Source organism: Falco cherrug, chromosome 5 (genome assembly GCF_023634085.1).
Source record: "Falco cherrug isolate bFalChe1 chromosome 5, bFalChe1.pri, whole genome shotgun sequence".
In the NCBI taxonomy this organism is placed as follows: domain Eukaryota; kingdom Metazoa; phylum Chordata; class Aves; order Falconiformes; family Falconidae; genus Falco; species Falco cherrug.
This window is the reverse complement of record NC_073701.1, coordinates 56,756,383-56,988,786: the sequence shown is the minus strand read 5'-3', so window position 1 is coordinate 56,988,786 and position 232,404 is coordinate 56,756,383. Positions and strand designations below refer to the sequence as shown.

General features: G+C 40.5%; 5 protein-coding genes across 11 annotated transcripts; 1 reads left to right on the top strand and 4 right to left on the bottom strand.

The window, feature by feature from the left end:
- Positions 1-35,611: 35,611 nt before the first annotated feature.
- On the top strand, positions 35,612-68,644 carry CPM (carboxypeptidase M). 3 transcript variants are annotated; one of them, XM_055710927.1, is made up of 9 exons: positions 35,929-36,029; positions 36,190-36,340; positions 54,715-54,812; positions 62,802-62,974; positions 64,474-64,658; positions 64,905-65,075; positions 65,895-66,047; positions 67,063-67,211; positions 67,970-68,644. In XM_055710927.1, the coding sequence occupies exons 1-9, from the start codon at positions 36,012-36,014 to the stop codon at positions 68,201-68,203; spliced, it is 1,332 nt and encodes a 443-aa protein (XP_055566902.1). In that variant the 5' UTR covers positions 35,929-36,011; the 3' UTR covers positions 68,204-68,644. The 3 variants fall into 3 exon arrangements, with proteins under 3 accessions (XP_055566905.1, XP_055566903.1, XP_055566902.1); XM_055710930.1 differs by lacking the exons at positions 35,929-36,029; positions 54,715-54,812 and adding an exon at positions 35,612-35,818; XM_055710928.1 differs by lacking the exon at positions 54,715-54,812 and having other exon boundaries at positions 35,923-36,029.
- A 677-nt stretch (positions 68,645-69,321) lies between these two features.
- Positions 69,322-88,055, bottom strand: MDM2 (MDM2 proto-oncogene). 5 transcript variants are annotated; one of them, XM_055710925.1, is made up of 11 exons: positions 87,910-88,055; positions 87,269-87,341; positions 85,014-85,088; positions 84,522-84,655; positions 84,313-84,362; positions 83,099-83,163; positions 82,851-82,944; positions 80,180-80,340; positions 79,053-79,208; positions 77,323-77,400; positions 69,322-75,839 (listed from the first exon to the last, which is right to left on the bottom strand). In XM_055710925.1, exons 2-11 carry the CDS (start codon positions 87,335-87,337, stop codon positions 75,270-75,272), a joined length of 1,452 nt encoding a protein of 483 aa, XP_055566900.1. In that variant the 5' UTR covers positions 87,338-87,341; positions 87,910-88,055; the 3' UTR covers positions 69,322-75,269. The 5 variants fall into 5 exon arrangements, with proteins under 5 accessions (XP_055566900.1, XP_055566901.1, XP_014138816.1 ...); XM_055710926.1 differs by having other exon boundaries at positions 80,180-80,337; XM_014283341.3 differs by lacking the exon at positions 87,910-88,055 and adding an exon at positions 87,459-87,688.
- Positions 88,056-105,830: 17,775 nt separating this feature from the next.
- Positions 105,831-112,356, bottom strand: SLC35E3 (solute carrier family 35 member E3). Its single transcript, XM_005431890.4, has 5 exons — positions 111,838-112,356; positions 111,592-111,702; positions 109,818-109,976; positions 108,796-108,878; positions 105,831-108,323 (listed from the first exon to the last, which is right to left on the bottom strand). Exons 1-5 carry the CDS (start codon positions 112,225-112,227, stop codon positions 108,137-108,139), a joined length of 930 nt encoding a protein of 309 aa, XP_005431947.3. The 5' UTR covers positions 112,228-112,356; the 3' UTR covers positions 105,831-108,136.
- Positions 112,357-113,075: 719 nt separating this feature from the next.
- NUP107 (nucleoporin 107) lies at positions 113,076-145,115 on the bottom strand. The gene is made up of 28 exons (XM_055711182.1): positions 145,031-145,115; positions 144,167-144,252; positions 142,326-142,415; positions 136,264-136,379; positions 135,271-135,406; positions 134,648-134,751; positions 132,700-132,827; positions 132,328-132,376; positions 130,957-131,028; positions 130,387-130,475; positions 129,427-129,505; positions 128,277-128,390; positions 125,901-125,991; positions 124,666-124,742; positions 124,068-124,127; positions 122,500-122,645; positions 122,346-122,394; positions 121,114-121,183; positions 120,546-120,664; positions 118,975-119,013; positions 118,476-118,626; positions 117,360-117,466; positions 116,258-116,360; positions 115,919-116,079; positions 115,608-115,733; positions 114,791-114,904; positions 114,346-114,513; positions 113,076-113,409 (listed from the first exon to the last, which is right to left on the bottom strand). Exons 1-28 carry the CDS (start codon positions 145,036-145,038, stop codon positions 113,302-113,304), a joined length of 2,760 nt encoding a protein of 919 aa, XP_055567157.1. The 5' UTR covers positions 145,039-145,115; the 3' UTR covers positions 113,076-113,301.
- Positions 145,116-151,481: 6,366 nt separating this feature from the next.
- RAP1B (RAP1B, member of RAS oncogene family) lies at positions 151,482-184,341 on the bottom strand. Its single transcript, XM_055711317.1, has 8 exons — positions 184,208-184,341; positions 165,539-165,623; positions 164,092-164,160; positions 161,236-161,292; positions 159,673-159,813; positions 156,383-156,526; positions 154,669-154,784; positions 151,482-152,723 (listed from the first exon to the last, which is right to left on the bottom strand). Exons 2-7 carry the CDS (start codon positions 165,593-165,595, stop codon positions 154,698-154,700), a joined length of 555 nt encoding a protein of 184 aa, XP_055567292.1. The 5' UTR covers positions 165,596-165,623; positions 184,208-184,341; the 3' UTR covers positions 151,482-152,723; positions 154,669-154,697.
- Positions 184,342-232,404: the final 48,063 nt, after the last annotated feature.

The following is a 232,404-nucleotide window of genomic DNA, read 5'->3' as shown; positions in this document are numbered from 1 at the left end:
TCTAGAGTGCCAGCCACTGCAGTGTTAGCAGAAGTCAGTAAAAACTGATGGAATTTAGCACCTTTACGGATTTGAGCTACTCAGAATGGGTGGACATTTTTGAAAACACTGATTTTCTTTTCCTGCAGGTGTGAAGTCATAAGATACCACCACTAAAGCAGAAAAAAATAGAGTAGGAAATTTCAGAAATATTGGAAGAACACTTCAACCAATGAAAACTGTCACTAAAACCATAATTTGACTAATTTAAAATGCGAGTAAGTAAATACAAACTCCTGCTTTGTGTTTGTAACCCATGTGGGATGACTGAAGATGAGCAAACTAGGAGAACAGATGGGAATCTATATTAGATTCATTAGAAGGGGGATATCATCCTAGTATTAATCTGATACTCACTTTATTGCAACAGAAAAGGAAAAGTATAACTGTAATTTTGGTTTATGTGTGTGTCTTTATTCCTTTTGTTTGGGTTTTTTTAAACTAGAAATATAGATTTTTATTATGAACTGAGCACAAATATATGAGGAGCAATGGAAAATTTCATGGACAAAAATAAAATATTCATGTCCATGTTTCAGGTAGAAGTTGTTTCTATACGATATTTTGCACTGAAATAAAAAACAGACATGGAAGAGAAAAAAGGAAAGAAAAGTAAGAGATCAGAAAATGTGGGGGTTGTCAGACATATTAAATGGCTCTAATGGTTGTTTCTATGGCAACTAAAAATGAATGCCTGTGAAGATAAACTCGATATTCTTTTTCAGCATGTTGTTGTCTGCTGGCACACACTCCCAATTATATTCAGTGCTCCAAACTTGAGCATGTATAGATTCAATATCACCATCATATAATTTCACACAGATGACCTGCAACAACTTTAAATGCCAGGGAGTGGTCCCTGGTAGAGTCTCAGCTGCCCTGCACAGAGCAGTAAACCAGAGCCCTGATCCATTTCTTTTCTGAACCTAAGCCCACCAGTGCTCACCCATCTTTTATACATGCCAAATCCAACTCAGCAGTTTTAAACTCCTTGGAATTACATTCCTTTCCATTAAGATCAGTTTATTAGGTGTCATTGCGATGAGATTCACAGCTTCCTTCCAAGACCAGTTGAAGTCCTCCAAGCACTTGTCATGGACACTGCCACCGGAGAAAGAGGAGCTGCCCTTCTGCCTCCTCCTGCCTGCACCTCCCCACTGTGCCTGGGCAGGTTCATGATACAGTTCACTCCAGGATCCTCCTGACTGGGCAGCACAGATGAGACTTTGCTAATTCTGGGTTCCTCTGTCCTACACAGTCCCCCAAATTCACTCCCTGCTTGTCAACCCCCTCCCTGCCCGCATTATCACAGAGCATGCAACACATACCCACTGCTTCATGCAATAAAAAAACTTCTGGTAAGCTGCAAAACAGCCGTCCCATTCTTTCAGACCCTGAACTGAAAAAAGCAGACAAAAGAGTAATTATGTCTTGGGCCCACAACAGCACTACATGTGATCTGTAGAAGCCCAAGGGCCAGGTGTTTTGTGGAGAGGAAGAACCCATTCTCCAGAGGTGACCAGCCATAAAAAGAGTAGCTGCAAGTCTCCCTGCGCTGCTTGGCACTCTTAATTAGCAATAAAGTAGTGGCTCCTGTAGATCGTGGTGAACTGGGTTAGGGCAGTGGCCTAGCTCAAAATTACCGTGGTAAAAAGAATGAAGCTGCCATGGGGCCATACAAGCCTTTGTGTGAGCAGATCGGAGTGGCAGGGGCTGCTCATGGAAGGGCTGGGGAAGGGCAGCGTGACCGCTTTCAGTGGCGGTTTTGGTTGATGCCGGTTCCCAACAACTGTGAAACCATGGCCTTGCTTAGCACCTTAGCCTGCCTTTTAGTTCATTAATTGTTGATTTTTCTAGAAATTCTGGTGCAATACTCAGTGAAAAATAGCGCTTTTTTTCAGCTATGTGTGCTATAAATGTGTTGAACAAAGGATTGCCAGAGAAGAGTCTCTTCAAGCAGTAAGGGGTTTCACATCGGCTCACTAAAATGACCAGTGTCAAACTCAACCGGCTGATACGGAATTAATTCCTTAGGAAGCCCCATCTGGGACACAGCTGACTCACACCAGTCTTTATATGAGATGACCTCTCAGTGAACTGCAATATTATGTGTTTCTTTAAGATTTGGTTTCCATTGCTCAATAAAAATTCCAACAGGGGAATCATTCACAATACAAGCAAAAAGGAGAAGGGCACACAATGCAGTTTGCTGGAAAGAGGGGATTAACCAGCTATAAATCTCCACTGCCTTTGCAGTGCAAACATCAGCTGCAGAATGATCTAAGGAATCAGCGGAAAGGGCAGGCTGGTTTGAAGAAGTAGGTAGCAAAAAGAACAGAGCCCTGTCAGTCTAGGAGACAAAGCAATATAGTCTTGTATAGAGTTTGATGTGTGGTGACAAAACCACGTGCATTTTAGATGTGAATCCTCCTGACTTTACTTGGAAGCTGCTGCAAAGGTTTTGAGGAAAATACAAAATGTTATTTGGCTGCAGGTTCAGTAAATTAGTGAATGTTATCTGGAGTATGAACAGAAATCGTAGACTACAAATGCTCACTCATTCTTCAGGGTTAAAATTTTTTCTTTGCATTTAGAAAACTGAAGCCTGATACAGATAATGGTGCTAGCATCTTTTTCTTCACAGTGGTATGTGATGTAGTTAGACATGTGCCTCAATGTAGTGGGTCTCTGGAATATAATTGCTTCTGGTATAATGAACATGTAGAAAAATGAGATGATTGTATATCATCAACGACTCTGCAGGGCTGTCCAGACTACAGCAGCACAATGAACACATGGACTGCAAAACTGTGGGCTGTTTGTCGACTGTCCCTGCCCTGAGAGCTGGTTATGTCCCAGTCATGATACTAACATGCAAGAGGCTCTCTGAAGGCTACTTTATATCTGTCTCCATATTGAATTGGAGGAACCATCTCTAACTAGCACCTGCCCCTTCGGTGTGTTGCAGTTGTCTACAAAAAGACAAGGTTTTCATCCCCAGTTCTGTCTTTGAGACGTCAATGTCAATGTCCTGTGGTATCTTATATATGCTCATTGTATTGGAGCATTGGGGTAGGATTTGTATGGAAATTGACAACTTTGCATCCCTGCTCTAGCAGGTGGGCACAAAATTCACCTCTGTGGCATCTTTTCTGGGAGGGAGGTGGTTAAGTTTAGCAGGGGGTGCATTTAATAGAGCAGAGTACATAAAAAATCCCTCCTGCAGCAGAATGCTTGGGATATCTCTCAGGGTATCTTCTTCAGCAGCTGCATTCTCTAAGTTTCAGCAGAAGCTGTGGAAACTCCAAACCTGGCAGGTGTGGGAAAACCCAACAGCAGGAAAATATGTTTCTGATTTCAGCATCTAAAGACTGGCTTTTTTTGCCATCCTGAACTCTGAAACAAGAGTCATGCACCCTCTAAAAGTCTTAATTGTAGTTCATAGGTCAGTCTGGTTTCCTAAAAGTGCACTCTAAATATGTTGTTTTAGCTCTGGATGTGCCTTCTGTTTATATTCATACCTGATATGATTCTGAGTGCTTCTAAACTCATAGCTTGATTTGACTACAGCTACAGTGGAAAATAAATGAAAAATAAGCTCAGGAGAGGGAAGTGTTGTTATGTATCTGGACTCTGTGGCTGTTGCCACAGTAGATGGCACTGTAACTTAAGTCAAATGAGCAAGACAGCTGAACCGGGGATCTTACAAACCTCTAAATAATAGGATTATTTGTGCAATTTTAAAGAACGTTCCAACAAAGTAAGGATCAGGCCTTTGTCATGTGTCCATGTTGTGGCCAAGTTCCAGTTTTATATCTTTCAGATGAAATTATTTCCTTAAAAAAACTATGACTCATGCATTTGCATAATAGTTTTTTCATCTGCTTGTATTTCTCTACCCAGAGACTTATTTTTGTTCCTATTAATATTTCACCTGGAAACACATATATCTTGTTTTCTTTATTAAATTCTGTTGAAAATCTTTGGATTTCTATCAGCAACACACAACATAGTGATCTAATCTTGCTATCTTGTAATTACTAACTGAAACAATCACGTCCTGCTATAAAATGGGAGGAGCACATCCTGGAATGATACTGCACATACTCGGTATTTACACATTAATTTGATCTATCTAGGCTAGAATGTGTATCTGACCCTATATCCATAATACTGGGGCACCTCAAAATTATTTACTGCTTGGGCTTTCATAATATCCCAGGAGGTAGGGTAGCAATGTTATTCATATTTCCAAATAGAAAATCCAAAAACAGATAGACCAAATAGCTTCACCTCATTCACACAGGGTTAGAATGGAAACTTGCATTATATGTGGAAAATATCTATACCTCAGATATACATAGAGCACATTTTTGTTCTGCGTATCCCATTTGAAGAAAATAGTTCACATTCCTCTGCACTGGTATTTAGGTTTTTCCGGTGTTCTGCAGCATGAAGGCTTGGTCTGAATCATTTCTTGCTGTTAAGCCCTATATACTTTGGAAAAGGCCCTAAATGCTGGGTATCTGAAATAAAGATGGTTGGTTTAGACAAACCTAAGGCATTTGTAGCTGTTACTAAACTTCTTTCTTGTTACTAAACTTCTTTCCAGTGCATTGAAGAAATTGCAGACCTGTAAATAAATCAGTTCTCTGGCTTGATAATGTATTTAAAAGACAAGCTGAATCTCTCCAAGAAGCAGAGAGAGAAGTAATTCCACAAGAAAGCATAAGAGATGTAAACCTCCCCATGATGTATAGTTTTATTGTCCAGTCCATATTGAAATACAGCTGTGGCAGCTACTGCATTCCATCAGGGTCACTGCTTTCTTCAAGATAATTTTGGATATGTATAGACCTTTGTTTCTTCAGTAATACACAGCCAAAATAAAACCAGATCTTGAGGTGTCAGGAGTTTTGTTAGTGTTCAAGAAAAAGTGCAGAAAGAACTCTGGTATTTTTTATTATATTTCATTGATGTCTATATTACTGTGTTCATCAGACCAATTATACTGGTGGTAGTACTTCCTATAATGCAAGGACATGTTTTTCTAGTCTAAAGAAAAAAAAGAATTTAAGGACAACAAGAGCTGAATGTAGAATTCAGGGAGAACAAGATATTGCTGCCTTAGGAATTTTATTTGTTTGGAAAAGAGGTCACAAAGCCTTTCCAAAAGCTGAATCTTCTGTGTTTCAAGTTTGCACTATGGTACACTAGATTGCCAAAATAAAAGCAGAGAACACACTTCTATGCGAGCAAGGAAAATCCTGTTATTCATAATGTACATTTTTCATAAGATTGGGTTTTTTCTTACATTGACACATAAACAATCATGTAGGAAACCTCAAATGAGCAACTATTCAAGACATAATTTGAAACAGTAGACAGCTGGGTCTGGGTAAGACAAATAATTGAAACAGTAAAAGACTGGACATAAATAAGTAAGTACAAACTGCATGTTTTTTATTCCAAAAAGACTAGTTACCAAGGACTATTTTAAAAACAAAATTTACAATGCAAATTTTGAAGGAAATTATGTCCACCATGAAATATAGTAGAGGAAACTCATCTTTAGTTTCACAGGAGTCTGCTTTCTATGGAACCTATTTTAAAGATGAACCTATTGAGGGTTTTCGTATACTTCATGTTTAAGGTCTTTGTATAATTACTGGAAATAAGCTTATAATCGAGATTCCCTGAGCTAACCTGCAGAGGAGCCTCACTCACTCCATTAACAAGGGGCTCCTGAACTAGATGCCTTAATTCAAACAGTGTGAGTGTCCTTGTTGGGCTGCTATAATTTTTTAACGTATTTCACTGAAATATTACATATGTAATATGTAGCTTGCTTATTGGCTGTTACAATTACATCATTAAACTACAAATATGAAATAAAAGGATCAGAATCCTTAGATCTAGAGTACTGCTTTAAGGAATGTGTCTCTGGAAAGTTTATGGTTTAATAGAAACCATGTATATCTATAAGTGAAAGAATAATCCGGAAAATGTGTTCTTGTAATAGTGGTTATATTAATTTTATAGGCAAAATTATTCTTTTCATCTGCCCATAACAGACTTACAAACTAAAACAAGCTCACCATGGATGTACTCCACCTACTGTTTGATTGCTTTGCCAGAATTTTCTAAAGTCCTTTATTTCTTCCACAGGTATTGTGAGGTTATGAAAATACTTGAAAAAAATTATTCACTGCCAACTCCATATCAGTAGGCAGTGTTAACTGCCCTGCTTTTGACCACTTGAGCAATCTGGAATGACTCAGACTAACAACTTAACTTATGGGAAGGTTAATTTTAAAATGCTTATATCATTTTCTAAACACATTATTTGCATATATCCTTTCTAACCCCTCAAAACTTGCGTTGCAGTTTGTTTCCTAAAAAAGAAACCCATGTAGACAGTGCCTACCCCTGATCTTCACTTGCTGCTTTTCCAATTCTTCAGCTTTCTAATCATCTGGGACTGGAAAAATTTAGTCCTGTATATTTCTTTTGCAGGAATGTAACACCTACGCAAAACTGGTATGAAATTGAGGCCTTATGATTTAAAATGTTGACTAAAAAGCTGAATTTGTGTACTAAATCGCTATATATTCTGACTCAGTTTTAATCTGAAAATAGGTGAAATTTTCTACCTGTATGATCAGGGAAATGTAGATCAAAATGAAAATTATTGTACTTCCTGTTATGGAGAGCAAGAACATTTCCTTGTACAAAGATGTTTCTTTATCTAGAATTACTGATTTTTAAAGTAAAATAAATTCTAAATGTTTTATATTGCTTTTAGCGCACTTACCAGAAACTAAGTTTATAACAGTTCTTTGATTTTACATATTACCTGATATGTGACCATATTGACCATGACTAACTTGGGAGTTACCGGCATTTTTTGTTCATTTTTCTTTAATTTTCAAGTGAAATTCAACATTTAAATCCTCAGTAAATTACTGTTTTCTTGTAGGAGTGTTGATATTGTAACTGTCATGATGAATTTAACCAAAGCCAACATTAAGCCAAGTGAAGCACATTCACTTAACAGAAAAGCTTAAAGAAATGAATAGGAACAGAGGGAAGACTTCAGTGTGACACTTAGATTTGGAGACGGCAGTAGCGGGCAATCACATGGTTTCTTGCATTTGTAATCCTTTGTGCTGTGCCAAAGTGATCAGAGTTGTCAAATGATTTTTTCCCAGCTTCAAAAGAATCTCCCAAATCCCCAGCAAACTCTTTAGCCTTAATTGAAAACACCTCATTGCCTGTGTTTTCTGAAAGGAGGAAACATGTCAAAATATTTATCATAGAAACAAATTACTGGACAAATGGTGCCCTGTAGATAATTTCTTGGGACAACAGGATACTTGGTTGGAAAAAGGGGGTGATCATGTAAAAAAGATTTACGACTTACACAGTTCTCTGCACTGCGGTAAAATCTCCTTGTAAATTAACTTTTCTTTGCATTCTGTCTTACGCCATGTCAATTTAATGCCTACAGTGATGGAGGTGGGAAGAACATCAGGGAGCAATATTCTGAAGAAACAGCAGACACTTCTGTTTACTTTTAGACATTTTAGTTAATGCTTTTCCACCCTAGAAGAATAGGTAGGAAATCTAAAGAAAAACTAGAAACTAATATATTTGTTCTGGTGATTTAGCAGCAGTGTTTGTAACTCATGCAAACTTCAGGAAGCAAAAGGGCTTCGTGCTGAGATGTCAGACACAAATAGTTGATTAAATCTGAGAGGAATAAAAGGACCACTTTCGCAGGAGGTAGGCAATACCTCTCCCAGTTACAGCAGAGTGCTTGAGTTTCTTAAATGAGCTTTTGTTATGTTACTGCTCACAAGGGGAATGCTTAATGTGGATAATCTCTCTAATCACTGTGCAATCTGAAAGTTTATTTTTTCTGGAAAGGTCACTGTGAGAGGTTTTGAGAGAGAGGATGAAAAGGGTGTGAACTCTGAAGCTGTAAACTGATGGGGGAGAAAAATCATGTCCTTGTAGGGCCATGAAAAGGAACAAAAAAAGGACGAAAGAAGAACCCAAGAACAGGGGGGAATGCAGCAAAAATGTTATAAGAGACATGAAATGTCTTCTGTAAGGGAATCAGTGGGAGTTGTATGCTATCGGTGTCTAAAGCTGGCAATAAGACTCTCAGGACAGCAATGAACACTATTCAACTGAGGAAAGACATTACCAGATGTTGTTTCTTCTCTCTTGCATTTATCATTATTTTGTCTGTTCTGATTTATCTCTGGTTTATATCCTCTACTTTTAACCTTCTGTGTGTGAACGGGTACATCTCTACTCTAAAAGCATCCTTAGTCATATATAGTGTGAACTTGCAGTTATGGTAACTGGAAAGGGGGGAAGATAACCTTAATGTGTATTTTAAAAAATGTTTTGTAAAACTATTTACACTCTATGCATTCTCAGTGTGAATAGTTAAAATTATCACAAACACTGTAACTTCAAGGAAAATCAGGATATTGTATTGATTTCATTGGTTACATAACCAGCATTTGAAATGTAGCAGCGTGAAGATTATCTAATATTTGATAGCAGAAGTCCACAAACCCACTAAAAAAAAATAATCTTCTATCTATCTATTTGTCTGTCTGTCTGTCTATCCACTACATAGTGCTAGACAGAATTACATGATAACTGAAACTGGAAGGGATGTCAGGAAGTATGCAGCCCAGCATTCTGCTCCAAGTAGTGTCAGCCCTGAGATCAGACCAGGTTTCTGAGGGCTTTTTCCAGCTGGGTCTTGAAAACCCCCAAAGGTGGAGACTGCACAGCATCTCTGGAAAACCTTTTCCAGTGTTTGACTCTCCTCAATGTGAAAAATGTGTGTGTATATGCTGGCGTATGCCAGTGAGCCAAGATTATTCTTCAGGAAGATGTACAGATCAGCAGCATACAAGGGTTTCATGTCAGTACTTCAAAATATTCATACCAGGATTCCTGAATTATGTTTTTTAACCATGCTCTGTGTGTGTAAATGTATATAATTGTGGAAGGCTAAAGAGAACACAGAAGACTGCTGATTAAACAGAGCACCTCAAAAATGCCCAGCTGGCTAACACCCAAACCAGATTAACGTCTAAAAAAGGCTAGAATTTGTACATTCAGGTGAGTATTTTATGATATGTAATACAAGAATCATCTGGTGCTCCAGCCAGCTTCTCATGAAAGGAAGTTCTGATTACAAAACTGTCATAGCAGTATACACTGATCTATATACTTAATGGAAATGTCAAGGAGAGGAGAACACTGAACAGTTCTCACCCCTGGAGCTGGGAAGTGATGTGAATCAAAACCCCAGAGACAGAACCTAATGATTCATGAGATTATTTTAAAAATAGGGGGGGGGGGGTAAAAATAGTGAATGTTCTTTTTGATGGTATGCTGGTTTTAAATCCATGTAGTTCACATTTTCTGGCTGCACGGGCCTGAAATTTATTGAAAAATGGAACTACTTAAAAAGCAAATAAATACAACTGAGACCGTTGCATAATCCAATGAAACTATGAGCTTGGCTTTATACCGATGAACAGGGCCTTTATACTGCAAAAGGGCCTTGGTAAGAGTCAGGTCCAGGAGTTTTAGTCCAACCAGGTTAATACCTTCTACAGCAGGATGATCATTAAACCCACAAAACCTAAGGCATGAGTTTCTGCTTTTTTTTACAGACATCCCAGCTCAAGAGAGAAGAAAACTGATGCTGCCTTCTGAAACTCTGAACTCCTCATCCTGCCCTATAGATCATCCCTCTTTCCCAAGTAACATAATGGGGCCAGCATGAGAAGACGGATGGGTCTGACATGGACTGTCTTCTGCATGGTACCCTGCTTGGGCTAGGAGCTTGCCTGGTATCAGTGCTGTGTGCTACAACTGTATTTCTGATATACTGTCCTCTATTCTGTCCTTGCAATGCCGTTTGCACTGTGACTCGGTTGGGGTTACTGGAAGACAGTCCTACAGCTGTTTTCCTTAGTGCCTGCTGGTGCTCCAGAACCCATCTCAGTTACAGAGTGTTTAGGACTCTTCCATAATAATTCTCTTTATTTTCAGGGCCTAAAGGTTTTAGGGTGCTGGTGAAAATCTTGTGACAAACCAAGTCCTAACATCCTTCTTCAGATACCATTTAAATTTTCCTCAGTCAAAACTCCCACTGGCTTCACTAAGTCTTTTGAGATTTGGCCCTGTCACATCAGCACATTGCAATCAGCTATAAAAGCAGCAGCAGAACTGAATCCCATAGAGTAACATCAGAGTAACATACATTACTTCCATCTGAGTAGAAAGATCTTCCGGGGTTTTCTTTTCTGGCCAAATCTAAAGCTAAACACATTACTCATCTGTGCACAAGTCTTGACTGCTTTCCAGGCCAAAACTCACTAGAAAAACAGGAAATAATAAGATTGTGATATATAAAACTAGGTTGCTCTGCTCTGTTAATTTGTCAAAGCCATAAAATTTATGTTCCACTAGCTTTCAAGTATGGGGTGAAACATTTAGTGCATCTGTCTACCCATCAATCCATTTATCCATCCATCCATGCACTCAAATATGCATCTTATTTTTTCTGAGCAAAGCAAAAGTTAAGCACAATTTTCAGCTATATTTCTGGGAGTCTTTTGTTTAGAGAAAGCAACTGACATAAAAATGTAGATTGAGTTACTGATAAGACTATCCCTGTGAAAGGAGGGTAAAAGAGAGTCAAGAACCTCATGGTTAAAACTGTGGTTCTGCTGGTGCCAGTCTCAGTGGTGCAGGAGGCACCGTCCTTCCTAAACTCCTTCCTAAGTGCAGCTAAGAGCAAAGGAAAGTTGTTGGGAAAATCCCATTGATTTCCAAGTGCACTGCATTACTCCCAAAAGAGCAGTGTTCACCCTTCATTTCCACACTCTTTAACTTGCATTCTCTCACCAAACCTTGACCCAATAACAAACCCCTGTAGCGCTTTATTTTCTGACCATGTTTTCAGAAGTCAATGAAGCAATCTGGTGACTGGTGATTTTTGAAGGACTCTTAGAGATGCCTTAAGAGTATGTATACTCCATTTAAGCCTTAGAAACTGTGGCAAATTTGGCAGCCTGTGCTGGAAATGGAATTCCAAAAATTTAACATAGCTCTTTATTTTTGTAAACTCCAAAAGGTATAGATATGGGAAATAATCATCACAAGTCTCAATACACCCAAACACTCTAATTGTTAACAATTAACTTTGACTAGAAATACATGAGATTTTTCACTTACACATCTTTATTCATTGTGCTTGTAATGACTACGTATGAGAAATCAGAAAGTCCCATTTACTTCTAAATACACTAATCCTAAATGTAGAGCCCAGGCAACTCTAGTTCAAGTTTTCCTCTTTAATTTACTAAACATCTGGACAATAGTAAATCTTGTGAAAGTGCAAAAATGTTACTGATCATGCTGTTATAATAGCACCTGAATAGACAACACATATTTAAGCTAGCTTCAGTATGACTCAAACACATACACAGTAATTTTTAAAGACAAAATTTTAAAGACATGTGCTACATTTGTTCAAGTGCATACCTTGTCCTGTACTGAACTTGCTTGGGTAGGTAAGCCTTCACGGGTGCTATAGGTCTCTATGTCTGTTACCTGATCCAGTAATCTTTGGACATCACAATTTTCAGGGACTAGATCATAAGAATCTTCTGTGAAATTAAGAGTGGGTCAGGCAATTAAATGGCCAACGCTAAACCAGTGGTCAAATGGTTTATCAGTTTCATGAAATTATTCAAATCAGTCCTTGTTTTCTTCTTGTGTTCCCTCCAAAGTTCATATTTTATGACAGAAAGGTGGAATTGCAAACACCAATCTATATGAATCATGGGGTAAAACATAAATCTTTGCATACTTCATTGGCTTCCCAAATCCACAAAAGTACAAAATCAGTCTTGTGGATTAGTATTTACGAGAGACAAGAGAGAGGAATTATGGCTAACGTGCAAATCAGGTGATTGCTGCTGGCGGTCCTTATAAAACTAAGTGAATTCTGGGAATGCTGAATGTGTCTTTAAACAAATTTCTTGAACATTCAATACAGAATGCAGATATGAAGTAATTGAAATAATGTATTAGCAATTTTCCACATACGAAAGGTGATTTTTTAAAAGGCAGAACCTATAACAAATTTCAGGACTTTGATGAGGGTCACATAGTGACAGTACAGCTATGATTTTACAATTAGATGAAGACAGAAAATGTCATGGCAGTGGAGAGTGCATGGACTTTTTGTCAGGGCTAACCTCATCTTTGTCCAGGTGAGCTACGAATGTGAAACTGAAGCTAGATATAGGCTTGGCCTTGTGTGAGGAACAAACTACATGTTAATATATTCAGTAAGTAGGTATTTAAATCATTGTGCCAAATCTCTTACTGGCACGTAAAACCCTAGGTGCCAATAAGCATAAGCTACGTATACCCTACCCATGTAATCGCTATTATTACTATTGATTATTTTTGAATAACAGTTTAAAAAGCAAACCCAAGGCCTGCAGCTGATGTATGTTGCTAAATGCCATACACTCCAAAGAGTGTCCAAATGTCTTGAGCAAGCCCAGAATTCTTCACAGAAGCAGAGCTGCAAGACAGGACGCAGCAGCAAAGCCAAAATGTGTCCAAAACTATACCTAATTTCTGTGGCAGGAACATATTCTTTCACTGGTGATTGACATGCGGTTCAAATGTGCTGTTGTACTTTGGCCTGGATTTTTCACATCTGAAACACCATATATTGATGATCACAACTGTTCCTAAGGCTGAAAAACCAGATCACGTAAAGGACTTTGATGCCCACAGTGGATTGTGAACACCAGCACCCAAAATTGTTACCCTTCAGACCAGTGCTTATATATGACCTCAGCTGAGAGGCATCTAAAATCCTTGGCTTTTTAAAGGTTCTGAAGGTTAAACCTCTGGACATGTGCAGAAACATTTCTGTTTGGACAGGGCTCAGCATGTGGCATGTAGTGCATGTACCTCAGAATTCAGAAACAAGGGTTTCTCTGCCAAATTGTCTTCAGTGGTCTGCTCCAGGAGGTCTCAAAATCTGTCTCTCTCCTGCACCAGCAGGGACAGTCTCGAAGGCTACTATTCCACTTGAATCATGGTGTGGTTAGTGTGGCACCGCCACTCCTTTTTCACAGAACTGCCCCAGAGTTGCAGTCTCTACTTTGCCTGGGAACACTAACAACTCCTATTTCACATCTCCCATCTCTTTCAGAGACTGGCCTAACACCTCATCTGTGAGTTATTCCACCTTCATGTTGAATCTGTGCCCCTGTGAAGAAAAGAATTAACAATCTCTGAGGCCTGACGGAATCCCCAGATGGAGCCTGGCTTTGTGGGCAGCATGATACTGGTCTTTTCGCTGCACATGAGCAATACAGGAGCCATAATAAGGCCAGTATGGGAAGAGGACGTGCCCTGGAGGCAGCTCCTGTGATACTGGAGAGAGACCAGTTCCCACCAGCTGCTGCTGTTTCTCCAGACAGTGGCTGAGACTTGCCACTGACAGCAGTGGGACAGCGGGAGGAAGCTGGGAAGGACACTGGAGAGGGGGCCACCAGCAGCAACTGGAAGCAACTGGAAGTGACTATAAGGAGGCAGAAGGTATAGCTGGGGGAAGAGTGTGCCCATCTTCCTCCCCATCCCCCTGGTCCTTGCAGTCTCCATGAACAGACAACAGTGTGGCTGGAGGTGGTGACTAGGAAGGACGTCAGCGACTTGCATTTCAAGGAAGGCAGCATCAGTGAAAGCCACTTACTGTAGCACTGATTAAACCAAAAATGTCTGTTCTGGGAGCAGATGCCGGAGCTGAGGTGACTGCCCCGCCACCTGGGCAGCACTCAGCCTTTCGCTGGCATTTTTGCTGCCCTTGGATGTTGCCTGCACCGCTGGGAGCCAAGCCCTTCAGCAGTGAGCACGCTGTGCAAGCAGATTCACACTCGCCCAGCGTGCCCCTCAGCTGAGGATGTGTCTGTCTTGTTACGCTGGCTCTCTCATTTATCATTTGCCAGACTGAATGCCCTCATCAACAGCCTTGTGTTCTCAGTGAGATGTTATGTGCTGGGGGAGTGGGAGGGTTCGTCAGAGTCCTCCTTCCCCATTCTTCATAAGAAGGCAGTCTCTTTCCTTCCCCCATTCAAAGCAAACATTCAACTATCAGGGGAAAAAATCTAGCTGCTGGGACAAATTGTAAACTGCAGCAAAAAGCACAGACAATTAACTCCAGTGACTGGTTCTTTATTACAGGCTTTTCACTCCAGGTTCATGCATGGGAGGTCTGGATTCATGTGGTGCGTGAAGCTGAGCAAAGGGGCATAGAGAATGAGGGATTAAATCAAAGGGAGGGTGGGGTGATGGAAACCGTGGGAGGGAAGAACGGGTGGGAAGAAAGAAGGGAGGAAGGGAGGGGAGATAGGAAATGTACAGGCAGATGAAGAATGGGAACGGGTTAGTGAGTTGTTATACAGATGATGTGAATCATCCTGTGCTGAACTCTTCTTACACTCTGTTGACTGCTAGAGCTATCACGACGTTTTTTCATGATGCCTTACTGAGAACAGAAGTAACTCGTTTCCAGCGAACAGAAGGTGAGCTGTTAAAAGTTGAAGACTAGAGTAGCTTTTGGAAGAGGTGCATCTCCTGACTGATCTGGAAATAGAGCTGAACTGGAAACTTCATTAAGAAGTTTAAGTCCTTGCCACTTGGCAGATTTCCTACTTTTAAAAGGGGTGATTACAGTCCAATAATGTATTTTGCTAAATTGTGGAAAATGATTAATTTTTAATGTGGCATCCCCAAAAGGATTCTTTTCACTGAGTTTTATTTTTCCTCTCTCATAATTGATTTGAGATGTATAAATATCAGTACACGATATTTGCAATTGGAGTTGCAGAGCTTTTCCTGAATTAAACTCACCATCTACCAGACATCTGGAAAGACATCTACCAGGAACAAGAAGACAAGCTTTAAGGGTTTGTCTTTTCTTGTGGGCTGCAGGATTTGGCCAGTTCAGTTGTACAGCAGATATATCTGTCTCAAAGACTTTTCTGGATCTGAGCAGGGATCCCTTGTACCTCATCTTCCACCACAAATATCTCCCTTGAGGTTCATTTGCCTGTCCCAGTGTTGCCAAGAAGAACTAATTGAAGTAGCATCTAACAGTATTGCTGGACACTGTGATTTTAATCTCCAAAGTGACTACAGTAATTTTTCTCAGCTGGGCCTCGGTGCTCTTGTTGGCAGCCACCTTGTTTGAGAGAATGATTCCCCATTCTTCTCATCTTTCAGCAGAGTCTTCTGTTGCCAGATACTTCTGCAATGGTATCTTTAAAAGTTTTGAGGCAGCCACTGTTTTATTCCCGAGGATTTGGATGGAAGCTGTGGAGGTAAGTGGGTATCCAGAGACATCTGGCCCTGGTAGAGTATGTCCCTCGGGCCACATGGCCGACCTGGGTCCCTCCAGCTGTGCTCCCCAGGGTGGATAACAGATTAGACAGAAGGTGGCTTTATTTTGCTTCTGCTGCCAAGTGTAGCAGCAGCCTAAGGGCAGCTTTTACTACCTGAGTGTATGATTTCCTATTTATTGTCAGTTAGAGGACGTTCTCTTGGCCAGAGTTTCGCTGATGAATCACTACTGTCACGTCAGGCATTACAGAATAACCCCATCAGCTAGGTCACCATATTGATACCCAAAACACTGCTGTATGTTAGAAGGAGCTATGTATGTACACTATAGGGAGGTCATCTAGCAGTCAAGATCTGAAAAAGGAATAAAAGATCTGTAAGTAAACACAAGGACTGCTGCGTTTTGAGCACACCCAGAATGTGCATGGCAAAGCTCCAGTACAAACAAAACCAAGACAAGCCTGCCCAGGTACTGCTGGTAGGACACAGCAGAAACAGCCTTCACAGTCTTTGTGGGTTAGATTTACCTCCATGATTTTGGAATGGTGATATCTGGTAACCAAAAAGATATGTGATCACAGAAGCACAGTTCATGGCATATTTTCAAATAAAAGCAGAAAAACCATCACTTTGGAGGATTTAAATTATTTATGTCTTCATCAAGTTTGTTTGTCTGAGATTGCGTTTTATATGTATTTCATTAAAAAGAGTAAATAAGCTGCAGTCATGACTGGATAATGTTGCATGGGCAGGTCTTCTCGTAACTCCAACATCAACATGTGGAACTGCTGTAATCCAGACCTGGAACTGTTCACTAAACAAAAATAGGCCCTCACTTTGGTTTTGGTTTTTAAACCTAATTGCAAATCCCGTATCATATTTTTTTTCTGAAATGCTGCTTAGCATTCCAGTAAGACTGGAAATCTTAATTAATTTGTCAATTATAATTTATTTCCAATGCGACACAGGGAACAGTTTCATCTATACCTGCTGTCAGAACTTTTCAAACTGGAGATGTAGCAACAAAAATGGTACCATATGTTCCTCATTGTTGTGAATTGAGTGCTTTATGACAACAAAATAGAAGAGGAAGATTTATCGGGAGAAGATTGCCAGATGTTGTCCAGAGAGTAGAGGAGGTCTTTAGTTCTGAACTAAGTTGAGTGCTTGTTCCTTACCAAGCCAATAAAGTCCTGGCACTGAAACAAATTCTGCATGTGTATTTGAAGTTTTGAAAGAGAGAGAATGAATAATAAAATATCCTAATTGAATGGAGATAGAGTTAGCTTTGAAATCCAAAACAGTCTTTTTACAGATGTCCAAATTAAAGCACATCTCTACATATAAAAAAAAACCACTTGAGCATTCCAATTATCTATTAAAAATCTATTAAAAATGTATTTTGTAATTTATGAAGACTATGAGTTTTAGAAAGCTGTTTCTTGTTTGTCTTCCCTATCGCTGCTGATGGAATAAACTACAAACTCTGACTTACAAGATAACAGCTAAGCAGCAATCACCTAGTGATTGGTAAAAGTAGTTCATACGAACCAGGTTTGTTCCCGTGCTGACCAGCTTGCTGTCTTCCACTAAACACATGGACCTTCCAAAAGAAGAAAATGAATTTTCTACTCCCTATTCCTAAAGGGCATAAGAGAGAAACCATGGCAGAAACTATCAACAGGAATAAGAAAATCTGTACCCACTTGGACAAAGATGACCAAGTGAAAGAAAGATGACCAGCAAAAGGGATGATATAGAGTTTATACAAAGGGTCTTCCTGGGGCTTCATCGTAAAATTACAATTTGACCACTGTGAAAGGCTCACCATTCTGGTGGGATTATGGGGTGAAAGGGGAACAAGAAGTTCTTGGAGGCTGCTGGATATTGAGATATTGCTTAATATTAGCTGCCAAATGTTGGCATATCCAGCAGCATAATGAAGAAGCCTGGATAGAAGGTATCTACTCTGGTGAAAAGAAAAAAAAATGAGTTAGAAAAAACCACAAACATTTGCTTTTCTTGGTTTGTGGGTTTTTTTAGTTTTTCATTTGGTTTTTTTTCATCTTTTCATTTGCAGTTTTATTTTCACGTTCATGGAATCTCTAACATGGCTTCCAGAAAGTTTTGGAAATAAAAGACAGCTATACAAAAAAGAGTTCCCAATTGTTAGCAAATTTAAGGCAATTAAAATGAGGGATTCAAGAGAAACAAATCTAAGAGGTATCAAGATAAAAAACAATTCAGGCTTAATGACAGTAATATTATGAAAATTAGTAATGCGTTTTCAAGTAAATATGTGAGTACGTGCATGAACAAGATCTTGGAGGAGTGTGTATAGGGGCTGCGTAGTAAGCAGTGGATATAAAAGAAAAAGGAGAAATTTAAAATGAGAACCTGAGCAAGCACTGTTGGTACTGAAGTGTTTAAAATTCGAGAGAATTCTGGGTTTAGTATTTGTATTTGAAGATTTGAGATGGAGAGAATGAATTATATTCTTCTTGAAGAGGGAGACGGTTGGCTTTGAAAGCTGGGAGTCACCTCTGTAAGTGTGCATTTCTAACTGATGTCTTAAAGCCAATTTTTCTGATTATGTAAAGAGGAACTGTTGATTTAAGTTAAGACATCAAGTTAATCTTCTGTTACAGAGAATAGATGAAAGCCATGTATAACATACACAAAAGTAAAGATTGATAAACAATCACCAGAAACTCACCAGTGGAGAGAGAGGTTGCTTAGCTTTATTTTAACTGGCTTTTTTTCTGATTTTGTTATCATACATATGCAAATGAAAGAGAAGAGATATAATACTATTATCAGATCGATTGCTATAGCTGAACTTAAAACCAAGACAAAAATATTAACAAATTGGGGTAACGTGGAGGAATAGATCCCACTTTAACCACGCCTCCATCTCCAAACACATTAAGCTGTTTCTCTCAGTGAAGATAAATGTACATCTGTTACTAATAGGAGTCATGACTAAGATCAATAGTACATAATGAACAACGTCAGTGTATGTAACAAAGTACATATAGGTAGATGTGAGTTCATGTCTGTACAATGTTGAGCAGGCAAAATTTGAGCAACAAAGGAAAAAGAAAGGTGACTCGGTTAAGTATTAAGTATAGATATGCTATTGTGGTAAAAAGTACTTTGAAAGATTGTGTAGGATCATGTGCACTTCTCAGCATTGAGGTTAGAAAAAGAAGTCACTGTGTGCAGGGCTGGATTTGGGATATTTTTAAATGCTTATGGCAGGAAACTGATGGAAAGGAAATATATGGTCAGAACCAGAGTTTTGTCATTTGTGGGGACTGATAATCAAAACTTGCTGTATGTATACAATATGCAAGCATTCCAATTTAATGAAAAAGAGGTTTTGTTGCTAAAAGAGCCCACTAGGTAATGTTAGAAATGTACAACAATGTTAAAAGAATAATATGTTGCCACGGGTGTGTATAATTGCAAATCCACCTGCTCACTCAGGGAGTGGTAATCCAAAATATGTTCTGTTTTAACCTTGCTATGTATCAGTCAAGATAGATTAGAGCAAGAGAATACTCTCTGGATGGTTTTACTGTCCAGATATTGCTAGCTTAAATTGCAGATCAGCCTGTGCAAAACATGTGGGAAGACCTGCACCTATAGCCATCAGATGATTGCTTATATTTTAATTTAATCATATATGGCCTTATAGATGTTTAGAAATAGGTCGGTTGTGCATGTAAATCTTTTCAGTGCATAAAGTATGTGTAGTGTAATCTCCATGAAAGGTCATTATTATAATTACGTGATATGCATAGTAATGACCATCAAACTCCATCATGTAAAGGCAGTTATTTCAGAGCTTTAAACTAGTGCCTTTAGGTACCTGCTAAACTACTGAGGTACATGCTAAAACACCCTACCTTCACTGGATTTGTCAGCTAGGTAGCTTTCCTAGTCTGTTAGAATAACAAGGAGATTACTCATATTGCAGCCACGGTGGGAATTCCTCCTGATGGTGGCTTCCCACAGCTACAGGCATTTTCACATGGGGCTTTCCCTTTTGCAGTAGTGATTTTAATTGTTCTAATGATTTTATTAACTGTGCAAATTGTTTGGGCTATAAAAATGAAACGTTTAGCAAAATGAGTTACTGCAATACAACAAAGCTGTGAATTACAGGCCATCCACAGGCCTCTAACTGTCATTACGAGGCGGGACTGCATAGGAAATAGTAGATGACTCCTAGAAGAACATTTGTTCAACCTTGATCAGGAGGCTGTAGCTCAAAGGGTGATTGCAATATCTTTTCTGTTCTTGTGAATGATACAGCTTGCAGTTTGCAGACTATCGGAAGGGGAGATTTTGGTTGCCTGTTATATTGTGCATGTAACATTAGAAAGAATACCTGCTGTAGGACGGGCCACAGTGAACCAGGTTTCATGGGCTGACCCTGAAGTAGTTTCTCCTGGAGCCACAGAGCACTTCGCTGAGCTTCCTTGCTTTCCAGAGTAGTAAGTTTGTGATGCAACAGGACAGATTTTGTAGAAATTTCCCTTCAACTGAAGAAAGAGATTCTGGGGCCAAATTCCTGTGTACAGAAAGGGCATGCTGGTAGGAAACAGCATCACAAAGCATATAGTCAGAGAAACAGAAACAAAACTGCAGTGTCCCAGACCTCAGAACAGTCCAGATACCATCAGGGAAAGGACAAAATTGGCTCAGAGTGATGTGCATCCCAGAAAGGCAGGACAACAGCCCTACTGTAGCTTATTTCCATGAATACAGAAGACGAACACAGTAACAGCCCGTACCAGATGGCAACAGTGCAGTGTTAGTGGCTTACGCACAATATTAAATCTTTCAGAATGTAGGAAAATACCCCTGCAAAGCAGGGTGATTTTGAAAAGAGTGCTAGTGAGGGGTAAGGGAGCCTGACGTGTGAGTCTTCTCAGGAAACTTGTTCAAAAACCTATCTAGAGAGTCCTCGTCACTACAAAGATATGCAATACCCAATATCAGTTTGTGGCAGCCACACAAGCCATCACAGAGAGAGATGATCATTTATTGACACAGGGTGACTGTTGTGTGACTCTTCACTCACGAATTTATTACACAGAATTATTCACACCATAGTTTGCAAGAGCCTGGTGCTTCCAAATTAGCCTCAGCAGTCTTAGAATCATGTAACAGTGGATCTAACTATTTCCCAGTAAAACTGAAGGGTTGCCTTAGACTCCTGTGTCAAGGCCTGAACCTGTACTACAGTGCAAATAGCCTTCTCAATTGTAACAACACTTTCTGGCGACTGTAACATTTTAAATGGTTAAATCCTCCTGAGTAATATGTTCATACATTTTAAATCTCCTGTCTGCATTTTCGTTTCTTTACCTTAACTTACCGTTTGCAGAGCTATACTAACATCAGTGGAGCTACAGCATTTATTATAGCATAAAGTGCAGAGCACCTGTGAGATAAGACCAAATTGAATGTATGGCAGTTTAAGCAAAATAGCAGCATTTTCAGCAGTCCATACAGCTCTATCGTAAACCTACCCTCTTTTTCTGTGTTTATTTGCAGGGTGTAACTGCAGATTCACTATATGTTTCTTGTGGTTTTGAATTTAGTGCCTAATTTTCCCAAAGCATTGGGCATATAATTTTGAAATGTCCATAAAATGTTCATTTTAAGCAAACAGCAGGAAGCTGGATTTCAGCCTTTGCTTACATGTACAAGTTGAAAGAGCCAAAGGTACAACAGGGCAGCTGCAAACTCTGTTCTGTGCCCTGGAGCAATTTTACACTATCAGGATAAGCAGTTTATGTGATGATTCAGTTTAAAGCCTTTTCTGATTATAATGAAGTGACAGTATCCTTCTGTAATATGAGAATCTGTTATAGAAAATTTTAGTGAAAGGCTCTTTTGTTCTGCCTTTACTATTTTTAAATTGACTTTGCATTAAATGCATTTATGAGCCTTCTGTCAATTTACTTCATGCACAGCCCGAGTGTTTCAACTAGAGATGAAACTGATTTTTTGATTTTTGAGTCTTTTTCCAGGTATGAAGTGTTGGGTTTGTCCTTTTTACAGAGAAAAGTATGAGTCAAGGTAGTCAGTTTGGAGTCTAGATTTAGTCTTAAGGTCTGGATTCTATGACTTTACAAAAAAAATTAGTGGTTTTGCCTTGGGTTTCAGTACCCTAATATTTCAGTTTCACTAATATTTGAGTATTTTTATTTTAATGTCCTGGTAATGTAATTTATTTGTGTATGTCTTGTCATTCTTTATATTCTAATACTTAATATTAAGACTTTCTATTTCCAATATCTTTTTCTTTATGAAACTTACATTTAATCTTTAACTATATATATATATAGACTTAATTCAGCCTTACATAAGTGGATATATCTCCCAGGAACTTGAAGGTACTTGCATCTATTTATGCAAACCTGAATTTGACCCACTGTTTGCTTTGTGAATAAGGAATGAGGAACAAGGAGCTTACATTAGCCATGAATCATGTCATTAGTTACACAAAATCCATTGGACTTATTTCTTCACTGAAGTTACATAAATAGATCAAAGACTTCATATCCATGAATTGCTTAGCAATTCATGTATTTTGTGGTTTCTTGATAAGACTCTCAAGTGCTCAGATTTTTTTTGCTGGATGAATGGCATTGCATCAGAACCTGAGATCCTTGGATTAGCAGCCTGATTGCCATCTTCAATTACATGGGTCTCCCACTAATCAGAACTCTGTGTTTGAACTCCAGGTATAGGTGGGAGGATAAAATAGGTGAAAATAGTTGGATTTTGAAGGGTGGGGAGAGATATATTCACACTATGCTCAGAAAACACTCTGTGTATTATCAGTGAGCACTTCCAACTCAAATTTTCTTCTTTCCTCTTTTTTGCTGATATTTTATCCTTTTAAATGAACGTGTCTGCTCTCCCCAGGTTCATTTAGGTGGTTTTTGTGCTTTCAAAGCTTGTTAGCACACTCCTTTCAAACAGCTTCTCCTGACTCCCCCCACTTTTATCTCTTTCACAGAAGTAATCAGAATTGACTGAAGCTTCCAGTACACATTGGCCATTCCCACCAAGTTAAGGAAACAGATAAATTAAGATATCAATGAGGTTTAATGTTACTCTTCTTTAAAATCCAAACCATCCAACTTAAGCATTTGACTGATACTTCTTGTATTAGTCGAAGTAACACAAAAGAATGTTAAAAATTACTGAAAGAAAGATTTCTAACCAATTTTAAAGATGCAGGGAGAAAGGCATCTAGTGAATTCTGAAAAAAAAAGATCCCCGAGTATTTTTGGCTAGAATAAAAGCCCACAAATTTTAAATCCCAAAAGCACTATAGCTAATAAACTTTGGAAAAATACGTATTCTGTGTAATGCTCAGCCTCACATAACAAAGGGCATTTTTCTGTTTAAACATCCTACTTGGTGTTGTGACTGGATGTTAACGTATCATGTTGTGATTATTACTGAATGTACAGTTTAAACAGGTTTTATAAGTATTTTTGCAAATCTTAGGAATATTTATTCTTATAGGTAATGCTCACTTATCCACTTAATTATCTGTATAGTTGTGTAATTGTTTATATTTTATGAACAAACTTTTTTCTATATGTTAGCAAGAAAAAGGTTCAACAAAAGGGGAAAATCACATGAACAAAAAGAAAACAACATTAGATTTATAAGAACTCATATATTGTGGTATATGAAAACACACAACTCCTTTCAAACCAGATGTTAAAGTTGAAATTAGTAGCTGGCATGACATGGAAAATCAGTGTCATCTGTTAGATCAGAAAGCCAGGGTTCTTAGAAGTCCCAGTATAATTTTTGTTTTATCCTGAAAACCTGACATAAAGTAGAAATTTTATTCTGATGTTTTCCTAATTTCCTAAGTATTTTCCATAGTAATAAAACCCACAAAGCATTTAATGACTTATTGCCTTATTGTCACAGTCCTATTAGGGGGGCAAGCAGTTAAAATAGAAATGACAGAACTGAAAGTCACTAAAGACTTGAGACATTGTGGCCACTGGTGACATGAAGGCACACTGATATCTAAAAGAAGAGAAGCTGCTGATCGATGAATGGTTAGAATGGCTTGGTGTGCTGTGACCTCGACTGCTTCCTAAGTATTACTGAGAAGGCCATCAGTTTTTCCCCGGTGTTAGTGGAGAGAAAGAAAAAAATGTTTGTAGCCTTTAAGAGCAATCCGAAGAGTGCCCTTATGACCTGTTGGGTACCTCATGATGCTTGGTAATCACACTGAAGGGGAAGAACAGTCTATTGGAGATTCCACAGCAAATGGTTCAGTTCATTTTTCAGTCTTCACAGTGCTGTCTTTGCAGATCATTAGGCTTTTAGCAAATATGGTAAAATGATAGTCCATCTTACAAAGAGAACAGCAGTTGCCAAATACTTGTGCAATTCACTTGAGCTAATATAAATAAGGCAGACAGAGGTGGTAGGAAACAAGCAAATTGACTGGCTGATGTTAGGGACCCTGACTGTGGAAAATGACAGCATGTAAGCATTTCAGTGTTGTCCAGATTTGCCTGACATGACAGGCAAGAGTTATATTCATTCCAGGGGTACAGGAGTTCAGTTTATATGCATTCCTCAAGTACTCAATTGAATACAATGCTGGGATAGAAATATATCTTGTTAGGCCTGATGAAGTTGAAAGTGAGAGGATGTTTTTTGGTGCTGTTGTCTGTACAGAAAAGAAGTCACAGGGATAGCCTTGAGGCAGACGAGCACTTTTAGTGTTTGAGTTTCTCAGCGTCAGCTTCAGCTGTAGGCATGCAGCTTCTCCTCTATATCCACCAAACAGCTAACAGCCAGTCAGTAAGTACAAAGGGTGAAACAATATAGAAGTAATAGCATGTTTTAGGTAAATGGAGGCAAACTGTGCTTAGGAATGTCTTTGGTACATCTCGTGAGTAAAGAAAATGGAACCGGGAAAAAGAAGCCAAGCACCAGGATGAATCATGCTGGAAAAGGTCAGTGTGCAGAGGGTACAAGTCAAGCTGGGTACAAGCAGCTTCTGTGCCCTCCTTTAAGCCAATAACAGATCTCTGCGGTTCCCAAACCTCAGATGGCACCAAATATCTTTGAAAGGTGCTGGCACGGTCCCAGATGTACTTGTTGACACAAAAAATAATAAACCATTGCTGGTCTTATTAGCTCAACTGCCAGAAAGCAAATACAACCTTGTTCATGAACCGTATAGAGGATAACATCTCACAGGACTGAATACCTGTTCTACTTGCTTTGAATTTTTCATGTGGAAGATTAGATACAGAGTCTCTTCACTGAAAGGGTATAATTGTGAAGTAGAACATCCATGTGTCCTTTTGCTGACTCCTTCATGTGTAGGCCCTGTAACAGACCTACTAACTGACACTTGAGTTTAGGCTGTAAATAAGGGTCATAGCTGAGTCGAGCCTCATCTCCCACTGATGCTGGAAGGGATTATCTGAGACCATGGTGTGCACAAAGAAAATAGCTCTGTGTTTAAGGTTGCAAATACTGTCCACTTGAACAGTATTATGTCTCTGCCTCTACTATGTGATGACAGTTCATAAAATTACTGACCAGGTGTGCTATGTACCTTATTTTGGGGGACCTAGACTGATACAGAAGGGTCAAATTTGTAAGAGCCTCTAGTATTTACAGCTGCAGAGGAAGTCAGTTAAAGTTTTCTTTTAAGTATAAAAAAAGTAATACGATGCCAACTGTCCCCAAAAATCAGTTTGCTGGTGTTTCAGATTGGCTTCTAAGACAGAGGAAAACTTTTGATCCTATTTTTAATCTGCTCCAGTGCCTCATCTGTAAAATGGGGATAACATCAATCTTCAGAGAGACTTATGAATATATGTTAATGCTCATGAATTATTCATATTCTATTTTTTTGAACATGGCAAAAAAATCTGAGGAAATTAACAATTTGTCCTTCTAACAGGGTTTTTGATGTTTTTTTGTGGTTAAAATAGTGGTTTATTGAAATGTCCCAGTATCATGTAAATAAAACTGTTTTTAAAGATCACCCTGAATAAAAAATAGGAGGATTACACTTCTTTTGAAAGTAAGTCAGCTATAAATATAGATTACATACAAAGTTGGTCAGAAGCTGAGCTTCCTGTCTAGATGAACATTAGTTGGAGGGACTAGTTATTGTTTGATGGAGATGCCAGTGGAAGCAGGAAAGAGACTAACAACAGCAGAATTGATGCTAGTTTTGCTTGAAAACATAAGAAAAGAAAATGCTTCTTGTCTGACTCCTACTGAGTTCAGCAAAATATCACTTCATGACTGTCCATTCTTTCTAAATTAAAGGAACTGAATTAACAAAATGCTTGATTCCATCACTATTCTCCCCTGTTAAAGGAAACACTCACAAGATCTTGAATGTTGACTGATCTCTTAGATGAAAACAGACCACCCTCTGAAAAATGAATATTAAAAAAAAAATTAAATAGTTCCTCATCAAATGGCCCTATTCTGTACTCTAACAAGAACAGAGGTCCTGGGTACAGAAAAAAAGATCATATCATAAATATCATAATACAGGCACAAAATATCAGAGTAACTGTTGTGCCAGAAATCTTTATTCTGTGCTAAATTTATTTTTAAAATCTTTATTCTATGCTAGATTTTATAACTCTATGATTTTTTTTTAATTCTGTGTATACATCAGGTAGAGGATCACTACATAAACTGAGATCAACAACACTATCAATTCTCCCCAAATAACTTAATTCTATATATAGTAAGACATTTTACATAAGCTTTTATGAACTCATAAATAAAAGCTATTTCAAAGGAAGAAACTAAAATGTTGTATTAAAAACTACTCCTTTGTACTTCTAACCATATTGAAATTAGAATTATGGCTGAGATTTACAGAACAGGGTGGATAATATAAACTAAAATCTTCCATTAAAATTAGTTAAATTCAGAGCTTATTAGTGTATTCTGCCTCATTAAAGAAAAAATAGTTAGTGGAAATATAACTATTTCAGCTGTCTACTTCAGCTCCATCATCTCTGAGGCCTGCCCTTCCCACTGACCAGGGACTCCAGTCCCTCTGGTCTCAAGTTCATTCAGATACTGCAACAGTCCCTCAGCATTGTGGCAAGTAGTAAAACCAGTAATAAAACCGATTGTCACAGAATACATAGATAATAATGTGGTGGTGTTTGGCTTTCCAGCAGCTGGAAGCAAAGATCATTTACCATAGCCTCCATATTCTGTGGAAGGTCATGCAGGTGCTAGTTCAACATCAGTGACTTCATAAACATGAACCAGTGTTCTTACCATGTTTATGATATGTGCATCGTTGCCTTGGTTTTAGAGTATTTTTTACTTTCAATAAACCTTTTGAATGAGCTATTGCTACCTCAAGTTCAGCTAAAGTCAACAGAAGTACAAGCACCACAACTTTCTAATTAACCCTATTGACATAATTCACCAATTAAACGAATACAAAGCTTCTGCAAGCAGCTGTTTTCATTATACTTGCCCATGGTCTTTGAAGAATATCAAATGGTAGTAGGCCTATTCTCCATGGCCCAATCAATATATCAATGCCAAATGTATCGAAAATGCTAATTTATCACTTTTGCACTTTTCAATTACTCTACACATAAATGACAACACAGGGCAATGCAAAACTGAGTCTAGAGAGTTTAGAATCTTGAATGAAGCATGAAAAGGAATAATTTCCACTTCTTTAATTCTTCAAGGAGGCTGGAGTAAGATTTTTTTTCATATCAATCTGTTCTGAATAGAACATAAACACACAGAAGAAAAGATCTTCAAACAAGAGTAAACAAAAATATCATATTTTAACCAGATAAAACACCCATATGGGACAGGGACAGTTCATGAATCACTATTGGCCTAGCAACTCATTAAAAATTTGTTTCAAAATTGGATTAGAGGAATTAATGATGGCCAAAATTCTGAGCCCAAGTCATTAAGACACAACAAAAATTACAGATGTGTATGTCCATGGATCAGCTTTGGGTTTATATAAAGTAATGTAAACTCTAGAGTGACTAATGAAGACAGACATTTCCAGAACAGTAGAAGCCTCAACTATGAAAGATCCCAAGCCTATCCCATCTCTTACAAGATACCACACACGTCATCTTAATAATATGCTTAACTGTAATTGATGTCAAGAGACTTTGGCATAAGTTTAAAGTTGTTGAACATATGGTTGTGTGATTTACTGGCTCAGTCTCTATTTGCAGTTGGGTAAGGCTGTACAACAGATAGAGATAAAGATCTTTTTTGTAATTCTAGATCTAGAGAAAAGTACCAAAAATACTGAGAGTAACTAGGACAACACTGACTGGAGAGGAAGAAATAAATTTTGGTCCTTTTGTAAGGAATAATGTTCTAGATATAAACTTATGCAAAGAATAATACCTTTTGTGACTTTTTCTCACATGCAGGGAAAAAAAAAATCTTTTGTTTAAAGACAAAGAAAGAAATCTGATAAAATGACCTAGTATAGTGACCACTCTTTTTGGTTACATTTAGACTAACGGGCCAAATTTAGAGGTCCAATCTCATAAAATGTGAATGTAAAGGAACTGAATCAAGTAAAAAATATGAGTTTACATAAATATAGCTTACATCATAGGATCAGGAGAAGATGCACGGTCTGCCAACTCAGGTTCTCCTTACGTTTAGTCCATTATTTAAAATTATTATAGGTAAAGTTAAGAACTTTCTTCAGTTCACATAAGAACTGGCTAATGTTCCAGTCTTGGAAAACATATATCTGCTACCATGAAGCTGAGATCTGCACCATGAGTCTGCAAGCTAGCAATCACATTAGGCTTATATTGTAATATATTTATGATTGTGACAGACACTTTGAAATAATACAAAGTGTAAGAGCACAATAAATTTATGAGTATTAGGACAAGATGAAATAATTTATGTTCAGAGAAGGCAGATATGGGAAGCAGAAATTTTTGAATGATGAGATATCTATCCATGGCAATCTATGGAAATTTTTGTAATATGTAGTGCAATTTGAGATATTAGCCCACAACAAGATAGTTTTAAGAGTCAAATGATTCTCTAAAACACCCAATCTTTGATCAAAGACAGGATCCTTCTTTAGTTAGGCTTGCACAGGAGCAGTCATGGTAAAAGAGAGTCTCAGAAAAGGTACTCGGAGTGTAATGGAAAGGGCAGATTGAAGCTCCATAATCGTCCATTAAAAATCCTGTAGGATGAACTATAACTAAAATTACATGAAAAACAATTGACTACAGAAAAGCTTTTGGTATGCAGTGCATGCAACATTCAGCCTTGCTGTCTGTTAAGGAGATTTGAATAGATGTCCTGAAATCAGGGCATCCTTCAAGTTGTCTTAATTTAGTGATCTCCTTACCACAGGCTCTCTGGGGAATTCATGTTTTCCTTCTTGTGTATTTTCAGGCTTCCTGTGTGGGAGACTGCCAAGGAGGAGTGGATTTGTATCTCATGCAAATGAGATGAGACTACTCTTTCTCTAAACACTTGAAATCCTCATTCCCAATGGAGAATTTTATATTGTATTTCCACAGTCATATATAAACAGAATAAAAATTAAGACATTTGACCTCCAAGATCTGTCTCCTTCTGAAGCTGGTACAGGAAATTGTTGAAATATGGGGCTTGCTCAAATGTCAGTTTGGTGCCTGACAATCATGCTTCAGACTGCTGTGCTGTATGTTGTTTTGAAACATCCATTCCAATGATGTGGCAAGAATGCAAGAGCGTCCCTTATCCTACACACCTTCTCTAAGCATGGATTTGACGGGAAAATTTGCTGAGTGGTTACTCTTAGGGAAGCATTGTGGTAGCAAAATGATTCTTCTTACATGATTTTGTTTAGGTACAAAGCATTCTGAAGCAAGAAATCACTTAAAAGTCTTTGTAAATAAGTATTAGAAGAGCTTAATCATATAAAAATTCAAGGAGCCAAGACAAAATTAAAACTTACCTGGTCTTTCTTGCTCCATATCAAAGCTTGACTACTTTTCTAGTTTTCTAAACATTCCATAAAACATGAACTAGGAAAAAAAACCCAACCCAAACGTCCTCTGGTGTCAGCAACAACTTTTTTCATCCTGGTTTTTAATTTTCTGATGAGGTTATGCATGACCTTCACTAAACTACCTTCAAAGCCTGAGGATTGGAAGACTCTTTCTTTCCAGGCTGAGTCTTGTTAAGGGCTGCTCTATAGCCAGCCTCTGTAACCACCATGGAAGTAGCTTTTCTCCATGGATTTACAAACATTTATGAATAAAAGTAATTATTTCCAGTGTTCTTTTGCGCAGGCTGTTGTGATTGTAAATACTGATTGTATCAAGATAACTTTAATAAGCTTTCTGTCATGAAGGGTTGACTTAGAAGCCTCATTTGGCTGGAGGAACTGTCCGTAATCACTTTCTATACAGAACAAGCAACATTATCAGACTAAGCCTAACAGAGGTTCCCGTATTTGAAAGAGCATTCTCTTTCTTTGATTTTTATTTAAGTGGCCTTACAAAGCTGCTTGACAATCACTAATTAACCTACAGTTAAAATCAGCACTACTATTCCCATATCATTAGTGGGGTAGGAGAGTAACAGGATTTCATGTCCAACCTCTCTCTAAGGAACAAGCCATTGCCAGAACTGAGGCAGAGCACAAGAGTGTCTTCAAGTGCAGCTTGTTCTTCTAAGGAAACTATCTTCTGACCTGTGGTATCACATACCTACCTGGCTCTAGCCAGCAGTTCACTCTCAGTTCATCCTCACTTTCTATGGGCCCTTTAGCCCTTCTGCTCCCTCAGCCAAGGCACTGGCTTATATGGGCAGGATCAGGGAACTAAGCCAGGTGAAAATGAAGAGGGTTTTTTTGGATTGCGTGTGTGTGTTCAAGTTAGCTTCCAGATACACCAGTTGACCACATGGTTGCTTGAGTGCGCACATTGGCAAAAGGGAGGCAGCAGGGTTGGGTGCAGGAATTCCTCTCTCAGGCACAGCTCAGTTTTAGGTGGGTTTAGCTGGCCACAGAACCATACCCATATCTTCAGAGAAATGGAGCCTTCACAGAGCCATGTGGCTTAATAAATAACTTTTAACCAGCACACAGCCAGTACAGATTGGTTCAGGAAAAGACTTGCCAGCTGCTTTCAGTGAGGTCAAGCAAGTGACATGTTTGTTTATTGTACCATTAAACATTCAGTTTTAAACTGCTGACTAGCAAATTCATAGATATTGTATATCTAGAAAGCTCCCTTTTCATTTCTCTCCCAAAAGAAAAAGGTTAGTTCAAAACATCACAATGTGTCATTTTCCCTGATAGGAGATTTCAGCACATACTGTTTACTTGGTTGTCTGTGTAGAGGCCCATTATGCATAAATCAGTGCAGAGAAATAGAAGACTGTTTTATTACAGAATGAAGTTTTCCAAAAATGTCTTAATTTCTTGTTCAGGAAATGGCACCATTGTTTACTTGAAACAGATATGTTAAGTGTCCTGGAAGAATTTGGTTTAAGGAGACAGACTAGCTGTCATTTTAAGAGTGTTGCATTGTTCTTGACAATGGCAATTAGAAAGATATTTTGATCTGAGGGTAATTAGCAAAAATGGCAAAATGCTGTTTCAAAGCTTGATGAATTTTCCTAGTATTGAAAGCTGAAGTGAGTCCAGTTCTTGAGACAAATTTCAGATTACTCAAAAGTATTGCTTAATATCAACAAGAAATCAGCTATGAAGAATCTCTGTAATTTCCATGCTATTAACTGCAATGCATTTCATATACAAATTAGCAGACCTGACAAGATGTTGTGCCAACATCTTAAATCTCTCAAATTTTGTTATCCTCGGGTCAGATTAGCAATATGTTATTGAGCAGAAAGACTGGTCCCAGCCCTTTTCCATATGAACCACCCGTGCCAAATCCTCTCAACTGCTTTTTCCCAACAGTATCTTATAACCCTTCCACCTTCGAGACCCTTCTCCCCAAGTCCTCCACTTCTCCCACTTTCTCAAGACCTCCATAGACATTCCTCAACTTCCTTCTTTCCATTTAGTTCCCTGAAATCCATTGGTCCCCAGCCCACTGAACTTCCCATCAAACCTTCCTGGCTTTCCCCATTCTTAGTCCTATGTTCTTACCTACCCAGGGACCCATTATGCCACAGGTGCAAAATTCAGTTCTGCCATTCTAGGGATAATTAGTTGTCAAATTACATCTAATTCTGTGTGAACTGCTGAAAGGGCAAGTATAAGCTGTTTTAAGAGGAGAAAGGTAAAACATAAACATTTTACAATTGTATTAGAATACCCAACACACAACACTCGAGACATTTGTCTTGAACAAGATCATGTTCCCATGCTTCCAGCCCCTGCGAATCAGCACTAACCTGTTTCACCGTAGCACAGGACAACGTGTTGTCATAATGGTAGCTCAAAATCTCTGCTGTATGGAGATTTTGCTGTTTGCAAAATGGGATGAGTGAGAGGCTTGTCAGGCAGCTAGTTGTGGTTCCAGATTCTCCAGCTAATTCAGTGCTTGTCTGGACAGCTCTAAACTGTACCAGCTGCTAGCAGTCCCCCTCGGGATCATTTTCTAATTGCAGATTACCAGACACAGCAGGGCATCCCTTTCTTCTCCAAGGGTAATCCTTGTGCTGGGATGGAGGGGACGAGATTTATGAACCAAATATGCAAGCCTGAGCTGAGAACTGCCTGTCGCGGTAGGGACAACTAATAAGTTGGTGAATGCTTGAGCCATTTCTGGTGCTTTTGTGTTTTCATGCAGGGAATCTATCTTTCACCATGCTACTATCAGCCTGTTAATCCATCAGTGTGGGTTTTATACACCAGAATGGCTTCATTGCTCTTTATTCAGGTGATTGGTATCTGGGTTTAGGATAATCCAGACTGTGCTGTCATATCAAATTCATGTGTGTCATCACTTGTACTGAACTCACTTGTCTGGTCTCACTTGAGAAAGCCTTTATCTCATGTTTTTCCCACACCAGAAATCTGATTGTCAGGTCATTGGTGTTACATTGGTGCAAGGAATGTGAAGCTGTAGTCTGTATGCCTAAAGCATGAGTTCAAATGAGGAAGGTTTAATAGCAGCAGTGATCCTTAAAAAACTTAATCCTTGTTAGTGACCTTTTTGTGTTTCTTGCCAAATGAGTGAGGCACTCATTTTTTCTTACTGATCTTTGGAAAGTGCAGAAAACCTGCACAAAAGATGACACAACACTGAGTAAGATTTCATATTCCAAGATCACCTCTGTGAACGGTCCAGAAAATCACAAAAGCTTCCAGAAGATCTTTATACTGCTGATACCTATCTTAGCTGTGTGTCTGTGAAGTGTCAGTCTTAGGGTGCCACTTAACTATTGCGTGAAGCGTTTTTCGTACCTGTTGCTGGCGACAGCATTTTCTTTACCTGTCACTAGAGGGCAGCACAGCGACCCACGTCATTACACCAGCCCGCTATGCTTCCAATCAACAATCCGCTGAGCTCCACGGGTGCGAATTTCACGTCAAAGTTTGCTTTTTTTTCCCTACAACCCCCATGCTCAGGTGCTAGCTTTAATACTTACTTGTTGGATACTTTTGGACGATCCGGAACGACACTGAGAGGAGGAGAACAATCGATGCTGTTCTCTTCTTCATAAGATGATCACTTCTTCATAAGCGTCGTTGCCCACTGCAGTGCTGAGAACAATAGCTGCATCAGGTTCAGACCTGTAGTCCCTGATTTTGAACTTCTGATGCTAATGGAAGATTTATTGCCGACTAGGAAGAAATTCTTCACCGTGAGGGTGGTGAGGCACTGGAGCAGGTTGCCCAGAGAAGCTGTGGCTGCCCCATCCCTGGAAGTGTTCAAGGCCAGGCTGGATGGGGCTGTGAGCAGCTGGTCTGGTGGAAGGTGTCCCTGCCCGTGGCAGGGGGTTGGAACTAGGTGATCTTCAGGGTCTCTTCCAACCCAAACCCTTCTATGATTCTGTGATTAATTTCATACAGGATTTGGTCTTTGGTGCTGACTTTTACCCACAACTGCATATACCAGAATATTATTTGCCCAGGCTAATCAAACTCGTGTTCTTAAAAGTGATTCAAGAGCAGCAGGTATCTTTGACTGGGGAAGAAGGGCTGGGGGAAGAAAGAAAAAAAAAAAAAGTTTTATTCTGTCACATGTAACTCAAATATTGCCAAACAGGCTGACTTGTCTTAACTTGTGAGTACCTGGCAAGGAAACAATCTATCATTTTGAACATTCCTAAATACAGTAATGCTCTCATTTAACCATGACTGTGTTGACTACATTAAAGGCTGGTGTAATTTCCAAAGAGATAATGCTGTGTGATTACCTAGTATCAAAGGTGGTTTTAGTCATTTCACTGAGATAAATTTCTACAGCCCCCTGTGATTTTTGCTATGTTGCCAACACCCTGCTCTGTCTTGGAGTCAGAGTTCTCTGATTTCATGGGATTATCTTGGGACAGTTTCCAAGGATGTATATGTTGGATTACCACCTGAGGGTATTTTCTTTCCTGCTTACTCAAGTGGTGTCTCCAGATCATCTTTCAAGGAGCCTAAATATATATATTCAAGCCTCACAAATTCAGATGTAGAGCTCACATACTTGACTCCTTCCTCCGGCTCCCGTTCCGTGTAGCAAATGCAAGCAAATCTAACCAATTATTAATTTGGAGTTTATGTTGTTATAAAGAAGGTAAAAGACATCCCTATTTAGCTCTTCAAGAATTTTGTGATGGGTGAGAGGAGGTCTTGTCAAGTTATGAGAGTTAAAATATGGTGGAATCAGAGCATGGGAGAAAGGCTCTGGGGCTGTCCCCTCCCCCAAAATGCCATGCTAGAAGGAACACTGTTCAACAGAAGTGTAATATTACATATCTCTTTTAACCAAGTAGCCTTGTACATTGCATACATCCCTTGTCATATGTCATATGGAAGTCCCTCCCATGAACTAAGAATACCTGAGGGTACTGAAAATAAATATCTTACCACCATTTTTAGACGTATATGCTTCTGGTACATTGGGATATACAGATACTTGCATTAAAAACATAAAATCTGGGTTTTTTCTTAAAGCTTCTTTAAAAAGCTTTCTTACAAAAATGGTAGTTTTAATTTAACAGTAACTTTTTATTTAACAAGAACATTTTATTAAATACAGCATCTTCTATTTGGAATGCAGGACTTGTTATTTGGGATTGGCTCATACAAACATTTCCTTCAATACCCTTTTTTTTGACAATGAGCAATGTAGCAAACTTCAGAAGGCAGCAGATGAAATCCTGCTGCTGGTTATAATGAAAACTGCTATTTTCCTTCTCAGAAAAATTATACAGAATTTATAAGCAGTTGTATTCTAACAGCTATATCCACATTCATATTTTTAAATAAATGTAGATGCTATCCTAGTTTTTGTTGCTGGAGGCTAGCTTCATTTTTTTTCCCTCTTAGTCCTTTTCAATCTTAAAGACAATAAAAGGTGATGAAAAAGTCTTTGTGGTGAATCCCAAGACTAGGATATCCCCAAGGCAATGTGGTTAGCGCAAAACCAAGAAAAGCATTTAATTCTGTAGATAGAATCCAGTCCTTTCAGTAAGTGAATATAAGCCTATTCAAAACTCATCTTACAAAAAGTGCTAGTCAGAGATTTTGTTAATTTGGGCAGATAAATTCTACCAGGAGTTCCTCTGCACGCAGCAGGTTTTGTCTCTGGGCCCCAGGTGCTGTCAGTCTGATCACACCCCAGGACCACACAGAGCTGAGGAAGAGCAGCGGTACGAACAGTGCATGTCAGCCGGAGCCGGGCAGCTGTCACATCTCCTATTTAAAAATTAAAACAAAGAAACCCCATTTTTTTTAAAAAAAACCCTTCTTGTGAATGAAAACAAATCACCAAAAGTCAAAACGTGAACTTTTGCGCCGCTCACCCCTCCCAACCCCTCCTTTTTTCCCTCCTGACACCCCTCACCGTCTCCGGGACGAAAACTGAGGTGAAACCAGCAGCGACCCGCCACAGCCGGCCGCGCCGTTTCCTCAGGCCGCCGCCCCGCAGCGCGGGCAGCCGCCCGCCCGCCGCCGTGGCCGAGCGCCGGAGCCGCTTCCCTCCCCTCACCCTACACGGAGGCGCAGGCGGAGGACGAGGAGGCGGGTGGGTTTCACCCCCAGGGGCTGCCGAGGGCTGCGCCGCCGCCGCGCTGACAGGAGCCGGGCCGCGCACAGGTGAGCGCCCTCGGCGAGGCGGGCAGCAGGGAGGGGAGACGGGAGGGGGGTGTGCCCCCGCCGACCCCTGGGCGGGCCGGGGGGACCTGAGTGGATGGCGCCCGCGTCAGTCAGGGGCAGGGCGAGGCCGGCGACGGGGGATGGCGGTCCCCGCCCGGCGTTGGGGCTCCAGTTGTGGAAGAGCGACGGCACCATGCGGGCGGCCGCCGGGGTAGGAGCGGCGGGTGCGGGCGGCGGGGGAGGCACCTGCTCCCTGCGAGGGGAGGCGGGCAGAGGCGGGAGGACCCCCCCGCGTTCGGCAGCGCAGAGCCGGGGCAGGGCGGCGAGCCCGCCGGTCCCCGCGGCGGTTTGGCTCATCTGTTTCTTTCCAGGACGTGGTGGGCATCCTCTGCCTGGTTTCTGTGGTAGCCGCGTTGGATTTCAAGTACCACCATGCCGGGGACCTGGAGGCGTACCTGAAGGGCGTCCATGGCGCGTACCCCTCCCTCACCCACTTGCACAGCATCGGGCGCTCGGTGGAAGGTAGGGGCGGAGGGGGGCGGGGGGGTGGGTGGGAAGCGAAGGGTTTCTGTCACATTTAACTTGGGACAAGCGTGGGTGAAGGTGGCTGCGGTGTCCGCGCTGGCTGGCGGAGGGGCTGCTTTGATGGCGAGTGCCGGGTGCCTGTCTGCTTCACTGCTCTGGGAAGTTTCCTCCGCCTCTTGCTTAAGCGTGAATAACAAGCTCTGGTGACGCCCTTCAGCTAGGGTAGAAGTTCTCCCAACACCTATTTTCTTGAGAATTGGAAACCTCCTGAGTGGCAGTTTCAGAAACGGGGCTGTCTCTAAAGAGCTTAAAATGGTACCCTGTTTGCCAAGTGCCCCTTCTAGGTGGGGCTGTTAATAGCAGTGTGTGTTTTCTCACATATGGCTATGCTAAAAATATCTTCTCTTTTGGCTTTACCAATTATTCCGGTAGATCTGGGCAGACTACAAAAAGTATTTCAAATTCCATACTGATTCAAGGTCTTGTGATTTCAATGAAGAATGGGATTTCAGTTTTAAACCCCACAGGAAAATGTACTGAAATCAATATTCACCTTTCTGGCCTTATGCAGATATTTGAATTTCTCTCTCTATGACGGTACTTCCCTAAAATAAACTTATAGGGGAAAAGGAGTTTTTTCATTTGTTTAGAGAGATTAGAAGGTTTAGTGTTTATTAGCATATAAATAATGTACATCTATCTAGTTTTAGCAAAAAAAGCTTCAGTAATTTCAAGTCAGAAAATTAAATTACTTTAGTAAGAGGTATAAAAATAGATGGAGAAGTTCATTCTTTAGAAACAACGTGTGTTCCTCTAATACCACTGGAAGGAGACAGTTGTAGCATCTATTATCAAATCTGTGCTTGTGTTTAAAAAAATAAAAGCTGCATCCTTCTGGGTAATCATGAATAATGCTAGTAGTTTCTTTTCATACCTCCTTCCTTGTCTTACCATGTATGTTTTGACTTTTTTTGTCTGGAACATAACTTTTAGTTGAAAAGAGGGCTCTGTTTCAGTGAGGTATCAAACTGCTGCCATGTTGCTATGGATACATGATCTTGTCACTGTGCATGTCTGCACTCATTTCTTTAGAAAGTGGCATTGTGGAAATACCCAAAGTAGCCAAGGAATCTTAAAGTTATTTAAGCTGTGTTCTTCTTGGTTTCATCACAGCCAGAATCATATTGGATTATGTTAGTCATCTGCGTAAGAGAAGGCTAGTCCCCTTAAGTACAGTCCCCTCCGGTACAAACTCGTGATTATTCACATCTTCGTTTTCCTGCCTTGATGGGACTTAGATAATGTTTTAATGATAGGACTAAATTCTGGCTTTTCTGGCAGGAACTCTGCTGGCTTATCTTCCTGCAGGTGGGACAAAACATTTAATCCAGCTTGAGAGACTGAAAATTTGGCTTTTTACATATCTAGACATCTGAAAGTTGATAACATCAAGTGTTCAACTTCTCTGAGTTGCATCAGCATAGAAATGGGAAATGCATCATCTCTTGATTATGGTTGAGGAATGCACTGAAACTTTATTCAGAACTTGGTGTATTGCCTTCTGCTTTGCCAAACTGCGTGAGAAAAGAGAACTGCCTGAGCTCTCCCTTGTGCTGCTGGCTACGTGTCATGATACACAGAAAAGTGATCTCTTATGCTTTCTGCATGTTCAGTGTGCCTGCAGTATTCCTCTGGATGGAGTAGGTGGGCAGTCAAAACTTCCTCAGTGCCACATAAAGCAGAATGCCAGTGAAAAATGTTTAGTGCTTCTCTATTATTTTTTCTAAATGTTAAGCTACTGCCATTAAGAAATGTGCTTTTAGAGTCCCCTGAAATATGGTAGGGGATGGTACTGAATTAGTGTTTGGTTTTTTGTTTGGGTGGTTTTTTTTTTTTGCTCATAGTAGAAGAAAGTTTTGTGATAACAGGGGTTAAATAATTTTGGTGAAAGTGAAGTTTCAGTTTGGGTTAACAGGCTGAAGTTGTCTTCCTGTTTTCTCAGTTATCTGATACAAACAATAATGTTTGTATGCACCTGTGCTTACGTGTATCAGTGTGCTAGTATCTCACTACCAATTAACATGGTGGTTGTTGAGTCTCTGTCCTTGGAGATATTCAAAAGCCATCTGGACACAGTCCTGTAAGTGGCCCTGCTTGAGCATGGAGGGTTGGACCAAGTGATCTCCAGAGGTCCCTTCCAACTGATTCTGTGATTCTGGAAGCCTTGCTAAGGTCAAGACTAAAGAAATAGTGCTTTCCTCTCTCCCACTAAGCCAGTTTTCTGCATAAAAGGTAAGCAGTCAAGTATGATTTGTCATGGATAAATCTGAGGTGAGATTTACAAAGTGTGTTTACTTGATGTATGTAGACTTTAACAGCAACGTACACAACAGAACAAGCATCAAGAACCCCAGTGGAAAACAAACTAAAAGATGTCCAATCTGTTTGTGGTGGTTTACATTACCATAGAGAAATTCACCACCCCTTTGCCAGATTACTGGGAAGAATGTGTTCTAGACTGGGAATGGCTTTTTTAGTCTTCAGGTCAGTACACTTAGAAGCTATGATATTTAATTATGCATCTCATCCTTAAATGAGGGGAGAAGGGAGCTTAAAATGATGTAGCCCATTGGCTGACAAAACTGAGTGTTATCTGTTTGGCCTAATTTAGTAGGTAACCTCAAATCCCTCAGGATTTGTGGGTGAATTGTATGTTTGTGAGAGACACGGTATGATCTTATAAACAGGTAGGCAGAGACATGTGATGGCCCAGAAAATACCTTGATTCTTTTATATTGCTTCAGATGTGGTGTTGAATAAGCTCATAAAAGATGTTTGGCAGGAGTTCTGTTTTCTAATACACACAATATCCAACCTCAGTACAGTATGAGCACTCTATAATAACAGAGGAGGCTGCAGAGCTGCGTCAGTCTGGAGGATGGGACCTGGTGTAATCATATTAACCTGTCCTGCCTAAACCTACCCCAATGAAAAACAGACTGATTCTTTAACCAGAAGACCTTAGTGTGTATTATCAAAAAGAAATTTTATGTAAGTGTATGATCTGTGGTGTGTCATTGTTCAAGGTACTGTGCTGTTCTTCTTTGGGAAGAAAATGAGAGTGGTGGGAAGCAGATTTAAGGATTCTATTAGATAGACCTGATGACCTTATTAGGAGAGCAAGGGCAAGCAATGTTGAAAGAGCTGAGTGAGTTTTGTAGTAGATCCACACTCTTTAAAAAGTCTTCTCAGATATGCTCTGGATTCTGATAGCGATAGCATGCCAATTACAGCTTGGTTTAGATCTAGCTTCTCTGGAGGCCAGTCTGCATTTTTAGAATTTCAGTCAAATCAGAACAGTTATAAATGTCCTTAAGCCAGCTCCTGCTCATTGAGCAAAAAAGTTATGTATGGTTAAAGTACCTCTGTCTACCTAATGAAGAGCTTTAAAGCTGACTTCATAGATTAACATCTCTTTGGCAGATTCTGTCATTGGAAAGACCAAAAACTGACCAGAATTCACTGTGGTTTCATTAGAAATTTTCAGAAAAGCTTCTTGCAGAACAGCTGTTCTGAAAACTTTTTTTAGGTGAGAACCATGTGGTTTAATAATCCTATTCTGCTGCTTACTATTCAGTTGTTCTCTCTGTTGCCCTTGAACTGGCACATTCCATCCATTATTTTTAAGCACTTTGCTAACTTTCCACCAAAAAAACCCCAACAACTCACTTGCTAGCATTCTGCTATCCCAGCTTTACAAAGAGAGAGGCTGAAGCATGCAGGGTGAGTGGTTCGTTGGTTGGTTTGGTTTCTAAAGTTCATGCAGGGCTTCCACATGGCTGTATGCATAGGGGATACCATGTACTACAGGGAAGGTGTAGTCAGCAGGGCTCCCAGCAAGCTGGATTTCTCAGTGGCTCAGGCTTGGTGCCTGTTGGAGCTCGTTATGTCTCCTTCCTGCCTTGCATTCATGGGCTTCCCTCCTCAGAAAACAGAAGGGTGTGGCATATGCCTAGGTTTCCATCTGATAAGCAGCTGTGACTTCAGCAAGAGGGAGCACTAGGGATTAGGTATTGCAGTAGGAAGCGTGCACCTGCCTGGGTAGTAGGGTTAATAGGCAATTAACGTGTCCCTGACATCATTCTGCACAAACATCGGTGGAACACATGCCCAAGATATGCCAGAGATCAGTTTAAATCTCCTGACTTTTCTGATACAGTGCAATTGATACTTTTAGGCATTTATGGGCAGCTGTTGAACAGGAGAGTGCTAACTTCAGGTTCATTGCACTCCAGTGGAAATATTTAGTAGTAGAAGGCCAGGTATTGTACTTATCTAGTCTATGTATTGATAGTCTGTGTATGTAGCTGGAAGATGATGTCTGCCTGGGGAAAAATAAGATCTTATTTTAAGACAGTTCTTGTGATACAGTATGAAAGGAGCCTGGCTTACTACCATCAATAGTAAAACACACTGTAAATTTTATTGAATTTACATTAGAAACACTTATTCTGGATGGTTTTACTTTGTTTTAAAGTACTAGAAAACAAGTTTTACTGCTGGAGAAAACAAAACTGAAATATCCATAAAATGTTTGTAGTTTACTGGAATTGTTCTTACCAGGTTAGTTTCAGGGGTCCTGGCACTGTACAAAAATAGAATGAAAAGGTTATACATAGCCCAGTGTACTTGAAGGTAAGTTTCTCAGTGTTACTCATTATTAAATGTTTGTACAAACTAAAAGTAAGTACTAGTGTATTTAAAAAGAAGGAAGGAAGAAAAAGGTGATAAAACCTTTTTTTTTTTTTTTTGTCTTGAAAATAAACTGTGTAGAGGAAAACCCACAGGGAATGTGATTTCTTTAAAGAGAGTGTTGCAATTATTTTTTTTCTGTGGTTACATGATGTGAGGTATGTTTGTGTAGGAGACTGTTACCTTCTGTTTGTTCCATTTGAGTGACTGCTGCAAATGGCTTTCCTCTTGTCTCCAGTCCTTGATAATGTCTTCCCTCCCCCCCATCTCCAACCCCACAAATTTCCTCAGTACTGTGAATTACAGGCTCATCATGCAAGCATGGCATATGTAGATAATATAAGCACTGAGATTTTCAAGTGTTCATTTTTAGAAACAAAAATGAATGAGACACTTCCCACTCGGTGGGCCTCGTGTAAAGCATACTAAAGTCACTTGGCTCATGTCCAGAGTTTCATTTAAAAATGGGCATTCCAAAACTTACCGTGATAGTTAAACTTTTACCCATTCTTGCCTGCTTCTCTTCGGAAACTTTTTTCCACTTGTGTGGCACTTGTTCTTTTTGGTCTCTTCATAACCAACTTTGTTGTAGTCTTTGTCAGTACTTGTGGCATGTAAAGATACGTTAACGAGCTTCTAGGTAGGTTTATATGTTCATTTCATTATTGCAAGGGTGTTTTGGTACATGGATGGGCTTGATCTTAACAGCCTTGTAAACTCTGTTTGCAGTGTATTATCTGAGTCACTGTGATAGGAAGGGGAAAAAAAACAGGAGGAGGAAGACTGGCTCCTTCAGTTATCTAGTCAAAGCTAAACTATGACATATAAACAAGAAGTATTAGCCTGTATTTTTTAAAAATCTTTGGCTTCCAACTGAGCTTTGCTGTAAACCATGTACTTAAATGGAACTCGCTGATCCTGCATTAGCTTCAACTTCTAAAGTCCTTTTGTCCTAACTGAAGCTAAAAAGTCTGTAAATGTTGAAATGTAGTTTCATATTTCATCTGACTGCATCCTCTAGCAATTTAGTTACAGAATTAGTTTAAATGTGAATACTGTGAGTGTTTACTTATAGGAGAAAAGCCATAGAACTCCTGTGATAATAGCTTGACTGCTGTGATGTGACACAGGTAGCTTGTGTGCAGTCTTCTAATAGCCAAGTACTAAGATTTTGTCCAATGATAACATGGCTTAACATTGCTTTCCTGTCAGTATGGCTAAACTTACAAAGTACATAGCTTGGTCAATGTCAGATGTTTAAAAGATTGACAAGTTAAGATGTTACTCTTAAAGATGCAGTCGCTGACTCTGAGCATGTTCCTATTTTCTTGCAGTGAAAGTAAAATAATTCGCTTAAATCTTCATGCTTGCTGTGAATTGTTCAGTCATCTTTGTCTTGACTTCCATGCTGTCTCCTACAATTAGAAATAATAATGAAAGTGTGTGTATGTATTTGTATGTGTTGTTGCAGTTTTCTTTTACATACATGCACATGTGCACACACACACAAATTAAACTTAAATACAGTTCTTACAGAAAATCTTGTGAGAAGAATTTTCCTGTGAAACCTGCCATAACAGAGATTTCTGTCTCAGCCTAAAAACAAAATTTCAAACAACTGTTTGAAGGGAACCTATCCTAGCAACATAGATCAAACACTTCTCATAAAAACTGTTATCTAGGAATGGAATCTTTATGTTGTTAACTTTGAAATGGAAAGTTCTGATCTATTTAGAAATAGTCCTCCGCTCCTGTGAGTAGCGTTTATTTAAAACTGGTGTTGTGGCAAAAATCTCTACCCCTTGCTTTGTGGTTACCTAGTTGCAGCATATATTTGTCAAGCTTTTCTTCAGAGCAGTAAAGGTCTTAAGCCTGCAGCCATTCTGTTTCCCTCAACAAGACTTCACAGCTTTCCATCTTTGTTTACAAGTAGGCAGAATTGACACTGGATATTGTAATTCATGTCAGTGAAGTGAGCAAAGCTGGGGAGCTCATGTAACACAGAATTGGCAGTTGCAGCTGGTGGGTACAGTTTGATTTTTGTCTGTCTCCGTATCCTTTAGCTGGTGTTGAGAAGGTAAGTATGTAGTTGTTTTTTTTTGTTTGTTTGTTTTTTTAAATAAACTACAACCAACCAAATGTAAAAACATAGAGCTCAGGATACTAAGAATGGTGTACAATGGACAGATAAACTACTGGGTTTTTTTCAAGAACCTGCTTTTTTGAGCATTGTACATAAAGATACAATAAGAGGTGTGATCTTGAAACATGGCTTGTGATCCTTTATATAGCTCATAACTATACCGACAATTTAACTGTAATTTATGGTCTGCTGACTGCAAGGGGCAGATTAAACCTGTATGCGCACTTCAGGTTACTTTTTATATGTAACTCTGTTTTGACTTACACTGGTCTTCAAGTATTCACTTCCTCAAACTGCTGGTTTTTTGCATGACTTAGAGTAGCACAGTAAAAGATTCTCCAGTAAAGAAAAAAAAGAGAAAACATAACCATTAATCAAGAGATGGCCTTTGATTAAGGGTCTTCTACCACCAGATTAGGTCTCTTTATTAACCTGTCACAGCCTACATTTGCTGGTCTTTGGGTCATGCTAGAAGGCCTGTATTTCCCTAGAAATACGGAAAATTAGGTGAATTTCAGTACAATGTTGTTAATATTTAGATTTATTGTAATGGAAAACTTAATTAAAAAGAAATAAACCTCTTACCCTGTGCCTGTGTTTCACCCAGATGGTCAATCTGTCTACATTCTCCTTTTACTCAAGAGCACAGTAATACATCCTTCCTACCCAGCTCCAGGGGATGAAGCTTTTTAGTAGAAAAGTGTTTCTAGTAGCTTTCTGTTGACAAAAGAAGGGCAGTGTGCCTTTCATCCCTTCTGGATGGCCTTTCTGCCCAGGACCTCTGGCTGTGGATCCTTGGAGCTACCAGTGTTGCTGGTTCTCAGGGCTGCCTAATTAAAGCCTTACTGTATGTTGCTATGGTATGGCATATGGTGTTCAGCTAGCTCACGTAAGTACAAATGGAGACCTACTCATAACGTGTTAATTAGTTGATAGACAAGATGTGACTTCTTACCCTGAAGCATTTTTTCCTTAGGCAGTTGTTCTACACATGGTTTTGCATACAAGGGAGAGCTAGATCTTTATATTTTTTTAAGGGTGGGTGTTTTCTTTGAAAGCCAGATGTGCACATGACTGCTAGTTCTGCTTTCTGAACTTTTTATGAATTAGGTAGATACTGGAGATGGAAATAAATAATTCATAGGGCAGCTGTAGCTCTCCTCTCACAGCTGAGAGATCATCCTCCCTGTAAACTGTTCCACTTCTGGCAGAGTAACTCCTGTAATCTATGCAGTGGATCAGATGTGAGGAGGTTAGAAGATGATCCTGCAGTTTGATGTGTAGAGCTTAAATGGGAAAGGTCAGACCATGGCAGCTGGAGTTATTTAATTAAATTGCTGTAGCTGCTGTGTAACATGCTGAGTTCACAGTGGATTTAGGACAGTTGAGATACGTTTCCTCTTTGTTCCTAGCCAATGTGTTCTCCATCTATGGGTCTTGCAGTTACCTGGGGCATTTAAGCAGAGCTTTCGCAAATGAAAAGTAACACATCCTAAAAAAGCAAACTGTGTACTCACTAAGTATAGTCCTACTGTGTCAGTTCAAAACTACAGTCTGATCCAGGGTTTTTTTTTTTCCCCCTCAATAACAGCTAGAAAAAATTCTAGGAATAGGGTAGGCACAGCATGATAGATACCTCCCCAAGTATGCATTTCCAGCAATGTGCAACCTGGCTGTTTCTGACAAAGCATATTTCCTAACCATGGTTGGCCTAAAGTAGGTTAGAGTACAAAACTTGCTTTGATATGCAATTGCATTAGGCTGATCTCAATTCAAGAGGAAACAAAGGCCACCGGAACATGTTTCTTGAAGAGACAAAGGACAAAGTTACTCTGTTTGTAGGTAGTAACACTATCTGAATTTTAGTTCCTTGTAGTGTTTGTTGCCTTTCCTAAAAGGCAGTCACTAAAGTTTCTAAGGAGATGTTTTGTTATCCATTTTGAGAGAGGATCTGGAAGCAACTGGTCAAACTAATGTAGCTTGTTAACTAAACCAGAAACAGATGATGTTGATGATAAGGATTGGATTATTTTTTGAAAGATAATCTATCTTGCAATTCTTTCCCCTTCCAGCCAATTTAAGAAAAGAGGGGGTGGGAGGAAACTGCTTACTGTCTGATTTTGTAGAACTCTGCTTCCCAATGTTGATATGTGTATTGTTTTGAGCTTCCTATTCTTTGAGCAAACATAATGTCTGGGATCTGCCAAGGATCTTTCCAGAATATGCATAATAAGTCTCTTGATGAGGCACTTCAATGCATGGAAACCCTCAAAGTGTAACTCCTCAGCCATGCAACAGCAACAACCTATAGTCTCCTGGTTTTCTACTCCCTCTCGCGTCTTCAAGTGGCAGAAAGAGTTTTGGCATCCTCTGCCTCCGGTGGTAAAAGGGTAGGCCAAATAAGTGTTGAATCTGGATAAACTGCACTTAAAAACAAACCTTGTGCCTGGCTTGCATTGTAAGCAATCTCTTTGCTCATGATGATCCAATGGTACTACTACTGTGAATGTGTAATATTTCTTTCTTTTATGTATACAGTAGTGTTTCTGAAAATTATTAGATGCATACCAGTTTCACACCTTTCTGAGAAAATAAAGCACATATTTCTAGAACTAGATTTATAACCCCTGTGGTAATAGAAACAAGAGCTAGTGAAAAGGGAAAAATAGTCTGTTTGGTTTCTGGGAGTGAATATGAAACCACTTGGTGGAAATGGTGGGGGAAACCAGTTCAGGATAATTCTAGGTGCTTGTTCTCAGTAACCAATACTGAATAAGGTTAGTGTATGTTAATTTTAAAACAGCCTTCCCTTCTGGGTTGTTTTCATTTGGATTCTTGTAATTTATTTTTATTTCTTGATTTGTGTTCAAATAAACTATAAGATGCTGTTGTAGAGACTGTGCTCTGGATTGGCAACTTTTTATCTTTTTGTGTATAAAGAGTCTGCTCAGATCGATCATGAGAACTGGAAATGGTACAGTGTGGTGAGTCACATATATTTAGGAAAGAAAGGGTTGTCATTCTCATAAGATGCAACTCTTACAAAAATATCTAAAGCAACTATAGACTTCGCAATCAACCAGACCTTTAGGAAGATAAGCAAGCATGTGAACCATGAACTGTTTTGATTCCCTTCCCTTCTCAAGTGCTTTGGTTACAAATAAACAGTATCTAGGGTTTTTTTTAGAGAGTTATTGGTTGTTCCTACAGTTCTGCTTATAAGGTACCAACTCTAAATGGGATTGGCTGGCATAGTCTCTGGAAGTAGATAAGTATTTATTAAATAGTGGGAAACTTTGTGTTGTGGGTTTTGGTTTTTTTCCTGAGAGAGAGAGGTAGGCTTACACCTGTAATAAGGGATACATGGGAAGAGAGCAGAAATATTAAGTTAAGCAGTGGCTCCAGCATCGTAACTGTGTCAGCGGTAGTGCGTCTGTTGCTGACAGGAAATACCACAAATTGGCTGAGATGGAATTGTCTGTACTAGCACTCAGAAAGTTGATGAGTAGAAATACAGAGCACAGGATAGTCCTAACACTTTGAAATGAAAATAAAAAATGCTACGCAGGTACTGTACTGATTGGCCTCACTTCCTGTTATCCTCAAACAAGCATTTGCATCTTTATCAATGATTTTTACTCCTTCCAATAGCTTATTAAGAACGGTGTGGTTAGAGTAGTTCTTGCTAAGTATGACCTCCTTTACAGTCTCTCCATTAAGCAGGATACTTGGGGAAACAAAACAAATAATAAAACCTTTGCTCCCCTCACTAAGTAAGAAGTGCTGTCAGTTTGGGGTGGGGGGGTGGGGAGGGGAGGGGGTAACTGTGCTAGACCTGCAGTCTAACATTACTGTGAGCTCTTTTAGGTCTGTTCTGCTTACCTGTGCACCATGCTGAATATTGCCAGATACGCCTGGTTAGCATGTATGATTGATCTGTGTCTTTTTAACCCTCCAAAATACCTTGAAGATTTTTCTTACGTTTAAAGTGTCCTAGCTCTTCTTGGGATGTCAGCTTTGTCCATTACTAATGCTAATACAGGCCTTGCAAGTCTTTAGATAATCTTTTCTGTCTCGGTGGACCATGATAACGTGGTGTACTGAAAGTGAGGATAAACTCTCACAGAGGAACCTGAGGTACTACAGTTCATACAGACATCTATCCAATCCCAGCTTCAGGTGTGTAAGTTATTCTGAGTGTAAACTAGACATTTAGAGTATCTGTGTTCCGAATGGAGACAGCTGCCTTTTTTGGCTGATAATTTACAAAATTAGTATCCCCAAAGGATACATATATATTACTTACTGTAATCTGGAGGGTGCTTTACTCAACAGTCTTGCTAGATTAAACTCACGTATTTGTTCATGCTTGTAAGGCTGCTGCTGCAATGCTACTGTATCGGTCAATCTGATTAGACATTTCTGATTATATAAATAACGTGCTGGTAACTCAAATTCTGTTAGAATCTGAATCAAGCCATGTGTGCTGTTGGGCAGTCCACTTTTGGAAGACAAGTTCCAAAACGGCTTCAGATTTTCCAGCTTGAATTGGTGGTGACAAATCCGAGTACCGCAGGCCAAGGATGCTCGTGGTGCTTGCTTAGTGAAAGTGAGTTGCTCCTAAATCCTTCATTAGCTGTGGTAATACCTTGCTGGAAGACAGTGTTGCCCTACTGTTGTTGTGGGGAAACTAACACTTTGTCTTCATATCAAAGCTTGGAAATATGATACTAAGTTATGGAAGTATTTAATATCTTTGTATTTCTACCTTCTTGCCTATGTACGTGCATGTGGGTGGCATTGTACTCCTATGTTACATGCTCACAGCACAGAGCTTTGCAGGGAATACTAGTACAGATCAGAAAAACTAAAAGCCAAAGAATGGTTTGTTTTAGCATGGAAACAGACTTACCATGAATGTAATTTAAAAGTTAGTGATAAAGCTGGGATTGATTTCTTGATATATCTCTCCTTGCAATATAAGGAACTTTATGTAGTAATAAGCATAGTTTGACTTAGTCTCAGAAAATGTGTCAGATGCAGCTGAGAGGATACCCTGACATAGTTCTACAATAAAAAGAGAACTGTAAAGATGCCTTAGTATCTTGCATGGTAGCAGCTAATGCAGATTTACACTAGTATTACAGGTAGCCAGTGAGGATGGAGTATCCCAAGAAATAGCACAATATGTTGCCAAATGCAGTTAGGGAAATGTTTTCAGTAATAGTATGCATAGTTAAAGTAGATTAAAGAGCATATGAGAGATTATGTGGGAATTGTGGTATATCTACAGAGGAATTTATCAAGGAGTGACTCTCATGCCACCCTGTCTCCCCACAATATTTTGTATAAGTAATGCAGATGCTAGTTATTTGCATCATTTTTTTCTTCTGTCAAACCATAATTATGTAGTGGTTGCTCTTGCAGTGGAAGCTGTTATAAAAATCAGCTGGTATGTTTATTTCACTACTGTTACTTGGTGTTCTCATCATAGAATCTAGGCTGAAGCTCTTCTGCTTATACTAGATTTGAACATGATTGACACAAGCTATGCCTAAAGCATAGCCACCACCCTGTTTCATTCTCTTGAATAAAACCTTGTCTTTCTGGTCCCCCTTCTTATTTTGCAGTGCTTTGATTGTATGCTTTGGGGGTCAGAGACATACATTTTAAAAGCTTGTATGGAGCATGATAGAAGAAAACCCTAATAGGGTAAGTTCTCAGGACTGCTGAAATAATGTAGATTTACACTAGTATTACAAGTAGCCAGTGAGGATGGAGTATCCCAAGACACAGCAGAATATGTTGCCAAATGCAGTTAGGGAAATGCAGTAACAATCTGAAAAATAATGACAAAGCTTTTAAGTAGTTTACACTTTCTATTCAACTTCTCTATCTTTTCTTACTACTAAGTGGCCTTCCTTACAGCTTAGGGCCACATCTTTCTGGTTAATATGCACACTACCCTGATAATATGCTACTTGACCTGTAGAGTTTGTTGCCAAACATGGGATAAGTAAGAGTAAAAATTAGTAAGTTTTAAGGAAGAGGATACGAAATAAATTGTTGTGGCTTGCATCAAATCTCAAAAGTGAATTTTTTGAGGTCATTATGTTGATTTGGTACAATGTCTTTTTTCACAATCTAGCTTTATGCATTTTATAGGTAACAGATGGATCCAAGTAGATTCATATCTGAGGCTTGGATTTAGACATCTAAATAAATAAATTTTCTAGCCAGTGTCAGAACAAGCTATGTTCAGTGCTCTAAACTGTTTCTGACGCTGTTTCCCACAGCCTTCTCCTGGACAAACTGTCAAGGTACAGATTGGATAGGTGGCCTGGAGATAGGTGGGAAACTGGCTAACAGACCACACTCAGAGGATGGTAATGATTTTTACTCAAGCTGACAGCCTTTCACAAGTGGGGTCCCCAGAGATCAACACTGTTCCACAGCTTCATAAATGATCTGGACAATAGGATTGAAAACATTGTCACCATGTTTGATGATGATACCAAACTGAGTGGTAAGGTGGACAAGTCAGAAGGGTAAACTATCTTAGAGAGACCTGGACAAGCTGGAAGAGTGGACTAGCAAGAACAGTATGAAGTTTGACAAAGACTAGGAAAGAATAACCAAAGAGCCCAGTACAGGCTAGGATCTGTGTGGTTGGGGAGCAGCCTTGCTGGAAGAGACCTGGGGGGTCCCAGTGGACAACAAGCTCAACATGAGTCAGCAGTGTGCTGCTGCTGCAACAAAGGCAAATCAGATCCTGGGCTGCACTGGCAGAGGTGTTAGTAGCAGAGATAAAGATGTGATCATACCACTCTACATGGTGCTTGTCGGGCTGCACCTGGAGTGCTGTGTCCAGTTCAGGTCCCCACAGTTCAAGAAAGGTGTGAACAAATTGGAGAGGGCCCAAAGCAGGGGCATGAAGATGATCAAAGGGCTGGAGAACCTGCCCTGTGAGGAAAGACTGGAGTTCAGGCTCTCCTTCCTGGAGGAAAGAATCCCCAGGGATGTAACAGAATCCCCATCACTGGAGGTTTTCAAGATGCAATGGGACAGAGTGCTCAATAATCTCCTCTAGGCTCATCCTCCCATGAAAGCGTTTGGACCAGATGATCTTTTGAGGTCCCTTCCAGCCTGGGCTGGTCTATGATTCTGTGATTGTTTATGATTAAATTGTTCTGGGACCTTGCATTAGTGTAAGAGTCAGCCTTTCTTCCTCTTCTCTCTGTCCTGCACCTTTCTAGGTAGAGACTGTCTCAACATGGGTCAGCATCACTGCAGTTCCTATCCATGAGTCAGTGTGCAACACACAGCCAGTCCAGGAGGACTATAGTCAGCCTGTTTCTTTTTCTGGGTCAAAGTGGACCTCCATGAACTTTTGTATCAGTGGCCTAGCCTGAGCAGTACTGAGAGTGGGTCTGGTGCGTTGCCCAGTCACTTCATTTTGTAGCCATAACTTTCTTGGAAATGACAGCCATTATTTTTCGTAAATGAAGCTGTAAAGAACAAAGTGAAGAAAAGTAGAAATACATTTCAGAACAAAACAAACCAGGGAGGGCAATCCAGACTGAAACTTCTACAAATTGATTTGGTTTCTTTCCCACTAGATCTGGAAATCGGTTTCAATTCTCCATCTTAATTCCCAGTTTTTGTAGATCTGTTCAGAAAACCATTACTACGGCATGAACTGTGGCAATGCTAGAAGAACTTTAAAAAAGACTGCTCGTTCTACTAAAAGTTGTGTGGTCTGGCTCTGTTCCAATACAAGTCTTGTTACTTGTCCTGAGAGACACAGTTAGAAACACACGTTTGTCTTGATTGCTTCAACTGATTAGTGAACTGTATTTCAAGTTGGTTCTAGTCTGACAATGAGAAATGGCTTTTTGATATACATTGAGTTGATTCGAAGCATGGGATGTAGCTTAGCTGTTTACTTCAGGTACAAAAGCAGAGTTATCTAAGCCTAACTGATTAAAGGAAACTCTCTATATGCTGAATCTTTTTATATGCAGTAAATTACTGCTGCACCGAAAGAAATCTTACATCATCCTTCATAGGTACACTATCCAGTACTGCAGGCTGAGCAGACCCAAGAATTTATTTTAATTGTTAATGGTAGGTTTAATACTTCTCACAAGCTGGAAATGCCAGGAAATAATTGGTGTCTCAGTTCATGGGAGTGTTTATCATTTAGATGGCCCGCACACAAACTATAAACAGTCTAAACACTAATGCTGGAAAGACCAATTTAAATCCGTACTTAATGCTAGGTCTATACTTAGCTCTTCCTTGTGTTTCCCATGAGTGCAATTTTGCAGTGATAGCAGCAGGAATGAGCACTGCTGATGGCAAGGCACTAGAAATGGGACTACAGTATCATCTGTAGAAAGTCTTAAATGACAGAAATAACTGTAGCATTTTAGCTGTACTTAGAATCTTGTTGCTTTAGTGTATGTATAGTACTGAATCAGTGCTAGTGCTGCTATGGGGAAGTGGCTAAAGAATACGGCACTGTTCTACATTGGCTCATAAGATGTTCAAAAAAAAACTTGATGTAATAGATGTGAATGTCATCATTGCTAGTATTTGAAATAGCCCTTGCGATCTGCTTCCTTTCAAATAAAACCAGGGGCTAATCTTAATGCCTGGTTATTGATGAGATAAGATGCTTCATGTTCTAGGGACTACAATATTGTTTGGTTGCTGTGGTTGGTTATTTTATATATTAGATAATAATTGTGTACAGAAAGATAATATAAATTTAGGAATTACATTGGTTAGCTTAGTGCAGTGTCAGGATATTAAACCATCTTGCCTTCTAGGTCACTACTTTGTGCTTGTGTAGGAAATAATCAACAATTTGAGGAAGCTATTTCTTTTGAATAGCACTTATTTCATGTGTAGTGAAAGGGCTTTTTACACATAATTCACTGAACCTGTTGGCTCAGACATTTTGAAGCCCTGTGTGCTTGGTACTCACACTGTTAACAGGCAGTCCCAGGGCTGAATGAATTTATAACCTTATAGAAGGCATATGCCTCCTGTGTAGAAAACTGTGTTGTACAATTTAGCTGTATCCACTTCCATCTAGGAGAGGGCTGGGACACCATCAGGTCTCGAACATAGGTCCTTTGTTATGTTAGTCTTGTAATTTCACCACTGTCTTTTAGATGTTAGATGTGCTCTTTGGCACTGCGTCTTGGTCTGATGAGTCCCTCGTTAGGGGAGCCGCACGTTGTAGGTTTGTAGTAGTCATCTTAAGTTTGTGCTATGGGAGAAAGGCTGCAATTGCAGTTGTAAAGCAGGTATGTTCCTCTTGGTGCAGCAGTTGGGAACCGAGAAGGGATGTCTCAAATTCCCTTCCAGTAGAGGGAGGGGGAGTGGGGCAGAATGGCTGAAGAGGGCACAAGGACAAAGAATTATAGGAGCATTCTGGAAGGACTTCCCTGGTACTTCATTGCAGGTCGTTCCTGAATACAACCATGGAGAGGATGACACATTGCAGAGATGAAAATTGAGATTGTTGTCCATGCTTAATTATGAAAAAACATGCTACTTCTATTCATGGCTAGGATTTTTTCGCTTCAAAACTTAACACTACTGCAGCAAGACTTGTCATCTGTTTTCACAGAATTGCAGGGTAGTTGAGATTGGAAGGGATACCTGGAAGTTTTGGAGGGGAGAAGGCTAGGGTGGCGGGGTTTTATGGTTTTCCTCCTTCCTTTTTGAAGTAGGATGTACTTAAAAGCTAGCATATCTGGTTTTTTCACTCTGTAACTTGTCTAGACTTACAGAAGTCAAACTATTTTCTTTTTCTAATGAAAGAGTGGCTCTGCATACAACAAAGCTAAATAACTAGCTTCCTCTACAAAGTACTTACCATGAACTTATTTTTAAGTGTGGATTGTTTGTTCACACTGTCTTCTAATGAAAGAGTCAGTAGTAGCATCTCACAGCTGTGTGCATAGCATATGGATATATGAACACCAATGTCTTCTAGAGGAACTGTATAAAATGAAGGGATCCTGAGACCATTCCTTGCTGAATCTGTCTGCTCTCAGTGCTGTCTTGTTGCTTCTTGATCCTAAGCCTGAGATTCTGATTGAACCTGTTTAAGTAAGAATTTAGTTAGGCAACTACTATCTTCAGTTTTACATGTCTTGCAGCTGTTTCAGCACATCTTGTAGTGTTCCTTCTGACCTCTTCAACTTTTTTTTTTCTCCCATTCCTGAAGATACTACAGTTGCCACAGCATTTTTGTTTTTCTTTTCTAGCTATGTGACTAGCTCACTGCAGCTGTATCACGAGGGTCATGGCTTCTACCACTGGGAAATTGTTCTGCTCCAGAGTTTATTTACTGCAGATCTGGTGATCCACAAAGATTTTAGGAAATAATGCTTTTTATAGTACTGTCTATAGCAGCACCTACGTTCTTCTTTCCTGTGACAGCTGGACTCCTCCGAGACAGCTCATGGGTCCCAATAAGCCCTGTGTGAGAGGTGGGGACAGGCAGCATGCACACAGGGTCTGGGCATCAGGAATCTATAGGCTGTGACTGCTGTTACTAGGGCACTGGTCCAGTTTCATTGCTGCCATCTACCGAAACTAGAGCTCTCCATCTCATTGAGCAGGCTAGTGGGAAGCATAGTTTTGCAGATGAGATCTGAAATGCCACACTAAAAATATCACTAAAAATTATAATAAAAAATGTGTTGTTCCCTTGCCCGCCCCCCTCCCTCCCCCCAAAATGAGGACTTCCAAAATATTTGTTTGTTTATTTTGTTACTTAAAGTTCAGCTTCCTGTGCGGCTTTAGTGGTCCTAACTAATACTCTTTCTGCAGCTATTAATTCTTTGCCTGCTGGGTTTTTTGGGTTTTTTTTGGAATAAGTCTCTGATACTGAGCAGAGCTGGATCTGTTTTCTGAGCAGTAACTCATGAATGTGTTTAGCTTTCCTGTGTTGTCTTTAATACGAAAAAGATGCTCTTTATTTGTGATAATGAAAACTTTTTTATGTACTTCAGAAAATCCTTATGATCTAATGTGTTTAGGGGAAGAGTGTCTTTTATTTTAAATACTCTTTAGTTGCTTGTTGACTTTGCTTGACAAGATCTTGCTTGCTAAACTTGACTTGAAAAATGGTTGTTACAAAAAAACTCCAAACTGTTTGCTAGCACTAGTTAAAAGCTTTTGAAATTGCAGGGTTCACTATAAACTTTTGGTCAAAAGGCAAAACACACTTATTCTTGTAACTAATATAGCAAGTACTTAGAGGATTAAAAAAAAAACCAGTCTACTCTGATATGCCATATATATAGGACTGACTGGATAGCAATGGAATACAAGGATTTGTGCAGTGGTCTTAACGACCAACTCTTTTTATCTTTTTTTTTTTTTTTTCTCTAAGGTTTCTATGATTTTATGCTTGTTTAAAAAATTGTCTTTTCCCCTTCCCCTCTTAAAGGTAGAGACCTGTGGGTTCTTGTTCTGGGAAGGTTTCCAACCCATCATAAGATTGGCATTCCAGAGTTCAAGTATGTTGCTAATATGCATGGGGATGAGGTACGTTTCAACTTTTGCAATGTCATTTATACCAAATATGCTTACCGGAGGTTTAGAGTGAACTTCTCTCAGGTGTGTGCTACTTATTCTTGAGGTGTGACATACCTCAGAGAGGACCTAATATGTGTGTATTTCTTGAGGAATGTCAAGAATAACGTTCTGGGAGGCCTTACATCACAGTGAAGAATCCTAAGGTCCTACACTTAAGACCTCTCTTAAGTAGAGAGCTTTGGCTTCTCCATGTGAATAAACCCAGAGTCTTTAAGTTTCCTGGCAATGAGTCAGAAGCAGTAGTTTGCTTGTATGTTATTATTGCCTAGGCATGAAGTATGACTGATAGAACTTTTCAAATACATCCTAAGATTGAATAATTGCTGTGAAGCATCAAGTTGTTAATTTAAAGAAGAACATTTCTCTTGGGAACCTTAAGGAACACAGTGAGTACAAAACAAAAAGCCATTTCAGAATTAACTTGTGTTGGTAAGAATGCCCACTTATAATAAAGGAGAAAATGATGCTTATGAGCCTTCCTGGTATAGTACACTAATCTGGAACGGAAAGAGTCAAATCTTCACTCTTCCCTATCATCTTTTCTTGCTTTCGATTTCCCTTATTCTTAAGCTTTAGCTTTACCTGCTTATATGAGTCATGTTCAGGATAAGTTTAAACTACACAATATGTTTCTATGTAGCCTTTAATGTGAAGTATAAATAATTCAGCAGAAACAGCAAAATTTATATATATAAATGCTGGACTGAATTCCCACAACTAAGAAAAATAGATGTAGCAGGAAGTATATCCTGCATAAAGCTTAACATATCACAAACTATTACTATTAACAATATCATGTGTGAGCACACCTACAGGCACTTGTAGCAGTATGTGCCAAGTATTTTCCCCAAGTTAGACTAGTTTCACCTTGCTTGGCAGTGGCCATGCTCAAAGTGCTGCTGGGAGTCTGACTGCTTTGGAATTTAAGTCTGTGTGGGAGGAAGCTGGTTCATGGTTTCAAATGGGTGCACGTGTTACTGGATGCCCAGGATGGGGTTTGCAACTCCTAAAACCTGGTGTGTGTCAGCAGGGCAGCCCAGGGTGCCTAGGAAGTGAGAGTCCATACGAGTCCCTGCGGACTGCTGAAGGGAACTGCAAACCTGTGGCTACAGATGACCCAGCTTTGGTGGGAAAGAGATGGAGAGCAGGATATGATCTCCTCCAGAATCACCTGGCTCTCAAATCCAGTATTTGAGAGTACAAAAAAGTATCGCCGGACTGCAGCTGGCGACTCTTCCTACTGAAACCTCCACAGTAAAGCACTCCTGCTATTATCACTGCCCAGCCGGATATGCACAAGGAACTTTGACCATGAAGAGACACACTGGTTATGTGTCTGTAAGGTCAGGAATTGCTGGATGTCAGGCAACCTGGACCATTGCCTAGGACCTAAATTTGTATATTGTCTTTGTGAGGGAATAAGGCAAGAATTTTTTTCTAAGTATCTGGCACTGTGTCTGAGTTTGAGCAGGGTTGATCCTTGAGCTGCCTAGGTACCATATAGTGCTGAACACCATACTGCGTTCTAGCTTGTTCATTAGACCAAGCATGCACCTAGGGAAGATTCTGGAAATAGAACTATTCATCCTTTTCAGGCCCTCATGATGATCTTTGCCTTATGTTTGGGTTTTTTTTGTGTATGGATATAATGCACAGTTGGCGTTTGTTTTTCCTATCTGACCATAAATGTATTTCAGATGGCAGGAAATGAATTCCTCGTATAGAGAAGCATTCGAGAACTTGAGTATTTTTTCCTGTAATCTAAGATTCTGCTGGACTAGTCACTGGGGAAAGATTAGACTACCCCTATAATACATTAAGTAGATAAGTTTTGCACTAACTGTATAAAAATCTTCAATCTGTGTTCCACAGTGTTCCATAACATTAAAATTGTGGCATTATGTCTTCATTGATCTACTCTAGGTCTTTCATGCTTCAGTGATGCTTTCCATAAATGGTACAAAGTGAGAAGTTCTGTTCTCAGGTGTTGTTTGGTGATGCTGCCCTTCTAACCTGTCACAATCACACAAATGACACTTCTGTTTTGTCTCAGCTGGCTGACTGCTCCTGAAAGCTAGAAGTTGGGGGGGGGGGGGCGGGGTGTGGTAGAGCCTGAATTACATGTGTGCAGTCTGTTCACTCATGCTGCTGGATGAAAACGCAGGTTATTTGGAGAGCTGGCCAACAGGGAAGTTATATTATTATAATATGAGTACACAATATTAGGAGGAGAGTATTTTTTTCAGAACCGGAAAGATCTACTTAAGTAGGTTTATTTTTCATAATACTGGAAGACAGGACCAGCCAAGGTTTAAAGTATTTTATTTTATAATCACTATTGCCAAATAGAGTGAACTTTTGCCCCAGATCCCCAGAGATGCAACAAAAGGCCTTTTCCATTCTTTGTGTGCCTGTATGAAGTTGGACACCATTTTAGCAGTACTTCTTGTGTAACCCAAACCAAATTAAAACTCATAATTAGTCACTTGCAGCTATGTGAGACTTAATCAAAATGGCACTACTAGATGGTACAAAATGCATAAGCCTGTGCAACATTAATAAAGTCTGCACTGAGGAAGGTGGGGGGGGAGGTTGCCTGCTGTTTTGGGGCAGCTGTCATTCTGAATTAGGCAGCAGCCTCTCTTGTCCCAGGCTCGTACTCTTACTTTTCCTCAGCGTGTACACTCACACATTCCATCTCTGGGGAAGAGCTCATACCGCTTAACATCAACCGCAATCAAACCCCCAGACACTCCTAAGTCACAAACGGAGCAGAAGTATCATCTTTTGACCAGCTGTGCCAGTGACTTAAGTCCAAGCTACACAACTGAACCATAGGTTCTAATGGGAAGGCTGTTCCTAAACAGAAGCCCTTTAAGGGAAAAGCATGTCGAACAAAGTGTGAACTACCTGTACATTTCTGCTTGTTCACTTTAATTTATTAAAGTATATGGCTCCATTACCTTGCTGTAGCGTAAGTGGGCCATCACAAGATAAACTCTTTCTCAGGATGGTAATGCTGCTAGCAACCCTTTTCTCCTAAATCAACCACTTCTGATCACTTTCTTTTCTTAGTGTAATAGTATTTTGCACTTTTATTATGTGAAGCTGAGCCTGTACTGATAGTCTGGAGCTAGCCTGCATGAAAGGATGCATTTATCTTGCTGGCTTATTTTGTGATTTAAGTTAAAGCAACTAGACCCTATTTTCCCTGTCATCATAGATGTAGTCCTATCCACAGAAGGGTCTCCTGAGATATGGTGATTTATTAGTGCCTGGGTGACTGAGGACCGGGGTAGGCTTATTTGTGTTCAATATAACCGGAGTTCAAAAAGAAACCAAACTAATGAGTCTTGTGTAGAATTTCTCCCTGTCATTAAAAAAAAAAATAACAACCAACAAATGGAAGCTGCATTTACACTATCAAAATGCCATCAAAAAAAGGCACTTTTTTTAATCACTGGGTTGGGCAGAAAGAGTTGTGTCCACATACTACACAATCTGCTGTAAGGAATTTTCGGCACATATTTCAATATCCTTTGTACTGTGCAACACAGTATGGAAGTGGCGTGGCAGGGAAACAATTATGTGCTCTAGAAAAAGAATAAAAAAAGTGTTTCTTGTATAGTGAACTATTTTCCACCTGGCTTCAGTACCAGGTGATGTGATGTAAAGGTCAGAAGCATCAGAGACTTCAAAATGCAAAGCAATCAAATCTATTTGCTAAGAACAGGCTTAAAAAAACCCAAAAAACCAAAAAAAAAACCCCAAAACTGGATGCTGCTGAGCTCTCTATCAACACTGGTACAGCTGCTGCCTCACCCCAGTTACCTTTATCTTTCTTTTCCCACTCAGAAGAGTGGGGGTGAAAAGTGATCCATTTCTCTGCCAGGTAGAGCCTGTGCTGAGAAGCCTGTGGAATTTGTCCAGGTGGGAATATCTTATGCCAGTTACTAGTCCAAAAGCAGGCTTTATGTTGCAATTCCCTTCAGTGATAAACCAAAGAACTGCAATTCTTGGTCATACATGTGATGGCTCTCATATTTCCATAGTGATTGCCGCTACAGAAATAAATGGTTATGTGCACAAAGAGTTTGCTTTAACACTGGTTTATTTTAGTAAAGGACAAACACAGTGGGGTGTGTCACAGCAGCATGTAATAACTAACACTGTACAAGTGTTAAAAAAGAACACCTGGTAAGTGTGGTATTTAAGTGGTACACCAGGCTGGACTATCAGTTTCCCTGCTGTAACTCCACTTCCTTAGGTGGGGTTGTGCCTAGTATGCTGTGCTAGGTCTGTAGAGCAGCCGGGGCTGGAGCAAGGAGACTGGCAAGACCATGTTGCTCTGAAACAGGTCCTACCTGATGGTTTGGATCTTACTTTCAACATAGTTCAACCTAAAAACCAGGCCACATTTAAGGAAATAATTTTCATCATAAAAATGGGCAGAGTCTATCCACCCATAGTCCTGTGGTATTAGGTCTCTATCATACGGTAACAAAAATGTTTTTAAAAAAAGGGGTGCTGTGGTAAAATGTTACGGTGCAGGTGAAACTGCAGCTAACCTTAATCTTTTAACTGGCTGCTGCTAGGGCTTCTTGAGTAAGCCCTTCATAGCTGAGCAGGGTGCTGACCCGGCCATGCCAGAAGCGATAGTTGAGAAGTGTGAGGTGTATGTCTGTAGAAACAGCAGTCGCACCCATTTCTGCTGTGTTGATCCGTGCCCTGACACATGTATGCATCTTCATTTGGGATTTCCCCTGAGGATCACTGAAGGCCTGCTGACTTTCTCCCTTTGGGGCACACAACGGAACTGTCAGCTGAAAGTGCACAGAGAAACTTAATGTCTAACTGTATTCTAGAGGGGGGAGAAAGGGTTTGCCTTCGCTTTTGTGTCACCCCTCATCTGAGCTACAGCAAAACAAGGCACCTGGGCATTGCCCTTGGGATACTGCAATAAAAACAAATATTCTTCATGTCTTCTCAAAGCCCTAGAGCACATAAAGGCTCTACATCTTCATACTACACTAGAGGCAAGTTCAAGTGTCTGCCCTTGACTTTGCTGCCAGCAACCTACCTCCGCTGTGTCTGGATCCTTTATTTGAAGCTCTAAAGTGAAAATAAATGTCTCATAACTTTTGTCCACAGGTACTGCTGACCCCTCTAGTAACATGGTAAAGCTTGGCCGGGCAGCAGATGCCTTCCAAGGGCTTGATCAAAACTTGAGCTATACTTTTCTAGAAACAAAAAACTTTCCCTTACCTTCCCCTCAAAGACCTCCAGCTGTGCTTTCTCAAGAAATGCAAGGCACTCTGGACCAAAGTGAAACCACCCCTCTGTCATCCCACCAAAATGGAGCGGTAATAAATACACTTCCCCCACTGGGCAGTGATCAAAGTACCAACTCTCTGTGATAGAGATTAGCTGGTTTTTTAAAATGTACTAAATACTCAGGTACAACAATAGCTATACAAGGAATCTTACAAAATAGCGTTAGTTTTTAAAATACTGTATATGTAAGTCCGGGTTTAACTTTTAAGTACAAAGAATGTCATCTTTGGAAAACTGGCTGTCTCCCATTCTTTATAAACGTTGTCCTTTTGCACAACTTTCTCTTGTTGCTCTGCTTTATCTGTTTTCCCCTTCTTGTTCTTGCTTCTATGCCCTTTCTTTTCTGGATTTCTTTTTGTTAGGCACTGAGAAGAAGTACAGTATGAGCAGAGGTACTTCCCCAGTTTCTCCAGGGAACAGTCCAGTCTTGTCTGTAGTTTAGCTGTCTCTGTGGTAGGCCTGCTCTTGATGCTTCTGAGTCTGCTAGCTTTATCTCTTATGCCCAGGGCCATGATTTGGCTGACTTCTCTCCCTTCCTTTTACCCCCCTTCCCTGCTCCACGTGCTTCCCAAGATGCCTTATCACCCGGAGTTGGAACTGAGCTGCCTGTACAAAACAGGTTCTGTTGCATCCCTTCTTAAATTTCACAGAGAAAATTTATCAAACCTGCAGAGCAGTATGCTTTCATGTACTCAGGTGCTGCTCTGAAAGCTACTGGCAATGGAGGAAATTAAGTACCTTTTCCCCTCTTTTCAAAGCCCGTTTGCTGTAGTATCTAGAAAAAGAACCGCTTAATTCTGGGCACAGTATATGTATTTGTGTAAAGCAGCTTCATGTAGGAGATTCCTGGATGGTGGCTGCAGGTGACCGGAAGGAGCTGACAGGCAAAGGTTAGAAAACTTGGGAACAAATCTGCTGGGGGGCAGGGTGGGAAGAGATCCTTCTTTTTCCCTGTATGAACAGCATTTTGTTTGTACTTGGTTGCCTTCAAGTGTGATACTTGGAACGGTGTGGTCCGTAGCTTAGCGGAATCATATTTGGCACTATGTCGTTTGCTTGTTTGCTTCTCCTGCAATAAACAGCAATTGCCAGCTAACTGGCAAGACATAGTTTGCTACCAACCTGAACAGCAGCTACACCCAGCCCTCCTTGCCTCATCAGGTACCAACCCAGCTCCTGCAGGCAGAGCTCCTGCTGGATGGTGCCTGTGTTCCTGTTTAACACCCAGAGCACAGTTTGCCACTTAAAATGCACCAGTGTGAAAATTCAACAAATTACTAGTGCAGCAAATGCCTGTGGAGAAATATTTCTCTTCCCCTGCCTGGTTTCACCTACCTCTTACCTTAGCGTGTACCAGTCTGAAAGCAAGATGTTTATCTATGACATCAGGTTCATCCAGTAATGCCACCCCATGTTCCTCTCCATAGGAAAAAAAAAAAAATTTCTTTGCAGTATTTCCACTTCAGTGGTGCAAGACTCATTCTATAAGATACTGAAACACTGTAGCTCTGAATTAGAGCCTGCAGTGATTTACCAGGCTTTGATCTCAGAGATAAGCTATCTCCAGAGAACATCTAGTTGCAAGTCTTGATTTGTTCCCACACCAGCCATGGCTTAGGAACCCCACAGCGCCCTTGAGGCGGGGGTCACAGTGGTGCAGAAAATGCTCCTGGAAAGTATGGTCTAGCGAACACTGCTAGTGGTTTCTGGGGTAGGACAGGGTTGTTCTTAACTCACTGGAGCTGGAACTTGCCACTATTTTGCCTGAAATCTCATGGAGTAGACTAAAGGGAGATGTCCTGCCAGCTTTCACGACCTGCCCAAACTCTACATAAACAAAAATATGTATTTAGCTTTTTCTCTGCCACTGCTTTCCTTGATCTAAAGTCTGCATCCAAATGTCCTTACCTCTTTTTTTCTAAGGATTTATATGTACCGGTTTGGTTTGGTTTCCTCAGCGCCTGTGGTCACGGCATTAAAATAAAGCAATGTAACAGAAGCGTTTATGGGGCCTCTCCTGATCCTGTCTTAAAGTTAACTTCCTATAAAAGGGGATCAACAAGAAAACATCCTGCTCTGCAGCACCCTGGAAGACATGGAAGGTGTCTCCTTCCTTCCTTCTGAACCATCACTGCCAAGTGGTGATGCACGGCACTGACGCTTATGTGCAGGGCCCAGGGTCCCTTGGGCATCAGCACAGAGCTGTCACTCTGCAGCGCAACTGAGGTAGCGCAGTGATGCGTTTCCAGGCGCGCGTGATCTTTAACAGGCAGCCTGTGCAGATTTAGTTTTTAATAAGGCTATGCCTTAGCCATGCAGAGTTAAGCAGTGCAGCTGACACAGTCAGTTTCCCATTACGAAAAAAGCTCTGGTTGATCTGGGTTTAAAATCGTTCAGTGACTACTTTCATCTATTAAATTACTTTACATATATTTGGGGGAAGAGCATAAAACAAAACAGCGTTGACCAAAATACTCTTGTATGCCTTATATGTCTGTGTAATCCAGTATGAAAAACGTGTGAGTGCAAGGTGGTGGGTCTTGTTTTTTCCCCCCTTCTTCCTCTATAGCAGACTTAAAATAAAATCTTTGCTTCCTTATACAGACTGTTGGGAGAGAAATGCTGCTGCATTTGATAGACTTCCTGGTGACCAGCTATAGACGTGACCCAGTTATTACCCGGTTACTCAATAATACCCGGATTCATATCATGCCAACAATGAATCCTGATGGATTTGAAGCTACAAAAGTGCCTGATTGTTATTACACACAAGGAAGGTAAGGGTGGCTTAGGAGGGTGGGAGCAGGTAAAGGAAATGAGTGGGGAGTAATAATTTGAGATAGCCAAGAGACTGAATCATACTTGGTGGAGACGATAGCCTAGAGGATGTGTTAGGGCTAATTTTGGCCGGTGCTGTGGCTGAAGACACAGTGTGACAGCACGGAGTTTATGGAAGACTGAGTCAGACTGGTGTTTATATGTGGTGGGGCTAGAGAAAATTGATCAGAATGGTGTAATGACCTAACCTTTTAGGCAGGAGACTCAGACTGTGAATAGAAGCACGATTACCTATTTAGACCTTTAGGGTGCTACAAAAAAAAGAAGGAAAACTCCACCCACAGGGACCTATTTCAATTGGAGAACTCTGTAACCATTTTTAATGAGAAAAAGGTGTGTATAAGCTTGTTGAATGGACTTCTAGAAATGTGTTTAAAGATCATGTTGAACGCAGGTCTAGTAAGAGGAAGGAGTTATGCAAGCAGAGCTTGCTTACGTGCTCTGCTAATAGCAGTGCTAGGAAAAAATAGTGCTAATAGGTGTTGTGCTAATAGTAGTGCTAGGAAAAAAAAACTTACGCAGAAGAAAATGTAATCTAGCGTTGCATCATGTGCTACTTTTGCATTCTTTAATGTAACTATTGCAGAGGCAAGGGGAGGAAAAGTTTTAACAAGCTAGAAGAGGGGAGAAGAGGAGGGAGTGAGAGAATGGGAAGAAATGCCAAAGGGATAAAGCTGGAATGTGCAGAAAAAGCAAACTCATGAGCTAGAAGCTCTCTTGAATCACTGGCCATGGCAACATCAGAAGCAAGTGAAAAGGTAGTTTAGTTCTCTAAGAGGTGACCAGTGTAGGTCCTCCTTTTTATTAGGAAAGAAATTTATTCCTCAGCAAACAGATAGGACTATAGGACTTTTACGGAGGGTGGTATTTTTTATCCTCTCACTGTCAAATGAACACAGTTTAAATAAGAGAATTTAAAAACTATCACAGCTGACACTAAACACCCTGTCTGCTCTTGTACTGACCTGAGTGAAAAAGAAAGAAAGTGTTTGCGCAGGCTAGACCTTCAGGTACGGGGAGAAGAGGATGCATCCTGTGTTGAGTCAGGTTTTTTGCTGTGTGACAGCAGTACAAGGGATACAGCCACCCGGTAGTTACCTTGGTCTTCGATACAAGTGGGAAAAGCACATACGTTCTTATCTGGCCTAGGTTTTTCTAGTTCACATGTAGGTGTGTGCGTACTATACGCACGTTAAATATTCTTCACTGTTCCCACCTGAAATACAATAGAAGAATTGTTTTATTGTGTCCTGTGAAAATCCCAGTGCTGCCAGAAAGCAAACTGAAGTCCATCTTCTTGACGCTTGAGATCTGCAACGGTCATCTTGCCTGTGTCCTGAAGACATTAGCATGCCACAGACCTTAAGTACTGGGAGGCTGGCAACGTGGAAGTGTCTGTAGGCAAAACAGTAATGGGAATCTCTTCTCTCTTTCTAAGGTACAATAAGAACGGACAAGATCTGAACAGAAATTTTCCTGATGCCTTTGAAAGTAACAATGCTAGCATCCAGCCTGAGACTCAAGCAGTAATGAACTGGATAAAAAATGAAACGTTTGTTCTTTCAGCAAACTTGCATGGGGGTGCCCTGGTTGCCAGTTACACCTTTGATAATGGTAACTCAGGTAAGCTAGCAGCAAACTCTCTTCTCCACAGCTCATTTGGTTTAGGAACACCAGTTGTACCAAAGCAAAATGTTCTGCAGTGCTTTTCCAGCTTTTGAGCTGGGATGGGCAGACTTTGATAAACCCCATCAAAATTCACTGCCTGATATGGCTATCTGAGAGACGTTTATCTTGTATGTAAGCCAGCATTACGTGTGTGTTTTACCAGTAATGAGAGTGACATGGTGGCTTACCTTTATTCTGCAGTTACTGGCTCCCTGAAAGGCTACAGCAGGTCTCCAGATGATGATGTCTTTATTCATCTGGCAAAAACCTACTCTTTCAACCATGCCAGCATGTACAAAGGGAACGGGTGTGACAACAGACAGACCTTTCCAGAAGGCATTACCAATGGGTATTCTTGGTACCAGCTGGAAGGTAAGAATGTCAGTGATTCCTCTTTCAGCTGTTTCGGATATGATGTTCTCAGTTTCTCCTGCCATCTTTGATGATGAAAGGGCTGTGACGTTGCCCAGAGTAGAGGGCTGATGAGGGGAGTAAGTCCACAGATTCACGTGGGTTCCCTGAGCAGGACCTGGGTGTTTGCAGACTCTCCCAGTCAGCAGTTACACAAGCCGCTGAGGCAGACTCTGCTGTCCAGCTGCTTCTGTGCCCTTTCCTAAGGCCCGCATAGCAGCGTAGGTTACACACACGTGCATGCACTGGTGTAGCACCAAGGTCTTGTCCTTTCAGAAGGAAAACCAATTTTCTGTTCATCTACCATGCCTTTTTTAACATTTGATGACTGAAATAGAACGTTTTCATGTGTAGCCAAATCAAATGTGGGTCCTGTGTACTGTGGCACTGCATCTTGCTTTCACGGTCTGAATTCAAAGCCTTAAAAGGCTCTTACAGTGGCTTTGGCGGTGGCAAACGATGCCAGCCTGTGAATGTATCTGTCCCTATTTATTTGGGAGTGCTTGAATGAAGTCAAAGACCCACCGTTCTCAGCCATAATAGTAATTCCCAAAATGCCACTGTGCTTCAGAACACAACACTGTACATGTCAATGGAGTAATTAAGTGGGTTTCCCACAGGAGACTTTAAATAAGAGTGTGGCTTTGAGGCACAGTTTATCTGGTTTACTTTTCTTGTAGGTGTGATGCAAGTACGAACATTTTAACTCTCCTGGTTTTATTCTAGCTTGAACTCAGTGCCGCTTTGCAGCTGAACACTCTGTTTTATTTCACTTTCAAGGTGGCATGCAAGATTACAACTATGTCTGGGGACAGTGTTTTGAAATTACATTGGAGCTGTCATGCTGTAAATATCCTCCAGCAGACCAACTGGAAGGCTTCTGGAGAGACAACAAAGCTGCTCTGATAGAATATATAAAACAAGTACATCTAGGTGGGTATGCAAATGGAGAAGGAGCTTAAAGCAGGCCAGCGGGCAAAGTGGGAGCTCTGCAGCAGCCTGGGTCACTGTCAGAGCTCACAGGTGAGGAGCTCTGGCATGAACTTGGGAGCTATCGCTTCTAAATAGCAAGTGCTACAAGGCCAGGGATGGGTAAGGGAGGAGAAGTTACAGGTGTGTGGGGCGATGGGCACTACTACAGTGGTGCGAGGGGCTTAAAATGCACTGGGGCAGGATAAAGGGACAGGCCCCTGGGGCCGCATTAACATAACCCCCACCCCGGGAGTCCTTGGGGCAGTCATTTATTTCAGAGGTCTCTAAATGTATGTGCGTGTGCACACGTGCCCAATGTTTCATGGGTCTTTGCTGCTCAGATTTTGTATTTTTGTAAGGCTTCTCTAGGTGGGACCTTGACTTCAGTTGGAGGAGAGCTGCTGCTCAGTGGCGCAGCGGTACTTCACAATGAGGTGAAGGGTTTGCACAGATCTGCTGCTTATCTTGCATTTCGTTGCTCAGAATGTCTGACTGCTGGTTTTTTGCTTAAAATGCCAGTGCTGCCTTGAAGGTGGTGTGTGAGAATTTAGGGAAACTACTTTGTAAGCAGACATTGTTGGTATTCTGCCATTGGGAAACACTAGGTAAGAGGCTGGCTTATCTGAAATTAAAGAAAGGGAAGGGGGCGCAAAACCCCCCTAAACCACTACAGAAGAGTGAAGCCCTTCAGTAAGAGACACATACAATGTACGCATGATGCTTTCAGCAAATGAGATTTAGAAGCAGAGATTACAATGCTGCTTTTTAACTTAATGTGAGGGTAAACTTAACAACAACAAAGGATTTTCGATTTAAATTCCCTTCAGTAAGATAAAGTAGGGATATTACTAGATGTGCTCAAAATCAGTGAAGTAGCCTTTGGGTGCATCTAGCAACAAAACAGTCTGACTTCCTCAGAGAAGGAGGCTCACACAGTTACAGGTTGTGATCTTTCTCTCCTCTCCCTCTTTCACAGGCGTCAAGGGTCAAGTTACTGACAAGGATGGGAATCCTATTCCCAATGCCATCGTGGAAGCCAAGGGAAGGCCTCATGTCTGCCCTTACAGAACAAATGAACAAGGGGAGTACTATCTTCTCCTTTTGCCTGGGACGTACGTGATCAATGTAAGTGTGGGGACTTGCTAAATTACTGTTTCTAATTGCATTGAGCTCCTGAGCACAGTGAGGCTGCATCCTTATGGAGAATGAGCTGAACTTGCCCAAGTCATACACAGGAGCTGTAAAAACTCTTCAGCAGATTTAAAAGAAAATGGTATCTTAAAACATGAGTCAGCAGAAGGGAAACTGATACAAGATCTCGAGTCCCCACAGTGTCTAGAGACAAGCACTCATCTGACCTGGGTGGTGGAGCCAGCTGGGACGAGCACCTGGTCCACAGTGACACTAGCTGGAGGCATCTGAAACAAGCCACAGAGGTGTTGAGGAGCTGGAGGCTGGGATCCACATAGCCCCGGGCAGCAACGGGCCAACACCACCACCAGCGACAGTTATTTCCTTGGGCTGAAATGGCTTCTGTGTGGAGGCTGGCAGTAGCTGGTAGCAGAGAACATCTGTGCAGCGCAGGCTCTGCCTGCCGCGGGCTTAGGCTAGAGTGTAATTGCAGGATTCCCCCTCTTGCACAGCATGTGGTGCCCCGTTACAAATAAATGTTCTGTTACGGTTTCCTTCCCAGTTTTGGGGGTTTAGTCTTACTGCTGTAACGTGGACACTTTACTATTTTCTTATTCCATGTCCTCAAAATTTTGTTCAGAACACTTCCTCCTACATGTTAAAAGTCTAAATAAACACATTAGACACTGATAGTATCGCAGCTGAACTCAACGTTTCAAACCAAGTAAGAAAGCTTTCGTGTTTGCTCCTAGGCTACTGTCCCGGGATTTAAATCGATGCTGAAGACAGTGGAAATACCTGACAATACTGGCAATTTCAGTGCTTTGAAACAAGACTTCTCTTTCTCAGAAGTCGCTATCAAGTCAACAGCTGTTTCGTGTCCCAAAACTCCCCTCTACCAAGAGCTCGAACGGACTTCAGCTGCAGCAAAGCCAACTCTGCATATCTTGGTTTTAATGACCGCTATGCTTGTAATTTTCAAATAAAGTCAAGAATGGCATGACACAGCAAGGCAAAATCTTCCTGCACAAGTGTGGCTTTTCAGACAAGGAACTCTATAAGCAAAAGAACGTATGTTTTTATAAACCAAATTCTCAGATTTACAATCGTGTTTACTGTATTTTGTAAAATACTGGCTTGACAATCAAATGTTTTACTTTAATTATAAGAGACTATCATATTTTTCTACGTAAGTATTTTACTCTAAAGAAATTTTGTACAGCCTATGGAGGCAACTGTAGGATTTTGATGCAGAAAGTATAAATACATTCTGAAGAATCTGCCTCAGCCCAAAGAAGTCTAGGATTGCACTGCAAATGTTTCATGAAAGCTCAGGTTCCTTGTTGAACCAACAGCTACTGTGCCACACAGCTGTAAGCGCTTAGCTCAGTGCCCAGTTCTTGTAATAAAGCCACTGCTAAAAATAAGGAATGGTATTTTTACATACTGTCTTTCATACCTGGACAGAGGAACCTGCTCGGGGCTGAAATAAGGTAAAAGCCAGTAACACAGACATGTTGTAAGACAGGAAGATGGAGATGAAGCGTACCTACATGCTGAAGGGCCACGTTGCTGGAAGCTTAATGATAATCTGTGCCATCAGGCAAAAGAGAGTAACTCAGGTCTTTGGTGTTCTCCTAAGACAGAGCTGTTGAAAACAACGTGCAAACAATCACCGACAACTTTATACTGTTGCTGTTACCCATTTTTAACTGAATTTGGTTTGGAACAAACCGCATACATCTCAGAACTGTGTAAGCTGAATAGTTTCAGCAATGGCTTAAGTATGTTCCACAACCCTGTTACTACACTGTTTGGGTTATGCCTAACAAACACCCACCAGAAGCTGGCAGACATGCTCAGCAAGGCGCAAACCTCATCCGGTTAGAGAGGCTAGTTTCAGTGACAGCTGAAGATCTAGAGATCCCTTGAGTTTAACATCCCCCAAAAGCAAGAGACCTGTGAGAAGCCAGCGGCCCAGCAGCTGAGCAAGAGCAGAGCGAGCCTGTGCGCTGGCTCACAGAATTAAAAATCTACATGAAAACCAAGTACCAAAAAAACCTTCTAATGATCAAGTCACTGACGTGAAAAAAAGAGCACCAAGGAGTGTATCCACAAATCTTTATTTAAAGCTTTTAAATGGAACATACTGTTTAGTTTCCTCAGAAAAGGAAAACCTGAAAACCAAAAGACAAACTCAATACACATGACAATGCTCCTCATAAATGGATCTGTGCAATACGAGCCGATATTTGTATTCTCGTGGTTACCGACTGCGGTAGTACTTGCACCGGGTTATCTAGAAGGTATGCACCATAACAAGCTCTTAAAAGCGTGTTCATCACCTAGAAGTAGTGGCAAAATTGCATAGTTATTTAAATTCACTATAAACCAGTCTCTTGAACAGTCATTGCAGCTAGTAGCCGGACAACAAAGTAAGACCTGGCTTCTGGAAAAGCTATTTGGTATTTTCGTATTGTGTAATCGTCATGTCAACAGCCACTAACTGAGCTCAAAACCAAGAACTGTCCTTTAAAATCAGGCTGTTAAGTTAAAGCAACATCTACTCAAAAGTGGAGCAACACCTTTTTTTAAGTACCACCAACAAATTTTACATGTAGGATATATCTATATACACACACACACATATATACACATACTACCAAGAGGGATCCACTTGAAGCTTTCAGTGCATCTGTGCTAAATACAAAAAAAGCATACATTAGTTAAAAGCAATTTTCGTGTTCACTAAGTGCAGCCCATTATTAAAAGATACCTTAAACCCAGGTTTCAGGGTTGGGGAGTTTCTTTTTTGCTTTGTATTGTTTGGCAACCTTTAAACAAGTAACTCAAGGTAAGACTTTGACTCGGGTATGGAAGAGCAGAAGAGTTTGGTTGGTGGGGCAGGTAAGCCCCCTGGAGCTGGCAGGCACCTGCCAGCCGGGAGAGCCGATGCTCTGGCCAAGCGCCGGCCTGCGGGAGCTGGACGTACAGCGCAGGGGGCGTGCGTTAGAGTACAAACATGCTACACCACGCGCCTTATGAAGTACAGGTGACCCTACGTACACCCAAAGCCTGCATCTACTTGCTGGCACCACGAAGGACAGAGCGGCCAGCAGAGCTTAGGAAAGGTACCACCACAGCCCTCCCACAAGTCCCATGCACACGGTCAATGCCCTTTTCTGCAGGGAAGTGCTGCAACAGCAAACGTCCCTTTTTAGGCCAGCAAAATGTCCTTATCGTCCTGGGGTAACTGCTGCCCCACCATACCTGTGGCAAGTTATCAAACTGAATAAATTAACTGCTTTAAAATTATAAACTCTACTTCTAAAGTTATGCCCTAACACAACAGTAGCTTTAGATTAAGATGGGGTAGAAAAGTTCTTCACCTCTATATGAATTATATTTATTCAGTTTAGCTTATTCATTTCCATTATGCTTCTAATAATTTTCTAATCTCTCTTTTGTAAGATCGCAATTTTCTGAAACAATTATTCTTATTGATGCTTCCTGTAAGAATGAGGAATTGTTTTTCCTTCACAGTAGTCTCTAAGGGGGAAAATCTGCCTGAGTCTTACATGTAGCTTCATACCCACACAGACAGACATTGCAGACAGTGACATTTAAACAAATTTACAGCCAACAGAACTCCGTCATAAAAACTGTACCACGCTGTTAGAATAAACCTAGCACTCTTCATACAAAATTCTGTAGCACTTTTACCCTTTCTAAATTGAACTGCCAAGCAACGTGGCAGCCACAGCCTCCTGCGCAGTACGGCAGAGCGCACACTTCTTCCAGCGTGCTCCTTAGGAACACCACAACATTCAAGGGGCGCTGCTCTATAAAAAGCAGCATCTTTGCAGTGTGTGTCCAGTATCCTCAGCAATCCAGCTCCTTGTTTCAGCAATGCAAGCTTTTTAAAGGAGAAAAGCAGCAGACTTCATAACTAATAAATCTTAATTGAAGACTCAGTATTAAAGGTTGTGACATATTTTAATATCAATGCTTCTGGCCTTTCTGAGAAATGTCACACGTAGAAATAAAGCAATTTTGCCACCTGCCTCGAGTACATCACCTTGCACCTCACTTCCTTAGGTCAAAAGTTGAATTTCAATACTAATAAACAGCTACGTAGTGAAACAAGTTGTATTTAATCAAAAGGTGGGTTGATTGTACTTTATAAAATATAAAGAATAAATGCAAGTTCTTGTAGCATCTGTACATAAACACCATCGACCTGAAGTGCACAAAGGAACAGACCAAGAGAATTATTGAAAACTGCAGTCACATTTTGTCAGCATCTTGCCATCCCTTCAACTTTCTTGGTCACATGTTCAAAAGGAAAAAGCAATTAACACCAGCTGCAAATGAACCCTGAAATCCTTCATCACATCACTGCATCTTCCAGACCATCACCTCTGACATTAGCAGCACAACGAAACAGTCAGTTTCTTGGCTGTACTTGGAGATGGCATTCCAAATGGAAACAAACACTATCACAATATTCTCACTACGCTGATGTTGCACCACCCTCCGTCGCTATTTAATAAACGTTGCTTGGGTTCAATGCAGAAGTTGTTTTAAGGGAAGGATAAAAGAAAACAAAGCCATAGATCTTGCATGCCCCTCAATCTGAACATGATCTGAGTATTTATGGTAATGCTACAATTTCTTAAATATTTTGCTTGTGACTGATTTACTAAGTATGCATGTTTATGTATCTACACACGTACCGAGACACTAGTTCAATAAATTAAAGCTCAAGACACTAACTGTGAGCACAAGAATATTTACAAACTGAAATAAATTAAAGAGCAAAATGTGTGCGATATTAAATAAGGATCTCACTAAGTAACAATTGTCAACTTCTGTACTAAAAACGTGGCTAACTTCTGTGCTGCTACCCAAGGCCAGAAGCACATTTACAGGCCAGGAAGAAGAGGGCGAGGAGCAGCAGGCTGGTCACCACTCACGCCACGCACACGGAGCGCAGGCCGGGGCGATGGCGCGGAGGCAGACCCAAAGGTTCAGCCACCCGGACTGAAGACCCAGCTGGGGCTGGGGTGACAGCACCGGGCTCACGGCGCCACACGCACACAACCCCCAGACCAGAGGCGCACGCACATGCCTGCCACAGTCTCCTACCTGAACTGGACTGAGACACCCAAGCTCATCACTCCCTTATTTGTAAGGCATGCTTTGGGAAAAAAACAAAGGAAACCCTCAGGTCTTGCTACAAGTTTTCAAGAATACCGAGCCAGAAAATGTAATTCAAAACAAAAGATTCACTCCCACATGGTAGTTTAGCCATAGATGCAGAAATAAAAATGACCCATTTCCTCTGCATTGTACGGAGCGAAAGGTACTTCCAGGCTATTCTCCACAGCAGAAGACATGCAGGGAGGTACAGGTTTAGATTCCAAAAGGGACAGCCTATTACGCTGTGTGCTCTCAGTTTATCTTCTGACAAAAGAGAATGTTACCGGGAAAGTACACTGGTTTTCAAGAAAAATCCAAAGCCGAGTGACTGAACAGCAAGGATCATTGCTCTGACAATACATGCCTTTTTGTGAGCAGAGTTGTTGGTTGTGGTGGTCGGGGTTTTTTTCGATCAGGGGACTGATTGAAAAGAGAATGCCAAGAGTGGGATGGTATAATTTGTCCCAGCAGGAACTAGGTAACAGCACCTGCTCCCCACCCCCACCCACCCCCACCTGCAGTTACACAAACACCAGTGACTAGAGATGGTATCACGCTGACAAAGTGTTAAGGCATAAGTGACAGTACAACTGACAAAGCCTTTTAAGCACAGTCCCCAAGTGATTGATCAATGCTTCTCCTGAATATACACACCTACAATTCTCTCTCAGCTGCAGATTCCAGACTGCAATACAACCAGTTTGGTTCTGACCTGCAGGTGCCATGGAAGAGCCTCGCTTTGCTGTACTTGTTTATCAAATCCAAAACTAAGAAAAATAAATAGTAAGCAGTGTGACTTAAGGCAGACAGCCATCTGGTGGAAGCATCCCTACTTCAAAAAAAAATTAAGTACCTGCCTAAAGGACTTCTCTATCTGGAGCTGAAGGATTATTGATCCCATGAAAGGTCTCTGCTGACCAAAGAACTTCAAGAACTTCCAGACACCTGCTGTCAATTTTTCAAACTGCAAGGGGCAAGAAATTTGCAAGTAAGAATGTGAAAAAACTTGCAACTGGGTTTTACATTTTGTTTACTTACAATGAATTATAATAAAACTTCAGATACACCAGTGACTTTTAATAGTATTTTTCAAAAATTGGCTCAAATGTATGAACAAGACACAAGCGACCCCAGTAATTCAGTCTACCTATGAAGGTATTTCTTTGCCGGCCGAGTCTCTCCCATACAGCTTCGTGTCCCTTTCCTAGGTACTTTCTGAAACCGAGAGACTTCCCTTCCAGGCATTTGCAGCCCTGGGTTACAGACACTTCATGCTAACTACTTTAGCTCTGACATGAAGGCAGCTACAGCGGTAAGAGTCTCTGTGCAGACGCATCAACTGTTTTGTACCGGTGGTGGTGAGGAAGCCGTTTCACTTCGGCCTGCAGGATGCACAGCACAACTTCTGTGTTCTTGGCACTCCCCTGTCTACTTACGGATTTGCCATTCTCTAATGGGCAGATACATCAGCACCTACCTGTAAAATTAAAAGGTGCTAAAATAAAACAACTCCTTTTGTAACCTAGTTTTCCAAAGGAATAAATACAACTCACTGGCACAGAAACTCTCCACCTGAAGAACAGCTCACAGGAGTAATCAAACTAGACCCTGACCATACCTGAGCTTACAAAAACTGGCTCATGCTACCTACTCTGAATGCACTACAGAACTGAGTCGGTTAGTAGGCTCCTTAATAAAGGATCTGGTCTGTTTCACAAAGTTTTCGTCAAAGTGCAGGGAGGAGACAAGAGCTAAAAGCACTAAAGGACAGGTCCAGTGAGACCTGTTTTCAGTTGGCCAAACACCTTGCAACAGATTTTCAGAGTGTTTGTGATACAGATAAAACCAGCTAAGTTGGGAAAAGTACTGAATTTAAAGAATGTCTATGTGAACTAGAATTACACAGCTTATTCGCTTCTGTGGATGGAGGTGAACTTTTTTTTCCTGTTTTTATTAAAGCAAATGTAGCGGTCAAGCTGCACGCTATACTGCTGAAGTCAAAAACTAGTGCAGAAAAAGAATACGATTGTCCCACTAGTATTGCCTGACGACTACATGGCGTCTCCTTCATTTATCTTACCTGTTCGTGTCTTTTCTCGCACTGCTAAAATAATCATCGGAATAGTACAGACCTCCAAACCCACCAAGCATTTTAAGAGCCAGTTTCTCAGGACGTTTAAAAGATAACTGTAAGACAGAACTCTGATCAATGACTTCTCAGGACACACACAGTCCTGAAGTTTACAACGCACACTATAAAAATGAAAGACACACAATACCCTTTTCTCTTTCTAAAACCTTAAAATTATTTTCTATTGCATCTTCCCCCACTTTCTGCTAAGATCTCCCCCGTAATTTACTTGGAGAAATTTAAGTTTTGGGAATGAGGAGAACAACATTCTATTTATTTATTTAATTGACTCTGCGAGGGTTCTGACTGAGCCTGGTGAAGACACCAGGCAACAGATAGGGGAATTTGGAGAATCTTCTATCTTCTTAAGAGGAGGAACTCAAAAGAACTCTTCAACATGTCCCTCCTCTCATAATTACTGAATTTGGGTTTTTAATGAGCGTATTTAATCCACTAAAACAAGTGCTCTAACTTGAACATAAAACACTTTGAGAGGCAGGTAGTTTACAGGAATTGGTTACTTCTATTGAGACGGATTTAAAAATCTTCCAAGTTGACTCATGAACATTAGGCTAACCTCCAGTGCATTTTTTTCAGCAATTGCTTTTCATACCAAAGAGACTCAAAATATTAATTTTCCAGTAAGCATACAAAAATAGTTTCTTACTCTCTTAACCAGTCTACGAAGTTCCTTTTGCTGCTTTCCAGTCAACATCCATCTAACTAAAATAAGTTAGTACAATCATTTGTATGGGCTGTCTGCATACTGGGCAGGGTTTGTTCCTCTTCTTAAGTTTTCTTGCGCACGTGAAACAAGACATGAGGTGTCCTGTTTTGCCATGAACTATGCAGCCATTTTTAGGTCTGCTCTGACATATGACGCAGGGCTCTATGCTGGTAATGGGCAGAGTGCATTCCATGTTTTCCTCTTTGTCTTGCATCTCTCTCTTCTCAGGTTCCTTATAGTCCTCCTGACTGCCGCAAAACATGCTGCTCGATGTTGATGGCTGGGAAAAATCTTCACTTTCCTGGGACTCTGAAATTTGTACTGCTTTATCCTCGCTCTCCTCCACAGCTCGTCCTTTATCTTCAGTCATTTTCACTTTCTTGCAGTCAGGAACATCAAAACCTTCTTCAGACTCTAGAGGGAAGGAACTTTCCAATTTGCTCTTTTCCAGTTTATTACTTTTTTCATCTGGAAGCCAATCCTCACGAAGGGCCCAGCATCTGTGGCAATGTCGTGGAAGTGGAGGATTCATTTCGCTACATTCGGGACACTTCCAATAATCCTTTAGTGAATTAAAGGTTGGAACAGCTTAAGCTACTTGGAATGCTTACAACTGAAGTATTCAGAGATTATAAACAATTTATTACTCCCAAAATAATAACTATCTTGAGCTACTGACTTGTTTACAATTTTAAAATTCCATTCAGTGTTTGGCCCCATTTCATGGTTCTAGATTAAAACAGCCTTGATTTTAAAAAAAGACTGATTTTCTTTCTTTTTGCAGATTTGTGAAATAGAGGTAGAACAATGATGGTTTATTATTTCCTATCCAAAACTGAAGAAACAAGACTATAAAGTCTTCAGAGAACCTCATGAAAAAACTTCCTTCTGATAAAATAGCCACCATTCCCGTTATTTTCAACAACAGACTTCCGAAACTGAAACTATTAAAGATTGGAGGGACGTTTAACCTGTGGTATGCTAAGCTGCTGGTGTGCAAACCAGTCGGGTGAGGGCACTCTGACACAGTAGTATTAAAGAATAGAAAAAGTCAGCCATTTTAAAAAAAAAAAAGAAAAAAACAGCTGAATCCCTCTCAAGAGATTACACCATACACTATGCTGAAAATAAGCCACTATCTTATTGAAAATATTAATTTTTAAGGAGACCCTTTGAAATAATGCGTGCCATAGCAGGAGTAAAAACAAACAAAAAAAACCCCCAAAACCTATTTAGAAGACTCAAAGCACTGAGTCCTGAATAATATCAGTGATATCAAAAGCTTGAAAGACCAATTTCAATTCCTAAAAAGCAACATATTTTTCCATACATAAGTAGCGCTATGCTTTTAGGTGGTGGCTAGCTCTGCCTTCTACACCCTCAGTCCTACAGACCATCAAGGGACTGAACACTTCAGACAGTTTTGGACAACAGCTTTATTCAAGCTTCAACTGTGAAAAGCAAATATATACAAAAAGATACACTGCATATTAATTCTAGTGTGTGGTTTTTTTCCCCACATATGTCTACATACTTTGCCTCAAACCCCTGAATTTCTTCCCACACCAAAAATGGTCTCACAGAATTTAGAAAAAGCCTCACTTAACTGTTCTGAAAACAGGTTTGTCTTCGTATCAGTATGCTACACATTAATTCAGGTTTGACAATAAAACTAAGTATTATGATTTGTAAGATTTTTTTAAATATATGCATATGCAACTAAGATATTTTTTTTTTGCATTTTGTGCAAAAGGTCAGATTTAGACTCCAAGTAATTTCCTTCATTTAAGTCAGTGAAACTAAGTTTTTAATGGATTAAGTAGTTTACTAATTTTAAATAAAAAATAAATATCAAGGTTTATTAATAATCACATGTTCAACAATTAAAATACTGTCTTGGAATCTTTTCTTTAAGCACAGAAGAAAAAGTCAATTTAATTCTTAAAAAAAAAATCACTGGTAGCAACAGAAATCACCTATACTCCTTGATCTACTCTGTCAGTTCACCCAACTTGTGATGCTTTGCCAGTAAAGTTTTTACTCACAGCTAGAGAAATCTCTGGATCTTCATCAAACGAATCAGCATCACTATCGTCATCCTGGTAAATAGTCAACTGATATACCTGGTTTAAATAAAAAAAAGTATTGATGTAACTGTTTTTTTGGCATTCAATTAAAAATATGACAGATTTTTAATTCAACAGATTTTCTGACAGATCTCTAATACATTAATTTACATTAGCAAGTAACTCCACAAAATCTGATGACTGGTTTTGGGGCATTCTGTTCACACTTGTAACACGTAAGTTTGAAGAGACTAGACAGACAGAAGGTACCACTTCCTAGAAGAGGTGCTCCTTCCCCTCTGCTCAGCACCCGTGAGGCCACACTTGGAGCACTGTGCCCAGCTCTGGCCTCCTCAGTGCCTGACAGATACGGAGCTACTGCAGAGTCCAGTGAAGGGCCACCAAGATTACTAAGGGATTAGAGATGCTCTCACATGAGGAAAGGCTGAGAGATCTGGGACAATTCAGCCTGGAGAAGAGAAGGCTCAAGGGGGTTTTATCAATGTGTGTAAATACCTAAAAGGAGCAGGTAAAGAAGATAGAGCCAGGCTCTTTTCAGTGCTGTCCAGCAACAGGACAAGAGGCAACTGCCAGAAATTTAAACACATGAGGCTCTGTCTGAACATCAGGAGAAACTTTTTTTTTTTTTCTCTTTTCTTTTCAGTGAGGGTGACTAAGTACTAGCACAGGTTGCCCTGAGCAGCTGCAGAGCCTCCATCCTTGGAGATATTCAAGTCTCTGGACATGGCCCATGGCCATCAGCTCTGCTTGAGCCAGGAGGGGTGGGTAAGATGACCTCCAGAGGCCACTTCCAACCTCTGCCATTCTCCAATTCTCAACAATGCTGTTGGGAGCAGGGGCACACCTCAATCCTTTCTTTCTCCAAATCACCATCTTATTTCAGGGTGCAGCTCTGCAGCACTGTAACACAGTGTACATCAGTACAGTCAGTCCCATTCAGCCTGACAAGTATCACAATCATGTAAGTCCCTGGTGAATTCTGGCTCTGGTATTTACCCAATCTTGCCATAGGCTGATTCACTCACCTCTTTGGAGTAATACAAAAGTAACTCGGGGGGTGGGGGTTGGGGGGGTGGGGGTGGGGTGAGTTTCCCATTTCATTCCTAATATTCCAGGTATCTAGATCTCTGGAAAATGATGTTAATTGCAGTTTTACTATCTTGCCTCCTAATAGAAGTTTCTAAAATTGTACCTCAGCATCTCTATAAAACATTTATATTCATGAAGGCAAATGAATCACAAATACCCCTTTTTGCAAAGGGTTACTAGGCAAGTTTTCATTCAGTATAAAAAGTGTTGTCAAAGCTCAACATGTACTTCCATAATTAAAAATGGAGAAATACACTCAAGCAGACATGCTACCATCAATTCCAACAGCTACCGTGTGAAGCTGAAGAGACTTTTCCAGACTGTCAAGAGTCTTTTTCACAACCTGCAGAAAGTCTTAGCACCATTCTGGTTACTGCCTAGTGGGGTGTATAATGGTGACCCAGCTGCACAGTCTTGTAATTTGACTTACTGAACAACTGGGTGCATCTGTGACATGGCACATGTAGTCCTGAAATAAACCTGAAGTGTTACTTCTTGCTGGAACCTCAAGACGAAGTATTCCTGTAGAGTTTCCTTCCCCCTCTCACTACCCTCCCCCCCCCCAGTCACAAAAAACCCAAACAGAATAAATCGTATACCTCATCATCTTCATCTGTGAGCTCCTGTCCTTCTTCATTATGGCTATAATCTTCTGAATAAATAGACTCAACTTCAAACTCTACACTGAACTGGTCTGAAACAGAACTGTGGTCAAACCAATCGGAGTTTTCGCTTAATGAACTGGCATCAAGATCCTGAGGGGGGAGGGAAAAAGTACACGCTCAACCTCACTAGTCCATATCCATAACCATTCCTGTTAAGATAGCTTGTATGGTAAAACTGAACTATCAAGTTTAATTAGCTATGGAAGAAATGAGACCAGCTGCTGTTAGACAAAACAACTTTTATGAGACAAACCTATACCAAGTAGGTAAAAATAAAGCTAGATCTGAAAGCCTTTTGTCAGTTCTGTAATAAGAGTCTGCAGTCAACCTACAGCCAGCTTGGAAGACTAGAGGTACTGTTTCACAAAGGCTCTCCTAAAAAGTGGGAGAACTGCAAGCAGATGCAGTCTTTTGGCTACATGTCATTAAATTCTCTATTCTCATCGACTTTATTAACCTTGAGACAGCAGCTAATCAATTATAAAATAGCAAGAGTTAAGATATATTACTAGTTCTGTCAATTCAGAGTGCAGCATATGACTATGAACACTGTTAGTTTAGATCTTCGTAACTTAATATAACCACAGATATCTGTCTCAGTGATTCCTGAAGACAATAAAAAGAAAAGCGAAGGGTTGGAAAATGAATAGTATATCATCAGGTCACTACTTCGTTCCGTTACGGAATCTGTACTGGAGCTACCAACTATTCCAAATTGTGGAATGTCTGTGACTGCTCTTCTTCTCTTAGCATTCTACAGAATACTTATTTTAAAACACAAAATACATCTGGCATTTTTTCAATACATGCCAAGCAGAAAGAATCTGTTTTTAAAAGAACAGTTGTAGTTAATATATGAAAAAAAAATTACTTCAGCTTTGTCAACAGATCTACAAAAGACCCCACTCCACCCACACAACTATTCTTTCAGCCTCTTTTCTTCCCTCAGATACCATTGAAGGCATTGCTGCTTTTACTTAAGAACATTATGTTTTAAGATGCAATTTGCACTTGTGGCATCTGCAAAATTTGTACCACAAAAATATATTTTTTTGACTTACAGGAATGGAAAGAGAATCTGTTGAATCACTGCTATTGCTTCTTTCACGGCACAGACCACTGACTACACACCATGAGAGACTTTCATCAAACGTCAACGAAATGCTGTCTGACTTGTGTCGTTTTCTTCTGTCACTATGCAGATCATCTGAAGAATTTTCTTCTGGGCATATTCAAGAATTTTTATTACGAAAAAAACATCTATGCAATGTGCAGTTTTAAGCTTAACAGAAGCGTAAAATATAATGTTACTTATGTAACAATTTAAGAAAAATAAAGTAATTCAGTATTATTTTGTGGGGGAAAAAAAGTACACCAAAAACTTGTTTAAAGAAGACACAGAAGCACTGAGAAACATGAAAAAAAGAGAAACATTCCTGAAACCAGGATTTCAGGGGCTGGCTTTCCCCACTTGTCCCATCAGTACGGCTTGTAAATGGCAGTCTCCACACGCAGGAAATAATTGCAAATTTGGAAGCATTTTTACTCCACTTCACACATGACATGTTAAACCCCTGGTAATTTTAAGAAATGCAGTCAGGATCTTAATTGTCCTAGATCCCTCTACAGTCAGTAGACAGAAAGGCACTTTCAGAGGGGTCCGAGCTCATCCTAGAATTTGCAGGGAGACAGCAACTAGCTCCCAGGTAACACACATACAAAGAACCTCATGCTATGCATGATAAGTAAGTTCAGGTTCAAGTTTCGGACACCTCAATGAATTTATCAGTTAATAGTTGCATTATATGCAATTACTCAACAGGATTTTGGTAACAAACCGTTATGACTTTCACCACACTAGCAAGAAAATCTTCAAGGCATACTGTATGAAAACTGAACTCGAAAGCATTGCTTTAAGCTGTGCTTACTAGATACGCTTCGTTGGAAGGCAAAAAGACAATGCTTTTAAAATACATCATGTTTTGAAACAACCACCTATGGCAGTGTAAGGAGCAGGGGGACAGCATTTTAGGGGTAGGCAAGTCAAAATTCAGCTCCGCTTTTAGGCGCTGTAAAGCCAGTATGTAAGTGCAGCGGAGTGAAAACCTCCCCCAAAGAGGCCTGACACCTTGGTTCATCCAACAGACCTCAGTAAGAGCCTGCTGCCCTCCTACAGGTGCCTTCTGCACCCACCCTCTATTGCCCAGCTTCTCCCTTGCCTTGAAAACACACCCTGACAATCCACAAGTCTTCAAGTCTTGAATCTTTCATTGTATAAGAAAAGAGAACAAAACACTTGTACATACTTTGAGACTTCTCTTACTTTCCCTTGGTGCTTCTTGGCTCAGCCCCTCTCTTTTCTTTTTCCGCCCTGAGAGCCCCACCAAATTTGGTGCCCCCAGGCCCAAGGGTTGCTCCTGTCCATCGTTGTCCTCATTTAGTTGTCATGGCTCCATGCTGTACTGATACTGTATCACCACAAGGTTTCTATACACTACATAAGCGGCTCCAAAGGAGCCGCTACCATCCCAATTTAACAAGAATAGTGGTTTAAAAGGAAGATTTCCTATAAATTAGAAAAAAAGTGTATATAAAAACACTATATTAAAAGAACTTTTAAGGTTGTAACAAACTAATAAATGGATGCAAAGACAAGAGTTAATAATCAAGCCTACAATAAGTAAGCACAACACAGAACCGTATTTGCTCTGGGTCATGCCTAAATATTACAGGTCATGATGTTTAACTGAGACTTTCCATCCCTTCACTAGTTTTTGTTACAACATTAAAATGTTCTTTTAATTTAGTGCAAACCGCTCAGCAATGCAGCACAGTTTCTGGACTGACCAACATAAGTGGCCGACGATGAACACAAAAAAATACTACACACAAGCTGAGGAACTGAAAAATGTTCCCAAGCAACTGAAGAAAAGGGAATTCTATGCAGTGACGGAAGGCAATCACTGCCTGAGTAATTACAACCACCAAGTCATGAGGTAACAGAGGTAAGTGATGGAACAAACTAACGTTAAGAAATTCCACAGAATAGCATTTAAGTAGAACTGTAGAGAACACTTCCACTGAGAAACTTCAGTGTTATTTATGCTGACCAGTTGTTATTTGCTGATTATTGGAAGAAATATTACGGATTCTGAAAATGTGTTTGTCAGCGATTACTGAATAACCACAGTAAAGAGAAAGAGGATACAAATATGATGCTTATGTAACCAGATGTTTTAAAAAGCGCTTAATGAACGGTCAGGTATCTAAACATATCTGAACTCATGCCATATTACTACCTGACCTCTGATACCTGCCACCGATCGAAATCCAATGAAAACTAGTTTTAGAGAGCAAACAAAATGTAAAAGTTTGTGGCTATCTACAGAGGGAACTAAAATGAATTTGACTACACCAGTCTTATAAACAAAAAGTGTTCTCATCGTGAAGACACCACAACTGATTAAGTCCTGCTGATGTGAGCAAGTTTAACAGATCTGTGGAACAAGTTACTCCATCATGTTACTAAAAAGTCTGAGAGATCCAAACTGCAATATGACACTGGAGCAACACAAGGAATTGTGTATTTCTTCCAGACTGAACATTTTGTTTTAGATAAGCAGAGAAACATGAATAGTATGTCAGCATCTTTTAAAGTCAGTAAGGCAACAGAATGTACTTTTCCTAAGCGGCCATGCTACTGAAAGCTCTGCATCATAAATCTGCACATACCAGATTCACTGTGTGTTCTCCTTCTAGTAGATGTAGTTGGTCTGGAAGTCACATTTGATGAAGTCTGCTTCTCTTCTAACTCTTGCATGGATTCCTGGTTAACAAAATACTGAGTAAGCCTGAGCACAAGTATGTGGTAAAAGGCTAGAATCAACTACCTGCATCTAAACCACAGACACTGTCATGCAAAACTAAGTAGAATTTATACTTTCAGAACATTTATTTAAAAAAAAAAAAAAAAAAATCACCGTAACATTCTCTTCTTCAAGCCGAAATCTGTCATCATCTTCAGGTGTGTCAGCAAGCCCAGAGTCTGAAACCAAACCAAACACCATAATACAGTACAGCAGAAAAAGTTAGTTTCAGGCTCAAAAACATTACAATAAAAGCAAGGGAGAGAAGTTAACTGCACACAGCATTTACAAAGTAAATTCTATTTAGAACTTAAATTCAGACATTTTGCAAAAAAATGGAAAAATCAACCCCGTTCCTTTGCTTTTCAGGTGTGTGCAGCACTCTCCTTGTGACACTACTAAAGTGGGAAAGTGGGGAGGAAGAAGAAACCTCAACTGCAAAAAATTTTATTATAAATGTCGACAAGTGAAGGCTGTGCATCAGCTGGGATTCTGCAGATATGAAAGAACACAGGCAGGAAATATTTTTCACTTCTTCCTCTCCAAAGTATATTTTACTAGCTATCATCTTATGGGAATGCTGAATTAAAAAGACATAAACTAGAATAAAAAAATATTTGTTATTAATTATATATGCTTACAACCAGATGGACCCTGAATTAATAAATTATCTTTCAAGAAAAGAATGTGTGAGGTAATTTAAATCTGCAAGTGTAACAATAAGGGATAATAAAGAGAGCCTGTTTCCCACCTTTAGCACCTAACACTTGCCTTTAGGATTAATCAGAAACAAAGGGTGTCTTAATACGGATTTAGAAGCCAATTTACAAAATAGCTCCCCTTGTCTAACTTCTGGTTCACTCCTTACATTCGTCAAAAATTACCACTATATTGAGCATTTTTATACTTCAGGAAAGATAACTGTAAGAAAAAATTCTCCATTTATGCTACTTTTTTAAATGTACAGACCTTTTAAAATAGGACTCAGTGTAGCTGAGAGTGACCAGTTCTAAATGTACTCCACACGCAGTTTTAAAATCGAAACACAACACTACTAACAGAAAAAACAAAAAGCATTTGCCCCGACTTCATTAGTGGCATAAGTTCAAGAAGCTATTTTTGTCATATTAGAAACTAATTTTGCAATGTAGTCCTCTGTGTTCAGCTCTACACTTGCTCTGGTTCTAGTCAGACAAAATTACAGAATAGCTAATTATGGAGAGATCAAGGTTATCTGATCACTACATGCAAGATACATTGATTGAAGTTAGTTACATTTTCTCCACTAGTGTTTCCCAAAACAAAAGGTCCTCCCCAAACTAGCTTACCTTGTTGATTGATTGCTATCAGATTTCTGGAAATCATTGAATATAGTCTCCTTAGGCAGGGATAAAGAAAGAGATGTTGCAAATTAGCTACATGTAATTGCAAAAGACAGCTTACCATCTCTGAAGATTCAAAGAGTTAAAAAAAGGCCATACGCGTTACGTTCTCCATTATTTCACAACCAGACTCTCAGAAAAGAATCCCATTTTACCTGTGTTCTTTTACTGAAAAGCTTGTTACTCCAAATAAATCCCCCAGGAGATCATTTGCACAGTGTACAATATGTTGCTGTTTTTCATCATATAATTGTTTAGACATAATATATTGTCCAAGATAGAATATTACCTGTAAAATAAATAGCATATACAGACATTAAATACCCAGGTTGATTCAAGTGTGAGAGAAAACACATTAAATTCATTGAAATTTGCTCTTCTCATAGATTGCCTAAAACTCCCATTTGAGGTACAATTTTCATCTATCATTCACCCAGTACTCCGCTCTTCTATAGATCACCAGATACTTCTGTTCACATTTTGAGAAACTAGTTTCTAAACAAACACCACCTAACCTGTCAGCAGGAGAATAAAAACAATACCTAGTCTTAATATCTTCTAGATAAGCCACAAACTCATTCACCCAAAACAAAAGAACAATCTACAGTATTCACTGTAATCTACCTGTAGTGATTAAAAGTTCTCACCTCCTTCATAGTAAAAGTGTCCTTTTCTGCACCAGCTAACTTTAACAACTTCAACAATAGTGGCTTTGGTTTAACCTGTGTGGGGAAGAAGAAAAACAGAATGCATCAACTATTCACCAAACAAAACACTGTTTAGAGGCTGGCTTCCTCCTTCTGTATTATGTCGATATACAAACACACAACTACATTAAAACCTATCCACACACAAGATTTTTTGACTTGGCAGTTAAACTTTAAAGAAAATAACAGGAACCAAATCATATTGAAGTCCTCATACACTGTCAGCACAAACCCTAATCTTTCATCACTGCATAAAGACTCCTCTACTTGAACTACAGGACTCATTTGGTAGTTCAAAGTACACGGCTGGGTCCTAAGGAATTCAGCTTCACTCCTTCAGTCACTACAGTGAGTGACTCCCAAAGGGGATGGAGGAAGGCAAATGGACCTTTGTGACTGTCAGGTCCAGAGTGCAAGTCACAAAGCAGAACACCGGTCCACCTCTTTCCTCGTTTCTTCCTGTGACAGTTGCTGGGTTTGCATTTGCCTGCCAGCTGGGCTGCAAATCTCTGAAGACTTTTCTTAACTAGGATAAGCACACCCCGTATGTACTTCAATCACTCCTACGTAGCAATGGCCCATCGTGTGCTAGCACAGTTACATGTGCGGCCAGTCTATGACAATTTCTGAGGTTGAAAAGGGAAAAGTTTAAAGTTTTGGTTTTTTTTTTTTTAAAAAAAATCACTTTCCCAGCCCTCTTTTTTTATTTTTCTTCTGGCCCAAGCTGCGTCCAGATCCCATTCATTACACTGTTCCATAACCAGCTGTGCCAGTACGAGGGCAGGAGATGAGAACAGGCTGCAGTTGCTGCCACAACTGCGAACAAAATGCCTGTGAAGCCACTGATGGTTCCCACTGCAGTATATTCTAATATTGCCACTTTTAACAGTACATTAACCATTCTAAAACCAGGCTAATATTATAGCTATCCTAATGTATTCCCTAAAATTAAAAAAAAAATGTATAAAATGCTTCTTTTCTAGGAAAGTGAATCAGTGTGAATCAAGTCTCATAAGACAAGGAATAAATGCCTAACGGAAGGGGGGGGGGGGGGGAATTTCCCTACATTCCATTTCAAGTATCTGCTAAAACCAACGTTTAAGTTGTAGTTCATTAACAAGAGATTAGTTCCATGAATTACACATAATGAAAACAATAAAGCTTGTGGACAACCTTGGATGTCTATTCACCCGTTCTTAAGTACTGAATTATTTAGAGCGTCTGGCATATATTACAGTTTCATAAAGGAAGCAAACAATAACTTATTAAACTACTAATGACAGCTGAGCATAGGAAAGCAAAGAACAGTTTCAGATCTCTGAATCCACAACCAGACCCATGGGTTCAAGATGCTTTTACTGCCCAGCCCTCTCTCCCCGACTCCTGCATGTATGAAGTTCTTGACAATAGCATCACATTATGACAACTTTAAAAAAAAAATAAACGAGAAAAAAACATCAACTTCAAACTGTCTGCTGTTCTGCTATTCACTTTTTCGAAGTTGTTATTGGTCTACATTTTTAAATTTTACCCTTCTACAAGAAGTAATCCACTTCAAGCGTCGCTATTCACATGCCTTTTTAAAATCACATCTCAGGTCTAACACACAGGCTTCCACCCTGAAGAAAACTTACCACCCTCAAGAAAACTTAGTCAGAAAGCCAGGACAGCAGAACTGTCACTGTATGATGGAAAGCCTAGATACGCAAAGTCATAAACACAGACCAAACGAAGCCTCTTATTACAACTTCCTTATGAATTCCAATAAAGGATAAAATGAAAATGCCGAAGTCGAAAACCTTCAGTTGTAATGACAAGATTATTTCACAACGTACGTTTTCCACAACGGAGATCTTCCACAACCCTTCAGTTATGAACTATTAACAATTCTCACCACCAAATACTTACCGTGATCAAACCGGACCATAAAGTTCCTTTTTATTACAAGAAAGCAACCTGGCCATCAAAAGTCTCCAGGAAACAGAGCCCAGGCCTAAACCATCACCCTCAGGTCTCAACCACGAACGAGAAAGATTTGCTTCACAAGTACGGGATCAAACCCAGCCCATCTTCAGCGGATCTCCTGGCTCTTCGCTACCCGGCGCTGGCTGAGCGAGGCTGCTGCCCTTCTGAACGAGCAGCCAGAAACTCTGCAAAAAGCATGAAAAACTCGCGCGTCCAACAGAGCTACTGACCAGCGCCTCTTGCTCCGAAGCGGTGACAGAGGAGGCATCCGTGAGGGAGGACATCTTGGTATTGCACATTTGCCTGCAACGAAGGGGGGGAACAACCTCACAACGCGGCACACAGCTACACAACCGGGGTCGTGCCGTCCCCGCCCCGAGACGCGGGGGTGCAGCCGCCACCCCGCCTGCGCCCACTCACCCTTCGCCGGCCGCGGGTATCTGGGCCGAGTCGGGCCGGGCCGGGTCTTATATAGCGCTGCCAAGAGGCGGCATGTCGGGGCTTAGCTCCTGCGCCGGCCGCGGCCCGACATGCCCGAGCATGACCCGGCACGGCGCTGCCGAGTCACTGCGGGAGGCGGGCGGGGGCTGACGCTGACTCACCGCGGCCGCCAGGACCGGACGGGGCGGGGGGGGGGCAGCGGCGGCGGGGGGCGGCGGCGGGGAGCGGCGGCCCCGGCCCCTCGCCCTCCCGCCCCGGCCTCTCCCCCCGCGCCGGCGGAAGCCAGAGCGCTCACCTCAGCGCCGCCAGCGAGCTCCCCCGCCACGCCGCAGCCGCCCCTCCCCCAGCACCGAGGCCGCCTCGCGCGAAAAGCGACCCCCGAGCGGCCCCCCAGCCCCTGCCCTCCCAGCGAGCCGGGATCCCCACGCACCACCAGCCGCGCCCGCTACCACTGCCCGGCCCGCGAAGGGCCGGGGCCGCTACCACGCCGCAGCGCGCTCCGTGACCCACGCCGCCATTTTGGCCGCCGCGCCGCGCGGCCCGGCGCTCTCCCCAGCGCCCCCTAATGGGCTCGGGGCAACGCGCGGGCCTGAGGCGACGCCGGTGTCACACTGGCGGCTGCGGGCCCCGCACCGGCCTGCTCGCCGTCCCCGGGCCCCGCGGGCCTGAGAGCCACAGCCCGGGCCCGCGGCGTGGGGCCGAACGGAGAAGCGGTTTTCCGTTCCGCCCCACGCCGCGGGCCGGGGCTGTGGGACAGCCGGGGCTGTGGGACAGCCGTGGCCGTGGCCAGGCAGCAGCAGGTGCTGCCCACACCCACGCCGAGGGCTGCGGGAAGTAGGATGCTCGGGTAGCGCTTTGCCAGTGGCTTTTCATGTTCTCGTCTAAGTCCTTCCTCTTCTTGTCCACCGTCCCTGTTACCCCTCCCGACCGAGGAAACCCTCGGGTTGTGGTAAACAAAACGTCGTGGCTTGTGGACGTGAAGCACTGGGGAGACAGAGCTGAAGCCAACAGTCTAAAAGTGTATGAATTCCCTACGGACCCTCATTTCTGCCAAAATTAAAACGTCTTTGGCTGCAGGCAGATCTGACTTCCCCTCAGACTCATGTGGTAGCTCTGAGGCACAGCCATGCCCGCGTGGGGCAAGGCCATGCCGTCCCCGCCGGTGGCAGCCCTCTGGACCCCCAGTTTGTGAGCTCCAGTTCTGAAACATCAGACCTTTTGGGGGGATAGATAAACAGCTTTTAAGACTTCTGATGGCAACCCTGTACTTGCACAAATCCAGCTGCAGCATATGTTAGTGATAGAAAACTTACGTCAATTTCTTTCAACGTTAATAAAGGCAGAGGCTCTTGCTTATAGTCCACAGAAATTCAGGGACACAAGAATAAAAAAGTGTTCATTGCCTGCCTAATGACACCTTTGAATACTAGTTTGATTTGCAATGGTCATTTGTGCCTTTTAAGTTGCTTTTTTCACTGATATTTAGGAGAGGAAACTAGGAGAAAACTTTACATCCAAAGAGACCCGGATGCTGTCATATTCTCCTATATTCTTGTAATCTTCCATTCTGCAATTCTGAGTATCTTTTAAGTGTAGGGTATTTGGAAGTATGTTATTTTGATAGGTACTTATTAATTGCTAAACTTCAAGTAGAACTGGTTAGGTTTTTTTTGACTCCCTGTTCTAATTCTCAGGTTTTTCTTTCCTCAAGATGACATTGTAAAATTGTATTTGAATAGTGAAAAGATTTGTTAGAGAACATGAGTGCTGCAGATAGTGTTAAAGATACGGTAGAGCAGAGTGAATATAATGGCAATTTTCCATGACAACTAACTTGTCCAAACAAGCAGTGGATAACTGCCTGGACTTGTTTGTTGGCCAAATACAGATTTTCAGCAACCACGGCACCTTGTAAAAATTCCAGCAATGGTTTAAATCTAGATATTTGTGTGATGACAGCTTTTCAAGATGAGCTTGTTAGCCCTGTAGAGCATAAAGTTCAGGGTCTAGTGAGGGACAGCTGAGAAGCTGCCATAATTTTGCAAAGTGTGCTCACCTTCTGTTAGTACCGGGCTCTGAAGGCAAACAGAAATCTGGTTTAAGTGGAATGTCCTGCCACAGGCAAAGTCAGATATCTGCTCATTCCCACTCAGCGCTCCAATTCCAAAGGTCCTTAGCTAGCTAGCTTCATCATGAGGAGAAAACTGTGTCTACACAAAAACACAGGAGGATGGAACTGAATGGCTACATTCAGTCGATGTAACACTGAACAGTAGTATTATTGATGCGCAATCTTGTCATGACGTGGCATGAAAACTATCTAATTCCTATACAAAATGCATTTTACTGAACTGAAGCAAAACAAGACCAGAATGTTTATGGAGTTCTCCCAAACCTGTATGACATTAATGAGCCTTGTTTTAAGCCACAGAGTCATTTTGCTAACGCTGTGTGGAAATTAAGGTGCTTTTTAAATTAGCAATAAATTTTCTACAGTAAAGACCTACCAAACTGGTAACTGTGAGTTTCTTTTTCCACTTCTCAACCAATAAGTGTCTTGTGACCAATGACTTTGAGATTACAGTGGGATCCTTTAAATAATAACTTCCCTTACCAATTTATTAACTGCCAAGGATAAAAGAAAAACCAAACCAAAACCCCCAACAGTTTCTGTCTAGAATTTTTATCAGTTTTCAAGGACAATCTTATCTCTTTTCTCAGACAGACTAATCTCAAGTAAGAGGAGGCTTAAGTAGGTAAAATGTGCTGTCTGTACTTGTTTAGGGAGATAGAGGAATATTTTCTGACCTGCAGTGCTGCACTACTTCTGTTTGTCACTAGTTTGTCACTAATACAGCACATGGTATGTCATCAATATGCATAATTATTTTCTTATGCTTGATAATTTAGGACCAGTATAATTAAGAAGTTTTACTTGAAGGGTGAGTAATAAGCTTATATAGTTATGAGACCTGACTTCCCCCCTGTTTCAAGGTCATAAAAAGAAGACATCGCTACAGCAAGACCTACCTGTGTATTTTATTTATAATGCTACAGAAAATAATTAGAGCAGATGTAGCCCAGCTGCCTTAACTGGAGATACTCACTTTACATTGTGGTTAATTAACATGGTATGAGACCCTTTTTAATATAAATTCAGGTTCTGACTGTAGACATCTCATTGTTTAATGCTTGCAAGCTAAATTATTTTCTGAGATGGATCTGGTCTACCTGTAGGCACATATACCAGAGGGAAGATGGGTCACTGTGCTGCATGGGTGCCCAACTCAAGTGAACATATGGACTGTTGAAGACTTCGGTTTCAGATTTTTGTTCCTCACTGTAATTCTTTTTTTTCTTTTTCTCCCAACATGTCCTGCTTACACTTTCCTGGCTGCTACCTAGTCAGTATCCAGCACACACACAAAATGGTCTGAAGTTCCCAGATGCTGATCAGAGGCACAGGCAGCCAAGGTTTGCCAGCTCTCATCTCCAGCCCATTTGCTGCTTCTTGCTATCAGACAGGTTAAGCTCACATGCTATCAACTGCTCCCAGACAAAAAGAAAACAATTCAAAAAAAGCCTCTGGGGCCTTACTTTGTGATGATGTATCCTTTCTGAAGCCTTAGACTGCATCTCTATTAGTACCACAAAAAGCTGTGATCAGTGATGTGCTGCAGATTGCCAGGCACCACAACATAAAAGGACAGTGGAAAAAGGATGCTGAAATGTAGCTGGGACGTGTGGCTTAATGGGACTTTCTGCCAGGCCTTTGTGCTGGAGCTGTGCCACCACATGCCAGACAGTGGGTCTGGACACTTCTGTACAAATACAGGAGAAATAATTTGCTGTTTTCTTAAAATTCCTGGGTTTTTGTGTAAGGAAACATAGATTGATAAGAAATCCTCATGCCAGTAATAGCATATTCAGTTCAGGGAAACTGCTAAGACCTATCCCAATGAAGAGGTCTGTCAGTACCACACCGGAAACTTCTTCCTATAAATGACACCTAAATTTTACTAAATAAAAGGGGACACGGCCTTCCTGAGGGCAATTTTGAACAGACAGTAATGACAAGCACAAATCAACAGCAAGGCTCGCAGCAGCAGTGGGAATGCAAAGATGCTATTGCAGCTGTTTTACAGGGAACACTAAGCTGTACTTTGCTGTTAAACTTGTGTTTTTCTAGTGCGCAGGAGCTGTGCCTTTGAGCTGCCCAGGGCTGCACTGACCTTCCCAACAACCCCAGTTGCTCTGTGGACTGGGTGGCACAGCAGATGTTCTGCAGCTTCACCTGTGTGCACACCCTGGGCTCAGCTACCAGCAGTATTTATGGGTGCTTTGGATATGAGATTGGCTGTCCCCTACATTTCCATAACTCCAGATTCAACCTTGTTTATTTTGGAAAATGTAACATTACTTCAGGTGGACTAGCAAAGATGGTCTCAAACAAAATGTTTTTCTAGCAGCTGCTTGGGAGCTATTACCTCCCTCCTGCAGGCACTCAGTTCAGGTGGGCCCTGATCTTGAAAGCCTTAACTACAAGCTGCTTCAAAACCACCTGGAGCTGGAACAAGCCCACATCAGAAGACAGCAGTTCTTCTGCTTTTGTTTAGTTGGCACACTCATTTCTTTGTGCATCTGGGAGACTACCCGTCTGTCTGCTCAAATCTGATTCCTGTTTGGTAGCAACTCTATAAGCCACAAGCAAAATTAAACAAAACAATAGTGTATGTCTTCTGAAGGGAGGACAACTGGCAAAAATATAAACAAATTATCTTGACCTTCTGCTTACAAGTGCTCAACATCTAACACGGAATGGAAGGTTTAGGTGATTTTTCCCCCCTCTAGTTTTGTGTTAAAGTCTTCACTTTTGAAAGAAGTTCATGGAGCAATTCTGAAGAACTGAAAGAGAAAAATCTCACGAAAAAGGCTCTTCTTACTCTGAGTAGTTTTGGTTAGGAACATCATTGAGTGAAGAAACATGCTTTTCTCCTGCTCAACTTGTTAAATAGGGGCAAAGTATGCGGATAGATTGACCATTTCCTGCTTTACTTATCTGTAGCTGTGAAAATTAAACAATCCAGTTATCTCTCTGTAGAAGTACTTGATTGCGTGTAATTAGATCAGAGCAATCGTCGGTTTAACTATGGTCATCTGCCTTGTTTAAGCAGACTGCGATTACCCCAGTTCAGTTTAGAATTGTTATTTTAATTCAGTGTTCATTTGTCATTCAAATGTGCTGTTCAGTCCAGTGCAAAATGTATTTGTCTTCAAGGGAGTGGCTCAGAAGGTTGTGTGGGGTGTGCACAGGCTAACAGGACTCACATGAAAGACTGAGAGACTGTCTTTCAGAAGCTCCTGACGAAACTGAAATGCATTCAGGGACCTGACCTAGATCTGGGAAAGGCTGAGAGCAAATGCAGGATTTGGTGCAAATGCAGTCGGTTTGGGATACCTTGTATGGACAGAACTACAGCCGATGATAAGGTCGGGCCTGGAATATTATTAAAGTGAGGCTGCAGTTTGGGTTAGAGGAGGGGAAGACAAAAATGATTTTAACTGTCTGGCTGTTACTTAAACTGTTTGTTACTAACAACAAAACTGAGCAGGGTGTTTAATTACACAAGCAGCTTCTTTACTCAGACCCATTTAATGCATCTGATTGTGTATCTGCTTCCCCACATGCTTCCATGCTTGCTTTCTAGCTGCCTGTTATACAAAGAATATATCCTTTCTTTTGGACCACAAAGTCTCTGTAACATCCTCCCTTGCAGGCTGCCTTGTAGCCTGCTCCCCAACGTGGTGTTTGCTCGATGCAACTTTACTGACCGGTGTATGATTTTACTTGATGCAGAATGAGAGATTAATTCCTGAGAAAAGCCTCAGCACTCTCCTTTTGCTAATATCATTGATTTTGCTGATGGATTACAAAGTCACCTTTCTGCTGGTATTAAATGGCTCTCTACTTCTGAGAGCGTAGCTTTGTCAGTATAGCTTTTAACATACAGCTTGCAGCATGTGCAGATAAACAACAATGTTAGTAGCTAGACAAATTGTTTGGAGCATTTACTAGTATCTGTAAATAAAAACTAGCCTTGACTTGAAACCTTGAAGGTTGATCTGAGTAGTTTCCCTCCAAGAGTTCCTTGCCATCACAAACAGGGCTACGTTATCAGTCTTGGATATAAATTCCAAAGCCCACTTTGCCAAGGGGAGGAGTTTCCTTCAGATTAAGTCTCCCCCAAATCAGGCATGGATCCATACACGTCCTGAAATAAACAGATGTACCTTACTAACCCATCCTTCTGAAGTTCCATGTTGCTTTCCTGGCTACTCAAGCTGTGTTTTTCTTTACATGCCCTCTCTTGATTCAGGTGGATCCTGATCATTTGTTGCCTCACCACCTAATAGTTGGCATGCAACTACTTGTTGCCACGCAAGAAAAATTTTTTACAGTGTCCACTTGCCTGCCTGTGAATTAGTACTTGTTTAAACACAAACATCAAACAACAGCATCTAAGGAACACATTCATGCACCAAAACAGTAAAGGTTCTCTCTCTGGAACAAGGGAATAGTAACGATGTATGGGAGGGATCTGGTGCAGTTCTACTAGGAGGGGAGCTACATCTGTGCTAGTCCTGTCCTTTCTCAGTGACTATATTGATATGGACTTTTCTGAGCATCATACAAAACTGACATTTTGTCCACCTGGTGAAACCCATAAAGTGATGTTCACAGAAGCCTGGAGCATTCTGAATCACAGGCAGTAAATCAACCCAAACTCCACTTGAGACCCAAACCAAATAGAGGACTGAATCCATGGGCTCCTAATAGTAGGTTTGTATCCACTGCATTGCTTTCTTTGTAAACGGCAAGCCCAAATCGCTCCGTAACTTTATGTTCAGACAGTGGTTATTCAGTCCTCTTGCTCCTTCCACTTCAAAATGGTGGCTGTATTTGGTTGGACTGAAAGACTCTCTTATGGGAAAGAAACAGAAGAAAAGGGCAGGTTTTCTAGATCAAGAGCCAGTGTCTGTATGTAGAAGAATGACAAGCTGGCAGAGTAGAAAATAAATTCACCAATGAATCCCAGACAGCTACACACTCGTACCAAGTTTTCCTTTTACCTAGCTGGCAAAGCAGCCCATAAGACATCTCAAGCACATTGAGCTTTACACAGAAAACAGGCTATACTGGAGAGGCAGTCATCTTGAAGCATATGGTCTTGTGATCTTTTAAGTTTGCATAGCATAATGAATATGCAAGTAAAGTTGCTTTTTTTAATTATTTATTATGTTTCCAGTGGTATATTAGTACTCTGGTTTAAAAAAGATCTGAAGGGAGGAGATTTACACATGACATATACAGAGGTTCTTTTTTAATTGCCCTAACGTCCAGAAAACCTAGTTATGATATAGTTGTAGTGGGCCACACATTTTACTTTCATCTTGAGTTATCTTCTAGCAGAATCTAGAGTAATCTTCTAGCAGAAGTTGGAATTGGAGGGTTTAGATTTCTGAAATATCTCAGAACTTGCATCCTTCATTTTTATTTATGGCTGATCTTGTGATGTATTTCCTCCAGTCCACATGTATAGCTCTTCTGTACTTGCATCTCCAAAGAGAACATAACTAGTCACCTTGCTTTCCATTGGCAATAACCTGACAGGATTGTCAAAGTACCTTACCAATATGGCATAATCATGTTAATGAATGTTAAGGATGTGATAAAAGCTGTTTGTTCACCGATGTTCTTAATGGTCCTGTTCAACCTATTCCTTTTATTGATCGGCAAAGTTCCTCCCTTGCTCTCAGAGAGGCTGCCTAAAACATGGAAAGCGGCTATTAAGGCTCAGCATTAAGGCTCCATCTGTGCATCAATTGTATCAATTTCCCGTTCTGCCGCTACTCACAGTTCATCTTACAGCTCTTTTTTTCCTATTCAAATGTCTAGCAAGAAAGGGATGAGAAAATAGGCAGTAAACCTCGTCTCCCAGAGTTAATGGACTACTCCTGTCACAGAAGATCAAAGCAGGATATATTTCTGTGCTGTAACAGAACAGGAACTGTCCCTAAAGCTCTGTGCAAAAAGTATTTGTCCTTCAATGGCAATCTACCATAGATAACACCCTTCTGTGGAAGACCTGTAAGACCAGGAGCAAGGTGTTAAGCACAGGCACCTAGGCCCTTCCAAAGGTCCAGACAACTTTAGGGAACTGAGCTGGCTAAGGAGATAGCTGGGTGTTCCTTCAGGAGGAGTCCTGTGACCTACAGAGATGCAGCAGGCAGTTCTGCTGCAACGGCCTTGATGGTTAATCTGTGCCAAGCTGAGTGCCAAAGCCCTGGAACATGACAGTGATAGAAATCAAGGGGAAGGCTCTCACATGTTTCCTCCTGAGTCAAGGGAAAAGCTCTCATACATGTTTTGCACCCTCACAGTTGCAGTTAGAGACACTAAGAAAGCGTGATTCTGGCATTCTGGAGTTCAGGTGCCAGACGCTGGTTGGGATCACCATCACTGTCTTGAGCTTCTTTTTTACATTCACCTCAGAATTTCTCCATTTGCTCCTTGTGGTGTTTTTCTTGCTGTACTTGCATATTCTTTGTCTCCTTTCCCCCTCCATGTCATTGCTGCTTTTCAGATTTTGTTAACATATCCATAGTATATTTAATATATATACTCTCTAGACATATAAAGAAATAGTTTCATACAAAGAGGTTGCAAACTAGTCTGCAAATGTGTCCTAATTTTTGGTACTTACATGTGAAAATGTAGAATTGGATCAATAAGGAAGCATATAGCAAGAGGGTTTACTCCTTTTTAAAAGTGTTGTAATAGCCATATATTTCATACCCTGCCTTTCTTCTTTTATTGTAGAGTTTTAGTTCTTCATTGCTTCCACCTGAAAGCCATCTGGTACTGGTTTCCAGTACGTGGCATGTTTTAGGCCAAGGAGGACTCTGATGGGTCCAGCTGCACTAGAGAAACTTGAATAAGACAGTTTTGTTACCAGAATATATTTTTTAAAACTTTTTTTTTTTTTTTTTTTTACTAAATATGAAACAGGAAAAGCAAGGGGAATCCCCTACCCCAACTGCCCTAACAAACTGAAACCTAAGTACCGGTGGGCAATACAGATCAGGGTGACATTTACAGTTTTTATCAGGAAGGAAAGGTTTAGGGGGAGAGAGGGAGAGAGAGAGAGCGCGCAAGTATTAACCCAAACGGTATAGGAAGTGTTGAAGGATGTGTGTGCCATTGAGCTTGTTTTTCTGGCACCTCCCCCGGCTCCATGAGCTGGTCTGACAGACATTACCTCTCTCAACAAGCTGGGTTAAAACTCTACACAAGCCCTCTGGCTTGTCAGGAGGTTTGTCAGCGAAGGTCTGTGGGGATTGTGCCATCCCGTGGAGAAACGGGGTTTTTGCCACCTACAGACCACAAAGAAAGGCTCTTGGAAATAAATGGAGAAAACTTGCACAAACCCACTGATGCCACTGGAAAAGCAGAACACAAATTAAATTCTGACGGCAGATGAAGCAGCCATGCAAAATACCATTCTGTGCTTTGGTTCCACTGAAGTATTAATATCTCGGTTATCTTTTGCCTCCAGAGAAAGCAAGTGCATGGACTTCTGGCGTTCCTTCCTTCAGCTGGTTTCACAGGGTCCATTTTAGCATCTTAGTGTAGATCACCCCTGTTTAAAAGTAATTTTTTTATCTGTGGTAGCTTTGAGTCTGTGCCTTTTTCTTGGCAGTGTCTTCTGCTTCTTTTTTTTTTTTTTTTTTTTTTTTTTTTGCCTGGAGAGATATGCAGGCTTTGACTTCTGATCCACCTTACTTACCTTAACGCCATGTTGTTCAGATGTAAGCCAAAGCCAGAGCGGGGACAGCACGGTAGAACACCTTGAGAGAAATACACCACTGTAGTGTTACTCGAAAGGGGAAAATCTCAAATCCGTCACTGTGGCTCTCCAAGATACTGCTGCATTGTGACTTGGCTGTCAGGAGATAGGCTGCAGTTTCCTCACATAAGCAAAACAAGCCTCACACAAACATCCAGAAATGCACTGCAGCGAGATATTTGAGAGTACAGGTCTTTTGGATTTCTGCACCAAAATACTGAGTTTCAAGAAGATTCATGAGCACATTTGTTTTCCCGAATATCTACTGAAGGTCTGGTAGAATACAGACCATCCCTTTTGGTGGATAATTGCCTACCCTGATCTTTACCTCCTTCAATGCAGGAGACGCCACAATATCTATTTTTCTCTTTGTTACCAGATGGGATATAGGTAAAGCTGCAGGGAATCACTGACCTGGGCCTGTCTTACGTTCTTCCTGACCCCTAATCAGCCACATTATCTACTATACCTGCTCTGCTCAAAGAAACCTACCAGTTGTGGGGCTTACTTAGCTGCACACCCACACCAAAATGGTTGTGTTTATTGGTGAGATATTGAAGATTCAGCACACATTTCATCAGCATGTTACTTCCTGAAGATCTGTTCCCATCCACCTCTCCTATCCTCAATGCCCCTTCTGTTACACTGGCACAAATATTTGTCCATCTATGACATAAAGTGGATAAAGTGATTTGGGACACCTGAGAAATAATGTATTTTGTCGGTTCCCTGAGGTAGCCCTGAGTAGTTACACCGCGGCTGGGCCAGGACATCACTGGAATGGTAACAGCCAGGCAGGCAGGAGAAAGGGTGAGATCTGTTTCAGCTAGCTTAGGCAGCAGCGCTACCGAAAGCAAAGCCTACAGAAAGCATGGCTGATTTCAGAGCACACCACCGTAAAAGAGGTGCCTTGTCTCCTCACAGCTGGCTGCGAGCTGTGATGGCGAGACCTTTTTTTCGAAGCAGTGTGGTGTTGGATTGACTCTGCCACTTTACACCGTTAGGTGATGCAGCTGAGCCCATCAATACCCCACTGAAAGAATGCCCTGAGCCCATCTAATACCCTAGTGAAACAATGGTCTTGCCAGTAGCTGTGCCACGTATTTTTGAGCTGGCTTTGGCTCATTTGACCAGATTTAGCCGATTCAACAGCAGGATATTTACTTCTGTTTGCTGCTAGTATGGCAGCTTGCTTTATCATTCAGTCACATGAGACATCACAAGGAAAGCAGCGGTAACACACAACTGAATCAGAGAAGGAAACCAGGAAATAACTCCTTCGGTGGTCTTTCCCTTATCATCTAGCCACACCTTGAATGTTCTACTGTGACCTGAGGTATCTGTCACCTGGGTTGATAAGACCCTGCAGTATCTCCAGTGATAGAACTGGCTCCAAATTCCCAGAATTTTCCCTCAGGTGTTACTTAGGGAGAAGAGTGCACTTTACCACTGATAATGACTTTAGCTAGCCCTAGCCAGCTCTTCCTGTGTTGCAAAGGAGCTGCAAGCTTTCTTTGCAAGATGAGTTGGGTTGACTGTAAGGATGAAAACAGGTCTGATGGTAATTTTCAGGCCGTTCTGGTTTATAGCTCATTTGCTCTGTACTTCAAGCTGAACCTGTTCTCTTCCGTGAAAGCTGCTTTGAAAATGTACATCTTAACATCTGTAGAGAGCACCTTTCAACTTTGTGTTTTGCATCCCACTTGTGCAGATAGTAAAGGAATTTCCTTTGTGATAGCAAATACATTTTACTGTGGCAACTTTTTGATAAAAGACTGAGAGGTGAGACACTTTTCATCTTGTGGCTAATACTTCCATCACTTTCAAAGCTTCTTCTTCACACAGTTCCAAAATTATGATTTTGATATTTGTCTACTAGCATGCATGATCTGCTGTTGTTATTACAGCTTTGATCAAGCAGCTCTACCAAATAAAGTTGCTCCAGCTCAAGACATCACTTCCCTCTGCTTTTGATGATACTTTCTTAGCAGGAGTTAGTGCCCTTGCAACACAACTAGATGGAGGGATTACTACTCACATCTCAGTGGGTTCAGTTCACAGTCTAGCATGTTAAACTGTTACTCACATGATTGCATCCAATGGACACCACAGCATGGGCACACATTCCTCTTTGCTGACACAGGCAGGAAAGGACAATCTTCTCTGGAAGAGGAGAAGCTAGAAGTAGCTGTCTCACATGAGCATCAGCACGTGCACATGGAGTAAGAGTTAAAGTCCTTTCGGTCCATGCAGCAATACAATTATTTTATGCAAGACCAAAAAGATGACTGCAGTAGCTAAGGAAACATTATGGTTTTATCTATGCTTTATATTACCTATCAGCTCTCAATTTCTACTAGGTTTTGATTCCAGTTTTCACTGCAAGCAGTGCCTCTTTAGATGTCAATGTCTCTGACTTCTGCTACAACCCAATCCTGTCAAGCCACTTTTGCAGAAGTGTCTTTCCAGAAGTTTGTTTCATTTCAGTCATTCCTACCCCCAAAATGTTAAATCCCGTTAGTCAATAAGGATGTCACATCCTAAAGTAATTTTTTTTGGTGTCTTTGTATGCATTGATTTACATCCATTTTTAAAAGGGAACTCTGGAGATCAGGGGACTGCTTATCTTACTCTTACACTCAATGAAAACACTGAGAATACATGCCTAAAAGATATTTAAATCCTGTCTTGCTTAGGGACAAGTAACTGATTAGAAAATTAACCAGCCTTTAAAAATAATATCCCAATGATTTCTGATTTTTTGTGACACCCTGTGAATTATTATAGACTCTCAATTGAGTAAATCTGTCTTCATGTAAGCAGAAACAGCTGATGTAGCACAGACTGGTCCAGCTAAATAAAGCACACTGAAAAATATGACCAAAATACAAACCTTCCCAAGATCCTCCCTTTATACAGAGGACAAGGAAAATAGTTGCCAGTCCACAAGATGCTACAGTGGTGGGCAACAAGCCACTGCAGCTCAGAGCCAGCCAGTCTCCCAAAGACTTCAAGGCCATCTCTAGGCAGGTAAATAACTGTGTTGTGGAGTGCTTGAGAAACTTGTTGAAGGCTTCTGGCTGAGAAGCTGGTATCTGTACACGGAAAGAGGGCTTTCTCACTATTTTGTTTATGTGCAAAACCTTCTCCTTCAAAAGCTGCCTTCTGAGGCTGGGCATGTGGACACTGCATCTAGACTACTGAAAGAGATGCCTCCCACCCTGCCCTGCACCCCTCAGTCCTGTTTCCAGGCATGCGGTGTCTCCCTGCTCTCCTGTCCCAGCACTGGAACCTGCCTGCCTGCACAGTAAGGCATCGGCTCGCTGCCTGAGCCAGCCAGGGCTATGCTGCCTGTCACGGGGCCAGAGGAATCGCTCAGGTCAGACAGAACCAGGGGCAGAAGCAAGTGCCCAAGCTGTGTTCATGGGGAGGAGCAGGACATGCCCTTAAGCAGTAACATACCTTCCACAGACTCTGCCATCTCATACAGTGTGTACTAAGAGCATGTCTTTCACTAAATCTGCTAGTTTTCCAAAGTTTCTGATTTTCAAATGACCTGTATTTTAATTTCTCTCTTTGGCATCCAAGATGAGGTTTGAACGACATCCAAGTACAGCTGGTTCTGTAATCTTGCATCTAGTTCTGTAAAAACAACTTCCTTTGGGTGCTGAGCAACCCCAGCTCAGTGCCAGCCTCCCATGTGTCTGTCTACACTGCTGTCAGCTGGACCTCATTTTGACCCTAGGGTTAAGGGTGTAGAAACAAGGTTTACGTGTCCATCCAGATAAAGGCAAAACTATCCATGAATCAAAATAGCCTTTATGGAAGAGTTTTGCTTGGGCTTTCTTTGGGAAACATGTATCTATTACATGTCTCCTTTTTTTTCTACCTGTAGACCAAAGTCTTAATGCAAACTGCACCTCAAAAAAAGCTGAAGTGGCTCTCTGGGGAATAATACTAGCTAAAAACATTGGTACATTGTTAATCCTGATCAGAATATCATCTCACCACTCAGAAGAGTGAGATCATGTGTTTTCAAAATGTGTCATAACTGCCTGAAGGACATATGACCACCACAGTCAGTTTCTCCTCTCGACTGGATTAACAAATAGAAAATCAGTTTTGACTAACCAACACAAGAAATGTATTTAACAAGTATACCACTTTGGATCCCAGAAGACCCTAACATTGCCTTTCCACTCCCTGGAGAGGCGCTTTATTTCACAACAGTTGATGCTGTGTAATATGAGTGGCTTTTTCTATTCAGCTCTAAGACAGAAACCTGAGTGGAATCAACATGTGTACATGTAGAAAAATTCCAAGATCTTAGAAGTTTTTTATATGCAACTCTAGTGTATTGTAAAACAAAACCGATTCAGTCACTCTAGTTATGCAACAGAAAATAAGTGTGCAAATTATTTATTTTTCTGCAGAGTAAGGAGGATTAAAAACACCACAGAGTAAGGAAGCAGAACAAGGGCTCAGTTTCTTTGTTAAACAGCATATGACATTTGGTTGGAGACCAAACAAAATGTCAAACTTGTCAACTATGCAGTTTCATTTCTGGAAATGTTGAGCACATGCCATTCTCCATTAAATATAATTGAAATGGAAGAAGTTCACACTGACAAATCTGGCCCAGCTATTCAGATGCCTAATCGTGGAGATAAGCATCTAAACTTATACCTTATATTTTAAAACCTGCCTAGATGTATATGGTGCTGTACACTCCTCTCATTTTCTCTTAATCCAGTCTCACTTTTTTTTTTAAATCACAGCCACCTCTGTTCTTTGGTCCCAGAAGCCATGCTAACTCTACATGCTCTGCCAGATCAGAACGCAGCTCCTTTAAACAACTTTGCTTTTCAGACTCTGTTTTGTAAGAAAGTAAAAAAAAATACAACAGTTTTCTGTGCCAAGGTCATTAAAAACTACTTTCTTATGCTGTGCTTCAACCAGAGATCTCCTCCCTGCACTTCCTGGATGCAACACAGCCATCTATGGTTCTAAAAATAATCCTTTTCCGACAACACTGCTAGCCTGCACATGCTAGTTACCCACACGACCACGCTGGACTTCTTGGAGCTCCTTAAATATAACCATGTGCTTTCAAATGAAAGGCTTGTATTCATATTCCAGTGAAGCCACTAACAAATCAGAATATATCTTTGCAATGCTAGTCCTCAGGCAACCTTTGGATCATCCCCACTACTTGCTTTTAAATATGTAATTTACTTTTATTACATTTAATCTGTCCATGTCTGTTCCTGCCTTCCCATTATAAAGGCAGCATATTGTGCCTGTCAGTTACTAAGCTAGTGTAGCTGGGAAGGCACATGCAATTCCTGAGCTCACAAATTACCTTTTAATTCAAGTTAACCTGACGACTCCTGTATTTTGAGCAATTAGGTTTTTTTCTGGACTGCAATGGCAATCAAGGGTCCCTAAGTGAAAAAAAAGCAACACTTTTTTTGTGAGTGAGGTCAATATATTTACACGAGCAGTGAATACAATTTCTGTCTCGATTGCAGAATTCCCTAAAATATGGCATAATTACACTTTATACAGAAAGGGCAGCCTACAACAGGAAAAGGAGCTTTCTTATGCACCTACTAAAGGGAAATGACAAAAGACTAAAATTTGAAAGCATTAGTAACTGCCTTGCAACCAAAACAATGAAAAGGGGATCTCATTTCCCCTTTCTTTAGTTCTTGTTATACTGCAGACTGTAACTGTAACCCTTTGGTCTGGGTGAGATCCTCTACAGCAGGACTGACTGGACACTGCCGTTACACGTGGCAATGGAGTATGTTCTACTCCCCGGGGTCTCTTAGACCCTTCAGCTACTGGAGGAAGACAGGAGCACGATCCAAGTCAGTTAGGTGAAAGCAGAACAGCAACTTCAGCGAGACAAGCTCTGTAGGGAGAGGTGATATGTTTTCCTTGGACCAACTGATACAGTTGAAAAAAAGCAGACCAGCTTTCAGGAACACAAAAGCTCCTTCACGAAGCCCAGAATCAGTGGGTGAAGGGGAGGCGGAACAATAGCTGCCTTCTCTCAGGAAGGTTAACCATCACTGTGGGACGAGTCTGGCAAAGATTTTATACTGTCTGAATACAGCTATTTATTTTTTTTGCATGGCATTTAGATTTTGGATTTTTATATTAGTGAAATCTAGTTTAAACTAAGTTTGTCAGCTACTGCAGCATAGTGGGAATTCATACAATTCAGCTCTTGGGTTCTTTGCAGTACCCTCCTGGAGATAAACCCACACATCTCCCTGCTGCTCAGCACAGGTCTTTTTGGTTAGATATCTCTGTGTCTTAGAATAGGATTTCTCATTATCCAAAATTATATCAGCTCCTGCTGATAGTTTTTCACTTCATGTTCTTAACCTTCTGCGACTGACATCCCAATCATCTTTGCAGCAACTGAGCTGTCAAATGGAAGGCTGAGACTGCAATCAGAAAGAGCACACCAGCAGGAAGAGAGTGAATTGGTATGAAGCAGAAAGCCAGTGCTTTTGTGCAGCTACATGATTGTAACACTAGAGAAACATAGAGCTGCATCTTTACAGTTGGAAGAGTGAAACTGCTGTGCAAAACTAAACGTATCTTCACTATATACCCAGTCCACCTTTCATTTAGTCAACATTCCTTTCTTTTTTGTTTTCTCATTAAACAGGGAAGCTGGGCTGTGCGTACCCAACATAAAATTTTAAGAGGGAAAAAAACCCCAAAACACCAGCAGACACCTGTAAGTCTGCAATCCAGACTCCACTGCTTTTAAAATCCACCCAAGACATCAGCTATGTCACTTGGAGTAAAACAAGAGACCTTGGGAGAAAAAAAATCTTATTTTGAAAGGTGATTTGAGGGACACACTAAGGCCTGCTCTCCAAATTCCCTTGAAATTCTGCCTCACACTTGTTACAAGCAAGAAGATAAAAAGCTCGCTCACTTATCAGTAAGCCTTCTTTTTCCTTTCCTAAGCACGCTGGCAAATTTCAGGCTAGATATTTCTAGATCATTGCTAAATACATTAACAGTATGCCAAGTGCTCAGTAGCACAGTGTTGCTCAAGAGCAAGCCCCTTATCAGCAGCTCAACTGTATAAATACATACAGCCAGTTATGAAATCCATCATTTTTTGATAGATTTTGCAGATGTGACAAACTAGACATGGGCTAGACATTAGCTGTACTCCAACATGTTATAAAACACCTTTCTGAAGCTCCTATTATATAAGACATTACAAAAATGAGATTTTGACCTTAATGCTTAACCACCACTGACTGCCACTAGTATTTTAAAATAAGTTTAACAAAGACTACTGGTAGCCCAAACAAGGCTTTAATGTTGCTTCAGCCCTGGGCCATCACAGGGCATTCATTTCGCAAAATGAGACCAAGAGAGGACACGTTCCTGCTGAACTGCAGCTCTGTCCTGAAGGTAGGGCTTCCTGCAAGACAAACCTCCTTTTCATACATGTCACAGCAGCAAACCACCCTCCTTTAGCCTCAGGCCTGAGAAAGTAGCTCTTCACCCATCAACAGGAAAACTCTTCTGGCACAGTGCCCCCAGAGCCTGCAAGAACTTAGCAAATTGTACAAAACCAGATGCAAAATCTGTCAAATGAGTGCTGAGTTACCAGAGTTAACGGTAACACAAAGCTTTGAACTGATTATCTCATAAGTGAAGGTATACTCCCTTTGGGAAAAATGAGAAAACCTTGTGTATGTTGTTCTAGTGCTTTGAGATACAAGGCTAGCAGAGAGAACTTTCCACCAGTCACTCATTTTAACCAGAGTAATATGGACCTGGTCTAATTTTCAAATGGCACCCTGGTATATACGCTAGCTTTTCCACCAGAACTACATGAATGGTAGCTTTTAAAAGTAAAGAATGCAAACATAAGCAGCAAAACACTTGAAGGCAGAAAGGGACCAAGGTCCATCTTGTTACCATGGTTTAGTCATATGTAGAATATGAAGTAAAATGAAAAGCAAAAAGTAAACACCTGGGTTTGTACAGTAAATCTCCAATTGCAACGGCAACACAGAGGGTGATGACTACATATTATTAAAGATGTCCACTCTCTCATTTCTCTTTCAGGAAAGCCAAAACTGAATGAAATACACATAATTAGCAGGAAAAAAATATTAAAGGGATGTAGTAAAAACTAGAATAAGCAAGTTTCCCACCAGGTAAGTACCACTGATTTTTATAAGACTCCAATTTTACCTTAGGATTTAAGTTCCCTCATTTGTGTCATGAGTTCAGCCCCAAAACATGCGAACTCCTTGAAATATTTATATAGACAGAAATCCAAGTAGCACCATTTTGTCTTATACACACCTAGACCCCTAAAGTCTAAGCAATCCAAGCAGAAGACGAAAAAAGTCACGAACAACTGTTCTCCCCTGCAATAAGCAGGTATCAGTCAGGTGATTAAAAATTTATTCTCACCCTATACATGGTATTCAAAGAAACAATACATACAAATATCTATTTATCTCATGATTACACAAGCCTCTTGAATTTAATATTTTGAACCATATGACAAGTTCAAGATACTTTGTCAGATACAACAGGCAAATCTCAAAGGAGAGTTCTCGAACATATGAAAAAAAATCACGTCACCTAAGTGACCTCCACGACTTACACACTCCAGCAACAGACTGTATTTATAATGTATTGTTTTAATGACACTGTTAACTTTCTCTTGCAGATCTGCTTCTCTCCTGAAGGAGTCTTGTATTTTCAGACATGGTTGTTTTGTTCATTCCAGGACTTTATAAACATTTACATCTGTCTCATCCCAAATACTGTTGTTACACAGGCTTTTAATTCAATTCTTCTTTTCTAACTAAGTCTTTGCAGTCTATCTACATTTTAGTAGAACTTGTGCACAGCACAAATTAATGCAAATGGCTTTCTCAGTGTCGTACTGAAAGATATGCATCCAGAGATAGATTGTCTCAACATATCTTTCAGTAGTCCAGGCTGTATTTTAAAACTAATTATATAGACTTATAAAAACGTATACAAAAAATTATCCTTGGATCAGTATAATGTCCAAGAAACAGCTGGTAAAGATGTAAAATTATTCAGGTATTTCTAACTCTGAAATTATATAGAGTGTTATGTTGTAAACTTAGGTTACACAAAGAAATAACTTTTTCTTAAATCAAGAACTCTGTAACAGAATAAATAATTTACAAGCTTGAGAAGATTTGCATTGTTTCCTACACAAAGACTTGTTACCTATATTGTAAAACGCTTGGAGGAACTAATATAATTTCTGCCGGTGGCTGTAAAACTTAAATACCTGGTTTTGTTCACATAATTCCCCTCTTCAAATCTGCTAGAGGTAGATGAAGATAAAATGAACCCCAAAATGTAAGGATTAAGACATTGCAAATAAATTCTAACCCTGCAAATCTAGTGAACATACGTTCTCACCAGATTTACTGAAAGCAGTTATTTTTTCTTTCTTTTTTTAAATAGAACAGCACTCAATTTCTTCCTTCCATGTTGTCAAACACGGTGCTTGATACTGTCATAAAATAATTTTCAAAGCATTCCTGAAAGAGCAGAAGCAGGTCCCACCTCGTGCTCTTCAGTCACTCTGACACATTTCCAGGGACCGTCTGTTGAAGAAATGCTGCCTACCCAGCACTGCTCAGACAGCCCCTGGGCCTTGCTCTGGAACGACGAGAACAGACAAATCTGTAGATCCCACCGAAGGTAACTCGGGGAAAGGTGCTGGAGTGACGGAGGTGGAGCTGAAGGCAGGAGAGAGAACTGGGCAACCTTCACATCCATTACAGATGGTGACCTTTCCAAAGGTTTCTCAAAAACTATTTTTAACATGGGTGTCTGCGTGCAAGGGCTGCAAAATATTTGGTTATTACCACAAAAAACAGAGATTTTATTAGGCTCAGGAGTATTTACAAGATCTCATGTAAAGCCTTTGTTTTGGCATTAGAGAAAATTATAAAGCAATAACAGAATTCTCTAAAACATGAATGATTTCATTAATGCCCTGATGGACCAAAATAAAAGTTTAAGGTGAATCGTTTAGATCTGAATTGCTACTTTTCTATAGCTTGGCCTGTGGCTTCAAGTTTTCCAGTGTCTCCTTCTCATCTCTCTCCATCTTCATGTACTTTCTTCAGCCCAAATCTATCTGTGTGTTGAAGCCAAACACAAGAAGGCATACAAGAAATAGAAATGAACTTGGTGGCCCTTTTTAAAACTACTGAATGATGCATGTTTCCTCTTCATCATTCATCAGACAAAAAGGAGGAAGCATCACTACATACCCGAACATCTGCATAAAAGTGCCTCCAAGTTTCCTCACAACAGCAATGCTGGCACAATCACAGAGACAGGATTCTTTATCTTTTTCTCTCTCTGCATGGTAACTGTAGCCATCATGATCTCATTTGGTATCCAAAAAATGTAATTATTTCAGTATACCTTCCACAGCAATTTGAAGTGTGTCTTCCTCTCTTTTAAGTTACCAGTTTAACTCAATGAAAATGATTGGACGGACTGAGATGGCAAACCCCCACCATTTTACATAATTCAGTCTGTTTGGTTTAGTTACAGAATAAATATCCTGGTGGTTAAACTAAACCCACAGATCTAAATGAACAAGGCGATTTTGTGCATTCCAGAATCAATGCATATTTAAGTACTTGCTTTCCTTCACAATATTATTAATCTCCAGAAACTCTTGCTTTATGGACGCTGAACCAATTTACTTTTACTGCTTTCCTGCTCACTAAGCTTGAAGTGGGTGTAAGCTAAAATGCCCAACAATGTGCACAGAATCCCAAGGCCTTGATTAACTGACAGTGGATCCTTAAATAAGAGGCACCCTCCCAGGAGAGTGATGCAGAACTTGAAATGTCCAAACATGTTATACCTAGACCTCTGTTAAGGATAACAGCAATTTTCAGTATTATTTTTTGTAAAAACAAACACTTGGGAACTTCATTAATTACATCCAAAGCATGCAATGGTACGTCACGTTGACTTCAACTAATTCAACTTTTCTGCATCTCTGCGGCTATGAGAATTAACCTCCACCTAAAGTCTTTCACCCATCATACACTACAAACTGACTGACACGCCACCACTTCCTCAAGGTGGCCGAAGCGTGGGTAAATATTATTTGTAGGTAAGAAGGTCAGGTCAGTAAGTTAGCCACCATTATCTACACAATGCCCAAACAAAAAACCAAAATAAACTACAATAGGAACAGGCTTTTCCAACTTCATCATTTAAGATAAAGCAGGCAGGTTACCAAACAATTTTCCCCACAGTAAATCAGCCCAAATGAATGCTGACATAATTCATCTGGAAACAGGAGAAACAGCTAATGCTACAAAGGATACGTGACAGGTGATGTATTTCCAATGATCCAGTAAATGGACAAGTTTACCATAAAGGCTATTATTCCAGACAGCAGTACCATTATCTGTGGATTAATGGACACAGTCAGTAATCTGACATGCTTTTGGCCATTTGTAGATATATTCCAGGTTATTTAGTTTCCTTTCAAATGCAAAATATCAGGCACAAAAAACATATGGAGAACAAAAATAGAAACAGCTTCAAATCAGTACAGACACTGGTGATATGTATAAGTAGCTCAGGGTACGACGTCCATAAATACATACTGATACAACCACAAGCCTTTTCTCCTTTACCATCAGTAAACATTCAAGAGTGATATGGAAAATCTGGCTACTCATACACAGAAGTTGTAATCTTTACCTTTGAGACAATGTCTTATTTATGTTCATAACACAAACTATTTTGTAAAAATATCCAGTTTTATTATTGAGAATAGTTGCTATCCCGTTCATAAACTGCAGCACTACAAGAAATGACCCATCACTGAGCGGCAAAATCAGCAGTGGTAAGAATATGCCTCTGGCTCTTTTTTGGACAGAAGGATAAAGAGAGAAATTACAGCCTTCTTAGTGATAATAAACTAGCAATTCTAGAGGGCAACCAATGTTGGCATCCTTCCGCAGAAGAGGAGCTGAGAGTGTCAAAAGTGAGCATGCTTATCCCTTTTCTGAGTTGAACAGTAAGAGCTGGAACTAGGGCACTTAACATATTTTTAATTTAATACACTAGGGGAAGCTTCTCGATTTTTGTCAGATTTTCCTGTTGTTCAGATGCCCTCTAAACAGAAACTAGAATAAGGAGGTAAATCAATTGACAACAGACTCCTCTAAGAGGAAGTGGCGCAGACGCAACAAGGGTTCTTTCTTACACACGCCCCTCTCACCTCATTACAGTCGATGACTGCACAAAAACCTGTTTCACCACGAAACAGATCTTAATACAAGTTTAACTAAATCAATGATCATTATTTAAATTAAAATAAAGTCAATAAAAGCCTTACCACAGCAGAAAGTGTCCAGGGCCCAAATATTCCCCCTTCTCCAAAGACTGGCTCAAAGAAGGGTATGATGAACAACAACATAGCTGAGGACATCGGCGCCTGATAGTACAGCAACTGCATAGAGTTTACCTGCAACTCATGCTGCTTAGCTCCTACCCACTAAAAGCAAAAGAGAAAGCTGTTAAACTTGCGAGGAAAAAAACCCCATAAATTGAAAACTTGAGAAAAGCGAACTGGCTCCTAACAAAGAGGGAATCTCATGGGGACAACACTACACAAACAGACTGTTGAGCATCATCGTATACCTTTGCCTAACTGGAGGCCCATGCATTTGTCTCTTGCAAGCACACAAGCCACGTAAGGAGAAAATCACATGCAGGGTCAATGAAAAAACCCTGAGTGCCTAAACCTTCCTTTTCCCATAGCCTGGGGGTCAAGTATTATACTTGAGGAAGAACAAAAAAAGTAGCAGAGCTGGGAAGAAAATGCTAGGTCCCTTCTATTCTCAAGACAAATTCCAGATCCTGTCTATGATGAAGCAGAGTGCCTTCGCCTAAGCAGAGATCTCCTTTTGCTCCTTTCTCCTCATTTTCTTCCACACACAAGCTAACAAAACCAGTAAACATTTGTCTGTCTTTTGCTGGTTTATTCCAAATTTACTGGATTTCACTTCAGGATTGAGTATAATTGACTGTAACTTGGATTTTCAATGTAGCATACTTTAAGAAACATTAGTTATCTATGGTTATGAAGACAGATGTTAATAGCTAAAAAGATGCATCTTTGTATTATACTGAAGAATGACACTTACATACTTCATAAAATCATGTTAATTAGTAACAAGGATTCCAGCATATAAACTTGCTAAGTATTTTTTAGAAATACAGAATAATTTCACTCAGCTACTAAAATTTCTCCAAAACAAACCCTGTCATTTAAAGTTATGCGGCACCTCTCTCCTCCTCCTCCTGTGTCAAAACAGGACAGAATACCATTATTTATGATCTTGCACACTACAGGTCAAAGAGCCTCATTTCTTTTGGAGGCACAATACACCTGTTACAGAGCAATTTACATTTAAATTGATGATGATGACTATCACATCAACATGAGGGGACTTTACATCAGGAGGCTTTTACAGGCAGTAGTGAGCTGTTAGTAGAACATTGCAGCAGAAGGGGCTAAGGCAGTCCTTGGACATAGCTATTTTTTCAACCATAAGCAGCCATAAAAGTTATATTGTGCATATATATTAACACACCCTCTACAGAAACACCTTAGACTGTGTAGAGTGGAAATAGAAGAAAGGGTAAATAGCTCAAAGACACCTGCTCGAGCAGGGAGGTTGGCCCAGATGATCTCCAGAGGCCCCTGCCAACCTCAGCTACTGGAAAACGGCCTTTCCAGGGAAAGGCTCAGAGGCAAGGCCCTCACTTCAGCATGGAGATCATCTGGGCTTTCCAGAAAAGCGGAGTTTTAGCAATAAAGCAATCTTCAACCCTTGAAAATACGCTCACGGCACATTAAAGATGACACCCCAAATCCTAGCAGCAAGGACGATCAATTCCTTAAACAATTTAGCAGGGGTTGTGGTGAATTATCACAGTTTGCTGATTTTTTTTTTATTATTTTTTTCTTTTACAAATAATTAAGGAGGGCTTCCTGGCAGGCAGGATGCTGTTTAAAGGTGACCTAACCAAGGGACAGCGGCCTGAAGACCAACCAACACGAGGCTCCCGCCCTCTTCTCCCCCTCTCCCCCCGCCATTACCCACCACTTGGTAGAGGGAGGTCACCAGGACACCCAGCGTGGCGAACGCCATCCCGAGGACGCTGAACTTCACGTCGTAGTAGGAGTTGAGGAAGACGCCCAGCGTGATGGGGACCTAACGAGGGGGACAGGGGGGTTTAGGCCGGACCGCCACCGTCGCCTCCCGCCCTCCCCTCCCCGCCCGCCCGGCCTGAGGCGACGGCCGAGCCCCGCCCCCTCCCCGCTCCCCTCAGCCCCGCCGCCCGCTCACCAGCGTGAGCTTGATCCGGAGAGGGAAGGTCTTGCCGTAAGCCAGGCTCTGGATGACCACGATGACCGGCGTGGTCATGGCCTTTGCCAGCTGGTAGGTACCGATGGTGTTGCTCTGCAGGGAGAGGTTGGTGAAGACGACGAAGCCGCAGAAGCTGAGGGCCAGCGGCAGCACCTGGGCGGGCTGTAGGCTCTTGGGGGAGAAGGCGCCGAGCGCCTGGCACAGGTAGAGACCGAGCCAGGTGATGGCGAAGTGCACCAGCGTGAGGCTGAGGTTGGGGAAGCCCAGCCGCACGTACAGCCACTTGTTCAGGAAGACGATGCAGATGGAGGCGGCCAGGTTCACCAGCAGCCCCGCCGCCAGCCGGCCCTGCGTCGGCAGCCAGCCCATGGCGTCCCGCGGGGCCGGGCAGCAGCGGCCCAGGCACCCCCGCCCCAGGCAGCCCCGCCGGCCGCCAGCGCACCGGCCGGGCCGCCGCCGCCTGCCCCCGCCCCGCCGGGACACGTGGGCTCGCGCTTTCCGGTGGCCCCGCCCGCTCCGGCACAGCCCCGCGGGCGGAGCCGCCGCTCCCAGCGCCTCTGCCCGCCCTCAGCCGCCGCGCTCCTCACGGCAGCCGGGCAGCGGTCGCCGAGCGCACCCACGCCGGTGGGCAGGACCCCCCCGACCACCCCCCGGCTGCCCCGCCGCGGGCAGAAGCGGCTCCTGCCCGAAGCGCTCCGAAGGGGCTCCGGGCGGCCGGGCCGGGCGCTGCCGGCAGCACGGGCGCGGCGCGCATCGCGCCCCGGGTCGGGCCGCTCACTGCGCGTTTGCACGTGTAACCGGGCCAGAACAAGGTTTGCGAATAAACGGTAACAATCCTGACTTGGGAGCTCCCAGGTATAACCACCTTTGCACCGCCTCAGGATTACAGCAGCGTTTTGCCAACTACATAACGTAGGTGACAACAGCACAAGCCCTGACGCAAGCCAGCCCTTCTCTCCCAGCTGGCAGTAGCCCTTTGCTTTCCCTCTTCCTCTGATGTTCCTTTCCTCCAGCCCCCTTCGTCTGCTTTCTTCTCCCCTGCTTTCCACGTACAGCTTCCTGCACTCTCACTTTCCACTGCACCCTTGCGCATTCTGCTCCTGCCAAGTGATGTTTCTAGTCTACAGCCAGCACTCTTGCATGTAGCAGTCATTAAGGAAGTTCATACAAACACCACAGTTGTGCAATGACATTTTAGATTAGAATGAAGAAGCACGTTCTGTTTGTGAAGCACTTTTATTAAAAAAAAAATATTAAAAGGTTGTATTACAAATATTGTCTCTGAAGTTGGTCTGAATTTTTCAAATTGCAAGTGAAATCTGAGGGGTTGAGTTTTTTTCCCCCCCAAAGATCAGAACAGTTTGTCCAAGTCATGGTTTTGATCTTTTTTTTACAACCAGAATGTCCATGTTTGTAAGATTCTGCAAGTATCCACATGAAATCCTATGACTGAATTTCATATCCCAAAGGATCAAGATCCTGGTCCAGAAGCATCAGAGAAGATTCCCTCAGCTTCTGCAGAAGCTTTCGGAGTTCTTCTTTTGAAAATACCTAAGAACAAAAAAATCCACCCTCACACAATGAAGTTGTATTTATTTCCAAGGAACACCACTGATATCAAAGTAAATGGTGGTTAAATTACTAATGTTTCTTTCTTTCTAAGACAATGTGAACATCAGACATTTCAGAATGACGTTTAATAAAGGACTGGAAGCTAGCAGCAGTATCCAAAATGTGAAGGCAGTCTCAAGATAGCTCCGTGTCTCATAACTACTACAGAGATTAGTGGTAAACAGCCAAGTTTAATTTTCGTGCTATTCCTGGCAAAGATCTCAAGCCAATCCAGGCAAATGCATCACAGTATTTTTCTCAGCCTTGATGTCTCTTTTCAGATTTCTAATCCTTGGTTGTTTTTTTTTTTTTTTCAGGGGGAGCAGTGTTGTGGGTTAGGTTTGGGGTTTTTTTGTTGGGTTTGAGGTTTTTTTTTTAAAGTTACAATGTTTTTTGGGGCTATTTTTCAGGCTTTTGGAGTGAAAGGAGGTTAGGGGTAAACCAAATGGTCCAAAACAAAACCTGCTTATACGATGTTCTGAAAGGTAATGGAATTAAAAAAAATCAATTGCAGTTTTACAGCCCAACTTGGAATCACAGAATTGTTCATGTTGGAAAAGACCTTTAAGATCATCAGCTCCAACTGTTAAACTGATTTCAATTCAATAGTTCCCATCCAAAAATTAGTAACCGGACTGCTCAGAAGAACTGCTTGTCAAAACACTGGCATCTTCTTCAGTGTTTCAAAGTTAACTCTGATTCCTTAAATCAGCATACAAGGAAACCTTTACCATTGCAATGAACAGGAAGAGATAAAGAAACTTATGATGTTAAGGAACATATGGCATCCTCCTCTCTATATAGAAGCTTTTTCCACAGTCAACCCACAGAGCTTTTAAATGGAAGTTAAACTGCCTGCAGCTCTCACTAACTCACCGTATAAAGCTTGTGTCGCTCAGAAGCAACCATGTCAGCCAGGCGGAGGCACTCCTGATACTGTCCAGTACTATGTAACACTGTGTGTAGCAAAAAGCACATCATTGGCAGACACAGCTTTCGCAGCAGAATCATCTGGTGTGTTCGTTCAGGGTCATCCTCAGCATCCTTACCATAGCAAAATAACATATTAGTATTATGAACATCTACTTTAAAAGGCAACTTACTGTAACCACATAATTAGTAGCATCAGAGGCAAAAAATTGGACTAACCAGCCTAGACTGGACTGTCAGACCTGATTTATATGGTAACGGAAGAGGGAGCAATCTGTAACTGGTCACAACAAGGCCAGAGTGAATTAAAAAGGCGTATCAAACTAAAAAGGTACAGCTGGGTACAATCTGTGCTTTGTGGTCTGCCCCATGATATAAAATTTCATTTTACCTCTCTGACATCAACCATCCATCCTCCATCAACAAACAGCAACACATTGTACATTTTCTCTTTCACATCAGCTGTAAGAGCATCCAAGAGACCTTTCCAAATACCATAATCCATCTGGCAAAGAAAGAAAAAATAAACTACTGCAGCACAGGATAATTTCCAAGGCTATTTTAACACAGACTCTTCACCTATCATGCAATAGCCAGTGCAGCTCCAATTCAAATGAGAATCTTCTGCCAATGGCTAGAACTTAAAAGCCTGCTGCTAACAGCTATTTTCATCCTTGCTTAATTCTCTGTCCAGAGCCAGACAGGTTATTCAGAAGCAAAGCCACTAGAGGAAGATAATTTTAAACAACTTATTCTGCCATGCTTATAAAACAAATACTTGTATTAATTGAATACAGTACATTGTACATTATACTGGCCAGACATGCCAAAAGTTCTTTTTGCAAAATGAACAAAATGGCAGCATCTTTTAGAAAAAATGTGACAAATACAAGAATAAAGAGTTAATAGCAAAATCAAGTACTCAGATTTATTAACAATATTAACAATCAACACATTATAATGAGTATTTACTATTATGTTGCAATGTTAATATGTAAAGCTGAGCCATATAAAAAAACCAGTGTAATTTATTTTGCAGTGGCATTAACTATTCTACTGTCTCATACTCCCTCAGCATAAAAATAGAATAATTTAGAAAAGTTCTTAAGCAATACAAATTAGCAGTCTTCTACACTTCCATTAAGCTAAGACTGCCTCCTAAGCAAGAATGTGAAAGTCTATAGTAAATAACTTGAACTTTTACCTACCTCATACTTCTTTTCTTTATGTTCATGGGCCACTTTTTCAGTGAAAGTTGCTTGTGGTAACAAAGAAGGCTTCTGCGGAGCTGAGTTCATGTGTTTGAACCATTCATTAAAGGTTTCATGGGCTTCCTGGATTGCATTGGAAATAGTGTTTGGACATTTTTGACTCACATAGATGTCCTTAAACGCACAGCTATAGTGCATCCAGGAATCAGAATTTACACCAAATGGACAAAGCTTAAAGTTTCATCACCAAGGCAAAGCCACCATTATTTCTAAGTAATAACTTGGAATACAGCATATTTGAAACTCACCAAATATGCCCGAATACATAAATGTTCCCGTATAGCATTGTCATCTTCAGCTGGAAGTGGAGCATCCATTCCCTGTTCTTCCCATTGGTTATATATTTCTGCTATAGAGTCTTGGGGAATCTTCACAAACACATCTTTTGCAGCTTCATGTTTCTTGGATGCTATGAGAATGCGAACTGAGTATCAACAGCTTTGCAATCTCCATACTTGATTTTTAAAAACTGGCATACCCATGCTTTTTAATAACTAGATTCAAAGTTATATTAAATGTAGTGCCAAGAGCCAATGAGATCAAAACCAACATTTGTAAAAGTCTACAATATTTGTGAAGTTTAGTACCCAAGAACTTCCTCATGATTGCATTGCTTTGTTTAAGTGCTTCTGCCCTCTGTGCAGGATCAAATACGAGCCAGTCAATTACATCTATTTTCAGTCGATCCACCTGTAAAAAACAACATATAGATTTACTAAAACTTCCAGCATACAACTGATACTAGACACATTAAATCTGGTCAATGAAATATACAAGTCTCTAGGGATCTTTGGATAGCATTATGACATACTAACAAGGATTGCTTTGCTTTATTCACAACTTCAATATCAAAAGCTTAGACAACAGTCTGCAATCTAGAGTAATTAAAAAATCCATTTCTAAGTATTCCCAAGATATTCAGACCAATGGATGAACATCAGCTCTCAAAAATGTTTCTGGATTACCATGCATCTTCCTCAAACTGTAATAGGAATGCAGTGTACAAACATGGTTTATGAAGCCTTTGCTATAATCTTCATGGGTGCCATCAGCCTGCAACCACGGTTTTCCAATTCTTGTGTTAGATAAACTACCTGTTTGGCTTAGACAGCTTAAACTTTGTACTGAACAGGAAAAAAAAAAAAAGCCACAAATTTGCCAGCTATCAGGTGCTTTCTAAACAGTACTTTGAATGCAAGCTATTAACAGTACCTCACTGTCACTTAAGTACTGAGTTGGATCCAACTGATCAACTCTCAGTAGTGATGCCAAGTAAACGGTCAGTAAAGGCAGCATCTGTTGTAGCTAGAATATGTCACTTGAGCATGTGATAAGGTATATCTGAGATCCAAAGTATTAATCCCCATAATTCTTAGAAGCTACAGTATCCTAATCTCAGCTGCCACACATCTTGTTCTAGTCATTTCATGGACTTTATCTTCACTTATTGTTTGCATACAGACATGCTGCTGAGCAACATATACCACAGCCCAGAAGATCAAGATCAGTTCGTAACTTCTGTTTCTACACGTGATTCAACTCCTCACTTGGTCACATAGAAAGTGTATTTCCCTCAAGCTTTTTCAAGGCAATTTCCACTATTGTTGAAAGATAAATATGGATCATAGATGGTAAAAGACTCTGTAGTTGATTGCAAACTGGAGTATCTGCCCTACGAAATACACTCACCTCCGTTGTGCCTGTATCTAACATATGGTCATGGTGACTGAATTCACCAGCATCCTTCTTGCGGATGTTTTCAACAACAGTTTTTGTTATGGTTGCAACATCCAAACCTGGGTTAAGAGAGAACTACGTAAGAGTGATCATAAATTCAAACTTGCCACAAAACGAATTTCAGACTCCAGCTGTTGATCTTATTCCTTATTACTAGTAATTCTTATCAGTCTGTTTACACTCATTGTCAGAGTAAATTAAAAGCTTTTGAGAGACCTAATTTCTTGCAGGTATTTCAGAATAATGATATCTGAGGTGACAGGGAACTTAAACATTGGAAAAAGAGTAAGACAACTAACAAGTTCTCCTGTCTGTGCTGGGAACACAGATGTATTTGCTGATAGCACTGATTCCTACAACTGTGATGGCAAGACTAAGATTTGAAAGGAACGTACCAGGAAAAGCTCAGAATAGTCCTTTTACAGATGCTTAAGCAGGATGTTTTATTTTTGAAACCTCACCCTTAGTTTTTAAAAGAAAATTACTAAAAACGATTGAGAAAAGTTAGACACTGAAGTCTGCAGTAAATCTATTGCTTTGTGAATTTTGAGTGGCACAAAGACATTGTCAAACAATGGATAGTGTGCTGCTTGACTACACTCCCTTTTGGTTTGATGTACAGGCCTGGAAGGAAACTTACAATTCATGCAAACAACCCACCATGGCTAAGAAAAAGCACTATAAATAGGACAAAAAAATTAAGATACTCATAACCTTCCTAAAACCATGAACAGGTATGTATTTTTAGAATTACTTTTCAGTAATAATACAATCATGTCAAGCTTCAGAGCATGTATTTGAGACAGGCAGGTGGCATTTACTTCTTGCTGTGTTTAGACATAATCCAGAAGCAAAAGTGATGCTTAGTTTATCAGAAAAAGAACTGCAATCCCAGGTCAGTTAAAACCCACAATATACCTGCTTGAAGAAGTGATCAGCAAATTAGTTTTATTTAATCAAAAAGTAAAGAGACACAGGAAGGAAACAATATAACCTTCATAGCTAGGTCTTGCATTAAGATCTACTGAAAGGCAAAATAACCCAGGATATAAAATCAACATATCTCACCTGCATCTTTTGCTAATTCAAGGCAGTGGTGACGTTGATCACTTTCAGTAACATCTTCGAGAAATAAAGCATACTGAGCAACAGCTAGCTCTGGGGGCAAATGGCTAACATAAAACGCTATTAAATCTGTGTGCTTCTCAGATATCATCCGCTGCAGAATAAGAAGCAAATGTTTAAAGAAACATACTATATTCCTATGTATATTCCATAAAACACATAAGAACAAGTTGTAAGTTAAAACAAATGCTTAACAAATTTCAGATTATTTTGCTCTGATGTAGGAAGATTCCACTTCTCAGCTTCTAAACAAGGATCAATAAAACTGTCTCTTACTTAAGCGCTGCTGACAGAAATTCTGCACATTAGGCAAGCTTCCATGTATCTCTTGAGAGCATTAACTGCGTTGTAGCTCTTTCCATCCTGTAACCTTAACTGTCCTTTTCTTCCTCCTTTATGTCTAAATTATTAGAGAAAGCAAACTATATTTTTGAAAGCTTACCTGAATGTAGGTCTTTAGGACTTCAACTGAAACTTCCTCCTTATTGCAAACAAATATAAATTCAATTTTAAATCAGATAATGTGGCAAAAAAGCAAAAAGAAAGATACTTTACAGGCTACCACTATTAGAGACACAAGGTTATTTGCTTATCCCTGCTTCAGTAATCTACATATTCAAACAGGCTCAGCTGGAAGAACTTTCTCTCAGAAAATTATTTTTTTTAAAAAAAGGTCTTCTGATTCAAAGATTTAGTGTTCCAAGGATTTTCTATGTCAGCAACTGGGTAATAATAGTTTTCAGAGTAACTGTAAAGTTACTTTTAAAATGTTTTTTCAAATATTTTCCTTATTTTTTTAATTAATAAATAAAAGTGGAACATATGACGACTGCAGTGTGCTACATGGACTATTGATTTATAGAAAATTATCTAAAGCTCCCGTGTACAGAGTAGAAACATCACCTGGCTCATCTGTAATAGCCTATACTAAACAATCAACATATAGTCAGCACCTGAGACTGCTTTAGCTAAGATTCAAGTATTACTGTGAAGAACTATCATTTTAGTTTTATATGTGTAAACAAAATTAGAGATCTTTACCTAAGCATGTACCTATATGAATTGTACTCAAACATCAAATAAGGAACATCATAAAAGACATCCTAACTGCCTCTTCCCTCTGAGGTCTGCTGAGGGTTTACTAAGTAATCTTCAAGTAAATTCATGTACTCCAAAATTGTAGAGGCAGTAATCACCAGGTATTTATAATCCTACTATGGAATTTATGTAGGAAACTGCACCTTTTTTGTCCCCTCTCTATAAACATATTCTAATGACTAGTTCTACCATACGTTAGCTTAAAGACCTGCCCCATTAAGTTTTGAGTCTGGCTAAAAAAATGCGTATGTATACACACACACAAGTTCCTCTTAATTAGCTAAATGTTAACTGACTTCAAAATAAATTTCAACATGGAGTAATGATTAGAGGCATGAAAAAACATAACTCAGCCATATTTAAATCATCTAATGAAAACAATACATTTGTCTTCTGCCAAAATAGGTTACACTCAGAAATGTATTTGATACATAAGCACTTCTACATTTTAAAACAGTAGAAAAGGAGAGCTAATTACTTGTGATTGCCTCAGAAAAGAGTAATTACAGCTATATGACTGTGACCCATCTGCAAAAACATTTATGAGCTTACAGCAGTAGGTACAATTCCAAACACTCTGTGTAAGATCGGGTTATATCCAAAGCACCCTGGCTGCTATGAATCAGCCTTACATTGAAGTTTGAGTCAGGTCCTTCTCAGTAAAGAGCTTGTGAGTAGAATGAGTCACCCTCGAAAGATAATTTTCAAGCTGAACTGGAGGGGAAGAGGATGATGCTCTTTTCTAATTTTGACTGTTGTTATTTAGGCTCCAAGAGCAACAAATACACTGTTTAAGCATGCAGCTCCTCATCAGCCCGGTACCACCGCTGCATTTAGCTTATATATGCACACACAAGCATTTCTAATTTAGACTATATATTGCTGTGACAAGAAATCAAATACAAGTGAACTTACCTTAGTCTGCAGGCCCAAAGTGCGGAAAAACAGAATAAGATGTGTCATGAAACGAAGGAGGTGTCCTGGGAGCACACTTCTGTCTTTGGAAAGCCATCTGCTAAATTCTTCCATTAAACCTATAGCCACCAAGGAAATGTCAGTATTAGCTGTATCACGGGGGAAAAAAGCACCTAAGAAATATTTTGAAATTATGCATTCATTCAACAAATCAAATTTAACCTCAAAAACCCAATAAAACAGAACAGCAACAGTTTTAGAAAGATTTAGCTGTTTGGCTTAAGCAATTGCTGTATATATTTTGTCATTTCTCAGAAAAAAGTTATGGCAATAGTCTCTCATACATTCTGACACATTACCATGATTTCATGATTTCTTTGAAAACTACCGTGTATGTCAAACTGCAGAAAGTCCCTACAGTTCTTGATGAAAGCAGCAGCTTAGCTTTTAGGTGGGGTTTGCCTACTGTGTGTTTCTAAAATCCACTCACATATAAGTTTCTGGAAAGGTCACTAGAAATAATGTAGTCAGTTGACATTTAAAAAAAATCACTTAGAGAAAAGCTCACCATCCACATCTCCCAGTATAATGAATTTCTGAATCACATGATAGTGTTCTTGATTCTCCTCTATAACCCTCTGGGGAGAGAAAAAGAAAGTTCAAATTTTGAATAAAATCTTATAGCCTAATGTGTAAAGAAAGCAAACTTATAAATAAAGCAAAGGTTCCTTAGGGAAAAAAAGCTATCCTATTTCAAAGAGTATTCTGCATGAACAGCAGAAGAAAAGGTACTTGCTATCTCAATGTCAAATTACAAGAATATTGACAAACTGAAAGAAAGAACTACGCTATAGATCTGTGCAGTTAATACTTTCATGGAATAGATCCAAGACTAAGGGCATTTTGCTCTGAAGGGGAAAATAACTAACAAAGTTACAGAGAATAGATCTACAAAGTCACAGAAGCAGCAACCATGTGTCATGTGTATAAATCCTTAAAGAAAAGAAAAGGCCTGTGAAACTTAGTGGAGGAGGAAGAATTTTTTTTTTCCCCCAGTAGAGGAATTAATGCATGAACTATAATTCAAATGCCACCTGTAAAGTTGCTATATGGTGATGATTGCACTAGGCAGGCGAAGGCGGCTGGGCTGACCACATCAATCTGCAAGCTGTCTTTCAACATGCCTTTGTCTTAGCTATGTGATAAATGCTAGATGTCTTCCATCGAACAAAAGTAAGCATAGTTTCAATTTAATCTTTACAAAATTAAGATACGTTATAGATGCCATCTTAAATGAAGTAAGTATCCTGGGTGTTAAAAGTAACAAAGAAACACACTCTGTTTAAGCAAACATGCTTTATAATTTTGAAATATGTCTTCAAATTTTTCAAACGTTTTGAAATATGCACACAAACCTCCCATAAGGAAAACTGAAACCTCCTATAAAGAAAATGGTATGTCATCAATCTTTACACATTTTATCAAACTGTAAATAGCTGATTTACTCTGACTGCTTTGTAAGTCTGACAACACTTTAGTCAGTTGTTTCTTTAGCACACTCAGCTAATTTGGCAGATATGGGGAAAGACAAAACCTGTATCTTTCTCATCATTAAAAGGTGGCAGCATATAGAAACATCTATTTGAATGGAGAAATTACACATTACAGACATAGAAAACCTAAAATAAATTGGTCACTGTGCATATTTGAGCATTTCATTAAATAGTGTAGTAAAAGTAGAACCTAGTGAATAGTTAAAAATGGTAAACAGTGAGGAGAAACACTGTAATTATTTTGTACCTTTTTGTCTGTTGCCTGAAGCTCTTCAAAAACTTTTTCAGAGGTCCAGCTTCAAATAGGAAAGAAAAGGCAAAATACGTTACCTTGAATATTCCAAACAGACTATACAGGATACTTTGTTGAGTGCAGAAACATAATTTCACTTAAAACTTACTTTGTTTCTAAATAATCTCTAGGCAGCTCTTCCATCTCCTCTGCAGTTATTACTGAAGTTCGGATTTCCTGCTCAACAAGAGTGTCCACCATGACTCTGAAATATGCCCAAACAGTATCTTCCCATGTATCACAAACTGGAAGAAGCTACATATTAAAAAAAAAACAAACACAAAACACCACAAAATTTGTAAGTGATGGAGAACTATCAGAATCTGAACAGAGCAACAGCAATTTACGATCATATTTCTGGGCACCAAAGCAGACTAACAACTATCTTCAACAGCAGCCTTTCCTTTATCAAAGCAGGATACGAAAAAAGTCCTTTCACTGAATAATGCTCTAGTTCCTTGATTATTTTATATCAAAGGTAGTCAATACAAATTGTCCTATCCTCCTTCCAGAGGCAGCATCACTCCCCCCTCTTGTGTACAACCTCAGGAAACCAGTCCAGATGAAGACTATCCACTTTTCTGCCCAATCACTTTTCAGCGGGTTCACTTGGCTTTACTAGTTTATGTCATGGTTGCACAAGTCTTGGTGCAGTAGCGAGTGATGAAGGGTAGGAGAAAAAGTACTGCCGCTGTGGTGATATGAAGTATTTTATATCCAGTTCTTCTCTGAATCTTGCTAGGCTCTTTCAGCAGTGAAACCCTGAGACAAGTTCCAGAGAAAACACTGCATTTCATGACACTTCTCTCTTACAGTAATTTTGAATTTACAGAATTTTACTGAAATTACTGAAGCTTCATTTCATTAAATGTCTCTGTGATGTCACAAGAAGGTAAGCATCTTCTGTTCTAGAAGTCTGTATAATTTTACAATGCTTTTTTTCTTGTAAAATAAGTGATTTTAAATTTCAATGAATAAAACCTGAAAACATTCCCTATTCCCCTTCTTTTTATTTTCTGCATTATCTTTATTTCTACTACATCATACCAAGATGGGGGTGGGAGAGAGGAATCAAGCTCCTGAAGTAGGAGCTTACCACTGATTACTGTAACAGCAAGAAAATTTTTATGATAGTTTGCAGTGTTGCTCACTGTTCTTAAAAATAAATAAATAAATACATTTAAATCAATTAGGAATGGGAGAGCGCAAAAACACCTGGAGGATTAAAACTAATAAAAAGAGAGAACTACTTAAAGATAAAAGTATATTTTTGTGAAGTTTACAGTAGAAAACCTATCGATAATGAAATTTCTGTACAGAACAATCTTTGGATAGAGCAACTCATCCATAAGACTATGCTGCATAAGCAGGAACACAAGAGCTATATAAGCTCTTAAATAATAGTAAACTAGAAAAGAAGTAAACCAACAACATTAGAACTGTTTGTACTGAAAGTCAGCAGGAATAACATTAAGAAAAGTCTACTGTGTATTTAATTAAGGCACGTAAATCCTACAAGGAACACGTCTACTAAAACAGCAATGTTTGCTATTGCCCTGCTTACTAGATCTTTAAAAGCACAATGTCCAGTAATTGCAGTATTTCTGATTATATCACTGTCACATATGAGAAAATGCACAGCTACCAAACACCACTTAACTAGGAGGCTTGGCATACCTGTTTGAGGTTTCCACTCAGCGCTGCATAGATTGCTCTCTCATATCTATTAAACTGCTCCTAAAATAATCAGTAAAAAATTATAACTTTTAATTACAAAGCATGTAAGTTTTCTAGTCACTTTATATTTTATTAGAGATTAATCTATTAGAAAATGTTGCATCTAACAGTTTCCAAGAAAAGCTGGAAAAATCACAGGACATTATCAGGAGCCAACACAGGAATAGCAAGTGATTTTCCCTTCACTGGCACCCCCTTGTAACTTACCAGAAAAAAATTATATTGACCTGGAAAGAAAGCAACATTTTTCTTTTCCCATTCAATTAAGTCAAGATGAAAGTCAAAGTTAGTGTCAGCAGTTTCACTTTCAACCAAATAAAAAAAAGCCAGACACTTCCGAGGCCTAAGAATTAGTGCTGATTATGTAGATTTCTCACTGCAAGACATAAATACGTTATTTCAGAAGTCCTCTTAGAAACATTAATTGCAAATCCTATAAGCAGCAAACAGAGCCAGTAGGTTAACTTAATATCACATTACAGAGTTTGGAAAAGTTCAGATTTCTATATCAATATCAAGCAAATCAGCATTATCTCACCTCTTCAGCCATACGCCAACAACTTATTTTCCAAATGCACCTGTATGGATTTCCTTGAACAGGCTCCAGCTCTTTTCCTATATGCAAGGGAAAAAAAAAAAAAAAAAAAAAAAAGAGGTGGGTGGGGAGACAACCAAAAAGAAGTGCTATTGAAAAATGAGAGAAACCAGTAACAAGAGAAAGCCTATTCGCTATTATTAAACCCAATTTCAATCTCTTTGGAATTCTTCCCAAAGCATTTTGATGCTTTTGACTGGACCACAAGGTGGCTTTTCTGGGAAGTTCAGTAAACGCACATCTTAAAGTTACAATATTTTGAAAGCTTAGCTGCTATCTAGCTTTGAAGAAAATAATGTTTTTGACCATAACACATCTACAATGTTTACATTTGGAAGACACAAGGAGAAAAGGAATTTTGTATCTTAAGGAATACAAACTTTTAAAAAACGTCACTACTTCAGTGCTGCTGTTCTGTACACACCTGCCTGAGGGCATGCAGCATGGAATTAAAACCCACCTAAGAGCAGGCTAGGTAGGTACACTCAAAACAAGGCAAGGACTGGTGAAGCATGCAGATAAAAGTAACAGGCTACCAGGATTTGAAAAGTAGGAAAGCATTAAACCCTCCAGACCTGGCTACGTACAACACTTCCACATGTTCTTAAATTCTTTGCTAAAACCTGCAATGCCCTAAGCATAAAGAAAAGTACTGTGTTATAAATAGGACCACGCGCAAGGAACCCCAGAACTAAGAAGAAATATTTTCAAATATTTTAAAAGCACGTAGTTTTCCTGCATTTACATTTGCTGAACTCCAGTCCTATTCTACCTTTCTGAAGCTGGATATAGAGTCCAACTTTGAGTCTGTAAGCAACAAAGTGTTTGCTAGGTGGTGGAAGTCAGATGTTGAGAATATACGGACTGAAATATTATATGGAGGTGGAGAAGATCTGACTGGCATACAGAGACATTTATTTCCTAGTGATTATGCTTGATTTTCAAAAAGAAAGTGACTTTATAATGTTAAGTGGATTCAGTGAACTCATACCTTCAACTAAAATAATTTCATATTAGTTTTTACACATTCAACAGACATGGTAAAATATTTTAGATACAAAACAGGCCCTTAAGGTGAAAAGAGTGAGCTATTTCTCTTTGCCACAGAGAGAAATCTTCAAGAGAAAGCCCTCTGCCCTATTTTTACATGTGTCTCAAATGCACTTTGAAGTAGATACCTCCATTTATGTTGGGATCATGATACAATTTCCATCCTTCCAAAGTTGCAGCTCTCCAGGCCTGACCACATCGCTTGCATAAGCGCTGTGCCTAAAAAAGAATTGATTTTCTCAGCAACAGACTTCAAGGCAGGAAAACCATCAGTTTCTCCTTTAAAAATGTGAACGCTATTGTAACAGTTTATTTGCGTGGAGATGCTACTATGCAAAAAATAAGCACAAAGAATATTAAATTCAAAATTACTGGAAGATCTCAAAGTAAATAAAACAAAACAATCATTGGTGGGTTTTTTTTCACTAAACATTTTGCTATAAATACTGACTGAAAAAGTAATGTGAGAAATATGCTCTCATCTTTGCTAGTTTAAAAAGCTTTAGGCATCCTTCTGATCTAAACGTTTAAGGTGTCATCTTGTTGCTTAGATATATAATCCATCTCTTCACACAGACATCTACTTTTCCAATTGACTTTGCCTTCCAAATCCCTCATGCACTTTTAATTAAAAATATCAATCCCACCTTTCCCATAATGATATTCAATAGTCTGTGTGCTAGTACAAACAGGTTTAATTCAAAGCTATTTTGAATAGCATGGAAAGTAGCACAGAAACTACAAAAAAAGCTTGCCTACAATTCTTCCAATCCTATACCCTAAAAAAAAAAAAAAAAAAAAAAAGAAAAAAAAAAGAGTCAGCTAAAGATTATGTAGTGTTCCAGGACTGATAAAACAGTATGAGAGAAACTGCAACATGCAGTCTTGGTTTTGTTTAGCTAAATCTTTTTCTTTTTACACTAGAAGGCTGCACACCTTCAGCTATTTTGGGAATGGTGACAAACACTAAAATTAAAGAACAGACAAGTTGTTCTAGCTTACCTGCTGTGTATTAAATGAGTAGAGGTTCATTCTTAATTCAAAGTTAACTCAAAGTATTTTATCTTACTCTTTCAGTAGTGAATAACCCACTTCATACTTATCACAGTAGGGACATCATCACAGCAAATGCAGAACAACTGATGCTGCAAATTTATATTCATATCACCCTGTAGCAATGTGCTCATGTGCCCGTACTATCAGAAAATGAATAGATGTAGACCATATGGGAACAGAATACTAGCAAGTAACCATATTCCTAAGTCTAAGGTCTTGGGCACAAGAATCTGAAGTCCCTTTCCCGCCCCCCTCATTAATGTCTTTATATATACATACAGCCAATTATAAGGAATCAGTTTCCAGCTGAGGCCTTTAGACAACACAAGTATTTACATGATTAAATCATGAAAGCCACTTCACAACTGGGAATTGTTATTCAGAACAGCTTTAAGACCAAAATTGCCTGGATGTTACTCAGCTAAGGATTAATGCAAAGTATATGCATCATATATTCTCTAAGGTGGGGGAACAAGCAGACTAACAGTGAAAGAGATAAGGGAGAATAATAATGTGCTTTCTAGAATACTCAGATAAATTTTATCAGAGTTCTCACTGCTGAAGACCCTGCCAAACAATAAAGGTAAGAAAACAAAGGGTAGAAAGCAAGAAAGAAAAGTTATTTTAACTAGTTAAGAGTAACTGCTGTAAAAAACTGTTTCTTCTGATGGCAGTATTAGCCTATGGAGCTGGTGCACTGGTCCCCAGCTCTCAGTCCCGGGACACACCTCCAAATGTGCCATTGCAAACGTTCATACAAGGTGATAAAAACAGGCCCTACTCTCTCCCTCAACTCCGCTCACAGCATATATCCAAGGGAACATTAGAGGAGCTGAACAATGAAGTTTGCTTAATTTAATGCTATTTCTAAGAAAAGCCCTCTCTCTCTCATTAAAATTGCAAGCACGTTCCGGTCTAATATCAGAATTATTTGGGGTGGAAAGCACCTTAAAGACCCTGAACACTTCCAAGGATGGGGCATCCACAGCTTCTCTGGGCAACCTGTTCCAGTGCCTCACCACTCTCTCAGTAAAGAATTTCCTCCTAATATCTGATCTAAATCTAGAAGGAAGCCTGTATGATAATCCACTGATCATTATAAATGCAGTTAGAAAGATCTTTGAAACATTCTGTGTGTTTGTCTGACGTTATTTAATATCAAGCCTCTACAGTAAAAAAAAAGTCAAGCAACAAAAAACCCCAAAGATACATCATTTTTTCCATAACATCTATTCTACACTCCAGATTATTTAACTAAATGCAAGATTTTATTCAAATACTAATTTAGCAGTCCATCACTGTCAGAACTGATAATATATTGAAAATTAAATCATTACAAACCAAACTTAAACTGACATTTTAGTACACAGCTTTTCATTAACTTTAATAGTAAGATCTAAAATGGGTTAAGCTAGTTAACGCAGATACTACAACTTTCTGCAGCTTACCTCATCTGTCATTCCTGCTCTGATGAGAGTGAAGAGATACTTCAATAACCTTGCATCATCTTCTCGGTCCAAATCATCAAGTGGCAGTTTCTGTCTTATAGGAGCATCTGGATCCTGCAAGGAAATAATTCACCATCCACCCACACAATGCCTATATGCATCTTCCAATGATTTCCTGCCCCGTTTTATAATTTGGCATAATTTTTTCACATTGGCCCAATAATCTGTACAACCCATGTAATACCTAGCATGATAGCTCCCTGTTTTTCCTCTCTCATTTATTTTATTCCTGTTCTGTCACTGCTTCTATCAGAAGGAGCCATTGCAATTTCTCTATATTTACTCCACCACCTTGTTTTTTGCCCTGAACTTCTCATCTTCCAGTTCTCACCTTCAAACATCCTTTCTCCTTCTGCCTCTCTACCTATCAGACTGTTTCTCCTCCTCCACCTTCTAAGAAGGCTTTTCACAACAGCTGTACTTGCTTCTGTGTAATCCAAACATTTTCTCAAGCCAATCAATACCTCAGATCACTCCCCAATTTAATTAATCTTCTATGACTGCTTTGCTGTCACTGAGACAGTTCATTACCTCGTTCTACTGGACAGTCCTTTTCCTTCACTCCCCTCCTATTGCTTTTACTAATATAGTAAAATTATTAATAAATCAAAGTATTAAATTAATAAATATAAAAGTAATAAAGTAAAATAAAATTATAGAGCTCTCAAGGAATCCCATCAGGACTTGGTTTCATTGTACTAGCTACTGTGTAAAGACAGCATGCCCCTATATGCAAGGGCTTCCAAACAGTTTTATAAGCTTTTCTGGTTAGGAACATGAGTTTGTTTCAGACATAAAAAGTACCAATAAAGACATTTAGTTCACCAAATAGACCACAGGTACTTGTGATGGGGGGTGGGGTGGGGTATGGAAGTGACTGCTGAAAGAAAACAGAAGTTCACCTATCCCAAAACAAACTCCAGAGGTGTCCTGCCTCATAATTTCTGTACTAATATTCAGATAATTCAACTACTTTTGGATAGTACAACTACCTAAAAATTGGTGGAAGGCTATGAAAACATCATATATGCTCTCTAACCAATTCTGAAACCCAGCCTTAAACCAAACCTTATTTTAAAATAATACTTACCAACTCTGTTACCAAAGCTCGAGAGCTTCCAATGTATGTATTTAACTGTCGCTGCTTCAGGGTATGTAGTGTGTTCTCCCTGAAAGCAGTGAAATGTTTTTCAGAAAAATGTTTTTTTGGCAAGCATCTTTCAATAAAACACAAATATTGAAATGTATTTTTTGTTACATGGAATACAGTTACAGAACAGACAAACTTGGTTTGGTTGGATTATCAATGGTCTGTGCTACTGTTGTGAAAATGCAACATTTCACAAGTAGTACAGTATTAGAATCAATTCACATATCTTCAGTTTCTTTCCAAAGCACCCATTATTTCAACCATTCATGTATTTAACTATGAACTGGTTTCTGCATGAGCAAAACTGCTCATTAGCATTCACTATAAAGTCAGTCTGGGACAAAAATTCAGCTTAGGATGAACATGTGGTCTGAAAAGTGTGATCCACTGGCCATTAAAAGCAGGTTTATTCTAGGTATCTACCATGAAAGGTAGGTAGTCTTTGGTCTTTTCTGCCATAAACCCCATCACTGATAATAAAGATGACAATAACAGCTTCTAGTGAAGGGCCAATGACACAAAGTGATGACAAGAACTTTAACAGGCAAAAATTAAAGCCAGACAAAGAAGTGACCACCTGATAAACACGTAATAGAAATTGTTTTATCCAGCATAAATAACAGACAGATCAGCAGGTGACCATATTTTACTGTGTCTTATTATGAAAAATAATAAGTTAAAGATTAAATTAAGCTGCTTTGATGGTTTTTGTCCCATTCTTGCCTCCTCAAATGCAGTAACTGACTTTTGAGAAGATATACTTCAGTAGAGGGGTAGGAAATATTAATTTTTACATCTATTTTTTCTTTTTTAAAAATCCACTTTTTCAGAGCAATTCTTTGTCTGTGCACCTTACACTTTATGGGAGCATGTATACAATCAAAGAAAGTCTAAACTCACCAGTAGACTGATTTTGCATAAAACTCAATATTATCGGAGAAGTCCCCAATTTCATCCTTGGCAATACTCTCTAGCCAATCTACCACCAGCTGGAATAAAATTAAATTGCATTTTTAAAACAAACAGGTAACAAATAATATTTTAATTGCCTTCCTCTCATCTTGGACCTACTCGTTATCTACATGGTAAGCAAAGGTGTACCATGAAGACTATTCCACTTTAACTATCCAATATGAAGGTTGTTTAGGTGCTTGATCTCTTATTTCTCACTAGATGCTGCAGTTACTACAGTGCTACTTAATAATTTATTAATCATCATCAACAGTAACAGATGCTCCAAATGGGAATAGCTCTCAGCCTTCCTAAGCCTCTCCAAGCTAGCCTGAAAAACATTTCTGATCTTTAGAGACTAAAAAGCTTTATTTTTACACATACAAAGAATAATACATTTCAGTGAATATAAAAAAATAAGTATTAGAAACATCTTTTAAAAGTGTGTAGAACATTAGTGTTATAAATATTTGTCTACTGACCTATTTCCATTCTCATCTTACAAACTTCCCATCATACCTGGCTTTGTCGAACAAGTGAATCTTTCTGAAACAAGTTGTCTACATTTGTTTTTTCACTAGCAGTTAAAACCTGTTTAAGAAAAAAATTATTATTACTACTTCATGGAAAAGAAAACTTGCCACAAAACCACAAATACCAAACTGCACGCACACTAACTCATGAACTTTCTACAAGTTCGTTATGCTACATCTCCCCTACCCCTTCTTTAAAAATGGATGACACTATGCATTTGTTTTATTTGGGTGATCTTTTACATCCAGTGACACTAAAAACTGTAAAAATAAGACTCCAAATATAATTCACAAATGTATGAACACAGAAAGATTCTACACAGTAGATCCATTGATTACACTGACTGCACTCATATTACCCTAAATCCCATTTATTACTGCATATATAAAAAAATTTACATTTTTCAAGATCATATGCACACTTAAACAAGTGAAGAAAAAACCCCACCCAAACCCCCCAAAATACCCCACCCAGAACCCTGATCCTTCTATTTGCTGTCCTGCATTAAGTTGGCCTTAAATAGACTTGCAATAAAAAAAGAACAGAAGATGAATTTTCCTAAAAAACACAGGTAGAAGGATATTGGGTTTTGGCACAGCAGTGTTTAATTTAATAGCAACAACGTAGCAGTGGGAATCCTAGAGGAAACTATTATATGACTGAGAAAAAAGCAACTGCAATCATAAATGTTATAAAGGCAGAGTCAATTTACTTATTGTTGTTTTCCTAAGCATATTCTGGCAGCAAAGGCTGGAAGCGCTGTATTGACACAGACAAGACGACTACGGCTGAAACAAGAATGCTAAAAAATTTGGATTTCTTTTCAGATAAATCGGAATCATGATTGCAAAGCCTAGACAGCTTGAGACTGCATGCTCTCCTTTTTGGCAAAGCAGAATTATCTCTGACCTATGGGAACATTACAGCTATGGATGTAACTTTTAAAACGAAATAAATAGTTATTTCTAGTTGGTTTTCCAAGTGTATGTGGAATACTTAATAAAACATGAAGTACAGTGTATAATACTTTTTTACACTAGCATTTTCTCTTTAGAGCTGACTATTTAAATTCACTTTTCACAATATATGAAATAATTTTAGTATCTGTCTTGATAAAAATCATATCAGTCTCTTTTTATTCTTTCACTTCTGAATTTTGAGTGGCTGCAATACTGAGATTGTAAAAACAAAATACAAGCATTTAGCTTGTATTTAGAACCATGGAATGGTTTAGGTTGGAAGGGACCTTAAAGATCATCTAGTTTCACACTCTCACCCCCCCCCCAACATTTAGCTTATTTAGCTTCTTACATCGCTTAAAAAAAAACCACCAACAACCAAATAGTCCAAGCTTACTGTGATATCAAATGCAGTTTCATCTTCCAGTGCAGACTGTATTCTGTCTCTAGAAATAAAAGTGCAAAACGCTAATGATTAAAATAAGCTAAGAAAATTCAGCAGAATGCACAAGTGAAAGTACTTAAAAATACCTTTGCAAAAATGTTCTTTTAAAAAATAATAGAAGTTGCGAAAGTAGTAAGAATAGGCCTGTTTACAACTTTCATTTCTGTAAACAGATAATAATTAGACATATCAGTACCTAGTTCCATAAACAGATTATTAATAGGCACTTAATTGTTTCACTCTATATCTACAACCTCATAAAAAAAATATTTCCAAGAAAGTCAGCTCAGTGCAAAAACATAACATGTTTTTCAAAAGAATTACCTATAAAGTGAGGACAACAGTCTCCAAGTTACCATCTCCTGCTTGAGAAGCCACAAGACACTGGCAGTTTTTGAAAACTTTTGCTGTCCAGGAGTTGCCCGATAAACTATTTTCCCTAGTATATTCACCTGAGGTAAATAAATTTATACATAGTTAATATTGCCCATCATTATATTTTTTTCTAAGCCATTACAGCAATCTCTTCACTATCCTGAATGCTTTCAACAACCAAGTTTGATTACCATCTCTTCAAAATAGGTAGATGATACTCCACATCATCAATTCCCTTAATTATTAATAAAAATAATATTAACACAGCTAGAGGCCATAAACCAAGAGAGTAGCTTTGTTTTGCAATGTACCGTAAAAACCTAGGATAAAACCAGCTTATGTTGATCAATTTAAAAGCACCAGAAGACTGGGAAGGAGAGAAAGCAACCACTGGGGAAATAAAACCCCAACTCAACAAACTAAAACCAAACAACCAAAATCCCCAACTTTTCTCCCATATACATCACTATCAAACAAAGTCAGTCCTACTGGTACTTGCGACAGCATTTATGCATTTATCAGTGCCTAAAAGATACTCTTTCCTTTCTAGCTCTGTTAAACGAGGAAACTCAAACTGTGGGTTACCACAGAATTCACAGTATCAACAAAAAGAAACTAATCTTTTCCTTTATTTGTTATGAAGAAAACTTAGACAATAAAGTCTTCTCGAGTACCCAGTTTGTCAGGCATCAATATATTAATCAGTTTTCAAGTGAGAGGTGGACAACAGGTTTGGAGAAAAGAATGAGGTGTACCATCATGATGCAAGAGAGAAGCATGATCTCTGCTCCCTTCTATTACTTCCCAGCAAATATGAAAAGAGTTTGTGGCTGCTAGGAGCCACGAGGCTGATCTCAGAGTACAGCTGAGAGACAGCATGAGAGCTCAGGGCTGTCCCTCCACCCCCATCCCAAGCCCTGTCAGCAACATCCAAGCCAATCCTTGGAGCAGCATCTTTCACTCTGCTTTTGTAGGTCCTTGGCAACAGCCAACTCCCCCCAGTTCCACATGGCTTAAAACAACCACCCAGTATTCCATGATCTTGTAGATAGTATCCATATTCTCAAACAGGAGGAATGGAACAGACTTTCTTTTCCATTTCAGCTTGGAAATTCCACCATCTCACAAAACAATACATTTCACATTTATTTTCCTTCTCTTGTCTGCTTCCCACTTGGGAACACAATTGTGGTATGTGTCTCATTAAAGATCTCAGTGTTCTCCAACTCAGCCCCAACAACAAATTTGCACAACACAGGGTGAGCAAGCTCCTACCAAGAATGCATTTTAACAGACACAGGTATGAAGTCTCTTAAGAAAAATACCTGCCCACCTCTCTTGTGATCAACACTTACTGATAGAAGATTCATAATTTCTTTCTTTCATACTAAATCCCTGCTGATCCTGAACTGTCAGTCAATAGCCAATCAAATAAAAAAACATGTCTAAAAGCAGAGACACATTAAAGCTAACGTTGAGCCCTCTACTGCCAGCCTGTTAGCAATGTAGCAGAGAACTCTTAAAGCATCATAATAAAATGATTTTATTTATACGCAAGAGAAATAAGTGCATTTTAACACATGTTATTATTAACAAAAAAAATCTATACATCTGCTAATGTTTACTGTCACTTGACACTTGTAGTGGAATGGCAGCCAGATGACATTTTTAGTATTAAGCAAGCTACACAATGGGTATTCCTGTGCCAAAGTGGTGTATGAGGAAACAGAGATGCTATTCAGTGCTAGCGCTGAGTGACTCATAAGACTGCAACCAGCCAGAAGATTTAAAGTATCTATGTTAAGCACTGAGGCTTCTCAGCTTAAAGAAAAAAAGCAATACTACTTTGGGTAGGGACTGTAATATAAAGTAATAAAAACCCAAGCAAACTACTTACCTGACTGTTACAAATACTTTCGTACTCATCCACAAGTTCAAAAATGGTCGTTGATGTATGTTTCAGGAAGGAATGCAGAAAGTCTGAGTACATGCTCATAGTAGCTAGAACAGATTCAAGAAGAAACACCCGTATTAGTCAACACAACAAAATCCCAGACTACAAAAAAATACATCTGATGACAAGGCATCTCATCTTTTGCAAATCTAAATGAAGACAATGATGATATGAACCTATTTATAACCCATGAAGTCAGACAAACTTATCAGCTAAAATAGTAAGACACACAGAAGCTACGAGTCAAGTCAAATAATTATAAAATTTTTGTTGTAAACCTGTCATCTGTAGAAGTTTTAACAACAAATTCATTTGCTTATCTCCACAAAACTAATCCAGTTTGCGTCTTAGATCACCAGAGCATCCCATTTGTGCCATCAGCTTCCACAGAAGACAAACTCTCAGAACACCAATAGCTTCAAGAGATTAACTTTCTGAACTCTTTAAACTAGACTGGTTTTGACAAAGAAGTGTCAGCAAATAACACAGAAAAAAACCCACCTTGTATATTTATATCCCACAAATAAAAATAGATCAATTATTATGAAAACTTCAGAATGTCTCACCAGCTTCCCCAGGATCATCCTCACGCAACAGTACAGCGCTCATAGTGACATCTTCTGTCATATTGGATGTGTCCAGATTTACAAATATGCCTGTCTGCTGAGGTGAGAGTGCCATTGTCCAGCTACTTTCATCCAACTAAATGCATAAGAACAACATAAGGAAAATAAATAGCAATCTCAAACTATTACAAGCCTACCTCCAAGCTTTTTCCTTCTATATGAACCGTATAAACAGAGCAATCCTAAACAACTAATAGTTAAATAACTGCCTTTAGATAAGGTGCAACTATGCCTTTAATAAACAGCTCCGAAAAGGTAAATCTTAATCTGGAAAAAGGAAATCATCATTTATTATTTTTTTTTCAGAAATAACTGAAGTAGAAGCTAATCTAATAAGACTGGTTACTTTACAACACCATGTATCACTTTTTCTCTTAAAACAAGTAAATCACTCTAAACTTTCATATTCAATTACGCTAAATGTTTACTTAGTATTTTGTCTTTCAAAGTAAAAAAAGAGTAACATTGACTAGGCTGTAAAGCAGCTGTGAAAAATTAAGCAATTTGAATCAGAACCATTTACCTGTCTTTCAGCCTTTTTGGTGAATTGCTTTGAATTTGTAAACAAGCAAAGTCAGGATTTTTGCAGTCACCAGCTGATGTTACAAGGACTAGCTTAACACACATGGTGTATTCCCTACCCATGGCAGAGGGGCTGGAACTAGATGATCTTTATGTTCCTTCCAACTCAAACCATTCTATGATTCTATGGTTCTATTTAGCAAGCCCTTTAAACCCTCTTATTCCTCACTGCATCATCTCAAAGAACACCACAGTAATAAATAATACTAGTTGCAAGCAGCAACAGTAGTACTAGCAAGCTTGTACCACCTAGTTTGTCATTGGTGCAAACAACACTGAAACACAGTAAACTTGTAGTTTCTTCTAAGTTTCACAGGAACAAAAGAGAAAAAGGTCCTCTAACCATCTTACCATTGACAGATTGCCAAAAAGTCCAGAAGTTGGTAGAATCAGAGGAGATTTCCCTCCTGTTCCCAGAAGGGCAGACACATCTGATTGCTTCATCGAACTTCGAGTCAGTGCAGTAACTGAAAGAGAAAGCGCCTTTTCTGAGAAAAAGTATTTAAGACCACTATGCTCTATCATAGAACAGAAATCATAGAATCATTTAGATTGGAAAAGACCTTTAAGATCATCAAGTTCAACTGTTAACCCAGGACTGCCAAGTCTACCACTAAACTAGGTTCTTAAGCACCACATCTACGCATTTTTAAAACACCTCCAGGGATGTGGATTCCACCACCTACCTGGGCAGCCTGTTCCAATGCTTGACCACCCTTTCAGTGAAGAAATTTTTCCTAATATCCAATCTAAACCTCCCCTGGCATAACTTGAGACCATCTCCTCTTGTCCTGTTGCTTGTTATCTGGGAGAAGACACCTACTCCACCTGCCTACAAACTTCCTTGTAGACAGCAATAAGGTCCCCGCTGAGCCTCCTCCTCTCCAGGCTAAATAACCCCAGTTCCCTCAGCCTTTCCTCGTAAAACTTGTGCTCCGGACCCTTCACCAGCTTCACTGCCCGTCTCTGGACATGCTCCAGCACCTCAATGTCTTTCTTGTAGTGAGGGGCCCAAAGCTGAACACGGTATTTGAGGTGCAGCCTCATCAGTGCCAAGTACAGGGGGACGATCACTGCCCTTGTCCCTTCTTTCCTCTAAGGAGGCCAAAGGAAATCTTACAACAGAGACTGAAGTATTTAGGAAACTCTGCTCTGTCACACAAGAAACAGGCAAACCAGCCTGATAGAGAAGTAACCTGCTTCTGTCCATTTTCATTCTTCTTCCATCAGATGGCTTTTACCAAACACACAAATGCCAATTATAAAAGAAAAACAAGTCTTAGGCCCAATGACACTTAGAAGGAAGGAGGTTAATTATCAATAATGGAACTTAATAATCTACACATCTAGTTATAAGTTATACAAACACCCTGTTAACCAAGCCTGAGTCATACTCAAGGCCTAGTTTTTCAAGTAGGGCATGCCCAAACTTAAAGACAAAGCCTACCTATTGTCATTTCAGTTCCTCATCAAATCCAGCAGCATTCCAGATAGAAGTCTGAAGCCAGGTTGAATGCGAGTGTGTATATGCACCAAATGTGTGACACACCTTTGGTTTAACTACAGCAGCAAATACACACCATGAGCATAAACAGCAATAAATCTCCAGTCACTCTTTCTTGGAAACTAGTCTCTGAACCCTTAAAGCAAACGGCAATCACAAGTCTGCTCTACCAAGCACTACATCTGCTCCAGATACTCCCACACATCACTGCAGTGGCTAATGTTCCAGGAATATCTGACCAATGTTAAAAACAGGGACGCTGCTTTGCAAGATGATAAATGCCACATCCTGTAACAACAGGGAGCTACAGCACAACAGACCTTCATACAGCCCAAAGACCACAGAATTTGCATCAAGACAACAGCTGCTTTGGTCCCCTTATCAATCACAAACAGCCTGCGAAGCATCTAAAAACATTGGTTGCATCAGGACAGTGATAGCCAAATCAGGAGCTGTGTCAACAGTGGTAAAGAGGGAAGGACACAGTCCCAACATTTTGTTAGCAAATTTGGAGACAGAAGTGCTTGTACGACCCTCAACAGCAGTTCTTGATAACAAGGCAACTTCAATCAGCATTGAGATCATTAATGGTTTCCTTTGGACTTGAGGACTGCTGGAATCAGAGGCATCAAAAATGTCCACACCAGCATATACAACCACAAAATAAAGAGCATGCCCTGGGTCTCCATCAGACTCCATGCAGTTTGGAAGCAGAAGATCAAATCCCTATGGCACTTCCCTGCCCAGTGCCTGAGGTAAACAGAACTTTCTTGCAGTGCTCCCAGTCCTGAAGATTGCCACGAGTATATCTTGTCAGATTGCTGACACCCCCAAATTATAAGGGGACAACATAATTGCAAACAGGTACAGGGACTCTAGAAGCCTTCGTATCAACAGGTAGATTTAGTTTTCCATGCATCAGTTTCACACAGATTGAGAAAACTGAAGAATGAAAGGTTTGTCCCAAGCTTTATGTCCTTGTATTAGCACATATCTTAAATCATCACTAATAAATTTCCCTTAAACTCTTCAGACATGAAAGGCATACTGAAGATCAAAGAGACAAATCAATTTTCAATCTGTAGAACTAGAATTACAGCTACTAACATTAACAGTTTGACTCTGAAGTTGCAGATCAAAGCACTTAAATTGTTGATGGGTCATCCTCCTCTACGGTACCAGAAACTAACTGCTATAACCCCCTCTACCCATATGATACAACACACTACAGGGTGGCAGAAAAGAACTATGTTGAATAGTTATCAAATACCCCCAAATCAACAATTAGGAACAACTGACATCAAAGGAAGCAAAAACCTTTTCCTCGGGAGAGGAGATAATGGATGCACTTCATAAGAACACTTTAAATGTTCCACTGTAGGAATAGGGCTGTACAACAGGAACAGAAACAGCAGTGGAAATGCTGATCTCTGTTTGTTGCAGAACCTTCAGACAGTTTGAAAGAGAAGTAGCTCTAGCCTATGTACCAGATGACACCTGTGACTCAAAATTTGATGATGCTGTGGCAGAGGTAAAACAGAAGAAAGCCATAATGCCAAGGAAAGATGCAGAGCTGTAACGAAGAAGTCTTTGGATTAAATAGTGCAGGAACATCAAATAGCAAACCTTTTTAAGGACTGCCTGTCCACTCATAATGCTGTTGCAGGGAAGTTTATTGTGAACCATAGCCACACATGTGGATGGCTGTCAGCTGTGTTTAGGGAAGTTTACAGAGAGAATCATTATTCAGAAACTAGCAAGTCTCCTTCTGAGGTCTGTTAAAAAACAGATGGTAGGTTTATAGAGTATATGCTGGCTAGTAACATCTCCTGATGTGGCATCTCTATGCTGACTGGCCATACAAATGAACTGCTGCTCAACACTAAACTTTCTTGATCAGAGTATTTTGCATCTGTAATCTCTAGTTTCACCTGACATCAACTCTCTATATGGTTTGGAGGCAGCTGCTCCAAAAGCGAACTGCATGGTACCTCTTACTGAAATTCTATACTGTTGAGCTTTCTGAAAAATAGACAAAACAGAAACTTCATAGTGACAAAATCATGGCAAGCTAACTTGCCATCACACACACTAACTGAAATCAAGACGCTAATTGAAATAAAGATCTTTGCTGAAGGCAGATAGGGGTCAACATGGTATACACATGTTACAATCTGAAGATAAAAGTGGCCAAGATCTATTTGATTTTGAAGAGCTATCTGATCATCACGGTATGACACACAATGCTCCTCTCTTAAAACAACTAACAGTTCACCCATCTCCAAGCAGTCCTTAAAAGAGGATGTGGAGCAGCAGAAGGTGCAACCATCCACCTGGAGCTTGACGGAAAACACACTGGCTAGATGATGACAAAAAAAGAGGAATCCCTATATGAATGCCAGAATGATAACAAAATAGAGACTACAGGAAGAGACTGAGTCAAGGAAAAGGGAGGTAAGTCTTGGTGATGACAATGAGACATAAGGAAAGGGCATGTTTCATTATTTCAGCCACAACCAGTGATGGAGGCTCTAAAAGCATTACAGACCTTTTCACAGTATGTTTAGTGTCAAGTCAACACTAAGAACAACCTGCAGTTTGACTGTGACAGCTGTCAATGCTGACACACAAGCAATTTGTGCTTGAGAAGGTGGCTGACACTAACATCATTTATCTTGCTGCTGGCCACCCAAACAGAAGGCACTAGGTATTACACTAAATGAGAAGCAGGGACTACACAGAAATTGCTAGGAACCCCGAGAAACCATGAAGAAACAGTCTCTCTGGAACTTCATATCTTTGCAGCAGTGCCAGTATGGGAAGAACCCCCAACACACTCCTAATATGGGTCCACTGGTGCAGAACACACAGGGGCTGAGACTGGAAGGTTTCAGGGCAACCTGACCCCAGCCACCGTGTGCAGTACCACAGCCTTTCTGTGAGGTGTGCCATCTAATTTCTCTCCTGCTAGTGGAGAGGAAAATCATTTACCAATGCAACCAATAAATAAACCTGGTAGAAAGGTCAGCAACAGAATTAATCTGACACAAAAACAACAGAAAAAATATCTGAGGAGACACTATGTGACAGACATCTTGAAGAACTAAAAGCTACTGCAAAAACCAAAAGAACTGCAAAAAAAGGCAACACAACAAACTAGACTGCTGACTAGTAAGGCAAGAATCAGTTTCAACATGGTACTTGAGAGAAACTGAAATGATACTGGACATACTCTTGTGCCAAAAAAAGAAAATTAAGTTCAAATACCGTTTAAAAATTAAAGGCAAAAATCCATTGGTATTAATTAACAGCATAAATATGTAACATATGAACATGTATGCTGACTGCTACTAGGTGGGGTTTTTCCGTATTTATAAATGCATTTAACTTCAGAATCACCAACTAGTTGAGTGTATCACGCTTGCATGGCCAGGTTTTGGGGGGGGTGCGTGGGCAGGGCTACTGTAAGAAGCTGCCAGAAGCTTCCCCTATGTCTGCGTAGAGCCAATGCCAGCCAGCTCCAAGATGGAACCACCCCTGGCCAAGACTGAGCCCATCAGTGATGGTAGTAGCACCTCTGAATGAGATATTTAAGAAGGGGCGTGGGGTGGGGAATGTGCAAGGGCAACTGCAGCTGAAGAGAGAAGTGAGAATCTGGAGAGCAGCAACTCTGCAGACACCCAGGTCAGTGCAGGAGGGGGATGAGGTGCTGGATTCAGGTGCTGGAGCAGAGATTCCCCTGCAGGCTGTGGTGAAGCCCTTGGTGAGGCAGGCTGTGACCCTGCAGCCCATGGGGGTCCATGATGGTGGAAGATATCCACCTGCAGCCCATGGAGGACCCCATGCCAGAGCAGGTGGATGCCCAAAGGAGGTTGTGGCCTGCAGGAAGCCTGCGCCGGAGCAGGATCCTGGCAGGACCTGTGGCCCTGTGGAAAGAAGAGCTCACACTGGAGCAGGTTTGCTGGCAGGACTTGCGACCCCGTGGGGGACCCACGCTGGGGCAGTCTGTTCCTGAAGGGTTGCACCCCACAGAAGGGACCCATGCTGGAGCAGTTTGTGAAAAACTGTAGTCCGTGGGAAGGACTCCTGGTGGAGAATCTTGTGGAGACCTGTCTCCCATGGGAGGGATCCCAATGCTGGAGCAAGGGAAGAGTGTCAGGAGGAAGGAGCAGCAGAGACAACGTGTGATGAACTGACCACAACCCCCATTTCCTGTCCCTATGTGCTGCTTAGGGGAGGAGGTAGGGAAATCTGGAGTGAAGTTGAGCTCAGGAAGAACGGAAGGGTGGCAGGAAGGCGTTACCTTGTCCTGCTGAGGAGAGAAGTGATGGAGCAGCTTAGCAGGCAGCTGGCATCCAGTCAGGACCAACCCACCATGCTGAGGTTGGAAGGAACCTCTGGAGATCATCTGGTCCACCCCCCCTTCCCAAGGGAGTGTCAACTAGAAAAGGTTGCTCAGGACCTTGTCCAGGCAGCTTTGGTTATCTCCAAGGACGGAGATTCCACAGACCATCTGGGCAACCAGTTCTAGCATTCAATCACCCTTACAGTAAAAGCTTATTCTCACGTTTAAGCAGAATTCCCACTACGTCCTGTTGTGCCTACTGCCTCTTGTCTTTCCACTGGGCACCACCAAGAAGAGCTTGGCTGTCTTTTTACTCCCTCCCATCAGGTGTTTACATACATTAACAAGATCCCCCTGAGCCTTCTCTGTCTCAGGCTAAACAATCCAAGCCCTTTGCAGCCTCTCCCCATATGTCAGATACTCCAGTTCCCTAACCAACTTTGCAGTCCTTCACCGGACCCAGTACAGCGCATCTGCGTCTTTCTCCTTATGCATTGTTATCAATTATGAAGTCCAAGCATATCATTCTTTTAACTAAACACTAGAGAAAGAAAGTAGTCTTACCTGGCTGGCGAAGCAATGAACAAGGAGTTCGGGAAAGTAACTGTCCTCTGGGCGTCATGTTTCCAACAGTGTCATCCAGGGATGTAAGAACTGATTAATAAGCAAGTTAAGAAACACTCTCCTAAGCATGCTTTTGGCTCTATTCAAAACAATTGTCAATACTTGGAAAGGAAAAATATTTTGCGGTAGCTCAAATATTATGAAGATTACACATCTTTTCTTTCAGACTAAAGCAGAAAGTCTCATTCATAAGACTGAATTAGATCACAAAACATTTCAGCAGAAACTTAAAAGCTGAAGGGCTAAAAGGGACACTGCAATGTATGAGCACAACAGATCTGGGACTCCTCATAACCAGTCAGATCAAAAAAGAGTATTTTTGCCCCATAAGGAGCTGCTTTATGCTACATAAACAGTAAAAGAATACTATGCTACATAAAAATAAAAGAAAACCTGAGACTGAACACATTTTTTAAAAAAAGTTCTTTCTCTATTCCAGGGTGCTGATGACTAACAAAAAAAGTCTCTGTTGCTCTGCTTTGCTTTTTCTTGTCAGCAACTAGGTTCAGTGCTCTAGGTATGGTTTACTAAGAAGTAGTTGCATAAAAGTTTCAGTATCCTATGTTATATCAGTGTCCAAGAACACCACGATTCTTAAGGACAACATAACTAGGGCCAGTATCTCACTAGTTTTATCTTGCTTGCAAAAAACTGAAGGACAAACATATATACTGGATTCCTTTGCTATCATAACCAGAAAAATACAATTACATTAGCTGTCAAATTACATGGTATTTTCTTCTTATTGTAAATACGTGTGTGTGTGTGTGTAAATTCAGCGAGTATTTAAATCTACATCTGTGCGCTTCTATCCACAGTAACAGTAAGAGGAAGTTATACACACAATACCCTGATAATATAATACATGCAGAGCATAAACCCATAAAATTAAAGTACAATGGAGTGAAGAAAACTTCAATTTTTTTTTCAAAAACTCTGAGATCAAGTCAGCTATGGCTCACACAGTTCTCTGGGCTGACGTCAACCTGAGTTCATAAGCCCATGAAAAACTGTAAAACACTACACTATGCAAATGTGACTGCACAAGCTCAGAGAATAGGCAATGCAATACCCTTGCAACCATATTTAACCCACAATCAAAGTAATTATCTAAATATAGTCATGAATTGCTGTACGAGCATTTCAACAATTTCTTGCCTTCCCTGAGTTCTACTGACTAATATGTTCTGAACCATCACTACAACAGCTTTGACATGGTTTGATATTACAATGTGGGGAAAAGGAAGGGAAAGAGAAATTCCATCCAGAGGAAATACTATTCTACAAAAAGGCAAAGAATTGCATCTTTTGGCTTATTCCGAAATTCTTCTGTAAAGGCTAAGAAGTGTCCCATGTTTTTGAAAACAGAGTATTTTTCTAATGAAACTCATCTGGATTTCCTAGTCACTCTTTCAGTCAGTCATTCATCTCTCTCCCTACTAGTTTTTTAGATACTGCAATCATAGTTTTGTTTTTGAAGTTTTTTCCTTCTTAAGGCATAAAAATACCATATAGAAAACAGACTACAGAAGGGAAAAATATGAGATAGTGCAATAGCAAAATTTTGACTGCAAACACCTCACAAATCAGGTAACAATTCCACGTTACATTTATACCTTCTTCACTTTAAATGAGTATAAAACAAAGAGCAACTTGCTGTGTATTAGAAAACTATTCTCAACATGCTCAAAATCAAAGCAGTAGTAAAACTACACACAGCTTGTGACCACTGCAAGCAACACTTAAAGAGAAGACAAATAGCCTTTACAGAAAAAGGATACTGGAAACTTTTTTCTGAGAGCTTTGCTTCCACCCAGGTCTGGCCACCTCTGCATCACAGGGGGATAACGGGTCTCCGAAACCATTTCTAGAGGAACAGCAACATAGACACAAAGTAAGCAAGTGAATCCAAGCAGAACATACAACAAGATTGTTTTGCTGCTTCAAGTAACTCCACAACTGGGAAACTCAAAGCGTAAGTCATCTCCAATTCTAGTACTGATGTCCAGTCTTCTCCACAGAACATCTAGTATCACTCATCAGCTTAGAAAAATCAGTTTGTCTGAAAACTCATGCTTTGTTCCTCCTATACAAGAGATATTTTCTTATTAAAACAAAAAAAGCAAGCTAGTAAGAGGTGCAACAGTATGAAATTTTGGACTGAATAATTCAATTGAAAGCATAACGTGATTTCACTATTTGATTTTTTTTCTTCAGAAACACAAAACCACCTCTGACCGAGAAAGTTCGCATGTCTTCCAGACGAGGAAAAAATCGTTAACAATTACTAAAAAGCAAAGGAGAAGCTACAGGTGGGCCGTGAAGGCCGCGGCTGAGCCTGCCCCGCAGGCCGGCCCGCACAGCACCCTGCCAAGGCCCGGCTCAGCGACTCCGGCCTAATAAACAACTCAAGTTTAATGTACAAACACGTCCCCAAAGGAATCACGCAGATTTAAAGCTCCCGGGTGACAGAAAAGCCTTCGACACCCCCCTCAAAAACTGCCCCTGCCTCGCCGCGTTCCGTAGCCCGCACCGCGTACACGCCGCTCCAGGGGGGCGCGTCACCCCACCTCACCCCGCGGGGGGACCACACCCCCCGGGAGGCCCCACCGGCACGGGCCGGCCCCCCACCCCGCGGCTCCCACCTCTCCATGGCGGCCGCGGGCCCGGCGCAGCCCGGGATCGAGCGTTCCCGCCTCCGCCAGTGCCGGCCCGCGGCCCGGAAGGAGAGGGGACAGCTTCCGCCCGCGCGCCGCGCATGCGCCGCAGGGGGCGGGGGAGCCGGGGGAGCCCGGGGGCGGGGGCGGGCCCCGGTGTTGAGGGGGGCGCCGGCTCCCCGCCCAGCCCGCGGCGCCTCTGCTCGCCGGTCCCCGGGCAGCAGCATCCTGCCTCCAGCGACAAAGCTTAAAACCACCCCGTTTTTAAAACCGCTGCGTGCGTTACCGCATCGCGCAGAGACGGACGAGCGATGCGTTTTCAGTGTTTCCTCAGGCGCTCCGCTCGAGCAGCCCGCCTCCCGGCCTGCGCGACGAGGAGTTTGTTTTCACCAGTGACAAACTTATGCCCGTTCCCCCCGGTGTAACCCGGACTGCTGGCCCCAGCGTTACGGGGCACACCGGCACCCAGCCCGGGGAGCGCTCCGCCCGGGCAGAGCGGTACCGAGTGCCGCCCCCTCCGCCACGCGGCCTGTGCGCGCTTTTTAACTGCAGGGAAACACTACTTTTAGCAGCACAAAGCGCTGCTACTGACAGTAGTTCATCCACTTGCGCTCTAGTACAAGGAAAACTGCCCAAACTGCGTTTTTCGTGTAGACAAGTTCCGAAACACGCTTGCAAGTCTCGGGTGTATTTGGGGCTACAGCTACAAGGGGGTGCTTCGAGGAAATAAAGCATTTAAATTCCGCATGCAAAGGCATAGGTCTGAGAACAGCTACAGAATGCCTCAGAACTGCGAGACGTTGCCTCAAGTCCCACAGCTTGCTTAAGATGACAAAATGCTGTGGCAGCCGAGCCTGGCGCCTCTGGGAGGCTGCTGGAGAGCCCAGCCTGGGGCAGCTGTGCCAGGGACAGCGGAGGGGCCCGCTGAAGGTCGGGTACGCAAGAACACAAGCAAGCAGAAGACCCTTAGACAGTAGATTAGTCATTCAGGAAATTTAGTTTGGGATGTAAAAAAAATGAAGTTGTCCTTCTATCATGGAGGCTATTCATGAAAGCACAAGCGAAGGTAACAGCCTTCATTATGGCAGAAAACTAAAAGAATATTAAAGGAACTATTGTATCCTAAGTCACTATAACATATTTAATAGAATTTACCTCTTGACCTAGCCTCACAAAAAAGCATAGCACTATTGTCTCTGTAGCGCAGTGGGAAATTCAAGGAGACTAACGCACAAAATAGTATCTGGTTCAATTCTTCACCGGCAGCTCACACTCTTGGGCTAGCCCTTTCTCAGGGCAGAAGTGTAGACAAATGAGAGATGCAATGACACCAGAGAAAACGCTTCCTTTGCATGCTGCCTAAAGTTTATTCAGAGTAACAACAGATGAGAACAAAGCAAAAGAAATAAGGCTGAAGAGAAATTAAGAAGGCAGCATGCATGCTTTAAAACTACCCAGCCAACCAAACCTGTAATAGAATACACAAGATCTGTGGCCCTTGAGAGAACTTGTCTCAGTGTAGATACAGCCTTTTTAAGTGCACGGTGGGGAAGCATTTTAGAGGCTTCAAGTTAGCTCCGCTAAGGAGACAAGGGAGGTGGGTGGAACAGGACAGGGCAAAAACCTGGAGGTGTTTTCAGACTAGTGTTTTTTGTCTAGCATCCTACTTCATATTTATCTAAAACAAAGGAAAGAAAAGGAAAAAAAGAAAAAACTGAATATCTTATGCAAGCATCTTGCATTTCCAAGTAGAAGGGGATGTAAATTTTTCAGTGATATGGACTCTGAATTTAATTTTTAATCAAAGACTATAAATCCATCTTAAGTTTCGCATATTTGCATCAACAGTAATCCTAACTGCAGCCATGTTGTCAGAATATCACAAGGGGTAGTAATACTCCATACTTAGAGGCAGGACGAGCAAAGCCAACTCAGCAGCTACCACAACTAACACAGAAACACGGCATATTTATCGCCAATGCCCAAGATTCCTCTGCTCCCTACCAGCTTTCTATGAAGTTAGTGGGGTTTACAGAGTATACTAGGTTAAAGTTCAGGATATACTAGATTAAAATAAAACAAGTAAACTAACTCAAAACTCCAATTACCCTTTACAAAATGTTTTAATATAGACAACTCACAAATCAAATAAATTGCCCTGATGCATTGCTAAGCTGTATAATGACATCTGCACATACAAAACTGTAGCCTTAATTCAGAACTATCAAAAGCAAGAGCACAACAAAGTTCTTGTGCAATCTGCAATAGCATCACAACTGCATTCAGAACAAAGAAAACCTTGACACTGACACTATACCTTGCCTTTTTGAAAGAGAAGGAAGAAAGCTCATAGTTTATCCCACATTTTTGTAGTTGAAACACATTCCTGGAAGTGTGCAATTTCTCACTTCTAAAAATGAAAATGTAAGGAAAGTTTGTTGTTTTTTCTTTTTAAATTAAATACTCAAAAATTTACCTACAGCATTTATGTGCTTGCTTAGTATTAAAATACCTGTGTTGACACTCAAATTAACGTTTGCTGGGGGTTTTACCCTAAACAAATTGATTCCTATGCCTACTCCTATTGAGAAAGCTAAGCTAAACCCCCCCTTTTTATTAGAAATGAGAGACACATTTGTAACTGTCATTTTATTTGTGTCTGAAAATCATGACAGTAGTGCCAAGGGCTTTTGTTGTGTTGGGCATGTTACAAGCAGTAAACCCAGTTTATGAGAGCTGTGATTTCACATGCAGATTTTTGTACTTACTAGAGGAGTGAAGATACTGCCTCTTCCCTGCTAGCTTTAGAAGTGTAAGGTAAAAATGCAACATGGTATCAAAAGGTAAAGTATACTGATGAAAGAAGGGATAATTTCTACTCTAATTTCACTCATTATCCCCAGATTACAGAAATGTCACCTCCCTTCAAGTTTACACTTGCCAAAAGATATTACATGAATTAATTAGAAATTACAATAGCTTTCAAATGAAGTAGTTCACTCCAGCCACAACCTCAAAGAAAAAACAAACATAAAATCCCGGTGGCAGTGAACTTTTTCTTAAAAAATGAAACTGTAAAGTTTGTTATTCATCAGAACTAATACTTTTTGAGGCTGAAGTAAGTACAGTGGAATTACGAAGACATTCCTTTCTCCATTCACAAATCTCTCCCTAAAGAACATCTCATTGAAGACAGGGAGCCACTCTATACTCGATCATTCAAAATTCAAAAAAATGAATGGTTTTGGAGGTTATTTTTAAAAAAACATAACACCTACCCCACCCTCCAGACAGAAAAAAAGAAGGAAAATTCACATTTATATGTTGTTTGAAGCCCAGGTATTGCAACACTGAGGACAAAATCAAGACTACAACATTAGTTCCAGACTAAGAATGTAAAGTTTGCAACAAATATATCATTCCAAAGTTTACTTTACAGAAAGGAGAAGTTAAATTAGGTTCTATGAATCTCCAAGTTGTTCATAAACTTTTCAAGGAACGGTGTAAGGTGCTTGAGACAGAAATAAGAACCTAATTTGGTTAAGAGCCCTGCTTCTCTTATGCTACATGCAACTGCACTTCGTTACATATTTGAGCAACTTTTTTTTTTGCTTTTATTCTCCTGTCCATACACAGACAAAATAAAAGCTATAAATTGAAGTATAGCTTAATGCTCTTGGGACAGCAGTTTGCAACTGGACAAAGAGTTTTCTGTCTATGCTGATGCTTAGCTGCATCTCCATTTTACAATTCAAGGAGTGCTACTGACAGCTGTATATAAACTACTATTTTTGATCATTCAAATTTAGAAATAACTTTTCTATTGCTGGTATATCTAAACTGAAGTCTACCTAGAACTATTACAGTATTGTGGCAGAATTTCACCCCAAGTTATTTACAATACCAGCAAAGATTAGATGGGGAAAAATAACAATGAAGTTTGATTAATCCATAGCTTGTTTAGAGAATTTTATAAGAAAATCCTCATGTTAGTGTTCACCCATGAGGAAACTGCAACTCTGTTTACACCAGAAAAAAAACGCAGCTTAATTCAAATTCCAAAATCCTCCTACCTCCAATTTCTAGCATTGCAATATTAGTACACGTTATGAAACAAACTTGATACCTAACTCTACAATACTGTTTCCAGAAGTTCTGTTGAGAACTGGACTGTTCTCTTATGCAGAAGAGCAGTAGTAGTTTGAGTTTACAGTTAGTTCATTTGGACATCTGAAAACATCTTGCAATGTCTTAAAATATTCTTGTAAATTAAATAAGTAGACATTCATTTCACAGAATTCAAGAATGAAAAAGGGCATTAGGAATAAGGTATGGTATTCTTACTTACACTGCAAGGAAGAGTTCTATGAGGAGTGCAATTCCATTAAATAATACTTCTATATTTCAGGACATAAACATTACTTCCTCCACAGAAAGCTCAGACATTTAAATACTGATATATATACCAGTGTCAGATTAGGGTGGAAATACAGCAGTCACAACCTCTGTGTGCACTGTAAGCATAGATAACTTTACAAGCAGTAATACATGTGTATTAACACTAAATTTTGAAAATTACTGCATTAATTCTCAAAATATGAATTATGCATGTTTTCATCCAAAGCTTTATAAGAAGTGTTCTGTTTCTGTACAAGTAGTTCAAGCGTGAACTTCTTAAGCGTTGGTACACAAAGCAGTTATCCTGAAGATATTAAGTTTGTTCAAAAGTTTCAGCAGACAGGATTCTTTTCTAGAATTAGTAACCGCTTACATAGTTCCAGTTCCTGGGGGGAACTGGTTGTTCACTTCCTCAGCGGGAACAGCTTCTTATGCCGCAATTAGTTAGATAGGAAGAAATTTTTCATGTGTTTTTCCTTACGCTTCATGTCCATTACTTCCTCAGCATCATTTTGTCATGCATCTTCTTTCCCTTTAACAACCAGGACACTGCTCCCTTGAAGCTTGCCTAAGTTTTCAAGGAGAAAAACACTGGAGTGTCAGCATTACCTGGGTTATTATGCATTTGCTTTACAAATCTGACCTAAATTCTAAATATAGGGGGGTAGGGTATTTAACTTTTTTTAGCACAATCTTTCAGATGGTAAAGCCTAGAGTTCCTGAAAATTTTGCTTCCCTGGGGTTTGATAGAACTGACTAACGCTGAGGAACTGTACATTTACTATTCCACAGAGCAACCAAGAATGCTTTAGTACAGGGCTTTCAAGACAAAGCCTGATGTTCCCTGTAATTGGTACTCTTTGGCTGGACATGAAGACCCAGACCAGGGTCCCCTCTCTGATATTATCAAAGCATTTTCTCTCCCTCCCACCATATAGCTGCCTGGAAAAGACATTAAAAAAACCACTGATAAAAGGACAACTGGGACATAAAAGTGTTATAAGACCTGAATAAGCAGGTTGAAAATGAAGGGAGGAAAAATACTGATTAGCTCATCAAGGAGGAAGGTACCTAGTGAAAAAAAGAACTAGAGCATCTAGTGCTCCAGTCTCATCTACTCTGGGGACCAATCAGGATGCATAGTACCAAAAGAGATATTTATGTGGATCATCAACCACATGTTCTAGTTTCCAATGATAAATAAAAAGGAATTTCAGTCTTAACCCTGACTGCACAGCTGAAGAGTGTATTACCTCCATTAAACAGTGGTGATGACTGATGAAATTACCAGCAGGAAGGATCAGCTGGGCTCCTTAATTCACTTTGGGCAATGTAAGCTATCTCAAAGCTTACCGGTATTAGCTAACCTAATCTGATTGAATTTGCAGGAATGGATTAGAACAAGCTTTGATAATTCTGTGCCAGTGAAACAGGAGGTACCAAGTATTTGGGTGTGCCATTGATTTTCAGCAACACTGCCAAAATCAGGAAATCATCCACAGTCCATGCATTCCACTTCACAGTCCAACAGTGTTAACAGATATTTGAAGTCTGCAAAACTCTACCCTCAATACCGAAAGAATGCTCTTCTGCAGATTTCCTTGAAACTAAACAAATATGGTTTAATCATGCAGAAAAATGATGTATTCCTCCCCAGGAGAACTTTTTTTAGCTGCACTAAGTCAATTTTAACAATGAATTCTTCCTGGAAAGAAGGAAAATAGCAAGCAACAAATTTTCAAGTTCCCAAAACAGCCACTGATAGTCTAACCTTTGAAGACATACTTTTCTGTTAGATTTTCCCTTACGTCAGAACTTGGAATATTTCAAGTCCCAAAACTGCTAATGGAATTTGATTCAGTCTGAAATTCATCCACCCTGGCACATGGGATGGCATTAGATGAAATATCTATGGCAGAAGACAAAGTCACAGTAGTTCCTTTTCATCCTAAGATGTATGAATCTGCACTGCGCAAGAGATTTAAAGAAATCAGTATTTACTACCACTACTAAAACAGAAAACATTCCAGTAGTATATAACTGTAATGCAAGCCCTTGCATGGCAATCCAAATTTATTGAACTACTGATGCTAAGTCATACAAAATTGCACCACTTTAATTAAGGCTTTTAGTTTACATTTGGCCACCTCAAAGCAGTTGTAACATTAGGTTGGTCAATTTAAATACTGTGGCTCCCTGTTGGATATACACACAATCTTTACACCCAAACGTTAATGCATACAAAGCAACAAGGCATTGTTAAATAAATCAGCAAAAGTTAATTACTGCAACTTAGGCCCTGTGACCAATTACACATGATTAAAATTACTTCCCACATTCACATCCACAGTACTCTTCCACCATTTAACATCTCAACCAAAACGTTACACATGTAAAACAATCACTAACAGGCAAAAGTACTAAACCTGTATATTTGGTATTGCAAATACACTTATGCATGAGCAAGCAAGGGAATTCACAGTGAGAATCTACAGCTGCAGAAGCCCGAAAATGATTTACAAAAAATTGTTAAATCATTAAAAAATTGTTTTAAAATATACACTTCTTGTTGTAGACCCCCACTGTACACACAACTATAAACATTGTTCCCTATGTAAACAAGGAAAAGGAAACATACAATAAAAGGTTGAAAAGTCTGGACATTTCCTTCCCAACAGATATTAAAGGCCATGTCTTTAGTCAGACGTTATACTGAAAGGATTCTTAAAGACTAGATCACTGTCTCCACAGGTTTTTCCTAAAATTAAAAAACTATATAGCTGTTGTGTTAATCAAAGCGCTTTTGTACAATACGATGATGATGATGATCCTGTATTTCTTTAAAAAAGTTACAATAAGCTACAAATACCGATGAAGCAAAGTTATCTGGAGTAGTCTATATAGGAGCTCTTTGGACTTTCTTTTATTATGCTAAAATAGTGGTGCTTTTAGGATTTACATTATTGTACTCTCCAATAGAAAGTGGGGGTTGTTGAAGTATACAGTACACAGTTTTCATACATGTACAACATTGGTGGATGAACAATGTCTCTTATCAGTAATACTGGATGTAGGCTCTGGTTTTACCAGTTGCATACACTTAGAATATTTATAAGTAAAAATCTCTCATGACACTGGAAAGTGATTAGAATGTGCAAACTGATGTAGTAGCTTTCATCCATTTCTTAAAGGGTACCACCACAGGAAAGTCCATTTAAGATGTTGGTAGGTTTAATAAAGTTGGAATGCTGGCACTGTTGAATTGGGCAACAGTTCTTCAGACCTGTAACAACAAAACAAGATGTTAGTCTTAGGAACAACTATTTGTCATTGTTCTTTAGTTAAAGGAACTAAAGTAGGAACTAGCGAAGTTCTGAGCAAACAGACTTAGAAAATAACCTTATTACTTCTCCCCTACTAACATAATTTCTACCATACACATACAAGTAACAGTCTACCTCAACTAGTAAAACTTAATTGGGATGCATATAGTAATCCAAGATGAACTTGGAACTACTTGTGGAAGTAGTATTTGATGGATAGAACTGGTTTTGCTTACTGTATGACAGTTCCAGTAGCTTTAAAAGCAAAAACACATTTGGAGGATCAAAGCTCCTGAACCAAAAGCCCTGTTAAAGAAATAAGGCAGCCATTCCTGCCATCCTCAGCTAATGCTTTTAGAACTCTTTCAGTTTTGCTTTGAACGGATTCAAGTTGTTCAAATTAAGTTAGTTTTAACACCAATACCAAAAATAGTTAAACATGGCACTATCTGAATATTAAAAGTAAAAAATTTATGACAGTGAAATACTGGAGCATCCTGGTAGGACATAACAAATAAGTCTATCAGAACAAAATAATGGATTATAGCACTGAAGCAACAGAACCACCATATGTCCAGTAAAATCAAAAGGAATCAAAATGAACATACATAAAACATAAAAAGGACATAGACCTGTTGAAGCGAGTCCAGAGGAGGACCACAAAGATGATCACAGGCTGGAGCACCTCTCCTATGAAGACAGACTGAGGGAGCTGGGGTTGTTCAGCCTGGAGAAGAGGTGGCTCTGGGGAGACCTTACAGCTGCCTTTCAACATATAACGGGGGCTTATAAGAAAGATGGGGGCAGACTTTTAAGCAGGGCCTGTAGCAAATTTAGACAAGGGGGAATGGCTTTAAACTGAAAGAGGGCAGATTTAGATTAAATATTAGGAAGAAATTCTTTACTGTGACGGTGATGAGACACTGGAACAGGTTGTTGCAGATGCCCCATCCCTGGAAACGTTCAAGGTCAGGCTGGATGGGGCTTTGAACAACTTGGTGTAGTGGAAGGTGTCCCTGCCTATGGCAGGGTGTTTGGAATTAGATAATCTTTAAGATTCCTTCCAACCCCCCATTCAGTTCTATGAACAGGCAATCTGCATGATGTCAGGTCAATCAAGGGAGACCTCAGCCCATACTGAGGCTTGGAGGTAGAAAGAAGGAAACAAGCTGCCCTAGAACATGTTGCAGAAAAAAACCCATGCCTGCTGACTAACTTCTGAAAAGGCTTGCTTGAAGAGCAGGCTGGAGCTTGCTTGAATGAGCCTTCAGCAGCATTCTTAAAGCATGGATTTAGTCATGTAGAACATTAGCCAACTGCCAATGAGTAAGAAATTGATCTAGTAACCAACAGCTCCAGGTCAAATATTTGTAATGTTACAATGATCACTTCATGATTCTCTTCCAAATGTACTAATCACAATAGAGTCTGTGAAATACCCATGTAGCTCAAAGAAAGCAAGCTAAATTCTTATGACATCATTCAGATATATTCAGGAGTTCAAAGCAGAAAGTGATACTTTAGCATGCAAACTGCAATATTTTACAGCATGCGTTCCTGACCAGTATATTTGATCAGCCTTTAAAAAAAACACCCCTGTTTCCAAACGCTAAAGTTCTGAACTATTGGAACACCACCGTTAATCTGGCTCTACCAACACATTAAATCTTATATATATATATAAAAAAAGATGCTAGTGTGAGCAGTATATCTTGCACCTATTTGTAGTTCTGACTTTGGAAAGGCAAAATGAAGACCTTAAAAATTTCTATGATAATGTAAATCAAGAAATTTCAATGCTATTCTGCATCAACAGCTACCACAGTTGTTTAGGTTTGTTTTTTTCTTGTTTTGTTTTGTTTGTTTTTAATAGACGTAATACACAGACAATTTTAAAAGGTTTACCTGGCTCAGAGCTACAGTACAACTATGTATTAAAGTAGCTGACATGATGACTTTTTGCGTGCTTTTCCAGGCACTGGAGTTTTTCTGTTAATTTGTCGCACAAGGTCATAAAAGATCTGTGAAAAATAAAATCAGTTGGTTATTGGAATTAAGAGGCTTCTCTCATAACCTTAAGCCTTGAATCTTCACACATAATGTACTCACGTACTCAAGAACCCCTGTAAATATTTAGTTATCAAAGCCAGAAAGTTACATTGTATGCTTAATTAATACCTGGTTTTTTTTTTCTGTTTAAGATAATTGTCTGCCAAGGGTTTTCCACTTTCAATGAAGCCAACTGAAGAGGCATCTGTAATCCACATCTATTTAACCTCTGGGTTAAGTTAATCTGAACATGCACGATACATGCCATAGCGATCAACTACTATATGCTGTTACTTTGCAATTTAGCACTGAGGTCAAGAAACGGGGCACAGCTTTCTTTAACTCAAATCACTCTAAGGATATTTTTTATAAAGTAAGTTCTATTGTGTTTTAACTACACATTTTCATGGTAACTGAAGTACAATGCGTATTCAGTAATAGACTCCCTTTTTTGAATGAGATCATGCTTTTCCAGATATTTTAAAAATACTGAAGTCCACAGAATTAATTTAGCAGCCTCTCTAGGACTGCAGCATGACATAAGCGTAACATTTCCTAGAGAAGTAATTCATGTACGAGACTCAGTCACACTTTGAGTCTCCTAGAATTCTAATTAGAACATTATTTTGTTGAAAGGCTAATGTAAGACAAGTCTACATACTACAATTAAACAGCATGTGTTTCATTCATAATTGACATTGTTCCAATTATTTCTGCATCTCCTAAATCAAGGAAGTGCTTATACTAAAACCATCTTAGCAGTTTCCTAAGCACTGGCTGCAAAGCAGCAAACATTCCAAGAAGGGCTTTTAGCATTTGATGGAAGTTCTAGTTTATTAAACATATGACTTTTATATAGTTAAGACAATTAATTTGTATTTAAGAAAAACTGAACAGCTTTCAGGAATTCCCAAATAATTAAATACACATTACTCATTTTAAGAAAAATCAGCTGTGCTTAAACCCACCATATTCTTTTGATTACATGCAAGTCTTGCAGAGGCCCTTTCAACTTGACTGATATGGCCAACATTTTCCAGAAGACACAATGCACTGTAGAGTTTATCATAAAATTCAAGCTGTTCCAGAAATGTAAATACTGACACAGCTTCTTTCTGCAAAAATTTTTGCATTCTTTTTTTATGCTGGCACCCCCACTGGATAAGGCGGCATGTGCCATGGCAAGTCCCAAAAAATGCACATTTGATCAGTCAGCTCCTGCTAAATAAGTAGCTAGAAAGCGAAGAAGCTTTTGCCCATTTTTTCCTTAACAGAGCTGTTAGTTTTGACAAAAACCTTGAGAGCGTTCTTGTTCTTACTATCTCAAATTATGTAATACGAAATAACTTCAATTAAATAGTGTTAAGGACTTCACTCTTAAAAAAGTAGTTTAGCAGTACATTCTCAGTTGATACATCTCACATTCTCACAATAGTAGGGTACAGTTTTTGTCCATTACATGGATTGTTAATCATTCTTCCTTGACAAACTGTAAATATCTGGTTACTAGAACAGCATCCCATCCTTCTGTCCTTGCCATCTCTCCCCCCGCACAGGTAATGGGCCTTACCTCATTAACATTTATCTTTGATTTTGCAGAAGACTCTAAGAATGCACAGTTATTCCATTGCCTTGCTAGGTTCTGACCTTGTTCCTTTCCCACAACTCTTTCATCTTCCAAGTCACACTTATTGCCAACCAGAATCATAGGCACCTAAAAAACAATTTAGTACCAGCAAAAAAATCATTAAGATTTTGGGAAGGCACAATGTGAATACACACCTAAAATCTTATCTGAATCCTTAGAGGATCCTGACTTCCAGAATAATCAAGCTCTGGTATAACTGAAAATTAAGTTTACAGTTCTGTGATACTTTAATCTTAAAATCAAAGTAACTGCATTCTTTGCTTGCTGTTTGGTCAGATGGTGGTGGGAATGGTTTGAGGAATCAGTACACTGCCAATTGAGCGCATTTCACATCTTCTAGGTGACCTAATGAAATTTCATTTCTAGATGTTTGAGGCGTCACGTCTACTGAAGAATCTGCTACCAGATTTTTAAGTGTTCAGAAATCCTGGAAAAAGAGGCCTATAGTGGGTAGCACAATGAATGACACTAAAGCTCCTTTCACCATTCCTCTACTTCCAGCGTATCTGCACTCTTTTCAAGAGCAGTTTGCTCACACAGTTCTTCTTAGGAAGCTGGTGCCCACACAGGAAAGAAACATGCTACCTTAACAAAATTACCAATGACAGAAAATGCTGAATTGACCTTTGCAGCAAGAGAAGGTAATCATACAAAGTTGTTCGGGTTTTTTTTAAACTTCTTTTTACTAATTTAAGGACATAGCTACATTTCTTCCAAATTCAAGTGCTAAAAAAAGGTTTACAATATTTTGGCCATTTAATTTCCTCCCACTGAGAAGGCAAGTCATGCCTCAGCTTTGGCACAGGAAAAACTTAATGGAAAATCTGGTGAAAGCTTGTAACTTAAAGCTTATTATCTTTCTCCTGACACTATGGAATGGCTTTCAAGACTGAGGGGAGTGTTCTAAAAAGAAATACAATTCCAAGGAAATACTACCAAAGACAGCTTATGCTAGTGAACATAAATATACCATGTGAACTAAGGTTTCAGATATCATCACACTTATCTTTATTTTAGTGTACAAAATTAATCTAATGCTAAACAAGGCTGTAACTTGGTAGGCTCTGGATGGGAAAGGTACATGCAATTTCAATACTATCCCCTTTTGAGCTACATTTGTGATAACTGGCAATAAATCACTTCTAGAAGAAATCTGCTGAACATAGACAAGACCTGCAAATGCTTATGATTAAGAAACTGCAGTGTGGTTTGCATTACAAAAGTCCCAATGAACTTCCCTGAAACATTATGTATCAGGTTTGCATAGCAAGGTGGGGGCACTACAGGGATGGCTTCTGTAAGAAGCTGCTAGAAGCTTCCCCTATGTCTGGGTAGAGCCAATGCCAGCCAGCTCCAAGATGGAACCACCCCTGGCCAAGACTGAGCCCATCAGTGAGTGGTAACACCTCTGTAATGATGTATTTAAGAAGGGGCAAAAATAAAACACCTCTGCAAGGGCAACTGCAGCTGAAGAGAGGAGTAAGAACAGGTGAAAGCAACAACTCTGCAGACACCCAGGTCAGTGCAGGAGGGGGATGAGGTGCTGGATTCAGGTGCTGGAGCAGAGATTCCCCTGCAGGCTGTGGTGAAGCCCTTGGTGAGGCAGGCTGTGACCCTGCAGCCCATGGGGGTCCATGATGGTGGAAGATATCCACCTGCAGCCCATGGAGGACCCCATGCCAGAGCAGGTGGATGCCCAAAGGAGGTTGTGGCCTGCAGGAAGCCTGCGCCGGAGCAGGATCCTGGCAGGACCTGTGGCCCTGTGGAAAGAAGAGCTCACACTGGAGCAGGTTTGCTGGCAGGACTTGCGACCCCGTGGGGGACCCACGCTGGGGCAGTCTGTTCCTGAAGGGTTGCACCCCACAGAAGGGACCCATGCTGGAGCAGTTTGTGAAAAACTGTAGTCCGGGGGAAGGACTCCTGGTGGAGAATCTTGTGGAGACCTGTCTCCCATGGGAGGGATCCCAATGCTGGAGCAAGGGAAGAGTGTCAGGAGGAAGAAGCAGCAGAGACAACGTGTGATGAACTGACCACAACCCCCATTTCCTGTGCCCATGCACTGCTAGCGGGGAAGAGATGGAGAACTCAGGAATGAAGTTAAACCCAGGAAGAAGGGAAGGGCGGGAGGGAAGGTGGTTTTAAGTTTTGGTTCTATTTCTCATTATCCTACTCTGATTTGAATGGTAGTAAGTTAAACTGATTTTCCCAAGTTGAGTCTGTTTTGCCTGTGACAGTAATTGGTGAGTGATGTTTCCCTGTCCCTATCCTGACCCACAAGCTTGTAGTTATATTTTTCCTCTGCCATGTCCAGCTGAGGAGCAGAGTCACAAAGCAGCTTTGCTGGGCACCTGGCACACAGCCAGGGTCAGCCCACCACACATTTACTACATCCCACATCTGCTGACAGCAGAAGCATATACGGGTACATGCATTAAGGAGGGCATGAAAGTTTCCATGAGCACAGTTTAAATGAGATGGGCACACTTTAAAACTGCTTGCTTCCCCCCCCAGCCTCCCCCAAAGGAAGATTTTCCTGCCCAATGGCTACAACCTACAAGGTGTTTCTGTTAAAAACACGCTCTTAGCGCTGTTTCACATTTGAAATACCATTCTTACTTTTATTAAGGGATGGAGCATTTGCTTCCTACAACCACAGTGTTTTTTTTAAATCAATTATAATCTGGAATGTCTTAGCCTCACTTTATATCTTTAAAAATGCTGAGGTGCATATCAAAATTGTGTAGAAATAGGATGACCAAACTTACCTGCAAACGTATACACGAAATATTAAAATTGCATGTTACGCAGCTTTTAAGCTCACAGTATTGTCTTCCATAAGAACTTAGAATTTTGTTCTTTTAAAATACCATACACAGTAAGCATATTGAAGACATTAAAACTGTAGGATTTTCTTTAAATGTACATTGCTACTGAGGTAAGAATAGAGTTGCTTTAGAAATGTTTTCTGCAGTATTAGAGAACAAGGTTACATACAGTTTCAGATGGAGTCTTTTAAAGGAAGAGATTAAAAAGACAATTCTCTATGTGACACATGAGAAATTAGAATTTCTCCAGTTTGCCTTTCTGTATTATGCTGGTTGATTTGTGTCTTAATTTCAAGCTTGGAAGCTATCTGATTCACAGTGTATATATTACAATATCTGTAATGAAAACTCTAAACGTAAGTATTAAGCATTTTTAGAGATGCTTACATCATCAGTGTCTTTGACTCGAAGAATCTGTTCTCTTAGATCCTGTAAATCATTAAAAGTGGACTGTGCTGTGATGGAATATACTAATGCAAAACCTTGTCCATTTTTCATGTATAGGTCTCTCATTGCTGTAAACTGTTCCTGTAATTAAAAAAGATACAGATATTGCATTCAATCTGCACTTTCATTGCAGAAACTACAATACACTTCAGGTCACAAATGGATCCACAAGTATGATGCATTTGTGCCCCCTCCCTCCCCACCTTTAAATTGACCAGTATTTAACTGTTCGACTATAAATATTACAATAAACCAAACTGCTTTTAAAGAAATCTTAAGTTTAGGACAGTATCTGTGGGGTAGCTGAACAACATCTAGATATTGCCAAGGGGTATACTCTGGGAAAAACAGCACAGAAACTAGAGTGATTTCTTAAGAGAGGAAAGGTGCAATAGAAGATGAAGTGTAATCTGTAGACTACAGAAGTTAGATTCCTCCTGAATCTCTCCTTACATACCAACTTCTTCCCCATCTCCTGACTGTTCTTTAAAATGCATCAAAAAATAAACGCATCACTTTTCAGCCTCCATTTTGTAGTCTAGGCACTTGCCTATATCAGATTCCACTTTAATTTTCAAGGAGATTGACTATAGGATGAAGACACTCAACAGACTCGCCACATTTCCTAGCCTTCGGTGACAACTATGATACTGCATATTAAGAGCTGCTGGTACACTGCACAGCAGCATTAGGACTTCTCACCATTTGAAAACTCTCACCAGTAATGACTGTGGAATAGCATTTGCCTTTCTCACACTGATGACTGCTATCTTGTGCCTGATCAATCACTCACCAAGTCCCTTACTGTACATCACATGAAAAGTGCAATTTATTTTGAGAACAGCCACTCCATCTTGCTATAGTTTTACATGGCCTTACTCTAGTAAGGAGTTTAAATTAAGTTATTATTATTATTGGACCAGGGTACTGATGCAGTTCAGAGAACACATTACACTCTAAGGGTCTTGAGCTTATGCTCATTGGAATCAATGAAGGAAGTTATTGGTTTCAGTAATTTTGTAACAAGATAGAGAAAAACCTGACCAGTATGCAAAGGGTCCACATAAACCCCATGCTTTGAGTTCCCATAAGCTGACTAAAGCGATTTTTATCCCAATGTCAGAGTACATCTTACACACAAAAGAAAAAGGAGATGAGAAGAAAGCACATATTCTCTACAGCAACAGAAATCAAACCTGAGTAACTATTGGGCATAAATTTCTCTGGGCAATATAAACTTGAAAGCAGCATAATCTTAAAATGCTCGGTCTCGTGTTTCCCCTATTACAGAACATCAACTCACAAGAAACCTGCAATTCATTTTCTGATGCCATACTCAAGTTTTGTTTAAATACCACTATGTTAAAGAACATCCTTTAACCCAATACACCAATCACAGTTACTCCTTAGAGAATAAGGAAGGAAACATGTCACCATTTACATCCCTACAGCTTTTGATGATTTTTAACATTGTACGTCAATATTTCAGGAAGTCTGACATACCGTTCCTGCAGTATCTAAGATTTCAAGCATACACTGTTGTGCATCTACTTCAACTTGCTGTTAAGAGAGAAAAATGCGGTTAGAATTCTTCTTCTTGCAACCCCCCCTCCAAAGACACCAGGAATTGTGTGATTTTTATAAGCAAATTCATAATGCACAAAGCAACATAATGGCTAAAGTAGTTCATATGGATATACACTTTGAAAACAGCAGGAAGAAGCCTTTCAAAAAGCCCTAGTGACATTTTCAAAAGCAGAGTCAGCAGCCAAGAATCACTTTGCAAAGTGATCAAGAATTTTTGATTATTCAAAAGGAGACCACTAAATTTGTAATGATTGTTATCAGCAACTCACACAATTTCTACTTGTTTCAGGGATCATTCACAGAAAAGTACAAGTGAAAGCTAGAAAGTTGAATTGGTATATTAATGCTCATTTAATAGTAATTCAGATGAACAAGAGTGCAAGTAGCACACAGCAAACAATAAACCAAGCAAAACACTAAGGGTGCTGTCCCCAAAACAAGCTTTTAGTGATACTAATTAGGAAACTGATCCAGCTTAGAAAAACTTAGAAAAAAACCCAGAAGGTTTAAGAAGCCAGATCAATTTCTTCATATATTTCAGAGTTCCTTTATCTAGTTTCTACCTCAAAAAAATCCCACAAGCCTGCAAGGGCAGCAAAAGACATGGAAATGCCCTCAAGCTGTTTCAAGCATGCTATCCACAATTTCTTATTATTTTTCCAAGCTGTTAATATATTTCCATTTGCATGTAAAATTTTTAGTTGGCAGATCAGCACCCAGAAAGAACTTTGTGTCCCCTATTCCCAGTGTATGCATTATCACTAGTATAACTTTGAGCTTTTCTTTTGTATCTAGATTTGGGGGCGGGTGTGTGTGTGTGTGTGTGTGGTGGTGCTGGGAAGAGGAATATTTCCACTCCTCTCACAACTCCCCCAAATCCCCTAGAGATGGAGATTCCTTCAACAACCACTACTTTAGTATGTATTGCTGACAAAGTTATTCAGCTAGTTAAGCAGCATCTATTCTCTTTATAAAGAAATATTTGGGGAGTAAACCAAGGCATCAAATTTCAAGACTTCATGCTCAGTGTAGTTATAGACAAAGTACTTCAAGCCATGTCTTCTCAACTTCAAATATTACAAAATTAGATTTAACATTAATAGTATAGAATTGCAACTGCCAAACCAATATATTTTAAAGTCACCCAAGTCAAGAAGCAAGACAGAATTGTAACTAACAGTCAGGGGAAGAAAACAACTGCATAAAGTGTTGTCCAGATTTAAGCAAGGCTTCCTTCAACAGTATAGCCGATTTGAAAAGAATACACAGAGATATTCCTAGTCATTTCAGGACCAAACCTGAAAGGAGCATTTTAAGATCTTTGCGCGGGGGGCGGGGAGGTGTGTGTGCAAAAAGCAAAAAAAAAAGCAAAGGGCAAAATTTCTTAAGATGGCTTTACTTTTTCAGGCTCCACAGAAACAACCTGTGGAAAAAAATCCACCCAGCAAACATCATGAATCTAGTATAACCTGAAGAATGTAAATATATAACAAAGGAAACATTTCCACTTTAGTACAGCTTGTGAATATTTCTGGAGTAATTTACTGGGCCTGACCCAGCAAAGGCCTGCACCAAACACTGGGCCAGGGTCCAAAATTCCTGCTCCTCTAATACAGAAAAAGTAAGTGGCTATATAGAATTTGTTGTTGCTGTTGCCTCTTTAATAAGAGCTCTAGCTTTGGCTGGAAGCCCACATGCTTAAAACAGACTAGGATTTTTCCAGCGTACAGATTTCTATGAGGTCAAAGAAAACAAGTCTGAAATTATCATTTTGCTCTTGCTAATTCCTCTTCTGTTCAGAAAAGATTCTGGTGACTGTAAGCTGCAATGGCTGTTAATGCAGTCTCTTTATACCAATATAAATGTAGTCCAGTCCTGAAACAGGAAGTCCTGCAGTTTTTGCACATTCCCATCTTGGGTTTGTGCATCTTGCCTCCCTTGTATAGACACTGGCATTTTTGTGGCCACACGGTGAGCTACATCAGATTATCAATGTATCTGAAAAGTAATTCAGCTAAAAAAAGAAGATTAAGAAATTGACACAGCCAAAAACCAATCTGCCTCATGAAATGGTTAACTCTTTTAGTAGCAGTCCAGACAAACTATCTCAGTCTGGAATATTAATCACGGTCTCAGCTAAAACTGAAAAGCGAGCAATATGGAGATTCAAGATGATGCAAGCAGAGTCAGACCTTTCAGCCTGTCACGCCAAAGATAGGAAGAGAGAAACCAACAGCCCACTGTGTTTGTTCTTTTATGATAAGTTTGTGTTAACTTATTAATAAAACAACAACAATGGAAGCATATCAAACTATTGGTCAAATTTTTAGAAATACAGTACGATGCCTCCAGTGTTCTGAAGGTGGGCATGAAGTTGTTTTTAGCAGACTTTCCTAGTAGCAAAGCTTAGAACCTCCAACATACAAGTCCAAATGTACCTGCAGATAGTAACACACAAACTAATAGTAAATATTATAAAAAAATAAAAACTGACACTTTTTTTTTTAAAAAAAATCAATGTTCCCAAATCTAACCATGAAATTAGCATCTTTTACTGACTAGCTCGTAAGGTATTATGCTTAAACATAAAAAAATTAGCTTTGAATTATTCCTTTCAGACAGACTTTAAGAGCACCATTACATTTCAAACTTCTTACTTGGTATTACATGGGATCACCATGCATACCCTTTTTCAAGCAATGACTCAAATATCTAACAACATATAATGCAGTTTTAAGTTTCCGTAACACTAGACAGGTCTTTTGCATATACCTTTCTGTAGGAGTCTTCTATCGTAGGATCGTATTTTTCAACAAATATTCCTTGAACAAACTGTACAGTCTGCAACACAAAAGTTCTTGTAAGATTCTTCTTGTATAGTGACATATTGTAAACACTGTAGACAAATTACTGTTCTAGGTGTATACTCTGTTATCCATTACATTTTTGAAGGCAAGTGATCAACATAACTATGAATTGTAAGAAAGAACAGGAAGTTAGATGCATATGCCTGTTTAAGTACTGTTAGATGAAGCAGTGCTACACCTTCCTTTATGCACTCTCACTTAGGAGTGTAAGAATTAAAGCATGCATTGATTTAAGGTTTGTCTAACTCTTGGAATCATTATTAGGTTTTAGTTGAATAGGATACTATACTGCTGCATGGCTTTTACATTTAGAACTACCGCACCTTCTGCTATTTATCTGCCAGCACAGGAATTAGTCAAAAAACAACTGCCAGCATTTACTAGTCTTAACTAGACTCAGTAGAATATTCCTTATACCTAGCACGCAGGACGTTTTTAGCACAAGTCATATGGAACTTTAAGACTCAATGGCCAAGTCAGAGCAGACAGGTTCAAATCCAGAAATGCTGCAGTAAGATAAAGAATTCAGAGGTGAAGAAAAAGTTCTTTCACAATTTAACATGATCTGTCATTTTAGGTTTTCCTTTAGGAACCGCTCTGTAAGAGAAGAGTTCTTACCTTATAAGAGTGGACCTCTAGACCTTATCTTATGATAAGGTGCACAATTAAACTGGAAGGCGTGAAGTTCTTAGGTGGGCTGAGAACATCATATTCTGCAAACTTTTTCCATGCTAGCCTAGGTCAGACTAGACTTCTCTGTAATCATTTAACTAAAATACATGAGCTCTTGGGTTTACAATCATCTACCTGCCATTTCTATACATCTACTTGCAAGGAAAGATGTAGAAAACATTTTAAACTTCCTACAAACATGCAAATTTGTATTTGCACTAAAAACCCTAGAGCTTTAGAGACTGCAATTCAACATTAAGCAAACAGCACCCTGAAGACCTTTCTAGAGACAGCAGTTACCAAGGCCAGACATAGGCAAACCACTTCATCGTGTGAGTTTCATGAAGCAGCTTTTCCCACAGACCTATGGCTGGGTTATCCAGTGAAGCCAGAGACCTTCATAATGCTGTAGCTATGCACTTCGCTGCATAGGGCAGGCAAAAGACTGACCACGCACCTTCAACCAACCCCATACAAAAACAGTAGCATGTGAGAGTGCACCGCTAGATGCGGATACACCCGGTAAAGGATGTACCTATTCGAGCCAGGAACCCTCAGCAGTCATTACTTACAGATATGTTTATTTGTGCACGCTTACCTAAAGAAATGAGGTAGTAGAGAGTGTATTAGAGAAAAGAAGCTTAAGAAAACATACTTGAACTGCCTCACAGAATACTTACCAGAGCAGACTTTCCAACACCTCCAGAACCAAGAACCACTAGCTTGTATTCACGCATGATGCAAGAGGTAAATCACCCTCAATACCTGAAACACAATAAATTATTCACCATTTCGATCAACAGGACAACTATGTTACCATTACGACAGCCACTGCAAGATTGCATATATAACAAGACATGAACAATTAAATATCGATCAACTGATAAATGCACAAGATATACTATCATAACCAGGCATAACCTAAGCAAGATGTCACTTTATTACACCATACAGAAACTACAGATATTTATTCAAGACACGGTAGTTGCTGAATGATGCTACTTTTTCATCCAGCACAAATAAAGTACCTCCAAGGTTTTCTTGTTATCATGTTTTAACACATGGATAATGGTGGTTCTTTACCTGTTATCTAACCTAATTTCACAGTACAGACTTGGCAAGTTTTTAAAATTCCGATTTTTTTATATCCCATGAAACGGTAATTTAGATAAGAGGCAAGCACAGATTAAGAGTCTCTGTAATAAAGACCTCAGTATCATGATCCTGCTAAAGCATCTCAGGTGTTTCAAAGAAAGCACATGAGTATCTGCAAGAACTGCTCACACCCATATGCACGTATCACTTCCTCAGAGGCCTCTGGATGAATTCAACTCCTTTATTTACAGCAGGAATCAGGCATAGAAACTAGTTCACCCCAACTGGTAGACCAATTACTTGGATTACAGTAAACCATCCAGTGAGGCATATTCATCTCATAACATTTTCCAGAAATCTACAAAATCTCTTCATTCAAACGGGCCTGTAGTACCTTTCAGCTATAGTCACAGCAAGTATTAAGGTTTTTCACAGGTTTCTCAAGATCTTTCATTCACTCACAAGTTGCTCATACCGTACATTTTGCAACAACAGACCAAACCCAGTATTTCCAAGAGCGACACAGATGCCTAAAGAGCTTGCAGTTTTATAACAGCTACAGAGTATTGTATAGGTTTATCAGGTAAACAGCTGCTAATGTTAGTTACCTACGGTACTAACACAGTAATTCTAAAAAAGTTTCTCAGATTTCACAGCTAGTACATCCTCTGCTCACCCATCCCCCAAACTTATTTCATATCACACAAGTTTTTGTAATTGCATGTATGTACACACGTAAATGAATTGGTTCGTACAAGCCAATACACATGAAATGTCTCCAGTCCCCTCTGAAGAGCTGAAAGCATCAGTATGCTGACAAAAAACCCACACAAAATGGGAAACTTCTTTAGGCAACAGCATTTCTTTACTTGCAGTTATTTACTTGAAGTAACAACCAAATCTACTGACACAAAGTTTGATCTATATGCACAAAGTACAACCATGATGCTAAAATCCAGTACACTAAGCAGGGTTTGATAAAAAGGCTTAGTTAACTTTTTTAATAGTGGCCATTTTCAAACTATCAACTCTTAATGCAGCTACGATAAAATGCTGCAAACCATCAGATACTGTATTTCCTCTACCTCATTACTGTTCTCCCATAAAGAAATACTGAATAAACCCTACTACAGTAAAGCTAACAGTTACTATTAATAAGAAACAATTATCCAAGAGGATGTAACATGCATTTTCTCATTCTGAAACATTTAAACACTAAACAAAGAACCACAGAGATCTGTGTAAGAAAATTAAACCAACCTCCTTCCAGCAAACAAACATTTCTCAAAAAGAACAGCAGGATCCCAGAAGTCAGTTTTCAAACTGATCCCTTCTTAAGTCTGAAAGTTGATTAATGTTTTGCTAGATATCTAACTGCAGTTATAATGACTGTAGTTTCATGAATAACTGGAGGCAACTAAAATACTCTTTCGAGACCACTGTTCTACAAGCTACCTCTGTTCCCCTCTTCCACACTAGCTAGTGGGGCTGCCTACAGTTGTCTGCCAGATCTGCTTGCTCATCTTCGTTCAAAACTGACCAGCAAACAAAACAAAATTTAAGGACACATCTTTGGGTTATAATGCTCAAGAAAACAGTCCTGCTAGCAACTGAGCTAACAGGACTCTTACTGCTGCCCTGGGACGGAGGTCTCATCTCAGTTCCTTTCCTGCAGGGGCTCTAGCACTTACCCGACTGAGTTACCTGTTTTCTCCCTTCTCCACCCCAGGGGAAAGAATGAAACCCTCCCCAGCCGACAAATAATCTGGGGACAAATAACCTGGGGGCTGGGGGAGAGAAGCGAAGGGAATCCAGCACAAGTACTTGTACAAGACAAGCAGCAGAAGTAAGGTAAGAAAGACCCTTCTCAGCAATAGTAATTTCACAGCATCTCTGGAGTCACACCATCTGTTAGGTGTTTAGCACAAAATGGTAAGATGATTTGCATAGAAAAAGAGCACCTACAAGTTACTGTCCATCTTTACTATCACTGATTAACTCCACGTTGTCAGAAGACTGAGAAAGCAAGAGGCCAGATCCTCTTTAATTTTCTTCTTGCAAAATACATAATGAGCAGTCTTTCAGCTTACCAAAACCATTCCTTGCACCTTAAGCAAAAGGAATACAAGGAAAAATCACTGACCTGATGCCCAGCAAAGCAGGTCTCCACAGGTTTCTCTTACCAATACGTTTTAGGGCTCTTCAGTGTTTTTCACACCTAGCAGAACAACTTTTCACTCTTGACTTTAAGAAACTGTTTCTCCTTTCCCACACTGATTTTTTTTGCAAACATGGATCACCAGAACCATTCACACCACAAGTTTCATCTACTTGGCACCACTGTAGATGTTCAATTAGATCCACAGACTTGTAAATCGTCCAGCCTTTCTACAAAGGAGAGGAATAAAGGATTGTCTCTAACTGTACTGAAACACACCTTTCAAACTCATGATGAGTTAAGCCTATAACTACATTACCCGTCATTTCTTTAAAACATTTAGTTATGCCTTTAATTTTGGAAAGGTGTCAGTAGAATAACAAAGATATTCAGTGTAGGGGAAATCCCAGTACAGTAATCTGAGTGAATTGCAGTAATTTCACTACAGTTTAAACTGAGTTTTTCAGTCTGAAGTTAGCAACTAAATATGGAGATGTCAGTACCAAAAGTGCCTAATTTAGGAGTAACAGAACTTAAGCAGCGGGTACCAAATACCTGTTTTACCTACTGTTTTGAGTAATTTGTGACTTTTTCTTACTGAATGATCTAAAATTCCTTAAAGAAAATTCCAAGTACTGGAAGAAGCAGCCAACAAACTTGGTTTTAGTGAGAGACTAGCAATTAATTCCATTTTGGATCTCAAACAGGGATTTAGGAATTTAACGCAAGCCAAAGCTTCTTTCAGTATCTAGATTTAGAAGTTCAGCCCTAAATATCCAATTGCTGTACAACATTCTGGAACCAATTTCACTACTTTTAAGTGGTGGTACATAATTAAAGTATTATACACTATTACACATTGGTTAGCCAATCATCTTAATTTCTGAAGCACCCAAGCAAAAAGCTTTTTTTAAGATCTTTGAAGATGAGACAAAGCCAGACTGTAGTTCACTCAAATGTTTCTCTGACCTTCCACCCAAACTTGGGCAATGAGCAATTTAGATACCGATTTCCTCTTTCTCTATAAGAACTTGTTTGTCATTTGTACAGTTACTCCCTAACTCACTGGGAGCACACAGTAATCCTTTATATATACACACACCTATACAGCATAGAAGTAGCTTGCAAGTCATCAATCATCATCAGATAGTCTGGCCATGACATCTTGGAATGAAACACAAACCAATGTATTCTCCAAAACACTTTAAGAAAGCAAACTTGGAGATCTCTAACACAGCATGCAGCAGAAGCACCATCTATCATTTGCTCCCGCTTAGATCCACCACCCCAACAGCTTTGAGGAACAGTCCTGATGTCACTTTACCTTTCTCTTACTGTTTTCTAACAGAAAACCTCAATTCCTAGTTAAGAGAACTTCTGGTTACATACAGGTCTTTGCCACCTTCTCAGCTAAGAAGCAACCAGCCCATGAAGGTAGGAGCTGCTTTACAACACTGAGGTCTGCCAAATTATTTGGTATAATAAAAGCCTATCATGCACCTTCACTGATCAGTATGCCTGTTGGCTGCAAGCGTGCTCCAGACTGAGTTAGGGCTCTGATCTTGCCTGAACTTGACTTTCCAGCGATTCCCAACTAGCCTGACTTGACTGCTGTAGCTCAAACCCATTTTTTCATATCACAGGTTGTACAGACTGCTTGCATCCTAAACCTCGACCATGCTGTAACTTTACTTTTAAGACTGATACAATGCTTGACTCTGGAACTAATATTGTATTCAGCTCTATCCAGTGCCAAGAGGATTTCCTTTTGACTCATTTATGACAAATGAGTAGGGGCAGAGGAGGAAGACAATGAAGTATAAAAGTAGAGGTTTAAGCCATAAAAGCACCTTTCAGTTACCCAATAGTAGTATTTGAAACAACAGAAGCCATTAAGCTTCAAGCAAGACATTAGAAGTAAAAAGTTGAACTGCTGAAAGAGATGCAAACTATAAAAGGCAGGATGGAAGTGCAAAATTCTGGTGGATTCCCTTTTCTGCCTGGAAAAAAAAAGTGCACTTCTCTAGCCATTCTAAAACTGATACTGGATTTCTTGCATGGAACACCTCTTTATAAAGCCTGTGCCTTGCATTTCACATACTGTCATCCTCTGCCACCCCCCAAAAAAATAAGTTACTGGAAGAACTTTGGAGGAATTTGTAATTATGAAACCATCTGTACAGTCAAAACAGAGCTCAATTTAGCACCTGAACAATAATTTTCAGCAGTCTGCACTGACCAGTCATTTCAATGATACCCTTCAGTTCTAAAGCTATCAGAAAGAAATGTATTAACTGGAAAGGAGGAGAAAGGACCATTAGATCACACGACCTCAGCCATTCAAATAAGGAGACATTCAGGTTTACATGTTTCCTCATCTACAACTTAGCATTCTAAAGCTACAGCTGTATCACAGCATGGCCGTAATTTCTAGAATATGATAGTGTTAAGCCTAACAATAGTATTTGTCTGTACTCCCCAGAACACCTCATCTCAGGGCTGTAAAATTGGTATAGTCAAGGGTCCACAATAGAAATAAAGAGACTATGATAACTAACAGATAAGCAAAAACCTCCCAGTTTTATTAGACAGTTGATGAGAAGTATCCACCTAATCACTCAATAATTAAATACAAGTTTAAACTTATTCCTAACCAAGTAAATCAAGTAACCTGTTTGAATCCCTCTTCATTTAGTGGAGTCTATTTCAAGAAAGAAATTTTGCTTTGGATGCTGGCTACCTTTACAATGACAGATCTGCAAAGAGCGAGAGCAATGCCAGCTTCCTTTGCTTTTTTCATTTTTCTGCTCCTCCATCTTTAGGCAGGAAAATACTGTTAACTGGTCTCCATGCAGGTGCTAAAGAAATTTCCTCTTAATTGGAGCAGGTTTTGGCTTTGAACTGCTGAGTCAAGTATTTATATGGACAGATGTTCGACATAACTGTGAACTCTGGAGATGTCTAATGCAAGATTCAGCTAGAAAAATGAGGGAAATTACTCTTCAAGACATAGCATTTTCACATGAACTGGACTGGATTCTAATGATGTCAAGTACTACAATCCCTTGAAATTACACAGTTTGCTTTCAGATTGCCTCCATTAACTGCCAGTGGCACTTCAGTAACTGCCTTGTACACTTCTGGAAACATACAGTCCATAAAACCACCACATCTGTGAAGCCCCTCTCACTAGTCTGTTCATATTACTTTCTCTAATTAATGCATGTATGAATGTATTAGTATAGTGTATTAATTTAACTGCTTAATTCTCCTTCTTCATGGCATACCTCTTAAAAGCACTTGATAAACTAGATGAGCAACAGCTTCACATGGACAGAAATGGACACTTTTTCCCATAAAGATTCTCTTTGAAGGATGAACAGATCTCTGAATAAATGCACAGAAGAAAGGTTAACCAGAACAAGTCACTAGAAATGAAGCATCTTAAAAGCTTCACATCTGTCAAAGACCATGAACATGGAACTTGCTTTCCACTTCTGCCCTTGTCAGATAAACCAGGAAAAAGTGCCTCTCCGTCATTTTCTTGAAGCATGTCTCCAGAAAAAGGCAAACCAAAGTGATGATGCTAAGAAAGTTGAGGAATAAGAAATCCTACTTTAGCAGCAAATGAAGAAACTGCACACTTACTGCTTTGTAAAGCTTTCCTGAAAAGCAACCACGCAACAAAGAATTCAGGAAAGTTCAAATACCATTGATAACTGAGCTTGATATGATAGTTATGAAAGCGCGTTGTTATGTTTTCGGTGGATTTTGGGGGTTTTGTTTCTTTTTTTTCGTAGAATTTAGTTTTCTTTCAACTCCTTCAGCTTCAAATTTTCATTTCTGATTCAACTTTGTTACCTGAGGAATGGGAAAGTTAATAATACAATCTTTCCAAGTGATATTAAATCAAATGACACTGTAACTAGAGCTCAGCTGCAGACCAAAGACATGAACTAAATACAGTTACTACTCAAAGACATCCCCAAGACTTGCTTATTTGAACTAGTTGTTCAAGTACAGAATTAAACAAATACTCATCTGAGAAACATTATCGTTTTCAAAAGGCATCATGATTATTCAGCACTTTGCAGACACCATGATTCTTGTTCAGACCCTGACATTCTGGTTGTATTGAGAAATTGCAGTGTATTCACTAAAATTTTCATAATGCTTCTGCCCCAGCACATTTTTATCTCTGGAAGAGATGCTTTGTTAGAACCACCTTGGGAATAGCACTCCTAAATTAATCTCAACTGTTTGCATGAGGAAAAAGTTTCAAGCATTAACATAACAGACAAAGCAAATTAACCAACTGGTTTACCTGCTTACAATTAGCAGTGGAGGGGAAAAAAAGCCAAGGAACTAAAAACCTGCTTCTCAGAGGGTATACTAGCGCTGAGATGGAGCAAGACACCAATGGTCAGACATCTGGAAAAATAGCTCTAGTTCAGTCACAGGACCAACCAAGGTCAGAGGATTAAGTCTTTCCAGACAAGATGTTTCCCACTTCTGGTACTGGAGCAGACTCAGACAGCCAAACTTTCTAATTGTACCACCCGGATTCCACTAAGTTTTGAGTCTCTTGGTTTAGAATCCCTTCTTCAGGGAAGCAATGAATTAGAGAAGAGAGGATGTGTGCTGTTCTTAACATTCCCCAAATACTTACATGTAAGGGGAAGTCCAAAATTCTTATCCCTCAGCTCCAAGAAGGTTCTTTTTTCCCCAGAGTAATCTCAGGGTATAAGCAGCAACCTACAACATAACCTGAAGTGGAAGCCTGTTCATTTTCACCAGTTTTTAGATGCAACTCAGATAATCCTTACTCAACAGGGTAAGCAGTGTGTCTTATGAAAGAAGCTAAAATACTCCAGAGCTGACTTTCACACTTATTTATAGAAAACATTACTCAGAAATCAATTCTGAAGACAAGATACACTGAAAAGCTCATCAGGTCTAATTAAAGGCTTTTATACCCAGGACTCCTGGAAGTAGAGCTATTTCATTACTAATGCAGACTCTTTGGAAGTGAGTCAACTGTTCCGTAAACAAAGCTAGAAGCAATTTTTATTTCCAGTTTTTACCTCGTTTTGAGACAGCTTCTTAACAGACACGTATTTTATCAGTTGGGCAGCTAGTTTTTATGGGCACCAATACAGTAATTTCTCTTGGACAACGGTATTTCTTCAATCATGTTCAAATATTTTAACTGACACTAGAGAATCTTCAGAGGATTTTCAAAAAGCTGTCTGGGTGACTAAGCTTATCCAGTGACATGAAAACATACCAACCACCTCAGAACAAGTTACTACAGCACAAACATGGCGCTGAGGTTTAAGATGCTCCTTGACCTGCCTATAGGGACACTTATCCACAGCTTAACTAAGTTTTCCTCCTTTCATTGAAGGGAGCTATCTTGAGTAATACTGCACAGTGACAAGTTCCACAAAGCAGCTAACATGAGCTTACCTTGTGAGACTAGTTCCACTGTCTATAATTAGTATAGCTGAATAAAATCTGGTGGGTTTTGGGTTTTTTTCTCCCTTAACTCAGTTACTTCCCAGCTAGATGTTAAAACTGAACATAAACTTAACACAGGTTCTAAGGATGAAAACTGGCCTGCTTGAAGCCACCATCTCAAGATGAAAGCTTCCTAACACAAAAGACTAACAGACATGTGCAACTTGCTGTAGTTTCATACAAAGTGTAAAAAGTAAATTCAAAGCAAGTGATGCAATGAACATTAAGCTACTAAAAATATGCTATGCTTCAACACAGAGTTCAAGTTTCAACTTCGTGCAAAAATTCAAAACTTGAGTCCCTTATAAAACCTAAGCTACAGTGTCTATTTAAGCCCCAATTGGAATTTGTAACATTTATCAGATTTGTTCTTATTTTTTGGTAACTGTTTGCTATGGTTTTGCATTTTCTCCCTACTTCTGTAAAATAGTCACTGTCCTCCATGAAAGTTCTGCATGTTCTACCATTCAGATTTCCAGCTGAAAAGATGATCTCAGAATTCCTGAAGAAATTAAATTGCAAATGTTTTTTATGCTTGCAAAGAAAATCCAGGCAGACAATAAACAGAAAGACCACCACTCAGATTTTAAAAAATACAAATATATTAAATTCAGAGAATGCATAATTACCACTTGACGATACCTTGCTATGCATAAGCTAAGTATTCAACCATACAGCAAGTTTTGAGAACTGAGACAGCAACTTACTGCTGTACATTTGGCTCTACTGTCATTGCAGAGAATAAACAGTATTTAGCTCTAAAACTTTTAGCAATCAATGGATTGGCACATCATGGTATACGCAACATGCTTTACCTGATAAGCATCCTTCTGATTAAAAGCAGGTATAAGCATTTGTTTCTCCTCATAACTGTTACAGTAACTTTATCTTTCAAGCTACAAAAACAATTAAAAACAGCAGGACAAGTAAGGCATGGAAATTTTCAGCAGTCAAGATACCTCTCTAGTAAAAATGCACTCGTGTGCAGTTTGAAAGTTACTTCAAGAATAAACTTGCCAGTTGGCTTAAGATACTCTACTTTGGAAAAAGGCAGATTAACTTCTGTTGTAGAAACAAGACCTAGCCTCAAATTCCACGTGATATCTGCTTAACATCTGGCAATCCTATCTGTACTCTGATTGTGACACTGGCTGCTGAACCAGTAAAGCCTTGTATTGGGTTTCCTTCTACTGACATAATGCAATGCTCAGTTCAACTGCAGTTCCAATACCACCTGAATTTTTGTTCCTCTTGTCTATTCTTCCCTATAACCAACACATCATATACAACCCCGGCAATGCCAGAGCTTGTATCCCAAGGTACCATTTCTTGCACTGTCTTCGGTATTAAAAGTTTCAATTCACAAATGTTTACCTTACTAACACATCATCAAGGCACAGATATATGTTTCCTTCATGACTGCATGATCTATTGTTACTGACCATTTAAGACCGGCTGGTATAGGCCCTTTATATACAAAGTATTCTTCCATATATCATTTGCAGTAATTCTATTACAAATCATGCTAGTAGCCTGAGAGCAGTCTTACAAATTCCCGTATGTCATTTTAATTAAGTTTAGAAGTTTTATCTGTTGAAAGGACACTGATTCTATGCAAATTGAGAATACTAGCTACTAGCACTCATTAACAGGAACAAAATTAGTTCTTCCATGATAAATGAACCGTATCAGCAAAGTCCTGAGTAATTGTAACTCGTGTCTGTTTTGACCTCTCAATCAATACTTCCCTAACAGAAACACAATATTTGAATGTGAGCAGCAAAAGTCACTTGAGGTCACCCAAAGTATACCTAATTTCACAAACAGTTCTTTTGTTAAAGCTTGAGACATCTGTCTTGAGGTTAAGTTGAAAAAAGTATACACCAACACCCACCAATAACTACCATCTTCTGCCACATGGTTTTGCTGGCCCTGCAGTAATGGAGGTGCAACCTTAACTGCTTCTTTTCAGTTAACTTTATTAGCTGAATCCACTGATGAAGGTGGGTTTGCAAAAGGTCTGAAATGTTTAACTGAAGTGGCTGAAACTTGGGCAGAACATCCTGTTCTGTTTTGGGCAGTGAGGCAGTAGTATCTTGAACCTAGGGATGGCAGCTCCTCAGGGAACATTCAACTCAAACACACCTTGACTAGAAGATGACAACTGTAGAAGTTGACCTCCGCAACTCTGCCAACAACCTGGTTGTTTCTGAGGTAACTGCTAAGTTGTCACAAGCTTCCGAGCAGAGTATTTAAAAAAAAAAAAAAAAAGACAAAAAACCCAAACCAAACCATCCCCGCCTCCCCTCCTCCCAAAACCAAATGCTGACTTATCATAACATGCCAAGCTGTGAACTGCCATAGTTCTGCATCTGCTTTTTGAGCAGCTGATACATCTTAGACAGGCCCAAGTCTCATTTTTAATGGGTCAGGTATTTCAGAGAGGTTAAAATCTGACAGTTATGAGCAGGAACCCAAAGGTAAGCAATTCACACTTGCAAGCCTGAGCTCATAGACACAGTGACACCTACACACACACACAAAAAAAAAAAGAAAAAAAAAGTAATTTTAACCAAATGAATCTGAATCACACTCATCCCCACACCACTTTCTATTATATGGACTAGATCTTTAGCAGAGAGTTACCAAATTAATGAGGGTTAAACTTCTTTAATCGAGTCTACTTGAATCTTCTTAAGATCACTCTAGTTCTTGTTTAGACCATGCTTTTTGGTTCCTCTGCATCTTCAAAGCTTGCCATTTTCTGAAGAATCCCATTGTACCTTAAGACTCACTTTGCTTTACTTTGATAAGGTAGTAGAAGATGTCCAAAGCATACTGAAATTTAAAATCAGCTCCAGAAGTTTGAATGGGAAAACCTTTCTGAATACAAATCAGCATGTCTGGTCTTCTAAGAGTCATCTATTATTTAAACTATGACAACCACCACGGCATTTAAAGAAGTGTTACTAGAACATCCTAAATCTTCTACTGGAGAAGACACTTACTTTCAGCAAGTTAAAGATACACATCTCAAAACAACCTATATTTTGGTCAAAGCCTGAGCGGAAGAATGACTCTTTAGCCCACCCTGACTGTTCCAGCAAAGTAAATTTATCCTTCATGAAACCACAGCCTTGTATTTCCACATTGCTTTGGGTGCTCCCAGTTTAACCAGTGCACTCTCTATTTAGGTTCTTGGGATCTATGACTTTGACCTTTTGTAGGTAAGGCTATGAATGGTTCCTTATTTTCACTTTTATTATTAAAGGAGATTCAGCATTCAGCTTGGAAAAGAGGCTTCAGCTTTTCTCTGTAAAACTTATCACACCAGATTTCATGTAGTCCACTATAAGATTAAGCAATGGAAGGAGAAAATTACCTGAAAATACAAATATTTTCAAGTTTATATATTTGTCTGTCAAAAAAGTATTTGCAAATTGTGTCTTAAGATCTTGCCTCTGGCTAGAAGCAGGATGTACTTTCAGTCAGCAAGACTGCACATTGTTTAATATATTGGTTACAGTAATTAAATTAAGTCCAAACTAACATGCACTTCATGCTGCTCCTTCACCAGTTTCCTGGCTAAACAGAACCCAAATTTCTAGCAGAAAAGCATGAGGATTTCTTTGTTCTTCAAGAATAAAACTGTGCAACTTACTTGATCTTTTTATTTGAGGCTTCACATGAAATCTTTCTTTCTCACTGTAATTCCTACTCATATAGATACAGCGCTTTTCTGATATTACTCTTAAGAGTTTGATGAAAAGCAACACAAAGATCAAAAGGATGCCAAACACCAGCAAATACAGTGGTCTAAAGCAATTAATTGTAAAACCTTGTTTTCAGCCACTCAATTTTTGAAGAACTTCAGCTACCACACTTAAATTCTCTATGCAAGATCTCCGGCTGAACCTCAATTTAGCTTAGAGCATTTCCTGAAATAAAAAGTTTAGGGAGATCAGAAAAAAAACCAAACCACCAAAGTATCCTTAAAAAAAGGCAAAGGACTTGCTCAAATACAAAGAAAGGTGAAAAGGTAACAATAAACTGTAAGAACATACAAAGAGAGAAAGAAGCATTTCTGAATGATACCTATTTCTGCTTTAGTATTCAGATATAAAAAGCAAGTAGAAAATTGTACACCAAAAAGTAAGAACATTTGAAGACCAAGCATCCAGTTAAAAGATGAGTTATGAATGTCTGCTTATTATAGTATCGCAGACTTCTCTCTTGGCCTCCAAACTTATACGATGTCCAGTATGATCTATATCAAGTAACAGGGTGTCTCTTCCTTGGTGAGATCCCACCTAATGTGCAACTTAAGTCAAAAAAGATGTATTGGAAAAATCAAAGAGGTTCTCCAGCATGACCATCAGCTATTCTTGCCTCTTCCAGTGCTCCTTCTTGGTGCCACAGGAGTACTATACACTTAGTTTCCACCAAGTGCTAAGATGACAATTCAGCATCAGGAGAAGCATGGCATATTCTCAAATAACTAATGTCAGCAGAAGCTGGATTTTGAACACAGCATTTTACAGCCCACTGAGAACACAAGTCCAAGGCATCTCAAATTGTATACTTATATTCAGTAAATACTGTTAATATAAAACTATCTTGAAAATTCATCAGTGGACTGGTTTATGTGCAAGAACTCTGAAGATCAATTCACACTTGCCAAGAACTCATTTCTGATACTGCTCATCATAAAACCCACGAAAATACATAGTATTTTCTGGACACTTGCACCAATATAAACAATAGACAGTAAGTAACAAAAGGACCACTCCCTGAACAGAAATAAACCCACCACACTCACAGAATGCCTACTGCCCATCAAATCTCCATTTTAAACAAGCCAGAAGGGTCACAGAAAGACAGTAATGGTATATCCTTATACATGCTGCGTAACTCCAGAAACTAAGAGTCAAGATTTTGCATGCTGTATTCATTTATACACTTTCCCAACCCTGAGAAAATCCTTCATCAATACTGAACACAAAAAGCAATCACACAAAGGCTATGTTTATGGGTCATCTTGTACATCAAACTTTCAGAAAGTTACCTTCTAAGTAGCTTCACAATGAAAGATAGGAGGGTTACTGACTGCATCTTAACGTCTAACAATTCACCTTAACCACCTCACATCTGCAAGATTAATAAGATGTTCCTGCACAGTATGTTGTTTGTCTGCCCCTACACTTAACTGAGCACATGAGACTGAGTTGTGCATGGCTCTGTGTCCAGGCGCAACTGTAAATGACACACTATAAACAAATAAATCTAGTCCTAAATACTTTATTGCAGAGAGTAAGATTCTTAAGTAACTTCCACTTAATAGATTACTTCCACTCCACATTCCAGTCTAGCCTTCTCCACATTCAGAAAAAACAAAACACATAGCAGCTTTCCACTAGTTTTCTAATGAATCACTTTAGGGGGGAAGTATCAGACTAGATGTTATAGAAGTTTGATTAACCGCACAACTTAACTATCAGTATTGTCTGCGTTCTGATCCAGTCCAAGCACTGTTCGGCATTCTAGCTTCATCTCAAGTAAAAAATATTGACCATAAACAAAACCTTTAGAAAAACATAGAAGTAGCTGGTCTGGCCCTGCAACTACTGAAAACACTTCGATTTCAGTAGTGCTGAAGTGCCACCCCTAGCAACATACACGTCTTCTGTCTCCTGTATCTCCCCTCTTGAACTCCACATAGGCAACTCACGTTACCTGCAGTTCATCTTTAACACAGATGATGTGGTGGTACTCTTTTTGCTTCTTCCTGATATATGTAGAATGCTTTTAAGAAACTTCCCTTCATTGCAGACATGAAAAAAAGTAAAGGCACAACTGGTTAGGTTGCAGAAACAGAGATTATGAGTGGAAAAACTACAACAAGAATTCAAAAGCTAACTACTAATACAGAGAAACAAGAAGAAACAGTTGCAGGGAGTATCTGTGTTCACATCTTATTTTAGATTAACTGAAAAGCAGGCTGGCCAACATACACTATTTGGGCAACAGCAAATTCGTGTAAGAAAAAACCCCAAACTTTCACATAAAGTTATGCAGTAAACCACACTAAAGAAAATGTTGTTATACTACATCTTTTCCTTTAACCCGGATTACCTACAGAAATCAAGTATTTCTAATAAGTGTTATAATTAAAGCAAGTGAGAGTAACATTCACCTCAATGTCAACAAATTTTTGTGCAAGAAGCACTTTCTCCTCAGAGTTTCTGTGAAAAAAAGAGTAACTACAGATCCTTTTAGTTTATGTTCGTAACTGTAGGGAACCTTTTCTCCTGTTCCACTTCTTCAATACTGTCCAGAAATTCAATGACAAAGTTTCTCACAGCTCTACAAATAGACATATATTGAAAATTATTTAATGAACGAGTAACAGCAGCACACAATATCCTTCTAGCAGAAGACCTGGTCAAGTCATTCAGATTTAGGACACCTTGCTGTGCTGCAACAGTTGCAGGAATGATACAAAGCGATCTAAGAAACTAGGGGTTCCATGAAGAGAATCTCCGTCTGGAGAGAAACATGAGATGCTGCTTCTCTGCCACAGGATACAAACACCAGTCCATGAGAAGGGTTAGGCTGTCCCCCTCCTGCACTATGGTCTGGCCTTCCTCCCTTGGCCAGGAATAAACTAACCATGTGTACTGTAATTGGCAGTCTCTTTTCATAGTTGCCTATCAGGGATTTACTTCAAATAACACCAAGTTCTTAGATTAATAACTAGAAATGTGAGTGGGACAGCATACAAGATACTGTCAAATGCCTCCTCTTCCTGGTTCAACTCTAAAAAGTTCCTTTAACTCTGCTACACACATTCCTGTAGGGTCTTATAATAACTGTCACTCTACTGCTTCAGTAGTAAGAGTTACTATTAAAACACTGTTCTTGAAAAACGAGCATCCTGAATAGCTAGAGGGCCCCCAAATAATTTTATATTTCAAATTTATATTTCAAAAGTTGCCTAGTAGGCAGATTTCCAACCTGGCGCTTATAGCCTTCCTCCCTTTCCTTGCTGCTAGAGGAGAGGAACACGTCAGGAGCTCACAACAGCATATACTACACAGGCACACACAACAATTAAAAAACCCCCACCCTTCTCCCTTTTAGTTGTCCGGCATTTCTTTAGGCATTCTAAAGCTCAAGAGGTACCAGCTTCAAGCCAGAACCCGCTGCTGCTTTTAAAGGTAGCCTCATTCAACTGCTCCATGGAAGAAACATTCTGTGCCAGCAGACAAGGTCTTTGACTTTCTACAAATAGTGCTTGCCTACTACAGGCAAAGTGCCATAGAAACTTCATCAGAATATTGCTTCTAGTACGCCTGTCCCACTCTGTTTTTTCATGGTTGACAGGTCCCAAGGAGAAAGTGATACATTAGATGCTTAAGTGAGATACTAAAGCTCTACTGTAGTCAACTGCTGAACAACTCTGAAAACAGGTTCCTTATTAACAAGCATTCAAGTAGCAAAAAAACCCCTTCCCTTCTCCCTGCTTTATGCAAGAATAGAAACAGACAACCTTAGCCATGTCTCAGCAGGAAAACAAAGTTTACCTTCGAATATGAAGGTGTAGTTACTGTAGATACTCCTTTAATCTCTCCAAACAAGGAGGCTGTCTAAAATATCCCTCTACCTGACCTAGATGCAACAGAACACAGCAAAAGCCTGTCCCAACTCAGCAGGGATTCAACACACTGACATTACACAGTGCACTTCGGTCTGCTTTCGTATTTGTTCTGAGGCAAAAGAGTGGCAGTGCTTGCAGCCACAAGCTAAACATGAACTTCTGTTGCACAGGGTATGCCTAGTGATCTGTTTATTAAGAGAGCAATTTTGATTAAAACTCACAACAGCTTGAACTTACCCTGAAGAACACTCTCAAACATCAGTTACGTATCCAAAAGTCATCTAAGTGTTACTTAGGCCAATTCATAAAGGACCCACCTACCCTCTTACCATACACCCAAGAACAACAGAATGCCTGTTGCTACCTACAAGATGCTCTTACCCTGAAGAGCACCTCATACCTAACTAGGAGCAGCTAGCAGAGCTCTGCAGATGATAGGATTGGCACTACAGCAGTAAGCATCAAGTATTTCTGTTACTCTTGCACTTTACACATCCCACATGATAGGTGGACAATCGTTTTAGTTCCCAAGTCACATTTAGTAACTGTTAGATCACAAGCTACAGTGCACAGTCTTCAGCACACTTCCTTCCTCAGCCATACAAGTAACTTCTCTCTCCTTTTGTAGGCCCTCACCTAGATTCCCATCTGTTTGCCTCTGCTCCAGAAAGGTTCTCAATTAAAAAGACAGTCAAGTTTTACTCTGCAAAACTGGCACAGCACAAAAAGAACTGTCATGGCTCACTTCAGATTTATTTTTGATGAACTGTCCTACAGCAGAGCTTTGGAACAAAATAGCACAATTTTAATTCCACTCAGAAAACTTATCTGGTGCACGTATGTAGTAACAGAAGCAAGACACGCAGTTACAGACAGTAAAAAGACTACTGGGGCTCTGCTGCTGCCGCTGCCCCCTCCCCCCGCCCCCAAATTCTGTTTTTACACTTATAGTCTTTCAGTTCTGTTTTGCACATTATTTCACACTCACCCAGCAGACTGGTGCTCCAAGTATGATCAGTTTTGCCGCAAAAAGATATATGACAGTTATATCATACGGTGCAACTCAAAACTCCGTTATTTAGCTACAGATAATCGTGAAGCTTTGCACCACAGTTGCAATTTGAACTTAAAGTAGTTCATACCACTAGAAGCAGCATCCCTGAAAATATGCAGGTACCAAGGAATAAAACCCTGCATCTAATCAGTTACTTTATTTGCAAAGCCTTTGATGTGAACAGCCAAGGTAACCTCCACTATTCACTCAGCTCATTCTTAGCTACAATGAAATCTACAGGACAGACTTTGAGCAAGCATAAAAAAAGATGCAATGAGTAAAGAAAGTGAAAACACTTTACTATATCAAGTTTGTTAGTGGTTATTTTGTGTGTGTATGTATGTGTCTATCCCCCACTTGCGATTTTAACAGAGGCAAGTCATACAAAAGATGACATTTTGATTAATTTTTCAAGTTTCCAACAGAGGGGAAAACGACTCCTTCCAAAGGGAACTACATTTGATTTTGAATGGTTATGATATAAGACAATGTGATTGCTTCTTTACCTTTTAATTATAACCTATGAAAAAGAAGACTGTTTTGTATCTTCTTTTTTATAACAGTAATTTCAATGTATATTTTACCATGAAAGAATACTGAAAAGCCTTTGTCATAAACTGTGTACACAGTTCGCATTGGGATAAGATGTAGCCGTTACATGCTGGAAATAACAAATTACACTAATCAAAACATATGAATGCAAGAACACACAGACAATCTGTGCGACTTTCAAGCCAGGCATCTCTGAAACACCCTCTGTCTTGGAACCATACTACCTTACTATCATACCCCACAACAGTATAGAAAAAGACTTTTCTTTTCTTTTTTTGTGTTTTACCCTGAATGGCAAAACCCATCCCTTTAAGATGGAAATGGGAGTAAAAGCACACCGATCTTTTTTTGCAGGAAACCTTGGTTTATTATCCTTTTTGTAATCTGAGGCCAGTGCAGAAATACTCGGATTTGGTTTTATTTTCCCCTCTGCAAACTTCACTTTCGTTCCACCACTTCTTCACCAACACAGGCAGAAGGATATGCGGATCTCAGGCTTATTAGCCGGGTTTGGCGCAGGAAGCGTCTGTCAAATTCTTCCATTTGCTTTGACACGGGTAGTGGTGGTGGCCGGGTGTTCAGACGAGACGAACATCCCTGTCATCCCCTTTTCCTTTATGTTTTGCGATAAGCAGGAGGGGAACTCGCTGGCCGCGACGCTGCCCGTCCGTCCCACTCCGCGGCCGCCCCGGGCACCGGCGGGCCGCACCCGGCCGCCCCCCCGCCTCGCCCCCGCACGCCGGCCGGAAAGAGCGAGCGGCTTCTCTCCGGCGACCGGACTAGGTGGGGCTCCGGCTCGGACTTCCCGCTGACAACGACGGCGGCAGCCGGGGACCGTCCCCTTCCCCGCCCGCGGCGGGGCCGAGCCGGGCGTCACCCGCCCCTCCCCGCACCCGGCCGGGCCCCACGTCGCGGCCCCGAGCCGCGGGGTTACAACTTTCCGCTTCCGCTCCAACTTCTGCTCCGGGGACCGGCGGGAGGGGGATGGCGGCGAAGGGCAGGGCCGGGCCCTCAGCCCGGCTGGCAGCAGCTGCCCCTCGGCGCCCCGCTCTCCCCTCTCCGCCCCCCTGCGGTGTCCCCCCGCGCCGGAGCCCGGACGAGGCGGCGGCTCCCAGTTCTTCCTCCGCCATGTTTCAGGCTCGTGCCCCTTCCCTGGCAGCGCGCCGCTCCCCGCCGCCGCTCCCCCCCCCCCCCCGCCGCCTTCGCCGCCGCCGCCCCCACCGGCCGGTCCCCGCCCCGCCACCTGTACCAGACACGCCGCTCCCCGCTCCCCCGCCACAGCGGCCCGGCCCGCACCCCCCGCCGCGACCTACCGGACAGCGCCCCCGCTCCCCGCCGAACCGCCGCCGCCGCCTCGCCGGCCGAGCCCGCTGCGCTCCGCCCGCCGCCCGCTCCGCTCCCTCTCGCTGCCTGTGCCGGGGCGCGGCTTGGGGCCGTCGCCGTGACGCCGCACGCCCAGCCTCGCTCTGGCGCGGCGGGGCGGGGGCGGCGCGGAGGGGAGGGGTGACCTCGCCGCTCCGCTCCCCTTGCGCAGGCGCGCGGCAGGGCGGCCGCGCCGCCCCTCCCCCACCCCCCGCGCCCCCCGCCCGCTGGGCCCCACGTCGGGGCGGCCGCCTGGGCGGCGAGGGGCGGCGCCGCTCCCGCGGGGCGCTGACACCCCGCGGGCACACCCCCGGCACCGGCGACTGGTGGGGGGGCGGCCGCTGCTCGGGCCATGGTGCCAGGGCTGGAAACCCCGCCGGGCCGGGCCGGGCCGGGCCGCCCGCCGCGCGGCTCTGAGGCCTCCCCCGGCCTGTCCCCGGCCTGCCGCCTGCGGTGGCAGCGAGTGCGGGGGCCGCCGCCGGGCCCGGGCCGTGTGGGGGCCGGGGGCGGGCCCTCGTCGTCAGCGGTGCTGCTTTGGGCTTGGGGGGTTTCGCCGGGAGACGGAGCAGGGGCTGAACGTGCTGTTGCAGGGGCTGGGAAAGCGCGGCAGGGCTGGAGCTCAGAGCCTAGGGGCGCCCTGCGGGCCTGCAGAGGTTCCCGAAGACACCTCGTGCTCCGTAGCGGCACGTCCCTTGGGGTCACACAAGTCCCTCTTTCCCCAAGTTCTCGTTGGCCCCAGGTAGGAGCCGTAGGTTAGCTACAGCTCGAAGGTGGGTGAAAAGCACGTTGCGGTTGCTTTAAGTTAATTTAGAACATCAAGAACCGGAAACATAAATGCCAGGGCAGCATTACTTACAGTTCTAAAAGGGGTTTGAGGTCCATGGGTGAAGAGTGTTTTGCAAGTGCAACATACTGCTGTTTTTACAACTGTGGATTATTACACCTCTGGATGCAAACTGCCTATCATTAGCCCTTGCTGATACAAAGCAGGATGCCTGTTGCCTGCAAATAATTGAGGTGGTTTTTAGCCTTTCTCTTATTTCAGTCCTAAATAATATAAGTCACTTTTTTCCAGAGTGTCACTAGTATTTTCCAGTTACAAAGGGTTTGATTGATAAAGGTTAAACATAAATGAGCATTTATGTTTCTAGGAAACAGTAAGCAAATAGTTAACGTGGTACCTTCAGATAAAACTTTTGCTCAGAGGAAGTCCACAGCAGAGTGTGTAAAACTGACAGGAAGTTGCAGTGAGGCTTCTGGCAAGGAGTGTGGGTGTGGAGGAAGCACAGGCTTTCTGTTCGTGGGACAGAGATAGAAAAGGGATAAAGAGAGAGATTACATTTCCCCCAGTTGCATGATGGAGAGTTCCTTGCTGTAAATGCTTGGAGACCATACAGCTTTGGGTGATGTTTGAGAGACAGAGACACTAGAGCTCAGAGCAAATGCCATCAAAGAATGACCGGTGAAATGAACTGCCCTTGGTAAGAGAAGCTTCATCTAGATTCAAGGCGTCCAGAAAGTGACGCATTTAAAAATGTTTTTCTTTTAGAGTGTTGCTCCTAAATCCCAGACGTCATAAAATCTCTTCCAAAGTCCAGACAAATCTCTTGGTGCTTTACAGCTTAAACCCTTGTGCAGTACTTTGATAATGAATCCCTGTAAATGACGGGTAATGCAAGAGAGCTCAGGTTGTAAGAAATCAAGTGTATAGAAACCAGTCCTTTCTCAGTGGGGCGTCCCATGCAGGGCAAAAATTGTTTATGAGAGATGTCAAAATAGGTAAAATATGATCTCTCAAGTAAAAATCGTAAGAGCATCTCATGCAATTATTTGCTGTATAGCGTGTTTATTCACCAGATAGAAAAATGTTTCTATTTCTTTAGTCTTTTCTGCCAGCAAATACTATTATCAGCACCCAAAAATATTCAGAGGAAAAGAACAAACAGAAAGATATATCCTCTGCCCTCACAACTTTCTTCAGTGAACTAATCACAAATACCAAGCAGTGTTCTGGGAACAGATGTGTGTCATTACCCTAATAATACTTTACAGTGTGCCTTTAATTGCCTTGTGTTTTACAGGCAGCAGGGCAAATACTGCTCTTTGCTATACAACGACAAAACAGGAAGGGGCCTTTGGGAGTCTGAGTGAATCTCCTGTGAGCAGATCTCAGTGTTTTGAATTTCATACAGGGGAATCTGAAACTCAGTGTTCTAAAAGAATTGTATTTACACATATGGGTTACTTAATGCAGACATTATTGGAGATTGATCACTGTAACTAGAAGAAATAAGCAACTAGGATCCGTTCTGACCAACTCTCTCAGCCACATACTTTGAATGTAAAGTGGGCCCTTAAGTTTGGATATTCCTGTGAACCATCTAGCTAATGCTCAGCATCATTCTTAAACCAGCTTTACTCATATCAGTGTGACGAGCAAATAGAAATTGATACGCTTGTTAAGCATACTCACCCAGTACTCTACAGGGCTTGTTCTGCTTAGCTTGCTAAGTGTTTCACACGTGCCTGAGCTGCTCACTGATGGTCACTCAAGCGACTGCACTAGTGCAGAGGTGCCCCTACGATAGAGCAACTCCCAAGAGAAACAGGAATACAGAAAAAATGGAGGAGATAGGGCCAAAGTGCTGTTGTGTTAATAGGAACAATACAGACACATCAGCTTTCCTTAGCAGGCCTGCCTGTGCCCATCATCAATCTGGAGTTTTTAAAAGAAGGAGGTCAAATACCCAGCTGCCTGCTAACTGAATAAAAAACCAGAAGAGACTTGCTTATGTCCATAAACCTTAATGACAAATAGACCTCTCCAAAACACTTGTCCTTTGTGCTGTAACTTCTGTCTCCCAATTTACCAGTTGCCTGCCCGTACTCCAAAAACCTCTTATTTCAATGACCAGTACTTGGTTGGAACTGATTCAGCCCGCTCACCACTAACACAGTGAGCTGTGTGATAATGTCATGGCCATTGTGAGGAACAGCTACAAGGGAACATAGAAGATCCCTTCTGATGGAAGAAGAGGAGGAAAGTACTGACGGATCTTAAGAATTTCTGTGAAACTAGTGGGGGGGCAAGGGGGAGTTGATAGATTATTTGGGGAAAACAAAGGAATATTTTTTTTTAAATAATGCTTTAATAAAAGCTTAACAAGGTGGCCTTTGGTCACCTCCATACAATTTTTCTAACTTTGCCTGCATTGTTTTCACTGGGGCTGCATGGGTGTTGGAGCAAAGAATGTAGCTCTATGTGTACTGCAGTTTCATTACTGCTGAAATACAGCCATCTCTGGGACAGAATGCAGAGCTGGCTTGTGCCAGCAAACCCTGAAGTTTAATAGGCATGTGGTGCCAGGGAATGTAGTGCTGGCTACATGCCAGCTAGCTGTGAACTTTTCTAGAAATTTGTCCTGAAGGGAGAAGAAATGTCATTTGGTTAATCTAGGAGGATGCTTTGCTTTCAGAGTGGAAGCAAAGTTCTTGTCTTTGGTGAATGGACTGAAAGGGGTGGATTCTTAGCTCAGACACTTGGTTGTTCCAGCAAGAGAGTGTTTACTAGATCAGCATGTGCTTTGGATTGTGAGAGCAAAAAGGAGACAACATCTCCAACACTAACGAAAAATGTCTGTTATTTTTGAGACATAGATGCATGAGAGCTCTTTATCATTCTTTATCTTTCAATATGATTTTTGTTTGGTGTTTCTCCATACTCAGAAGATTTATCCACATAATGTGGGAATACCTGCCTGCCTGAATAGCTCCTTGAGATGTTTCAGAGATGTGCCTTCTCCTGAAAACTCGATGCAATTTCTCTGTGTCTTCATATCTGTTGATACAACTTCAGCCTGAGATTTTTACACTGATAATTATCAGTTCTGCTGGTTCATCATCTTCACTTTTGACATAGCTTCCATTATGCAGTCCTGCATCTTAACCTCTCTTCATTGCGTCTTCTTGATCTATTGCCATTTACTAATGAAAGCGTTTAAATTAATTTAATCACAAGCTTGACTGAAACTTAACTCCAAGATTATTTTTTTTCCCCAGCCTTTCACTTGCCATATGTTTACCTCATTGTTGAGGAAAATCCTCAGACACTTCTCTGCTCCTCTTCCTCAAAACTACCTTGAATTAGTGCTTTTTCCTATCTCTTACGGATGTTCTATGACTCTTCCAATTTATCTGCAAATATCTCTTACTGGGCTAAGTCTTTTCCTTGCCGTTGGCCCAAATCTGACTATTTGGTCATATAACATAGGCCTCCCTTGTGATTTGTCTCCCTCCCTACCCCGTGATAACTGCTTTGAGGAGCAAAATTTGCTTTTATTTTTTTAAGCTGGGGAAGCACAGGCAATGGACGCTACTGCAGTTTAAATTGTAAATGTCAGCATTTATTTACAAGGGTCTCATGTTTTAATCTATTTTCTCCTGTCTTTGAGGGACTACTTTTATGTCACTGCAGTTACTTCAGATAAAGCAAGGAATAGCTGTTTCACAACATGGCTGTTGTGAAAGCACAGTACTCTGAATTGCAGAGAGATTCAAGAAAATGCCCTGAGCTCTGGAATTTCAACTCCTAAAAATAAGGATTAATTTGATAAAAAGAATAGCCTACTTTATTTTATCCGGTGTTGAAAACATCTTTCAAATTGCATTGGACAACCAGCTGATCAGATAAGGAACAAGATTGCCACAGCAATGTAAGTGTTTTAAAAGAGTAAATGAAGAATAATGTAGCCAATTGGAACTAGAGAGGGAATGTAATTACCTGGAGCAGATCTGTCGAGGATATGGGAGAACACTTATCTTAAAAAAAACCACTTATCTTAAAAAAAAAAGCATTTTAACACATGTATTTTAACAATTTTAGAGCTTCACAAGTTTTATTTCCCTGCTTTTCCAGGAGTACCCTTTTAGCAGTATATGATGCAGAAGAAGGTTACTACCTTCTTAATCAGATACCTAGATAGTTCTTTAAAGTCTTTCATAAAAGGACTGGGTGCAACAGCTGGTAACCAATGATGATGTTTGATACACTCACAATTTAGATAACATGGCAGTATGGCAAGTGGGTACTTTTGACTCTGCTTTACCAGAACAGGAAAGTACAGAATTTTGACTTGGGAAAAGAGTGTCTATAATTATAACTGAATGTCAGTATCAACATTTTAACTATCATACCTTTCTTTAGTTATTTAATTTTTTCTTTTCCATTGTTACTCTTGTTTAGTATACTCTTTTGTATCCAGATTCAGACTCTTCTGGAGACAGAGGAAAAGTTGCTGCTGATTTTAATGAGCTTTATACCGGGACTTAAATTCAGCCCTTGAGGGATGTGCAACATTTAGCAATATTTGCATTTAAAACATATATTCACTTCTGGTTTATGTCAATATTAAGACAGGAGCAAGTATATTTAATGATGGCAGGTCTAAAAATACTCGGTGTTTTTTGTCCTGCTTCCCCCAGCAGCAGAATTATATCCCAATTAACATAGTAATTTACCCTGAAATATAGAAATAGATATGATTTTTCTTTGCTTCTTTTCGTTTCCTGTCCACTTCAGAATCAAGCATTAATAAACACAATGGGCCAAAAGCAGTCACAGGGAAATCATTAGTTACATTAGCAGTTCATTAGTTTTGTTACTCGGTTTGGTTAGAAGAACAAAACTGAAAGGAGAATTTATTTCATAACTTTGTTAGGTATTTTTCTCCTTAGCTTTCTTTGTAGATACGGCCTTGTTCTGCCATATCTTCCCTCTGGCCATGGAAGCTGTTGCTGAAACTACAATCAGGAGAGAGGTCTTAATGAGGATAGTTAAAAGTCTACACCAAGGAATACGCATATTCCTTGCTTTTTAAAGCTAGCCAAAAAGCGGGGTAATATTTTTTTTTCATGAATCTTTTTTTTTGCAAAAAGAATGCATTGTGGGTTTTTTTAGCTGATAAAAATGTCTTTGTTTGACTTCTTTCTTAACAAGTCCATAAATGGCAAACCCCTCAAACAGACCTTTTGTTGGAGTGTTTATCGCTAACCCAACTGTATATATTTTAGTTTTAACATGATCTTTTAGTGAAACTTTGTATGCCGTAAATAACCAATGTAAAACCAGGAAAATGTTGACTGCTGATTTTGGGTGACTGCATATATTCAAACCATCTCCAAGTAAGTTGCTGCATCTGCCACAGGCCATGGCTCTCAGTCTGGTCTGGGAAAGTTTTGATGTTCTTTCGTGTTTTACAGGTGCTGTGATAATCAATGGCATCAGAGCTGTGTGGAGACATGTTGATGCCCTGTTCTGCCTCCTCTGCCTCCTGCTTGCCATACTCCTTGCAACTTGCTTGGTTCATTTTAGCCTTTCTTTCAGGGTGCTTTACCAGCTAGTAGGCCTACAGCCTATTTGCCCCTTTCTGCTGTCACTTTCAGAAGGACTCGGGGGTCAGATCTCTTCTTGTTCCTTAACTGGTTTGAGGTTATAAATAGATTATTTGTGTAATAGATTTATTTTATGAATCCTTTCATTTTACTGCTGTTATACTATGCAGTTCTGCTGAACTTCAAATTGAAGATTTCATAATATCCTATTCCCATGAGATATCTGTGTTGTTATATTCAATTTTTATCAATAAAAATATGCGTTTGAAATGAAAATGCTATCCTCTCCAAACCTTCCTTTCAAATTCAGGATTGCTTCAAGGTCCCAAGCCTTTTAACTACCTCTGCACTACACAGAATCTTCTATTACGACTTCGAGCAGCATAAATTTTATTCTAATTTGAGCTCTAGACGTTATTGTCATATTCAGAGGAGGCTGGGTGAAGGGGAGCCCTATGAATCACTACCAAAGATAGGGACAGAATGGAAACTGTTGCTCTGGTGTTGCATTTCCTTGCCTGAAGAAGATACTCCTGTTGCCCTGGTGCAGTGTTTCACCTGCTAAGGTGATACTCCACTGGCTATGCTAGTTGTACAGCCTGTTTGTGTGTGCCATGTGGCTTTTCCAAATTCGGTTCAAGTGTGAGAAGACACAGGGCCGTGATTTTAATGATGTAATGTAAACTAAAAATTCTAGGTTTTTTTTTTTTTTTTTAAATTGTATTGCCTCTTGAGTTGTTAGTTTTGCTCCCTGCTTCTCCTAACTCTTGTTGTTTTCTACATTTTTCCTTTTCCTTCCATTCTTCTCTTCCTTAAAAAATGAACAAATTATAGAAGTTTTAGACTCCAGTGAGGACACATTGAATTGCAGTAATGGATGTCATGCCATCTTTCTCTAACTCATGTATTTTTGTCTAAGCTTTATTATATATCATTCCATCATCTTACAAAACAGCAATTTTCACCCTCCCCCCTTCTTCTTGTCTCTGTCTTTTATCTTGTCCCCCATTTTGCTTTAACACAGCAGTTTAAAGATTGCAAGTTAGTTTTGGGGTGGGGTTGTGTGATATAATCAACTTCAAGATAGTCTTTACATTTCCTTTCATTCACTACAATGCTGAAATTTATGCTCAGAGATCAGCATTTACCCTTACTTTATTTCTTTATGTTCCTTGAATGATATAAAAAGAGAGGAATGTAGCTTATTTTTCTGAAAACACTCTTAGATTAGCACCATGTTACTTAACAATTTTGATGGGTAACAGTGGATTCAGAGAAAGATCAGTGCCTTGGAGATAACAGTCATTTTATAGCCAGTTCTTGCAAATAGCTTATTATCATTTAAGCAATTTTTTTGTCTGTCTTTGGCCATTCAGTGATGGAGGAAAAGCCCTCAGGAGGGAATCCTTCCTTTTATAGAAGTTCTGAGGTGCTTCAGGCTTTCCTAGGTTGGCCCATGTCCTGGTCTCCCTGTATCTGCCCTGGTCCAGGCATAACATTGTATTTAGTTCCTAGGAACATTCTGTGCATGGTTTAGGCTGTTCATGAAGGCTGCATGTGTGGAGTTTGCAGTATTCAGGCACATGTACTCCAGAAAGTGAACAGAGCTGTCCACATTATTTAATGTACAGAGAACACAGAGTGTTGTCAATTCACTGGACCAGTAATTCCCAGCATTTTCCATACTCAGGATTTCTGCTCATCTAGCCAGAGTGTGATTAGATGGCTCTCTCCTATTGCAGTGTAGGGAGGACAGTCAGTCCTGACTCCTTGCCATACGCATACATTGATGACACCCACATTGAAAAGCTGTGCATATACTTGTCCAAGTGACGCTCTGGAGATGTATGTTTTCGATGCTCTGTAATAAGCCACCTATTCACAACAGAGTCATCAACCATTCTGTCAGACAGATGCCTGTCAGCTTGTTACAACTCATTTCAGGTTTGTTAGTAGATTTCCAAGGCTGCTTTGCCCATAATTAGGAAACCTAAACACCACTAATAAATCTCAACTCCATTTTCTTTCAGAGTATATCACTAGCAAAAAGCTTGCCAGCTGAACCTATATGGAAGCTGTCATTTCTCTAAAGGACAGTTAAAAACATATACACCCAATCTCCTATGGTTTGGTACCAGTATCGCATAAAATAGATCCCAGGTAGTTACATGGAATTTTTAAGATGGACGGATGAACCTTAATTCTGCCTTCCTATATATGCAATCACATAATATATAAACAAATTACAAAATTCATCAAAGAATATTGTTAAATAAATATCCAAAGCAAAATTGAAGTAATTGGTTATTTGCTTACCCACACACTTCATAAACACACACACGGAGACAAATAAACAAATATGCAATTTTTTGAGACATCAGTTTCCTAATAATTTGTCCATATTTTTAATAGGTTTTGAGTGACAGCAGTAAAAATATCTGGGAAAATACACCATACCTATATACATGTAAACATACAGTTAGAATTGCGGTGGGAATCCTACCTTTGAATTTCCACACTTCTTTGCAATGAAATGTTTGACCTTCAATGATGTATTAACATACTGATTTTTTTTTTTTTAAATTAATATACTGATGAAATTGGGGCAGAGAACACAGATGACTGCCTCTGAGCCCTCAGGCTCCTGATTATCTCAGGATAACTGTGCCTTCCTGTAGTTGCTCAACTGCTGCATTAACAGTCTTTACTGTGAAGAAAGCCGTGTTAGATAAACATCATTCAGAACGGTATCTGTGATTGTTTGAGCCTACAGAAATAATTTGCCCCAAGCATCAGCAGTAGATAGGTGCGGTTTTCAGATCATCAAGAAATATCTTTGGCTACTATCAACTCAGTGCTGTGTCATCCTCTTGCTTTAATTGACACTGAGTGTATCACTTACTCATTCTAAGGTATTTACAAATCTTGATTAAGTCACAATAGTTAAATATCAATATATTCATAGCAGTTTTATGGGCTAGGGTGTTACCTGCCTTTTTTTTTGTGTTTGAATACCTCATGCAGAGACATTCTTGCAAATTTATTTATGCCTGGTTTTGGCTAGTGCCAGCAACAGCTGCCAGCATCTGAGGATGGCAGTGGTAAGATGCAGCGCTCGACAGAGGCATCCTGGTAGGTATCTTCACTTCCCGATCAGGCAACTTTTGGAAACAAGCCTCATCCTTGTGATTGCAGTCATGATAGAAAGCAGATCTAGGGAGCGAGGAGTTTTAAGCCTCACAGGGCCACCACATGGATGCAAAACTGGCCTGTAACTCCACTGGAGCTGGAGACCTTGCAGTTGTCATCTGTGTGTGTTGTTGTCAAGGAATGTTTTGAAGATGATCCTCTTTGCCTCTCAGCTTCACATCTTCAGTGTGTGTTTGCTCCTTTTTACACATCCACCATTTTTTCCTGCTGCATATGTCACCCAAATCTTCAAATAAATGTCCTGCGGTTTCCTCCCTGCTCAAGTGCAGAGGCTATGCACTTTGTGTCACTACACCTGGAGTTCATAGCTTATGTTACTACCAGCACAGAAAATGGATATATACCCTACAGGAAGCATGGCAAAATAGAAATGTTGGGGTGCTTGGAAACTCCAACTGGAAGGTCTGTGCCACATAAGTGAGGCCACTCTTCCAGTAAATGGTATCTGTTTCTGCTGTGTAAAACTAGGTAAAGATTGGTTTCCTGGGACCTTACCATACTTCCATATTAATTGCATCCAAATGAAATAGAAAGTGCTGATGTTATACTGGCAATATCAGATATTACTGTTTCATATACTGAAAGACAAGTTCTGTTGTATTTCCCCATGAATAACAAGTGGCCTGATGGCAGTTCCTGGATTTGGGATCTATTTGAATACAGTAAAAATCAAAGTCATTCTATGAGGGAAAGAAAAGAAAATATAGTTTGATTGTTGATAACTTTTTTTTTTTTTGGGGGGGTAGTTTTATTTTAATCTGTCCTAAAAAATACTTTATCACTAACAATTTGGATATTGATAGAATATCTATAGCACTGACTTGCCATCAGAATCTATGTGTAGGCTATGTTTTATACACCGCTTTTATTTAGCTCTTCTCTCTTGTTTTCTTTCCAGGGAATTTAGTTTGAACTAACATAGCTCCTTTTTTTTTATTTCTCAATTTTTTATTCATATGTGATTCAAAATACAATACCCTTTGTCAAAGTATCCATCACTCCCTTGTGCATATATTTATCAAAGCACCTACATATACACTAATACCTGCCATTTTATACAGCATGATATTTTAAAGACACAATACATATACTTACATATACCTATAGCATATATAATTATTATATAGGGCTATGTTGTAATAATAATAATAATAATAACAACAACAACAATAAAAATAATAATAGCAATTGTGTGTAAATGTATGTGATGAGAAAGATCATAAGAGGATTGTAACAACATGCTAGCTATTACTAGTGGTACTTATTTGCAGAGAAAAAATTAACCAAAATAACTGTGGTAGATTACCTGTGCCTGAAAAAGTAGCTGTCCTGGAATTGTCATTATAATTAAAATTCATACCTTACTTTAATCCAGAGAAATATTAGGGGGTACAGAAACCCTATTGTTATTACTGATAGATTCCCCACAAGTTGAGAGATGCATGTTGTGAGCATTTATCTGTAGGCAGAAGTCACTGTACTTTATACAAAACCAACACATTGCCACAGAAAAGTGTTAACACTTCTGCTCTAACATTGTGGTTTGTGAACACTGATGGCTTCTGAAGTCTCTCCTCTTTCCAGAGCGAACACTCACAAATCTCCTGTAGGAAGAGATAAATAGCTAGACTTCAATCCCGGCCTGCTTCCACTCCTCTGAACCGTTTATTCAGAAGCACTTGGCTTTACAGACATTTTATCCTGAGGCTTTTATCACTGAAAGGAAGTGGGGACATAACTTCCCTGTTCCCACTGACAGCTTCCCAGGTTGCACATAGATCTGCTGCCACAATAGGCTGTAGTCAGGTTTCAGCAGCAAACACAAAACAGGCCATAGCTACAACAAACAGAGAAAGAGGAATAATAATAGTAATAACCTCAGCTGTTCTCAAGCTGAGATAGGTCCATGAAGTACCACTGGTATTTTGCTTGCAAGATGAAGATATGTGAACTTGTTTGAATGATACAAACTAATCCATTATAATTATATTAATTAAAATAAGAAGGATGGTAGACCAAGCACTTTTGCATCATAGATAGTGGCTGTGAGGTTTTAAGGTCTGAAAATAATTTGTTCAGTCGTTAAAAAAATGTTTCTATCAGTGCAAGGTTTAGCAGTTTAATGATAACTGCATTCTATGCAGCGAATATTCCTCCATTTAAACAAGTCAAGGGTCTGATCTCATGTTTATGACCAAGCTAAAACTTTCAGAGCTCTGAGTGCACAAGGAATGCACAATCGGATTTTAAGAGACTCAAATCTTCAGCTCATAGCTGCTTTGAATGTCCCTTAACAACATCTATTGCTAAGGCTTCCTCCCAGCTTGGAGGGAGAGGAGAAGATGTTAATTAAGAGTGCTGCACCACTTCATACCAGCCAGAGATCCAACCTAATAGCTATAGTCCGCAATAGAAAGAGGAGTTTTGATGGAGATCTCCAGGATACATATGCTAATTATCCCAAAGATAATTACCGGGTGCAATGGTAGGAGATGATGAGTACTCTTTACTCACACTAGAACCTGTGGGTCAAGTGTAAAATGGTGCCAGCTCCTTTCCTGCTGGCTCATAAAGTATTAACATGAGAATCAAAGCAATGCTAAGGAAAAAGTCCTATATGAAGACTGTATTTATATTAACCAGGAGCTCTTTTGAGCAGAGCAGGAATTTTCAGATTTGTATTGATAGTCAAAAGGGGTGCAAGAAACTGGCTGTTGGATTTCAAGTAATGAAAACTTTATCCCTTTCTCCTGTCCTGTCACAGTAATCTAATTCTTCTGGGTATTTCCAGTCCACATGTTCTGTATTGTGCCTACAAGGTTTTCCCAACAATTAGTCCAAGATGTTGATCTGCTAAAAGGACTCCTCTGGACCAGAAAATAATTTGGGAATGTGGCCTATTGTGGCCATCCTGCAATTCTTTTTGCCCAAGTGTGACAGAAGCTTTCCTGAATGCCCGCAGTACATTTATAACATAGGACACTACAACAGAGAGATTGGGGTTGTGAACTTAAATTGAAGTTTACTCTGTCATCTAATACAACATTTCTGAAAGGATTTAAGAACACAAGCATGTAAGAAATGCCCTATGAGATTAAACTGACAATCTATCTGGTCCTGAAATCTGCCTTTAACACAGGTGGGAGACATTGTACAGGTAGAATAGTGAGTAAACTCTGGCATGCTTTGTGGGCCATTCCTTGCATATTCCCAACATCCAGAACTGTTGTATTGGGGGTGTTGAAGGGTACCTGGTGCTTTTGATAGTAATTTGTGGACCTGTTGTCTGTGAATGTGTTGGAAGTTGTTGAGCAGTTGTGCCGCTGAAATCTGACTACATGTCTGAAAACAGTTGAAAGCTCAGAGTAAGGTTTGCCACTAATGATGCTGTGCACTAAATATTTGGAGTTTTATCAGCATGAAGACAAATCACAGGAAAAGACAAAGAAATCAGTTTCCCTCTCTTGCTTCTTAGACTGTTATCTTTCCCCTTTAAATTCCTTTGTTCCATCTCATATTTGTAGCACTTTATTGTTGTCGTGGTTTAACCCTTGCTAACTGATAATGAAGTATTGCTGTTGCTGTCTGAGTCCTACAAAATTCCCAATCTACCTCTTTGTACATATTTCCTTCATTCCAATTCCTAAATTTTTTTTTTTTTGCATATTAGGTTTTCACTATTTCTTTTCTTTTCTTTTCTGGTTCTTGTACTCATGTTTCCTTTCATACCACACACCCATCTTGTAAAACAACTGGCTTAGTGTCATCTACCTCATTGCATTATACTACATTCATTTCACAAAGATTTTTCAAAGTAGTTCTCAGAAAAAAAAAAAATCGGTGACCATTCATGTTTAAACTGGATATTTTATGTGGCTTCTTATGTAGTTTTCTCAACTGAAAGGTGTGGGAAAGCATTCACAAACAAGTAGTGGTGGCTTCTAATACATGGAAGAGTTAAGTGCCTGTGTTTCCATTACAGTTGTCAGTAGAAACACCATGTAAAATACAGAGTTATGGGGAGGGGCAAACCCAAAATTTGGAGCAATCTACTGATCCTCATACAGCCTGTAGTCTCTTTTGGACCTTTAAATATTCATAAGTTTCAGTGGCCATATGAGGAGGCACTAGATCAGGTGCCTGAAGTTGTCCCAGGATTTAATGCCATGTATCCATCCCCGACTTGTAGACAAGTTGTGCTCACTGCAAGATCAGGCTGATGAGAGCCTCACCTCTGCTGCTTTGCTGGAGATCACACCAGGACCTCTCCAGGAAGGACCAGGGTGATGTGTGGGGTGTGTGTCCAAAGATACTGCTGTGAGGACCACGAGACTGTGGAGGTCCACCAGGTTGCCTTCCTCAGTGCACAAGAAAGCACATAGCTCAGTGGCCGGTTTCCCAGGCTGGACCCCCAAAGCCAGGCACAAGGGCATGAGCCAGCTGGGGCAGCTCAGGCAGATCAGAGCCAGCAGCTACACAGTGTGCTGTGCAACAGCAGCTCCTTATGCCTGCCCTTACATTGGTGCTACTCTGCTGCTGAGATATAGTCAGTAGTTCTAAATCTGCTTCAAAGCTGGCTTTTAGTGATTGTGAGGAGTAGGGGACACAGAGTTGTAACTTCAGTCCGTGTTAGATTTGCCACTAATTAGAGTCTGGCCATATCTACAGGATAACAGTTCTTTGTAATGAATGTCCACATAAATCAGAACCTGAATTTATTAACTGAGCTGCAGAAAACATATCTCCTTCTCTATCATGCACATTTAAAGAGTTCTGTCAATAAATTAAAAATCACCTCCAAAATACTTCTCATTCCCCAAGGATTGTATAGCATCTCCAAAGTCTGTCTTACTGTCATTCTCCCAATCTGTTTTGTACTGTTGTTGAACAGAGCTCATGTGTAGCAGCAGTTCTTCCAGAGTGCTTCATGTCAGCTATAGGTCCTCCTAGGCCTGGTGCCTATTGTTCTGTTTGTCTTGAACTTAGTCCTGCAGGGACCTAAGAGAAATTAACCTTTTAATTAGTCAGAATTCGTTAGCTGCTTGGGACAGTATAGCTTTGTGATTTATTTTATTTTGAAAATTTTTTCCAACTTCGTACAGTTATACCAACCTTCCCTATACACCTTTCATCCCCACAGTCTACAAGCAGCTCTGCCCTGCAGACACAGTTTTAGGGAAAGCCACAATTCTCTTATAAGCTAAATGTAATTGAAAAGTAAGGCTACACCTTGGGCACTATTCTTCCCTAGCTTTGCTATGTGGGGGAAATACGCAGATCTCAGCTTTTCAGTATCTCCTCCAGTGCAGAGGGAAGTTAGGCCTGAGTCCTTGTTTCCTTCCCTGTGAGTGAGCAGACCCTCTGCTTCATGCAGTAAAAAGAAATACTCCCTTTACAAGATCTTCCTTTAATTTTTTACTAGGGTATCATGGAAAGGTCAGATGAAATCTGGCCCTATGGCATTTAATCTGACTAATTTTTTTGTACAGCTTCTTTCATGTAAATAGTACAGTAAAGCACTTTGCAGAGCCAAGGAGTATTTGAGAAGCCTGCTAAAGATGTTGTGTTCATTAGATTCACATAAGGCCAAATTCTGTTCTTCAGGATACACCTTTCATTAAGAGTTAGATCACGCATCGGGGAAATGGAAATTATCCTCTAATGCAGTCATATCAAAGAGATTTCACTTGACAGTTTTCTCATTTCTTTTCACAATTAAAAATGCTAGCAAAAGCCTTAGAACAATAGTTAGTTTTTCCTTTGATTTATTCCATATCTCAGGCTTGTTGCTTAGTTTTTTCAAAATTCTGTATGACCATAGGAGAGCCCTGTTTCTGTTGGCACCTTGCAAACAGCTAACTTTCCTCTCCTGCCTTTGCTGTCCCACAGAAGCCAGATCTTCAGTTTCAAACTATTTCTTGGCCTCTGAAAAATGAGAAGGAAGACATTCTAGGAAGGGACCCACATGTTGATGTTTATGGCCCAAGGTCTGTCTCTCTGAGGCAGCTGGGCCTTCCTTTGGAAGATGTGGATAGAGTAGAAAGGCTTTGTTGTGTTACACAAGTGATAAGGGAGGTTGGGGGAGCAGATAGTATCAGCAGGACAAAAAGGCATGTGTTGAAGACAGAATACTGGATGAGATGGATCTTTAGCTTGGCTTAGTGGGACATTTCTGCAGCTTTTAATTAGGATCTGATATTTGGAATCATTATTGTTTTTAAGTGAAATTTTCATAGCATGGACTGTAATAGCAACCATGAACCAAATTATATAAGCAGAAGTAATTTTTGTCCTTTTTATTGCCATAGGATGCATTTGTGTCTTGTAGGTGGTGTTCATTACTGTCCACTTGCAGCACGTCATTGATGTCTCAGTCTGTGTTTCTGAGGGGGTGCATCTAAAAGCTAGTGCCTGAGGGGAGAGAGGAAGGGAGAGTGAGAGAGCTGGAAACATAATTCACCAGATGTGGGCTTGTTCTTCTAAAATCCAATATTTCTGTTCCAATTTTTTTAAAATCTAGGTTTTATTTCAGGTAGAAGAGTGATCAAGTCAGACACAGTGAGTTTTTTCAGACTCATATTCTGTTATCAATCTGATTTACCTCACTTAATCCCTTTGGAAATTGTATCTGACCTAATTTTTTCAGCAGTGACTCTTACAGCAAGAACAAATAATAGGGGTGACCCTGTGCATTTCTGCCATATCTCTTCCTTTGTAATGTGGATTATTCTAGTTTCAGTCCACATTCGTCTGTGGAGAGACAAAGTCAAAGATCAGTTCAGAACAGCTGATACATTCCTGCAAATTCACATTTGGCAGTGCTGTAAGTGAGTAAATATTGCCAACGTGTATTGATTGCTTTTTCTTTTTCAGCCAACAGACCCAAAGTTATCTGCCAAATATTTTTTTTTTTGTAAATGACACCTCATATTGCCTGATGTTGCATGAGCTGTATCAATTCACTGTGAACCTCACCTGCTCTGAGAGTGTTATTTGCTCTATAGGGGATTATGCTTTCAACACCAGATTTTGTGATTCCCCCTTTAATCCAAATTCAGCAGAGAAACAGAATGCTAATAGTGAGACTTCCAGTTATGGCCAGCTGCCATGTTTTAGGGAGTTGTCTCTCTTCTAATTTGCTGTTGCACTGCAAGGTGCAAACCTTATAAATTGCTTTTATCTCTCTTGCACCATTATTATTTCTCTGTGTGTGTACTTGTGTGTGAGCCTGTGAGTACTTGTGTGTGAGTGTGTGGGTACTTGTGTGCGTGAGTGTTTGTGTAACCTGATAAAATGCCTTATGGTCTATTCTGTTAATATGCCTTCTGTGTTGCTCCTGCTGCAGCCAGCAGCTGAGCTGCCCTCACTGCTTGTGGTGGGTGATGGAGAATGCTCAGAATTCAACAAGTGTCTGCTGGCTCAGCTGCTTTTTTATCCCCTACAAAGCAGGCCTGCAGTGTGGTGGGAAGTGTGCTCTGCTCCAAGCAGCAATATTCTGGGTTGCTGGTGGTCTTGAGGGAGAGACTGTTTTGGATTCAACGGCAGATGGAAAAAAAAAAAAATGTTTCCCCAAAGAAGTTCTTCCCTTTGCCAGAAACAGACCTGTTTTATGGAACAACTGCGGAGCTGGATGGTGTTGCATCATCTAGATATTGGAGCTGAGAAAAGGAAGTATTTTATTGAGTTATTGAGTTATAGTGCTCTTACAAGGATTATAAAATAATTACTCCTTCTATTATGATGAAGTTTAATAGGTCCAATATCAATGTCCTCGGCATGACAGAAACGTGGCAGAGACATACCCTGCTTTAAGAAAGACAGGCTATTTCAAGGTGATGTGGAAATCCATTATTTCTGCTTTTGACATGGCATTGGTGGTTATTCTGAAGACCTGTATGAATAAACAATATCAATAATGCAAGATGAATGCCTTCCTTTAACAGCAACTACTGCATGATGTAGTACATTTAAGAATCCTTCACCAGACTGGAAGGTATACAGTGACTTAAAAATGCTTTCACTACTAGTTCTTTTTCTGCCACTATTATTAATCAACTCTAAAACTTCCATTTAGCCTACAGTTATGAAGAGAATCGTGCCTCTTTTATTGCATAGCTGCAGTGTGATGGGGGAAACTTTAGACTCTTCTTCCTCTAACCTAACTCATCCTCAGTGTATCCGTGTAGTGGCAGCAAAGGAAATGAGCTTAATAGCTCCTGGCCTAGTGTGTATTACCTCCATTAGCTATAGAGAATAGCTCATCTGGGAGGGCAGCTGGAAAAGGCTTGAACACCATCCCTTCACCTCACCTCACCATTTTTTTGTTCCCCATTCCCAAAAATGGGCTTGAACTAGGAGTGATTTAACTCAATAATGAAATTCCTATTGATTGGATCAGATCCTCAAACACAAGAAATACCATCTTTAATGTCAAAGTATTTGTGGTGCTAAAAGCCTCAGGGTTTTCATTTTTTTTATTTTAAAATGAAGGGAAACTGAGACAGAAAGGAACAGTAGCATGAGAAACAGAAATTCAAGGCTTCAGCAGCGTGGTCTTCCTCCCTTTTTATGCAGGGGGATGTGGAGGTCCTCATGTGGGGTCCTTGGGATAGGATGGATGGTGTTTTGAATGAGCTTACAGCTCTGCAGTTGGAGGGCTAATGGGCAAGGAATTATTACCTGCTCTTGGATCTCAATTACGCAATCTTTGTCTCTGGTCTTCTGTGAAGCAAGAAAATTGAAGCAGAAACGAAATTTATTAACAGGACAAGCTGCATTATGAATGTGGTAAATGCTGATGTCTTATTGCAAATGAGGTATTTGCTAAATAGAAATGCTTTTAAAACAGTATAATCCTTCACTGTCCCTCCAGGACAAACAACTGGAGAGCAGTGATTGCAGAAATCATTTAGGTCATGCAAATCAAGCTCCAGCAGCAGTGTTCATGCAGTGAGAAAGGAAGGGTAGACTGTCCTATTAAGAAGCCTTGTAATGATAAAACATGAATAAAATGGCTTAGAAGAAATTACCAAGTGGGGGTCAAGAAGGGCTAAGAAGGGCAAGCTGATCATGGAAATGTGTTTTTAAATGGACTAATTCTAAGGGTGTATGTTTATCATAGTCACACATAAATGGCTGAACAATAATCACCCCAAAATTATGTGAAAATTATAGCCCTTACAGGGTCTGAGGGTAGTTTAGTAGCTTTTTATATACAGAGCTGATTTACTTCAAGTGACATAGGGGTCTAAAATTCTCACGTAATGTTTTCACAAAAGATGACAATCAGCTTTCTTCTGGACTTAAATTTAAATGTCATTTGGAGCAATATCAAGTTACCCAATATTGTACAGAGTAAGCAGAATATAACGAATGGTACTGCAGCTAAATGCTGCTGCAGTAAGCTTTATTGTACAGGGGAGCCAGGTCTGTCAATTGCAGATCCTGGAGATGAATTTCCTTTACAGTGGCACTGGCCTGCCAGTCCAGCTGAATGAACATAGTGTAATTGCTTTCTTTAATGGAGCTAAACAATCTGGGATATTTTTTATGTATGGCAGTACCTGGAGGAAATGTATCAAATGCACTGTTTGGTTACAACAGGCTGTGCATAGGCCCTCCACAACTTGGAGAGCACTGACTCTTTGGTGTTACTGCACAGCAGAGCTGAGAAGTACCTTTTTATAAGCTAATGGTTATAAAGCAGATTGAACAGCAAGCTGTCTCTTGGCAAACACTGAGGAGCATGTCTGTTCCCTCTCCTCCCCGCAGCACCCCCCAGCCCTTCCCAGTCACCCCTGGATTCAATTTGCAGAATTATTTCTGTTTCTATCTTTCAGAGGTTTTGGTGCTGAGGGCCAAGGGCAGTTCTGGTGCATCCAACTCCCCCAAGTCAGTGACCCTATCCTGAAATCACATGCTCACGTGACTGCTGAAGCTTGGCTTTGGAGTTGCCAGCTCCAAATTAGGTTTTGAGGAAGGCAAATTTTTGATGAGCTACTAAAGCAGGAAGCCGGCTGGCTCTGAGGCTACATCATATACTTCCTTGCCAACAGCATGTGGATGGCAGAGTGAAGAAACATTCAGGAGGACAATGGTGATGGTTAGCATGAAGGGGAAGGGACAACCAAGGCTCTTTGGCCTGGCTATGGAGTTGTAGCAGGGAAACTGAGAGGCCAATTAGATCTCTAGCCAACAGTACAATGGAAGAGCACAGGAGCTAATAATGTACAAGGTGTTACTGTGACAACCCACAAGGCAGCAGCTCACTGAAAGCGAAGTACGGAAACGTAAAGCTGAAACCAGAGAAGAAAAAAAAGAGAAGATAAAAAACATGAAAGAAAGCGGAAAAGAAGTACAACAGAAGCCAGAGCAAATGAAAGGGTCAAAATACAATTTGAAAGGATAGGGAGAAAAAGAGCAGGTAGTGAGGGGGCATCAAGGCAGGTACATGATCAGAAATTGTTTGATAGTCTGGTTAGCAAACAAGGTACCAGGATGTGGTGCTTTCACACCAAAGACCAGAGATTTTTTGGGTGGGGTTTTTAATCTGACTTTAACCATCTCAAAATTAGGTGTTTAGCCTGAGGAGGTCTCCTGTCTCTGTCAGTAGTTAGCAGAGTGGGACAAGTAGCAGGGGAGGCTCAGTCGGTCTGCAGTTAGTGTGGTCGTGGTGGCTTCACAGATATTTCCTTTGCTGTCAGCAACGGCTTTAATTAAATTGCAGCTCTTTTTGTCTCCTTGCCTTCTCATTCCTCTGCACTGTTGTATGACTGGTGCTATTGAAGCTTCTGTTGGTGGGATGCAGCGAATTGTGTCCACATTGGTCATTTGATCTGGTGGTCACAGAGTGGCCACATAGAGTTTTTCTGACCTGCTGAGGCAGTCTTGTGGAGGCACAAATGAGTGGCTAGAAGAAATGGTGAGACCCAGTTAAGCTGTCAATACCAGTGGAAAAGCTGCCCATTTGCTATGCTGGTGGATGGTGAGTGACCTGTCCATTGGAGGTGTCTCTGTAGAGAGAGCACTAATGGCTAACCTAGCCTGGCAGCTTCACTTCTTCATGGCCTTACTCTTTGCAACCAGCATTTCATGTTGACTACTCATTGCAACCTATGGTATATCTGGCCTGCTAAATGCATGGCAGCAGAGTCAGCTTCATGACAGAGGGGTCCAGGAGAATGCGAGGGAGCTGTTCCTGAGGACTGTTGGTTGGTTGTGGTGGGCCATGGCTTTATGTGGCTGGGTGGGTGTTGCATGCTGTGTGATCACTGTGTGGTTCTAAGGCCTTTCACTACATCAAAAGACATTTCATACGGCAGCAGTTCACTTCTGCAAGGTCTCCCCTATTCTTCCTGCTGCACTCATTTTCCCACTTTGGCAGTGCAAATGGCACCAGTGTCAGCTACCTTTTGTACTTAAAAACTGTTAATATATACAAATTTGCAATAACTAATTACAGAAAGGAAACTCTGATGCAGCAGCTGTCAGAGGGCAGTGAAAATGAATAGAAACCAGTTCAATGAAAATGGTCCTCATTTGAAACAGCTAAAATGCATGGTTGATTTAAGTATCTGGCCAGCTTGGATTAAGTAATTTACACTGGGCACAGACCTTCAGCAGTCACTGCACTGCTAATGAGTGAAACAATTCTCTTATTATAAAATCATTATCAGTCAATAAAATGAGCTCAAACCACACAATAGGAGCAAAGTTCAGAGATCTGAGAATTTATAATTTAGCCTCATCACTGAAAATGTCAGGAAATTAAAAGAAGCTCTATGTAAGTCACCGCACAGTGGAACCCAACGCACAAAACCAGTCCTTAAGTGCCATGGCAACACTCATAGGCTCTTCTGAAACAAAATGCTGTTTCTAAGGTGAAAGAATGGGGCCTTAATCTTTGCTCTCAGCTCTCCATGCCCACCTTCATCCCATAAGTATGGTTCACACAGCTGCTAATTATCTAGCAAAATGCAGGCAAAGACAGAGGTGAACACTTGGCCTGAAGAAAAAAAAAGACCAATATGAAACATATCTAAGTCAGGCTGTAAAGACATACAATGAGAAAAAACAGCAAGCTAGCTTTATGCTGACCAGACAGGTACAGTTCCCCATGAAGGGCCTATACTGTTTCTAGACCTGACCTGGGCTTGTGCAGAGCTGGTTTAGGTGTTTCCAAGAGCAGGATGAATAATCCATGATGGTTAATTGACGACTGACTGTTGCTGAAGTTGACAGCGAAACTAATGGGATTTTTCTCAACAAAGGTTATTATTACATTACATCTCTCATTTGGCTAGGCTCTGCTCCTTGAGTCTTGGCTTGGTTGGTGTTTATTCAGCACCTTCTTTTCCTTCCATTTGTTCAAAGGAAAGAGGTTGCTTTTAGGTGGCTTCAGCAGCTCTGCCCTGGGACTTGGCTGGTCCCAGCTTCCCAGCTGGTCCTTGAGCTGCCTAGTTCTGCCTCCTGCATGCGCAGCTTTCTGCCTGAAGAGCTGCAGACTGGGTGTCTAACAGCCTACTTCCTTTCCTGGTGGTTGAAGGAGGAGTTTCTTGATCCAATTAATTTGCTCCTAAAGAGCTGAAAAAAGGGCAGTTTCAGAGAGGTCATGGTAGGACAGAAAAAAAGTAAACAAAGTGTTGGAGAAGAGGTTGGAGAAGGAAAATATTTTATGAAAAAAGGCACTGCCTATTTTTTCTTAGACAAATTTTATACCCTAGCCGCAGAATCACAGCGTATGCATGATCACCTGGAACACGAACAGGCAGTTTATTGTGCTAAATTCAGACTGTTTACAACCTCAGGAAGACATTACTACACAGGTTGATGACACTGTCACAGTTTCAAGGTTACCTTTGTGACCATACAGGAGAGGAGCGGACACCTTGCCTATTTAGGTTCTGCACCTCTAAAATCCTGAGGAAAGTGAATCCTTGCAAATTCTAGAGCATGACATCAGAAAATAATCAAGAAACCACAAAAAATGTATAAACTACTACTAAAAAGAGAGCAAATTATGAATCATAGAATATAGATATATTGATTTAAGACACAACAGTAGAATGAGTTAGGATAATAGTACTGAGCTCTGTTATACAACTCTTATTTTTAGATCTTAAAATTCTTCACAGAAATGAAGGAAATAGACTTTTGTTTTGCATATTGCAGATATCAAGATGATTGAATCACAAAGAAGCCTAATGGAGAAACCCATGGAGAAACACTGGGTCATTGTCCATCTGGGTCTAACCTGGACCTTTTTGTATGCCAAATATTATCTTCATCTGCAGGTTTTGTTGGAAACTGATGCATATCAGAGTCTCCTGTAAGAAACCTTTGGGTTTGTGTTACATTGCCAAGGCTATAGTTTTCAGGCCTAACATATTCAGGATACCTCGGAAATGGGCTAACCTTGTAATATATGCTTACAAACTCTGTAACTAGGCAACTAAAAAAAGAAAATAAGCTCTGTGGTGATTATCAAATTTGTCTTAGGAAACCCTTGGCCTGCTGTGCAACCAAGAGATGGTGTTGCAACAGAATTACATTTTCTCTTAAGTTATATTGTCTCATAATTCATGCAACTGTATTGTCCTAGTTTTACTCTGAACCACCAGTCTGCATCATATCTTCCACATCAGACAGGCAAAATGCTATTTTTTATAGGATTTTACCTCTTGTTATTAAATGATTCTGTTATATAAGTAGTAAAGCATTCTGGTCTTAAGTACACACATTTTTATTCACTGCATCTGGCTTCTCTATTGGTAATGAATAAAAATTAAAGGAGGAAGCATAACTTTGGGCTTTTTCTGTTCCTCTTTATCTATTCCAGTTTGTACATCCCAAAAGCCATTTGGACTTACTGTTTTGAATAACCATGAAAATACACAGATCACTGGTAGTGACCACAGTGCTTGTCAGAAAGGTTCTGCAGATGAATCTTCACTTGCCTCCACCAGTCAAGCCAACCCCTAGTTACTACTTGTTATGCCGAGTCCCAGTGACCTTCAAGGAGCTTACATGAAGCAGATGTTGCAATGCAATGCAGTGGATGATCTTTCACAGAAGAGGCAAGAAATCCAAAGCCAAATTTCTTACAGATCTTTGTAAACAAGCCATAGCAAGACACAAAGGAGTAAAGTATTCTAATTAGCACTATGCACCCATATTAAGAAATGTACAGAAAAGTACAAGATGTACATCTACATGGAAATGTAAGTATACCTGAAGTGTAATTAAATACTCTGAACTGAACTGAAGGTGATAAAAGCCATAAATACCATGATTACCTGACATAGTAGATTATCAGTTTTGATGATACCTATAAAGCTTCCCCAAAAAGAGAAGTGCCAAATACAGGGTAAAAACACCCGTCCCAAATATTGTCAGGAAATATGACAGCTTTTACATGGACTCATCTGTTTCTGCAGAGGGTTCAAATGCCTCCCTGGGGAACAGCAATTCCTAGGCAGAAGTGCCAGTGTGAAATATTGTGTGCAACTGGAGCCAAGAAGAAAAATCAGGCCTTTCATTCTGGATGTATCTGAAGTGATCTGTGAACAGTTTAGGAGTCTATATGTCTTTCCAGAAGGAGATTAATGATTGCCTGTTTTCCTATCATCTGTTTGTAGCAGCTGGGCTGTGTGGAACAACTCTTGTGCACCGCATCCTGAAAAGTTTGCTATTTGCAAAACATTTTGCCATTTTCCGCTTCAGAAGCATCTAAATTTAGTAATGGTACATAGTTCTGCCTCCCCGGGGTCCTCCAGTTCAAAAGTCCAGTTCTGTTTTGAATGTAAACTTACAGCAAACAGCACAGTATGACATAGTAGTGGCTGAAGAGCAATCTATGTCTGTTCCTTAGGGCAAAATCTTCATCCACGCAATCTGAGGGTGCAGAAGCCCAAGTGGGATGCTTGGGGGTGTGGCAGTTGAAGGCACTTTCTCTCCTCCTTTCAGTGTGGACTTCACAGAGACAAGTGATGTTCTGGTTCTCCCCCTGGACAGCTTGGCCTCGTGGCTGCTTGCAGCTCCCACCTTGTGTTGTCTCACTCAGAAGCAGTCAGTCAGCTGAACAACAGCCCTGTGGTCCAGTTGCCCACTCTTCCTCTGCAAAATCCTGCTTGCTGGACCATTGTAATCCATGGAGCCATCTTGTCCCCTCTCCTGCTTACACCACTGCTGTTCACCATCCCACTGTGTCTGGGCCCTTGGTGTCCTCAGAGGGAAGCAGAAAGCAGACCTCGTCCTCCCTGAATTGCAAAAGCAGAATTTATTTACCACTGCAGCAAGCAGCAATACACTGCAAAGATAGACTTTTGTATAGGGGAAGATACTTGCACATATTAGAGTAAAAAATTTCATTTATCGTCATATTTCTTGACCCACATCTTCACAGAAGGCATTTTGGAGTTTATAAAATTTTGGATTCCTTTCTAACCACTTCCTGCTCCTAGTTAGTCCCATGCTGGGTCATATCATACTGAATGTCTCCCATCATACCAATTTCCCTCTCTGCTCCTCCCAGCTCCTCTTCTAGCATTTTTGTTGGAAGGCCTTTCTTTCCATTTTCCAGGTTTCTAAACAGATCCTACGGGCAAATTCTCCCTAGTCTTCTTTTCTCCCTGCCCACCTTCAGCAAAATCAGGTGGCATATCCTTGTGGGTATCTTGAACTTCCACCTCTCTGCCAGAGCTTTCTGTCCCCATCTTAGCACCTCACTCTGGGGCAATTCCCAGCTGATGTCAGGTCAAACTGGGTGTGCCAGCAGGGTGCTGTGGCTGCTGCTGGCCAGGATGGCCAAAGTCATCTCACTGCTTAGTGTTTTCCTTCTTTCTGTCTGTAATGCTTTAGTAAACTTTTTTTTCCCCCCTTCTTCTCAGTAGCATTAGTAACAACAATAAAAACATTTCCCTGCTAACAAATTCTTAAGTTATGAACTCTAGATTTGAACAGGGAGCATTTATATTTTGTGGAAAAGAGAAGGCCTTTGAACACAACCACCAGATGTGAAGAAAATACAGAAGTACGCTTGGCCAAATTTTTCAGTTTCATTTTCTGACAATAAGCTAGTGGTAACAGCACAGAATTTTTCTTGCTAAGCTTAATGCTTGTGCTGTATTATTTTAGATATGCTCCATTACCTTATGGCACAAAGAATCCATTTTTTCTGAGTATATGATAGAATTCACACTTTTGTTGTGAATTCCTTTGAAACTTATGAGGAATTGCACGGGGAACTGTCTCCTTCGGCAAGAAGGAATAGTGGAAAACAGAAGACGCTGCTTATGAAACTCCACAGGAGTGAGTCTACTAGCTACACTGCAGCATAAATTCTGTTCAATACTTATCAAAAAGCAATACATCTGCACAGTCCCACTATGCAGCCAAGTTTAGATTACTTCTTGAGAACTTTTCTAATGGATTCAGCTGTGCATGACAAAAGGCTTGCACCTGAAACCAGACTCAAGTACTTGAACTGTGTAAAAACATATGCTACTGTAGTGCTCAGCTGTGGGTTTTTTTGTTTAAAGGCAGAGGTACATTTTTCTGATCTTCTGAAGGAGAATCACATTTCTTCATCTCAAGGTCAGAGATCAATGCTAGTTTGTCAATTCTTGAAATACTTCCTGAAATATCTCCTTCAGATATCAAAACCAAGAACCTAAAGCAACAACATGGAGGACTGAATGCTGAAGATGTGACCCCCCTCACCACAAAATGCTGTAGATGAGTAAAATTAGCATGGGTTCCAGAGTGACTAGACAGCTTAATGGAAGATGAATCAACTGGGGGCTATTAAATGCCAATTCACCATGTCTGGTTCAGGAATCCTCCGAACCACAAATTGCTGTGTGCTCGATAGATATTCTGGGAACAACATCATGCACTTGCTCTGTTCCTACATTCTTTTCTAGCCATTTACAGCTGCCCACTGTTACAGATGGCATACTGGGCTGTGCTGATGTTCCTTGACTTGGTGTCCCTGTTTCTATGTTTTGAAAGATTTCTGTGGGTTATTTCACATTCCTTTACAGGAAAAGTTGGAGGAAGTGAGAAATCAAATGGTAACTCATAGAGGAACGTGAATAGAGGTCAATAGGAGGAAAATTGAAAGTAAGAAAATCTCCGAATATTGTCATTTCTCCATGTATTTTCCCACTCTCCTTCCACAACATATTTATGATGTGAGGAGAGGCTAAGTCACTTTGGGATGCATTGTGTGTAACCTGATGAATCTTAGAAGAGTGAAGAGCTTGTTGCAAGTTCCGATTCTCTTCCAGTCCGAACAGTCTGCCTCAGAGTCAAAAGAAACAATGCGGTCAGTATCTCTTGCCCTCTTCACATACCCATTTAGTGCTGCTAAATGGGTAATTTAAAAAGGCACATGTAATTTTAGTCAGTGATGCCTTAGCTAACCCATTTGGGTATAAAGTACCTGTCCCCTGCTTTTCAACTTCCAAATAGCTTTGTTTTCTTGATCATTTTTGTGGTATCCTTATGTAGTCATGAAAGCTGATTATTTCAGTCCCCATTAATTCAGTCCTGTTATTTCTGCTTTCCGTCTGCTGAATGATCAGTTTTGCAGTTTTCATTTCACAAGTTAGGAGTCCCTCACCCTGCCGTTCCCTGCAGCTGGGGAAGGCAAAGACAGAGACTCCAGCCTTGTTTTGACAGAGTAGCCTGGACTAAGACCTAAAGCTTGGAAACTTTGAGATAGTTAGCAGCTATGCACTTCTTACTGACATGCAATGAGACTTGGAATAAATCTCTTATCTTTTGCGTATCTCAGATGATTTGTCTTTAAAGCAGTCCTTTCTCAGCGATCTGTGGTTTCAGGCTAAATTATATTATGATTACAGAGGCAGCTTGGATCTGACCAGGCTTGGTAGTTTAGACAGTGTTGCATAGACAGGCATATCTAAAGTAAGTTTGTCTCTGAGGAAGCTCAGCCAATTTTGTAAATTTTGCACACTGAACTATTTAATCCCAGCAGACTGAAGTTTGCTCTGTACAGAGGCAACTTGGGTATCCAAGCACCCCATGGCTCAAGGTGACTTTGCATGAAGCCAGCCTCAGTTTAGCAAGTATGGCACTAATCTTGAGGTATTAAGTCCAGCCGGACCTGAGCTAACTAACTCCTGCAGAGCCCTGACCACAACTGCACTGTGCTCCTCACCCAGCTCTGAGCATCCCTGCAACCTGGAGCATGGACAAAAGGACACACTTGTGTGGTCCTGAAGGCATCCACATGCTCCAGAAGGGCATATTAGCACATATCCAGCCTTCCTGGATGACTTCACAGCAAACCATTCAAATGCCTTGGCACAAAGTTGCTCAGTACCATGTTGCCTGCATGGTTATTTCAAGCTACGTTATTTCAAGCCTTTATTCTTCTCCTCCTTTCTCATAGCTCTGGATTATCCAGAGTTGGCTACAGCATGAAAGCAATGATTTTGCCATAACTGTATGTATTATCAGACCCTGTAACTTTTATGGTTATTTAATGCAGTCTTTTAGGTTTTGTCCACCCTTTTTTGGCTAGGCAGCCTGCATTTCAGGATCCTAGCCATGGAACACAATGAAATTACCGGTTAACTTGTCCCTGTAATAAGCTGCATTTAACAGTCCTGTCTGTGGGATATGCGGAAGGGATGGGCTAGAGAGCTGGAAATAGGACTTCATTGCATACAAAGAACCACAAGTACAATGTCAGTGCTTAGACAGTTAAACTAGGTAGCATGCACAGGAAAGAAAAAACACAACTCACCAATCCTGATAAAGCTGGTTCCCACCAAAACCTGCAGTGGATTATCTGAGTTTTTTTCCAAAAAGGAATACCAAAGCTAAACATGAAAGTGTTTTCAGAGAAAAGATGTAATTGTGAAGTATTACATTAAAAATAGTATCAGTGGAATGAGTAAAGAGGACTTTGAAAATTTGTCTTCCTTTGTCTACTCTCAATCAGATTTGAAAAGTTTCCAGCACTGTGTTCTTCCTTATAGATGGTGCAGTACCTTGGCAGCATTTCCTGAAGGGTTTTCATGACCTCCTACTGTAATTGCTTTGAAACCTGCAGCAATCTCTGTAAAGTCTTCTTAAAAGAGTATTACAAAAGTTAGTAATGCAACTATTTCTCCATAGACTTAAAAATGGATCCCATTTTCTGATGCTTTTGAGTGACAGAGATCTGCTTTTTAGATCTACCATAATTTTCTTCCTGTTTGTTTTTTTTTTATTTCTAAACTCTTGCTTAAAATTATAATAGGTGCACCAGATTGCACAACTATATCAATATTTCAAAAGCTACCAAATTTTACACATGCAAAAAAGGAAGCTTAACAATCTTTGCTAATCTCTAGCGCAAGATGTATCCGTTATTTATGAAGGCAACAAAGGGGAACTGCTCTTGAATGGAATCCTAAATACTACATGAGAGAAGCCCTGGGCAGCTACACAACATAAGGTTCCTTGTTTATTAAAGATACTGACCAGTCTTTCAGGAGATTAACTCTGAAAGTTAGCCTCCAGCAAACTTTACACTAATTGAGTGTGAACCAGATTGAGTTTTTGTAGAACAAGGCAAGAATGAAGATATGATCCTGCTATCCAAGCATCATTTTGTACCAGCACTGATTGAATTACAGTGGGTCAGCACTTTCTCATCTCAGATTTTCTGCATCTCTTTTTTTATCGTGTGTGAGGAAGGCAAATGACCTTTAGTAGTGGAACACTATGGTGGAGGCCCTGACATGGCAGTTAAGGGAACTCCAGGTCTGGATCCAACGGTGCCTGTAACCTTCCTTCCCTCTGGGTGCGTGTTCCCTTACACTAGTGTATGTGGTACTAGCCTTAATGCCTATTAGTGCTGGCAAACGACACAATGAGGCCAAAATGCGATTTCCTGAAAGCTGACCTTAATAGATCCTTAAATACTATTTGTTTCTACTGTGGCTGGTGAAGATTTTCCATATTGATATTCCACAGTGAGTTTGAGAGGCAGGGTCTGACAAGGGTGGGATCTTTTTATCATCCATACAGAATTCATTTTTGGATTCAGAAGGGCAAGGGGACTATTGGCAGAATTTCATGAGAAAAGCAACAAGAATGATCAGAGCTCAAGAAATAATCATGAGGGCACAGACTCTGAGGAAAGGCAGGAGGAACCGAGGTTATTTTCTGTGGAGAAATGAAGCGAGAGGAGTGACATGATGTCAGCCTTCAAATGTGTTTTTCAGACATATCAAGGCCTGCCAGGGAGAGGACAGGAAACTGACCTCTGTGTTCATGTTGAATAAAGACCAAAAACAATGTGCTAAGGGGGATAATGCAAGTGCAACATGTAGTTTGGGTATCAGTGAAGATTTTTAATGGTAAGGATAGCGAAGGACTGGAGTATATGTCCTACGAAGCAGATCTCTAAGTTCTAGCGATCTTTAAGAGGAAGCTGCAGAAGCATCTGTGAGAAGTGACATAGGTATGGTCCATCCTACTGTGGGTAAGGTCATGGGATGAACTAGAGGACCTCCAAGGTCCCTTCCTGCCTGCTGTTTGTGAGCCTATTGCTATACGTAAAGATTTCCAGTGTATTTCAGATGGAAATATATTTTTTAAAAATCTGGGACATAACTGAAACTACTCTGCTTAGATGTTTTTTGTGCTGGATTTTCTTCTGTAATCAACACCCCAGGCACAAAACACCTACAAAGCCGTGAAAGAGCTGAATGAGGGCCAGTGTGAGGACAGCAAGAGATGCCATGACACACCACTGAAAACGGTGGGAAACCTTTCAAAAAATTGTGAGAAGGAAGAGACTGGTGTAGCCCAAGCAAGAACTCATTTATGGATCTGAATGATCTCTTCCTTTCTTTCTCCCCATGCTACACTCTGTAAAAAATAATTTAAAAAAAATAAAAAGAAAGAAGAAAAGCACAAATGTAATAGAAAATACTTTCATCTCCCTAAGGTTTCAATATGTTCAAACTTTTCAAGAACTGGGGAATAGTTTTCCTCAGGGAAACTGTTTTCACCATTTCCCCCTTGTCTCATTTACTAAAAAACTGTGCTTTGAACTTAAAAGGAATCACTCAGAAAGGATGGTTTTATGAATACAACAAGGAGAATGGTGTCTGACATTTTTTTTCCTTAGAAGTACATTCAGGTTTTCTCATTGTGAATTCAAGCATGCTAAATTCTCCATTCTTTGTTTTAACCACATACAGAAAATGCTGCCTTTATAGTTTACATCAACATAAAATACAAGCCTGTTCCTTGTGATCCGAGCAGAATTATCCTGTATGTCAGAGCTTTTACAAGGAGTTTACTTCAGGACAGTAAGGTCTTAAAGGTGAACTACAAAGCAGAGAAATGGTGCTTTTGTGTCCTGTAGTGAGATAAAGGGGCAACAGTGGGACACAGACTATATTCTGAGGGACACGTAAGAAGCCAGAGGATAATTCCACAAGCCTTTGTTTCTTCCTGCCTCATTCTCTACTCCTTACTTCCCCTTCTCCCCATTCTGTAACCCCCACGAAGGGTGTAACACTGGCTCTGTGCAAGTGCTGCATGGTTGAGCTGGGTTTTTTACCCTGACAGAACAGTTCACCTTCAAACAATTCTTGAAAGCAAGTTTCAAATGGCCTTGGGCATTCTGGCTTGAGATTTAGAATACCTTTTGGAGAAAAGTGTGTATATTAGCTTCATTGCTAATCTCAACTATGTTTTCAAATACACTGGACTTTCCTTCAGGGTTATGTTTGTTGTTTATAATTTGCATATCTTTGTCCTTACCTTTACGTTAGAAGACCAAAAATGCCACAAAGTCTTAGCATCATAAACCAACTGAAGATGTTGTTTGGTACATTCTTTTTTTCTATTTTTTTGCACTTTAGGTTGATAGCACTGCATCGACTTAGTGTCTTATTATTGCGTGAAAAATTCAAATTAAAGAAAGCAGACAGTTGTAAATTGCTGGCATATGTAGCAGTATATTAAAGAGCAGGCATGAACAGAAATAAAAGCCTGAAATGAATTGGAGTTCTGAGGATGCACTGGGAAACTGAAGAAAGACATCAAAGCCAGCAGAAAAAAAATTAACAACTTAGCAAGGAAAACTGGCTATTAAGAAAAGACATTGGATTCAGCAAAGTGGTGGATGGCCCATAGAGGATAAAAATAATGAAGAAGAACAGCAGGGACTGCAATAAAAATGGTTGGAAATTAATACACCCTGGAAAGTTGTTGGTACAGTCTTCGCCAACGAAACTGATAGCACTTACACAATAATAAATGTTCAGGAATTGTCTGAAGATGAGATGATGTGCTGTTTAATGTTGTTATGATGTTGCTTACATGTCAGGGAGCAACTGGCCTTTTAAGCTAGTCAGATCACAAGATTCATGAACGAGCTTTTAGAGCTAAATCACAAGGAATCCCCTGGTAGTTTTTAATACTTAGTTATATGACAGCCTAGAGGGTCAGAAAAAAAATGAGCGTAAGGCATTAGTAAAATTATGTCAGGGATTATCTTGTAACTCTTACTTATGCTTTTAGTCCCATTACCATTATGGGATGCAAGTATCAAGTGTGTGTTTGAGAGACTCTCATACATCATATGCCAAAGCAAAACCTCTTTCCCAGGCTGTACGTCATTTTGCCATATACTCTTCCGTGTGGATCTGGACTCCTGTTCAATTCTGAGAACTGTTACCATCACCGTGTTGGTGATGAAGTAGGTGAGGGTTAACTCTAAAATAAGTGTATCACCAGCAGGACTTATAACACTCTCACACAAGTTTGTGGGCCTGATTCTGATCCCACTTAGCCTAGTTTTAGTCCAGTGAACTTCAGCAGTGACTCCTGGTTTGCTGCCATATAAGGGAGATCGAACCCAATATGACTCAGCCTGTCGCTTGCCAGTCTATTCTAAGTAAGACTATAATAAGAACTTCCACAGAGGAAGCTTATTTTGCTAATATGCAAAAAAGAAAAAAGAGCGCATCTTCATAGACATTTGTTCCATTTTTTTTGGCTTTTGAACTGGATATGTCTACACAGACTATAAATATTTGCTCAAGGCAGATTTGGTATACCCATGAGCTACCTGTGTTAATTTTAATATTCTTCATGCTGGTAACAGCAGTGGTAAAGGTATGACAGCACAGGATAGCAACTGGAGTACAAGCAGCTTGGGCACACTTAGTAGTCACTTGCCCATGCCGCCAATTTTTGTTATGCTTGCTAACCCTCTTAACAATAGTCTGGATGTGCCTGCCTGTTGTAAAATCATTTTGACTGAAGAGGAATGCGGCACACAGAAACACACCTTAAGAGTATATATGTTCTGGTATGAAGGAGGCAATTGTCTGGTTTTTGGAGTCACTGAAAACCAGTTGTTTCTGAATGGTCCCTTAATCAGGAGAAAGAATGACTTTGAGCTTGGGGAAAGCACTCCCAGCGCATGATTATCCTCACATTATGCCTCAGAGAAGCATTATTTTGTTACCCCAAATTTGATAGCAAAGACACAGTGTTTGTAGTATTTTATTTTTGGAAAAGCTTATTAATTCTGTTGGAAAGACAGGCTATAAAACAACTTCCATAGTGGCTGCAGCTATGGGGCTATACCCAGCAAATGCCTTAGGCGTACAACTTTACCCATATGGGACAGGTTGGCTCATGTGACTGCTGATATTGGATGCATTTCACAGCAGTACGCCCTGTAACCTCTACAAGGTCATGCTATTTGCCTTGCACGCTGCTTTTAACATAAAGCCACTTTGAATGTTCGAAGATGCTCAGCTATTCACATAAGAAGTCATTCTGAAAGTAATACGTTATCCTGTAGAATATTAATCAAGTTATATGTATGTATATTTTCCTCATCTGAGAAGATTATTGCAGCTATTGCCTTAAGGACTCACTAGGGCCACTGTTCTCTTTGCTCAAGTTCCTCATTGAAACGTATGTCTTTTAGGAGGCCAGTAAGAAGCCAGTCTATGCATAATAGGCAAGGAAAAGAGATCTGGGGAATACATAAAGGACCAACCATCTACATAAATCATAAGCTTATACTTCTTTTCCTCTGTTGCTTTCCTTTTTTGAGCTAAGCGACTGAGTAAAACCTTGGGTTCACTGAATAAAGAATTAAAAACAATTAAAAAAAGACGTGGGCAATTTTAACTGGATCTTTTTGGTCAGCCATAGGAAAAATGGCAAATGCACCATAATGATAAATTAAAACTTGGACAAGAATGCTGTGCACTTCTAGCCCCAGGCTGCCTAAACTGAGCCATGGGTCAGACAAAGGGTACAGTTTTATAGTGTTACTTTTAAAGGTCTTATTTCTCCTGTGCTTCTGTGGCTTTTTAATATGCTTTGTGGACAAGCAAATATTTCAGAATTATTTCCTCCTCATTAAGCATTTGTAGTCTCTAGTCTGTTTTTGCTTAAGTTCTTCTTTTGGGCATTTGACCATAGGGTCCCAGAGTCAGATTCCTGGGGTGAAAGTGTAAAAGCTTACTCCAGTCTTATTTTCTCCTCCAGGATTCCCAGGTTCATCTCTAGACAAAATGTAGGACTGGGAACTTGCCCGGGTTCCCCCACCTGGTGCTGTGGGGTGTTCTGTGTGTGGTTCTACCATAAGGTAGCTGCCTCTCAGAGTGGCACTGGCAAGAACTATCCTCCTGTTGTTGTGATGACTCCGGTATGAACGTGACGGATGTGTGGCAAGCAGCAAAAGTGTGAGGAGTTTGTGAGGAAGCGGGATTGACCATGAAGGCTGGCAATGAGTCTTTACTTGAGTCACCTCCCTGGACCAATGGTGAAGTTATCAGGGAGCCTGAATGTGATACATGGCATCATTAGCCAAGTTAATTGTCTTACCACATCTGGAAAGTGGTAATTGATTGTTCACCAACAGACCATACATAGGAATGGAGTAGGGTTGGACAGGGGCCTCTCTGGGTCTGGTACTATTCAATGTGTTCATTAACAACTGAGATGATGAAACAGCTTACTAAATTTGAAGACAACACCATTTGAGGATGGGTTGTTAATACACTGGAGGAGAGGATGAAAATTTTAAAATAATTTTGAGATATTGGAGATACAGGTGAAAATACAAATCCTTTTAAGAATGGAAGTGTAAAGTATGTCAGTTAGACAAAAAGAAATGGGCTTTGATCTCAGCAAGAATTTTTTTTCTCAGACTGACATTTGACAACACTCCTAATGGCGACACCCTTTCACATATGGCGTAAAGGGGTCCTGCTGACCAAAGGTCTAAAGAAACAGAAAAGACTTGAAGAGCAGCATTCAAGTAGCTGGCTTAGTCCTTTCATTTCTCAGGCTCTTACTTTTTCCTCCATACTCCTTTTGAGTGTGCAGCCAGGCAGCGTCACAGCCAGTGTTAGTCTCCAACATCCCAGAGAGCCCTGCCCCGAACCACTTCAGCTTTGCTATATCCTAGAGAAAGGCTCAAGGAGGGAAAGAAACTATTCTCTGTAATTCGTGGTGTGAATTTGCCAAACACAGAGGTTTTGACATCTAAGCAAAAATTAGGAATTATGCTTTAGGATTTTGTCCCTTCTTCTTCCTGTCCTTGAGTGACTGAGCTGTAGCTGACCATGCTCAGCACAAACATTCCTGTAAGGACGGTCTTTGCAGACCTTGGGCTGTGTCCAAGGCCAGCTACCCAGTAGACCCGGTCCTGTGATGCCTGTGAGACTGCTGGAGGCTGGGCATAGACTTACAGGCCATGGGGCATAGTTCAGATGGTAGTTTCTTTTCCCTTGAACTTCCCATTAAAAGGTGGATTGCCATGTATCATACTAACCAAGTGTGCTGTCTGAGCAGCTTAAGCAAGTGGCCCTACCTCTTGATTTGGGGGCATACCTGAGAAGAGGGAGTAGGGATTATATCTTCTGCGATAAAGCTCAATAGTTTTAGGGTCTAATGCTCTTGGCACAGTAGGTAAAAAAAATAATTACTTAGAGAATAATCGGAACAATAATGTTTTTGGACTCTTCGTGGCTATACATGAGTCATTTGATGACATGGTCCCCTGGTAACAGTCTTGCTCCCAGATTCCTCTTCCTGGACTTTACCACACGTGTATACACACACACTGCGTGCGCACACACAGAGTGCACAGTGCAAGAAAGGTCTCTCTCACCCTGTCTGGCTTTTGCTGTGTCCTTGGGTGTCCTGACCCTGTTGTTCCTGGCTTAGCCCCGAGCACACACAGGATGGGGAAGATGGAGGGAAGCCCGCAGGCCTTTCTAGGGTGCCCTGGCCCCTGGCAGACCTTGGGGAAGACAGGCATCACATTTGTCTCCAGCTGTTCCTGAGCTAAATAAAAATAGCATTTGTGTCACCTAACGTCCTGGTATTTATATTTCAGGAGGCAGGGCTTAATTTCTTCATTAAACTGAGTAAATAATTAAAATTGTCCCCAATACTTCAAGGGAAAAAGCATTAAAAAATTAACTTAATGTATGGGAACAAGATTAAGTTAAAAAATATGAAACTACTTACATGCATCGCCGTTTGTTGATGTTGCTGTCTTGTCTTGTTAATTGAAAGGAACATTCTCCCTTCTTCTAAGTCTGCATTGTTTTATGTTTATTGCATCTTGTCACCTTGTGGCACACCCAGTCAGATTTGCTAGAATTGGATGTTGATATTAATAATTACTTGTCTGAGCTAAATGAAAGTGCTAAAGAAGTCAAGGCCCCTCAGGGAGGGGGGGAGGGCTTAGGGTCTGGGCTGCCAATTCTATGCAGGCATAGCTGAATTTTTGGGAAGAAAGCTAACACTATCTCCACAAAAACACTTCTCTCGAGTGATAATACACCATATCATCTCCCTTAGCAAATAGTAACAAGTGATACAAAGCAGCAAGCAATTTGTGAAATGTTGAGGAAGAAAAATAAAATTGCTGCAAACTACCCAAAGGCTATGGAGCTCAACTCAGCATGTGGCTGAACTGAAGGCAGAGTTATTTTAAATAATTGATAGTGCTGTAAATGTACATGATGTGGTACAGGAAGAGGTCAGCGCCTAACACGTAATAAGCCCTTGCCCTGAAGGGTTTACGGTCTGATAGTGCAAATGGAAGAAAGCTCTGATACCTCATCAGAGGAAGGGGCTGCAGATGGTCGTCTGGCCTTTGGAGTGTAGGTGTCTCAAGGACCGTGGGGGTGCAAATTCAGAGATGAGGCCAGTAGCTAGAAACAAGTGAGCAGGATTAGCAGAAGGTCAGATGCAGTTTGGAGGAGGCAACCAGACAATTCAGAGCTGTGCCATTTTAAGCAGGCTGACTAAGACATGTCGGTGATTCAGCGGCAACGCTGATGTGCCAGCAGAGCTTTGGGAGCTTGTGTGAAACAAGATCGGTTACTCTGAACCCAAGGTCTGGCATGATCGGTGCAGATGGGGAATCCTGTGGCTGAGACTTCCTCAGCTCAGATGTAGGGAGGTTAAGGCAGTGGGAGGAAGGCTCTGAAGATGACTAGATATCTGAAGTGTTAGGATGTAGGGAGTATTATACCACAGGAGCAAGCAGATTTGTTGATATTTCCTACCACATTACCCCTGGACACAGCTCAGAGGGACCTGTGCGACGTAGTCCAGAGGGAAACGGTGACACCCAGAAAGCTTCTATACAATATTCTCATCTTTCTGGAGCTGTGTAGACACAGCCTCCATTATTGCCATTGTCCTACATATGGATCGCCCTTGGGCAGCATCACAGGTCTGGTGAGCTGCCTTCTGTACCTTGAGGGCAAGAATTTGGCCCAAAGCATGCCCAGTCTGAACCAGGGAGGCATTTTCCCTCCTGATCCTCTCTCCTGCCTCTGATGTCTCTTCTGCTGGCTCTCACAGCATGGGACACCTACTGACTGTATCAAAGCCTCAGGGGGCAGGGAGATTGGTGCCAGTGAGACAGCTGGTTGCCATTACATTATTTACTCCTTACCCTGGAACATAAAAATAATAATGAAATGAATGTTACTTGAAAGATGGAGAAAACAGCATGCAAAGAAGATTTTTTAGACCTGACAGGTTCAGCTTTAACGTATTTGCATCTTAAACATCTGTCTATGTGTAAAGAATTTTCATGCATTTGGATGCACAGAATCAAATCCTCAGTGCAATACTCAACAACTGCCATAAGCATTTTCTAATACAACTAACTCATAGTATGTTAAGTAGTTTATCATTATTTTAAGAAGAGGTACTTTTGGGAAAAAACCCCACCTTCTCCTTTTCCTCATTTAGCAGAGATTTTTTGAGAATAGCTCTTAACACCAATTTTTAAACAGAATTCCCCATTGCTCTCCATAGCATTCCAGTTCTGAAAAGTGGCGTAGTACTGCCATATGTTAGCTTCTTCAGACGGTTGTATTTAACCAAGCAACAAGAAGTCATTTTTGTGATACAGAACAAATGTAAAGACATGTGGTGAGCAGACCTGCCTGGGGAACACCAAACTTTCTGGTTTAGGGAACAAAAATGTCTCAGTATTTTCACTGCCTACTCCAGAGTCTGCTTCCAAGAGAGCTTGCAAAATCAAGAAGACATACGGGGCAGAATTCATCTCACCTGAGTCTTCTACAATTCAAACATCTACACCTGAACTAGGCACCCTGGGCTATCTTTACCATCAATAGAAAGGCACTTTAAAAGGGCTTGATCTATTAGGTCTATTTTAGATGTGTAGTTTGGGATGAGATTAACTAATTTTTTAGGAGGGTCTGTTTCTCCCAGTGGGATTGGCTATGCAGAAAGCTTAGATGACTAATTCAGTTGAAAACAACCCCAATGTAGACACGAATATTCAGAAGAACCCCACCTACAGGTAAGATTTCCAGACCTAAAGGATGCTGAGAAAGTCCAAAAGTGCAGATGTGTGGTATGAATTCCACAGAGTTTGGAGCTTTCACTTGTGGAAAAAAATGCCCTGATCATCCAAATATTTTCTGAAAACCTAATTTTGTTTAAAATATTTCACTGAATTTTTGTTTTACCACAGTTTTCTCTCTTTTCAAAAAATAAACAAGAAATAGGCAAAGTTGATGCAGTTTTGCAGTGTTTGGTAGAACTTGGTCCTCTGATGAAATGTAGTCCTCTGCAGGTTTCTCTAAGACTCTGTACTTTGCAATGTCAGGCTCACTGTTTCAGAAATGTTCACATTACTTGAACTTTGCAAGATACCCTAATGGTAAGATGAAATATGGGTAGCATGAGCTGACTTTGGGAGAGCTTGGAAAATGTATTTACAAAGTATGTTATATCTTTGCCAGTTTAACATTTTATGACATAAATTCAGTCACTAAATCAGAAACCCTCTTTATTCTCTTAAAATGTCACAACAATTTCTATCCTTGAGCTTCATTCTTTGGAGCACACCCAGACATGCCCATTGTTTTGCTGCTGTTGTTCTTCTTATGATGGTGACGGAAGTCTAGCATTCTTGGTAAAGAGGAATGAAGGACTCGTCCGGAGCCAAAAATAACTCATGAGGAAGCAAGGAGGAGGTTGATAATACCTTCCCCTTGCGGGTAGCCAGTACAGGCACAACAGTGGCTTAAGCTGATGTCCTTTGCTTTATAAAACTCGTTAGCTCTACCAGCTCCCCTTGGCCTCCCTTCTTTAAGGTCCACAAACTTAGATTTTACGTTTTCAGCGAGGGAACGTTAGGTACTCTGTGCCTTCCTCCCCGCAAGTGGCAATGTGCTCTGCATTTCTGAAATTGTATTTTAGCAGATCAGGGAGGAAGAAGCCACAATATTGATTTGGAAAACTGCATTATATTAATGGCAGCTCCTTTTTTTTGGTTTACTTATAAAAAGCAGTAATGAATGCAGATCTGTTCTTGTGTCTATTGAAAACTGGAACTTCACTGAAAGCAAAATTAAAGCTCTGATTGTTTAGGTGGTCAATGGAATATCCTTTTAAAACTATATTTCTTGTACCAAGAGTAAGGAATTTATAAGATAAATGCAAATACAAGATGTTACACTTTCAAATAGGATATGTATCAACAAATATTAATAGTTCAACACAAAAGTTTCATGGAGGCTAAAAAAAAGCATCCAAAACACCTGCTAGACTTCTTTGCACAGGAGTTTCCTGCTGCCTCAGTGGGATTTTGGCATGAAGACTGTGGGTGAGGTGTCTAGATTTTATGTATGCCCTGCCCTGCACTTTCTTGTAGCTAACTTTATGTAAATGGAGTATGCAGTTTACTTTTCTGCTTTCACGGCATCCTTGTGAGCATCGAGAAACTCACAACATTAAGAATGCCTTGTCTAATGGTTTTTTGCATTCACTTGGAATCAGAAGCATGAAAGCCCCCACTGTTCAATATCAGTAGAATCTCTTCGCCTTTTAAAGTAACTTCAATATTCCCTTCTAAATTTAGGTGAAACTGCAGAGTTTTGAAGTCAGGAAAACAGCAAAACAATCCACAATCTATCTACACACTGTGTATACTAACATATAAACTAAACAAACAAGGAAATGACAAAGCAGCAGCCCTTCAACATATGGGCAGGACGATTATCTAGGAGGTTATTTTTAAGTATGAAAAACCTTTATCTGTCCGTAAAGTTCCTAGTCGTTTAGAGCAACGTTTTCTGATGCTGCTGGCTTTCTTCTGATGCTATCTGTGCTCTCTTCCGGACAATCCGTGTGACATTCAGCAATGTATACTCATGACTAATTAAGTTGCCTGCTGACTACTTATGACACGCATGATTCTTCAACATAACAAATTCAGCAATAAAAATATAGCAAAGCAAGTGAAAATCACACAATGAACATTTTAGCCCCAAATATGAATCATTCAGATTTAGTTGGAACAAGAACCTGTTTAATTGTTTCCCATAGAATCAACCACAAATAAAACACAAATGTAAATATTTATTTGAAAAACGGTGGCTTTGCTAGCAGCTAAGTCAAGGCACTCCTAAATGCAGGGCAAATTTTGATCTCAGTTTGCAGCAACAATATTGCTGAAGTCAGTGGGAATACTGGGGGGGGCAGGGAAAAACAGGCCTTTCACTCTGTTAAGCAAATGTTGTGTGCAAGGCTGCACTTCACTGATGCTGGAGAGTGTAACAGAGAACTTAAAAAATAGGAGTTTCTACAAATGAAAGAAAAAGTAGGAGATCATCACTCACAAGAAAGGCCCATATAAAGCTGGTGTGAGCCTACTGGATAACACTTTTGGAAGCCAAATATGTTTGACAGATGGAAGTAATGATAACCGTCTTCCAGCCCAGCAACAAAGGGACAGAGGTAGAGAGAAAAAAACCCCAAATGACAAGCCTTGAACAAGCTCTGAGGAGAACCTAGCACAAAGAGCTGTTCCTTGACCCATGGGCAGCAGAATGGTGACTTGTTTGGTAAATCTCTAGGCATGAAAATACATCTTTTTAAGGTGTTTGGAATTAAAGAGAGAACTAGAACCCTCTCCAAGGCTTCTTGTCAAATCATCAAAGAAGGCATCTAACTCTGGGTAATGGCTCAGTTCAAGAAGTCATGAGAAGAATCAATCAGATCATTTCTTAATATTTCAGCGAAGATAGCTTCAGACCACACGGCCAGTAATAATGCAATGCATGCTTAAAGCTTCTGTCATCCAAGTATCTAAATGACTTTCTTAGAAATGATATAAGCTTCTCAGCAGATGGGTATTATTATTTAAAGGACGGATCTGACAAAGTGCATGTATGTTAAGAGAATTATACAATTAAACAGCCCTTGTAAAGACAAAGCCAGGACATAACCCAGCCTTCCTGACTCCCAGTCCCCTGTTGATGCCAGCTGGACCATTTTCTTTCTTACCCTTTGTAACAAATAATTCAGCTGTTCGTCAATATTGTATAGCAGTGTTTTATAAAATTTACAAGTAAAATTCTGTGCTGCATCTCCAGGAGATGCAATATCAGTGTTGTAGGCCTGGGGGCACTCTCCTTATTCTACACCAGCAGGGGCATGTACTGGACTTTTTAAAGGTATTGCAGCTTAAACTCAATGACCACACACAACTGAGAGTCACCCTTGTTACCTGATGCTTTGCATCTCCTCGCCAGTCCCCTTCCCAGCATTCCCCTATGGAAGTGTTGGCACAAGTGTCCAGGTTTTACTACTGTCTTCAGCAGTGCTTTAACCAAAGGAATATTTGCTGCTGCCAGTTGTGTGGATCTCTTTTTAAGTGCTGTCAACACTGTATCTCGCATAACAGGAATGAAACATGGTGAAGGATCTTGCCATCACCTACTTTTGAATCCTAAGTTTTCTCCTTTTGCATATTTGTAGGTTATACGTAAATCGTAACCAATAGGTCAAAAAAACATGAAGCGACTAAACCATTTTTAAATACTACCCTTTGAAATGTTCTGTCCTCTGCAGTTAAAGCACTGTTAGCTAAATATAAGCACCTAGGCACAGAATGGTGGGGGTGGGCTCCTTTTTGAGCCTTTGGATGTACACTTCCTAGTGAGTTCATACAGCCCCCCTTATGGTGAACGAATGGGTTAGAGCTTGTAGCAGCCAGCCTCCTGACCTACCACACTGCCCCTGCCTGCCTTCTGATGGTCACATCACCATATTTATAGAACAGGAAATTAAAAAAAAAAAGGGAACTGTGTTACTTTAATCTATATAGTGTGATTTTTAGTAGAGGACAAATACACTGTTGATATAGGTGACTTTTTACAAATACTCACATTGCATGTGGTTGACCCAAATAGCCCAGTTTCAGATTCTGACTGAAATGTACTAAGCTGCACGTTTCTGGCCCATCACTATAGTTTACAATTGCTAAAAATACCTGTGTACTGCACAGATGGTAGAGATCAGTTAGTCCAAAAGAGTAATGAAGGAACAAGTTTTAATGATAATTTGGGATTTTTTTGCTTGCAAGTTCCAATAGTCTTTTAAGGTGACTATAACAAACAGAAGAATGAAGAGACAAAAACAGTCTTTGTGTGGAAGGTAACAGTGTTGTAGTCAGGACAGTTATCAGTTCTTTTTAGATCCATCTGTGCCTGAACTTCAACACAACTTTTTCAGGATAGCATCCTGCCTGAGTCTCACCCCTATGCAGCACCTCCTCAGAGTGAGCACAGACCTTGGCAATGTGAGGTAGAAGATTACTTCTGAACATGGTGTCCCTGGTGTAACAAGGTATGGTTGTCTCTTCCTTGCAGCTGTAGTCCCCTTCCTACTTGTATGTCTGATGGTCTGGGCTATGCTTTAACCTGGGCATCTGGCAAAGACACCAACACACCATGCTAGCAGGGTCAAATCCAGGCATCTGTCAGGTCTGACTTCAGGATGTTTCTGGAGATGGTATAATGCAGAACAGTGATGACTCTGACAAAACTTTTTCTTTATAAAGGACAACAGAGATAATAATCAGAAGGATTATGAAAAACTCACTAAAACTTCCAGGAATTTACAGGTAGGTACTGGTAAATATTTAAGTAGCAATTGGTAGGACTGCAAACGCAAGGCCTGCTTTTTTAACCCAAAAAAAGCAGAGAACACCAAGGGAGCATGAGAAAAGTGGTTACATTGATACAAAAAAGTACAGCTGAAGCAAGAAGTGGTTGCTGAATGTCAGCAAATACAAACAGTGTGGTAAGGAAGACCTATAAAAATAAGTACAAACAAGCCAAAGGATAAGTGGGGGAGTAAGACTTTACTCTCAAACTGTGGATCACTCTTTATAACATCAGAAGGTACCTCCAGTACCTTCCTATTGAATTGTAACCAGAGAAAAAAACATTTGAAAAACACTTAAGTCCTTTCCCTCAGCAGTTATCTGTCCATCTGTTCCCATTTCAGCTTCATAGTTCTATTTAACTCATGGCAGGTCAAAAAGAAGGTGGTGGGGGTGGGTTTCTTCTTGATAGACAGTGTCTATAATGCTCTAAGTGAGTGCCCCTGTGGGTACTTTCCCTCCACGCCTGACTGGAGATGGACGGAGAAGCATGGTTTATCCTCATACTACACACCATCTCCTTCAGAGCTGAGAAGCCGACTTCTGTTTTTGACCAGCCCACTGTATCAACCCTCATTGCCTCTTGCTACCTTTTTAAACTCATGCCTCCATGCTCTGTCTCACGCTGTCCCCAACACTCAGGAGAAGCTTTTTGTAAACATCCGCAGAGCTGCCTCATAAACTTTCTTCAGTCGTCCTTTAAAACTCTCCTTTTTGCTACGTTGCCTCCATGAGTTTGCATGAGACCTACTAGATTGACAAATATTTGTTTCATCGCTTCCTTAGGCTTGTTCTTTCTGCTCTTCTGCTTATCTCCTGCATCTTTTCCTAACTTTAAACTCTTTGGGTTTTGGTGGCCAGGTCTGTCTTCTCATGTGCTATTTAGACAAGGCCTTGTACAAAGACTGCCATTCCTGGCATGGACACCTCTTGGCTCTCCAGCACAATACCAATCAGCTATTCTATTGTTAATATATTAAATTCATTTTTTGCTGGATTTAGATCTACCCCTAGAAACTTCCATATGATCAGGACCAAAGTCTTAACAAGGGCTTCTGAGGTCCAGAGAGAAGAGATGAATCATGGTTTGATGTATTTGTAACAGCCTGGATGATGCAGGAGACGTGTCTGTCCTGCACTGAATCCTGTTCTGCACCTTCATACCCAGCTTCAGGATTAATGAATTTAGTGGCAAACCCATGCCATGCATCTGAGTAGGCAGGCCATCTTCTGAGAAGCAGCAGCTAAGGACTAAACCCTAAATGGCATTCAGGCTCCTAACTCCTGTTTAAGTGACCAATATACCCTAATTCCAATAAGAAGGAAGACTTCCAAATATGAGTTATTTTTAAAAGACTGGTACTCCCTGGTCACGCAGGCATAGTACAGTCAGACAGTAACTTGAGGATCCACTTTCATTAATGGATGATATACAGCTTTCCTGAAAGACCAAGAAAATTCATAGTTACATTACAGCCCTTGTGCTAAAAGGGCGCACCTCCCCTTTTTCTCAGGTGTGTGGTAGAAGATGTCTCTGCAAGAAACCAAAACATTGGCTGTGGTTGCCTCACCAGTTCTTCTGCAACCTGGCTTTGCATTGGGAAAAGCATTTTAATTGTAGAAGTCAATAGTTACAGAAACTGCAGTGCCTTGTGGGAAGGAGACAACTGTGAAACAGAGCTGTGGGAGTGGGTTGGAGGAAGAAGCAGGATATGATCAGTGGGGAATGGACTCTGAGTCCCCACTAAGCAGTGTGCGGGTTTTGGTGGATGGACTGTTTCTGTCAACACCAGAAGCTCTAATCTTGTTGTCCACCCTGCTTATCAGATCCTGCACACTAATACAATATAACTGTTGTCCCTAGATCAAACACACACAGATGAGTGGCTTTGCTGGAAAGAAAAAGGTCCAGCTGGGGCAGTTTCCTTCTGAGTTATAGGAGCGGTGGCGAACAGCTTCAGACATTTTTAATAAGAAAAGTTGTGAATCTCTACCCTAGCAATCCATCTGCGAAGAAGAAGGACATAACCGGTCCGTGAAACTACTCAATTAAAATGTATCAGTCATATTTATTGACCTGTCTGATCTGGTCACTGGGGATGGCTTGAGAGGCAGTGGCAGTGCGCAGGATGCTGTGGCGGTCAGCAGCACCTGCAGCCCGGCCCCAAGCACCCAGCTGGGGGGTCAGGTTTCCCAGGTGAAAAACAAAGACGTTCCTGATTGCCAGACCCCTCGCAGAGCTGGTAGCCTTTCTTTTTAAGTGCACAAACTCACCACTGAAACCTGACCCTTGAAATGTTACTATTTATTAGTACCTGAGGGGCTTAGTGTTAAGCAAATAGAACTACGACAGTACCTGACACTGTCTGGTCCCTGCTAATATTTTTCTGGATTGGGTTAAGCTTTGTGAGTGTATAAGCTGCTTTCCCTTCACGATAAACATAAAAAAGCCACCAGCTCATCTGGAACCAGAGCGACTTCCACCCTTACCGATGCCACAGTGGAGCTGGAGTGGGAATACCCAAGGGGATGCCAACGCAAGAGGACAGGGCAGGAGATAACCTCAGTTGTGCCTCCATGTACCTGCAGGGAATGCAGCAAAGAAAGATCACAGAAATCCTGGAAAGACAGGAAAGGCATGAAGACCACAGGAAAAGCCCCCATCCTTAGAAACAGCTGAGTCAGCAAGGTTTCCTGACTGAGCGTCTCAGGGTCCTGGGTGCACTAACAGCCTCACGGGCACTGCCCAGCCTCACCAGGGACCAAACCTCTACCCGTGGGCCCATTTCACCCCAAGCCCTTAGACCTCCGCCTGAGCTGTGATGTTGGGGTGCCCGTCTCCAGCACCACCACAGCTGTGCCCAGCCACGGACCCCTTGATCCTGGCCTCTGCACTGATTTTCTGGCTTGACCTTGGACCCACCTCACCACCACAGAGGTGCCTGATGACCTGGACTCTTGGCTGAACCCAGCTGCTCCCCGCCTGGGGTGAAGTCCTGCCCTGCCCGCCCCCCGGAAAGCCCCTACACCCCCTGGCCCCAGGTAGGTGCTGACCCTGGCAGCACCCTGGCAAAGTCCTGGCCAAAGCACGGCACTGCAGCTCCCCAGCTTGATCGCAGCTGTGCTCGGGGAAGCATTGCTGGGTGGGCTCTCTGTAAACAGGGACCTCTTCCATCCGCAGATGTCTGCTTTTGCCAGTAATTTCTCAGGCAACGACCCTGAATTTTATGTAACTTGGAGTTGAGAAAGTGATGCAGAGCACATGGGTCCGGTTTCACCGAGGTGCTGTATGTGCACGCCAACAAGAACGCGAGAGGTGCCTGTTTTGATGGGAGCCCTTATTCTTTTCTCACAATGTCCTTGCTTTGTACAGACTCTCTCCCAAAAGGGGTTTTCTCTTTTGCAATCTGATCCTTAGCTAGTAGCTTGGCACTGAAACCTCTCCATCACAGAACACAGGAGTACTAGGCATCGGCACAATGAAGCTTTGTTACTGGTCTGTTTTCACCGAAGAAATGGAAAACTTTGGCTTGTCTGCCTAACATGGCTACTAGTTGGTTAACCGCTATGGCCTTACAGAGTATGAAACACTGGCAGTGCTCAATCTTGAGGCTGGTCCCTCACCGCCCCCTTTCACAATTTGTTTAAATTAGCAAGAAGCCCTATCTCCTTCTCTTCACATGTTTTCCTATGGGAGTTCATGACATTTTGCCAAACTTTGATAATTTTTTGTACTACTTTCTAGAAAAAGGTAGAGTTCTTTTGACAAATCAGCTCCTCTCTTTTTCCAGTTGGAAGTGACCTTTAGGTTTTCATGTTCTTTACAAACTCCCACAGTACTGAGGGTCTTTGCAGAGGGATTTGCTGGCGCTGATAACTGTGGGTGCCAATTGCATTGGTTCTTTGATGTCTCCCCCTACTACTTTATGTTTAGTAAATGAACTTTTCAAAGCTCCCTGGAGCTGGGAAAAAATAGCGGGTCAGCAGTGAGAAGATGCAGTGGAAATGACAATGGGTCTCCATTGTATTGCCAGATAATTCTCAGATACATATCAGAAGATGTTAACAGCTGTGCCCAGGATACTTGGAGCCAAAGAAGTTGAGAGGAACAGCCAGGCAGAGGTGAAAGAGACGGTCAGAGCTGTTCAGTCAATCCATAATAGAGAAGCAAAAGAGGGATGTTACCACTTCACTGCTGGTGTTTAGAGCGTTTCATACCCCATAAGACAGTGGCTACAAGTGTGAGGGAGCCTGCTGTACTCTGAGCTGCTCTGGGCAATTCTCAGTAATTATTTAGTGCACAATGTGTTAGCTGGATTAAGGCATTTGGACAGAGATTGGTATGGTGCATTGTGTCAGAACACCTTTTAAAAAATCAGTTGAAATACATTGATACTAACTCTAGAGGAGCTGATTTCTGCAGTTTTTGTCAGGGCAAATGGACATAACTCTAAGTAGGAATTTTACTTACTGCCTTAGGCTGGGTTTTGAAAGGTATTGAGGTGCTGAAAGATAGAGTTAGACTTCTACTAAGACTTCCAGAAATGGTGTGTGCTTCATAAAATCTTACTTGGCACTTATCTGATTTGTTTGGCACTTAAATATCCTGGAAATCTGGCACTGTATGGGTAATAAATACAGGAAAATAATGGGAGTTCAGATTAAAAAATAGCAGCATTGTTTTTTACAGTATCAGGATTGGCATGCTGTTAAACTGTTAGTACCACAAAGTCAGGACCTCTCACAAGGTACATGGAACTAAAAAGTAGAAAAAAAATGGCCACTTGAAAAAAAAAGATTAAGAAAATGCAGAAAGTCTACTAAATAAAGCCCCAATCACACAGATTTATGTAATTTACTTTTGGCTGTTTTTTGGTTTGGTTTTTTTTTTCCAAACCTTTTCTCTAGAGAATTATCAGATGAATGTAGAATTGTAAATTGAGTATATAGATCTTTATACACATTTGCAATGAGAGATTTGAAATAATGTAACCGACATTCTTAAAACTGGTAAGGACAGTCACT

Bases quoted from the DNA above. Each gene is read 5' to 3' on its own strand.
- CPM (XM_055710927.1), top strand. The intron at 64,659-64,904 runs GTAAGCTAGCAG...TTTATTCTGCAG, and splicing joins CTTTGATAATGGTAACTCAG to TTACTGGCTCCCTGAAAGGC. The intron at 65,076-65,894 runs GTAAGAATGTCA...TTCACTTTCAAG, and splicing joins TTCTTGGTACCAGCTGGAAG to GTGGCATGCAAGATTACAAC.
- MDM2 (XM_055710925.1), bottom strand. From the start codon at position 87,337: ATGTGCAATACCAAGATGTCCTCCCTCACGGATGCCTCCTCTGTCACC. The intron at 83,164-84,312 runs GTAAGCTAGTTT...GTTTGGTTTCAG, and splicing joins GATAGCAATCAATCAACAAG to ACTCTGGGCTTGCTGACACA. The intron at 80,341-82,850 runs GTATGTGCAGAT...GAATATGCCCAG, and splicing joins GAGAACACACAGTGAATCTG to AAGAAAATTCTTCAGATGAT.
- SLC35E3 (XM_005431890.4), bottom strand. From the start codon at position 112,227: ATGGGCTGGCTGCCGACGCAGGGCCGGCTGGCGGCGGGGCTGCTGGTG. The intron at 109,977-111,591 runs GTGGGTAATGGC...TTTTGCTTTTAG, and splicing joins TGACCTCCCTCTACCAAGTG to TGGGTAGGAGCTAAGCAGCA. The intron at 108,879-109,817 runs GTAAGGCTTTTA...ATTAATCCACAG, and splicing joins CCTGGACACTTTCTGCTGTG to ATAATGGTACTGCTGTCTGG.
- NUP107 (XM_055711182.1), bottom strand. The intron at 124,743-125,900 runs GTATCTACTTCA...CCTTGCATATAG, and splicing joins TGATCCCAACATAAATGGAG to GAAAAGAGCTGGAGCCTGTT. The intron at 115,734-115,918 runs GTGAGTTTCAAA...AATGCAATCCAG, and splicing joins TATGTATTCGGGCATATTTG to GAAGCCCATGAAACCTTTAA.
- RAP1B (XM_055711317.1), bottom strand. From the start codon at position 165,595: ATGCGTGAATACAAGCTAGTGGTTCTTGGTTCTGGAGGTGTTGGAAAG. The intron at 161,293-164,091 runs GTATATGCAAAA...CTCTCTTAACAG, and splicing joins TAGAAGACTCCTACAGAAAG to CAAGTTGAAGTAGATGCACA. The intron at 154,785-156,382 runs GTAAGGCCCATT...TATTTTTCACAG, and splicing joins CAAAGATAAATGTTAATGAG to ATCTTTTATGACCTTGTGCG.